Source organism: Globicephala melas, chromosome 19 (genome assembly GCF_963455315.2).
Source record: "Globicephala melas chromosome 19, mGloMel1.2, whole genome shotgun sequence".
Lineage (NCBI taxonomy): Eukaryota > Metazoa > Chordata > Mammalia > Artiodactyla > Delphinidae > Globicephala > Globicephala melas.
The window spans coordinates 6,569,527-6,806,471 of NC_083332.1; the positions used below are offsets into that span (position 1 = coordinate 6,569,527).

Below are 236,945 nucleotides of genomic sequence, written 5' to 3' on the forward strand. Positions count from 1 at the left end.
ACCAGGCACTCTCCCAGGCTCTCACCCACCCAGAGGTGTGGGCATTACTGTCAGTAATAATAATGATCATTTATTGAGTGCCCGATGTATGCCAGGAACTGTGCTAAGCGCTTTACCTGCATGATCTCATTTAATCCTTGCAACTACCTCTTGGAATTGGTGCTGTTAAGAGCTTCATCTTCCAGGTGAGATAAACCGAAGCTTAGAAAGAAGGTGTTTAATTGCGGAAAGTCATGGAGCTGGCAAGTGGCAGAGCAAGGACTCAGATCCCGCCAAATCTGACGCTAGAACTTGCGCTCTTAACCACCAGGCTACACCCAGACGTTAGTTAATGCTTCCCAAATTACAGATGGAAAAACTGAAGCTCAGGAGAGGTAGGCACCTTCCCAAGGTCACAGAGTGAAGGCTCCACTGAACCCCGAGGTGGTGTCCATGTCCGAAGCTAGCATGTCGCTGGAGAGCCCTGCACCACTGAGCTGTGTCCCCAATTTACAGGTGTACATTGAGGCTCCAGGAGGAGTGAGCAGCTGGGCTGGCAGTGGGGGTGGCTGCTTGGGACTCAAGTCCCAGCCAGCCTGCCAACCTGGCTCTGCTGCTCAACAGCTGTGTGGGCTTGAGCCCGCTTTGCTGGCCTTTTGTGAGGGTCCATTTATTTCTGCATCTGTAAAATGGGGAGGATGTTCTCTCTGCCTCTACCTTCACCTCCCTCTCCCCCTCCCCCCACAGCCTATTGCCCATGGGATCCTGTCAGACTTTATTCAGACTGTGCCCCTCCTCTGCTCCAAACCTTTCATGGCTCCTTCTCAGAGTAAAAGCGAAAGTCCTCACTATGGCCCACAAAGCCCTGCATGATGTGGTCCCCCGGGGCCCTGTGTGATACTGTTTTCCCTTCATTCAGCTCCAGTGATACAGGCCTTCTGGCTGTTCCTCAATTCCTCAAACACTCCCCAGGCATGGTGCTGCCTCAGAGCCTTTGCACTGGCTGTTCCTTTCACCAGGAATCTTTCTTCCCCCAGGTTTTGCATGGCTGCCTCCCTCTCACGTCATCAGGTCAGATCCAATGTCACCTCCTTCAGGAGGTGTTTCCTAACCATTCTGTAGAAAACATTTCCCCTCATCACTCTCTCTCCCTTTGACTTTGCTTTGTTTTTTTTTCCTCATAGCACTAGTAGAGGTTTGTTTGGTTGTTTTTTTTTTTTCTACTTGTTTACCTGTTTATCTTCTGTCTCCCCACTAGAACGTAAGCCCCACAAGGATGAGGATCTTTGTTTTGCTCCATGCTGGCTCCTCTGGGCCTGGCACACAGTAGGCGTTCAATAAGTGTTTGTTGAATCAATAATAACAAGTCCTTGTATTGTGTGAATTAAATGAGTTAATGCATGCAAAGAGCTTAGAGCAGTCCTGGCCTCGGGGAAAGACTAAATAAACAAATTATGATTATGATTACTGTTGTTATTTATTGCTCTGCAAATGGCCTGCTGGTAGCATGCAGGAGAGAAACAAGAGAGAGAAAGTCCAGAGCAAGGGAAGGATGCCAGAGAAAGGGAAAAATAGACAGGTAAGAGGTGGGAAATGAAGAGACAGAAGGAGAGAGCTGGAGTTGGGCTGAGAGCAGATACAAGTGAGAGCATCCAACTCCCAACGCATTTGCTCAGCAATGGCAAAGGTGAGTCCTTGTAGGCAAGAAGCTTTGAGATTGCCATGGCCACTGCCCATTTCTTTGCAGACAGGGAAACTGAGTTCCAAGGAGGGGAGGACCTTTCCAAGGACATCCTCAGTGATAACGCAGCTCACGGGTATAAGCTTGACTGTGTGCTGGGAACATGACCATCATGTCAATGCCTCCTCATGCCAGTCCTATGAGTTGGCACTGTCATTACCTCACTTTACAGTCCCGCAATGTGCCCAGGGTCTCCCACCTGCTCCTGATGGCAGATCTGGGCTCAGACTGCAGTAGGTCAGACTCCTGAGTCTGTGCTGTTAACCAAGACAGAGAGGAGAGCACCTGTTACTCTGGCCCGAGTGTCCACCGTGGATGCCTCCTGCCGTGAGGCTAACAGGAGCTGCTGTTTATTGAGTGCCGACTGTGTGCTTGACATTGTGCCCTTCGTATGTATTTAACTCATTGGATTCTCTCAACAATCCTACGAGATTGATACTTTTATTATCTGCATTCGACTGATAGAAAACTGGGCTCAAATAGATGAAAATCTCATGTGCCCCAGGGAAGAGTGTGGCCTGGGACACAAGAGAAGTTCAAACAGGAAGGAAGCCTCGGGCATGCACATTCTAACCATTTCCTGCCTTGTGACTGGTGATGTCATCAACACCCTCTGGGATTAAATCTACCTGGCAACTAGTGATGTCATCATTCCCACCGAGGGTCTAAACTGGAGATCTATATGGGTAAGTGATGACATCACCAAAGGATAATATTGAGCTTCCTTTTGCTGAGGGTTTTCTATGAGCTGGATGCCTGTACTAAGCACATTAATAGTTGCTGATATTTACTGAGTGCCTACTGTGTGCCAGGCACAGTTCTAAGCTCTTTATATGTATTAAGTCCCATAATCCTCCCAATAACTCTAAATGGTAGGTACTAGTGTCATACTCATTTTGTAGGTGAGGACACTGAGGGAAAACTGCCCAAGACTGCACAGCTAGAAAGCATGAGAGCCTGGATTTGAACCCAAGCAGTCTGGCCCCAGAGCTTGCGTTGTGGATCCCTATGTGAAACCACCAGAATGTAGCTGAGACCCAGGAAACCAGGTCAGAAGGAGACACTCTGCTGCCTCAGAGCCCTCCATCTGGCCTCCATCCAAGTCTGCCAGAGAGGGTCCTCAGGATAAAACTTCAAACTCATTCCCTTGACGGTCAAGGCATCCCCACCATGCATCCACCTCTTCACGCCAGGCACTGGGATTGTCTCCACTAAATTGTGAGTCCTTGGCTATGAGGGACCAGGTCTGATTCCTCTCTGGGTCCCAAGGGTGCAGGATAAACTGCAGTAGAGAGGGAACTCGGAAAATGGGGATGGATAGAATACTGGGATAAATGTGTATGAGAAGAAAAGGAAATAGGAGTGTGGGAGCTTTTTCAGTTACCAGCGGGATTCCTTCCAGCTGAAACAGCCCCATTATTCGTAACTCATAACTACCTTGTTATGCAGAATCTTAGTAATGGGCAGCACAAGTGTGGGAAAAAAAACAGCAGGGAGCTAAGTTCATGTACAGAAACGAAACGTTGGAGCTGAGACAGGAGGAGACAGGAGAGTCGGGGAGGGGGCTTCTCTATGGAAGAGGGTTAGGGGGATTTTTTAAGTGAGAAAAAAATGGGGGAGCAGTTTCCATGCCTGGCAGGGGTTAAGGAGCCCCAAGTCTTAATAGAGAAAAAGAAAGGGACAAAGAGTGTGTTAAGTTTCTCTGTGGGTCCTGACTGTATTCCTGCCTGGGCAATTCCTCTGTGGCAAAGATGTGATTGGTTCCAGTATTTTATTTTTGGTCCCTGGGCTGTTGTTTTCCTGCATGTGACTGGAACTGGCTTTGAGACAAGAGTAATCTGGCAGCCTTGTGTGGGTCACAGATGAGTGACAGGCTCAGTTATGCGACAACAAATATTTACTGAGTGCCTACCATGTGCCAGGTCTTGTTCCTGACCAGGGGTCTGCACACGTTTTCTGTAAAAGCCAAACAGTAAATATTTTCAGCTTTGAGAGCCAGATGGTCTCTGCTATAACTACTCTACTTGGTGGCAGAGAAGGAGAGCAGCCATAGACAATATGTAAATGAATGGGTGTGGGTTTGTTTCAATAAAACTTTATTTATACAAACAGGAAGTGGGAGCATTTAGCCTGTGGGCTGTAGTTTGCAGACCCCTGTTCTGGAAGCCAAGGAGATGGAGTGAACAAAGATATAGTCTCAGCCCTCAGAGAATTCAGATATTAATCTACTCCTATATGGCAGGCAGAGGAAAGCTGTTCACATCTAAGTTAGATCTTGTCCCTCCTCTGCTCAGGGCCCACCCCTGGGTCCAGTCTCAAAGTTAAAGCAAAGTCCTCACCAGGTCCCACAGGCCCTATACCAACAGGTCCTCTTTGTCCCCTCTCTATCCACAGCTCCCACCCTCTCCCCCTTGATTACTTTGCTCCAGCCATGCTGGCCTCCTCAATGCTTCTCAAACACACAGGGCTCAGCCCTGCCTCAGGACATTTGCACGTGCCATTCTCTCTCTACTAGAATGCACTTCCCTTAGAAAACCACTTGGCTCCCTCATCTCCTTCCAGTCTTTACTCAAATACCACCTCCTTCAGGAGGACTTCTCTGAGCAACCTCTCCTTTGGACCCCTGATACCCCTCACCTGTTCTACATTTTCTTTGACCACAGCACTAAGCATTCTCCAACCTGCCAGTAATTTACTTATTACACTTATTGTTTATTGCCTGAAGCCCCCGACTAGAATGTCAGCTCTGTGTGGGTGGGGATTTTTGTCTGTCTTGTCCCCTGCTGTGTTCCCAGTGCCTACAACAGAGCCTGGCACTCTGTAGATCCTCAACGAATACTTTCTGGGTGGTGGACACAGACACCAAACAAGTGAACACATAATTACAGAGCACAGCGACAAGTCAGAGCAAGTGCTACAAAGAAATAGCAATGGAAGGTAAGAGAGGGAAGGGGTGGGGTATGTTCTTTCAGAAAGGGGGTCAGGAAGGGCTCCCTGAGGAGGTGACATTTGGAGTGGAAAGATCATATGACCGTGGATACTGATGAATAAACACATGAATGGATGGATGTGTAACTGGTGGAATAAATGAATGAATGAGGGCATAGATGTTTGAATGGATGGATTAATAAATGAATGCCTGGAGGTATACACAATGAATAAATAAGTGGGCAGATGGATGGAAGAATCAATTCATGCATAAATGGTGGAACAGCTGGACAGATGGACGGAAGGACTGGTGATGGATGGATGGATGGGCTCTGATCACACTGGATTGGAATAATGTCTGCAGGTACCTTTATAGACCAGCATCCTCCATCTCATTTCCCTAGCCAGATGTACCCCTGGTAATATTTTGGTGTGTATTCACAAAAAGTTTACTATGTAATTTTATGAGTTTCCTGACCCACAGAAACTATGAAATGATAAATATGTGTTATTTTAAGTCACTAAATTTTTTGTTATGCAGCAATATAAAACTGTCTTGGGTATTAGGCTCAGAGAGGTGAAGCAACTTGCCCCAGATCAAGGGGCAATTCCTGCTCTGTCATCCAGCGCCTGGGGTCCTTCCAGTATAGCCTCTTCCCCAGGTGAGGGCACTCAGCTGTCTATCTCCCCCGCTGGGCTGGAACTCCTCAAGGACAGGGACCAGGGTCGGTTCCCCTCGGGTTCCTCGGAGCCCGACACAGCGGCCGGTGTCCCTCGGGCCTCCAGAACCATCTGCTAACCTGAACGAAATGCAGGCTGAGGGGGCAGATAAGGCAGGTGTATCATTAATGAATATATAGCAGGCTGTATATGATAATAGCCTGGTGACAGGGTGGAAACTATATATGCCAAGGGTCCCCATCTGGTTTCAACTTGCCTCCTGCCTCCTCGTCTCCCCCTCCCCTGCATTCCAGCCTCCTGGGGGCACACCTGTCCCAGGACCCACCTCTGAGCCCCAGCCTGAGCCCATGCAAGGACCTCTCCTTGGAATGTCCTTCTTTTCCTTTCTTCCATTCCCACTGTGACAGGTGATTCAGGCAATGCCCACACCTCACCCACGTGAGCTCACCTTTGCACACCAGACAAGCCTTCCTTTGTCGTGGATCCCTTCAGCATCTGATAAAACCTACGGACTCTTTCTCAGAATAACTAAGTTGCGTTTATGAGGTATAATTTATAGACAAATGTATAATCATATCATAGATATATGTATAGTTTTCCTAGGTAAAATTCATTCTTTCTAGTGTACAGTCTGTGAAGTTTTGACAAATGCTGACAGTGGTGTAACCACCGCCGCGATCAAAATACAGGGCAGATGCATCACCCCTGAAATTCCCTTGCCCCTTTTGTAGTTTCTGTTGCCCAGTTCTACAGGCCGCGCTACATTTGATCATATGTCCTAAAAATTTCTCTGTGTCAGTCCATTCATGTCTTTCTCATTCAAGAAAAAAAAAGGCAGCACAGAATTCCGTAACACAAACGCATCGCGGCTTATTGTACACAATCCCCAGTTGATGGGGTTGATGGACATTTACATTGATAGAACCCCTTAGATTGTCTCCAGCGTTTTGCTATTATAAATAAGGAAATGGGGGAATGGTGAATGTTCTCATATATGTCTCCTTATGAATACAGAGCAATTGTTTCTCCCTAGTGGATACTAGTACTAGTACTGGTAGATCGTAGGGCACGTGCATTGTTCCCTAATTTTTATTATGAAACATTTCAAGCACATAGAAACATTGAAAACAAGTATGCAATGAACACACAGTTAGATCCCACAGTTGTACCATTTTACTGTATGTGCTTTATTACAAATGTATCCCTTTTTCCTTCGCTCTATCTCGGTGGTTCTGAACCAGGAGCAAATTTGCTCCTGGGGGGACATCTGGCATTGTCTGGAAGTCTTTTTTTTAATTGTCGCAACCTGTGTGTGTGGGAGAGAATCTTATTAGCATCCTGCAACCCACAGGACGGTCCCCCACAACAAAGCATTCTCTGACCCCAAATGTTAATAACGCTGAAGTTGAGAAACATGGCAGTCTGCCCATTCGCTAAAATAATTTGCAGACATCAGTCCAGTTCATCCTACACACTTCATCACACACATTATCAGCTAGTTTGTTATTTCTTCAATGGTTCTTTCTTTGAGGTAAAATGTATATACAGCAAAACGCACAAGTCCTAAAGATACCGTTCGATACGTTTTGACAAATATATACCCAACTATGAAAATATAGAGAACATTTTCATGCCCCGGAAAGTTACCACATGCTCCTTCCCTGTCAATCCCTGACTCCACCCCGCCCCTCACCCGACCCCAGGCAACTACTGCTCTGATTTTTATCACCCTAGATTAAGTTTTATCTGTTCTAGACCTTTTCATAAACAGAAGCCTACGGTTGGTAATATTTTGTGTCTGGTTTCCTTCACTCCTCAAAGTGGTTTTGATATTCACCCATGTTGCTGTATGAATTCGTAGTCTCTTCCTTTTTATCACTGTGTGGTATCCCATTGTATGGACGTACAATCTGTTGATCCCTTCTCCTGCTATTGGACACATATTTCCAGTTTGGGGTTATTATGAATAAAGCTGCTATCAATACAACTGCATAGCACAGGGAGATCAGCTCGGTGCTTTGTGACCACCTAGAGGTGTGGGATAGGGAGGGTGGGAGGGAGACGCAAGAGGGAGGAGATATGAGGATATAGGTATATGTATAACTGGTTCACTTTGTTATAAAGCAGAAACTAACACACCATTGTAAAGCAATTATACGCCAATAAAGATGTTTAAAAAAAGATACACATAAAAAAATAAATAAAATTATTATAGAATTTACCCCCCCAAAATATTCTTTTACCAGTCTTTTCTGTGGGTACATGTTTTTATTTCTCTAGCGTGGAATTTCTTAGTCACAGAGTGGATGTGGGTTTAATGTCTAAGAAAATGCCACATCTTTTCCTGAGGTGGCTGTATTAGCTTCCTATTGCTGCTATGACAAATTGCCACAATCTTAGTAGCTTAAAACAGCACAAATTATATAGTTCTGGAGGTCAGGTGTCTGAAATGGGTCTTACAGGTCTAAAATCAAGGTGTCAGCGGAAATGTGTCTCTTCTGGAGGCTCTAATCCATCCCTTAGACTGAGTTTTAGGATCATACCGCCCAGTGTGGCGGCCCACTAGTCACATGAGTCTGTTTAAGTTTAAATGAATTAAAATGAAATAAGATTGAAAATTCAGTTCCTTAGTGTCGCTAGCCATATTGCAAATGCTCAATAGACACACGAGGCTTGTGGCTACCATGTCAGCAGCACAGATCTGGAACTTTAATTTCCAACCCTTCTCAAGGCTGCCTTCATTCCTTGGCTCCTGGCCTCATCACTCCAACCTCTGCTTCCATCTTCCTCTCTGACCCTGACGCTCCTGCCTCCCTCTTACTAAGACCCTTGTGATGACATTCAGGACCCTCCTGGATAATCCGAGATAATCTCCCCAACTCAAGATCCTGAATTTACACATCTGCCAAGTCCCTTTTGCCACGTAAAGTAATGTTCACAGGTCCTGGGGATCAGGATGTGGACATCTTTGGGGGATATGACTCTGCCTGCCGTTTACATTTCCACCATCAGTGAATGAGCATTCTGGTTGTTCCACCTCCTCACCAACATTTAACACTGTCAGTTATTTTAATATCAACCATCATGGCAGATGGGCTGTGTCTCATTACAGTTTCAATTTGCACTTCCCTGATGACGAATGATGTTGGCCATTTCTCCATGAGCTTATTGGCCATCTGTATTTTCTCCTTCATGAAGTGTCTGTTCAGATCTTTTGCCCATATTTGAATTGGGTTTTTTTGTCTTTTTCTTTCTGAGTTCCAGGAGGGATGTGTGCCTTTTTTATTTGACTGATTCACTTCACACTCCTGTCATCCACATAGAAAGTTCCCAGCTTGTCCCTCTTTTTTATTCTTCTATCTCTCTTATCTCCCCTCCACTGCCACCTCAGAAGTCCTTGAGGCTTTCTGTGTCTTTGAGGAAAGCAGGGTATTTCTTTACACTTCCTGGGGAGTCGGTTTAGTTTTAGGACCACTTTGCCCAACATGGTCGCCACTAGTCACATAAGTCTGTTTAAGTTTAAATGAATTAAAATTAAATAAGTTTGAAAATTCAGTTCCTCAGTCCTGCTAGCCATATTTCAAATGCTCAACAGCCACATGAGGCTGGTTGCTACCATGTTGGCAGCACAGACATGCAACATTTCCCTTTCGTGGAAAGTTCTAGAAGTATCTACAGGGAAATCAACCTGTCTCTTGCAGAAGTGACTGCCTTTCTTAAGATTACACAAATGTGTTATTATGCCAGACAACTGCCTTCCCACTGCGGGTGAAGAGAAGAAGAAATAAAGAAGTGGCAAGAATGAGAAAAAATTCCAACCATTCCACTCATTACATTAAAAAAAAATACACACTTAATTACCATCTAATGATTATTTACTGAGTGCCAGGTGCTTTCTTGACTAGGTTATCTGACATATGTTTATTCCCAGAGACATAAAGGAGGGGCAAGAGAGAAAGACACTCCAGCCAAGCCCTTTCTTTTCCAAATAGCAGAGGGATTAACTCTTTAAATTCCACACCTCTTGGGGCCAGACATCCTGGAAGGAAGTCTCTCATAAATGTTCTGTGCACTTATCCTAAAACAAGACTCATTATCTTTCCTGCCAAACCTGCTCTAATACCTGTATTTTCTCTCTTGGTAAATGACTTCTCCATACATCCAGTTGTCTAGGTTAGATAACAGAGGCACCGTCATCACTGCCTCTCTCCTCCTTGCACCTCTCTCACAGCTGGGCCCTCTGGCTCCCATCTCTGCCCAAGCCTTTCTCTCCATCCCCATGGCTACAGCCTCAGTTCAGGCTCTTACCCCATCCTCCTCCCAGGCCTCCAGATTTCCCCTCTGGTCTGTCCCCCATGTGGTCCCAGGTCTTTCTACACCCAGAGCTCATCCTCTGCTCAGTCCTCCCAGGGCTCCCCAGTGCTTCTAGGACAACATCCCAGCCCTTCAATTTTCATCTCTGCACAAGCACTGCCCCCTTTACCCAGAATTCCCTCCCCCTCTCTCCCTGGTGAACTCCTATTCATCCTTTAACACCTAACTCAAATATCCCCTCTTCCAGGAGAAGAGATATGTGTCTGGAACTGAGAAGGAGGTTAAGTGTCCTAGAGATGCAAGGTTAAGATGTCTGGGTTAGGTGTCCTAGAGATGTGGCACCCTATAATACTGCATGCCACAGCCCCATAAAACTAACCTGTGCTTTCTTCTCTGTGTAAGCCCAGTGGTTTCCTGCCTCCTTACCTTTGCCCAGTCTGCTCCCTCACCTTGAATGCCCAACCTCTCTCTTCCACATATCTGAATTTCACCCATCTGTAGTAGTTTGCTAGGGATGACTAGAACAAAGTTCTACAAACTGAGTGGCTTAAACAACAGATGTATTTTCCCACAGTTCTGTAATGTAGGAGTTCAAAATCAAGGTGTAGGTTGGGTTGGTTCCTTGTAAGGGCTATGAGAATCTGTCCCAGGCCTCTCTCCTAGTTTCTTGTAGTCTCATGCATTCCTTGCCTTGTAGATAATGTTCTCCATGTCTTTACATCATCTGCCCTCTGTATGTGTCTGTGTCCAAGTTTCCCCTTTTCTTTAATAAAGACATCAGTCATACTGGATTAGTGTCCACTCTAATGATCACAACTTAACTTGAGCATCTGCAAAGATCCTGTTTCCAAATAAGATCACATTTGCAGGTCCCTGGAGTCAGGACTCCAACATCTTTGGTGGGGCGGGGACATAATTCAACCTGTCAAGGCTTAGCTGAAATCCAGATTCCTCCTTAAAGTGTTCCCTCATCGCCTAACCCTCACTGCTCTATCTCCTAAATCTCCAGAGCCTCGTCCTCCAGACTCATTTCATGCAGACTTGTCTAGTTATTTTTGTCTGTATTTTGTAATTGTCCTCTTAGGGTGGGAGCTCACCAAGGGCAGCATCAATGCCTTAGACACCCTCTCTGTCCACGCAGTGCATTGATATAAAGAAAGTGCTCACTCTACGTTTTCAAAATTAATGAATTAATTGATTCAACAAGTATTTATTGAGCACCTACTAATGACAATCTCTGTGCTAGTCCATGGTGTTGCAGGAGTGGACAAGACAAACAAAAATCCTTACCTTCATGGATTTTACATCCCAGTGGGGAGAGAATAAACAAGGTAAATAAGTCAGATGGTAATGCACACTCTATTTGTTTTCTGGTGTGGCCGTTGAAAAAAGGACCACAGGGACTTCCCTGGTGGTCCAGTGGTTAAGACTCTGTGCTTCCACTGCAGGGGGCATGAGTTTGATCCCTGGTTGGGGAACTACGATCTCACATGCCATGTGTGTGGCCAATAAATAAATAAATATTAAAAAAATAAATAAAAGTACCACAAACTGGATGGCTTAGAACAATAGAAATTTACTGTCTCAGGACTTCACTGGTAGTCCAGTGAGTAAGACTTTGTAGGGGGCCTGGGTTCGATCCCTGGTCAGGGAACTAGATCCCTCATGCATGCCGCAACTAAGAGTTCACATGCCACAACCAAGACCTGATGCAGCCAAAATAAATTAAATAAATAAATAAATATTTTTTTTTAAAAAAGAAGAAATTTACTGTCTCATGGTTCTGGAGGCCAGAAGCCTGAGATCAAATTGTCAGCAGGGCCATGTTCCCTCTGAAACCTGTAGGAAAGAATTCTTCCTTGTCTCTCCCTAGCCTCTGATGGCTGTCAGCAATCTTTGGCACTCCTTGGCTTGCAGTTGCGCCCCTCCAATCTCTAATTTTGTTGTCACATGGCATTATCCCTGTGCATCTCTGTCTATACATGGTGTTCTCTTTATAAGGACACCGATCACATTGGATTAGGGGTCCACCCTGCTCCAGTATGAGCTCATTTTAACTAATTACATCTGCAATGACCCTATTTCCAAATAAGGTCACATTCTGACCTACTGGAAGCTAGGGCTACAACATACCCTTTTGAGGGGCACACAATTCAACCCCTCACACACACTAAGGCAAAACACAAACAGAGAAGGGGGACAGGAAGTGGTGGGGTGAGGGGCTGCTCCCCTAGATAGAGTGGTCTGGGAAGGTCTCTCTGTCACTCGAGTCATAGCCTGAAGGAGAGGAGTTGACTGTGTTCTCCTATGAGTAACAAATATAAATTTCACCGCCTGGTGTTTACGACATTTCCCTTGGTATCTTGGAGGTGTTTAATTTGTTTTTTTCCTGCTCATTTCCTGGTCTGAAACTGGTGAGATTAAAAGGGAGTAGACTCATGGGGGTGTGGTTCTCGTAAGAATCTGAGAATTTTTACACCGTGTCGAATTCACTCTGTCAGCGGTTCTGAGAAGCCCCAACAGCTGTGAGGCTGCGAAGCCGTCAGATCCCTATGCCACCGAGAGATCAGGGGCCTCTAGTGAGTCCCAGCTGCTGTATCCCAGCCAACGCCCCTGCCATCTTTATTTACAATAATATGCACAGAAAAGGGGGGCTCACTCCATAGGTGTACAGCTCAATGAATTATCACAAAGCGAGCATGTCCAGGAAGCCAGATTAAAAAATCAGGATAGCTCTCCTTGTGTTCCTTCCCTCAAGGGTCACCTTTGTCCTCACTTCTATTGCCATAGATTAGTTCCTCCTGTTCTCTTTCTCTTTTCCTCTCTCTCTTTTTTTTTTCTTTCGGTTCTTCCTGTTCTTGAATTTCATATAAATGGAATTGGACAGTCTGTACCCCTTTCATTTAACATAATGTATCAAGGTTCTATGTTGTGGACTGTTTATTCTCATTGCTGTATGGTGGGTGTTGGCAAACTACAGCCTGGGGGTCAGAGCCAGCTTGTTGACTGTTTGTATAAATAAAGTTTTATTGGAACACAGTCACTCCCATTCAACTACTGTTGTCAGTAGCTGCTTGCATGCCTCAATGGCTGTGCCAGAGCCCATATGGCCCAGAAAGCTGAAAATATTTACTATTTGGTCCTCAACAGAAAAAGTTTGTCAGCCCCTGCTGGATGACATTCCATTGTACGAATACAACACTGTCTATTTATTCATCCAACTGTGAATGGGTATTTGTGTAATTTCCAGTTGGGGGTATTACAATAAGGCTGCTAAGAACATTCTAGAACAAGAGTTGTCAAACTTTTTCTGATCTTTTTCTAATTAGATCAGTGATTCTCCACAGGGAGCAATTGTGTCACTCAGGAGACACTTGACAATGTCTGAAGACCATTTTGTTTGTTGCTAAGGTCTGAATGTCTGTGTACCTCCAAAATTCATATGTTGAAATCCTAACCCCCAAGGGATGGTACCTGGAGGTGGGACTTTGGGGCGGTGATTAAGTCATGAAGATGGAGCCTTCACAATCGGGATTAGTGCCCTTCTAAAAGGGACCCCAAGAACCCCCTTACCCTTACAATCATGTTTGGATGCAATAAGAAGTCTGTGACCCTCACCCAACCGTGTTGATACTCTGATCTTCCACTTTCAGCCTCCAGAACTGTGATAAATAAATATCTGTTGTTGATAAGCTACCTATCTATGGTATTTTGTTATAGCAGCCCAAACAGACTAAGACAATTGTCATGACTGGTAAGGAGTGCTGCTGGGTAGAGCCCAGGGACGCTGCTACAACCTACGATGCACAGGGCTGCCCCACGACGAAGCATCATTGGCCCCAAATGTCAGTAGTGCAGAGGCTGAGAAACCCCACCCCAGAACTTTACTCTGGAAGTGCAATCCATGGACCGGCCGCATAGCAACTCTGAGAAGCTTGTTAGAAATGTAGACTCCCCAGCCCCATCCCAGACCCTGTAAATCAGAATCTGCCTTTGAACAGCCTCCCCCCAGAGGAGTTATATGTTCATTAAAGTTTGAGACCCAGCCTACATAAAGAAGTAGCCAGGGCTTGCATGGATAACAATGTATGGATAACAATCAACATGAAAGCAACAGCTAGAAACCCAGCCTGACATGGGGATACGTATGAAGTCAAAAACCAGGAGATACTGTGCTGTCAGACGTGGGATCTTTTTCCAAAATCGCGGTCAACTCTTCTGATGATCTCAGAGTATGATGGAGCAAAATCTCTCAATGTACATGCCAGCCACACCCCTGGAACACTTGGCATAACTCAGACTGAGCAAGAAGTATTTTGTGTTTACGGGCAAAACAGAGTTAAGTTCCAGGGTCAGATCATTATAAACAGGTTTTCCCTCTACCCAAATTCTCTTCCCCTTGGCTACCAGGACCCAAGAAGCTGACGTTGCCTGACCGAAGCCACACAGCCGGGACTCTAACCCTCCATTACTATCTTCAAAAGACAAGCACGCGTCCTGGTTACTCCATTCCTGCACTTACTCGTTCTTTCATGCATTCATTCATCATTCATCCAATAAATATATATACCGGGTATCTATTGTGTGCCAGGCGCCGGGGATACAGCACTGAACAAAACAGAAGTTCCTGTGATCCCAGGTGGCCTCAGCCTGCAGCGGCTTGAAGCAGGATTTCGGTTCCCCAGGCAGAGATTGAAGTCAAACCATGGCAGTGAGAAGGTTGAATCCTAGCCACTAGACCACCAGGGACCATTGGCCAGTGACAAGGCCCTGGCCCATCAGCTGTGTAGAAATGAATTCCCACAAAGAGACGGAAAGTAGTGAAACAAGTAAATGGTTTATTAGGAGGAAAAAGGGTACGTGTGAATAGACTCAAATGAGTGGGCTCAGAGAGGGAGTCGCGCCCTCATGGTAGTTTGAATCACTTGTATGGGACAATTCTTCCGGGTTTCCTTGGTCAATCATCTTGCTTTGTCTGGCTCTGAGTCTGTATTTGGTGTATCTCAGGGTCCTCCCCTGCGTGCGCGCACATCTCTCAGCCAAGATGGATTCTAGCAAAGAGGCCTATGGGTAGGTGGACATCACTTACTATGGGAAGGCGCCCCCTCCCTTTTCGACCTCCGAGGAGCCTTTCTGTGCATGTGTAGTTGGGAAGGTCTCCTTGACCTTGAGAATGAAAAATATGTGGTCTCCTTGTCTCTTATCTGGGCAGCGCTCAGCTCGTCTCTCCTGCTATTGTCTTCATCTTGGAGTATCTGTCCACAGAGGATAAATTCCAGCGGCTCAGCCTGCAGCCCGTCTATCTCCTGCCTCACCTGCATGGTGAGCCTTTCCTTATCTTGTGCCACAACTACTGAGCCTGCGCTCTAGAGCCCGCGAGCCACAACTACTGAAGCCCGCGCGCCTAGAGCCCGTGCTCCGCAACAAGAGAAGCCACTGCAGTGAGAAGCCCATGCACTGCAATAAAGAGCGGCCCCTGCTCGCTGCAACTAGAGAAAGCCTGCGCACAGCAACGAAGACCCAACACAGCCAAAAGTAAATAAATAAAAAATAATAAATTTTAAGAAAAAAGAAGAGTGAGAGGTAGCAACTGGCTGCCACATTGGACAATGCAGCTTAAAAGTGGAGTCCTGGGGCTTCCCTGGTGGTGCAGTGGTTGAAATCTGCCTGCTAATGCAGGGGACACGGGTTCGAGCCCTGGTCTGGGAAGATCCCACATGCCGTGGAGCAACTGGGCCCGTGAGCCACAACTACTGAGCCTGCACGTCTGGAGCCTGTGCTCCGCAACGAGAGGCCACGATAGTGAGAGGCCTGCACACCGCGATGAAGAGTGGCCCCCGCTTGTCACAACTAGAGAAAGCCCTCGCACAGAAACGAAGAGCCAACACAGCAAAAATAAATAAATTAATAAACCCCTACCCCCAACATCTTCTTTAAAAAAAAAAAGGGGGAGTCCTTTTAGGTCTGGACTAAGCTTCCACTCTCTTGGCTGGATTTCCTTCTCTCGGCCAAGGTTATTATCATTCTTTCTCTCCAAATCCGTCTCCTCCTCTCCCCTCACACCATCCCCAGCCCATATTTCCTTTGCCAAAGGGTTGACATTTATCCCTTCCTCTCTGAGTCCGTGGCTGTCAGTATGCATCCTTGTTATTTTTGTCATTCATACATTTGCTCATTCATTCACTCATCCAACAAATATTTATTGAGCACCTACTGTGTACCAGGTGCTGGTCTAGATGCTGGGGGTACAGCAGGCAGGAAGTTCTTGTCCTCTTAGAGCTTCCTTCGTATGTAAAATCCCCTCCCTGCCGACGGCTTCCATGGAAAGATGCGTGATGCCCTGAGAATATATAACAGAGGGATCTGACCTTGTTGGGACCATCCAGAGTGCTTCCCTGAGGAGGTGTCCTTATTGAGCTTTGACTTGAAGAGTGAGCAGGAGTTATTAGGTAGAACGGGAGGGAAAGGTGGTCCAGGCAGAAGGAACAGCATAGGCAACGGTCCCGTAACAGGAAGATACAAGGTCCACGCAGAAAACAGAAAGGTCAGTGCAGCTGGAGAGAAGCAAGCAGGATGGAGCGTGAGGTGAGGCTGGAGATGTGGGCACGGCTCAGTGGCGAGGAATGTGGACTGAATCCTGAGCTCACAGGGAGCCTCCGGACACTTTAAGCAGAGAGGACAGGATGGGATTTTGTATCAGAAGGGTCCCTACAACAAAGAATGGAGAATGGACTGGCGGGGCAGGGTAGGGAGAGCAGATAGGGAGCCGTTGATCCCTCTGGAGTGACCGAGATGACTTCATTCATTCATTTGTTCACAACAAGACCTCTCCTCTAAACCCCAGACTCACTTACCCACCTGTCCACCTGACATTTCCCCATGGGTGTCAAACAGACATTTCATCCTGTCCCGAGCCGAACTCCTAACCTCTCTCCCCCTCTGTCTTCGTTGCCTGTTGCTGCTGTAACCGATTCTCACACATTTCGTGGCTTCAAACAACACAAGTTTATTTTCTTCCAGTTCTGGAGGCCAGAAGTCTGTCATCAGTCTCACTGGGCTAAAATCAAGGTGTCGACAGGGCTTGTTGGCTGGTTCCTCTGGAGGCTCTGAGGGGAGAATCTGTCTCCTGGCCTTTTCCCAGCTTCTAGAGGCTGCCTGCACACCTTGGCTCATGGCCCATTGCAACCTCTGTTTCCATGGTTACATCTCATACTACTGCCTTTGGTCCTCCTGTGTCCCTCTTATAAGAACGCTTGTGATGATACTGGGCCCATTCAGGTCATCCAGAATCATCTTCCCGCCTCAAGATCCTTCAGGTAACTCACCACTGCAAAGTCCCTTTTACCATGTAAAGTCACATACTCACAGATTCTGGTGATTAGGCCCTGGCCATCTATGGGGGGCGTGTCATTATTCAGCCTACCCCACCATCCTTAGACCTCCTCCTCTCTGTCTCCCTGTCTCAGGGGGAGGAAGGTCCATCCTTCCAGGCCAAAACCTCTGGAGTCATCCTGGATTCCTCACTTTCTCTCACATCTCATAACCAACTTGTCAATAGATTCTGTAGCCTGTACCTTCAAAAGTATGTTCCAGTTTCCACCACTCCCCATTACCCAGCTGCCACCACCCTGGTCCAGCCCACCATCACCTCCTGATTTATCTATTGCCTTCTTGCTGGGCTCTCCGCTTCCATCCACAGCCTATTCCCCACCTGGCAGCCGGAAGAATCCTGTTAAAACCTCAGACAGATCTCATCCCTCCTCTGCTCAAAATTCTCCCAATATGGACTGAATGTTTGTGTCCCTCCAAAACACATCTGCTGAAGCCCCAAACCCCCAGTGTGACAGTATTAGGAGGTGGGGTCTTTGGAGAGAATTAGGTTTAGCTGAGTTCATGAGGCTGGAGCCCCCAGGACGGGATTAGTGTTGTGGCCCTATAAGAAGAGGAAGAGAAACCAGAGCTCGTGTTCTCTCTGCCGTAGGACAGAGGGAGAAGCCACCGTCTGCAAGCCGGGGAGACAGCTCTTACTGGGGAAAGTATCTGCTGACACCTTGATCTTGGACTTCCCAGCCTCCAGACTGTGAGAAATAAATTCCTGTTGTTGGAGCCACCCAGTCTATGGTATTTTTTATGGCGGCCTGAGCAGACTAAGATACCACCCGGCTTCTACCTCACTCAGAGTAAAAGCAAACTTCTCACCATAAGGCTTTGTACAACCCACCCCATCTCCCCTCTGACCCTGTCTCAGATCTTCCACTCTTTCCATCATGCACTCAGTTGCTATCACACTGCTTTCTTTACTGTTTATTGAAAATGCCAGGCACGTTCGCACCCCAGGGCCTTTGCACTTGCTGTTCCCGCTGCCCAGAAAGCTTTCCCCTGGGATATTCCCATGACTCACTCCCTCATCTCCATCCAGACTTCACCTTCATCAATGAGGCCTCCCCTGGCAGAACTATGGAAATTATCAACAGCCCCCCGACACACTCTCATTCTCTTTTCCTGCTTTATTTACTTCTCTGTGGTGCATAAGACCATCTAATAGGTTACATGTTTTAAGTGTTTATTTTATTTATGGTCTGTCTCCCCCTTTAGAACATAAGCTCCAGGGGTTTGTGTCTGTGTTGGTCACTGTTATAGCCTCAGTGTCTAGAACAGTGCCTGGCATGCTCTGTCTCTATGAATGAATGAATGAATGGCTGAATTCAACAAATATTTCTGCTGTGCTCCTAGGACAGGGGTAGAGGCTGGTTCTGGAGACCCACAGAGCTCAGATAAGGCTCCTGACCTGGGAGTTCAAGGTCTGGGCATGGGGAGGGCTGACCCCTAAAGGGAAAGAGAAACCAATACCACAATATTGTCTGATAAAGGGAAATGAGTTTGGAGGCTGGAGGGGCATACAAAGCCTGTAAAAATAAACAGTTGCCTCTTCTTCAATGTTAATACGCAGGTCAACTATGACCCATGGGCCAGCTGTCTGTTATATTAAATAAAGTTTTATTGGAACACAGCCTCGTCCATTCTTTGACGCATGGTGCTTTTGCACAATGATAACAGAGTTGAGTCAATGCAAGAGAGACCATGTAGTCTGCAAAGCAAAAAATATTTACTAACTGACCCTTTACAGAAAAAGTTTGCCAACCTCTGCCCTAACGTTAAAAGCTCACATTTTCTGAATATTTATATTTATATATATGGTTCTCCCCCTCATGTTTTGTTATGTAATCTTCACCTCAACCTTTGAGATTATGAATATCCCATTTTATAGACGAGGAAATGGAGGTTCAGAGAGGTGAGGTGATTTTCCCAAGCTCACACAGCGAGCGACGGAGGGGCAGAGCACAGAGTACGCTTGATTCTGCACCTTGTGTTTTTCCCTTAGTAACATATTTGAAGAGGATTCTGTTCGTAATTGTGGGCAGCTATCAAATTTGTTTACTTTACAGTCTCCTCCTGGAATCTATCTGAAGTCCCCTCCTGATGAACATTTAGGTTATTTCCCCTCTAATCTGCTAGGATTAGCAGTGCTGAGGTGAATATCCATGTGCTTGGTTCTTCAAGTTCATGTGTGACTGCTATCTGAAGGCTGAATTCCTAGACTGGAGTAGCTGGTCAAAGGGCACATGCCAGGCTGTGACTCGGGCATGGAGTTGAGTCCACTGGGCAGGTGGGGAAGGAGAGAATGGGGAGGGCATTCTGGGCAGAGGGACCTGCCTGCACAAAGTCTGGAGGTGTGAGTCAGACTATCCCCGAGTGCCCGCCTATCGTGGGCGTAGGTGATATAGACGTGCAAGAGAGGGTGATGCCAGGTGTCTCCAATGAAGGGCTGGGCGCTGTCCTGGGGCCACTGGGGAGTTATGAGAGGGCTGTGAGCAAAGGAGGGGCAGGATCAGCTCTGGGGTCCTGGAGGGAATGGGCTGGTTGGGGAGATTGGAGGCAGGGAGGCCAGGGAGGAGGCTAGGGGAGTGGACAGAGTCTGAGTCTTCCCCAATCAGAATTTCTGAGTAGATCAATGAAATACCTCTCCTGCTGCTTTCGGCTTATGTTTGTGGGGGTGATATTTGCATCTCGTGGATGGAACCCAGAGATGCAGCTGAACATCCTACAGTGCACGGATGGCCCCCACACGATGAATCATACAGCCCCAGGTGTCAGTAGTACCTCAGAAATTCTGATATTTATTGATAAACATAACAGTTAATACTCTAGAAGTCTCATAGCTCAGGGTTAGGGGTCGGGCCAGGTGACCTGCATTCAAATTCTGGCCCCACCACTTACCCGCTGTTTGATTTTGGGCAAGTCTAGCCTGTAAACCTCAGTCTCCTCATCTGTAAACTGGGGGCAATACCTTACCTCCTTTATAGGGATACTGTGAGGGGTAAATGAATCATTATGTCTTAAATCTTAGCCCAGGGCTTGGCGCAGAGTTGCCAATGTTGGCTGTGATCTTGATTGAGCACTAGCTGTACACCAGCTGCCCTTGGGACACATGGTAACTCCCTCCAGCTTCACATCGGCCCTGCAAGTGCTGTGGTACAGATGAGAAACTGAGGCACAGAGAGGCAAAGGCTCTTGCTCAAGGTCACACAGCAAGTGTGTGGCTCCCCGAACAGAGGTTAAAGGACGCCAGGAAGGAAAGAAAAGAAAAAGTAAGCCAAGGAAAAGGAGAGACACAGGAAGATGGAGATCCAGAGATGGAGGACAGAGACCAGACAAAGAGAAAGGCAAAAAGAGAGAAAAACAGAGTGAGGGACAGAGCTTGAAGAACAGGAAGGACCTGGGGAGGGTGTGGGGCGCTCTGGTCCCAGGAGCAGCCTCAGAGCCAAAGTCTGAACAGAAATGTCATAACCCCCCACCCAACCTGGGTGACAAGAGTTGAGAGGAACCCGGACAGTGGGTGTGACAGTATTTGGAGCCTGGAGCTTGTGGGTGTAACAGTGCCCCACCCTGTGGGTGTGAGACTCACTGAACCAGGGCAGAAGTGACCCCAGAGATGCCCCAGGTGATGGGCCCCAGCTCTGCCTCGGGGCAACACCAAGGCCCAGGCCAGGATGTGTGTGTGTGTGTGTGTGCGTGTGCATGTGTGTGTGAGAGAGAGAGACAGTGTGTACACTATTAATTCAGCAAATAGCACTGCACATTAATTTTAATTTTTAAATTGCAGTTCAGTTGATTTATAATGTGTTAATTTCTACTGTACAGCAAACTAATTCAGTTTTACATATACATGTATACATTCTTTTTCATATTCTTTTCCACTACAGTTTATCACAGGATATTGAACAGTGCTTCCTGTGCTATACAGTAGGACCTTGTTGTTTATCCCTTGTGTATATAATGGCTTGCATCTGCTCATCCTCAACTCCCAATCCTTCCTTCCCCTACCCCCTCCGCCTTGCCAACCACAAGTCTGTTCTCTATGTCTGTGAGTCTGTTTCTGTTTCATAGATAAGTTCATTTGTGTCATATTTTAGATTCCACATATAAGTGATATCATATGATATTTGTCTTTCTCTGTCTGACACACTTCACTTAGTGTGATAATCTCTAGGTCCATCCATGTTGCTGCAAATGGCATCGTTTCATTCTTTCTTATGGCTCAGTTATATCCATATATATATGCCACATCTTCTTTATCAATTCATCTGTTGATGGACATTTAGGTTGTTTCCATGTCTCGGCTACTGTGAACAATGCTGCTATGAACATAGGGGTGCATGTATTTTTTTAATTGTACTTTTGTCTGGATATATGTCCAGGAGTGGGATTGCTGGGTCATATGGCAACTCTACTTTTAGTTTTTTGATGCACATTATTTAGTTATGAAGTTTTTTTATTGTGAAATGTAACACACATCCAGAAAAGGACATAACACATAAGGTCAAAGCAATCCACGTGTTTGCTGATGGATGACTGGATACACAAAATGTGGTCTATCCAACCAATGTCATATCAATCAGCGTTAAAAAGGAAGAAGGGACTTCCCTGGCGGTCCAGTGGTTAAGACTGCACGCTTCCACTGCAGGGGACATGGGTTTGATCCCCGGTCGGGGAACTAAGATCCCACATGCTGCTGGGCACAGCCACAAAAGAAAAAAGGAAAAAAAGGAAGGAAATTCTGACACACACTACAACGTGGATGAACCTTGAGGACATTAGTGAAATAAGCCAGTCCCAGAAATACAAGTATTGCATGATTCCACTTATCTTAGATACTTAGAGTAGTTAAATTCATAGAGACAGAAAGTAGAATATTGGATACCAGCGGTTGAGGGGAGGGGGAAAACTGACTTAGTGTTTAATGGTACTGAGTTTCAGTTTTGCAAGATGAAAACCGTTCTGGAGACAGATGGTGGTGATGACTGCACAACAATGTGAATGTACTAGATGCCACCACGTTGTACACTTAAAAATGGTGAAAATGGGGCTTCCCTGGTGGTGCAGTGGTTGAGAGTCCGCCTGCCGATGCAGGGGATGCGGGTTCGTGCCCCGGTCTGGGAGGATCCCACATGCCGCGGAGCGGCTGGGCCCGTGAGCCATGGCCGCTGAGCCTGCGCGTCCGGAGCCTGTGCTCCGCAACGGGAGAGGCCACAACAGTGAGAGGCCCGCGTACCGCAAAAAAAAAAAAAAGAATATGGTATCTAAAATATTTTACAAAGACAACGTCAATGAAAAAATAATAATAATAATTTTTCAATTAAAAAAATTTTTAAAAACCGTAAAGCTGCAACACCTGATATTTACACCGAGTTACTAGAAAACGAAGGGAAGCACTTATTAGTTTTAAATGAAAAAAAAAAGCCATGAAAACAGGAATGCACTTTAATCAATACAAAAAGCACAGTAGGTTTATCTAGTGAGTCTCCTGTTGACGGACATTTGGGTGGTTTCCGGCTTGGGATCCTCACAGAGTGGGGACTGTGGGCATTCGTGTCCCCTGGCGGCCGCGTGCACCCGTTTCTCACCGGTACACACAGAGGGGACACGCGGACGGCCAGCTCTTGTAGATCCTGCCAGCTTTCCAAAGAGCTTGTCCCAATTTCTCCTCCCACGGCAGCGCTAGGGAACAGGCCACTCTTTCTGGGGCCACGCGATGTGGACTGAGGAGGGGGCTGGGCACGGACAGTGGATGGTGGGAAACAGCCCCCCTCCCCCATCCCCACCCCAGGCGCTGGCACGGCCTCTTCTAATTCCACCTCCTCCTCCACCGGGCTCAAAGCCAAATCCCTCCAACCGTTTCCCTGGCATTCTTTTCTGCCTGCCTCAGCCAACGCCAAACAGGGCCATTAGTGTTGCCCAGCGGGGCTCATGGTCAGGACCCCAACCTGGTTGCCCGGTCCGACTCCTGCTTCTGTCTCTACCTGCGCGACCCAGCACAAGTGGCTTGACCCTGCTAAGCCTCAGTTTCCACATCTGTCAAATGGTGATTTTTTTTAAAAAAAAGAGGCGTGCCCATTAAACGTGCCAAGTCATGCCTTCATTTGGGCGATACACTATTTTATGTCAATTACTTTACAAGGTTCACGGAGCACAGCAAAACCTCTGAAAATATCTGAGCCACGGGTACCACTTTTTACAATCCCAATGTGCGCATAAAGCATAAAGTCTTTTCTTTATAATACAGAGTTGTGTTCTAGAGCCTGGACCCTGGAACCGGACTGCCCAGGTTCAAAGCCCAGCCCTCCCACTAACTAGCTGTGCCACCTTAGAATAGTTACTTAACCTCTCTGATCCAGTTTCCGACTTATGAATGGGAGTCAAAACAGTACCTGTCTCACTGAGTCGTGAGATTAAATGAGTTGATACGTGTAAAGCACTTAGGACTGTGCCTGGCACTTAGGAAGGGCTCAATACATGTAAGGTATTGTTCTATGACCTCGTGTGGTTGTCATGAGAATGACTTGAATGAACGTATAGGAGTAGCTAGGAAGATGTGTGGTACTTAACGCATGCTCAAGGGGGGATCCGATTTGGGTGGCAACCAGCAGTCTCTACCCCATTTCCTTTGTGCCCCGGAGCCTATAGGACATTTACGGAGGCTTCTGATGGCCAAAGGCACACACCACCATTCCACCATACGGCTGCCAGCGGTCGTTTTAGAATATATCCACAAATTCTTTGACCCTCGTCCCTTCCAAAGGTGGAGGCTGATTCCCCTTCCTTTGAATGTGAGCCAGACTCAATGGCTTGCTTCTAACAGAATATACTAGAAGTAATGGTGTGTGGCTTCGGAGCTAGGTCAGTCACAAAAGACATGACGACTTCCTCCTGGCTTTCTCTTGGAATGTTCACTCTGTGGGAAGCCAGATACTCTATCCTGTGGACCTTTGAGAAGCCTGTGGGGAGGCCCACATAGCAAGGACACGAGGCGTTCTGCCAAGAGCCAGGGCCAACTTGCCATCTTCGAAGCAGGTTCTCCAGCCTCAGTCTTGCCTTCTGATGGATGACTGCAGCCCAAGCTGACGTCATGAGACACTGAGCCAGAACAGTCCAGCTAAGCCACTTCCCAATTCCTCACCCACAGAAACTGTGAGATAACAAGCGCTTATTGTTGGTTTTTTTTGGGGGGCAGTACTTTGTTACAGCAGTAGGTGACTGTTACACTGCCCCACCCTGATGGCATGAGGGAACTTCTCTGACAGGTTTGTCTTCTTTCTGAGCAAGCCCCAGACGTTCAGGATGAGTTTTCTCAGCTCTCAGGTCCCTAAGTTTAAAGAGGGTTTTGAGCTGGTCAGTCAAGCTGCTCGCAAATATTCCAACTCTCAATCCTTCTGGGCCCATAAAAGATCATTCTTCCTCACTCTTGTGAAGGGTGATGTGGCCTTGTGACTCAATTTGGCCAACAAGCAGGTGTCATTTGAGGGTGGAAGCATTTAAGAACAACTGTGGGTTCTCCTCTTTTTTCCCCGCCCCAGATTTCTGACCAGCCTACCGTGATGACACAGCAAAAAAACAAGTTTGTTGTTTTAAGCCACTGAGACATTTGTGCTCTTTGTTACAGCAGCATAACCCAGCCCACACTGATACAGTATGCATCTTCCATGTCGCCTCACCTCTGCCAGACTCAGAAGGCTCCACATTCACGTCCAAATTTTTTATTTTCTCTCCTTCTCGCATCTCTCTCCCCTCCAGCTCAGAGGGCCTCCCTTTTCCCTTACATTGCTAACAACCTCAGGTGCAGAAGATTAAGTAAATAATCTTCAGCTCATAAAATGTATAAAAAATAGCCGGCAGGTAATAGCACTTGCTATGTACTATGTAAACACTTTATACATTTTATGTTATTTCATTCTTGTCGGGACGACCCCGTAATGTAATGTCAGCACTCCTATTATCCCATTTTATAGATGAGGCAGCTGAGGCACAGAGAAATTACCTAATTTCACTGAGGGCCCCCAGTAATTAAGAGGCAGAGCTTAATTTTAATTAATTAATTAAAGTGGGCAGTCTGACCCCAGAGGCACACTTAACCACCTGGTTCATACAAAAGCCAGTGTTAGTTTTATTTATTTCTTATTCATTTACTCCATTTTGCCCTCACCACCTGCTTCCTTTTCCTTCCCAGCCAGAGTCACTATTTTATCATGTTTATTGTGGTTCTTTCGTTTGTAGGTGCTCTTACACATTGTGTATTTTTGTTTGGGACATATAAATTTTACATTTATATCAACAGTATTGGGTTGTTTCTTACTATTTTCACTCAGATGCATTCTTGCTGTGTGCACAGCCTGGTCTGTTGCTTCGCACCCACAGGCTCCTCCGTCCTGGACCTCCAGCCTCCCCTGCACCTCCTCCTCCCTAGTGATGGACACCAGCTTGCCTTTCACCCTCTCCCCCCGCCCCCACTATAAACAGCACTGGGATGAACATCTTTGCCCCTGATGGGCGAGCGTGAGAACTTCTTCAGCCTCTTCACCAAAGACAGTGGAATTGCCAGGTTGTGAAATCCGCAGGTAATTATGTTAACGAAGTTTTACCAAATGGCCCTTTAGCGTGGCTACATCATCAGAGAAACAAAACCGGTTCTGCTTCCAGATTCTTCCTGCCTCCCACCTGGACCTGAGGCTTTGGGGCTTAGAAGCGGAGGAATTTGCAGCCTTTGTTTCCCCACATTTATTTTCAGTCCCATTCTGACAACTCCTTACCTTGGGGCAAATAGCCCCTTGACTCACTACTGCCTGCCTGCGGCATGGTAATGGGGGAAGGGGAAAGGCCGGGCAAGTTCATATCTCGGTTCGTATCTCAAAGTATCATCTGCAGCGCATTAGCTATTATTATAAGTGGCTAATCCTGGGAAAGGTAGGCGAGGGCAGCAGGAGGCCACGAGTGAGAGTTCTCAGGTGGGAAAAAGAGAATTTCAGTGTGGTGTGAGCACCCCCTTGTGGTCTAATCTCCTCATTACAACTTGAGTGATTCTCCCCATTAACCCCAGTTACTTTAATCACACCTAATTCAATTCAAATGATACCTATTAGGCACCAGCGATGTCCAATTTAAATATAATTCGAGCCCCACATGTGATTTCAAACTTTCTGCTAGCCAAATCAAAAAGGTAAAAAGAAACAGGTGACACTAATTATAATATTTTCTTTAACCCAATAGGCCCAAAAAACGATCACTTCAACGTGCAACCAATATAAAAATTATTGAGATTTTTTTACCTTTTATTGTACTAAGCCTTCAAAATGTTCTCAGGACAGCCCAGGTCAATGCGGACACTAATTTTTTCACTAAAAACATTTGATCTCTACTTAGATTTCATACCATTTACAGTAGAAGAGGTAGATTCCCATACTTACGTTGTTCCAAACATGTTTAAAGGGTTCCCAATAACTGAATTGAGGCTCCATTTTTTTAAATCTAAGTTTAAATCTATTACAAATTCCCTCCTAGGGGTTGGGGACATACTGGTGAACAAGATACATGTGGTTCCTCGCCTCAAGGGGTTTATTGGATGATATAGGAGAAAGACAAAAAAAGAATTATAAATTGTGATTAAAGCTACGGCAGAAACTAACAGGATAATTAGAGTTAATGGCAAACCATGACTCCTCAGCTGAAAATGGCTTTTACATCTCTAAAGGGTTGAAAAAAGTCAAAGAAGAATAGTTTGTGACACGTGAAAATTATATGTAATTCGAATTTCAGTGTCTATAAATAAAGTTTTATTGGAACACAGCTGCATCTATTCATTTCTATATTGTCGGTGGCTGCTTTCCTGTTACAGTGGCAAGAGAACTATGGATGACAAAGCCGAAAATATTTACAACCTGGCTCCTTACAGAAAGTGTTTGCCGATCCCTAAAATAGAGAATAAAGAGGCAGGCATGCTTTACAGGGAGGGGGTAATCTGGGAGGACTTCTCAGAGGAGGCGATATTGAAGCAGAGAAGAGTCAGGAGGCATTTACGAAAGTCTGAATATGGTTGAACCGATCAAGCCAATGTTAAATATCCTGAATGTGAATTTAACTACTCTAGGTACGTTCAATACCTCATATAAGTGGAATCATACAGTACCTACCTTTTGTGACTGGCTTTATTCCACTTAGCATAATGACCTCAAGTTTCATCCATGTTGTCGCATATGTCAGAATTCCCTTCCTTTTTAAGACTGAATAATATCCCATTGCATGTATATACCACATTTTGTTTACCGATTTGTTAATTGATAGGTTGTTTCCACATTTCAGTTTTTGTGAATAATGCTGGGTGTGCAAAGATCTCTTCCAGTCCCTGCTTTCAGTTCTTTTGGATGTATATCCAGAAGTGGAATTGCTTCATCATATAGTAATTCTACTTTTAATTATTTGAGGAATGTCCATATTGTTTTCCATAGCGGCGGTACCATTTTACATTTCCACCAACAGTGCACAAGGGTTCCAATTTCTCCACATCTTTTCCAACACATTATTTTCTGTTTTTTAGATAGTAGCCATCTTCCTGGGGGTGAGGTGGTAGCTCATTGTGGTTTTGACTTGCAGTCCCCTAATGCTCAGTGATGTTGGACATCTTTTCACGTACTTATTAGCCATTCTTATATCTTCTTTGGAGAAATATCTATTCAAATCCTTTGCCCATTTTTAATCGAAATTAACAATCTCTATATAATATATACATAGAGAGAGAGAGAGAGACAGTGGATGCAAGTGTTAATAAGGCATATTCAAGTGTTTATTGTACTGTTCCTGTAGCTTTTCTCTAGGTTTGAAGATTTTTCCAAAAAAAAAAATAAATCCAGGGGAAAAACAGGGTGCGTTTTCCTCTTCTGTGGATTCATTGAATTCAATAAATATTTATTGAGCACCTAGGACATGTCAGGCATTGGACAAGGGCAGGGAACACAAACCCTGACCTCCGGGCACTAGCGTACTGGGAACTCATGATATATCACATGGTTTATTTACTTCCCAGCACTTAATGCGGTTTGTCATGATCTTATTTACTAATCTGTTTACTAGGTTTTACATTTCTCTCCCGAGCACATCCTTCCACTCCTGCTAGAAGGAACCCCATGAGCAGGAACTGTGTCCATCTCATTCAGTCTATCTCCAGCGCTCCGCTGGAGATAGTGGGTGCTCCATTGACAGGTCTTGAACTGTAAACTCCACGTGAGCAGAGACTGTGTCTGTTTGCCTCAGTGCTCCATCAGGCGCCTAGGACAGGGCCCGGTACACAGTAGGTGTTCAATAAATATTTGTTGAATTGAAGAATGTAAGTTCTGAAAAGAGCAGGGATCTCCTGTTTTTCTCAGCTCTAACCCTAGCTCCTGGAGCAGACCTGGCACATAGTAGGTGCTCAATACACATAAGTTTGAAGAATGAATGTAAGATCCAAGAAGGCAGGGCAGACCTCTGGTTTTTGAGATTCTCTCCTTAGCTCCCAGCTCCACGCCTGGCACAAAGTAGGTGCTCAGCAAACGCGCGCCTGCGCACTCACGCACTCAAGGAGTGTTTCTCCCCGGGCCTCCCTGACTCCGCCCCTGGCTGGGGGGCGGGGCCGACCGGGTTCTCTGTGAAGTCACAAAGGCCGTGCCATGCCTCTGACCTTAGCCCTTCTGCTGCTCTTGGACCTGAGCGCCCGACGAGGCTGGGGCTGCCTGCATTGTGACCACTCGGTGCGGGAGGCCCTGAGCCAGCTGCGCGTCGCCCTCATCCCGGACCGCTTCCATCAAAAGCAGCTGCAGGCCCGCACTCGGGCCCTGCTGCTGGGCATGGAGGGGCCTTTCTTCCGGGACGACGCGCTGAACGCCTTTGTGGGGAGAGTGGGTGAGTGGTGGGGAGGGGAGGGTGCCTAGCACGGTGGAGAAAGGGACCAGTGGGGCAGCCCGAGGCTGGGCCGGGAGACCGACCCTTTGGGGACCACGCCCCCAAGGGGGAGGGCGGGGCCCATCTCGGAGGGAGCTGGAGGGGATCACTTGGCTCTCGCAGGACCCACTGGAATTTCCTCCTCTCTCGCCCCCAGGGATAGAGCACCTGGACCTTGTGGCATCCTTTATCAAGAATCAAACAAACAACTTAATGGTTAATTCTCTTAGAGGTAGGAGCTAAGAGGGAAAGCCTTTTTCCAGCCCCCTTTCCCTTCCTCCCTTTCCACCGTTCACTACGCCTTCTCTTGATGTAAAAATAAAAGCAAACACGCTGTACAGCCTTTACTGTGTCAGAGTTCTAGAAAAGTCTAGGACAGGTCATCAAGGTGGGCGGTATTGTGATCTGCCCTTAACAGAGGGGGAGGCTGAGGCTCAGAGAGGTTAGGCGACATACCCAAAGTCACACAGCTAGGAATAACAGAGCTGAGGATTTGAACCTGGGACATCCAGCTTAGACCCTTATATTCGTAACCATCACCCCATGAGGTTTCTCCTGGTTTTGTATTCAGCAGCTCCTGGGACGCCACTGAAATCATTGTGGCCGTTAAGACAGTTCCCAACGGGAGGGCAGTAGAGGGCCCTGTGGACTGGGGTGGGAGGACGGATCTAAGCCCCAGGAACCTCACCCCACTTTGAGGGATGGAGCAGGGAGAAGGGCACCACGGAAGAGCCCACCATTTTTTAAAAAAGATATGAAATATTTGTGTGTGTGTAGTTTGTAGAAAGCGAGCCCTGAAAGAGGAATGGGGGTGGGGAGGTGGGTAGATTCGCAGAATACTGATGTCGGTTGTCCTAGGATAAGGCAACAGAAGGTGATGTATGCTTTTCTTGCCTATGCTTGTCAAATTGCTGTGGATTTCCATTTCCTTTTCTTTTTCCCTCCCTCCCCTTTTTAATAACGAATATGCAGTAGTCACAGAATCAGGAGGAAATAACAATCATTTTAATTACATTAAAAACTTAAATTTTATCTCAATTTTTAGAATTGCCCTACCATTTAGTGAATATGAAACTTTAAAAAACAATGCACACTAAGGAGTGCAGGGCTTTTGCGGGGGCAGGGAGAGGTAATGAATATTCTAAAATTGTGGCGATGGTTACATAACTCTGGGAATAATCTAAAAGCCGTTAAATTGTGTACTTTATTTTTTTAAATTTATTTTTATTTTTTGGCTGTGTTGGGTCTTCGTTTCTGTGCAAGGGCTTTCTGTAGTTGCGGTGAGCAGGGGCCACTCTTCATCGCGGTGCGCAGGCCTCTCACTGTCGCGGCCTCTCTTGTTGCGGAGCACAGGCTCCAGACGCGCAGGCTCAGTAGTTGTGGCTCACGGGCCCAGTTGCTCCGCGGCATGTGGGATCTTCCCAGACCAGGGCTCGAACCCGTGTCCCCTGCATTAGCAGGCGGATTCTCAACCACTGCGCCACCAGGGAAGCCCCAAATTGTGTACTTTAAATGGGTGAATTGTATAGTATGTGAATTATGTCTCAGTAAAGCTGTCCAAAAAAAGAGTCCAAATGTGTATAGTCCCCTTTGACCAGGCCCCTCCCTGGGAACTTTAAACACTGGAAGGTCTGTTCTCAGCTGGCGGCCAGGGAGTGAGTTTGGGTTCTCATTCCAGACCTTTGAGAGAGGTGTAGAAATTACAGTGGAGGTCCTGAGGGTGGACTGCCCTGGAATCAAAGCCTGGCTAACCTTCAGCAAGCTATTTAACATCTTTGTGCCTCGGTTTCCTCATCTGTAAAATGGGAATAATAGCACTCACCCCGTAGTCACTGAGAACCATAAAGAGGTCTGTGAAGGTGCAGTTAGCCCACAGTAAGTGCTCAATAAATGTTAGTTATTAAGATGATTATGCTGCATCTTGCGTCTCTGTCTAGAGCAGGAATTGGCAAGATATAGCCTGGGGGCCAAATCTGCAAATAAAGTTTTATTGGAACACAGCCACACCCATTCATGTATTTACTGTCTATGTTGCTTTTGCTCTCCAAGGCAGAGCTGAGTAGGGACAATGACCATATGGCCCTCAAAGCTGAAAATATTGACTGTCTGGACCTTCACAGAAAAAGCTTAGAGCAGGAGGTCTCAACTCAGGCTGCAGGTTGGAATCCCCTGGGGAACTTTTAAGACAGTCCAGGAGCCCAGGCAGCAGCCCATGCCAATTAAATCAGAATATCAGGGGGCGGGGCCTGAACATCAGTCATTTTTAAACTCTCACCTTTTAAAAAAAGTGATTTTTATATTTTGAAAAAATTCAAATGGATAGAAAAGTGGCAAGAGTAGTACAATAAACACCTATACACCATTCTTAACATTTCACTGTATGGTAACCATTGCCACATTTGGGTGTGTGTGTGTGTGTGTGTGTGTGTGTGTGTGTGTACCATTTGAGACTTAGTGATACTTCAACCCTAAATTCTTCAGCAGGCAATCAGGCAATCTCCTAAAAACAAGGAAAGACATTCTCTTACACAGTGAGTGTACCTAGGAATTTAATCAATTCCATACTATCCTCTAATATTCAAACCTCATTAAAATGTCCCCAACTGTCTCAATCATGCCCTTCATGGCTAGTTTTCTTTCAGTGCTGGATCTGTTCTGGGATCATGGATTGCATTCAGTTGTCTTTTATGATGATGACATTTTTGAAGAGTCCAGGCCAATGATTTTACCAACTATTATTATATTATTGGGGTTGGTTACATAGGCAAGGAGCACCCAAGCGGCTTTTCTCAGTTATTCTGTCTCCAGCCCCACCAGAGGTCAAGCTGCTACTGTGTTGGCCCAAGGCCACCACCATGAATCACATTGTTAGCACAGACGGTGTGATGTGACCCAAGGCTTCCAAGTAAAGAAAGACACACTTAACAGGCGGGATATTCCAAGGACTTAGAGATTACCTCCCAGGAACGAGGCAAGAACCAAGCCTTTTTTTTTTTTTGGAATGTGCAGGGTTTGGAAAACTCAGACCTGCTGAGTTAACCCTTTACTGTAAAATATAACATGTCAAATGGGGAAAAATACTACAGAGAAAAAAAATAAAGCAGGGACCAGGGGATGGGGAGTACTGGGAATAGGGGCAGGGCTTGCAGGTTAAAATAGGACAGTCAAGAAGGATGTCACTGAAAGGTCAGCACGTGAGAAAAGATGTGGAGGAGAGGGGGAAGCAGCTATGAAAGGGTAGAAGTCTAGGCTAGAAGGCTGTAGGCAGAAAGGACAGCGACTGCAGTGCCTGAGATGAGACTGTGATTGGCATATTCACAGAACCTTGAAGAGGCCAGGGAGGCTGGAGTGGAGAGAGAGGGAGAGATGTAGAAGCTGAGGTCCTAGAGGTAAGGGGAAGGGGATGGGTAGGTTGGTACCCATCAACTGGAAGGGACTTATAATGGTAAGGACTTTCCTCATCACTTCTCTTTTTTTATTTTTTTTATTTTTTGGCTGCACCGCAACCAGGGATTGAACCCACACCCTCGGCAATGAAAGCGTGGAGTCCTAACCACTGGACCACTGGACCACTGGACTACTCAAGAGATTATAGTCGAAAACTTCCCTAACATGGGAAAGGAAATAGTCAATCAAATCCAGGAAGCACAGAGAGTACCACACAGGATAAACCCAAAGAGAAACACACCAAGACACATATTAATCAAACTATCAAAAATTAAATACAAAGAAAAAATACTAAAAGCAGCAAGGGAAAAGCAACAAATAACATACAAGGTTATATGTTAACCCCATAAGGTTAACAGCTGATTTTTCAGCAGAAACTCTGCAAGCCAGAAGGGAGTGGCAGGACCTATTTAAAGTGATGAAAGGGAAAAAGCTACAACCAAGATTACTCTACCTAGCAAGGATCTCATTCATATTCGACGGAGAAATTAAAACCTTTACAGATAAGAAAAAGTTAAGAGAATTCAGTACCACCAAACCAACTTTACAACAAATGCTAAAGGAACTTCTCTAGGCAGGAAACACAAGAGAAGGAAAAGACCTACAGAAACAAACCCAAAACAATTAAGAAAATGGTAATAGGAACATACATATTGATAATTACCTTAAATGTAAATGGATTAAATGCTCCAACCAAAAGACATAGACCAGCTGAGTGGATACAAAAACAAGACCTGTACATATGCTGTCTACAAGAGACCTACTTCAGACATAGGGACACATACAGACTGAAAGTGAGGTGATAGAAGAAACATTCCATGCAAATAGAACTGAAAAGAAAGCTGGAGTAGCAAGTCTCATATCAGACAAAATAGACTTTAAAGACTATTACAAGAGACAAAGAAGGACACTACATAATGATCAAGGGATCAATCCAAGAAGAAGATATAGCAATTGTAAATATTTATGCACCCAACATAGGAGCACCTCAATTCATAAGGCAAATGCTAACAGCCATAAAAGGGGAAATTGACAGTAACACATTCATAGTAGGAGACTTTAACACCCCACTTTCACCAATGGACAGATCATCCAAAATGAAAATAAATAAGGAAACACAAGCTTTAAATGACACATTAAACAAGATGGACTTAATTAATATTTATAGGACATTCCATCCAAAAACAACAGAATACACTTTCTTCTCAAGTGTACATGGAACATTCTCCAGGATAGACCATATCTTGGGTCGCAAATCAAGCCTTGGTATATTTAAGAAAATTGAAATCATATCAAGTGTCTTTTCTGACCACAAAGCTATGAGACTAGATATCAATTACAGGAAAAAAAAACTGTAAAAAATACAAACACATGGAGGCTAAACAATACCCTACTAAACAACAAAGAGATCACTGAAGAAATTAAAGAGGAAATCAAAAAATACCTAGAAACAAATAACAATGAAAACACGATGACCCAAAACCTATGAGATGCAGCAAAAGCAGTTCTAAGAGGGAAGTTTATAACAATACAACCCTACCTCAAGAAACAAGAAAAATCTCAAATAAACAACCTAACCTTACACCTAAAGCAATTAGAGAAAAAAGAACAAAAACACCCCAAAGTTAGCAGAAGGAAAGAAATCAAAGATCAGATCAGAAATAAATGAAAAAGAAATGAAGGAAACAATAGCAAAGATCAATAAAACTAAAAGCTGGTTCTTTGAGAAAATAAACAAAATTGATAAATCATGAGCCAGGCTCATCAAGAAAAAAAGGGAGAAGACAAATCAACAGAATTAGAAATGAAAAAGAGAAGTAAAAACTGACACTGCAGAAATACAAAGGATCATGAGAGATTACTAAAAGCAACTATATGCTAATAAAATGGACAACCTGGAAGAAATGGACAAATTCTTAGAAAAGCACAACCTTCCAAGACTGAACCAGGAAGAAACTGAAAATATAAACAGACTAATCTCAAGCACTGAAATCGAAACTGTGATTAAAAATCTTCCAACAAACAAAAGCCCAGGACCAGATGGCTTCACAGGTGAACACTCCCAAACTCATTCTACAAGGCCATCATCACGGTCATACCAAAACCAGACAAAGATGTCACACAAAAAGAAAACTACAGGCCAATATCACTGATGAACATAGATGCAAAAATCCTCAACAAAATACTAGCAAACAGAATCCAACAGCACATTAAAAGGATCATACACCATGAGCAAGTGGAGTTTATCCCAGGAATGCAAGGATTCTTCAATATACACAAATCAATCAATGTGATACACCATATTAACAAACTGAAGGATAAAAACCATATGATAATCTCAATAGATGCAGAAAAAGCTTTTGACAAAATTCCACACCCATTTATGATAAAAACTCTCCAGAAAGTAGGTATAGAGGGAAGCTACCTCAACATAATAAAGGCCATATGACAAACCCACAGCCAACATTGTTCTCAATGGTGAAAAACTGAAATCATTTCCTCTAAGATCAGGAACAAGACAAGGTTGCCCACTCTCACCACTGTTACTAAATATAGTTTTGGAAGTTTTAGCCACAGCAGTCGAAGAAGAAAAAGAAACAAAAGGAATCCAAATCAGAAAAGAAGAAGTAAAACTGTCACTGGTTGCAGATGACATGATGCTATACATACATAATCCTAAAGATGCTACCAGAAAACTACTAGAGCTAATCAATGAATTTGGTAGAGGAGCAGGATACAAAATTAATGCACAGAAATCTCGTGCATTCCTATACACTAATGATGAAAAATCTGAAAGAGAAATTAAGGAAACATTCCCATTTACCATTGCAACAAAAAGAACCAAATACCTAGGAATAAACCTACCTAAGGAGACAAAAGACCTGTATGCAGAAAACTGTAAGACACTGATGAAAGAAATTAAAGATGATACAAACAGATGGAGGGATATACCATGTCCTTGTATTGGAAGAATCAACATTGTGAAAATGACTATACTACACAAAGCAATGTACAGATTCAATGCAATCCCTATCAAACTACCACTGGCATTTTTCACAGAACTAGAATAAAAAATTTCACAATTTGTATGGAAACACAAAAGACCCCGAATAGCCAAAGCAATCTTGAGAAAGAAAAACGGAGCAGGAGGAATCAGGTTCCCAGTCTTCAGACTATACTACAAAGCTACAGTAATCAAGACAGTATGGTACTGGTACAAAAACAGATATATAGACCAATGGAACAGGATAGAAAGCACAGAGATAAACCCACACACATATGGTCACCTTACCTTTGATAAAGGAGGCAAGAGTATACAATAGAGAAAAGACAACCACTTTAATAAGTGGTGCTGGGAAAACTGGACAGCTACATTTAAAAGAATGAAATTAGAACGCTTCCTAACACTGTACACAAAAATAAACTCAAAATGGATTAAAGACCTAAATGTAAGGCCAGACACCATCAAACTCTTAGAGGAAAACATAGGCAGAACACTCTATGACATAAATCACAGAAAGGTCCTTTTTGACCCACCTCCTAGAGAAATGGAAATAAAAACAAAAATAAACAAATGGTACCTAATGAAGCTTAAAACCTTTTGCACAGCAAACGACGCAACTGACAAAGGATTAATCTCCAAAATACACAAGCAGCTCATGCAGCGCAATATCAAAAAAAAAACAAAACAAAAACCAATCCAAAGATGGGCAAAAGACCTAAATAGGTATTCCTCCAAAGAAGATATACAAACACATGAAAAGATGCTCAGCATCACTAATCATTAGAGAAATGCAAATCAAAACTTCAATGAGGTATCACCTCACACTGGTCAGAATGGCCATCATCAAAAAATCTACAAACAAATGCTGGAGAGGGTGTAGAGAAAAGGGAACCCTCTTGCATCGTTGGTGGGAATGTAAATTGATACAGCCACTATGGAGAACATTATGGAGGTTCCTTAAAAAACTAAAAATAGAACTACCGTATGACCCAGCAATTCCACTACTGGGCATATACCCTGAAAAAACCATAATTCAAAAAGAGTCATGTACCACAATGTTCATTGCAGCACTATTTACAATAGCCAGGACATGGAAGCAAGCTAAGTGTCCATTGACAGATGAATGGATAAAGAAGATGTGGCACATATATACAATGGAATATTACTCAGCCATAAAAAGAAATGAAATTGAGCTATTTGTAATGACGTGGATGGACCCAGAGTCTGTCATACAGAGTGAAGTAAATCAGAAAGAGAAAAAAAAATACCATATGCTAACACATATATATGGAATCTAAAAAAAAAAAAAAGGTTTTGATGAACCTAGGGGCAGGATAGGAATAAAGACACAGACGTAGAGAATGGACTTGAGGACACAGGGAGGGGTAAGGGTAAGCTGGGACAAAGTGAGAGAGTAACACTGACGTATATACACTACCAAATGTAAAATAGATAGCTAGTGGGAAGCAGCTGCATAGCACAGGGAGATCAGCTTGGTGCTTTGCGACCACCTAGAGGGGTGGCATAAGGAGGGTGGGAGAGAGACGCAAGAGGGAGGGGATATGGGAATATACGTATGCATATAGCTGATTCACTTTGTTATACAGCAGAAACGAACACAGCATTATAAAGCAATTATACTACAATAAAGATGTTAAAAAAAAAAAAGTAGTTCCTTTGAAGCCAAATTCACCCCAATTTTAGGGAAAGGGAAATGGAGACAGGTGCATTTGTCAATATGATAGACCCAACCAGATTGAACATGTGACTGTCAATATAAAAATTATTATATTTTGGTGTGTGTAAGGGTTATAGAGTGACTCAGTTTATCTGAATTCAAAGAATTCATAAAAAGAGGTTTCATTTGTGTGATGCTTTATAGTTAACTGTTTTTAAAGTTGCAGCAATGTTCACAACTCTGTGAAGATTATGTAATCCTTAATAAAAAGAGGAGAAAATGAAAAAAAAAAAAAAAAGTAGAGGTAGACTTCCCTGGTGGTGCAGTGGGTAAGAATCCGCCTGCCAATGCAAGGGACATCAGTTTGATCCCTGGTCCAGGAAGATCCCACGTGCTACGGAGCAACTAAGCTGACACAACTACTGTCACAACTACTCTCACAACTAGCTGTCACAACTACTGAGCCTGTGTTTCAGGGCCTGTGAGCCACAACTACTGAGCCCCACTTGCTGCAACTACTGAAGCCCACATGCCTAGAGCCGGTGCTTGGAAGCAAGAGAAGCCACCACAATGAGTAGCCCGCACATGGCAAGGAAGAGTGGCCCCATGCTCACCGCACCTAGAGAAAGCCCACTCACAGCAATGAAGACCCAACGCAGCCAAAAATAAATAAATAAAATAAATAAATTTATTTAAAAAAAAAAAAGAACATAGACCCTAGACTGTTTGAAACCAGAAGACTGATGATGATGCTTGAAACTTCACTTTGATGCCAAGCAATCCGAGAATTGTCCACAAGCTGATCACTCCCTGCTCCTTGAACACTATAAAACTCCTCACTACCCACTCCAAGGTGGGTCACACAGTCTTGAGGGCATTAGCCCCCTGTGGCCCCTTTGCCTGGCAAAGCAATAAAAGCTACTCTTTTCTACTTCACCCAAAACTCTGACTCCGCGTTTCTATTCAGCACCGATGAACAGAGTCTGAGTTTCGGCAACAGGATTTTATTATTCTGATATATTAAGAGACGAATTTATAATAACCCAGCGCATCCTTGCATTCCTGGCCATCTCCAGCTCCCACTATAGGGGTCTATTTCCTTTACCACGCTGCCCTTTAAGAGGTGATGGATGAAACTGAGCCAAGCAGGAAGGCGGTTGCCCAGGGAAATTGAATAATTAAGTAACAGAGTCTCGATTCATTCACCATCAGTTTAGGTGGTGTCTTGAAAACTTTTGCTTTGGTAGGAGAAATTTGAGTTAGATGGGTTAACTGGACTATGACGTCGCCTCCTGTGGAGGGCAGTGAAAAACTCTGGCTATAATGGAAATATTCACGGTGCCAGTACAGCCATACAGTTGCCAAATACCATGTTTCGGCCAGCTGCAAAGTAGCTGTTTACAGCATTCTTTCTCCCGCCCCACGTTCTACTGGAGGACTCCATTTCCCAGCATTCCCCTGCCCTCAGAGACCTTAGGCCTAGAGGAGCGTGAGCCGCAGTGGTTTCTGGGAAATACAGTCCAGCTGCGGAGCGCAGTTTAAAGAACCAGGACTTGAGGGTCCGAGACAGCGACCGCGCAGGCGCCTTCCGGGACCCGAAGGAGGGCGGGAAGGCCTGGCCGCCGTGCACAACCCGCGGAGGCGCACAGGTGAGTTCCGAACTGGCGGACCCAAGAGGCTGCCGGTGGGTGTGGGCTGACTGAGGCAGGCGCGCAGGAGGCGGACCGAGTCTGCCTGGGTGGGCGGGGAAGGGCGCTGTGGGCGGCGCCCCGCCCCCTCCTGTCACTCGTGAGGCTGACCCAGAGCTCCACTGCCATGGACTCAGCGCACAGGAATTGGGAGCCCGCTGTTTTCCAGGAGTCTAGACGAGTGCGGTTCTGCGGCCATTTCCCAGGAGGGAGAACGTACCTTTTCCTCACTTAGCAGGTGAAGAACAGGCAAGGGAGATTCCATGACTTCTTCCAGATCACGATGCCGATTGAGTTGTCGACGTGGTGTGAAACCAGGGATGTCTGACCCGAAAGCCCTAGCCCCTCTGGGTCTCATCTCCCCTCTCTAATCTCCCACCACCACCCCAACCCCCATTCTGCCTCTCTCTCTCTCTCCCTGTGTCTTTGCTTCTCTTTCTCTGTGTCTGTCCCCTTCTCTCTGGGCCTCTGCGTGCCCCCAGCCTCCATAAGTCTGTGTGTCTTTTCTAAAAACAGTCATTTTCTTCCAAAACCATTGCACTACGCTCACATCAGGAAATGAACATCCATACAATACTATTGATTAGCTAATCTGCAGGCCTTTTTCAGATTTTGCTAATTGTCCCAATAATGTCCTTAATAGCAAAAGAAGATCCTGTGTCATGCACTGCATTCGTTGTCGTCACTTTAGTCTCCGTTAACCTGGAACAGTTCAGTCTTTCTTTGACCTTCATGATCTTAGCAATTCTGAAGATTGCAGACCACGTACTTCTAGAATGTCCCTCAGTTTGGATGTGTTGGTTGTTCCCTTGTGATTAGATTTAGCCTACATGCTTTTGGCAGGAATACCTTAGGAATGATGCTGTGTCCTTAACAGAGCAGGAGCCTGTGATGTCCGCTTGCCCATCACTGGTCACATTGGCCTCGATCACTTGGCTAAGGTGGCATCTGCCAAGTTTCTCCCCTTTAAAAAGTTATCCTCGGGCTTCCCTGGTGGCGCAGTGGTTAGGAATCCGCCTGCCAATGCAGGGGACATGGGTTCGAGCCCTGGTCTGGGAAGATCCCACATGCTGCAGAACAACTAAGCCCTTGCGCCACAACTACTGAGTCTGCACTCTAGAGCCCGGGAGCCACAACTACTGAGCCCGTGTGCCACAACTACTGAAGCCTGCGTGCCTAGAGCTCATGCTCCGCAACAAGAGAAGCCACCGCAATGAAAAGACCACGCACGGCAACGAAGAGTAGCCCCTGCTAGCCGCGACTGGAGAGAGCCCACGCGCAGCAATGAAGACCCAATACAGCCAAAAATAAATAAATTAATTAAATTAATTTTAAAAAAAAGTTATCCTCTTCGTTTTGTAATTACAGTAGATCCCATTATCCTCGGAGGGTACATTCCAAGACCCCCAGTGGATGACTGAAATCTTGGATAGTACTGAACCCTCTATATACTGTTGTTAACCTAAAGAATAAAGCAGCGGGTTATTTTACCAGCAAAATGGGCTTATTCAGGAACAGCAAAGAATTGCAATTCGGGAGAAGCAGGCTATAGCAAAAGCCATAGGAAGTCCAACAAACAAGAGAGGAACTTTATCTTATAGAGAAAAAAAAAACAAAACAGGAAATTGAGAGGAGTTCTTTTGAATGAAAGTCCATTAGAGAAAAGTGAGAATTCAGAGTGGTGATGGTTTCTCATTGGCCTACTTGCTGTGGTAGTTGATTTCTTGTAGGGGATGCAATGTACATCTTTTCTGGTTGGGGCCTATAATAGATGGTTCTTTCCTGCTGAAGCTTCTTCCATTAGGGCCTGTGATGGTTGTGGAGTGGTGCTGCTTGAGAACTCCCCCTCCTGGCCTCCCAACTCCACTTTTTAAATAATCTAATCTAATCTAATTTAATTTAATTTTTGGCTGCGCCACACGGCATATGGGATCTTACTTCCCTGAACGGGGATCAAACCCACGCCCCCTGCATTGGAAGCGTGGAGTCTTAACCACTGGACCACCAGGGAAGTCCCCCAACTCCACTTTAAATGAGGTTCACTTTTATTAATTTTCACAGTTTTTTTCTAAACATTCGTACCTATGATAAAATTTTATTTACAAATTAGGCACAGTAAGAGATTAACAATAATAACTAATAATAAAATAGAACAACTTTAAGAATATACAATAATAAAAGTTTTGTGAATGTGGGCTCTCTCAAAAAATCTCATTGTACAAATTTAATGCCTCTTCTGTAAAGTACTTATGCTTACGCGCTGTGGCTGTAACTTTTGCAGTTTGTTGGGGGCGTTTTGTTTTTTTGTTTTTTGGCCACGCGGCTTGTGGGATCTTCCCCGACCTGGGATTGGACCCGGGGCCATGGCAGTGAAAGCGCTGAGTCCTAACCACTGGACCACCAGCAAAGTCCTGAATTTCTTTTTCTTTCGTCACAATTTCACAGATAGAAGATTCATTCTTAGCGTAGATCTTAGCAACCTCAGCATATGATTTTTTTTCTTTTGTTTTTTAAATTTTATTTATTTTTGGCTGTGTTGGGTCTTCGTTGCTGTGCGCAGGCTTTCTCTAGTTACGGCGAGCGGGGACTACTCTTCACTGTGGTGCGCTGGCTTCTCATTGCGGTGGCTTCTCTTGTTGTGGAGCACGGGCTCTAGGCGCACGGGCTTCAGTAGCTGTGGCCCGCGAGCTCAGTAGTTGTGCCACGTGGGTTCTAGAGCGCAGGCTCAGTAGTTGTGGCGCACGGGCTTAGTTGCTCCGTGGCATGTGGGGTCTTCCCGGACCAGGGCTCGAGCCCGTGTCCTCTGCATTGGCAGGCGGATTCTTAACCACTGCACCACCAGAGAAGTCCTGGCAGACAGATTCTTGACCACTGCGCCACCAGGGAAGTCTGATATTTTTTTTCTGTCTTTATTGAGATCTTTTACCTTTTCACTTAAAGGAAGCACTTTACAGCTTCTCTTTGGCATATTCGAATTATCAGCATCATTACTCTTGCACTTTGGGGCCATTACTAAGTAAAATAAGGGTTACTTGAACTCAAGCACTGCGATACCGCGACAGTCCATCGAGACAACTACTAAGTGACTGTGGTGCAGGATACACTGGACAAGGGGATGATTCATGCCCCAGGTGGGATAGAGCGGGACGGCGCAAGATTTTATCACGATACTCAGAATGGTGTGTGATTTAAAACTTGTGAATTGTTTCTTTATGGAACTTTCCATTCAGTGTTTTTGGACCACAGTTGACCTCAGGTAACTGAAACCGTGGAAAGCGAAGCCGCGGATAAGGGGGCACTACTGTAATAAGTGACTCATGAGGAGGTGGTTAAGCCTCTGTTCCTCATCAAAATTTCACCCACTGGTTTCAGCCCTCAGGTGAGTGCGTTCCTGTGTAGCTGGGTGTACGTACAGCTGTTAGCCTGGAAGCACGTGAGGCTCTGAGTCTTTATTTCTGGACCGTGTTAGTTTCCCATTTCTGCTCTAACAAATTACCAGAAACTTAGTGGCTTCAGACAATACAGATGTAATATTCTCTTACAGTTCTGGAGGCCAGAAGTCTGAACTGGTTTTCGCTGGGCAGCAATCAAGGTGTCAGCAGAGCCATGCTTCCTCCAGAGGCTCTAGGGGAGAATCCGTTTCCTGGCCTTTAGCCGCTTCTAGAGGCTGCTTGCATCCCGTGGCTCGTGGCCCCTTCCTTCGGCTTCAAAGCCAGAGGCATAGTGCCTTGTCTCTCTGACTCTGCTCCTCTGTACTTCTGTCACATGGGCTTCCCCTCCGTGTCAGATCTCCCTCTGCCTCCCTCTTATAAGGACACTTGTCATTGCATTTAAAGTCCACCCAGATAATCCAGGATCATCTTCCCATCTCAAGATGCTTAACGTGAGAGGCAGTGTTCCAGGCTGGGGTTACAGTCCTGCCCAAAGACTCAAACCTAGTGTTTTTTATCTACCTTGCAGTGTATGGGGCTTTCCAGAGCCCACAGATATCAATCCCTCCAGGCAGCCTGTGGAAAGGTCACATATTTAGCTTGGTTTTTCTGAGAACTTGCTGGGGCTCTGAGCTCACAGCCTGGCTCTGTTACAAATGTTACAAGTGGGTGTGGTCTGCACACAACCCGCTCTGCTCTGAGTCAGGAGAGGCTGGCTGCATTCAGGAACTCATCACCCCCCAAAAAAGGAAGAAAAAGATGTTTAACTTAATCACATCAAAAGTTCATCCCAGGCCTTCCCTAGTGGCGCAGTGGTTAAGAATCCGCCCGCTAATTCAGGGTCCACGGGTTCAAACCCTGGTCCGGGAAGATCCCACATGACGCGGAGCAACTAAGCCGCAGCGCCACAACTACTGAGCCTGTGCTCTAGAGCCTGTGAGCCACAAATACTGAGCCTGCGCACTTAGAACCCGTGCTCCACAACAAGAGAAGCCACCACAATGAGAAGCCCGCACATGCAACAAAGAGTAGCCCCCGCTCACCGCAACTAGAGAAAGCCTGAGCGCAGCAAAGAAGACCCAACGGCAGCCAAAAATTTAAAAATTAATTAATTGTTTTTAAAAGTTCATCCCAGGGATATCTTTTTTTTTTACATCTTTATTGGAGTATAATTGCTTTACAATGGTGTGTTAGTTTCTGCTTTATAACAAAGTGAATCAGTTATGCATATACATATGTTCCCATATCTCTTCCCTCTTGCGTCTCCCTCCCTCCCACCCTCCCTATCCCACCCCTCTAGGTGATCACAAAGCACAGAGCTGATCTCCCTGTGCCATGCGGCTGCTTCCCACTAGCTATCTATTTTACGTTTGGTAGTGTATATATGTCCATGCCACTCTCTCACTTTGTCACAGCTTACCCTTCCCCCTCCCCATATCCTCAAGTCCATTCTCTAGTAGGTCTGTGTCTTTATTCCTATCTTACCCCTAGGTTCTTCATGACATTTTTTTTTCTTAAATTCCATATATATGTGCTGGCATACGGTATTTGTCTTTCTCTTTCTGACTTACTTCACTCTGTATGACAGACTCTGGGTCCATCCACCTCATTACAAATAGCTCAATTTCGTTTCTTTTTATGGCTGAGTAATATTCCATTGTATATATGTGCCACATCTTCTTTATCCATTCATCCGATGCTGGACACTTAGGTTGTTTCCATCTCCAGGCTATTGTAGATAGAGCTGCAATGAACATTGTGGTACATGACTCTTTTTGAATTATGGTTTTCTCAGGGTACATGCCCAGTAGTGCATCCCAGGGATATCTTTTGGGACCATTATTCAGCCCACCACCTGGTCTATGTCCAGGCCTGTGTCCCTCACAGGCAGGAAGTCCCTCGAGGGCAGGATCACATCTCACTCATCTCTCTGCCCTCAGAACCCCAAATGGAGCCTGTTACTCACATGGGGCACAGAGCATGTTTGACGAATGAATGGGGGTGACCACAGTCTGAGCACCAACTTCTCTTTGTAAAGGATTCTTCAACTTCATCTCAACAGCTGGAATCCTTCTTTAAATGACATCTTAAGCAGGAGTCCAGGATCCTTGGTTACTGCTTGGATTTTAGGACAGATAGAAGGAGCTCTGCAAAATGCGGTCCATCCACACAATGGAATATTATTCAGCCATAAAAAGGAATAAGACCCTGATGACATGCTGTAGCATGGATGATCCTTGAACACGTTGGGCTGAATGAAAGAAGCCAGACACAAAATGTCACATATGGTATGGTTCCATTGATATGAAATGTCCAGAACAGGCAAATCCCTTGAGACAGAAAGGTTAGTGGTTATGAGGAGGGGCTGGCATGGGGGAAGCGAGATTCAGGGGTAACTGATCAAGTACAAGGTTTCCTTTTAGGACGATGATGAAAATGTCCTGCGACTAGATAGCAGTGATGGTTGCACACCGTTGTGACTGTATTAGATGCCACTGAATTGTATATATTCAAATGGTTAAAATGGTATCTTTTCTGTGTTTTACCACAATTTAAAAATTATAAGACACTACTGTATATAAGATAGATAACCAACAAGGACCTACTGTGTAGTACAGAGAACTCTACTCAATATTCTATAATGACCTATAAGAGAAAATAATCTAAAAAAGAATGAATATATGTATATGTGTAACTGATTCACTTTGCTGTACACCTGAAACTGACACAACATTGCAAATCAATTCTACTCCAATAAAATTAAAATTTTTAAAAATAAATAAAATTTATAAGAAAAAAAAGGAGGGGTTGGCTCTGGGGGCAGACTTCTGGGTTTGAATCTCACTCTGACACTTGACGTCTCTATGACCTTGAGCAATGACCGTGGCCTCCTGTGCTTGGATTTCCTCATCTGGGGATAACTGTAGTTACTTCTCTGAGAGCTGCTGTTTGGGTGCAGTGAGCTGAGCCCCTTGGTTACTAGTGGTGATCACTACAGAATGGGGGCCTCGGGACTTCCCTGTTGGCGCAGTGGTTAAGAATCCCCCTGCCAATGCAGAGGACATGGGTTCGAGCCCTGGTCCAGGAAGATCCTACGTGCCGCGGAGCAACTAAGCCCACAGGCCACAACTGCTGAGCCTCCGAGCCACAACTACTGAGCCCACGTGCCTCAACTATCGAAGCCCACGCACCTAGAGCCCGTGCTCCACAACAAGAGAAGCCACCGCAATGAGAAGCCCGCTCACTGCAACGAAGTGTAGCCCCCGCTCGCCCCAACTAGAGAAAAGCCCGCGCACAGCAATAAAGACCCAATGCAGCCAAAAATAAATAAAATAAAATTATATATATATATAAAAAGAACGGGGGCCTCAGGCACCCTGCCCTGAGCCTTTGCTTTGGCTCTCAGGAGACCAGGGGCCCCTCTGTCATGAGGCATCTTTGGCAAAGTGTCTGTCTGTCTAGGCCAGAACTGACCCCCTCTCTGCTCCATCTTCCTCCTGTAGCTTTGCAGACTTAGGCCTGGTTCTTTCTTCTGGAGGTGCATGCCTGGGACCCAGCAATGGCCATCAGGACCCTGACGGGCAAAGGCCAGGTGAGTCTGGGCTCCCTCTTCCCCGAGATGACTTTGTGGACCCCAGACGGCTTTCCACGTCTCTGCCTGTGCCAAAATCTTCTGCCCCTCCCAATACTGGGAGAGATACAGTGATGGGAGTTTCTCTGGGACTGGGAGGTGCGGGGTCTGGGGCAGGATTCTCTGAGATGGGACATTATGACACGGTCTAAAAATCAATCATCTAATGCTCAGCAGCCTTTTGGTTACCAGGTGAAGTGGACAGTGGATGGTTTTGCTTCATCCTGAGCCTTATTCTTGGAATCAGGAGTGAGGGTTGGGATCAGAGCTGGAGTGTGGGAAGGAGTGCGACTTAGGAGTAGCTCCGACATACCATGACTGGTAGTTTGTTTTTTATTTTGGCCGCGCCGCACAGCATGCAGAAATTCCCCAACTAGGGACTGAACCTGTGCCCCCCTGCACTGGAAAAGCGGAGTCTTAACCCCTGGACCACCAGGGAAGTCCGGTAGTTTTTAAAAAGTGTTTCTCAGGGCTGTCATGTACAGGTGTGTAGGTTACGTACTGCACAAGGGTGCCTCATCTCAGTGGCATGATTTGCATCTTCCACCTCCTACATCGGTATATATTTTTTTTGATTATAGCAATTTATACGCAGATGGCAGTCAACTGTCACATGCTAGAAATAATTGGTGTATTATAATAATTTTCCAACAGATGGCAGTAAAGAGTCATGTGAATGCGGGGGTGGGGGTGGGGGGGCCTTGTTCTACTTTCTACCAAGGTGCCTGTGGGCTAACGGCTGCCCTACCTAGACATTTTACATTCCCATGGGCCGGTTTAATTCAGTCGTCCCAAATCTGCCAAGTCAGAACGTTCCAGCGCAGGGAACAAGTGTAGGCTCTTGACACGTGACCTGTCCCACCCCAGAGTTCTGGAAAGACGTGCCTGTCCATGATATAAAATTGGCCCTTGCAGGAATCGGTGACCTTCAAAGACGTGGCTGTGGACTTCACCCTGGAGGAGTGGGGCCAGCTGGGGCCTGGCCAGAGGGAGCTGTATCGGGATGTGATGCTGGAGAACTACCAGAACCTTCTCTCGCTGGGTGAGGCCCTGCCCCCTTCCCTCCCAGGAAGAGGCAGGATGCCCCCTTCAGCCCTCATCTCCTCCATGCCCACCCACTGCTTAACTGTGGGCATTCACGGGGGTCCTCTCTGCACCTCTCACCGGACCCTCCTGGGCGGCCCCTGTCCATCTCTCTGTCTCTCTGCTGGCTTCTCCCAGAGTCCCAGCATCCCCAAGGGCCCCAAGTCCTCTGCCTGTCCCACAAAATCTTCAGCCTGTGCCCCTGCCCTCTTCTTTTTTTTAAAAATTTTATTGAAGTATAGTTGATTTACAATGTGGTGTTAATTTCCTCTGTACAGCAAAGTAACTCAGGTATACATACATATGTATTCTTTTTCATGTTCTTTTCCATTATGATTTATCTCAGGATATAAATATATTATTGAATATATTTCCCTGTGCTATACAGTAGGACCTTGTTTAACCATCCTATGTATAACAGTTCGCCTCTGCTAATCCCAAGCCCCCAGTCCATCCCTCCCCCACCCCTCCCCCTTGGCAACCACAAGTCTGTTCGCAATGTCTGTGAGTCTGTTTCTGTTTCGTAGATATGTTGATTTGTGTCATATTTTAGATTCCACATATAAGTATCATATGGTATTTGTCTTTCTCTTTCTGGCTTACTTTGCTTAGTATGAAAAACTCTAGGTCCATCCATGTTGCTGCAGACGGCATTATTTCATTCTTTTTTATGGCTGAGTAGTATTCCATTGTATATATGTACCACATCTTCTTTATCCATTCATCTATTGATGGACACTTAGGTTGCTTCCACATCTTGGCTATTGTGAATAGTGCTTCTATGCACATACGGGTGCATCTTTTTTTTTTTTTTTTTTTTTGCGGTACGCGGGCCTCTCACTGTTGTGGCCTCTCCCTTTGCGGAGCACAGGCTCCGGACGCGCAGGCTCAGCGGCCATGGCTCACGGGCCCAGCCGCTCCACAGCATGTGGGATCCTCCCGGACCGGGGCACGAACCTGTGTCCCCTGCATCGGCAGGCAGACTCTCAACCACTGCGCCACCAGGGAAGCCCTTTTTTTTTTTTTATTTTTATTGGAGTATAATTGCTTTACAATGTTGTGTTCGTTTCTGCTGTACAGCAAAGTGAATCAGTTATACGTATACATACATCCCCTCTTCTTTAGATTTCCTTCCCATGTAGGTGACCACAGAGCACTGGGTAGAGTTCCCTGTGCTAAACAATAGGTTCTCATTAGTTATCTATTTTATACATAGTAGGGTATGCGTGTATCTTTTTGAATTAGAGTTTTCTCTGGATATATGCCCAGGAGAGAAAACACATTGTTTTGAACAAACAGTTCAGGCACAGGGAGTCCCTCTTATCAGTTAGAGAGTTCTGGAACCCTCCTGAAACCCAGGTTCCCAGATGCCAGCAAGGGCAACCTTGCAAGCAGGCCTTGCCACGGAGAGCAGTCAGCCTGCTGTGTTAACCCCTTTCTGCACAATCTGCACATACAGATGAGGTCCCCTCAGTCTGCCCCCCGAGCTTCAATCTGTGCTGCTGGTGGCCTGCAGAATACCTCCCTGGGGAGATCCCATGCTCCCTGTCCCCACTGAGCTCCCCATATCCCCCTGGACCCACTCCTCCTCCGGTTCCCGCATCTCAGGGACAGTTTCCGCCCATCCAGTCACCAGGCCAGTCCTGGGCATGGCCTGTACCCACTCCTTCATACCCTTATGTGACCTGGCCCCTGCCCACCTCCTCAGTGTTACCCCCTTCCATTCTCTTCCTCCTCCCGCTTCTCCATTTAAGGTGGGAGCGATTTTTCAGCATGTTTGCTCACAGGAATGATCATTAGGGAGTATGTTTGTTTCCTAGGGCGGCTGTACCAAATTGTCACAAACCTGGGGACTCACAACAGCAGAAATGTATTCTCTCACAGTTCAGGAGGCCAGGAGCACAAAACCAAGGTGCAGGCAGGGCCGGGCTCCTTCTGAAGACTCCTGAGGAGAGTCCTTCCCGGATTTCTCCAGCGTCTGAAGACTCGTGGCATTCTTGGCATTCTTTGCCCTGTACCTGCATCACCCCAATCTTTGCCTCCATCTTCACCTGGCCTTTTGCCCTCCAAATGTGTCTGTGTGTCTCTCCTCTTCCTATAAGGACACCAGTCATTGGATTTAGGGCCTGCCCGAATCCAGTAGGACCCCATCTTAACCGTTTACATCTGCAAAGCCCCTCTTTCCAAATCAGGCCACACGCTGAGGTTCCTGGGGGCGTAATATTCCCCCACTGCAGGAAGAGAGGAATTAGTGATCTCAAAGACAGCAGGCCTGAAAAAGTCAAAAGAAACAGATGAGATGAATTTTAGTAATCTGTTTCGTTGCACCCAGCCTAGCCAAAATATGATCATTTAGGCACATGTTGACATCATAATCAATCTATGAATTATTAGGTGAGATTGTTTCCTTTTTTCTCCATATCAAGTCCTTGAAATGCTATGTGTATTTTTCACTCAACTTGAACACAGCGCTGGAGCCTTAAACAGTGATGTCAGGGCTCAGGTTCTCTCTGGAATGTAGTAGGCACTCAATAAACGAGTCTTGCAGATCTTCTAATCATTAGGTGTCCAATGTATGCATCTCCCCTGCAGACCCAGGGCTTGGGGCCCAGCCCTGAGGCCTCCCTGTGACTGCGGCACCCATGGCCAAGTCTCACATTTTTTTCAGGGGCAGGGCTTCCTGGGTCCAAACCCGATGTGATCTCCCGTCTGGAGCGAGGGGAAGAGCCCAGGATGGAGAGGAGAGAAGCCTGGCGAGTTACCTGTTCAGGTGGGTGAGGATGTCCAGCAGATGCGAGCTGTCTTCCTACCCTCCATCTGTCATGATCAGTGACGGTCGTTTGAGAGTGAGGGAGTGTACCATACAGGCTATCACTGTGGGTGCTGGGTTCAAATCCCAGCTCCACCGCTTCCTGGCTGTGTGACCTTCAGGCAAGTCATTTAGCTCCTCTGTGCCTCAATTTCCTCATCTGCAAAATGGGGTCAATAATAGCACCTGGGGTTGGGAAGAATAAGTGAGTTAATACATACAGAGGGCACCCAGAACCCTCTGCTCAGAATAGGCTATGATGGGGAGTTCCATGGCAGACTCTGGGCTTTCACTGCTGTGGGCCCAGGTTCAATCCCTGGTCGGGTAACTAAGATCCCACAAGCCACGCAACGTGGCCAAAAAAAAAGAAGAGGCTACAATGGTTATCGTTATGATTATTTATTGGAAATCACTTGTGTAAGAGACCCAGAAGTGGGATCTGGCCTGACGTGTTGGGGGACAGGAAGAGGCCAGATTTCTGCCCCTACTGGCCCGTGACCTCATCAGAGGAGGGAATTGAAGCATCCTTTTTTCCATCACTTGTCCATCCTGTTGTGGGGCCAGTACTTACCCCTTCCTACCCCCTCACTCACCATAGCCCATCAGGCCCCAGTCTCGTCCCTCCTGCCCGCTCTCTTTCCCCATTCCCCACCCCACCCCCCGCCAACAGCCCTGGCTCAGCCCTCAGCGACCCTCACCTGGACCCTCACCCCAGCCTCCTCCCTGGCCTCCCAGCTTCCAGTCTTCTGGTTCATCTTACACACAGCCCCAGATCCCGTCCCTCCCCTGCTCATAGCCCTCATGTGTCTGTCTCCCCAGTAACCCTGAGACAAAGTCCTAGCCACACACCTGGCATCAAGGCCCTGTGTGATCCAGCCTACTCTGTCTCTGGCCTCATCTCTCATCACCATCCACCGGTGTTGGTACCTCACGCCCTGACCTCACTCCCTGAAGTGCCTGTTCCTCTCTGAACTTGAATGTGTGTTCCCACCTTTGGGCTTGTGCACATGCTGTTCCCTCTGCCTGGAACACCCTTCCCTGCTTTGTCTGCCTGGCAGACACCTTCATGATCCTCAAGGCTACAGGTCACTTCTTCCAGGAGGCCTTCCCTGACTTCCAGGCTGAGTGACCTGCCCCTTCTCGGTGCTTTCACAGCTCCTTGCTTGAGCTGCTATTACTGCACTTGTTCATGTGGCAGTGAAGCGTGTGGGCTCTGGAGCCAGACTCTCTGAGTTCAAATCCCAGCTCTGCCACTGTCAGGCCGTGTGACTGTGGGTAAGTGACTTAAGCTCTTGGTGCTTATCTGTCAAGTGGGGACATTGACTGGGGACACTGATAGTACCCGCTTCACTGAATTTATTTTGGGGACTGAATTAGAGAACTCTAGGCTCTAAGACTCAAGTGGATTTCCCTGGGTGAAGACCTCTACCATGTGTCTCCGAAGTTCACATCAGTACAGAAAAGCACATCCAAGTGACTCTTGCAGAGAGAGGCTGACATGGAAGCCCTCACATCATCTCTCTAGCCGTCACCTACACACATATTTGTTACATACTTTGCTGTAAGAAATTTTAGCTGTGCATACAACTTGTTGTTGAGTCATGTAAATCCTTCCAGAAAAATCACCAAATTAGTGGATGGTTGTGGGATCACCCCAAACAGAGTCATAGCAACTAAATGCTCTGCGGGATTTTGAAAATAATCCTGTTGTCATTGGATTAGGCAATGGTTTCTTAGATATGACATCAAAGGAACAAGCAAGAAAAGAAAAATAAATTGGACATCATCAAAATTTAAAACTTTTGTGCTTCAAAAGACACTATAAAGAAAATGAAAAGGCAACCCACAGAAAGCAAGAAAAATTTTGTAAATTATATGTCTGATAAGGGACTGATCCTTCTTACAACTCAACAATAAAAAGACAAATAATCCAGTTAAAAATGGGCCAAAGATCTCAGTAGCCGTTTCTTCAAAGACACACAAATGATCAGTAAGCATAAGAAAAGATGCTTGATATCATTAGCACATACCTGCTACATGACCAGCCGTGGTGAAGACCCCAAATCAGGCACCAGACGGGCATCATGAATCTTCCATTTACAGTAAACAATGCTGGGACTTCTCGGGCAGTCCACTGGTTAAGACTCCGCGCTTCCAATGCAAGGGGCGTGCGTTCAATCCCTGCTCAGGGAGCTAAAATCGTACATGCCACGTGGCCAAGAAAATATTGATTTTCTTTTTTAAATCCCAGCAAATTATACAGTAAACAATGCTGACAGCCTAGTACCTTTTGACCCATCGTCTTGAGCACACAGAAAAAGATCATTAACCAGTAATTATGTAAAATACCAGGAATTCAACTCTCAGAGCTTAGCTAAGGGTCATTGCCATGGTTACAGAGATAAAAACTGAGTAAAGTGGACCTTCTGTGTTAACTCTTTCCCTGCACATGTCCACCAACATAGTGTGAGAATGCTTCTACCATGCTCGTTTGCCAACATTGGATATTTTTAATATTTTCCAATGTAAAAAGTGTCAAATGGCATCTGAGAAATTTGACTTTTTAGACTATTACTGATGTTGAGCATATTTTTCACATATTTATCAGCCACTTGTTTTTCTTCTGCAAAATGTCTATTCACATTCCTGCTTCACTATTTCATTAGATTGTTTCTCTTTTTCTTATCGATTTGTGAAAATGTATTACACATATGGCTAAGAAACCACTGTGCATATAAACTGCTTTGCAACTCATTTTTTTGCATGTTTAGAATATACTGAGACCATTCTTCTGTGTCACAACATGCCTTTAGAACTAGCAATATAAACTTTGAAATCTTTCTTTTTAAGATTACAATGTCAGGGAATTCCCTGGCGGTCCAGTGGTTAGGACCCTGCACTTCCACTGCAGGGGACACGGGTTCCATCCCTGGTTGGGGAACTAAGATCCCACAAGCCGCACAGCCAAAAAAAAAAAAAAAAAAAAAAATTACAATGCCAGATCTAAATAACCAGCTTCTTTTGTCCTGGGACAGATGAAGTTCATATTTTCCATTTCTTTCAGACTTGGAGACAAACTCTGAAACTACTCAGGAGACACTTCCAAAAAAGAGTATTTCCAAAGACGTGGCTTCCCCAATGGGAAAGATGGAGGGCATTTTAAGGGCAGTGCTTGGAGACACCAAGTTGGGGGACTCCTGGACATGCGGCCGTCAACTGGGAGACCAGGGAAAGCAGGAGAGGCGTTTGAGATGGTTCTTTACTACTCCCGAGGAAAACACCCATGGTGAGTTGAGACACTTCAGGCAGACCTCAGCTTTCGTTGGGAAGCAAAGAGTGCCTGGGGGAGAGGATCCTCAGAAGTGGACCAGGTCAAGAAAGAGCCTGAAACACCAAAGGAAACCATTTAACTGCACGGAATGTGGGAAAGCCTTCATCTACCATTCGGATTATGTCCTACACCAGAGAATTCACACTGGAGAGAAGCCCTACAAGTGTAACGAGTGCGGGAAAGCATTCAGCAACAGCTCATATTTCATCCAGCACCACATCATCCACACAGGAGAGAAGCCCTACGCCTGCAACGAATGTGGCAAGACCTTTACCCAGAGCTCATCGCTCACTGAGCATCAGAGGATCCACACTGGAGAGAAACCCTACAAATGCAAGGAATGTGGGAAAGCCTTCACCCAGAGCTCCTCCCTCATCAAACACCAGCGATGCCATACTGGGGAGAAACCCTATAAATGCAACCAGTGTGGGAAGTTCTACTCCCAGGTGTCCCACCTCACCCGCCACCAGAAAATACACACAGGGGAGAAGCCCTACAAATGCAGTGAGTGTGGCAAGGCTTTCTGTCACACCTCCTCCCTGACTCAGCACCAGACAATCCACACTGGTGAGAAACCCTACAAGTGTAACGAGTGTGGGAAAACCTTCAGCCACAGCTCGTCACTGACCCAGCACCAGCGAGTCCACACTGGAGAGAAACCTTACGAGTGCCCCGAGTGTGGCAAAGCCTTTAGCCACAGTTCATCCCTGACTCAGCATCAGAGAATTCATACTGGTGAGAAGCCCTATGAGTGTCATGAGTGCGGGAAGGCTTACACGCAGATCTCCCACCTCATGAGGCACCAGAGCGTTCACGTGGGGGAGAAACCCTATATATGTAATGAGTGTGGAAAGGCTTTCAGTCACACCTCCTCCTTTACTCAACATCAGACGATCCACACTGGTGAGAAACCCTACAAGTGTAACGAATGCGGGAAAACCTTCAGCCAGAACTCCTCACTTATGCGCCACCAGAGAATTCACACCGGGGAGAAGCCCTATGAGTGTACAATTTGCGGGAGAGCCTACACCCAGATTTCCCACCTCATCCAACACCAGAGGACTCACACCGGAGAGAAACCTTATGAGTGCAGTGAGTGTGGGAAAGCCTTCAGCCGGAGCGCCCATCTCATCGAGCATCAGAAGATCCACACGGGCGAGAAACCCTATAAGTGTAAGGAGTGTGGGAAAACATTCAGTCACAACTCATCCCTAACTCAACATCAGAGGATTCACACTGGCGAGAAACCCTACACCTGTAAGGAATGCGGGAAAGCCTTCAATCAAAGTATCCACCTCATTCAGCATCAGAGGATTCATACCGGGGAGAGGCCCTACAAATGTAAGAACTGTGGGAAAACCTATGCCCAGATTTCACACCTCGTTCAACACCAGAAAGTTCATATGGGTGGCAAGCGCTATGCATGTAAAGAATGCGGAGAGGATTTCAGCTGGGGTTCACACCTGGCCGAACATCAGAGACTTCACACTGTGCATGATGGCTATGTCTGCGGTAATTTTGAGAAAGCCTTTGCTTGGAACATGCAGCTTAGTGATCATCAGAGAACTCATGCTGACTAGAGAGCCTGAGAATGAAACAAACTGGTGATTCTTCTGCTGGGTTCCGTTCAGCCTTCATCAGCAGTAGAAGCTTCTTCCCAGAGAGGAGCCATAACACTATATATTGAGATAGTTGGTTCCTTTTTTGCCTCCTAGAAGGAGGATGGCACTGTTTATCACCAGCAGAGACAGCTTCTGATCATTTAAAGGGCTCCCCCCTAAAATCTAAGCTTCCCCCCCATTTCTCAACCCTACAACGTCCCTGGATGGTGGTAGGTATGGGGTGGTCTACATAGGATGCAACTTCATCTCGGATCTTTAATAAGGTCTCTCTGAGCTTTTAAAATTTATTCATTATGTGTTAAATTGGAGCCTGGAAATTCAAGAAAAAACAAACACAGCTGGAAAGATTCATTTGTTAGAGTAAAAGTCACAAATATATGTAACTAAAGATAAATGCCAGGTGATTTTAGTTTCCTTTAAAACTTTAAGCTACAAATTTCACTGAAAAATCTGCAGTTGGCTTAAACATGGAATATGTTTCACATATTTCCAGCCATTTCTTATGTCCTATTGTTTCTGTCTTTTCCACTTCCAGGAATTGTGCTTTACAAAGTAATTGCCCTGTTAGACATCATTTTCTGATTTTAGTCATGCTCAAAAGGAGGTTTTTATTCCCTCATATTTTTGAAACATAGTATTTTCTATTAGAAAAATAATACATACACTTTTATAACAGGAAAAAATTTAAAGTAGAATAAGATAAGCTTATTTTAAAGGATAATTTGAAAAGTGTAGAGAAGTATGAACTAAAATACCAATTCCCCATAATCCCACAGGCCAGAGAGACCCACTAGTCATTTTTGGGTCTATGTCTTTCTGGTTTCGTTTCACTCTGTATTCCATATCCATATTTTTTAATGTTGAAAATTTTGGATCATAAAACAAAAAGCTATATACTCACCTACAACTTGGCCATCCTCAGAAGTCAGGTTGTTTTGATTTTTTTCATCTTTCCTTCTGAATATCATTTTAAAATAAGTGTTACTTTATTTAATTGTAATCAGAAACAATTTTGGCTTCTCTGTTTTGCCCTCACTATACCATGACATTGTCCTTTGTCACCACGTAAACTCCATCCTCATCATTATTAGGGCTAACGATGTTTCATTGGTGGGCATAGAATAATCTATAAATCCATGCCCCCATTTAGACTTTGCTCTAAGCCCCAGATTGACACAGGTTATTCACCAATTTTCCCAATTATGAACCATGTAATAATGAGCATTTCCATGCTAACTTCCTCTCTCCTTTTGGGGGGATTATTTCTCTAAGTCAAATTCCCAGGATGGGAATAACAGAATCAAGACTCTAACCATTTTCTTGGTTCCTGGAACATATTGTTAAATTGCTTTCTAAAGGGGCTGGACCTAATCTACCTGGAGCAAGCTAGGGAGTGAGGACTACAGTTCTGTTACATTATAACCAACACTGAACATCAATCATATAATGTTTTCCCATGTCAAACATATAAAATGGCTAGTGATTTCAGTAACTTACTGTGTGCCAATTTTGTGCTAAGTCCTTGGTACGTGTGAACTCCTTTCATTCTTCAAACAACCACATATGTTCAGGGCTGTATTATCCCATTTCACAGATGAGGATACCGAGGCATGCTGATAATGTAGACAAAGCCCCACAGCTATGAGGTCATGGAGCCTGAACTCAAGGTCAAGTAGTCAAGCTCCAGGAGCTATGCATTGAACTTCTATTGGGATTGAACACATTTCACATATAACATTTCCTTCCTAAAATAATGTTTATTATCTTATTATAAAAACCAATACATGCTTTTTATAAAAAATTTACAAGATCCAAGAAATCCAGAAGATTTTACGCAAAGGCCAGTGCTACCCAGAGATAACTCTTAACATTTTGGTATACTTCTGCTATTTTTAAAACTTAATCACCGTATTATAATGCTTTAATAAATCTGGGACATAGTTAATATACAGTTTAGCATACTTCTGTGTTTACTTAACTTTATATCACAGGCCCCTATCATTAAATATGATTTATCGATATCATTAAATACCCACGTCATTAAATAATCTTTAACAACCTGATGTTTGGGGGCTTTGCATAGTTTGTGTTTAGTAGTAGCCAGTCCCCTGTTGGATACTTTGGTTGCTTCCAGTTTTTGACTTTTATAAACATCCCTTCTACTGAAGTCTTAGGCTGAGCACCCTACCAGCTCCCAAGTAGAATCCTGGCAGGGAGTCTGTGGGGTCAAAGAGAACATTTTAATGACCCTGTGCACATAGTTAATGGCTTCCTGAAATTTCTGCATCTGATTGGCAGTGGATGGGACTGCATCTCACCAACATCATCACTGGTAGTTACCATGTTTAAAAGTCTTTGCTCAGGTATTTCTTCTGTGACTTCCTTCATGGTTGATGAAATACTCGTTTATTGTGAATAATTCAAACAACACAAGAATGAAGAACACTATGGCTCTCTATAAATCTTCATTCCAAAGATTCTAGACTGTTTTCTGTTGTTTCTCCCTTTCTGTTGGTATGAAATATATATGTACATAAAATATTATTTATATGGCATAACCACAGACGTGATTTTAAGTGACTTTTTTCACTTGATATAATATTAATATTTTCCCATGACAATCAATCCAAAATATATATATAGTACATATTGTACAAAAATATATACACATGTATATATGTATATATATATATGTATCATCATTTGCCACTTTTAACAGCTGCATAATAGTTCATGCTAGAGTTTCTTGAATTTATTTAACCAAATTCTATTAATGAGCATTTGGGTTGTTTTATTTTCTTTTCCATCATTGGACATATATTATTTGACACTTGTGCAAATTATCTCCATAAGATGAATTCCTAGAAGTAATCTTGTGGGATCATAGAATGTCCATGTTTAAAATTTTAATAGTTATTGCTAAATAATCCTCCAAAAAAGGATGACCCAATTTACAAAACTCCTGAAAGTGTACATGAGTGCCTATTTCTTTCCTCCACTTCCTTCACAAATACTCGGTATTAGTCTTTTATTATTTTTAACATTTCTCATCTAATAAGTAAAAATGTCCTATTGGTAGGGAGATTAATGATCTTCTTATGCCTTTATTGATGTTTTGCCTTCTTCAAATTGCTTATTTATATATTTTGCCCATTTTTAATTGGGCTGCCTTTTTGTATTGATTTATAGGAGCAAGTCTATGTATTACATATACTAACTCTTTGGTATATACATTACTAATATTTTCTGCCAGTTTATTATTTCTCTTCCAGTTTTGTTTATGGTGTATTTTGCTATACAGAATTTTAAACTTTTTAGGTATTCAACTCTATCTGTATTTTCTTTTATAGTTCTTGGACCAGCTTCACACTAAGAAAAACCTGCCTCACCCCCCCAGGATTATGAAGAAAGTTCTATATTTTATTCTAGTACTGTTACGATTTTTTAACAAGTAAATGTTTATTCCTTCTGCATTTTTATGGCTTATGGTATAAAATTTCAGTTCCTAGAGGCCACCTGCATTCCTTGGCTTGTGGCCCCTTCATCCTCAAAGCCAGCAGTGTAGCATCTTTAAATCACCCATCCTAATATATTCCACCATATATGTAAATTTCTCCGCACACTTGGTCCACTCCCTTCTCGAAGATTCACCCCTCCTGTACTAACATACTGACGTAGAATAATTGAATTCTTAGTCTAAGAGAACCTAATTTTGAATCTTGCCTTTGCCATTGCCTTGCTGTCTGATCCAGTTTCTTCATATTTTAAATGAGAATAATAAGCTATATTACAAAAGATGTTTTAGGTTTCAAATAACAGAAAACTTAAAAGAGTTCAAACAAGAAAGACAGTTTACTAGCTCAAGTAGCCAAAAGGACCAAAACAAGGCATTCATCTTGTTTATCCTAGTATTTCAGGATGCCTTCAGTGGCAATTAAGAGAAAACCCCAACTCAACCTCACAAACACTAGGAAGAAGAAATCTACAGGTAAGGCAAGCTCCACCTGCTATACATTAATATTTCCCTACAATTTACTTGCGATTTATATGGTTTTATTTCACAATTATCTTCTCAAATAATTATATTGCCTGATCACCTTTTCATTCCTATCTCAGCCACTTCCCTGTTTACTTCATAGTACTTACCGTAATTTCCTATTATAGGTCCCCTATTTACTGCCTGCTCTGACTCCCTGAAGGCAGGTCCTTTGTGTCTGTCACCACTATATCTCCAGCGCCTAGAGCACTGCCTGGAACGTGGTAGGTTCTCAGAAAATAGTCACTGACTGATTGATTTATTTCAAGCCTGAGCCATTCCCATCCCCACTTGCACGGTAAGAGAATGTTAGTTTCCCCACTCCCTCAAGGTAAGTATATCATACAGCTTTAAATTTTGGCCGGATATATAAATAAAGATAGCATTTTTCCTTTTTCTCTTCCTGGCGCTCTCCTACACATCCCTCAAAGCTTTATTCAAGACCCCTCCCCTGAGAAACCTTCCTCACATCAACCCTTTCAGTCCCGCCCTACCCAGTTTTTCTCCCTTCTTTGTGCTGTAACACATTTTTCATTAAGTTTTATGAGCAAAGCACGCTGTTTTGTTGAGCATCCCTACTACTTAGAAACGCCTTTAAAGAAGACCCCTTGGGACTTCCTTGGTGGTGCAGTGGTTAAGAATCCGCCTGCCAATGCAGGGAACACGGGTTCGAGCCCTGGTCTGGGAAGATCACACATGCCGCGGAGCCCGTGCGCAACAACTACTGAGCCTGCGCTCTAGAGCCCGCGAGCCACAACTACTGAGCCCGCGTGCCACAACTACTGCAGCCCGCGTGCCACAACTACTGCAGCCCACGCGCCTAGAGCCCGAGCTCTGCAACAAGAGAAGCCACCGCAATGAGAAGCCCGCGCACGGCAAGGAAGAGTAGCCTCCACTCGCCGCAACTAGAGAAAGCCTGCGCAGCAACGAAGACCCAATGTAACCAAAAATAAATAAATTTATTTATTTATTTTATAAAATAAATAAAGAGGGCCCCTCGCCTAGCGTCAGTGCTTGGACAGTTGTCATGAAGCCAGGCTTCCGGAATTGACGGTTGCCCTGACAACGGACGCGCGGTGGTTAGCTTTCAGAACGCAGCCTGTGATTGGTCGAGAGGAAACGAACTGTGTAACCACCTTCTCCTTCACCACTCCGCCTACGGAAGATAGAAGAAGCCTTTGACACCGCTGTACCCAAAGCGGAGGCCGCCCCGGAACTCCAGGGTTTCCTCCACCTTTGCCCTCAGAGAACCGTCGCCCTGAGGAGCCGGAATCCCGCGAGGACCTGGGAAATGTAGTTAGGGAGCCTGCGCAGGCGCAGAGGCATTCATGGCACAGGGGCTGCGCACTCCGCGGCACCGCCTTCGTGGGGACTGTCTGTGGGGGACCCACTCTCAGTCCAAGACCAAATTGCCAGGTACTTCAGGATACGAGTGTCCATGACACTCATTGTGTCCTCCCCGTCTTTGGCCAGAAGAGAGGCTCGGAGCGGTCTCGGAGTCTTAGGCCATCTAGAGCAGGGGTTCCCAACCCTCTGGCTGGTGTACCCACCAGTCCATGGCCTGTTAGGAACCGGGCGGCACAACAGGAGGTGAACAGCGAGCGAGCAAAACTTCATCTGGGGCTCCCCACTGCTCTCATTACCGCCTGAACCATACCCCACCGCCCGCCACAGGTCAGTAGAAAACTTGTCTTCCACGAAACCGGTCCCTGGTGCCAAAAAGATTAGGGACCGCTGATCTAGAGGACAGAGGGGAATGAGAAGCTGGGCGAGGCTGGGGCATGCCGTCAAGGAGCCTGAGGCTGGAAGGGGGGCGGGCTTTGAGGCGAGGCGGTTGTAGGGGCGGGGTTATGAGGCGGGGTTATGAGCAGGACTAGAGCGGGAATTGGCTGGAATGGGCGTGGACGGGAGGGCGACCCTGGAAAAGAGGCGAGACCTCAGGTGGAATTGAGCCAATGAAGCTGGAGTAGGCGGAACTCGCTGACTGTCCTGAGAATCCTCCTATCCAATATCCTTCTTGAGTCCACGGGCGAAAGTGAGGCTCAGAGAAGAGTAGAGATTCGTCCAGGGCTGTTCACTGATCTTTCATTCTTGGTTTAGGGACTCATTGGCTGAATTAAATGGTGTTGAACCAGTGCAGTTTCTAAGCTAACTTTCTAAGGAAGGTAATTAGTAAATGTTTTGTAATAAGAAATTTATCGTTATTATTGTTTTATGAGTAATACAAGACTGAAGCATGTGTCACTTTTTGGCTCTCACTCCTTGTCGTAACGGGTGTAAATGATCTCTCAGGAATGGGATGGCCCAAGCCTTGTGACGCCGTGTTTTCCTGGTGAGTTTATCAGGTCTTTCTGTCCCTCTGTAACAGCTGAAGCTTATCAAGCACGGAAGTTTTCTGACTCAGTGGAGATCTGCTTTTATGCAGCTTATGGTACAAAGGGAACAACTCTTTTCTATCTTGTTGGGATTTCTTTCACCAGCAGATAGGTAGGCCTACACATAATTTTCAAAGCCAAGCAACGAAATGCTATTAGACAACAAAAAAAGTCCTCATGTAATAAAGAGTGACTCCGTTATTTTTTTTTACTTTTTCTTTTTAAGATTCTTTTTGATGTGGACCATTTTTTTTTAAGTCTTTATTGGATTTGTTACAATATTGCTTCTGTTTTATGTTTTGGGTTTTTGGCCACAAGGCACGTGGGATCTTAGCTCCCCGACCAGGGATCAAACCCTCACTCCGTGCATTGGAAGACAAAGTCTTAACCACTGGACCGCCAGGGAGGTCCCGTTTTTCTTTCTTTCTTCTTTTTTTTTTTTTGCCCACACCACGCAGCTTGCGGGATCTTAGCTCCCCGACCAGGGACTGAACCTGGGACCACAGGCAGTGAAAACACCAAGTCCTAACCACTGGACTGCCAGGGAATTCCCAACTCCGTTTTTTTCAATGTTTGCTGAAAGCATTGAGCCTCACCCCTCCCTTTTCCCGTGTCCCACATCTGGGGAAGCAGATTGGAAAGCCTGGCTGTGCCCTCTTTTGGTGCCAGTGGGAAGTTCAAACCAAAGGCAGGAACCCTCACCCTGGCCCCACCCATTAACCACTATACTAACCCCAAGCCGGTCCTTGCTCTCTTTCAAGCCACTTTCGAACCAGCTTGGGAAGCCTGCCTGCTCCCTAAAGAAAGTCACATTTTGTGACTAGTAAATCGTTTCATACCTTCTTGCTGTGTGTGTGTGCCGACATCAGTCTGGATGTTCAAAGCAAATTTGGTGGGGCGGGGAGCATCCTGTTTGGCCATAGTTCTTCAGAAGCTCCGTTCTTGTAACATGGTCCAGGAACAGGGAGCCTAAGATCATTATCAGATGGAGCACAGAAGTGTAATGTCCTGCATCCTCATGGGTTAGAGCTCAGGAAAGCTGAGCTGAATGACAGGTTGGATTATTGCTCACGTGGTGCTCATTTACACTTAATGGGTTCCCAGCCCTCTTTGCAGATGCTTGAGCAACCGAGGCTGTTATGTCCCACCTGCTGGCCCCAGCCCTGATCTGACCCTTGTGAATTGGGTTCAGTCACAGTTCAGACAGTTGAGGGTTCAAAACGTGGGGCAAGATCTCCCACTTTGGAAGGGCTTTCTGGGGAAGATGACCCCCAGAGGCTGCCTCCAGGGTAACAAGCCTTCAGTGATGGAGGGTGAAGCACATTTCTTCATTCACAGCACAAATAATTAGTATATTCGCAGAGTTGTTCAACCATCACCACAAACAAGTTTAGAACTTTTTTTTTTTTTAACCACGTCACGAGGCATGCAGGATCTTTAGTTCCCTGACCAGGGATTGAACCCATGCCCTCTGCAGTAAAAGCATTGAGTCTTAACCACTGGACCACCAGGGAAGTCCCAAGTGTAGAACATTTTCATCACCCTAAAAAAGAAATCCCTTAGCCGGCCTCTCTCGATCCTCCCGTTCCCCAGCCCCTGGCAACCACTAATCTACTTCCTGTGTCTTGTGGATTTGCCTATTCCGGACATTTCATTTAAATGGAATCATACAATATGGGGCCTCTTATATCTGATCTTTTTACTTAGCATAATGTTTTCAAGGTTCATTCTTGTTGTAGCATCTATCGGTACTGGATTCCTTTTTATTGCAAAACAGTATTCCATTGTATGGCTTATACCACATTTTATTTATCAGTTCATCAGTTGATAGACATTAGTTTTCACTTGGAAGCTATTATAAATGATGGTGATATGAGCAATCATGTACACGTTTTTATGTGGACATGTGTTTTCTTTTCTCTTGGGAAATACCTAGGAGTGTAGTTGCTGGGTCATAGGGTAAGTCTAGGTTTAACTTTTTGAGGAACTGCCAGACTGTTTTCCAAAGTGGCTGAACCATTTTACAAGTCCACCAGCAGGGTATGAAGTTCCAGTTTCTCTACATCCTCACCAATACTTGTCTTTTTGATTATAGCCATCCTAGTGGGTAGTATTTCATTGTGGTTTGGATTGTATTTCCCTAATGACGAATGATGTTGAACATCTTTTCATGTGCTTATTGGCCATTTTTGTATTTTCTTTGAAGAAATCTATATTCAGATCCTTTGCCATTTTTAAGTGGATTATTTATCTTACTATTGAGCCATAAGGGTTCCTTATATAGCCCAGCTACAGGTGCTATATCAGATATATGCTTTGCAACAATTTGTCCTCATTCTTTGTGTTGTCTTTTCACTTTCTCCATGTTGTCCTTTGAAGCACAAAAGTCTTTAATTTTGATGAAGTCCAATTTATCTTTTTTGTCTTTTTTTGCTTGTGCTTTTGGTGTCATATCTAAGAATCCATTACCTAATTTAAGGTTATTAAAATTTATACCTATGTTTTCTTCTAAGAGTTTATAGTTTTAGCTCTTACATTTAGATATATCTCTGATCCATTTAATTTTGTCAATTTTTTATTGTGGATAAATACACATAAAATTTACCATCTTAACTATTTGTAAGTGTACAGATCAATGGTATTAAATACATTCATCACTTGTGTGGCCATCACCACCACCCATCCCCACAACTGTTTTCAGCTTGTAAAACTGCCCCTTTCTCCAGCTCCTTGCAACCACCACTCCTAGGTACGATTTTCCTAGAACAGTATCTTCTCAACATTAGGCATCCACATCCCACCTCCTTGGTTTATACAGAGCGGCCCCTTTCCATCCTCCTAAGACGCCACTGCCTGTCCCAAGGTTCTATTTATTTCCATCCCCTTTGAAACTTTCAACCGCAACTGTGACTGAACAATCGGTATCACTTGCCGTGAATGGAAGTTTGCTGTAAAAGTAAATGCAACGAAAACTACTATTTGCACATTTTCAGTGGATAGCATTGCCCACCCAAAGTGCAGAGTTTGGGGTCCTGGGGAGAGGCTAAGTGTTAAAGCTACTTTCTCATTGGGGTGACCAAGAGGGATCAACAGACTCAAAAAGGGAACACTGGTCTCTCGGGTTGGATAGAGTAAGATGCCAGCCCCACCCCATTCCCCACCCCTGCCAGCCCACAGTGGACATGGAGCATGACATGAGGGAAATAAACAGCCACCAAAATCTGACACACAACTGTGTGACCATAGCATAATCTAGTTCATCCTGATGGATACAATTAAGAGTCCATTGGCAGGACGCTAGGCCTTAGCCGGGTGTTCCCCGGCCTCATTCGATGACACACCACCGTCAATTTGTTTTGCTGTAGTTGTGTGCCATGTATTTTCCTTTAAATCAGCTTCAAAACAAAACAAAACAAAACAGATCAATTTATTTTTAAAGAGGACTTCCTACCACTACCATGAGTGAGAAACTGGTATCTCTTGTCAGTAGAGGAAAAAGGGGGAGAGGGGAAGTAAAATAAGTACCAGGAGAGCAAAACAATATTAAATTCTAGCAACAACTCTTGCCTGAGCCTGAGGCCTACTGTGTCTTTGTAACTAGAGAGGAATAAACATGCCGTCCACGCTTCCTCCTTGATCAAGTAGGATTGCATGAGAATGGAAAAGTGCCAGTTGATGATGTGCTGAGGACCAACTGAAATTGAGTGGTTCCCTGGTGGTCCTTGCCCCTCCCAGACTCTGGGAAAACAGATTTAACCATCTCATCGTGGGGTGGTTTTCACCATTAGGAGCCCTCCCGTCCTAGAATGTGAGCACTTGGCAGGTAGTGACTGTGCATGCCCAGCCTCTGCCCAGGTGTGTGGCACTGAGCTGAGAAAAGCAACCAACACTTAGAAACTCAAAACTTTAATCAGAGAACCAACACGCAAACATGAGGTCGGGCGTTTCTACACTGGCCCGCAGAACACAGGTCACTAGTTACATAGATGCCCCCCCGCCTCCCCCCACACACAATGGCTGCCAACTTTCTACAAGACCTCTGACCTCTATCTGTGGTGTCAAAACTCTTGGTTGAACACACTGATCAAGTTGAGTTTCCGCCCCTGCCCTGCCCTGCCCCTTAGGTATCTATCAGGCCTGTTGCCCAGATACAACAGGTGGGGAGTTGGACGTTTCCGCCATTTGAAAACCAGTACACTCCCCACTGTGGTGTGAACGGTCAGCCAACAAGGTCCCAGTTTCAACGACAAAACCAACCAGCACAACTCAAGGTGCAAGGTTTGAAAATCCTAAGGGCCCAGAGCACATACTCCTGAACTTTTTTTAGCACCAAAAATATGAAAGAATATTAAAAGTGTCAAGAGTCCAATGTCTTTGTAAGATTGTGCTTCAGCAAAGAGGTGACTGGGTCACTTAGCTGGTGGGACACAAAAGCTCAGGGCCGAGGAGGTGCCATCAAGAGAGCTGGCAGTGTGGTTCCCTGCGGTGAGACTCAGCTGTAGAACAAGCCTGGCCAAGGTGAGCAGTGAACTCTGGGGCTCCAACAGGAAGGACTGTGTCCTCACTGGGCTCGCCAACAATCCTCAGGGGAATTGCTGTCATATAAGAGAATGTGGTATTTTAAGACGTCACTTGGCAATGGAAACGAGGCCATCCATTTCCCTTTGATTCTAGAAGCTTCAAGGCAAGGGCAGGGATTACCGTATTGGTGTTCCCCACCCTGGAGCCTAGGGAAGCGCCTGGTGAGTGGCCACCTTGGACAACTGGTAAAGGAGGAACATTCCAGCAGTCTTTTCTGTGCATCACAGTTTTTGCTACCAAGCACATCTTCTGTATAAATGGTGTGAACTGTGTGGAGACAGCAACATCCAAAGCAGCTTTCCTAACTGAATCCAGCTGTTTACGGTATTCACTCTCACGATAAACTGGGTCTCATCATTTAACCAACAACTTTAAGTAGGAGGAGATTATGGGAAGGGGTGGCATGTGGATATGGGAGGGGGTCCTTTTGAGTGAGAGGTTTGGGAGGTTAGGAGTGGAAAGTTCCTGCCATGCAATGTTAGTTTACGTGTTCTTCTTGGCTTTTTGTGGGTTAAGAAAGTACTAGGACAGGGCTTCCCTGGTGGTGCAGTGGCTAAGAATCCACCTGCCAATGCAGGGGATGCAGGTTCGAGCCCTGGTCCAGGAAGATCCCACATGCCGCGGAGCAACTAAGTCCGTGCACCACAACTACTGAGCCTGCGCTCTAGAGCCCGTGAGCCACAACTACTGAGCCTGTGTGCCACAACTACTGAAGCCTGCGTGCCACAACTACTGAAGCCTGCGTGCCTAAAGCCCATGCTCCACAACAAGAGAAGTCACCGCAGTGAGAAGCCTGTGCATCGCAACAAGGAGTAGCCTCCACTTGCCGCAACCAGAGAAGAGCCCGTGTGCAGCAACGAAGACACAATGCAGCCCAAAAAATAAATAAATAAAATAATTTAAAAAGAAAGAAAGTACTAGGACAGAGCTGAGAGATGGAGGGAAGAAAAATGCTAGGCTTTTTTTTTTTTTTTTTTTTTTTTTAAGAGCAAAGTGCTGGGGTTTTGGATCCAACGAAGCCAAGGATATTTTGGTGGAAAACTTTAAAAATAAAAGGCATGCACATTATTAGTAATAACGTTAACTGCAGTGAAATAAAGATAGAGGGTTGCTTAATTTTCTCTTCCTTTTAATGTAAAAGTGTATATTTGTTATATCTGATGCGTGTTTGTAGCTCACACTTGGTGAGTACTTACTATGTGCTGGGCACTTAGTTCTAAAGTGCTTCACATCTCTTTATCCTCACAACAGCCCTATGAAGTAGGTAGCTATTATTTTGCCCACCTTACAGATGAGGACACTGAAGCCCTGAAAGGTTCCATGACTTTCCCTAGGTCACTTAGGTGGCAGATGGAAGAGCTGGGATTTAACTCAGCAGACTGGCTCCAGTCTAACTCTGACTTCAAAAGCTCCACAGCTTCTCAATGTTTGTGTTTTCATTGTTTTAATGAAACTCATGTGTGCAAATTTTCTAATCAATCTTTATTAATAAAGAGATTTATTACTCTTGGGGGGGAGGGGCTTACACTGGGATGGTTTCAACTTTAGGCCTCGGATGAACACATTCTCAGATGTCTGGGATCCTGCTGCCACCCAGCAGCCATGGGCAGAATTGCTACCTGCTACTTTGGAGTGTGAACTCACTGATGTCGGCTAAGACCTAAGCAGCAGCACAAGGCTTTCTGACAATGTGGACACTGATGTGGTTTCTCCTTGGTGTGAATTCTCTGATGCTGACTGAGATGGGCTCTAAGGCCAAAGGCTTTCCCACACACATCACAAGCATAAGGCTTCTCCCCAGTGTGAGTTCTCTGATGCTGCATCAGATTTGCTTTCTGGGTGAAGGCTTTCCCACATTCGGCACACACAAAAGGCTTCTCCCCACTGTGAACTCTCTGATGCTTAGAAAGGCAGGAGCTCTGGTTGAAGGCTTTCCCGCATTCCTGACAAACGTAAGGCTTTTCTCCAGTATGAATCCTCCGGTGTCGGATGAGTGCAGCACCCAGGCTGAAGGTTTTCCCACAGTCGCCACATTCGTAGGGTTTCTCACCTGTGTGAACTCTCTGATGCTTAGAAAAGCACGAGCTCTGGCTGAAGGCTTTCCCGCATTCCTGACAAACGTAAGGCTTTTCTCCAGTGTGAATCCTCCGGTGTCGGATGAGTTGAGCACCCAGGTTGAAAGTTTTCCCACAGTCACCACATTCATAGGGCTTCTCACCTGTGTGAATTCTCTGATGCTTGGAAAGGCACGAGCTCTGCTGTGATGTTTTCCCGCATTCATTTTGCTCAAAGGGCTTCTTTCCTGCCTGAGTTCCCTGATGCTGAACAACGTGGTTACTGTAGGCAAAGACTTCGTCACACTTGTTAGGTTTAAAGGGCTCCTCTGCAGTTTGGATTAACTGATGTTCTGAGAGACATGCACTTTGGCTGAAGGTCTTTCCACTTTTGTTACATTGAAAGGGGTGCTCATTCTTATGGGTGGACTGATGTTTGGCAAGGGAGGCACTATGAACGAAGGCCTTCCCGCAGTTCCTACATTCATATGGCCTCACTCCAGAGTGGATCCTCTGGTGGCGGATGAGCTGTGAACTTTGGCTAAAGGCCTTCCCACACTGGTTACACTCAAAGGGCTTCACCCTGGCATGAATCCGCTCATGCTGAGTCAGGTATTTGCTGCAGCTAAAGGTTTTCTCACATTTGTTACACTTAAAGCGCTTCTCACTGACCCTTGGAGGCTCTCTGTGCTCTGGGTTCTCATTCAAGATCTTCCTGCTCTCGTCGAGTACTTGTTTTTCTCTGGCGTGAATGCTCTGGTGGCAAGTTAGGGTAGAGTGGCAAATGAAGCGCTCACCACACTCCTGACATTCATAGGGGGTTTCCACCGCGTGGATTTTCTGGTGCTGAACAAGGTGTTCATTGTGGCTGAAGGTCTCCTTGCATTCTGCACAGCTGTAGGGCTTTTCTATGGCGTGAATGGATAGGTGTCGATTTAGGTGGGAGGGCCGGGTGAAACTCTTGATGCATTGGTGGCACTTGTGGGGCCTGTAGCCCGTGTGAACCCTCTGGTGTTCATTAAGGTGAGTGTTCCGGTAAAAGGCTTTCCCACATGTGTTGCATTCGTAAGGCTTCTCGCCCCTGTGAACCCTCTGGTGGGTCTTTAAGGTCAGGATATGACTGAAGCGTTTCCCACACTCGTCGCACTTATAAGGTTTTTCTCCAGTGTGAAAAGACTGGTGTTTGACAAGCAAGGAGCTTCTCCTGAAGGCCTTCCCACACTCCTGACACACAGCCGTCTTTTCTGCAGCATGAATTTTCTGATGTTGGAGGAGGTATTTGTTAAAGTTGAAGATTGCCTTGCATCTGGCACATTCGTAGAGTTTCCGAGTGTGAGTTTTCTGATACCGGGTGAGATGAAAGGTTTGGCTGAAACTCTCACCATATTCATTACATTTGTCGGATTTGCCACCTGAGGGTGGTTTGTGACACTCAACAGGCTGTGAGTCTTGACCTGCTGGACCATCACTGTCTTGACTCTTACATGGTTCTTCTTCACTGTGAATGTTCTGATGCCACAGGAGGTATGTATTCTGACTAGAAGTCTTCCTGCACTTGTTACCCACATAGGATTTGGAGCCTGTGTGAGACAGTGGCTGCACAAAAAGGCAAGAACTCTGGTTGACATCTTTCTCATTCTCTTGAGGCACAGTGGGGTCCTCCCTAGTGTGAAGAATCCAGTGCTGGATCAGATGGTAGCTCTGGCTGAAGCTCTTCTCACACTGACCACATTTATAAGGTTTCTCCCCTCCCTGGATGTTATCCTGCTGGCTCTGGTCTGAGTAGCACCCAAAGTCATTCCCACTTTCCTGAAACTTAGCGGGTGTCAGGCTCCTTTCAGGAAGATCAGGAGTCACAGAACCTGCTCCTGGGAAAGGGAGGGACTTGGGACCAAGGCCTCTCTTGAGTTTGTGGCTCTCGAGTTCGTGGCTCTTGCATTCTGTGGGACTTTCCTTGCTGGTAACAATATCGGACTTCAGAAGACTTTCCGGATCTCCAAGCAAATTATCTAACCAGCTCTGATCTATGTAGGCTTCTTCCAGATGGGAGTTCCAGAGGCCATCCTTGGAAAACATCTCAGTAATCTCCTGGAAGATTCCTTCATCCAAGAAGTCCTGTGGCAGAGGAGAGGTCTTGGCCTCAGCAGTGTCTGAAAGAGAGGGCAAGAGCAAATGTCTCCTGTGCCCTGGGGGTTAAAGACGGGAGCTGAACGCTGAGAGCAGACAAAAGGGAGAACAGGTGATGGGTCCTGAGTCAGGCCTATCTGGCAAGGAGATGAAGGAGACGGGGCCAGAGTGGTGATCCAGCTGGAACTGGCATCACAGGAAACAGAGCCCATTTCCAGGAGGATTAAGAGGGAAGCTGGGCAACCTCGAGGGTTCCACAGAGAAGTGGAGGCTCTCAGTGGATACTCTCCACCATCACCCCCATCAGCTAAGGCCCACTTCCTAGAGAAGTGCACTCAATGGAAAAGAGGTATAAATGATAACAATGCAATATGATTGTTACCACGTGGTTATCATTGTAACCACATCCAAAGGTGGTTTGCACATGGTTACACATGCTTGGAACCAGCCTGGATGTTAAGGTGGCAGAAACAGAAATCCACGATTGCAGGAGCCTGGACCTATGTGAAAACACCTGTGTGCTCAACGGGAGGCTACAGAAGGTCCATGTTCACAAGCTCATGAGAGGTGAGCAGAGAATAGAGCTCCAGGCTGACGGCTGGGGTGCAGGCTGAGACTGAGCCATGCAGCCTCCACTCCGTGGCCTCTGGTTCAGGGGTCCTTCTCCTCATGTTAACAGCCTAACAATGAGAAAAGCCTCCAGTGCCCCAGGCAGGGCCCTGCCTCTGCTTTTTCCTCCTGGGGATGTCTCAACCAGTGCTAACACCTGGGAATCCTCACTGCTTGACTGGATCCCCTGGAGAAACCGTGGCCTGGAAGAGGGCAGACCGAAGGCTCTTGGCAGCATTTAGGCCCAGGCTTGAGTTACTAACAGATGGGCCATCTGCTAGGCCCTGTGGACCAGGAAGGAAGGATGGGCCTGAATGAAAGGGCGGTGAAACAGGTAGACAGGGGGTCCACAGTGCTCAAGGGGCACAAAGCAAGAAGGTGGAGAGACCAACTCAGGGAATGGAAGGCCAACCCCTGCTGAGTCTGGAAGGATGTGGAGGGGACAGAGGAAGGGCAACAGGACAACCATGTGCTGAACACAGAGGCAGGCAGAGATAAGGCATGCTGGGTGAGGGTCCTGGACCTAAAGCCAGTGCAAGGCAGAGTGAAGCCCAGAAGCAGGGAATCAAGCTGTCTGGGTAGACAAACTGGGTGGGATGGAGGTCCAAAGATGGAGGGCCCACAAAGGGCCACACCCCACGACCCCTCCACCCTCCTGCTCGCTGGGTGCTGGTGGGCCCTCTCTGCCCACTCACCAGGGCCTGTTGACTCTGGGCTTCCTTTCGCCAGGGCCGCCAGCTCTTCCCCATCATCTGGATGGGAGGTCAGGTTGGGTCTGGGGGAATCTGAAGGGAGAGAAAAGCATTGTCACCAACCAGATGACAGCAGCATGGAGGGTCATCCAGCCACTGAGTGGGAACTTCCCAGCTCTCCTGACTATTCAGCACCTTATCCAGCGCACGGCTCCCAAGGACCAGATGCAGCACTGGGTGACTCCAGGAACGCCTGCCCTACAGGGTTCCCAGTCCAGTGGAGGAGAGGGACCTGGACAGTCACAATCCAGAATGATCAGAGCTGTGACAACTGGGCCTGGGAACACAAAGGATCTGTAACAGCTCTTGAGGAATGAGCAGAGTGGCCAGGGAGAGGCAGGTACTTCCTCGGTCATCTGAGATTCATTCATTCACCCATGGACCACACAGGGCCAGAGGCCTCCGTGGGCTAGGCCCCGTGAAGTGTGTTGGGGTCCCAGGGCTCAATCCCGCACTCTACCCCCCTGCAAACTTTCTCAAGGAAGGGAGCACAGAGTTGTAATCCCTGGGGAAATGTGCTACTGTGGGGAGAAAGCCACTGCTAACTTCAAAGATGAGAGGTCATGAGCCCAGCAAGTAGGCTTCATCTTTTAGCTGAAAGAGGGCAAGGAAAGAGATTCTCCCCTACAGCCTCCAGAAGGAACCAGCCATGCCCACACCTGGATTTCAGCCAAGGCAGACCCACTTCAAACTTCTGACCTCCATGGGACTTCCCTGGTGGCGCAGTGGTTAAGAATCCACCTGCCAATGCAGGGGACACAGGTTCGAGCCCTGGTCTGGGAAGATCCCACATGCCACGGAGCAACTAAGCCCGTGCGCCACAACTACTGAGCCTGCGCTTTAGAGCCCGCAAGGCACAACTACTGAGCCTGCGTGCCACAACTACTGAAGCCCACGCACCTAGAGCCCGTACTCTGCAACAAGAGAAACCACTGCAGTGAGAAGGCCGCGCACCACAACGAAGAGTAGCCCCACTCGCTGCAACTAGAGAAAGCCCGTGCTCAGCAATGAAGACCCAACTCAGCCAAAAATAAAATAAAACAAATAAATTAAAAACAACCACAAAAAACAAAAAACTTCTGACCTCCAGAACCATCAGTCAGTGTGTGCTGTTTTCAGCCACATTTGTGGCATCTGCAAGAGCGCCATAGCAAACGATTACACCACTCATATATATAGACACACAAACGTGTGCCAGGGAGTCAAGGGAAACACATTTCTACCATGGATTGTAATTTAAAAATTGCAGACACTGAGATTTGACCTCCCACAAGCTGCTTCTGTAGCGTACATTGAGCAGTTTAGAGAAAATCTGCCCCAATGCAATAAAATTACATGAAATGATATTTTTCAGTGTGTAATCCTTTTTTTCCTTTTTAAAAATCTTTTAGAATAAATTATTTTTTCTGCTTTTGGAAAAGAAAGAAGCAAGGAACTTGAGAAGGGGAAATGAGCTGATCAGGATGAGGTGACATGGATGAAGAGCAGCACAGGCTCCACCTAGTGTCTCAGCCCTGGCGCTCCCTCCCTGGGTGACACTGCTGTTCACAGCCCAGGGAGAACGGTTAGCGCCGCAGGCTGCCTGCTCTCCTTGGAAAGGCCTGCTCGCAAGGCTGGCCCTTGGCTGGTGTCTGGGAACCTGGATTTCGGGAGTGGGGGGTTCCAGCATTCCCTAACCAATAAGAGGGGCTCCCTGTGCCCAAATGCCTGCTTCCCTTCGGGGAGTCTAGGATTTGGGTACGTGGCAGGCAGAGGGTGCCTATGCGACCAGCCCCTGTTAAAGAACCTGGGTGCTGGGTCTCTAATGAGCATCCTCGTAGACATTTCATATGTGTTGGCGCACCTGGTCGCTGGGGGAATTAACCAATGGCCGTGAGTAGGACCATTCGCTGAGTCCCAAGAGTCCTCCTAGTCAATCACCAAATGTCGGAGTGCTCCTGGGGACTCGCACAGAGCTGGGAAGGTGAATTCCCCTCTCTGAACCTCGATTTCAGGAGGATCAAGAAAACAGGGAGCCAGACTTCCTTGCACGGTGACTGGAAGATGGGAGGAGAGGACTGTAAGCGCTTGCCCAGCACAAGACCCAGCTCCTGACACAGCGGCTCTTGCTGCTCACTCATCTATTCGTTGAGCCCCCAAAACGGGTACTGTCCGCTCCGGACACGGGGGCTCCACCAGGGAGCAGCACGAGTCCCTGTCCGCAGGAAGCTCCCATCCTAGCAGAGGGAGACAGACCATAAAATGAGCGGTCAGAACATGAAGGAGCAGTGGGCAAGCCGGGCAGGGGAAAAGCAGGGAGTGCTCATGGGGTTGCAGTTTGTCTTAAAAAAGGGAAGCCCCATGGTGGTGCAGTGGTTAAGAATCCGCCTGCCAAAGTGGGATCCCAATGTCGGCTCTTCCCGGACCAGGGATCGAACCTGGTCCGGGAAGATCCCACATGCCACGGAGCAACTGAGCCTGTGCGCCACAACCACTGAGCCCGCGAGACACAACTACTGAGCCCACGTGCCACAACTACTGAAGCCCACGCACCTAGAACCCATGCTCTGCAACAAGAGAAGTCACCACAATGAGAAGCCTGTACAGCGCAACAAAGAGTAGCCCCCACTCGCCGCAACTAGAGAAAGCCCGCGCATAGCAACAAAGTCCCAACACAGCCAGAAATAATTTTTTTTTTTTTAAGGGAAAAAAGAAAAAAGGGGAAGCCCTGAGTCAGGGAGGGGACAGAGAACAGCAAATGCAAAGATCCCTAAGTGTCAGCTGGAGGAATTCTTCTACTATGATAACAGGAAAGGCAGGGGCCAGATCAGGGTTTCTCAACCTGGGCACTACTGCCATTTGGGGTCGGATAATCCCTGCATTCTGGGATATGTGGCAGCACCTCTGGGTTCCACCTACTGGATTCCAGGAGCACACCCACCACTGCCAACTGGTGACAATCAAAAAGGTCGCCAGGCGTTGCCAATGTTGCAGAATCGGCCAGCTGAGTACGCTGGTCTGAGGCGCTCAGGAGGCACGGGCCCCTTCCATGGGTGACAAGAGAGCCACGGGTGATCACCGAGCAGGGCAGTGACAGACCCCTGGGGCTCAGGTGGACACTCACTCAGCAGGAAGAGGTTCTGGTAGTTGTCCAGTGCTGTGTCCCAGAACAGGTCCCCCTGGTCCAGCCCCAGCTGCTCCCAGTCCTCCAAGGTGAAGTCCATGGCTACGTCCTCGAGGGTCGCAAATTCCTGGAATGCAACACACTGTCAGTGATGACTGCGGGGCTGGGGTCAGGGAGGGGCCAACGGCTTACTCAGCACCCCCAGCCCCCCATGCCCCAGGCCTTTGGCAAAAGTCGTCTTGTGAGAACCTTCAGATGCAAGACACTGGGCATCCCCGTATTTTCTAGGAAAGGACAGGAGTCTTGAAGAGGAGACGTGAGGTTCCTTCAAGGTCACAGAGGTGGGTCTGCCTGATCCTGACATCCATCTACCTTGGCTTTTGTTTTTTTCAGTGTTTGTTCAAGATTTTAAGTTTTTTTAATTAAAAAAAAATTTTTTTAATTATAGTTGATTTACAATGTTATGTTAATTTCTGCTATACAGCAAAGTGATTCAGTTATACATATACATTCTTTTTCACATTCTTTTCCCTTATGGTTTATCACAGGATACTGAATATAGTTCCCTGTAGGGCCTTGTTGTTTATCCATTCTATATATAATAGTTTGCATCTGCTAATCCCAAACTCCCAATCCTTCCCTCCCCCACCCCCTCCCACTTGGCAACCACAAGTCTGTTCTGTGTCTGTGAGCCTGTTTCTGTTTCATTTACTCATTCCACAAACACCTTGAGGAACTTCCCTGGTGGCGCAGTGGATAAGACTCCGCACTCCCAGTGCAGGGGGCCCAGGTTCCATCCCTGGTCAGGGAACTAGATCCCACATGCGTGCCACAACTAAGGAGCTGCCAAGCAGCAGCTAAGGAGCCCATCTGCCACAACTCAGACCCAGCGCAAACAAATAAATATTAAAATACAAACAAACAAACAAAAAACATCTTGAGGCTTCCTGTGTGCAAAACCGGTGATGGTCCCTGGGGACCCAGAGATGAGTCCCAATCAGTACTTGTACCCGTGGAGCGCCAAGTCTGGTGGGGCTGACAGATATAGTCAGGGACACCCCATCTGGGTGGATTTGTGCTACAGCTGAGGCAGCAGGGGTGATATGGGAGACCAGAGCGGGGAGGAGCTGACGCTGCCCTGGGAAAGTGGGGGGAATGAGCTGGGTCTTGAAGGTTGTGGAAGACTCACCAGCCAGAGATGGTGGGCGGGGTATATTCTAGCAGAGGGAGGAGCCTGACCAAAGGCGGGAAGCTGGAAAGTACAGAGTAACATTTTACCACCAGGCCAAGGAGGGAGTACGGCGTGTGTGGGGACACGGAGAAGACAGTGTGGAGGGGGGCAGGACCCAGGTCACGCAGGGATGGGCTCAGAAACCTGGATTTTATCCTATAGGCAATAAGGATTCCTGGAAGGATACTGAGCAGGAGAGCGACAGTGTGAGGGCTTTCCTTTAAGAAGATCGAGCTGGGGGACTTCCCTGGTGGTGCAGTGGTTAAGAATCCACCTGCCAATGCAGGGGACACGGGTTCAAGCCCTGGTCTGGGAAGATCCCACATGCCGCGGAGCCCGCGAGCCCCAACTACTGAAGCCTGCGCACCTAGAGCCCATGCTCTGCAACAAAGAAAAGCCACCGCAATGAGAAGGCCGCGCACCGCATCGAAGAGTAGCCCCCGCTTGCTGCAACTAGAGAAAGCCTGCGCACAGCAACGAAGACCCAACGCAGCCAAAAATAAATAAATAAATTAATTTTTAAAAAAAAGATCGAGTTGGGGACCATGATAAGACAGTGAGCCAGAACAAGGCAGGCCAGCTGTGCAGCCTTTGGGGATGATGGGTTAGGATAGGGAGGGACCCTTGACTCACCTCAGTCATAGCCAATGCGGGCCCAGCAGCCGAGTCCTCCATTAAGCTCCCCCTCCTGGGAGAAAGTGTCCCTTCCTCCTAGGGCTGACTCTGGCCACGCTGGAGGAGCCCCCAAAACTTCCAGAAGCAGGAGGAGGAGTCAGAACATAAGTCTCCCTGCAGGAACCACAACAATTCTATTTACTGAAACCACCCAGCCCCACGTTCCTCCTGTGCTTCAGAGCCCTCAAGGCCACTTCACAACCCTTCTTGGCACTCACAGTCAGTAAATACAGCCAGTAAATACCCACTTGGGAGAGGTGGAGATTCAGATCTATCACCTTGGCGGAACCTTCTGTCTTGCTCCCCACTGTGTGCACAGTGCCTGGCACACAGTAGGGATTTTTAAAATATTTGTTGACAGAACACATGTGTCTCTAACTGAACCCCTGGGACGATGCTTCTGATATTTCTGATTCTCATCTCTAAGACTTGAGTCCAGGTGAGCCTCCAAGACTGTTGATGTTTCTTCAACCTTTTTTTTTAAACCATGACCCACAGTAACACAGACAATATATACCATGACTACTCATTTGCATACATAACTGAACAAAAGCTTCATGAAACAATACTTCATCTTACAAAGTAGGATGGACTGGGATGTTTACCATTCTGGTTGTTTTTATTTTACTTCATTAAAAAAAATTATGGTCACTGCCCCCCGAGTTATTTTCATCACCCATAGTATGCAAAACACTGTACCACTGGTGTGGCCACTGTGTATTTCCTAAGTAGCATATACCCGTGGGGTGTCAAAAGCATTCCATATCATGAATCAGCAACGACACAGGTCCACAATTCTTAAGTCTCTGGGGCCAGGTATGCTTTGAATTCAGAAATTTTCAGATTTTAAGAAGATAATCCAGGGGCTTCCCTGGTGGCGCAGTAGTTGGGAGTCCGCTTGCCGATGCAGGGGACACGGGTTCGTGCCCTGGTCCAGGAAGATCCCACATGCCGTGGAGCGGCTGGGCCCGTAAGCCATGGCCGCTGAGCCTGCGCGTCCGGAGCCTGTGCTCCGCAACGGGAGAGGCCACGACAGTGAGAGACCCGCGTACCGCAAAAAATAAATAAATAAATAAAGACCCGCGTACCGCAAACAATAAAAAAAAAAAAAAAAAAAAAGATAATCCAGGGACTTCCCTGGCTGTCCAATGGTTAAGACTTCGCCTTCCAATGCAGGGGGTGTGGGTTCGATCCCTGGTTGGGGAGCTAAGATCCCACATGCCTCATGGCCAAAAAATCAAAACATAAAACGGAAGGAATATGGTAACAAATTCAATAAAAACTTTAAAAAATGGTCCACATCCAAAAAAAAAAACTCTTAAAAAAAAAAAAGTGATCCACCATATATATGGTGTATTTCATTAGAATCCCAATGCAGTGGGGTCGGGGGAGGGCACTGGCGGGAGCATTTCATAATTGAATACTTTGATATTTCTAGAACAGAGGTATCAATATTCACTCTAGGTAGGATAAGTAAAAGTAATAAATCACAGCAGTTGCGGGCACCAAATCCATGGAAAATAATGTTTGGTTTTCAGAGCTTTCTAGATTTTGTGACTGCAGATAAGGGAATGTGGTAGACCTATAATAAGTGCTAACATTTTACCCAACGAGGATTTCCCTCACAACAGAGGTTAAGCCGTGACTTTTTAGTATAATTTGATCCACAGATTTTTAAAATTTTATTTTATTGAAGTAAAGTTGATTTACAATATTGTGTTAGTTTCTGATATACAGCAAAGTGATTCCGTTATTTATATATATATGTACATACAGTATATGTGTGTATATATATTCTTTTTCATATTCTTTTCTATTATGGTTTACTACAAGATATTGAATGTAGTTCCCTGTGCTACATAGTAGGACCTTGTTGTTTATTCAGTCTATATATAATAGTTTGCATCTGCTAATCCCAAGCTCCCAATCTGTCCCTCCCCCAGCCCCCCTCCCCCTTGGCAACCAGAAGTCTGTTCGCTATGTCCAATCCACAGATGTTTTTTGTTTTGGGGTGTTTTTTTTTTTTGCGGTACGCGGGCCTCTCACTGTTGTGGCCTCTCCCGTTTTGGAGCACAGGCTCCGGATGCGCAGGTTCAGCGGCCATGGCTCACGGGCCCAGCCGCTGAGCGGCATGTGGGATCTTCCCGGACCAGGGCACGAACCCGTGTCCCCTGCATCGGCAGGCGGACTCTCAACCACTGCGCCACCGGGGAAGCCCCACAGGTGTTTTATCTGGCCTGAGTTGGCACTGAGTGTTTTGACAGAAAATTCTTTTAAATAATCCCAAACTTAAAAGCTGGGAGATTTCACCTAAAGACTTGATTTCCAGCTTCTGAAAAATCCTAGGATTTGGCCACATGGGGTCTGCATTCCCATGAAGCTAGTTTGTTGGAGGCCGTTTAGAGCTACCCCGCACCCCGCTTTAGATGGGGTGAGCCCTCCCAGATGCCCCACAGCCTTCACCCAGACCTCTTCTCTCCTTTTCCTTATCTGCCTGACGCTCATAGACATCTTAGTTTGAGAACTCTACATACAGTTTCCAGATCCCGTTCTGTCCACATCTCATACACTCTCAGCCCTGGGAGGGAAGAAACTGGAGCCCTGATGCGAAGCTCAAGGTCACCCAGCTTGTCATAATAACTTGAGACAAATAGGACTGGAAAACCTTAGGCCCTGGAGTCAGGGAATCTTGCCTCTTCCTGGTGTGGGACCATGGCCAGATCATTCACCCTTTCTGTGCCTGTTTCTTCATGTACAAAATGGGGCAGATACAACTCATCCACAATCTCTTGTCTACAATTCTGAAAACGTAAGGCTCTGAAAACCAGAACTTTATTCAAAAATTGGCAGCCAATCTGAACCCGAATTGCCACAGGCTATGTATATTCTTTATTCCCCTTTAGTGTGGGTATTCATGCCTTTTCCGGCAGAAATACTCGATTTCCAAGAATTGCCCCAGATCTCGCTTGGGGGTGTTGCCCAGTTATGAAACATGCACCCTACTAACTCTCTAAATTCTGAAAAATTCTGATTCCCGAGATGATCCTGGTGGCTGAGGAGCTGACAAGAGAAAATGCGAGGACAGAGCGGCGCCTGGCACACAGATAGCGCCCAAATAAATGGTAAATATCTTGACTTTCTAAGGAACTGCCATTCATTCATCCCTCAAGATCTGACTCAGCTCTGCCAAAGACTTCAGGCAACTCACCCCCCTCCTTCAGCCTCAGTTTCCTCACCCAAGAATAAAATAAAATAGAATCGATCCTCTCTGGGCTGCCGGTGAGAGTTGGAAACCACTTCAGCAAGATCCTGGCTTGTAACTCTGAACAAGGGCTCAAGACTCCACCTAGATACCCACAGCCCAAGGCGACTCGCCCAGTGCCGAAGTCTCCCCAAAAGCATTCCGTCACCTCTCGTCTTCAGCGATCCCAGCCCCGGCGTCTCCTCACCTCGAGACTGCGGTCAGCCAGGTTAAAAGACTCGACCCCAAACGGGTGGGAGCCGGAGACCCAACTGCTCGGACACGCGCCTCCCCACAGCCACTTCCGTTACCGGGAGAATCTCTTCAGAGCTACTCCCCACCCAGGATCCTCCGCGCCAGCCCCAGGATCCCGTTTCCCAGAGAGCTATGCGGACGCCTTTTCTTGTCTTCCCATCTCCACCCTCTTCTTCGTCCTTAGAGGCCCCGCTGAGCACACTGGGAAATAGAGTAGAAAGAGACTCGGCATCAGGTGGCATCTGGGTATTGTAGTCCAGCTTTTGAAGGACAACCTAGTCAGTCTTCGTAGTTCATCCCTCCTTACGATTGGCTCCACGTTGGCATATGCGCAATAGAACCAGGAAGCGTTCCACAGAATGTGGAATGCGGTTGGGCGATGAGGGAAAATCCCTCCCCCAGCCCTGAGTCAGAGGGCTGGTCTGCCGCGAAGGTGCCTGGGAAATGGAGTTCCCAGGAAGGCACAGCCCGCCGGCAAGCCGGAGGTCTGCGTAGGCTGCGCGGCCGCAGTCCTTCCGCGAGGGAGAGGGTGCGCGCGCAGCGCCTTCCGCCCAAGCGGAAGTTTTCGCGGGGCAACTGAGAAGGTGAGTCACGGTTCCCCTGGCGGGTTCGAGGGTCTGGCTGCAAATATGTGTCTCCCCACTCCGCTCACCAAATCTAGAGGTGAGGGGAAGGAGAAGCGGAGCAGGGGGAGGTCTCCTGATACCCTAGCCAGAGTTCGGTCGTGGTGCCTGTGACGTGAGCGCGACTCTTTGTGGGAGGCGGAGCCCCTGGGAGCGGGCGTCGGGGGTCGGGATGAAAGAAGGTTCTGGTCTCCGAAATAACCTGCCGGCTCCAAGTGTCCCCAGCTTCTTCGGGCTCTTGGTGATAGGCGTGGCTACGACGGAGACGGGCGGAACTAATGGGGAGTTCGACAGACGCCCCGCCGTGGTACTACGTCATCCCTGGTTTCCGCGGAGGACGGGGCCGAGGCGAATCCCGTCACCTAGGTGATTAGCCCTCCTGCCCTAAGTTAGAGTCTAATCTTTAGCTCTTCCACGAGGGGCACAGTATTTAACACATAGCAGATGTTCAGTAAATGTTTGTTGAGTAAGTAAAGAAAATGGGTGAATGAATGATAAAGACTGGCCTGAGTGTTGGAGCCTTGGCTCTGAGTCCTGAGCTAGCCATATGACCTTGGACCGGTGACTTCAACACTGAGACTTCCTTGTTTCTTCCATACATATTTATTGAGAGTTTAGTATAGCTGTACTTCCACGTGACGTATTAAACAGTTGCTTACTTATTTATTAAACTTGTCTTCCCCCACTAGAATGAGCTTTGTCGGGTCAGGAGCCTTGTTTGTTTCCTTTGCTGCTGTATCCCCAGTAGTAGGCACATATTAGGAGTTCAGTGAATAATTTTTGTTTGTTTGTTTGTTTTTTTGCGCTACGCGGGCCTCTCACTGTTGTGGCCTCTCCCGTTGCGGAGCACAGGCTCTGGACGCACAGGCTCAGCGGCCATGGCTCACGGGCCCAGCCACTCCGCGGCATGTGGGACCCTGCATCGGCAGGCGGACTCTCAACCACTGCGCCACCAGGGAAGCCCAGTGAATAATTATTGAGCGAATGAGTGAATGAACAAACTTAGCACATGTTGGCTGCATAGCCAATGCTCAATAAACATTAACCATTATCTTTTTTAAAAATAAATATTTATTTATTTATTTGCCTGCATTGGGTCTTCGTTGCTGCGCGCAGGCTTTCTCTGTGGCGAGCAGGGGCTACTCTTCTTTGAGGTGCGCGGGCTTCTCATTGGGTGGCTTCTTTTGTTGCGGATCAGAGGGTCTAGGCGCGCGGGCTTCAGTAGTTGTGGCACGTGGGCTCAGTAGTTGTGGTTTGTGGGCTCTAGAGCGCAGTCTCAGTAGTTGCAGCGCATGGGCTTAGCTGCTCCGTGGCATGTGGGATCTTCCCGGACCAGGGCTCGAACCCATGTCCCCTGCATTGGCAGGCGGATTCTTAATCACTGCGCCACCAGGGAAGTCCCAACCGTTATCTTTTACTTATGTGCAGCAAACCTGAGTCAGCCTCTCCACCTCTTTTCACTTACAGGACACAGTTAAGATGGAGTTTCCAGCCCAGTGAGTCTGAGGGCCAGACCGTGACCCCATAAAGGTACCATCCCCTGGGACGTATGCCCCTTAAGTCCTATTCCCCACCAACAGCCTGCTCCTGCTGCATCTCCTGTGTGTTACTGCTCGCAGACTTCACTCCCAGGAGAAAGGTTATCAGTGGCGTGGCAGTGGTCCAGGCGCTTACCCATTCCTAAAAGCCATCTTTATCCGACAGCACTTGGCACCTGGGGAAATTCCACTGAAACCGCCTCAAATTTTCAAACTTTTATTTACATAAGTAACCTAGCACAGTCTTGAGTGTATTAGTCAGACTAGGCTAGACCATGCTGCAGTAACAATTGACCCCCAAATCTCAGTAGCTTAACCCAGACACCAGTTTCTCACTAATACAAAGTCTGGAGCAACTCTCCAGGGTAGCTGTCCTCTAGACAGTTTTGATCTTGTGGCTCCAACATCACACAAGGGTTTTTGGTTTGTCATGGTCTGAAGGGAGAAGTGATGGTGACTCTTCTAGCTTAAAAAAATTCTCACCAGTATTTATATCTTCGAAAAGCTAGAGATGTCCATTTAAATGTTATTACCAGGAAAGCAAATGATTAAGTCACACGACCAATCAGGATTACAACCTTCTTAGAGGCTAAAGAACACGTGACGGCAGTTTTGAAATCATATATCGTACACAACTTGTGTAAAATAACAGAAAGGCAGTTTTATGCCACAGCGTGGTTTGTACTCCTCTGCAGGCCAAGGGGAAGAGGAACCCTTTTCTCCTCTGGTTGAGATTTCTTTCATGGGCTGTTTGGACGGCCTGTGTGTTTCAAGGGCAAGCACTGGAACTCCATGAGTTAGCACCAAGAGGAAATGGAGAGACCTGAGAGGCTCAGAACTTAGGATATGGAAAGAGAAAAGGGAAGAATAGAAACGTGGGATACAGGGCATGATAGGGTAATAACAACCACTAACATAAAAGGCTTTCTGTGGGCCGGGCCCCTGTTCTTAGCAATTGATAGAAATGTATTGCAACATGCCCAGCAAGGAGCACATCTGGAATTCAAATCCAGGCAGCCTGGAACCAGAGCCTGTGATTTTAAGGACTCTACTGTTTGCATTCTCAACAGAAACCAGTCTTTACAGTGAATAAAGGAAAAGGTTTTAATTAGACTGAGCCAGACACAGAAAGATAAATATGGCATGATCTGACATATATGTGGAATCTAAAAAAAAATTGTCAAACTCATAGTAACAGTGAGTGGAATGGTACTTACCAGAGGCTGTGGGGGAAAAGAGATATTGATCAAAGGGTATAAACTTCCCATTATAAGATGAATAAATTCTGGAGACCTAATGTATAGCATGGCAGCTATAGTAAATAATAACTAATTGTATACTTGAAATTTGCTGAGAGAGTAGATCTCAAGTGTCCTTACCACACACACACACACACACACACACACACACACAATTGGAACTATAAGAGGTGATGGATATGTTAATTAGTTTGATTGTGGTGATCGTTTCATAATGTATACTGTTAACCAGACTTTCAGAAACGGAGACTGACTGAAATAAAGAGGGATTTATTTGGGGTTTGTTAGGACTGCAGCCCAGGAGACCCAGATTCAAGAAGTACTTGAGGGCATCCTAATAAAGAAATACATATATACGTATTACAATTAAAAAAAAAAAAGAAGCAACTTGAATTGTGTTCCACTGGACTACAAATGAAGGAAGCTTCTAAAGGCAAAAACTGCAAAGCCACAATTAGTTACATTAGTTGTTTATCAAGAATTATAATTAGATGATACAGCCACTATGGAGAACAGCATGGAGGTTCCTTAAAAAACTAAAAACAGAACTACCATACGACCCAGCAATCCCACTACTGGGCAAACCTGAGAAAACCATAATTCAAAAAGAGTCATGTACCACAATGTTCATTGCAGCACTATTTACAATAGCCAGAAATGGAAGCAACCTAAATGCCCATCGACAGGTGAATGGATAAAGAAGATGTGGCACATATATGCAATGGAATATTACTCAGCCATAAAAAGAAACAAAACTGAGTTATTTGTAGTGAGGTGGATGGACCTAGAGTCTGTCATACAGAGTGAAGTAAGTCAGAAAGAGAAAAACAAATACCGTCTGCTAACGCATACATATGGAATCTAAAAAAAAAAAAAAATGGTTCTGAAGGGGCAGGACAGGAATAAAGATGCAGACGTAGAGAATGAAATTGAGGACATGGGGAGTGGGAAGGGTAAGCTGGGATGAAGAGAGTGGCATGGACATATATACACTACCAAATGTAAAATAGGTAGTGGGAAGCAGCCACATAGCACAGGGATACCAGCTTTATGATCACCTAGAGGGGTGGGATAGGGAGGGTGGGAGGGAGACGCAAAAGGGAGGAGATACAGGGATATATGTATATGTATAGCTGATTCACTTTGTTATAAAGCAGAAACTAACACACCATTGTAAAGCAATTATACCCCAATAAAGATGTTAAAAAAAAATCAAGCTGGCAAGAAGTAGAGTGTTTGTTAAGCAAGGATTGGTTGGGGTCAGAATGGTTGCATCTATACGAGGGGGAACAGCCCTGAGACACAAGGTTCCAGGTAGCAGATGTTGTTTTAAAAATGGCTGGTGTCCTTGGGTTAGGTATAGTTCACAGAAAGTTCAAGTTGCAGGAAAGTCCTGAGACCAGATCCTCAGTAGCTGCCCAGTTCCATTTTTGTATGTCTGAACTATGATCACTCCATTATAATTTTAATTTGTCATATATACATATATGGCAAATTAGAATTATTTATATATATACACACATACACATATATAAACAAGTTGTACACTTTAAATATAGACAGTTGTTATTTGTCAAAGATAAATAAGTGAAAGTAAAAAGAAAAGAACTTTGTCTTGCAAGGCAAAATGAAGTCACAAGCACAAGTTTATTTTGACTTCTATTTTGATATCCCAGCTTATAACTGGGACTGTACACTGAATCTTAGAATAAAAAACAAATAAAATAATTTTGCTTTTTTCTTTTGCTATTTAAAGTATATTCATTGGAAATGCCTATTGCACTGTCATCCCTGTTGAGTTTCTCTGCTTCATTTATGAACTAGTTTCATCCTGCTCTTATGGGCTAAGTTGTATCCCGCAAAAATTCATATTTTTAGGAAACTCTAACCCTGAGTATCTCAGAATGCATCTGTATTTGGAGATAGGGCCTTTAAAGAGGTAATTAAAGCGAGGTCTTTAGGGTGGGCCTGCTGTGGTCTGAACATTTGTGTCCCCCCGCAAAATTCATATGTTGAAATGAAATGCCCAATGTGACGGTATTAGGAGGTGGGGCCTTTGGGATGTGGGTAGGTCGTAAGGGTGGAGCTCTCATGAATGGGATTAGTGCCCTTATAAAAGAGACCCAGAGAGCTCCCCAGCCCCTTCCTCCATGTGAGGACACAGGGTGAAGTTGTCAGTCTGTAGCCCAGAAGAGGGCCTTTACCATAACCCAGCCACAGTGGCACCTTGATCTTGGACATCCCAGTCTCCAGAACTGTGAGAAATAAATTTCTGTTGATTGTAAGCCACCCAGTAGTCTGTGATATTTTATTATAGCCACTCAAACAGACTATGATGGGCCCTAGTCCAATAAGAAGAGGGATTAGAACACAGATAGAGGGACAACCATGTGAGGACACAGTGAGAAGGCAGCCATCTGCAAGTCAAGGACAGAGGCCTCAGAAGAAGCCAAACTTGCTGATACCTCGATCCCGGACTTCTAGCCTCCAAAATTGTGAGAAAATAAATTCCTGTTGTTTAAGCCACCTAGTCCATGGTATTGAGTTGTGGCTGCCCAAGCAAATGAATACACCTGCTGTATCCTCATTTGTTGTAGGCTCTATGTGTGATTTTGCCTTTGATTTTTTAAAGTATTAGGAAGTATTGCAGAAATACACAAGGCTTAGAGGATAACGTAGTGAACACCCGTTACCCCTCTAAGTTAGTCAGGATAGGGTAGGATGTGCTGCAGTAACAAGTAAACCCTGAAATCTTAGTGGCTTAATACAATGTAAGTTTATTTGCCCATCATGAGATTGCGACATGGACCAGGCAGCCCTGCTCCATCTTGTACCTATGCCATCTGGAGTATGGACCATCTGGGCCATCCCTGCAGAGGATGGGTGGACAGAGGAGGTACTTGGGCTCTTAACTGCCTCAGCCGGGAAGTGACTTCCATTCACACCCCATTGGCCAGAAGTAGCCAAAACTAGTGGCCCCAATCTCACTGCAGAGGATCCTGGGAAGTGAAGGGGAGGATGTGGATATCTGGTGAGCACTAATGGTCTCTACCTTCCCCATAACATGGTTCAAGAAATGAGCATCACAATTACAGCTGAAGACCCTCAATGCTCCCGTGATTGGAGCAGTTCTGCAGAACTTTTATTGACCTCAAGCCATTCTCATATCTTTTGTGAGCGCTGCAGTTTCACTCTGCATTTGTTCTGCTTTGTACCTGCCCTGGGCCATTAGGGAGAGACAGGTGGCTAGAGGCTGGACACGGGGCGAGAACTCACTTTCCCGCCCCCCCTTGGCCACACCATGCGGCACGCGGGATCTTAGTTCCCTGACCAGGGATCAGACCCGTGCCCCCTGCAGTGGAAGTGCAGAGTCTTAACCTCTGGACTGCCAGGAAGTCCCTGAGAACTCATTTTACAAGTGGCCACTTTCTGGGAATTCCCTGGCGGTCCAGTGGTTAGGATGCTGCACTTCCACTGCAGGGGGGCACAGGTTCGATCCCTGGCCAGGGAACTAAGATCGCACATGCCGTGCAGTGCAGCCAAAAAAGAAAAAAAAAAGAAGTGGCCACTTTCTGAGAGAGGGTATTCCAGGTATGATAACTTTTCTTCTTTCTGTAATCTCATCATCATGGGGAACTCAGGTGACTACTCGTCGGCAGTGGATTAAGTTTTCTTCCAGCTTCCTGTCCCCCGACCCCACTTCTGTTTTCTAGCATGATCTCCTGTCCAGACTGTGGCAAAGATGTTGAAGCAACTTTCAAATTCTGCCCCTACTGCGGAAAACCTCTGCCTACAGAGGAGCACGAGGGGTCCCAGACCTTTGTCAAGCCGTCTATGTCATCCTCCCAAGGTAAGAACCGGGGCTTTATGCTTCTCCCTTTAGGAGGGGTGATGTGTGTGCGTGCGTGTGTGCATTTGGGAAGGAAGGACAGACACCTTTGCTGTCTGCCTGACCCTGCATGGATACCGGAGAAGCCCAGAGCTCAGGCTCTCCCTATACAGAGTTTCTTGGCGTTTTATCGGGCTCGTGGCTCTGAAGTTGACAACTCATGCATTTCTGTCTCCAGCTTGGACTCTTCCCCTGAAATCTACATTCATATATATCAGACTCCCTGCTTGACATCTATTGGATGTCCCATAAGTGTCTCCGCATGCCCAGAACTAAGCTCCTGATACGACTGCCACCCCCCACCTGCCCCTTCCATAGACTATTCCATCGAGGTAACAGCAGTTCAGCTTATTCAGCTTCTCAGACCATGGAGTCATCCTCAAGTCCTCTTTCTCTCCCACCCCATGACTGCAGCCCTCCAGCAGATCTCATCATCTCTCCCTTTAAAAGTCAATGCCAAGGACTTCCCTGATGGCACAGTGGTTAAGAATCCACCTGCCAATGCAGGGGACACAGGTTTGATCCCTGGTCCGGGAAGATCCCACATGCCACGGAGCAACTAAGCCCGTGTGCCACAACTACTGAGCCTGCGCTCTAGAGCCCACAAGCCACAACTCCTGAGACCATGTGCCACAACTACTGAAGGCTTTGCGCCTAGAGCCCCGTGCTCTGCAACAAGAGAAGCCAGTGCAATGAGAAGCCCGTGCACCACAATGAAGAGTAGCCCCCACTCGCCTCAACTAGAGAAAGCCTGTGAGCAGCAACGAAGACCCAATGCAGCCAAAAATAAATAAGTAAATTTATTTTTTAAAAAACTCAATGCTGAATTGGACCACTTCCTGCCACCACCCTGATCCATCTCACCCTCACCTCACCAATATTGTAGAAGCTTTCTTCCCCTGGTCTCCCTGCTGCTTCTCTGTTCCCTGCAGCTCTCTTCAAGTGGCAGCCTGATGGACCCTGTTAAAACAAAGTCAGACCCTGTCATTCCCCTGCTCACTACCTTCCCAGGTTAAGCCTGACATGATCAGGTCCCTGTTGTCTCTCAGAGCTCATCTCCTAACCCTGGACCTCTAAGCTGTTGCACTTGCTGTTCTCTCTCTCTGGGTGGTTCTTCCCTCATCTGGTGCATGACCCCCTCTCTCACTTTCTTCAGGTCTTTATGCAATTGTTGCCTGCTCAGAGAGGCCTTCCCTGACACCTCTAATTAAATTGCATCCTCCTACATGTGACAGCCCCTGTCCCCTGCCCCTGCTTTATCTTGGCTTTCAGTACTTGTAAGTATCAACTGGATTAAATATATTATTTTACTCATTTATATTGCTCCTCATCTTGAAGCTCTGTAAGGATAGGAGTTTATTGTGGTTTGTAAGCTCTGTTGTTTGCACAGCATCCAGGACTGTGCCTGATACAGAGTTGGGTGCTGAGAAATCTTATTGATTGGTTGACTGAATGAATGAAATATCAGCAGTAGGTCCCAGCCAATGGAAAGCCCAAGCACAGATCCTACATTGGTAAATCGAAGTGGATTTGCTTATCTGAAGGCCACAGAAGGAAGTTGGCATACGTGGCAGAAAGTTCAGCAACGTTCGTTCTATCATTTAGGAGTGTGTTTGGCTGCAAGTAACAGAAAACACTACTTCAAGAGTTTAAACAAATGAGGTTTGTTTTTCTTTCTAACAAAAAGTCTGGAGGGGACAGTCCAGTGTACGGATGGTGTCCCCATGATGCCGTAAGGGACCCAGGCTCCTCCTGTCTTTCTCCTCATCCTTAGTGTATGGTTTTGGTTCCCATTCTCATTTTATATTGGAGTAGAGTTGATTTACAATGTTGTGTTAGTTTCAGGTGTACAGCAAAGTAATTCAGTTATACATATATATATCCATTCTTTTTCAGATTCTTTTCCCATATAGGTTATTACAGAATATTGAATAGCATTCCCTGTGCTGTACAGTAGGTCCTTGTTAATTATCTATTTTATATATAGTGATGTGTATGTTAATCCCAAACTCCTAATTTATCCCTCCCTGACACATTTCCCCTTTGGTAACCGTAAGTTTGTTTTTGAAGACTGTGAGTCTGTTTCTGTTTTGTAAATAAGTTCATTTGTATCATGTTTTTATATATATTTATTTATTTATTTTTGGCTGTGTTGGGTCTTCGTTGCTGCACACGGGCTTTCTCTAGTTGCGGTGAGTGGGGGCTACTCTTCCTGTGGTGTGCGGGCTTCTCATTGGCTTGTCTTGTGGAGCTCGGGCTCTAGGCGTGCAGGCTTCGGTAGTTGTGGCACACGGCTCAGTAGTTGTGGCTCGCGGGCTCTAGAGCGCAGGCTCAGTAGTTGTGGCACACGGGCTTAGTTGCTCCGCGGCATGTGGGATCTTCCCGGACCAGGGCTTGAACCCGTGTCCCCTGCATTGGCAGGTGGATTCTTAACCACTGCACCACCAGGGAAGTCCTGTATCATTTTTTTTTAGATTCCACATGTGTGATATCATATGATATTTGTTTTTCTCTGTCTGACTTACTTCATTTAGTATGATAATCTCTAGGTCCATCCATCAGAGCCTGAGTCCTTAACCCCAGCCTTCGCTAATGCCAGCCTTGGGCCTCACTCATTGTTCATTCACCCAGTCATCAAGCAACAAACATACTTGGACTGCCTATTGTGTACTTAGGTGCTGTGTTTGTGCCCAGGGATGTAGTAACAGGTGAGATGGACCTGGTTTCTGCTCTCTCAGAGATTTTGGTGGCTGGTAAGGCAAACAGACATTGAATAAACAATTATTAGTTGAGTGCATGATAACAGAAGGGCAATGGATGGACCACAGAACACACATAAGGGAGATGTGTTTCTGGGAGGGTCAGGGAAGGCCTCCCTAGGTGGGTAATGTTTGAGCCGAGATCTAGGGATGATAAGAGTTAGCCAAGTGAAGACTGGGGGCAAGGTGAGGGGGTCGGAACAGGAATTCAGGCATCGAGGCATGGTATGGGGAAGAGCCATACATGTTGGAGAAGTAAAGAAGGACAGCTGTACTGGGGGCAGACACGTGGGGCCTTGTAGACCATGGGTAAGGAGTTTAGTAATCACTGATGTGGTGAGGAGCCATGGAAGAACTTCCGCCAAATGGGAAACACAGTATGATTTGCATTTTGAAGAGACCTCTCTGAATGCTACGTGTGGAAAGTAGATTGGAGGCATGGAAACCAGTTAGGAGGCCATTCCAGGAGTCCAGAGACCAAGTATGCTGGCTGAGGTAATGTCAACTGAAAGAAGACTTCTGGTTTTAGTAGTACAGCAGACTAGATGATAAGGAAAAGTCCCTTATGGCTCAGCACAGCACAAAATGCTGGATAAAATATAAAGAATATCTTTATATTCATAGGGCTGAATGGTAGGAAAGTAAGGTAATTACATGGAAGTGAGCAATAAGATAACACAGGGACTTCCCTGGTGGTCTAGTGGTTAACAATCCGTCTTGCAATGCAGGGGACGCTGGTTCGATCCCTGGTCAGGGAACTAAGATCCCACATGCCATGGGGCAACTAAGCCCACGCACCCCAACGATAGAGCCCATGTGCTCTGGAGCCCTCACGCACGACTAGAGAGCCCGCTTGCTCTGGAGCCCATGCGTCACAACTAGAGAAGCCCGCGCACTGCAACAAAAGATCCTGCTTGCCACAACTAAGACCCAATGCAGGCAATAAATAGATAGGGAGGGAGGGAGGGAGGGAGGGAGAGAGAGACAGAGACAGAGAAAGGAAAGAAAGAAGGAAGGAAAGAAAGAAAGAAAAGGAAGAAAGGAAGGAAGAAAGAAAATGAAGAAAGAATGAAAAGAAAAAGAAAAGAAGGAAGGAAGGAAGGAAGAAAAGAAAAAAGAAAAGAAAGAAAACACAGACCCACAGGGCTGAGCAAATGCTATAGGGGGTATTGGTCCTGGGCTGTGTGCTGGTCATTATGGGGTACAGGAGACAAAGCATAGGGCCTGAGCAGCACAGGGGTGAGATTGGAAACCTCCTCTAAAATCTGGGACTTTTCAGTGGTAAAAAAAATTGCTCCACAGAGAAAATATGTGGAGACATTTGTCTGTCTCAGCCTTGATTGTGAGTGAAAAATGTCCTCTCTGAGAACTCCTAACCAAGAACTCACATCCTTAACCAGTTTGGGGCCAGAATTCATACTGATCTGTGTGGCCCCCAAAAAATACAAGCAGAAAAGTTAGTATAAAGTGATGAGTGGTGGGTGCCCTCCGCCCCAGCAGAGCCAAATCTTTTCTTGTGGAACATCTTTTAAAAACAGACCTTAGACTTCCAACAGGCACATCAGCTCCCAACCAATTAACAAAGATACCAGGAAACAAGCCACTGCCAGGAGAAACACAAACTATAGAATCAGACCTACAATGACCAGAGACCTTGGAATTAACAGACGAGAATATGTACAAAGCACATTTATTATGTTTACAGAAATAAAAGAAGTAATTGAAGGTACAGTGAAGGAACGAAAGCTAGTTAGGATTGATTAGGCAGATTTTAAAAGAACCAAATAAAATCTCTGATGATAAAAATAAATATCATCATGGCAATCAGAAACTCATTGGATGGTTTAAACTCCAGACTAGACACTCTGAAGGAGAACAGTGAACTGGAAGACAGATCTGAAGAAATTACCTAAAGGAGACCACACTGTGATAAAGTGCTTGAGGATATAAAAGAGAGGCTAAGCCTCTCTTAGGAAAGAATAACTAAAACAAAGGAAAGTTTGTTTAGATTATTTAGGTGATAGTAGTAAAACTTGGCTGTGAGGGTCAAAGGGAAGAGAGTGTTGAATATGACCTCAGGTTTCTGGTTTAATGGTTCCTGGAAAGGACTTCTGTAACTCCAGTCTGCATTCAGTCTTCCTTTCTCTAGGCTCAAAGAAAAGGAGGAACACCAGTTCTGAAATATCTCCCAAGAAAGTGAAATGGCCCAGCTGCGCTTCCTCTCCCCCATCATCCCTTCTCTCAGAAGGTGAGAGTTCTGAATCTGAAGATACCTTCAGTACCTGTGAGAAACCCAAAGATGAGAGTTCTGCTCAATATGGGGGAAAGGAGGGTCATCTGACAATGTTTGAGGCATCATGCCTCTGCTCAGGCATCACGTACGCCTGCTTGGACCCTCCTCCCAGGATCCTCCCCCACCTTCCAGCCCACAGGCTCCCCCTCCAGTCCATCCCTACCTGGCCAGAGGTGACCTCACCCGTCCCTGTTCACAGCCCCCTACCGTCCCCGTCGCCCCACTGTCTGGGCTCTTCAGCCTGACCTCTGAGACGATGGTCTGGTTCCTCCTTTAGCTCTCACCACAACCCTGTACACAGAAAACTCACTTTTGGAAATACTTTTTAGGGTTTTCAGCTTCTGGTCTTGGCTAAGTCTGTTCCTTCAGCCCTAGGGCCTCTCCTCTTTCCAGCACTCAGGGTCAGATCTCTAGGAAGCCTTTCCTGAATGCCATAGGCTGGATCAAGTCCACCTCATCTCCCTCCATAGCCTCTCTGTCCTCTTTGTCTGGGCTCCCACAGTGCCAGTGATGTCCTCATTTGAGTTCATGTCTCCTCCAGGCTCTATGTCCCTTTCTGCCTCGCTTGCTGGACTGAGAGTCCCTCGTGGACAGGGACCGGGTGGACTCATTTGTGTATTCCCTGTGCCAGCCAGTGAGCAGGGAAGGGTGAGGACCATATGCCCGTCTCCTTCCCACTGGGTCTTCGGATCTCAAGTCACAGCCCTTCGGTGTCTCCTCTTTCTCCCTTGTTATCTCTGGGCCCCACGGCCTCATCCCATCTGTGCCTTGGGTGGATGGCGGCTGGGAGGAGTGAAGCAGGGAATATCTTTTCCTGTGTCCCTATCTCACCACACCGCCCGCATTGTCTTGCCAGTCTAGGAGCCCCTCAAAGGCACGGCCTCAGTCTAACAAATGTCTTGTCCCTCTTCATGCTCAGCACAAAACCAGGTCCTGTTTTAGGATGTTTTGGGTTGAATGTCTGGAATGGTTTTTTTTTCCTCCCTGGCAAACTTCTACTCGTCCAATAGGACCCAACTCAAATGTCCCCTCCTCCATGAAGCCTCCCCTGACTTCTGCAGGCACTGTCAGTCTCTTTCTCATATTCCTCTGTACTGCCCTGTCTCAGACTCAGTTCTGACCAGCTGTGTCCAGGTCAGTCTCCCCCACCAAATTAGAGGCTCCCAAGGGAAGGGTCCAGATCCAACTCACGTCCGGGTCCCCAGCTTCAGCACACAGGATCCGTGGAAGGTCTGAGGAAGCTTTTGTTGAATGGACAAATGAATAAATGAACAGTATTATGAGCGCCGTCTGATTACCCACCCAACTTTTCTCTCCCGGATGCCGCCTTTTCTTTATTCTCACCATCCTCCTGCAGGGTGCTGGAGCAGATCCCCAACCTCCCAGAGCAGCCCTCAGACAACCAGGCAGAGCCCTCAGGCACTGAAGCGGAGCCGGGTGACCACCTCGCTCAAGGCTTTGCCAGAGAGGACGGTGCTGATAGACAAGAGTGGGCAGCACTGGAAGCTGAGCTGCCTCCAGAGCAGGGATGGCCAGGGCATTCTCTATGAAGGTACACTCTGTCCACAGGTGGGCAGGTGCTGGGCTGGGCTGGGCTGGGTCGGGCCATCTTGGAGCCAAGGCAAAGGGGAGGGAACCACTTTCTGAGAATGGAGATGGAGCCGTATCCCAGCTGCAGACCTGCCTCGAGGCAGCTTTCTCTTAGAGCTGGGACTGCAAACCTATGCACCTACAGCAGCTGGGAAGGTAGAGTAAATGAGTGCAGGAGGCTGGGAGTCAGGCGATTGGGAGTGGTGGGGACTGTGGCCAACCAAAGCGCATGTGCCCTGGATAAAGAGGACACTCTTCTCCACCGCCACCTACTGTTGTCACGTGGGAGTGCAGGCCCAGTGTGGCCGGAAGATAAGGACAGTGATCACTGTCTGTCTGTCCTGCAGAGATAGGATGGACCCTCCCTCCAAATTTGGTTTGAATGTTGAGACCGATGAGGATATGAAAGGTTTACTGCTTGTGTAATTGAGATCTCTGGTGGGGGTAGAAGCTCTGTGAGAACAAGGAAGAGCACCTAGCCCCGGTTTTTACTGTGGTTAAGGGGCAGGGCTGGGGTGAGGGTTCTGCCCAGGCCAGGGCCTCATGTGGTTTGAATCTCTGCCATCACCAAAAGAGGGAGCTCCAGGCTTTCTTATCAGTGGGACGGGAAGAAGCAGGGCTGGGCTTTGAAGTTAAACAAAACAACAGTTAAACAAAAAATGCAGCAAGACAACTTGTTACAATGAAGGAAAAGATAACTGCACTGGAAATGTTAGTATTAATCAACCTAGCATTAACTGAGTGCTTACTCCAGGCCAGGCCTTGTTCTAAGCACTTTATGTGGTTTTATGAGGTTTTTTTTGCATTTTTAAAAATTGAGATAAAATTCATATAAGATTCACCATTTTAAAGTCTACAGTTCAGTGGGTTTTAGTAGATTCACGATGGTGCGCATCCGTCACCACCATCTAGTTCCAGAGTATTTCTGTCACCCCAAGAGGAAACCCTGTACCTTTACCAGTTACTCTCCTCCTCCCCCCCCAGCCCCTGGCAACCACTAATCTACTTTATGTCTCTGGATTTGCCTATTCTGGACATTTCAGGTAAATGGAGCGATACTCTCTGTGGCCTTTTTTGTCTGGCTTCTTCCCCTCAGCACGATGCTTTCAAGGTCCAACTATGTTGTCGCCTTTGTCAGAACTTCCTTCTGTTTTATGGCCGAGTAAGATTGCAGGGTGTGTATATATCACATCTGGTTGATCCATTTATCAGTTGGTGGATGTTTGGACTGTGTCCACTTCGGGCCATGATGAATAATGCTGCTGTGATCGTGCGTGTACAGGTTTTCACGTGGATATATGTTTGCTTTATACTTCTTAACCTGTTTAATTCTCACGACAGCCTCATGACGTCAGCAAGGTCATTATCCCCATTTTCTAGATAAGGAAAATGAAGCCCAGGGGTGTTAATGACTAGACAGAGATCTGGCTCCAGAGAGCTTCCAAGCTTGCAGGAAAAGCCAGAGATCGGGATTTTGAGAGGAAATCTCTGATTTGGAAGCACCGGCCGGCCAGACACGGGTGCCAGCAATTTCGAGCCTCAGGTTGGCCATCCTGCCTTAGAGCCTGGGCAGGAGGGCAGGGCAGCCACATTTGAGACAGACCCAGGTGGGGACTTCCTGGTGGTCCAGTGGCTTCCACTGCAGAGGACCTGGGTTCGATCCCTGGTCAGGGAGGTAAGATCCCACGTGCCATGCGGTAAGGCCAAAAAAAAGAAAAAACGGACCCAGGTGGAGTCGTGACTGGGCTCTGGCACACTGAGTGAGCCTGGGCGAGCAGCTCTGCCTTGATGTCCCAGTTGGGAAAGTGAGAGGTGGTGTCCTGCCCACCTCCTGGGGCTGTTGGTCCCAAATGGTGAGAAGGGACAGAGGCAATGAGCTTGGAAAACGGTAAAGGGATCTTCTCAGGCGGAGGTAGGTAGCATTAGTCATGGAGGGACAGAGGGTGAGGGAGGGAGAGAGGAGAGCATAAAGGGACACTAGGGAGCGCTCACTCCATGCCAGGCACTGTTCTGGGGCCCATTTAATGCTCCCAGCCACGCTAGGAGGGAGACACTCATGTTACTTCATCTTACAGCTGGAGCACAGAGAGGGGAAGCCACTCGCCCAAGGTCACACAGCCTCAAAGTGACAGAGCTGGGATTTGAACCTAGGTGTAATTCGTAACCATTACACCACAAGAGAGGGAGGGAGGGAGGGAGGAGGAGGGAATCGGGGTGAGAAGGAATGAGAGGAAGAGAAAGGATAGAGGGGCAGAACCAACAACAAGAAAGGCTGGGGAGAGAGGATGGGGAGAGGCCCAGAGGACCGGGAAGGAAGAGGGAGAAGAAAGACAAACAAGGCAGGAGGCATCTGAAGGAAAAAAAAACCAGCTGTGTCCTCACATCAGAAACCCACAGTGGAAGGTTAGGAAGGAAATGCTCTGGGCCGTGTGTCTTCACCTTTTGTGTCTCGGGTTGTTTGATCAGACCCCTTCCCAGCCCGGTGCGAGGTCGGGGTGCTGGCTCGGGCACAGTGGGGAGGGGGCTGCGTGTAGATGTGCCTCAGGGCGGCGTTCCCCCAGGACAGGTTGCCTTTGGCTTCTGCCAGTTTGCACCAGTTGGGAAGATGTAGTTGAAAACAGTGAGAGTACAACAGCAGCAGCAACCAGAGTGGTGATTTTTATTATAGCAGCTGAGCTGACGCTTCCAGCCTGCTCTGCGCCCCCACCCCCGCTAAGTTCTCTATGTCTGTTAGCTCACCTGATTCCCATAGCAGCTGACGCTTCCAGCCTGCTCTGCGCCCCCACCCCCGCTAAGTTCTCTATGTCTGTTAGCTCACCTGATTCCCATAGCAGCCCTGTGAGCTGGCACGCGCTCTTACTTTGTGAAACACTGAATTATAACGTCATCCTCCCTGGTCTCCCTGGCCCAGTTTGGGAGACCTGTCACCGAGGCAACCATGTAAATCCCTGCAGCTGCGGTATGCGTGGAGAATTGTTTCTGAGAAGCAACTGGGATTCAAGTCCCGGCCTGCCCCCCTGTGGATGGAGGTTCGGGGCTTGTATTCGTTTCCTGTGGCCACCATCACAAATCACCATAAACTCAGTGGCTGAAGACAGCACACGTTTATTCTCTTCTAGTTGTGGAGGTCACAAGACTGAAATCAGTCTCACGGAGCTAAAGTTAAGATACGGGCGAAGGGACTTCCCTGGTGGTCCAGTGGTTAAGACTCCGCACTTCCACTGCAGGGGGCACGGGTTCGATCCCTGGTCAGGGAACTAAGAACCTGCATGCCGCGTGGCACGGCCAAAAAAAATTTTAAAAAAAGAGAGATATGGGTAGGGCTAGTCCTTCCAAGAGGCTCCAGAGGCAAATCCGTTTCCTTGCCTGTTCAGCTCCCAGAGGCCGTCTGCATCCCTCGGCTTGTGGCCCCTTCCTCCATCCTCAAAGCACATCACCCCAGGTTCTGCTTCTACCATCACATCGCCTTCTCCTCTTCTGTGGTCAAATCTCCCTCTGCCTCCCTCTTTATAAGGACCCTTGTAGGATTACGTTAGGGCCCCCTGGATCATCCAGGACAGTCAGTCCCCACAGCACAGGACCCTTAATTTAATCACACCTACAAAGACTCGCCATTGGTTCTCTCTACCTGCAGCCCCTTAACACGACGTATCTCTCCCAGTGGCTGCCCTGAGCCTCTCCCTGGTCCTCAGTTTCAGCTGCTCTGGGAGAATGGTTGCCTCCCTTTTCGAGGGGTTCCCCAGGGGTCCTTTAGGGCTTGTTTTAAGTACACAGTTAACTCAGCCCTGGCACCCTTGGCATTCATTGTGGGGGCTGTCCTGTGCACGATAGGGTGTTTGGCAGCATCATCGACCTTCACCCATCCCCTCTCCCAGTCGTGACAACCAAAACTGTCTCCCGACATGGCCAGATGCCCGCTGGGGGGCAGAACCGCCCACGGTTGAGAACCACTGAGTCAGGCCGTCCCGGACGTGCCCTCCAAAGACAGAGAGACCCTGTCAGCTGGTAACTGTCGGGTGGAATCACTATTCTTTTATTAAGCGCCTTTCAGCTGTGCCCACAACAAAGGTTGGGCCAGAGAAGGGCAGGCCAGGCAGAGGCACGGCACAGGCAAAGACTCAGAGGCTGGAAACCCACGCAGGAAGCGTCAGGATCCTGGTGTTGCTGACGGTGGGGCCTGGGATGCCCGGAGTCCCCATCCAGGTTTGGGGAGGCGGGAAAGCATAGGCAGACCGGTTGAGTTAGCCTTCTGCCTCTGCCGGCAGCTCGTTGTCTGATCTTCCTCGAGGGATGTCATGACCTTGCGCCTCAGTTTCCTCACCTGCCAAATGGAGAGTGTAATAACACCGACCTCACGGGGTTGTCGTTAAGAGAGTTAAATGAGTAGAACGATGAGCAGGAAAATAGCAAAAGCACCGTATAAACGCTTCCTGTTGTTATTCTGGTTATGATGGATCCCAGCGCAGCATTGTTGCTCCAAGTTCAATGTCGCCTGTCTCTTGGCCATCAGAGGCTCCCACCTGCCTGCCTGCCACACCCCTGTCTGCATTTGTCACACGTAGGGACTTTCCATACACGTATCAGGTTTGCATCAAGCAGGGGTCTCCCAGGTCGCAGGGTCTTGGCCCTCGGCCAAGCCCACTGCCCTTCCTCCTCTGTCGCTTCCTCTGTGTAATGGGAATTGCCCAGCTGACTCCCCGGCGTCGGCGGGAAGGCCAGTGAGAAGAGTGGAGGGGAAAAGCACTTCATAATCTGCAGAGCAGTGCAGGAAAAGCATATTTAAATTACCAGCTGTTCTGCCTGCTTCCGAGTGCCAGGCATGTGGTTCGTTGACTGGTGCTTTTCCTCGGACCCTGAGGTAACTCTGAGGCAGGTACTGTTTTTATGCCTGAGAGGTGCCCCGGCCATTTCCAGCATGCCCCTCAAAGATCCCCCCCAAATCCCCTCCGCACAGGTGGGAAGGACGCCTCTCACCCCCAAGATCCATGATCTTTCCACACTTCCCTCCTTTAGGCTGGGCTCAGGTCACCTTTGGCCTTAAATCTGTAAGCCCTGGTTCCTGCCCGGCTCCAGCTGGAGCTTCTTGAAGGCAAGGGTGGCTTCTAGGTAACTTTGTCACCTCCCTGCCCCTTAGCTCAGTGTCTCAGACAACACCAGCCTGGATGGTTAGGAAGGGTGGGAAAGAAGAGAGAAAAGGGAGGAGGATGCAGAGAGCCAGCTGGGATGGATGGCGATGGTTCGGTTCATGAGCTCCTGGGGGTGAGCTAGACCTAGGCCAGTGCCGCTCTGCCACCTACCAGCTGTGGGCCCTCGGCTGATTATATTTTAAAAGCTGCCACATACTGAGCGCTCCCGGCGTGCCCAGTGTGATGCTGGGCTGTGGTGGGGGCATCATTGAGCAGCTCATACAAAGGGTGAAGCTGGGGTTGTTCCCTGGCGGTCCAGTGGTTAGGACTCCATGCTTTCACTGCCAAGGGCCCAGGTTCAGTCACTGGTCAGGGAACTAAGATCCCACAAGCCACGCGGCATGGCCAAAACCAAAAACGGGTGAAGCTGGCTATGATTCCTGCTCAGCTGGTACTGTTGTTATTCCTGCCGACCCCTCTGAATCCTTGCATCCAGTCTCAGGGGTGGGCTTCATTAGTCCTACTTTACGGACATGGGGCGGAGGCCCAGAGAGGATTAGCACCTCACACCAAGTCACGGAGTTGACGGAGGGGCTGGGCTTGAGCCCGGATCTACGTGGCACAAAGCCTCCCGTGTCACTTGGCCTCAGTAAGCTTCGGCTTTCTCGTCTCGTCCGTCAAGTGGAGCTAACAGGGAACAGTTCTTAGAGCTTTCTGAGATGCTTTTCCCAGGTTATAATCCTCAAATTTGGCTCAAATAAAATTTTCCATTTGTCTCTTTAAAAAAGGAGCTAACGACGACAGCCACCATAATAGTAATAACAATAACATTGTATTAGACCTTCCTAGGGCCGTCCTGAGCATTAGAAGAAACAATGTGCGTAAAGCCCACACTTAGCACGGGGCAGTAGACTTTGCAGGGTTTGTAATTAAGCAGAATGGGGCAAGCATGCAGGTGTTTATGAGGAAGTGCCCCAGGGATCAGCACCTGCAGAGGGGAGGGGGAGGAAGTGGTGGGGCAGGGGGGAGACATAGAGCGCTGGAGCAGCCCAGGGATCGCCTCGGCTGGCCCCATGGGGGCTCTGGAGCAGAAGCGGTCCTTCAGTGTGGTTCTGAGTTAGGCCAACACGGCTGGGCCTTTATATCCCCCTCCATCAGCCTTTGGCTATGGGCCGCCCTGGGACTTGCAGCTGAGGGCATCCCTGAGGGACTGAAGGCTGCTGCAGTGGCCTCTCCAGGTTGCGTGGGGCTAGGGGAACAGGTCCTCCTCCAAGGGGATCTGCGTCCATCACACGGTACTTATGCATTGTTCAAAGACGGGGATATTGAATAGTATCCCCGGAGCTGAGAAGGAACTTTGAGATCGAAGAAAACGAAGTGGACAGCTCCATAAAGTACAGTTACGAAGTTTATTGTGGGTACCTTACATATGGGTAGGATCCTGCGGACAGCGATCTGGAAGCATTTGCAGCTGCACTCTGTGCTGCCAGAAGGGGTACAGGGGATTTAAAGGGGCCAAAGCTAAAGATAGAATCTGACTTCTAAGGGGGAAGCACGTCTGCGCCAACAGGAGCTGGGTTTTTCCTTCCCCTGGGGGGTCTCATAACCATTATTCCTCGTGGACCGTGAACCATCTGTGTCAGCAAAAGTCATTCTTCCAGTTTTCAGAGGAAGGCTTAAAGTTAATCAGGAACTTATCTGGCTTGGGTGCGTTCCTCATGCGTAGGCTAGAGCTCTGTCATGCAGAAAGGGGAGGGGGTAGGACAGTGGGCCTAAGATGACCCTGACAAGATGGAGTCGGTGTGGTTCAGCCACACACCCATATATGCAGACAAATGCATACAGCTGCTGAGTCAGGGGCCCCAGAACCACCCCTGGGTTCAGTGATTCACTGGGGGGACCCACAGGCCTCAGCCTATAGTCATAATTTATTATAGCAGAAGGATACAGCACAGTCACCAAAGGGATAAAGCACATGGGGTAAGTCCGGGGGAACCAGCGCCAGCTTCCGGAGTCCCCTCCCCTTAGAGTCACACGGGATTTATAACAAGCTGTGACGTCACACATGAAACGCTCATTAGAGGAATGATCATTAGAGACTCAGTGCCCAGGATTATTGTTGGATGCTGGTCCCACAGGCACTCTCTGCCTAGCAGGTACCAAAATTCTACGCTCAGAAGGAAAGCAGGTGTTCAGCATAATGGTTTGGGCACCGGGAGCCCCTTTTATTGGTTAGGAATCCTAGAACCTTCCCAGCTGATTCGCAGACACCAGCCGAGGTTCAGCCTTGCGCGCAGGCCTTTCGGAGGAGAGCAGTCTCATGTTTAATTACCCTTTGTGCATAGCTGTGTATTAACAGAGAGAGAAAGAAAGAAGCTGTTGAAAATAGGAAGGAGCAGATCATGAAAGTCGAGAATGCACTTGACGCTGTGGGAATCCGTTAACCACAGCTGCTGCTCCTTACTCTGAGGACACTGACCCTGACCTTCCCTCTAGATGATAACCTTGCTCCTTTCGTCCATCCACAGCTGAGCCCGACTCCACCTTTGCCTGCGAGTCAAGTCTCGGAAAACAAAGATTCTCACTTAAACTAGTGAGTGGCCCCGGGGGGAGCGGCACTGAGGGGATGGCCTGGGGCTTTAGCAAATGCACCACTGACCTCCAAGCCCCTCTGTGGGCTGGGCAAGCCAGAGAGCACAGCCTTGGCCTTCAAGGAGCAGTGGGACCTTGGGTGGGGCACGTTTCCCTCTGGGCCTTGGGTTCTTCTACATGGGGCCCCTCAGAAACCGCAGTCGGGTCCACCCATGAGCCCTGGCTCTGATGCTTTCTGGCTGTGTGTCTGGGCAAGCGCCCGAAACCTGGGACGGCTGGGTTGGGTGCCCTCCCTTGGCTCTAGATGGAGGCCCTGTGAGTGGTTCAGAGCCAGTGCTCCTGAACCAGGCTCGCAGATGAGTGATAGCACCTGCTTGCTGAGAGCCTGTCCTGCGTCCAACCCTGGGCTAAGAGTTTCATAATCAAACCTGTGGGGTGGTTACTGTGTTTCCCATTTAACAGATGAGGAAATAAAGGCTCGGTCGCTTGCCCAGGGACGCCCATTATGAAAATTGCTTTGTTCACTGCTGTATTGACAATGCCTAGAACAATACTAGGCACATAATAGGTGCCTTATAGAAAGAATGAGTGAATGGCAGAGCTGAGATTTGAACCCAGTTCTCTTTGACCCTGTGCCCTGAAGAACCCAGCTGTACTAGTTGTGTTTAATTAAAATATTTGGTTTGACTGCTTGGAAAAAATGACCCAATGTTAGTTATGGCTTAAACAAGTATATTTTATTGCTTTTCCATTTAACAGTCTGGGGGCAGTGGTCCAGGGCTGATATGACAGTTTCATAAACCAGGGGCTTACTTTCCTTCTCTCTTGTTGCTCCAGGCCCCTCAATCTATAACGTTCATCTCATGGGCCGAGATGGCTGCTCCACCTCCTACCATCTCATCTGCATTCCAGCCAATTGGAACAGGAAAAGAGGAAGGGGAGTGCCTGCCCTAGCCCTTTAAGGGCGTAACCTGGAAGTTGCCCGTGTCTCTTCTGCTCACATCCCCATTGGCCAGAACTTGGTCATGTGGGCATTCCTCACTGCAAGGGAGACTGGGAAATGTAGTTTTTAGCTGAAGGGCATGTGTCTAGGGAAAACTTGTAGATCCTATTGTAAAAGAAAAGGAACCTGGGCAGTGACTCAAAGTCTCTGATATATGTTCACATGGAGCACCCTAGGGAATTTGGTTCTGATGTGCAGGACTTGGGGAACCTGGGTTATTGCTGGCATTACCCTGGGGTAATCCATGGCCAGTGATGACCTTGGAGCCCTTGCCTAAGAGATTCCAGTGTGACAGCCTTTTCCCCTCTCCTCCTCCACTAGGATGCCAAGGATGGGCGCTTGTTCAACGAGCAGAACTTCTTCCAGCGGGCCGCCAAGCCTTTGCAAGGTATTCCTCAGGGAAGTGGGCAAGTGGGGGAAGAGTTGGGGGTACCGGCTTGGTCAAAACAACTGGCTTCTCCCTGAAGGTGTGGGAAGGGTGGGGATTAAATTAAAGGCCCAGGTTTGCTCCCATCACCCCTCGGGCCTCAAGCCCCAGAGGACAGACAGCGGACAATGGGCTGAGGCTGGCTTGTCATACCAGCTCTTGAGCGCCAAGTATTAAATTTTCACAAATACTGCAGGCCAGTTATTAAAACATAGCCATCGGACTTCCCTGGTGGTCCAGTGGTTAAAACTCCGTGCTCCCAATGCAGGGGGCCTAGGTTCAGTCCCTGGTCAGAGAACTAGATCCCGCATGCCACAACGAAGATCCTGCGTGCTGCAACTAAGACCCAGCACAGCCAAATAAATAAATAAATAATTTTTAAAATAATAAAATTGCCCTGCAATCTTTCAGTCATAGCCATCTTAAATAAATAAATAAAACACAGTCATCATAAATTAATTTTATCAATTTACAGTCAAATTAGGAGCAAGGGTAATAAATACTCAAAGCTCATCCCTTCCTAATTATTTGTCTACATTTTCTATCATCTAGACTTTTTTTTTTTTTGGCCACGCCTCTTGGCATGTGGGATCTTAGTTCCCCGACCAGGAATTGAACCCATGCCCCCTGCAGCAGAAGCGCAGAGTCCTAACCACTGGACCGCCAGGGAAGTCCCTACTATCTATATTCTTGAGGTTGTTTACATTCACTGTATCTGTGTGGTGGAAATACCATGTAAGGGCACGCTACTGCCTCTCTTTCTACCTCAGTCTTCCATGATACCACATTGGTAGCTTGAAATTGGCCATACTGGGAAGTATTTACACCACAGAAATCAGCAAACACGACAGATCAAGGCTATCTTTCCCCAGACAACCAGCTGTTAAACTTTTATCAGCACACCGCTGGATCTGTACCATCCAACTGAGATCCTGGAAGGTGGGCAGACATGTAGTGACACCTTGACCAGTTTAGACACTCCCCGATCTCATTAGCTCTACATAGGAATTCAGAGGTTACGCTGTCGCTCTTACCTTTTCCACTCACTCCAGATTTGTCAGTGCTTTCTCCTATGTTCACACCCCCTATCGTCACCCCCCTCGCTGTCATGCACCCACAGAGGCGACATCACCAACCAGGAGACCCAGTGTGTGGCCTGGACTCGGGGGCGCTCTGCTTCTGGTCTGGGAACGGGATGCTGTCCATTGTGGGTGCAGGGCCAGGTGGGCCCTAACCTCTCAGGCCCCTGCCTCCCACAGTGAACAAGTGGAAAAAGCTGCACTCGACCCCCCAGCTGGCCATCCCCACCTGCGTCGGTTTTGGCATTCACCAGAACAAGTACAGGTGAGTCACTTCACTTGCCACTCGCCTCACTGGCCCCTTCCTTTCTCTCCCTGTCACATGCCCAGGCATGGCTGGGACCCTGGAGCCGTTGACCAGATAGTTGCTTCCTTCCTTCCCCCAGCCTTGAGCCAGGCTGGTCCCCCACCAATCCGAAACCTTCATCTCACCCAGGACCGGGATCTGGTAGCCCCCAGCCACACCCCATCCTTGGTGGCTTGTATTCCATCCCCTCCCCTCATCTCTCCCACTTGCTGGGACACGCATGTCTTCCAGGTTCTTGGTGTTCCCCATCCTGGGGAGGAGCCTTCAGTCGATCCTGGATGACTACCCGAAGCATGTGATGTCAGTGAGGTCTGTGTTCCAGATGGCCTGCCGGCTGGTAAGTCCCTGAGAGTTGCAGGCTCCCATCCAGAGGATGGCCCCCCAGGTCCTATTTTATCCGTCTGTTTGCTCATTGACACGTTCAGCCCGCACCTCCCTCTGCTGGGCACTGGGGCGAGCACGGTGACCAACACAGCTGAACACCAGGCTGTTAGAACCAGAGTGATAAGTGGGACTTCCCTGGCGGTCCAGTGGTTAAGACTCTGCACTTCCAGTGCAGGGGGCGCGGGTTCAATCCCTGGTTGGGGCACTAAGATCCTGCATGCCGTGCAACACGGCCAGAAAAAAAAAACAGAGTGATAAGTATTGTCAGGAGACCGTAGCAGTTGGAGGAAGGGTCCCAGCCTAAATTGAGGGGTTCAGTTGAACTTCCTGGTAGAGGTCATTTCTAAGTCAAGAGTGGGAAATAGCAAGGTGCTGGGTAGAGTAGGAGTGGAGATGCATGGGAGAACATTCCAGGCCAAGGATATAGCTTAGGCAAAGGCTGGTGTGGGAAAGAGAGCACAAGACTTTTGTTCATTCATTCCTTCCTTCATCCATCGTTTCATTAAATATTTATCAGGTCCCTGCTGGGAATCAGACACTGTCCCGGGGCTGGGAGTACCATGGGGGGCAGCACAGTCATGGTTTTTATGTCTAGTGGGAGAGGATGATATTAAATCACAGTTGCACAAATTGTGAAAAGTGCTTTGACTAGAAGTGATGGAGAATAAGAGGACCCAGTGTAAATTGCTGGAGGGATGGAAGTGGCAAGGGAGTGACACATCAGGTGAGTCCTGAAGGTCATTACGCTCAGAGTGTCTGCAGTGGGACGTGTAGAGGGGAAAGGTAACAGCTGAGGGTGGTGTGGAGAGCTCAGCAGTGACCAGATCACGCAGGACCTTGAACACCAACCTGGGGGACCGGGACTCTGTCCCGAGGGCGCTGGGGAGCCACGCGAGGATTGGGAATAGGGGAAGGGCAGGGTCAGCTCTGGGTGTAGAAAGACCCTGTGGGCCGTGTGGGGACGGGCCGGAGGGGTGAGATGGAGGCTGGGTGAGGTCAGCACAGAGAGGACCAGGCCTGAGGAGGAGCTGGGCTGTGGGGATGGAGAGTTTGAACAAGCAGAACTTGGTGGGCAGTAGAGCCTTGGAGTCGACGGGGGCTTGGGTTGTAATCAAGATGTAAGGAGTACCTGGGCAGTTCAATATATGAGCTCGATGGAAAAGTCAGAGCTAGAGATCAGAATGTAAATTACTTAGCTAAATGTATTTCTGCTTCCTAGGGCAAATGAGAAAAAACCTCTTTGATGTACATGAGTGCTGGGTTTTCTTTCTTGCGGGGGGTCAATAAGTAACCAGCTTCTTCCCCTCCTGAGATCAGCCAAGAGATAGACATAAGAGGTCAACGGAAAACCAAATATCACCTTTAATGCTGAATTTTTCAAAAACCTAATTAGAAGCCATGCTTAGGTGTGCTGATGCTTCACTTAGGAGTAGTCAGGCTTGGACCACCGCCACCCCCATCACAAGCAGCACCACGTGACCCCAGGCCCAGCAGTGGGGGTTCCCTCCGGAGCTTTGCATCAGAGCCTCTTTGTGTTAGCCTGCTGCTCAGGAAATGCTTGCTTGCTTCCCTCCAGCTGGATGCCCTGGAGTTCCTCCATGAGAATGAGTATGTTCACGGCAATGTGACAGCTGAGAATATCTTTGTGAATCCAGAGGACTTGTGCCAGGTAATAGCCAGGTCCTCCTCCATCCTGGGGGCTCTCTGGGCTCAGGATCTCACCTGTCTCAAAACCTGCGTTTATTTCACAATGCTTATTGCACACAAAGAATTGCTATCCATCATGTATAAAGAGTTCCTTCAAATAAATAAGAAGAGATGAGTGACTTAGTAGAAAAATAGACAAAGGATAGGAAAAGCAGTTCATAGAAAAAGAAATCCACAGGTTAGTTAAATGTATGAAAAGATGCTTAACCTCCCTAATAGTCATAGCAATTACTCTTAAAATACACTATTTTTACCCTTTGGGTGGACAAAATTAAAAAGAAAAATAATATCTCCTGCTGATAAGGATGTAAGGAACTAGGAATTCTTTACATACTATTGGAAGTATGAAATGGGCAACCTTTTTGGAAGGTAATTTGAATATAGCAGTCAAAATTCAAATGCATATGTTTTTTGATCCACCGGGTCCTCTTTTAGGAACGTATCTTATCCATATATTTGAAGATACATGTACAAAATGTTCCTGACAACATCGATTGTGACAGTAAAATTGGAAAACCTCAAATATATACTCCCAGTAGAGTACTAATTAGTATTTTAAAGTAAATTCTAATTACTCCTGCTAATGACAGAAACCCAATTTAACATGCCTTAAGCAAAAAAGAAAAAGGAAAAAAAGTTTAAAAAGGGCCAAGTGCAATTTATTGCTCCATGGAGTGGAAAAATCTAGGACTTCACTGGCTTCAAGCATGGCTGAATCTAAGGACTCAGACCCAGTCATTGGGAAGCTGGCTCTTCCATTTCTGGGCTCTTCTTGTGTTTGCATTGCTCATAATCAGGCAAACTGTCTTCCCTGTGGTGACAAAATAACCACCAGCAAATGAGGCTCAAATCCCCTCAGTTTAGCAACCCCAGTGGAAATAGATCAGGTGAGCCCCACCTCAGACACATGGACTGAGAATTGGAGAGGGGTGATCCCAGAGAAAAACCCTGGAACCATATTAGTCAGAGCTCTCTAAAGAAACAGAACCAATAGAATGTGTATGTGTGTGTGTGTGCGTATGTATATAAGGGAGAGAGAGAAAGAGATTGATTATAAGGAGCTGCCTCAAACAATTATGGAAGCTGATCTAGGGACCTCGATCTGCAGTCGGCAGCCTGGAGACCAGAAGAGCTGATAATGTGTCTCATCAGATCCAAAGGCCTGGAAACTAGAAGAGGTGATCGTGTGATTTCCAGTCTGAAAGCTGGCAGGCCCGAGACCCAAGAAGAACCAATATTTCTGTTCAAATCTAAAGGCAAGAAAAGGCTGATGTTCGGCTCATGTGGTCGGGCAGGAGGCATTCATTCCCTTTCACTCAGCCTTTGTGTTCTATTCAACTGATTGGGTGAGGCCCGTGCACACTAGAGAGGGCAGTCTGTTTTATTCAGCCTACTGATTTAAATATTCATCTCATCCAGATACACCCTCACAGACACACCCAGAATAACCTTTGGCTACATGTCTGGGTACCCTGTGGCCCAGTCAGGCTGACACATAAAGTTAACCATCACAAACTGTGACCAGAAGAAAAAGATGTAGGTCTCACATGGACAAAGCCAACAGTTGTCTACTCTCCATTCGGCAGAATAAGATGCAGCCATTAGGGACTTCCCTGGTGGCGCAGTGGTTAAGAATCCACCTGCCAATGCAGGGGACATGGGTTTGAGCCCTGGTCCAGGAAGATCCCACATGCTGTGGAGCAATTAAGCCCGTGCGCCACAACTACTGAGCCTGCGTGCCTAGAGCCCGTGCTCTGCAACAAGACAAGCCACTGCAATGAGAAGCCGTGCGCTGCAGTGAAGAGTAGCCCCCGCTCGCCACAACTAGAGAAAGCCCGCGCGCAGCAACGAAGACCCAACACAGACATTAATTAATTAATTAATTAAATTTTTTTTAAATGCAGCCATTAAAAAGCTGATGTGGCTAACTTTGTGTGTCTAGTAGATAAGGGCTTTTTGTTTTAAACTCAGTTAAGCCTCCTAACAGCCCTGCAAGGTGAGGACTGTCATATCTTCATTTTACAAATGGAGGAATCAAAGCACAGAGAAGTTTCATAATTTGCCCAAAGTTGTATGGCCACTAAAGGGCCAAGCTGGCATTGGAACCTGGTCTGTCTGGCTCTAGAGTTAATACACTGTTGAAGTGCAGTAAGCTGTGTGTCCAGCAGGAGGTAGAGTGTGATCCACGTGTGGGAAACTAGAGCCCCCTCCCGGACCACATGTGTTTACTGATTATCGAAAGAAAATGATTTGAAATAACACATAAGAATCTATATTAATGGTTACTTCTGGACAGTGGGTTTAGGGGGGCTGAGCAGTGATGGGGACAGTTGGTTTGTGTTTTTTCACACCCTTGTGTACTGTTTGGCATTATGTTTCAAATTGCACCCACGATTGAAATCTCTGACTCCAGAATCCAAGCTCCTAACCTTCAAACTGTATGGCTTCTCCCCACGTCCACACAGGTGACCCTGGCAGGCTACGGCTTCACCTTCCGCTATTCGCCAGGTGGCAGACACGTGGAGTACAACGAAGGCAGCAGGACTCCACATGAGGGGGACCTTGAGTTCATTAGCATGGACCTGCACAAGGGATGTGGTAAGAGGCCAGAGAAGGGATTCGGGACCATGGAGACATGCTTCTCGGACAAGGGCAGTTGTAGGTTTTCACAGCCACGGACAGCAGATGGCCAAACACAGGAGTCAGACTGAGCCAGGGAGCCACAGTAGGGATTCAGGACCATGGATAGCGCCCACACACATGAGGGCATTGTGGGGCAGTAGTCCAGCGCCAAGGGCAGTGAGCAGTTGACTGCAAGGAAGCCCTGCGGCTCCAGAGGTTCACGTTCAGGATCTCTGTAGACTTGGAACGTGAGAGTTGCCCAGGAGTCATCTAGGAGGGGCTGTTGAGTAAGCAGTTGGCTGTCCACGTCAGCAGCACAGGAGCGAGGTCTGGATGGAGACTCAGATGTCAGCAGTATCTCAGGAGTTGTCAGTTGAAGCCCAGGGATGGGAATGAAATTATCCAAGGAAGGTGTATGGGGAGAGAAGAGAGCACTTTGAGAAGAAGATTCCTTGAGGAGGTCTCGGCCTCTCCTTCCCAAACCCCTTGATATGACCATCCATGTGCCTGCCTGCATCCTCCCACTACACTAAGCTCCCCCAGGGAAGCGATGGTGCCTGTGCCTCCAGCACCAGAGGGCGAAGGTCTGGCAGAGTCAACTCTCAGTGTTCGTTGAATGCTTATGTGGAGTGTTGTCTACATCATGTGGTTCAGGAAGCAGAAGAAAAATCAAACCCTGCTGTCTCCTTTGCCCTCCCCTACTGAGGGAGGCTGAGTTCAGTGCCCATCCTTCTGCGTTCCCTCATGCGCTGTTCTGTCTCCTCTATAACCCAGATGATCCCACGCTATAACTGTCTTTCCACTGGACTGTCAAGGGCTGGGACCCTACCAAACTCTTATCTGTGTTTTAAGAATGTGGGAAGGACTCATTGAATAAATAGGTGCATGAATGAAAGACAAGTAGATGAGGGAGTGAGCTAGTGAAAGCGGGGATGGAGGGATGGCTGAGGGAGTGAATGAGTGATCGAGAGACCCATGAGGGACTGAGAGTAGGTGAGTGAGAAGTGAATGAACAGACGAGATCCTGTATGTTTGGGTGGCTGAGTGTGTGAGCCCATGCTTGAGTCCGTGAGAGAAAGGAAGGGGGGGGCGTGTCAGTGAGCAGGACATCTGGACTGAGCCGCCACCTCCTCTCCTCCCTCCCCAGGACCCTCCCGCCGCGGTGACCTCCAGACCCTGGGCTACTGTCTGCTGAAGTGGCTCTATGGGACCCTGCCATGGACGAACTGCCTTCCCAACACCGAGGATATCATGAAGCTGAAACAGAAGTGAGTCTGGGGGTCAGCAGAGCCCATCACTGCCCAGCACCCCTGCAGGGGGGACTGAAGCTCAGAACCCAATAGGGAACAGAAAAGAGGGGGAGGCAGCATCTGGCAGAGTCAAGGCCTCTGCAGTTCTCGGGAATCTGCTCTGCCGTCCATCACAGCAGACAGGCGCGTGGGCTCTGGAACCACACTGCCTGGGGTCAGACTCCAGCCCCACTGCTGCAGGGTGTCGGGTGAGCAGCTTAACCTCCACAAGCCTCAGTGTCCTCCATCAGGTGGGATCCTGTTAGCACCCACCTCAGGGGGCTGTGGAAGGATTCGGGGGAGTCAGGTACGCAGCACTCAGCACAGAGCCTGGCCTGTAGAAAATGCTCACAGCGTACAGGACACCATGAGTCATTCGCTCCCACGGGGACCCACAGGCAACCTGAACACTTTGGCCTGGGCCCTGCCTCGGCATCTGGCAGCACTGGCCTCTTACATGCTTCCCTCACCTCTACATGTAAAAGCGCCGGGTCCTGCTGGTTCTGTGTTAGATGCTCAGCACCAAGGACAGAGGGCACCTCGGTGCCAAGGGAGGTGCTGCTGAGTGCGCGGTCAGCACCAAGGACAGAGGGCACCTCGGTGCCAAGGGAGGTCTCAGCACCAAGGACAGAGGGCACCTCGGTGCCCAGGGAGGTGCTGCTGAGTGCGCGGTTCAGCACCAAGGACAGAGGGCAGCTGGGCTCAGAGGGAAGCAACACAGGGGCTTTGGTCTTCAGCACCAAGGACAGTAGACGGCTAGATGCAGGGAAGCTCTGCAGGTCCACACATTGGGATTCAAGATCTGGTATAGGCTTGGGGCAGGAGAGTTGCCCCAAGAGGAGTCATCCAGGAGGGGCCATCCAGGAGACGGTTGGCTCTCCCATCTGAAGTGCAGGAATGAAGTCCAAACGGAGCCTTAGACCCCAGCAGTGTCTCAGGAATTGTCAGCAGAAGCCCTGGGAGAGGATGAGAGATTATCCAGGAAAAGTGTGCAGAGTGGGAAGAGGGAAAACTCTCTAGTGAACAGCATTGAGTCTGTCGTACTTTTCAGTTCTCAGCATGCTGTGTTGTTGGTTCCTGTTGAGCCTCTGTCTCATTTTATTTTGCCCCCTTTATTATCCCCCAACTTCCTTCTCTCAACTGTGGACACACATACTTGATGAATATATGTCCTACCGATATGCTTGCGTAAATGTACTTGTATCCTTAAACTTGCATGACAGTGGTGGCACTGTGTGTATTTGACTTGCATAAATGGTATTCTGTTCTGAATCTCACCTGTTTCTGGCTTTTTTCACTCAACACTTTAACCGCATCATTACACGTGCATCAAGTTTACTGCTTCTGACTACTGCTTTCAAATAAGTTTGTATAGACACGTCTGTGTCCTTAAACAACATATGATGAGTGTATTTAACTTGCATAAATGGTACTGTGCTCTAAACTTTATTCTCTTTCTTTCTTTCACTCACTGCTATATTTTTTAAACTTTACATTGTTAAAGAAGCGCAGTGCTTCTCCTCAATTAATTTTAGGTGTAGCTGTGTCCTTGAAAAATATGTTGTGTTTGAAATGTGTTATGTTTGATTTATGCTGATCGAACGCACACCCAGATGCCATGCCCCAAATCTCACCCTCCTTCAGGTTTCAGCTTAGTCGTCAGTCCCCGGGGAGCCCTTCCCTCGCCCCCACTGCATCAGGTCTCCTGCTTGTTCACGCTCAGAGGAAGGGACGCCTGTCACATTGGCCTGCCCGTAATGACCTGTTCAAGGCTGACATTTATTGTATACTTTCCTGTGCCGGGCAGTGCGCCCAATGCTCCCCTGTGTCGTCCTCAGAGCAGCTCTGAGGTAAGTGCTCTCGTGATCTGAAAGCACAGAGAGCTTCGGTAATCAGCCCAGGTCACACAGCTGATTAGAGTTGCTCCCAGGCCATTTGACTCCAGAGGAGGCCCTTTCACCTGGAAGCTGGTGTCTCCCAAGTATGGGAGGCCCATCGCACGTGGATTGGTGGTGTTTGGTTGTTACCATCCTCCACTCACCAAATACTCAGTGAGCACCTCCCATGCACCAGGCTCTATTCCAGGGCCTGGGGATACAGGAGTAACTAAGGACAAACATCCCTGCCTTCAGGGAACTCACATTCTAATGGGGGAGATAGACAGTACAGAGACAGTGAAACACACAGCATGGCAGAGGTCAGACGGTGGGGGCCATCAGGTCGGAACCCTGGGTGGCCATCAGGTCGGAACCCTGGGTAGCCATCAGGGGGGCTGTCAGGGTGTGGGCATGCTTGCTCTTTTAGATTTAAAGGCCAGGGCAGGTCTCATGGCAGTGGTGACAGATGAATCACCTCCAGAAAGGCAGTGAGGCAAGTAGGAGGTCCCACTTCGGTGCTAATATGCCCCAACATCTCTGCTGAAGGACGAAGAGACAGAGAAAGAGAGCAGCCTTCAGCTCCCAGGTTTCCTCTGCATCAGAACCTGCCAGAACATGAGCCCATTTCCCTGCTTTCTTCGTTTCTTTCTGCACTTATTTTCTGGTTTTCCAGTAGTTTTCCATTTTTGCATTGAAGCCAGGTGAAAATGAGTCACAGAATTAGCAGCACAGGTAGTCGGAGCCCACAGCCCAGCCGCTAAAGCGGTTGAGTGAGGCTGAAGTTTGTGAGCTGCTCCTTGAAGCGTTCTGCTGTGTCAGTGACGAGGTTGCCCTTACGAGGAGACCCCGAAAGACTGTGGCCCAAACGAGATAGATCTTTAGTTCCTTCTCACTAACAGCCCCAAGGTAGGAGACCAAGGGTTGTGGGGTACCTCGGCCCCCCTCATACTGGGTGCGAGCTCTAGTGCCACTGACACCCGTTGCTTTTAGAGGGCAGGACCAGAAATGACATGTCTCTTGGTCACGTGGCCACCCCAAGCTGCAGTGGGGGCTGGGAAATGTCTCCAGCCTGTGGCTGCCGACCCCTGGGATTCTGCCGTCACAGGGGAGAAGTGACACTGGGCGCCAGGTAGCGGACTCCTCCACAGTGCCCCCTTTAGTCGGATTTCTCTGAAGGCAGGGACCGCGTCAGCTCTCTCGTCACTGTGTTGTTCGCAGTACAGCGCTTGGCACGTTGTGGGTGCTCATGAGATAGTTGCAGGATGGATGAACGACTAAGGAAAGAAGGCGTGAACCTTCTTCACACCCAGGCCTGGGCTTCCGTGTGGGCACACGGGTCAGGCAGAGGCAGCCCCAGTCTTGGAGGTTCCCAGGCCGGGAGGAGACACGCAGGCAGGAAGTGATTGGTGCCTGTGAGGGTGGAGGCAGCCCCGGGGCATTTTGGGAGCAGAGGGGAGGCACGTGACCTGGCCTCGGGCCCCTGGGAGCCCTTACCCAAGAGACGCCTGACCCGGTCTGCCGAGGAGTTTCCCAGGCAGACAAAGGGGAGGCAAGATTTCTGGGTAGACAGCATGTCACGTGTGTGAACTCTCTGTTCGTTCATTCGTGCGTTCTGAACCTGCTTCCTGAGGCTCCACTGGGTTGGATCCTCCCTCCCCCTACCGCCTCTAACTCCTAAGAACAGTCGTATCTCCCTTTTCACCGCTCTCCCACCTTCCCCTTCACAGGAGTTAAACAAATGTGACTGTGACATGCTTCACTAAGAGACTCCGCCCTTGCCAAGTCGGACGCAGAGTAAATAAAATAGGTCTTAGTAGTCACTTTCATATCAATGACTTCAGAATAAGTAAGATTCCAGAACCCCAGATCCCAGCCACGATCACAGAGGGAGGGCGGGGAACATGAAGATACTCCACAGGGAGCATCAGTGGTGATGTGGGACTCATTCTAAACACCCCCAACCCAGCCTCTGTCGGTTGACTTGAGGCAGTAACCAAAGGGCCCACAAGGGGGCAGTGTTGACACATGCACGTTTTCCGGAGCCCTAACCTGTCCTCTCCGACGTCTTACTGGTGTGCGTGGCTTTTTTCCATTAACTCAGCAAATATGTATTCATTTTTTTGAAAGTTCTAGTTCATGACAGAATTAATGAATAAAAGAAAGAGGAGAGGCAATTTGATTCCCCATGGCTTTCTGTTGTGCAAGGCCCCCAGCAGGGAAAGCACAGACTCCGGTCGGAGTTGGTCCCTGCTCTCAAGGCTGCCACTGGGCGGGGAGGTCCCGCGAACACAGTGACAGCCTGTGATGGGAGAATTGCTCACACAATTTACAGTGTCCTGAGGCTGGCACAGCCCGTTTCTGCCATCACTCGCTCGCTCAATCATTTACCACATACATCCTGAAGCTGCTGGGGAGAGACAAGGGTCAGACCCAGCCCTTCTTGTGCACATATGAGAGTTGCTGTAGGAGACCCGTGGACCTATGCGCAGGGTGTGCAGACGCTCGGCAGGGATCTGTTTCCTCAACCTGCAGGGGTCCAGGGGAAGCTTCCAGGGTACCAGCCCTCAAGCCATGTCCAGAAGGGAGAGCAGCCACTCACTGGGGGTCAAGGTGGGGAAAGGCTGCCAAAGGCAGAGGAGCAGTATGTACAGAGGCCAGGGGATGTGGGTGGATGTGTGACCTGGTTGGGCTAGGAGGAGTTTGGTGTGACTGGAGTATGAGATGGAGGGAGAGGAAGCCAGGGAGGCAAAGCCACAGGGGCTGGTGGCTTTGCTGCCAGAGGTTTCCCAACAGGGCACTGGGGAACCACAGGAGGGCTGCGAGCAGGGAGGGGCAGAGTCCACTCTGGGCATAGAAAGACTCTCTGGGGCTGTGGGGGGGGGTGCATGGAAAGCTGGGGAGGAGGCTGGGGTCCAGGGAGAAAGGGTGAGGCCTGAGCTGGGCTTAGAGCCATGGACAGAGCGGGGGATGGGGCAGAGAGTGCTAGGGAGCAGGGGGGTGGGGCTTGGGGACTTGTGGGCTGTGGGGCAGGGAAGGGGAGGACAGCACCCCATGCCTGGGTGGACAGTGGGGAGCCAGCCCGGTGGTCCAGGCCAGAGGAGGATACAGGAGGCCAGGACTCTGAGGATGGAGCCAAGGAAGTGGATGAACTTTCATTTCTCTTTCTTGCTTTTTTTTTTTTTTTAATTGAGGTAGGTTTACAATAGCATGTTAGTTTTTTTTTTTTTTAATAAATTTATTTTATTTATTTATTTTTGACTGCATTGGGTCTTTGTGGCCGCATGCGGGCTTTCTCTAGTTGCGGAGAGCAGGGCTACTCCTCGTTGCGGTGTGCGGGCTTCTCATTGCGGTGGCTTCTCTTGTTGCGGAGCACGGGCTCTAGGTGTGCGGGCTTCAGTAGTTGTGGCACGAGGGCTCAGCTGTCGTGGCTCACAGGCTCTAGAGCGCAGGCTCAATAGTTGTGGCGCACGGGCTTAGTTGCTCCACAGCATGTGAGATCTTCCCGGACCGGGGCTCGAACCCGTGTCTCCTGCATTGGCAGGCGGGTTCTTAACCGCTGTGCCACCAGGAAGTTCCCCAGCATGTTAGTTTCATTATACAGCACAGTAATTCAGTTATATGTATACGGATATATATATGAATATATACGTGAACATATATATATTCTATTTCAGATTCTTTTCCCTTATAGATTATTACAAAATATTGAGTAGAGTTCCCTGTGCTATACAGTAGGTCCTTGTTGGTTATCTATTCTATATATAGTAGTGTGTATATGTTAATCCCAACCTCCTAGTTTATCCCTCCCCCGCAACTTTCATTTTTCTTGAGTGGTCCAAGAGGGGGTGTGTGTGTGTCTGTGTGTTTGTACATGTATATGTATACAAATATGTGTGTGGATAGACAGATAGATAGTTGATCCTCATTATTCACAGATTCTGTATTTGTGAATTGACCTCTTCACTAAAATGTATTTGTAACCCCAAAATCAATACTCTGAATGGCTTTCGAAGTCATTCTCAGACACGCAGAGTGGAGAAAATTGAGTTGCCCAATGCACGTGATCCTAGCCGAGGCTGAACAAGGCGACACTCTGCCTTCTTGTTTCAGCTCACAAGTGTCCTTCCTGTGGTCTGTTTAGTGCCACATTTTCCACACTTTTATGCTTTTGGGGGGGGATTTTGCTGTTTAAAATGGCCCCAAGCATAGTGATGAAGGGCTAAGCGCAAGGAAATACATGTGTGAGATGAGCATCCTTCAGTGCTGTTGGACCAGAGATCCATGTGAATGGATCAACATTATATTAAATAAGGTGTCTTTAGGCACACAGGTAAAACCAGGTGATGCATTGATCAGTTGGTAAAAATCTTGCGATTGGAAACTGTGCTTCTGGTAAACTCCTGGCTCAGAATTTGCTCCTTCAGTGTCCAAGGCCTGACTACCGTGAATAATGAGAACTAGGGCACATCTACCAGACATCCTGTTTCAGAAGGTTGCTCTCCTTCCCTAAAAGGCCTTTCACATGTACCTCTGTCCTCTCAGGTTTCTTGACAACCCAGAAGGCCTCGTGAGACAATGCAGTCGCTGGATCAATACCTCAGGTATGTCCCAAGGGGAGGGAGCAGGCGGGGGCCTTGGAGGGACCGGGGCTCAGGCCCATCCCGGGGATGCCTCTCTTTACACCAGTCTATTTTCCTTCTTTGAGTTTTCCAAATCACACATGTATTTGTGCCCCTTGTAGAAAAACAGAAATCTTCCCCCAAATTTCAGAAGTCTGTCTGAACAATAATAACAGCAACACACACACACATGCAACCACACACACATAATGTGTGGGGGTTTTTAATGGAATCATATTACGTATATTAGTCTCTGACTTACTTTTTCATTTAAGAAGGTGATACCTTAGAGATTTCTGTGTCAATACTTGTAGAATTTTATGGGTATTTTTTAAAAATTGTGGTATAATACACTTAACGTCAGTTAAAACTACAGTTCTGACTCATTAGTCCTGAAATCCGTTTAACAGGTCAAAAACAGGATTTTTAAAAATTAAAAAACAGAAAACTATGAATGCCTTACAGAAGTTAAGGAAATGCCATATCTTCAGTGATACATATCTATACTCATATATATGTATGTGAGTAATGGATTATAATTAGAAATACATCTTATATTTATATTTTATATTATAAAATGTATTTCTAATTATATCTCTATTTCTGTCTTATTTATAATTTCATTTGTTTGTTTTTAGATTCCACATATAAGCAATATCATATGATATTTGTCTTTCTCTGTCTGGCTTACTTCACTTAGCTTGATGATCCATGTTGCTGCAAATGGCATTATCTCATTCTCTTTCTGGCTTAGTAATATTCCATTGTTGCTCCCCTGTCTTGCCTCCTTTAAATAGTGATGCTATGAATACTGGGGTGTGTGTATGATTATGAATTAGAGGTTTCTATGGCTATATGCCCAGAAGTGGGATTGCTGGTTTATATGGTAGCTCTATTTTTAGTTTTCTGAGGAACCTCCGTCCTGTTCTCCATAGTGGCTGCACCACTTTACCTTCCCACCCACAGTGTAGGAGGGTTCCCTTTTCTCCACACCCTCTCCAGCATTTATGGTTTGTAGACTTTTCGCTGAGGGCCATTCTGACCGGAGTGAGGTGATAACCTCACTGTAGTTTCGATTTGCACTTCTCTAATGATTAGCGCTGTTGAGCATCTTTTCATGTAAACCGTCATTTTTAAAGCCAATCCCTCTTACTGGAGACTGAGGCTGTTTTTGTTTCGTTTGGGGGAGTGGTTTTTTCCAGCGTCCCTGCTGTAGAACGTCTACATTGCTCTCTAAACATGAGGCGGAAAGACAGCCGGAAAAGGATAGTTTATCCGCTCCAGTCTGTAAGGACTCTTTTGCGGTATGCGGGCCTCTCACTGTTGTGGCCTCTTCCGTTGCGAAGCACAGGCTCCGGACGCGCAGGCTCAGTGGCCATGGCTCACGGGCCCAGCCGCTCCGCAGCATGTGGGATCTTCCCGGACCGGGGCACGAACCCGCGTCCCTTGCATCGGCAGGCGGACTCGCAACCACTACGCCACCAGGGAAGCCCAGGACTCATTTTTAAATTACCTGAAATCCCTGGATTCAGATCATGTCTGTGCTGCTCAAGTCACTTTCCCCTCCAGCCTCGGGCTCTTGCTCCGTAAGAATGAGCCCCATTGGCAGTTCCCTGGTGGTCTAGTGGTTAGGATGCCAGGCTTTTACTGCCGAGGGCCCGGCCAGGTTCAATCCCTGGTCGGGGAACTGAGATTATGCAATCTGCACCAGCATGACCAAAAAAAAAAAAAAAAACAACGACAAGGAGCCCCACGGTCAGTTTATTGCAGCTCTGCTGACGCTAAGGCAGTCACGGGGAAGTGGAGCTGGTGGCGCCAGTGGGGCTGGTGGGGACGGGCTTGGGGTGGGCGGGGCCAGAAGGAAGTTCAGCCCCAGGTTTACCAGCCTCTCTGAGCCTCCGCTTCCCCACGTGTAAAATGGGGCCAATGATAGCCCTCACCTCCCGAGGGTTGTCCCGAGAATTCAGTGTAGAGCTGGGCCCAGGGGTGCTGCCTTAGCTTCTGCCGCAGCCCTAATTAAACGTGCTCAGGGCCAGCCTGAGACAGGCATTGCTCAAGTGGGAGCTATTATGATTACTGTATTGGTTTCATAATTGGCACTTATAAAAAGTGTAATAATGGCATTGTGCTATTTAGGGAAAACAAACAACAAAAAGGCTTTATCTTTTAAAACAGCCTCTATCTTTTAAACTCCGTCCCTGGGGCAGCCAGCCTGGTTTTGTAAGCCAGTGAACTAAGTTTTTGTGGGGTTTTTTTGGCCTCATACCCTGACTTGCGGGATCTTAGTTCCCTGACCAGGGATCCAACCCGTGCCCCCTGCAGTGGAAGCGCGGAGTCATAACCACAGGACTGCAAGGGAAGTCCCCTAAGAATTGTTTTACAGTTTGAAATGGCTGGGGAAAAAAGTCAAGAGAAGAAGACTTTGTGACACGTGAAACCTGTCTGACGTTCAAGCTGCAGAGTCCATAAATAAAGCAGTCTTGGTGCACAGCTGCGCCCATCGGCTTCCTGCCTTCCGTGGGCCTTTTGTGGGAGAACAGCTGAGCTGGGTCCTGGCCACAGAGATTCCCGGCGTACAAGCTTGCTGGCTCCCATCTAGATACCCACCAAATAGTCAGAGATAAAATTGTATAATCAGCCTGGGTTTGCTTTAAAACAATACGGGACGGGGAAGGGTAGGGGTTTTGATGAAACAAGATGGGCATGAGTTGACAGCTGACGAGACGGGGTGACGGATACGCTGCCGTTCATGGTACCGCTCTCCTGTTGCTTATGTTTGATGTTTTCCCAAAAAAACAATTCAAATCTAAGTGGTCGTGGCAGTGCCGGGCACAGAGGAAGCACTGAGCAAATGGGCACCACGGCTGAGACCCTCTAGGCAGAGCCCCTCAGGCTCTGGGTTGGGTACCCCTCTCAGGCTCCTCCCGTGTCTTGACCACAGAGACCCTGCAGAAGTACCTGAAGGTGGTGATGGCCCTCAAGTACGAGGAGAAGCCGCCCTACACCGCCCTGAGGAACAATCTGAAAGCCCTGCTTCAGGATCTGCGGGTGTCGGCCTACGACCCCTTGGACCTCCAGGTGGTACCCTAGGTGCGTTCCAGTGGGAAGAGTTTGTGAGGCTTAACCCTCTCCCCAGCTCCCACCGCTGTTTCCACCGATGCCATTTGATGTTTATACTCCAGGGGCCAACTTCCCAGTGAGCTGCTGCCTTTTTCCACAGGATTCTTGAACCTTCCAGCCCCCGGGCATCACAAGTAGCAGGAACTCGACTCAAACTGGCTTTAAGGAAAACGGCAATTGATTGGCCCTTGTCACTAGAATATTCCGAGGGGGAAGCTTTAGGTGTGACTGGATTCAGGGCCTGGAAGTTAGCACCGAGATGTTGTCAGTCTCTCTGTCTTTCTCTGTCCCTTTTCTCATCCCTCCATCCCTCTACCCATCCACCTGCAGTCTCTGCTTTCCTTTGGGTCACCCCCCAAAAAACCCCATCTGTCCCCCACCAAAACCCCTGGCTCTGTGTCCAGTGCCTCACCTTGCTCGTGTGTGTGTGTGTGTGTGTGTGTGTGTGTGTGTGTGTGCGTGATGACTCTAATGTTTGACTACAGTAAGCACACACATAGGGAAGTAGGGGAGCTAACGCCCAGGAAGTAGAAAAGCCACACAGTGCAACACATGGACGAACACATTGACAAAACATTCCACATCTTTATAAAAGGGGCTGTGTTGGTCCTTTTGCCTTTTTCGTTGTGGTTGCACTGAGCCCATATGGCCATTCCTTGGGATAATGGGGAAGGGCAATCATACTGTTTGGTTCCTTCCCCCACAGTCTTGCAGCTCCTCGATGGTGGCGATGAAGGATGCTCTTTGTAACGCCAGTGGCTGGGTGTTGGCTTGCTTTGCCAGGGTTTTGTTTTCCAGACAAAACACCTTGAACACCCGTGTGCACACAGGCCTGAGGATGGATTTCTTTTGAAGGAGATAAGCAGATTGCTCTTCCCCGGGGGCTGTACTCACTCATTTACACTCCCCTTAGCACTGAGTGAGAGCGTACGGGAATCTGTGGAAGGTCAAAATTATAAACTCAGTTCCCTTGACGGTTCATTTTGGTGAGGCAGCATGGATGGGTTCTGAGGAGCAGCTTCCCCGGGGCCCTCCCCTGTCCGTGGGGTTGTCATTTCTCTCACATGTCTGTCTGGATTCAAAGCTCAGTGTCTGTCCAACTCAGCGGTTCTCAGACAGAGGCAGTGTTCCCGCGGGGGCCATTTGGCAGTGTCTGGAGACGTTTTTGGTGCTCACGCCTGAGGAGAGGTGCTGCTGGCATCTCAGGGGTTGAGGCCGGGGATGCTGCCCCCTGTTGTGCGACACACAGGCCGCCTGCTACCAGCAGCGCCGTGGCCGAGGAAGCAGGCCCGCGTGCGTCTCGAGGAGCATCCTTGTGGGTGGCAGCCTGGCTCCCACAGTGTGGTCTTCTCTTGGCACCTTGACGACAGGTGCTTCTTCAGCCCTGCAACCCTTACTCACATCCCAGAGCTGAAACCACGAGGTAACACGTGTGTCCGGCTCTTCACACAGTGCCTGGGTGCAGAGCGCTCCAAAAATGCCAGGTTGTTTGTTCAGTAACCTAGCAGGCTCCCTGCCTTAATCACAGACACTCTCCAAAAGTGAAGGCGTGACCTCCACCCAGCTTGCCACCCTCCCAGTCTCTGTCCCCCCAACCCCCAGCTGTCCTGAGAGACCTCTGGGTCCTCCCACACCCCTCTCTGCCCCCAGCCCTGTCCCTGCAGGCGGCTGCTAAGTCTCTTCTAGCCCTCTCCTCCAGGGCTCTGCCTCTGCCCGGACCCCCCAGAGTTTGGTCACCTGCTGGTGGTGAGCTCCGGGAGGGCCGGGTCACGTCTGTTTCTGCATCTCTGTGCTTCCCACTCACATCGCTGGCCTGGCTCATAAATATTCCACCCATATTTACCGAGTGGGTGAGTCCAGCCTTCCCGTCAGTGCTGGCCTGTCTTTCAGTACCTCCCTGTCCCCCACCCCCAGTACCATGGAAATTTAAAAGCTAAAGACCGAACGGCCCCTTTCAGGATCACTACAGCTCACTCTCTGGGGACCACTTACTCACTGCCAAGTTTGTCCCTTGGTTAGGAACTTAATGAAGAGATGCTCCTTAAGGAGCCCGGGGACTTTGGAGTAACTTGAGGATCATCTTGCCTCTGCCTTGGCCCGAGCGCCCAACCACCCCTCAGATTCTAGGCCAGGCCAAGCTCAATCCTACCTCAGGACCTTTGCACTTGCCATTCGCATGGTCTGTGACGATTTTCCTCTTCTTTTTTAATTAATTAATTTATTTATTATTTTTGGCTGCGTTGGGGCTTCGTTGCTGTGCGCGTTCTCTAGTTGTGGTGAGCGGGGGCTACTCTTCCTTGCGGTGTGCGGGCTTTTCCTTGCGGTGTGCGGGCTTCTCATTGCGGTGGCTTCTCTTGTTGCGGAGCACGGGCTCTAGGCGCACGGGCTTCAGTAGTTGTGGCTCACAGGCTCAGTTGTGGCACGCGGGCTGTAGAGCGCAGGCTTCAGTAGTTGTGGCACACGGGCTCAGTAGTTGTGTTGCGGACTGTAGAGCGCAGGCTCAGTAGTTGTGGTGCACGGGCTTAGTTGCTCCGCAGCATGTGGGATCTTCCGAGACCAGCGCTCAAACCCGTGTCCCCTGCACTGGCAGGCGGATTCTTAACCACTGCGCCACCAGGGAAGCCCCTCCCCTTCGGTTTGCATGACCGGCTCCTTCTCATCACTGCCTCTCAGATCCCGAGGCCTCCCCTTGTCGCCTTCTGGAGGGAAACAGGTGTTTAATCTGTCGTGTCTCCACGCTTCTCCTCCAGATTGTAAGCCCAGCAAAGTCTTCTTGTTCCTCTTGTTTGTGGTGGTATCTCGCATCCCTAGAAAGTAGAAAGCCCCTATCACACAGTAGGGGCTTAAAGGGTACTCTTTGAATGAATGACACTGACAGCCATTTTTATCGTCTTCTAGAACTTTCAGCCTGCAGTTTGAAATAGAAAAAAAAAAAGAAGATATGTGACTCAAGGACTGCTCTAGAATCACAGACAAGCTTCTAGAAAGATCCCTCGAATGTGCATTCCTGCCACTTCTTTAGATCATCCGTCTAGATCAGCCTCAGGGAACCCGGAAATTAGGCTCAGATACTGTGAACTCCCTCCTTTGACCACCCCTCCCTTCAGCCGTTGTCTCCCACCAGCCACTGGCGTTTTGGACCGAGAAGACCCCCAGTTCACAGACAGGGGCTGGGCTGGTCCTCTCAGTAAGGACGCTGCCGTTGGCACCACTATGCTGTAGCAATAAATGGTTTCATTGGAGCTCGGAGGGTTGGGTGTCTGCAAACGAAGTTCCTTTCGGAAAACTTTAGCTCATTTTTTTTTCTCCCACCCACCCATGCCTTCAAGCTTTCACCCAGCCATCTACTCTTTCATACATCTATTCACACTTGCAGGCAGACACTCATCCATCCATTCTTTCACTTATCTGTCCATCCCTCCATCCATCCCTCCCTCCATCCCTCCATCCATCCCTCCCTCCATCCCTCCATCCATCCCTCCATATACTTGTCCATCCATCCCTCCATCCACTCACCCTTTCATCCATCCATTCATTTACTACTCATTCTCCCATCCACCTACCCTTCTTCTCTTCCATACATTCACCCTTTCTTTCATTCGAGAAATATTCAGCAGGCGTTTCTTGAGCACATGCTGTATGACATGCATCATGCTGCACAGAGGGTCCCGATGAACCAAACACACCTGCCAAGGTCCTTGAGCTGACGGAGCCTACAGTCAAGCGGGAGGGGACGGTGTTCAAGGACACGACTTCACGTGGTGATTGGCACTCTGAAGACAAAGCTCGGGCTGTGATGGAGAGGGAGAGGCCTCGGGACAGGAGGGCACCTCTGGGGGGAGCCTGGACTCAGAGGGACCAGGGAGGAAGCTGTGGGAGGGTAGTTAGAGGAAAGGAGGGCCTGGGGAGAGACGTCAAAGGCAGGCTGGCCGGCAGCACGTGGCCAATGATTAGACTGGGAGAGGCTAAGACGGAGGAGGGGATAAACCCGCCTCCCCGAATTGGACCTTGGATATCTTACACCATCCACCCTGCTTTGAGATGGGGAGAATCAGAGGCCGGATGGGGGAAGAAACTGCTCTGAGACGCCCTGATTCTCTCCCTGCTCGGGAGAGGAAAGGAGATTGGCAGACTGATGATCGTTTCCTGGCTGAAAGGAAGTGTGTATAATCCTTTCCAGAAGGAGGTAGTCCTTAAGGAGAGAGAAAACCCATCAGAAAATCTCCTACTTACAGCCCCTCTGTGTTTATGAGTCCACAAAAGAAGAGGGACGTCAGCCACCCTTCAGGGCCCCAGATCAGGCAAGAGGGACGGTCATAGTCAACACCTGCCCCTCCCGTCATCCTGCCCTCGGTGCACTTGGCCAGTCCAGCATCAAAGTCCGGCAGCCCCCTGTCCTCCACCCTTCTCTCTGAGCGAGCAAAGGCAGCGAGACCCAGCGCTGCTCAGACAATGGGAGAGTCCCATGTCCGTCGTGGCAGAGCAGCGAGAACGTGGGCAGTTTCCCTCCCTGTCAATGAGCCCGCTTTAATCTGTCTCCAGAGCCCAGGTTTTGGTAGCTCATCCCCCAACCTCTGAAAGAGGAGAGTGTGGTCATCGGCATTAGATGAGAATCACAGGGCCCAGGGGAGTGGAAGTGACTCACAGGCTACCATGTGGCCGACAGTGGCTGGAACCTGTCCTCTGTCCCCTCCATCCCTCCTCTGCCCCAAAATGAAACCCTGGCTAAAGGTTAGTGAGACATTTGTGGTGCTGGGGGTGTGCGTTTTAAAATAATTTTTACTGCAGGGCACCTCTGAGCCTTCAGTAAACTCAAGTTGTTACCGGAAGGGGTCCCCTTCCAGGGCCCGAGAGTGAGATCTAACACTCAGAAATGAATTGTCCAAGGAGACACGTGTGCTGACAAAGCAAGAGACTTCACTGGGAAGGGGCGCCCCGGCGGAGAGCAGCAGGGTAAGGGAACCCCGGAGAACGGCTCTGCCACGTGGCTCGCGGTCTCAAGGTTTATGGTGATGGGGTTAGTTTCCGGGTTGTTTCTGGCCAAGCATCTTGCTTGTGCCCATATTTGGGCTGACTCAGGGTCCTTCCTGGTGGTGCACGCATCTCCGCCAAGATGGATTCTAGCATGAGGATTTGTGGGAGGTTGGCAGGACATATTACCGACTGGCGTCTCCTCCCTCGTTTTGGCCCCTCCTGAATTCTCCCGCAAGCACCGTGTTGTTTATCAGGACCTCCTGTCATGAGACAACTCATGCAAGCGGTTATTATCGTGCTTGGCAAAGGCGGGCAGTTTCGGTCAGTGGTTCCCTAACAAGGTGTGGGGTTTCATCTCCAAGAGGGGCCGCCCAGTAGGCAGCTGGGAAGGACAAATCACTTCCCTTCCCTTGTGAAATATTTTTCTTACGAAAAAGGATTGCTTCTAAGGCTATTGCAAGTAAAATTCCTTCCGGATGAGACCTCAGAAACGATAGCAAATGTTTGCAGAGACTTCCTTATGGATGTTAAAATTCAGCTGAGTACCTTTTACAGATCTAATCGGCTCTGTTCAGTGATTCCTGAACTGAGCAGCATCCTGTCGAGCAGATAGAACAGATGTTGAAAGACTTTTTAGAGGCAGAAGGAAGCAGGAACAAGAAAGTTCTGCTGGGCTTCCCTGGTGGCGCAGTGGTTGAGTCCGCCTGCCGATGCAGGGGATGCAGGTTCGTGCCCTGGTCTGGGAGGATCCCACGTGCTGCGAAGCAGCTGGGCCCGTGGGCCATGGCCGCTGAACATGCGCGTCCGGAGCCTGTGCCCTGCGGCGGGAGAGGCCGCAGCAGTGAGAGGCCCGCGTACCGCACAAAAAAAAAAGGAAGAAAGAAAGTTCTACTAGGCAAAAAAAGCAGTTTGCTTATTGCAAACTTGCTTTTCTTCAGGGGACTGCAGGGGTCTGTCAGGCACATTGCTTAACTAATTCTGATCAGATGATTCCTGACTGATGGTTTAAGATGCCATTTCTGGAAGAGCCAACACTGTCATGGAGTCTCTGTTTGGTGACGTGGGGCTTAGCATAAGCAACTCCATTTTGGGCCTGTTGTCTTATTTTTAACACCCAGTTGGAAGTTAATGGGGAAATTTTTACTGCTTTGGTGGAGAGTCTACAAATGCAAATTATGTTGGGTGTTTGTGAAATGTTTCACATCTATGTTGTGAGATGTAGATGTTTCACATCTACGTTGTGAAACGTAGATGATATATTTTTTAAACTGAATTGCTATTAGTTTATTTATTTTTTTAACTTATTTTATTTATTTTTGGCTGCGTTGGGTCTTCATTGCTGAGTGGGCTTTCTCTAGTTGCAGCCCGCGTGCTGCAACTACTGAAGCCCCCGCGCCTAGAGCCCATGCTCCGCAACAAGAGGAGCCACCGCAATGAGAAGCCTGCGCACCACAGCAAAGAGTAGCCCCCTCTCGCCGCAACTAAATAAAGCCTGTGCACAGCAACAAAGACCCAGTGCAGCCAAAAATAATAAATAAATAAATAAATAAATTTTATAGAAGAAGATAATAATAATCCATGGGAATTCCCTGGCAGTCCAGTGGTTAGGAATCGGTGCTTTCACTGTTGAGAGTGCAGGTTCAATCCCTGGTTGGGAAGCTAAGATCCCACAAGCCACACGGCACGGCCAAAATAAAAATAAAAATAATAAAATAATCCATGGGGGGAAGCATGTTTCATTGCTTACTTATAATTTCCAGGGTTGGTTTAGCCATAGAATTATGCAAATTAAAAGAACAGAGGACTTCCCTGGTGGCGCAGCGGTTAAGAATCCACCTGCCAATGCAGGGGACACGGGTTCGAGCTCTGGCCCAGGAAGATCCCACATGCCGCGAAGCAACTAAGCCCGTGCACCACAACTACTGAGCCTGTGCTCTAGAGCACGCAAGCCAAAACTACTGAGCCCGCATGCCACAACTACTGAAGCCCGCACATCTAGAGCCCGTGCTCCACAACAGGAGAAGCTACCGCAATGAGAAGCTGTCGCACCGCAATGAAGAGTAGCCCCCGCTCGCCGCAACTAGAGAAAGCCTGCGCGCAGCAACCAAGACCCAAGGCAGCCAAAAATCAATATATAGAAAGAACAGAAAACAATGTTAAGTGCTCTGTTGTTTAAAGAATTGATGGAAAATTTCTTTAAGTGTCAAGGCTATTCTTAAAAGAGACATGACTTAGAACAGGAAAAGAAATTTTTTTCTAAATTTGAAGTATAGTTGATTTACAATGTTGTGTTAGTTTCAGGTGTACAGCAAAGTAATTCAGTTATACATATATACATATAAATTCTTTTTCAGATTTTTTTCCCTTATTAGTTATTACAAGATAATGAATATGGTTCCCTGAGCTATGCAGTAGGTCCTTGTTGTTTATCTCTTTTATATATAGTAGTGTGTATCTGTTCATCCCAAACTCCTAATTTATCCCTCCCTGCCTCCTTTCCTCTTTGGTAACCATCTGTTTGTTTTCAACATCTGTGAGAAGAAATTCTGACTTGAAGTGGGTAATTACTGTGGCATTCCCACGATGATATTTTCAAAAAGACTTCATGTCTTGGAGAATGTGATCCTCTTACACAGATGTTACCAAATACTCTGCCAGCATGAGAGCACATGGAACCATCTTGTGTCATGTTGAGGAAGGGGGTAAAAAGTGGCAACCATGCTCTTGTTTTGTCGGTGGACACCATTTTTGAAGGTCATTGATCAAGAGATGCAACATGACCCTGAAAAATGGCAAAGCAAAATCCGCTATGAAAGATGGAATTACATGCTTCAACACCTCCAATTTGAAGAACAGTCATCAGCATGAAGTTATTAACTTTATGCCCAAAACACATTCCCTATCTTGGCCCATAATGCTCTTGTTGGGCATGTTTCCTCATGAATGGAAACAATGGAAAAAATTAAATGGACACTCAATGGAAAAAAGAACAAAATCAGTTGGATGTGACCCCCGTAAAAACTATATTACAATGTAAAGGGACACAGACTGGAAGTGCAAGGAATTTTATAAGCAGATTCTGCAAAACCAGAAACTTAAGGAGAACCAAAATATCAAGGACACAAAATTCAAGAGGTACCCTTGAATCATTGATTTCAGATAATCAGCGAATGATTTTTTTTGTCTGAGAAAATACACAAATTGAGTTTCCAGGAAGCAGGCTCAGAGAGAGGCCAGTATGCAATGTGTGGGGAGGAGGAAGTGCCCCAGGGGTGGGTCCCTGTGGAGGGGAGGGGGAGGGGGAGGGGCAGGTGGGGCAGAGGGATGCGATGCAGCCCAACGACAGCCGAGAGTCTTTGGGGAGCTCTGGTCGGGGGAGGTCTCCAGAGCTGGGGGTCGTCATTTATGGATCTTGATCTCAGCATATTCGGTGGTGCTGGCGGCCTCCTGGTCCTGAGGCTCCCAGGGCCTCAGCATGTAGAAACTGGGGGAGGCGTAATGGAGCTCCCGTTCCACCCCAGAAGTGGGGGCGGCCACCACTGGTAGGGGGAGGTCCCGGGGGCTGCCTGGAGGACACTCATGCTGGTAACCCTGAGTGGAGGGAAAGAAGGGGGTCATACTAGGATAACAGGGCTGGAAGAGAGCAAGTGGGGTCCATAAGTAAACCTGAAAACTGAACATTCAGTCTTTCATCTATTCATTCCAGACATTGGCTGAGGCCCCCATTCATTCATTCATTCATTCATTCAACAAATGCTTGAGAGTAATAATGCCTGGCCCTTAGTAATTAGTTGCCAGTCTCCTGGATTCCTCACAACAGTCTACTTGGGAGACACTATTATCCCCATGTATCAGGGGGAGAAATCGAAGCTAAGTAAATATCCCCAAATCACACATTTAGTCATTGGTAAGGCCAAGATGTATGTTAGATCTTTCTGACTCCAGTGCTGCCTTATGGAAGAGCTCCCCTGGTGCCAGGCTCTGAATATTCAGTGAGGAACAAAGAAGACACCATTCCTGACCTCCTGCAACTTGCTGGGGTGGGGGTGGGGGGATGGCGGGGAGCAGGCATTAAAGCAGTAGTCAATTATATTACTATATAATTGCAAATTAAGATGGGACAAAAATGGGATGGATGGTGTGAGGACAGGGATTTGCTCAGACCTGGATGGCCCTTCAGGGACCACTCAGCATTTCAGAGGTTCAGGCAAACATAATCACCCAATTGCATTATGAACCCTAAAATCAAAGGATCTTGTTGTGCCAGAAAGGGTTAACCTTGCCCAAAGAAAATGTGACCCTTTGCCCCAGCCCCTGGGAGGGAACCTCTAAGCCCTTGAAATATCCTGACTGATGAGAGTGTCTGTGTTCACCCGGGTCTTGGCCCACACTCGATGGTGTAACAATGTGACAGATGGTGGGGGCTTTGGGTCCCACAGTATCACACCTCTGCAGACACTGGACACTAAGCCATGTGGGCAGTCAGCCATGCCAACGTAACCAACTCCCAATAAAAACGCTGGGTATGGGAGAATTTCTTGGCCGTCCAGTGGTTAGGCCTCCTTATTTCCACTGCAAGGACATGAGTTTGATGCCTGGTCGGGGAACTGAGATCCCACAAGCTGCTCAGTTGGCCAAAAAAAAAAAGAAAAAACACTCTGGATGTGAAGGCTCAGGTGTGCTTCCCTGTCTGGCAATAGCCCATACATGTTATCACACATCATTGCTGGGAGAATTAAGCACTTTCTGCATAATTCCACTTGAAAGAGGCAACTGGGTACTCATGCCTGGTCTACCCCGGACTCTGCCCCATGTGCCTTTTTCCTTAGCTGATTTTAATCTCTATCCTTGTCCTGTGATATACTATAACCATGAGTATAAAAGCTTTCAGTGAGTTTTGTGAGTCCTTCTGGTGAGTTATTGAAATTGAGCTTGTCTCGGGGACCCCCAAACTTGGTAGTAGATAATTATTTTGGGGAGAGCCTTGTGGCATCCTGTCTTGGGGAGGTGAGGTAGGAAGTGGGGGGAAAGTGGGTCAGCGGTCCAGAGAGAAAGGAGGAGGTAGGGGTCGGGAGGGCCCAGTTGGAACTGAGTACAATCAGTAAGATGGCTGGGTGGTCCTTGGCTCTGAGAGAGGAGACAGAGAGCAGAGGGAAGGATGACTCCCAGGTCACTGGGCTGGGTGACTGTGTTGATAGGGTCCAAGAGGAAAAGCCTGTGTGGGTCATGATGAGCGTCTTAAGTCATCAAGAGGACTGCAGCCATGGCCATGCTGGGGAGATAGCCAGATGGAATCCCGAGGGACAGAGCGCCCGTCACTCACCTGGGAGGTGGGACCCAGCATGGAGGGCGCATCCTTCTCACCGGGGGCCTTCCTGAAGGTCTTCACTCTGAAAGGGGAAGCCAGGACCTTTCAGCAGCCCAGCTGACTCAGAGCTTGGAGGGCGACTACTGTCCTCCCTGCTTAAGAGGCTAGAAGGGCTGGGACTTCCCTGGCAGCCCAGTGGTTAAGACTCCAAGTTTCCACTGCAGGGGGCATGGGTTCGATCCCTGGTCAGGGAACTAAGATCCCAAGTGCCACACGGTGTGGCCCAAAAATAAGAAAAATTTTTTAAAAAAAACAAAAAAAGAGGCTAGAAGGGCTGACCGAGGCCAGGGGGTAGGGGGTGCGCCTCACCTTATTGACCTTCATAATGAGAACGGGCGCCCTTCACGGATGGCTGGGATGGAGGGGTGGGGACAGACCCTGCTCTGATTCCCTGACTCAAGGCCCAGTTCTCCAAAACCCTGCACCACCCAGATTCCTCCAGGGGGGGCTGCCTGGGACTCCAGGGCTCAGACCCCTTCCCGCCCCCTGCACTCGCCTCCCTCCCCCAAGAGATGACACTCACGTGAAGAAGATGAGGCAGGAACAGAGACTGAGCAGGCCAGCGATGCCAGCTCCTCCGACGGCCCCCAGAATGAATTCTCTTCCAAGCTTGGGCTTCCCTGCAGATGATCGGGGTGTAGGGTGACTCCCCTCCAAGCCCCAGGACCCTCGTGCCCCTTCCTCCCACAGAATTTGAGCTCTCCTCTTCTGCAGCCCCCAACCAGCCAAAGAACAGAACTCTGCTCCCACCCCTGTCTCTCATCCCCTCCCGTCCAGGCCCCTCTCCCCACAAGCTCCATCTGCAAAGGATGGAGACTCCTTTCCCCCCAAGCCTCTGCCCTCAACAGGCCCCCTGACCTGGCAGCAGCAGGACAGTGGCGCTCTGGGCCCCGTGGACGTTCTGGGCCTCGCAGCCGAGTCTGAGGCCAGAGCTGAGCCCCTCGCGGAGGCTCAGGGAGCTGTTGGCCCAGGGCCCAGCCGAGTTGGAGGTGACCTTGAAGGAGGCGTTGCTGAAATTCCCCTCCAGCAGCCCCTCCCCCAGCCGCCAGCGCAGGGAGGGGGCTGGCTGGGCTCGGGAGGAACAGTCGCAGTGCAGACCCTCCTCCTCCTGGGAGCAGGAGGGTCCCAGCAGCTGCGGGGCGTCTGTGGGGAAGGAGAAGTATCAGCGTGCCCCTCCCCTCCCCCGGACCTGAGTGTCCTCTCCCTGGGTGTTCTCCCTCCTCCCAGCTCACTCTGCACGGAGAGACGCACGGAGGTCCACAGGGAGCCCTGAGGATGCTGAGCTAGGCAGGTGAATTCGCCTTCATGGCCCGACACCACCCGGGGCACCTGCAGGACCCCGGGGTTCGAGGGATGTGAGGGGCTCAGGGTCCGGCTCCCCCGGGACCAGCTCAGTGTGGCTGGGGGGTTGCTGTCGGTGACACAGGCCAGGCGCAGAGATTCTCCTTCCAGGACAGGAAGAGATGAGCCGTTCCCCAGGTAATTCAGCTCTGGAGAGAGAGAGAGAGAGAGACAAAGACAGAGACAGAGACACAGAGAGAGACAGACAGAGAGAAAGAGAGAGCTGAGCCCAGGCTATGAAGCCCTGTTTCTATGTCTCTCTCCTTTCTACTTTTTTTTTTAAGTTGGGAAGGAATCCCACAAGTAGTTTTTTAAGCAGCTTTATTGAGATATAATTCACATACCATTCAACTCCATTTACATATCACCTAAAAGTCATGCGATAACTATCACCGCAATCAATTTTAGAACATTTTCATGACCCCCCACAACACTCTGCACCCCTTAGCCACCACCCGCAATCCTCCCATCACCCCAGCCCTACGCAGCCACTAATTTCTGTCTCTATGGATTTGTCTCTTCCGGCCATGGCGTGTAAATATCCAGCTTCTTCCCCTCAGCATGATGTTTCCAAGGTTCATCTACGTGTATCAGTGCCTCATTCCTTTTCATGGCTGAATCTCATCCATTGTCCGAATAGACCATGTTTTGTTCATCTGTCCATCTGTGGATGGACATGGGTTGCCCCTTAACTTCTCTGAGGCATTTGCCCTCATCCACGTTTCTCTCCTTCCTTCCTGAACTGCTCACCATTAGCCGTTCAAGTATCCAAAATTCAAGTCCCAGATCCTTCAAGGCTCTTCAGGACCTGGTCTCTACCTCCTCACCTCCTTTGCCCCGGTTATCTCAGGATAAATAGGGCGTTCACATCTCGCATTCTAAAATTCACAGAGGAAGGAAGAGGTGTCCAGGATGAAATCCCTCCCACACTGACTCCCCAAGTGACAAATTCCTCTTGTCCCAGGCAACATGTGGCCACTCCAGAGCTATTCTGTCATAGCCTCATCTAGTGGCATCGATAATAGACATCCCTGAGGGACCTCCCTGGTGGTCCAGAGGTTAAGACTCCGTGCTCCCAAGGCAGGGGGCCCAGGTTTGATCCGTGGTCAGGGAACTAGAGCCCGCATGCCATGACTAAAAAAAAAAAAAAAAAAAGATCCTGTATGCCACAGCTAAGACCCAGCACAGCCAAATTAATTAATTAATTTAAAAATTATATATATATACATCCCTGAGGCCCCACAATTATGCTCCTGGCCCTAAGACTTATAATCTCATAACTCAGAGTAGGGACTGTGACCCAGGAGATCAGCACCCTTCAGGAGCTGGTTAGAAATGCAGATTTGCAGGCCTTGCTGGGCCTCCAGAGTAAGAATCTTCATTGTCACAAGGTCGTTGAGAAATGTGTGTGCTCAATCAAGCTTTAGAAGTATTGCCCAAAAGAAAGGCTATTCTGTTCGCCCAGGGAGTGGGGAATGTTTGAAGGGACATTCCCAGGAAAACTAAAATCAGTGAACTCAAACGCTTGTCAAAAGTAGAATGGATAGGGCTTCCCTGGTGGCACAGTGGTTGAGAGTCCGCCTGCCGATGCAGGGGACACGGGTTCGTGCCCCGGTCCGGGAAGATCCCACATGCCGCGGAGCGGCTGGGCCCGTGAGCCATGGCCGCTGAGCCTGCGCCTCCGGAGCCTGTGCTCCGCAACGGGAGAGGCCACAGCGGTGAGAGGCCCGCGTACCGCAAAAAAAAAAAAAAAGTAGAACGGAAAAGAGAAAAACAAAAACAAAAATGGAATGGAAAACTAAGTTCCGCAGTGGAATGGTCTGTCGACAAGGAGACATGGTCATTACGGCTCCAAGCACTGCGGGTGAAAGTCAAGATCATGAGATGTTGCCACACCAAAGTCAAGGCAGCTCTGCCACAGAAAATCCACTCCCAGGTACAGACTCAAAAGAATTGACATCAGGGACTCAAACAGTTACTTGTCCAGGAATGTTCAGAGAAGCACCATTCACAACGGCCACAAGGTAGAAACAACCCAAATGCCCATCAGCAGATGGATGGAGACACAGATGGTGGTCCATCCACACGGTGGAATATTATTCAGCCGTAAAAAGGAGGGAAGTTCTGATCAACGCCACAATGCGGATGAACCTTGAAAACATCACATTAAGTGAAAGAAGCCAGACACAAAAGTCCACATATGGTATAATTCCATTTCTGTAAATGTCCAGAATTCATAGCAAATTCACAGAGACAGAAAGTAGATGAGTAGTTGCCTGGGGCTGGAGAGAGGGGAGAAGAGGACTTGAGTACTTAACAGGTACAGGGCTTTCTTTCTGGGTGATGGGAAAGTTTTGCAATTAGGTTGAGCTGGGTAGTTGCACCACATTGTGAATGTCCTAATGTGGACAGCGGTTAAGAATCCGCCTGCCAATGCAGGGGACACGGGTTCAAGCCCTGGTCCAGGAAGATCCCAAGTACCATGGAGCAACTAAGTCCATGCGCCGCAACTAGCAAGCCTGCGCTCTAGAGCACGCCAGCTACAATTACTGAGCCCACGTGCCACAACTACTGAAGCCCACGCGCCTAGAGCCCGTGCTCCGCAGCAAGAGAAGCCCGCGCACCGAGACGAAGAGCAGGCCCCTCTCGCCACAACTAGAGAAAGCCCGCGTGCAGCAGCAAAGACCCAAGGCAGCCAAAAATAAAGAAATACATATTTTTTAAATAAATAAAGTAAAATGAAATCAATAAAAAGAAGAATCACACAAAATTCAGTGTAGTGGCTTTCTCCGAGGCCAGAAGGGAGGGGCTAAAATCGGGTGCTCCAAAGGTGGAGATGATCTTCCAGTTCTTACCCAGGGTGGTAAGTACCACCCGGGTCTTCCTTTTTTTTTTTTTTTTTTTTTTGCGGTACGCGGGCCTCTCACTGCTGTGGCCTCTCCCGTTGCGGAGCACAGGCTCCGGATGCGCAGGCTCAGCGGCCATGGCTCACGGGCCCAGCCGCTCCGCGGCATGTGGGATCTTCCCAGATCGGGGCACGAACCCGTGTCCCCTGCATCGGCAGGCGGACTCTCAACCACGGCGCCACCAGGGAAGCCCCGGGTCTTCCTTTTATGGTGTTTCCTCATAATTTGCATATGTTTGACAAATCATCTTCGCACGAAATGAATAGTAAATAAAAAACAATCTGTCTAGGAGTGAATGGGGGCTCTCCCGTCTCTCCCATCCCCACTGTATCCCCACAGCCCTCCCTTCCTACCTGTGCCATTTCCTCGGGAGATGCTGATGGTCAGGTTCTGGGGGGCGTCTAGGGCAGAGAGACGCAGTGAGGAAGAGAGTCAGAGCTGACCCTTCCGCGCCCCCCACGCCCCAGGAGGCACAGAACTGGAAGCACAGCAGAACAGGGCCTACATCCTTCCGGCAGACCCTCCCAGCCCCTGGCCTGCGGGTCACCGGCGCCGATTCCCCGCCCCGCGAGCACCCCGCCATCCTGATTCCGCGCTCACAGGACACGTTGAGCATGACGGTCCTCTCCGTGCTCACGCCAGCCCTGTGGAAGGTCACCCGGCAGGTGAGGTTGGTGCCGTGGTCCTGCGGGCCGGGGGTGAGCAGGATCTCCGAGGAGTTATAGGCCCCCTTCGAGTCCAGTCCCGGGGGGCGGAGGGCAGCCCCGGTCCAGGAGATGGTGGGCGGCGTGGCCCGGTCACAGGCCCCTGGCACGGAGCACGTCACGTGGCTGCTAGAGCCGGACTCCAGGGGCTCCTTGATGTAGATATCGGGGGTCCGTGTCAGCGCTGGAGAGCAGAGAGGGAGAAGCCAGACCGCAGAGGGGACCCCTGTGTGTGCCCAGCCCTGATGTGACCATGCGCCAATGTCCCCCTTAGAGGTGGAGGGACAGGGGGGTCCGTCCTTCCCCCCCATCCCTGTTATCTGTTCCTGGGGACCCTTCCGTACCTGTCACGTTCACAATGAGCAGGTTATTTTTGTAACTATGTTTCACATCACCTCTCATCAGCTGAAAATAATAGTTTCCACTGTCCCCCTTCCGGGCGTCTGTGATGCCCAGGGAGCAGTTGTTCGCCCCAGGGTCCCCGAGGAGGTGGAATGGGATTTTTCTCTTCTTTTTTACTCCCCTGCCCGGGTTGTTTGTGGCCATGGGAAGGTCCATTTGGGATGGTCTATCCACTTTCTGGAACCATTCACCATAAATGGGTGTAGAGTCGGTCTGGCCAAGCAAGGGATAGGAGACGGTGCAGGGCACAAGGACACACAAACCCTCCTGCACTGTCACCGATTCCTGCACTTGCAGCTGGTACCACGGATTCTGCTGCAGGGACCCTGGGGGGACACAGAGGCTCAGCTACAGCTCCAGCCCCAGCCCTGTCCCGGCCGGGACCCTGCTCTCCCCACTATCCACGCACTCACCCGCCCGTAGCAGGGGCAGCAGCAGCAGCAGCAGCAGCCTGTCCATGTTTAAGGGGCCAGGAGTTTCCAGGACTGTCCAGTTTCTAGACCTGCCTGTCTGTCCGGGGAGGAAGCCCCAACAGGAAGCTTCTGGGGGAGAGGGGCACAGTTACCATCCACAGATGAGTGAAAGAGGAAGCTCGGAACTGCAAATGTCTGGAAGACATCTCTTCTGACTTCTCCTTTCATAGATGGAAGCACCAGAGCAGAGAGAGGATACAGGGCTGCTCTAAACCCTGACCCCAGGAAGCAGCCACCCTGGGTCAGCCTAGGGGGAGGGCGGTGCCAGGAGCGGGGCTCTCCCAGGAAACAGGCGGGGAAAGGCTCCAGGTGAGGTGCTGGAAGCAGGGATTCATTCATTCATTCATTTATTCATTCATTCATTCATTTGCCAGGCAAACATCTACTGCACGCAGGGGCTGCAGGCAGTGGAGGGTATGACCTCACAAATCCTGCCTCACTTTTGCGTGACCCCAAATCCAGTGCCCCCACCCAGGCTCTCCAAAGTCTACTCACCTCCCTGCCTGTCTTGGGGCCGTGTATGTGTCCACACAAGGATCCCAGCTCCACAGTACGAAGTGGAACATTTGCACACGGCTTCATGCTCAGAAGGGCTTCCCGCCTGGGGTTTGATGCTCTGAGGTTGCCATCTTGAAATTCTTAATAATTTTATCTTTGAGTTTGCATTTTGTAAGTGAAGTCTAATGGATAAGGAGTGCATGCCGGGGGGGATTGGAACTTTGAATCACACGCGGTCAATCCGGGGACGTCCTGGATCTGGAGACAGCTTCTGGGCCCACCCTCGCACCCCCATCCCACCACTTGGGCACAGAGAGGGTCTGGAGTGTGCTGAGTTGAGTGGGTGCCTGTGAGTGTCTGCACTGCCCATCCCCCAAGTCAAGCCCAAGGGATTGGACGTTAACTAGCAAATATAAACACTATGAACAGGGACTTCCCTGGTGGCCCAGTGGTTAAGAATCCATCTTGCGATGCAGGGGATGCCAGTTCAATCCCTGGTTGGGGAACTAAGATCCCATGTGCCATGGGGCAACTAAGCTCGTGCACTGCAACTAGAGAGCCCAAGTGCTGCAACTACAGAACCCACGCGCTCTGGAGCCCACGCCACAACGAGAGAGAAACCCGTGCACTACAACGAAAGATCCCGCATGCCACAACTAAGACCCATTGCAGCCAAAAATAAATAAATAAAAAATCTATTTTAAAAATGGTTAAAATGGTAAATTTTATGTTATGGGTATTTTAAGACAATTTTTTTTAATGTTAAGAGAAAAACAAAACATGACTGATAGACTGTCCATGGAAAAAAGGAAAAAGGTTTTTCCTGCTTTTTTTTTTTGTCAAAGGGACCTCACATTTTCATTTTGCTCAGGGGCCTGCAAAAGATTTAGGCAGCACTTGTAAGAAGCTTCCAGACTCAGACCTGCCCTAAGAGGAGAGCGTGGTCAGCACTGCCCAGAGGCTGGGTTGATGAGCATCTGTCCCTCTCCTGAGGGTCGGGACAACATAGGAATGAAGGACACATATCTGGGCCCACTCTGCTGGCATCTAACCCAACTTCTCAAGTGACTGGCAATACATGTAGTAAAGAATTAACCTCATCCAAAGAGAGGCGTGGGCTTTACCCAGCTCCTGGGAGGGAATCCTAAGCCCTTGGCATGTGTGTCTCGGTGTCCACATTTCCTTTTTATTTTTTAATAAGAATACTGGTCATATCGGATTAGGCCCACCCTAATGACCTCACCTTAACTTGATCACCTGCAAAGACCCTGTTTCCAAATAAGGTCACATTCGCAGGTACTGGGGGTTAGGTCTTGAACATCTTTTTTGGAGGGACACAATTCAACCCATAACAGACCCCCAGTAAAAACGCTGGACACCAAGGTTTATACTCCACAAATGCTGTCACACATTGTTGCTGGGTGTATTGGTCAGCTTTGAGTTGCCATAAGATACCACACACTGGGCAGCTTAAACAACAGAAATGTATCAACACTTTCTCACAGTTCTGGAGGCCAGAAGTCCAAGATCCAGGTGTTAGCTTGGCGAGGGTCTGCTTCCTGGCTGGCAGATAGCTGCCTTCTCACTGTGCCCTCACATGTCAGAGACAGAGAGAGGGAGAGAGAGAGAACTGTGGTGTCTCTGTGTCTCTTCCTATAAGGGCACTAATCCTATTGCATAAGGGTCCCACCCTTATGACCTCATTTAACCTTAATTACCCCCTTGTTTCTATCTCCAAATACAGTCACATTGAGGGGGTTAGGGCTTCAACATATGAATTGGGGATGGGGGGATTCAGTCCATAACACTCGGACAATTAAGCACTGTCCACATGACTTCACTGGGAGAGACGACCGGAACCTTGTGCCTGGCCTCCCCTGGACCCTGTCCTGTGAACTTTGCAGATTTTATTTTATTCTATTCTATTCTAAATTTTTTTCTTTGGCCGTGCAGCGTGACTTACAGGATCTTTGTTCCTCCACCAGGGATGGAAGCCGGGGCCCCAGCAGTGAGAGTGCGGAATCCTAACCACTGGATGGCCAGGGAATTCCTTCCTTGGCAAATTGTAACCTGTGTCCTTTTGTTGTAACAAATCCTGAGTATAACAGTTTCTCTGAATTCTTTAAGTCCTTCCAATGAATCATCAAACTTCAGGGTGGTTTTGGGGATCCCCAGAACAGTCTGTTTCCCTCCTCCTCCTCAGACTGTGGTGCAGAAAGCCACCGTTTACCTAAGTGGGGGCGACGGTGCCCACCTGCCTAGGTCTGCCCATCCTGGGGACCAGCGCTCGCCTTTTCGAGCGCCCTCTGGTGGACCTGCAGTGGTCAGCTCTCAAAGAGCCCAGAACTTGTCTAGGATGGGAAGTTGCTGACCGGGAAAATTGCTGAGTTTATCACAAATACATAAAAAGGAAATGGGATAAATGCAGCCTGAAAAGCACAGAAAATGCACAGAGGAAATCCTCAGTTCCTCTTCATCTACAACCAGTTTCTCACTTTACTTCCCTATCGCTTGTCTCTCAAACAGGAGGAAACATCACTTTTTTTTTTAATATTCCTTTTTTTTTATTTGGCTGTGTGGGGTCTTAGTTGTGGTACACGGATCTTCGATCTTTGTTGCAACATGTTTTTGTTTTGTTTCGTTTTTAATTGAGGCACGCAGGATCTTCGATCTTCCTTGCGACGTTTTTGTTTTGTTTTGGTTTGGTTTTAGTTGCAAGATGTGAACTCCTAGTTGAAGCATATGGGATCCAGCTTCCTGACCAGGGATCAAACCAGGGTCCCCTGCACTGGGAGTACAGAGTCTTAGCCACTGGACCAACATGGAAGTCCCTGGAGGCAACATCACTTTTAACTAAATGGTCCCAGCTGGTACCAAGGTGCCCATCCCTCCTCTTGCACTTGCTACACTGTCGTCTACAGCCCAGCCTGGACCCCATGGAGAGCAGGCCTTGGGGGCAGGCTCTGAGGAGAAGGGAAACCAGGATCTCTGTCTCTGACTCGATCGCTCTGCCTTGTCTTGGTTTGAGTTAGTTTTCCAATTTCTACAGAATTGCAAAACAGGCCCCGAAAACTTCCCTTCTTTCAAATCAAGTAGACTATTCATTGCTTTTCCAATAGATGGCCAGAAAGAATGGGGGTGGGGAGGTCAGCCACTGGTAGGATTTCTGGGAGACTCAGGACCACATGGGTAGGTCAGCCACTGGTAGGATTTCTGGGAGACTCAGGACCCCATGGCATGGACACAGTGCTGAGGACCAAGCTGTCACCCAAAGTCAGGAGCACTATTCTTTCTCTTCCATGGGAGATGTCATTGCCTCTGGGCCTCCTTGGCCTGAAAACTAGGTCCAGTTGCCTGGATATAGAGCTCCACCATTCCCGGGAGAAATAGTAGGGTGGAGAGTTTACCCCAGGACTCACAATGAATAACACCCAAACGGGTGTGTGTCAGCTTGTGTATGTGTGCAAGTGTGTTTGGGGCCCATCTCAAAATGTGCTTCAATGGCATATTGATTATTTTGCATTATAGTTACTCAGGAAACTGCCAGGACTTCCCTGGTGGTGCAATGGTTAAGAATGTGCCTGCCAATGCAGGGGACACGGGTTCCAGCCCTGTTCCGGGAAAAATGGAGCAACTAAGCCTGTGCATCACAACTACTGAGCCTGCGCTGTACAGCCCGCGAGCCATAACTACTGAGCCCGCATACCACAACTACTGAAGCCCACGCACCTAGAGCCTGTGCTCCGCAACAAGAGAAGCCTCCGCAGTGAGAAGCCCGCGCACCACAGCAAAGAGTAGCCCCCGCTCCCCACAACTAGAGAAAGCCCATGCGCAGCAACAAAGACCCAGCACAGCCATAAATAAATAAAAATAAATAAATAAATAGATAGAAACGGCCAACTCAAGAGGACACTCTGACCCTCCTTTCTGCTTCCCTGAGAGCAGGACATAAATCTCTCAAGTGAAAGGTGCCCTCCCCACATCTGGAGGGAGAAGGACACCCTTATCAGCAGACCTAGGGAATTCGAGGCGAGAAGCCTGTGTGAACAAACCTCGTTACTTCTTTAATTTACTACCCCAAGGCTAGATTCTCACAAGATTCTTCACTCATTGGGCACCCAAAGCCCAAGTCTCTTTGTCCTGTCAATTCCTCACAGATTTGTTTCTTTGCCTAAAAAGCATAAAACCTGCCCAATTTGGCCACTTCTTAGGTCCCATTCCAGGTGGAGGGTTCCAGAAGACAGTGTATGTGATCGGCTGAATAATGGCCCCCAGAGACATCCCCGTCTTAATCCCCGGAACGTGTGAATACGTGTTACCTTGCAGGGCAAAAGACCTTTGCAGGTGTGATCACATTAAAGCTCTTGGGGCGGGGGGTGGGGGGGTGGGGGTGTGGAGAGATTCTCCAGGTGGAGCCTCGTTGTGATCACAAGTTTATAAGACAGAGGCAGAGGGAGCATGGACCACAGCAGAGGTAAATGATAGATGATGATCAAAGAGATGGTAGTGATGCCATCGCCAGAACCTGCAAGAAGCAAGAAAGAGATTCACCTCTGAGATCCTCCAGGAGGAACCAACCCTGCTGACACCTTGATTTATCTCCCTGAGACTCTGTTTGGACTTTTAGACTCCAGAACCGTAAGAGAATGCATTTGTGTTGTTTTAAGTTGAAGTTGAAGCCCTACTCCCTTGAGAGGCTCTAGAGGAGAATCCATCCCCTTGCCTCAAGGCCCCTTCCGCCATCTGCAAAGCCAATGGCGTAGCATCTTCTCTGTCTGCCTCTGCTTTTCCATCACACGGGCTTCTCTTCTGTGTTCAAATCTCCCTCCACCTCCCTCTTAGGAGAATGCTTGTGGTTCCATTTAGGGCCAATGCAGGGAATCCGGGATAATTGCCCCATCTCAAAATGCTTAATTTAATCACATAGGCTAAGTCATTTCTGCCATAGAAATGAACATTCACAGGTTTCCAAAGATTACGAACTGGATGTCTTTGAGGGCTCTGTTCTTGCACATAAATATTGCATGATTCCTTTTATATGAAGTATTCGGACTGGGCAAAGCCACAGGGACAGAAAGCAGATGAATGGTTTCCAGGAGCTGGGGGGAGAGGGGTTTTGGGGGTGATTGCTTAACGGGTCCAGGCTTCCTGTTTGGGGGTGGGGGAGGGAATGAAACAGTTCTGGAGCGAGATAGTGGTGATGGTTGCACAACACTGTGAACGTGCTAAATGCCACTGAATTATACAGTTTAAGATGGTTAAAATGGTAAATGTCATGTTATGTATGTTTTTATTGAAGTATAGTTGATTTACAATGTTGTGTTAGTGTCAGGTATACAGCAAAGTGATTCAGTTATACATATATATCTATCCTTTATCAGATTCTTTTCCATTATAGGTTACTACAAGATATTGAATATAGTTCCCTGTGCTATACAGTAGGTCCTACTTTATATAGTAGTGTATATCTGCTAATTACCAATTCCAAATTTATCCCTACCCTGCTTTCCCCTTTGGTAACCATAAGTTTGTTTTCCATGTCTGTGAGTCTATTTCTGGTTTGTAAATAAGGTCATTTGTATCATTTTTTTAGATTCTACGAATAAGCGCTATCATATGATATCTTTCTTTGTCTGACTTACTTCACTTAGTGTGATCATCTCTAGGTCCATCCATGTTGCTGCAAATGGCATTATTTCATTCTTTTTTGTGGATGAGTAATATTCCATTTTGTGTGTGTGTGTATATATATATATCACATCTTCTTTACCCATTCTTCTGTCGATGGAAATTTAGGTTGCTTCCCTGTCTTGCTACTGTAAACAGTGCTGCTATATATTTTGTATTTTTAACACAATTTTTTTAAGTCCTCAGGGCCACTAATACAGAAACAGTACATTTCTGGCTATTATCAACATAGTAATTCAAACCAGCTATGAAACAGGACTGAGTCATTTACCCCCTGGTGGATTATTTTCCTAGCACTACCGTAATAAAGCACCACAAATGTGGTGCTTAAAATAACAGAAATGTATTTTCTCACAGTTCTGGAGGCTAGAAGTCCAAAATCATGGTGTTGGCAGGGCTCTCCTCTCTCCGAAGTCTCTAGGGAAGGACCCTTCCTTGCCTCTTCCAGCTTCTGGTGGCTGCTGGCAATCTCTGGCATCCCTTGGCTTGTGGATGCATCCCTGCCTCTGTCTTCACCTGGCCTTCTCCCTGCATGTCTGTCTCTGTGTTTCTTTTCTTCTTGTAAGGACATCAGTTATATGGGATGAATGACCCACCCTACTGTAATGTGACCTCATCTTAACCAATTACATCTGCAATGACACTATTTCCAAACAAAGTCACATTCTGGGGCTCTGGGAAGAACATAAATGTGGAGGAGACACTATCCAACCCAGTACACTTGGTCAGATGGTCATTGGGAACTCCAGGTGGAACTTGAACACGGTTGAACATTCAGGGCAAGACCACAGAGCAGCATACGTAGGTGATACAGGAATCTCGGGACCTGTTAATGTAACTGGCCTTTGCCATCTGGCCCTGTTAGATCCCTTCTCCTGAAGGAGGGTTAATGCCACGCCCAAGCTTACTTCATAATTCATCACAGTTCAGTACTGAAGAGGCAGTATAGCTCCATAACACTTACTGACCAGCTCACATTACTTTCTCTTTATGCCTTTACTGCAATCTGGATGTCGCTCTTTGTAAGAAAATGATTTATTTACTTGTCTGGCTATTCCACTGACCCAGAGACAGGGCCCCACGCTAGATTCAGCTGTGACTCCAGTACTAACTGTTGTCTAGTTGGACCCTGGGCTCCTTTGCAGTATTTCACTGGCTTTGGCAGCTCCCCGCCCCCTGCCAACTACGCCAAGGGAACTGGGTTTACCTCTACCGCAAGCACAATGCCGAGGAAAAACTCTGGTCATGGAATCAAGGTCACTGGACTCAACTCAGAGATCTCCCTAGGTGGGAAAATGTGGCTTTGGTGATTCACTCCCCTACTGTGATCCTCAATTTTCTCTTCTGTAAAGTGGGAATTTTTAGCAATTGGTTTAACAAATACACCAGGACCTTCAAAGTGATTTACAAATATTAAATCACTTAATGCTCAGACAGCCCTATCAAGTAGGTGCTATTAGTCCCATTTTAGAGCAGAGGAAACTGAGGCACAGAGAGGCTAAGCGAGCTGCCCAAGGTCACACAGCCACCTGGATTCCACCCCGGGTTGTCTCGCGCCAGACTAGGTGGGGAGGCCTTCCTGTACCGGCAGGGTGGTGAATTTGAGGTCTCGTCCGTCCTCCCATACAGGGATGTGAGCTCTGGGAGGTGCACAGAGGCATTTAATGAACACTGTGGAATGAAGGGATGAGTGGATATTTTAGGATGGCCACATCCCTTTGTGACCGCCTGCACCCTCCTGCCGCTTTCTGTTCTGGGAATTCTATTCGTGGTCAGGGCTTCTAGTCCCAGTAAACCGGATCCTCGGGGCGAGAGGAGACCCCAAGGAAATCACGGGCTTGGGCTGAGTCAAGGTTGGAGGTTAACCCACTCACAGCGGGGCACAGCGCCACCTGGCGGCGGAGTCCTGCTAAGACAGAGACGCCGGGAGACCAGGAACGTTTGCTTTGGGTGTGGTTGAATCGGCAGCTTTGAAAGGGAGTTGATAGCGGGTGGGCAGTTGTCTGAAAATCAGTATTTGACACTGGGTGCTTCATAACTTTGGCTCAGGTAAATGTCAGCACTGTCACAAATAAATATGTTTTACTGTCGAGTGGAGAAGGGCAAAACCTGCCCCTTTGGCTAGGTCAGCCCTCAGGTGGAATTTCAGCCCCAATTCACAACACCTGGCTGGCCCAAGTGTCGAGACTTGAATTTAAGTAGAAATAAATACGAACATAGCAGTTCTCACGCTTTTTGGTCTCAGAGACCCCTTTGCACTCTTAAATAAATAAGAGACCCCAAAGAACTTTTGTTTGCATGGGTTATATCTGTCAATATTTATAGTCCCACGTGCCAGGGCTCAAACCCAGCCAGAACCCAGATTGGGACTTGAATCCACAGTCTTTTAATTGAGATCACACACCTGGTCTCAGGACTTAATGAAGCTCAGTTTCTTGATGTCTCGCTTCAGAAAAAATTCAGTGAGAGACAAAGTGATAGGTAAGAAGTGGATTTATTTAGAGAGAAACACACTCCACCAACAAAATGTGGGCCATCTCAGAAGGCAAGAAGCCCTGAAGTATGGAGTGGTTAGTTTTTATGGGCTGGGTAATTTCACAGGCTAATGAGTGGCAGGATTATTCCAACTATTTGGGGTAAGAGGTGGAGATTTCCAGGAATTGGGCCACTGCCCACTTTTTGGCCTTTTATGGTTAGCCTCTGAACTGTCATGGCGCTGGTGGGTGTGTCATTTAGCATATGCTAATGTATTAAAATGAGGCTCAAGGTCCACTGGAAGTCAAATCTTCTGACATCTCGGACCTAGTTAGTTCTAACCAGTTTTTGTCATGTCCTATGGTTATGTCATTCTTTTAAAGGTTGTGCCCTGTCCCTTTCCTTCCTGTTTCAGTTTTAGCAATTAAAATTACAAAACTTTTAAATTGAGAATACACAAACACATATTCCATTAGCCGTCAGAGTAACGATGTCATACATCACATAACCTCTGGAAAATTCCAGAGAGAGAGAGAGAGGGAGAGGGAGAGAGGGAGGCAAACAACATCTTACTATTACTATGAAAATAGTTTTAACTTTGTAAAATACCTGAAAGTGCCTTGGGGACCCTGAGGTCCCCAGACAACATTGGGAACTGCTGGCCTAGAAGCCCCTGCATCCCTGTATTCCTGACCCTGGCTGACTCTCTTAGTTCTATCTTAATGACCAGACTCCCTAACATCCAGTTTCCCCTTTTCCTTTTGGTAATAGGACCACCTAGGCTCTGGCTGAGAAAATGACCACCCATCTAGAGACTATATTTCCCAGGCTACTTTGCAGGTGGGTGTTCCCACGTGACAAATTTCAGCCAAAGGAAGGGAGCAGAAAAGATGTGGAAAACTCCCAGCTCACATCTTTAAAAGGAGGGTCCTTAAAAGGAGGCTGCTTGCTCTCCAGTATCTCTTTGCCCTTTCCTGCTTTCCGTAACAAAGTTATAGCAATGATGACTTGGCTTCAACTGTCTTGAAGAGGCTGACACTTTAGGAGAATGGTTCCCAAATTGTGGTCCCCAGACCAGCTGTAGCTGCAGCAGTGGCACCTGGGGCTTTGTGAGAGAGGCAAATTCTCAGGCCCCATCCAAGACCTGCTGAATCAGAAACTCTGGGGCATGGGGCCCAGGACTGTGTTTCCAAAAACCGTCCAGGGGATTCTGATGCACAATCAAGTTTGAGGACCAGAGCTGGGAGATGTGGAGCAACAAGGTAGAAGGAAACTGGGTCCATGGATCACCTCAGCAGGTAGGGCCGACCTACTCCCTGCCCCACCTACCAGTGTGGATATTTACATGAGAAAATCAATCCATCTCACTAAAGCCTCTGTTATGTGGTCTTTGGTAAATCAATACCTTAATCGACAGTATATTTAAATACACTCCTTGATTCTTCTTGAATTAAAAATTTTAGGCATACACCACACAACCATCAGAAATGGTTACTATTGGGTTGGCCAAAAAGTTCGTTTGGGTTTTTTCCATAATGAACCCTTTGGCCAACTCAATTTTTTTTTCTTTTTTTGCGGTACGCGGGCCTCTCACCATTGTGGCCTCTCCCGTTGCGGAGCACAGGCTCCGGACGCGCAGGCTCAGCGGCCATGGCTCACGGGCCCAGCCGCTCCGCGGCACGTGGGATCTTCCCGGACCGGGGCACGGACCCGCATCCTCTGCATCGGCAGGCGGACTCTCAACCACTGTACCACCAGGGAAGCCCTGGCCAACTCAATATTAAACAAAAAAATTTTTTTTTAAAAAAGGAAAAGACTAAGTTGGCAAAGATTGGGGAAACTGGAACCCTTGTGTACTGGTGGTGGGAACGTAAAATGGTGCCGCCGCTGTGGAACACAGCTGGGCATTTCCTCAAAAAATTAAAAATAGAATTACCATTTGATTCATCAATTCTACTTCTGGTTGAAACTTGAGGACCTTGAATAGTACCTCATATAAGTGGAATCATACACTATCTTTTGTGACTGCCTTATTTCACTTAGCATAATGTCCTCAAGGTTCATCCATGTTGTAGCACGTGTTAAAATTTCCTTCCTTTTTAAGGCTGAATCATATTCCATTCCTACAGCTAGGAGTACCCATGTAACATAGCTCTAGACAATGAGATGTAAGCAGAAATCTACCAGAGCCAGCTAAGAAAGATTTGACCTCCTGTCTCAAATTTAGATACAATGCCTGGAGCTGTGGCCTCCATCCTGTGACCATGATGTAAAAGCCAAGAGAATCAGAGAGACTTCAGTTAACAGCAGCAGCCTCTCCTCTAGACTTCTGTGGGAAAAAACTTACGTGCACACCACTGATGGGCAGGTCTGCTGTTACTTGCAGCCAAAAGCATTTATAACTAATACACTTGGTCAAGTTATATCACCTCTGTCTCCCCAACCGGAATGTAGGTTCCACAGTGGCAGAAAACATGACTTTGTTCACCACTATGTGACCAGCCCTTCCTCTCCCAGCCAGCGCCCGGCAGAGCCCACACAGATGGAATGAGTGTTTGCGGTTATTCATCCAAAACCTAACAATACCTTCCTTTGTGGTTGACTGAAATAATCATGCAAAATGCTTAAAAGAGCACTCGGTACACAGTAAGCCTTCAAAAAACAGATGTAGCCGAATGTCTCCGCCATGGCTACCAGGCCACCTCCCACTTCCTCCCGACTTCCCCTGGGAAGCTTTGCTCAGACGGCTGGCTCTTCATCACAGGGTACCCCACAACTGTGCTGCAGCCATCCAGCCCCTTTTGGTGTCACCCTTTTTGGTGACAAGGCCCACGTGGAGCTCGCACCTTTGGCTATTCTCTTTTTTCCCTGTCTACGTAAGTAACAAATGGAAGCTAAAGTGGGTCTTGTACATTTACCAGTTCAATCAGTCCCACCTTGGCCTTGACTGTGTGTCGGTGTGTGTGCTTGACCGTAAGTATTATGTTATTTCCATTATTATCATTATCGTCTTTGGTCTAAGACTGCCCTCCGAGCAACTTCTCCTCTCAAAGACAAGACGCACAGCCAGAGGAAATTCTTCATTTTATTTCCACTCACAACCCCCAGAAAGGATCAGTCCCCGCCCTCCCTCACCTAGAGGCAGCCCCTCCCCCAACACCTTCACAAAACACTGATTTCCTCCCAGACCTAAAAGGAACACCCAGTCACCCATTATGGCCATTCCCACCCACCCACCCACCTCCCCAGCTGCCCACTTATCCACCTGCTCTGTGAACTCGGCCACCTTTTGGTTCCACCCCCAAATGTAGTTCCCCAAGGTCACTTGGCTTATTTTGCTTGTATTCTACGGGCAGCTTGCTTAAAGCCCTCCCTGACTTAGTCTCCAGATGGCTTCCCTGTCCTCCTTTGCATAGACGTTCTGCAGAGATTCCTGGCCTCACTTCCCTGCTTGAGAGACCAGGTTTCCAAGCTCTCCCCTGCCCCCCCAATTTCCCATGGGCCTCTGTTCCTCAGCTGTTAGTTGAAGGGTATAGATGTTGACTAAGGCCAAACATTCCATGATTCTGGGGAGGGAGGAGGGGAGCAAATTCAGAATGGACAGGAAAGGAGGCAAGGATAAAAGGGGAGGGGGAGGGGAGGGGAAGTTTGGACGGCAGCTAGAGGCAGGGGGATGATGGGGGACCTCCCAGCTCAGCCCCAGAAACAGAAGTGAGCCACAGCCGAAGAGCAGCATGCCCGCTATGGCCTGAAGACCCGGCCCAGCTAGCTGGGCCGGGTCCTCTGGCTTCGAGCCTTGTACACTTCGATGAGCAGATCCTTGACGTACTGGATCTCCCGCTCCACCGACTCAGCCCTCTCCCTCAGCTCCCGGTTCCGGGCCTCCAGCCCCTGGCACTCGCCCTCCAGGGCCTCACCCTCTGCACGCTTCCTCTGGCGGTACCTCAGAGCTGCTGACTTGTTCTGGTCTCTCTTCTTTTGCTTGCGGTCCCCTCGGGTGGCGGCAGGATTGGGGTAGGGGGTGGGGCGGGAGGGTTGAGGGGGAGGAGAAGGGGGTTGCTGTGGGGGGCACAGGGGCGCCAACCCCGAGTCCCCCTGCTCGGCCTCACTGCGGCAGTAGATGGCCAGCAAGTCGAGGGTGTCCGGGGCCGGGGTCGGGGGGAGGTCAAAGGTGGGCAGGGGGAGGGGAAGGGAGAGGGCGGGTGCCGGTGCTGGCTGTGTCGGAGGTGGGGAGGATGGTGGGAGGAGTGGGGCATCAAGGAAGTCTTCCATCTGCTCCAGCTCCTTCTTGAGGAGGGAGGCCATAGCTTCCAGGTCAGGTGGGGGTGGGGAAGGTGGGGGGAGGGCACCTGAGGGCAAGGGGGGCTCCAGAGGGAGGAGGGCTGTAAAGTCCACCCTCTCGGTCATCCAGTCGGAGAAGCCGTCGCCTGGAGGATTGGAGAGGGACAGAAAGCTCCTTGAGTTCCTAAGCCTCCACCCAACCAGGTCCCACTCACGACTACTTCATTCGTCCCATTCGTTGAGTAAAACCACCAACCAATCAGTCAACCAACCAATCAAGGAATCATCAAACCAGTCAACAGACCAACAGACCAGCCAACTAACCGACCAATTAGCCAAACAATCAATGAACCAGTCAACCAACCAATGACCCAAACAACAAAACAGTCAACCAGCCATTTCTGCAAACATTCTAACATCCTCTTCACCGATTAGCCTGCATCTGTGGTTTCTTGATTTACCCTCTAGTTTACTCGTAAACGGCAAACTAAATCACACATAAACACACCCAGTTTCATCTTTAATTACTGAAAACCCACTATGTACCAAGCATTTGGGATACACTAATGAATAAAACACTTCCTGCCTCAAGAGCTCTGCCTATGCTGTTTCCTCCACCTGAAAAGCTCTTCCCCTTTTTTTTTTTTTTTTTTTTGCAGTACACGGGCCCAGCCGCTCCACGGCATGTGAGATCTTCCCGGACCGGGGCACGAACCCGTGTCCCCTGCATCGGCAGGCGGACTCTCAACCACTGCACCACCAGGGAAGCCCAGTTCTTCCCTTTTCATGGCTCATTCCTTACCATTCTTTAGGTCTCAGCCAAAATGTTACTGACTTGGAGAGGGTTTCCTGGCTCCCCGCTCTAAACGTGTCCTTGTTGTCATTTTTAAAAAATATATTTATTTATATATTTATTTATTTTTATTTATTTAGTTGCGCCGGGTCTTAGTTGAGGCAGGCAGGCTCCTTAGTTGCAGCATGTGGACTCTTAGTTGCGGCATGCGTGTGGGATCTAGTTCCCTGACCAGGGATCGAACCTGGGCCCCCTGCATTGGGAGTCTTAACCCCTGCGCCACCAGGAAAATTCCCCTTGTCATTTTTAAGCTCAGCTACTAAGTGTTTCCCACTTATCCCCATGCATCATGGTTTAATATGTCTCTTGTCTGTCTCCCCAGTAAAGTGTGAGCTCCAAGAGGGCAGGGATCATGTCAGTCTTGTTTCCAGCTGTATCCCCAGCACCTAAGACAGTGCCTGACTTATTATACATGCTCAATAAATACTTATTGAATGAGTGAAAAGTGAATGAATGAATTCTTCTCCCCTGCCCCCCACAGCCCAGCTCACCCCACCTCCATTCTTTGCCTGCCCTTACCTGCCAGGGGCTCTCCCCCCGCTGGAAGCCCGCCCTCTAGGGCTCCCCCAAGGACCTCATAGGGGCCCAGGGGGGCAGGGGCCAGGGGGAGTTTCCCATAGTCTACGAGCCAGCCCAGCCCGCTAGCTGGGAGCAGGGTCCTGTCCAGCTCCAGCCCCAGGGTCGCCAGGAGTGACATGGCTGCAGCACGGGCGTTGGGCACGGATGGCAATGGAGAAGGCTGCACCAACAAGTGGCAGGAGGCTCTGGCGGTTACTCAGCTGGACGAAGACAGGCACCAAGGCAAAAGCGGAGTACCTACGAGTGTGACACAAAAGTGAGTGGGTCAGGGGCCAGCCTCACCTACTGCCAAAGCCACGGGGAAACCAAGCCATACCCCCAGGGCCCCGGGATTCCTTGCCCTTTCAGAATTCTAAATCTGCCCTTTCTTTCCCCAAATCTGAGCCCCACCCATTCCCAAGGGAATTCTCTTTACGCCCGACTTACTTTTCTTCAGAATTCCCCAGACCCAATCCTTCCAATACAGAAACCTATGGTCTCCCAGGGGAATTTCCTTAAGTCCCTCCCACCTACCGCATAATATTCCGTTTCATTAAAAAAAAACACTCAATCCCTGGAGAATTTTCTTGCAGCCACACCTCTTCCTCTAAAATACATTCTTTAGGCCCCACCTCCTCCCTAGAGTCCATCTCAAATCTCTTCCCAGGGGAATTCCCCCCTGTCCCGCCCCTTCATCAATGTCATCCGTTCGAATCCCACCCTTCCCTTTGAATTTTGCGGTGATTGCCACTGTCCCTCCAAATCCCGCTCCCACGGTTTATTTTAGCTCCACCCCTCCTCGACGATTCCCCAGAGGCCTCGCCTCTTTCTCAGATAGAAACACCATCCCCTCAGCTAACGGTTTTCTTAGTCCCGCCCCTTCTCACCGTGGGTTACCCCCCCCAAGCCCCACCCCCCCGTGACGCCTCTTATCCTAGCTCCATCCCCTTAAACGGGTCGTTTCTAAGTCCCGCCTTCTCCCCTGTCAATCTAAACCAGCCCCCCCCCCCCCCGCTCCCCGGAGGTGCCTGAATGAAACGGAGGGAAGATGTGCTTTGCGCCTGAGCAAAGTGGAGGCGGGCGGGTGGAGGGTGCAGGCGGAGAACAGCTCCTCACTCTCCGCCATCCACACGCGGCTCTCTCGCCGAGGGCTAAAGCGCATGCTCCACCGCCGTAGCGGCCCCATTGCTCCCTCAGGCCTCCGCTCTCCTGGGGGTCAGTGCGCACGTGCGGCTGCTTACTGCCCGCCCTTTGCATAGAAATACTACCGCTGGTGGACAGATGCGCATGAGCAATCGCTCGCAGACTCATTCAGGGCGGGGGGCAACCACCACCCTCTCTGGGAACTAGTGCGCAGGCGCAAACGCACACGTGCTGTCTTTAAACACCAACGTTGTCTGGAAGAACGCACCCTCCCCCCATCGGGCCGAGTGCGCATGCTCGACCGCGCGCGCGAACGACCCGTCTTCCCTCTTCTGCGCCTGCGCGACCGTGATTCCTCAGTCTCGTCTCCCTACGCCCCAGACTCGGTCGTGAGGGCCGCGAGCTTCGAAAGGGCGGGAAAGGCCGTTGGAGAGGGAGAGGCGAGCGGTTACTCACTCCATGGCTGCGCAAAGGAGAGGCGGCGGCGGCCTCGGCTGAAGAAAGAAGGTAGGAACGGAGAGCGCAGGCGCGGTGAGCGCGGAGACTGGCCGCGGGCACAGAGGGGTCGCGGCTACAGAGCCATGGTCGGGGCTACGCGGGCTGAGGTGGCGTCGCGGTAGTGTGAGGAGAAATCATGATCTGAGGCTGGCGAATGAGGTGACCCCGTGGACTGGGGACAGATATACCGGAGGTGGCGCAGCACGGCCTGCCCGGATTCTTCCGCGCCCCGCCCCGCGCGGCCTCAACCGTGAGGCGGGCCTGACCGCCCGCCCTCGGGGATCCCGGGATCCGGCCCCCTCATCCTTCCCACCTCGGGAATTCAGGCCTCTCCTTTCTCTGACCTGTAGATCTAGCCCCGCTTTCCTCCCAGCCTCGGGGGTGCCGACCCTTCTTTCCCTCTGACTCTGGGGTCCGGCTCTCTGCTCCCTCTGGTTTGGTGACTCGGCCCTTCCTCTTCCCTGAGACCCGCACTAGTTCATTTCGCCTTTCTTCTCCCCTGCTTCGCGAATTTCCGGTCAGCCACATGTTGATCTCTTTATCCTTAATTGCCGTCCCACTCGGAGAACACTTCTTGTGGCTTAGAGTCTGGCGTGAGGCACTGAGCACGCTCCGTTCAAATCAGAGACCGGCGAGGGTGGCCTTGGACAAGTAAATTCTCTAGTCTCTCAGATAGGGGATTATTTGTAAAGTAAGGAGAATAATCAAGTGTACCTGGTGGGGTCGTTTGTGAGAAGTAAGTCCATTCCTGTGAAACCCAGATCCCACCTCCTACATGCTCGCTCAGCGTCTTTTATGATCAGTAGGAGGGAACTCTGAGCCCCGCGTCCACTCTTCCGACCCCCGTGGCCGGAGCCCCAGACACTTAACCATGCAACACTTGCTAATAGGTCGTTCTTGTGTTTCCTTCACTCCTCCAAGGTGATTTCCAGCCATCCCTGCCCTCTCCCATTCAAATATGGACGCTCAGCCCCACCTTGGTGCAGGGAGTCGGTCATCGCCCTCAGTCTTATCTTTTCTCCATCCCCTGCCCACCTCTCCTCAGCCCTTATCCTTAGCACTCCTTTCAGGCCCGTTGGTTCATTCTTCTGTCCCTGCCCCTCCCCTAGACTTCCTTTCGAAGGATCCTCTACCTCGGCTGCGCCCCCCCCCCACTAGATCAGTCTTCACACTCTGGCAGAAAGAGGGAGATCTGTACTTGCATCACTAAAAGAGATCGGGCTTCCTAGCCATCCCCTCCCCCTGCACTGGACCCTCCACCAGCCCCAAGTGGATGTGGGTCTTTCCTGTGCAGCAGAAACCCCTCCTTTTCCCACCCTGCATTCATCCACATGCTTATGAGACTGAATCAAGATCCAAAGAAGGTGGGGGACCCTGATCTTGAGAGTTAGCTGGGAGTGAATACACACAGGCTTTTTTTCTTTTCCTTCCAAATGCATGTGCTCTTTTTTTCTCCCGGTTTTATTGAGATATAATTGACATGTAGCACTGTATAAGTTTAAGGTGTACAACATAATGATTTGGCTTACACACCTGGTGAATTGATTACCACAGTAAGTTTAGTGAACATCCATCACCTCCTACAATTCCAACACTAAAGAAATAGAAAAAACACATACGTTTTTCCTTGTGATGAGAACTTTAGGATTTATACTCTTAACAACTTTCATATACAACATATAGCAGAGTTAATTATATTTATCGTATTGTACATTATATCCCTCGTACGGGCTGCTGTTGCGTACAGGAAGTCTTTCTTGGGATCTGACCATGTTTCCTTATGATACTTAACTGTCCACTCTGCCAACTCTTGCCCTATAGGGGCTATGTTATTACCAAGGCAGCACAGAGTAGTGGTTAAGAGCACAGTCTCTGGAGCCAAGTTGTTGGGTTCAAACGCTGAGTACACCCCACTTACTAGCGTACTGGCAATTTCCCTTCCCTGTGCCTCGGTTACCATTAACAGTGCCAGAAAAAAGCATGGAGTTGAGTTAATAGAAACGGACTGAGGTACGTGGCCGTTAATAGTACCTGCTTCTTAGTACTGTTTTGAGGATTAAATGAGTTAATCCAGGTCAAGTGTGCTTAGACTAGTGCCTGGCACACAGTAGGTGCTACATAAGGGGGTTTAATTATTACTTTTATTGAGTTGGATATGTTTTATCTCCATTGCTAAGCAGTAGTGCTTTTAAAGTTCTTCTAAGTAAGAAGGACCGACTTCCACTCCTCAGTGTAGATATTTGAGCGATAGCAGGTGGGATTAGGGGAGTCTGTTGGACAGGCCGCTGGCAGTGAGGGGGCACAATCACTCCCCAGTCTTCTTCGAAAAGACCTTCTAGATTATAACAGGTGGACTAGGTAGAGTATTTTTCTTTAAATAACTTTTTATTTTGGAATAATTGTAGATGTACTGCAAAGACAGTGCAGAGTCCCCTTATACCCGTCTTCCAGTCTCTGTCACTGGACATCTTGCATTACGCTCGCTCGTACACTTGTCACAGCTCAGGAGCCAACATCAGTACGTTCCTATTACCTAGACTCCACCTTGTCTTCTAATTTCACCAGTTGTTCGCTAACGCCCTTCCTTTGTTCCAGGATCCCCTCCAGGATGCCGTCTTACACTTTAGTCGTCCGTCTCTGTAGCCACCTCTGCTCTGCAAAGGCTTTTTAGACTTTCCTTGTCTCTCACAACCCTGACAGTTTTGAAGAGTGCTGGTTGGATATTCTATGGAATGTCCCTCCATTTGGTTTTGTCTCATAGACGGGGATTGTGGGGTTTTGAGAGGACGACCAGGTAGGATATTTTTTAATACCTGGGAATGAACTTAGTGTGGGAATCTTGCTGCTTGTAGATTGCGGCGTTTGCTGACTGAGAAGACCTTGGTCCCCCTGTCCCAGCCCCTTGTGCCTTTTTCTCTCTCCATCTGATGGGTCCCATAGAGTTGAGTTCTGCTGGTGCCAGCTTGCACACTGAGCTCCCAGCCCTTCAGGGCATATTCGAATTTATGGGCGGTGGGTCATCAGTGGTGCCTGTGAGCCCAGGTCTTGGCACCCTGAGCCCTCTCCCCACACCCACCTCTGGACCTGTTGCCCATCCAGGACTCAGATGCCTGGGCCTCCCCCAACTTCACAAAGTCCTCTGGGGTCCAGGTGCCCCAGGCCCTTCAACTCCTGAGCTGGGGTTAGGAGCGTGGGTGGGGCTGCTGGGGACTCTTTTTCAGTGCGGAGGAGCCAGGCTTGGGAAGTGAGGTGGCAATTGCAGCCAGGTTGCATCACCCTGGCTGTTTGACAGGGCGGGGGAGTGGGGGATTCTCTGGGGGCCGCCCTGCGCACCTGGCAACCATTCCTGGTTAGTGAAGCCCTGGATTGGAGAGAGGCTCCAGCACAGCAAGGGAGGGGTTTGGGGAGGGGGAGGGAGAGCAACCTGTGCAGAACCCTGAGAATCAGGCTCAATGCCAAGAACTACCAAGAACAGACTCAGATCACAGAGGCTGACCCGCTCAGCTTGCAGGGGGCAAGGTGTCGTGTACAGTCACACTGCTGGTTAGAGCCTGGGCCTCCGCCATATAGCTTCCAAGGCCCTGCTGGTCCCAGGGAGAGCGTGTCCTCTCTCAGATGTGTGGGGTCCCTGACCCCCAGCTCAGGATGTAGCCTGCTGGGAGGCACCAAGCCTGGACCTTCACCTCGGGTCTGCTGCTGCTCACAATTGCCAAATTCTGTTGATTGTGACCTGACCCTCCCCATCCCCTGTCCCAGAGGAGGCCCTCCTCACCTGTCCTATCGCAGAACCCCGAACTGGTCTCCCAGTCAAGGTGACGGGCCTGCAGTGATGGAAGAGGCACCGAGTTTTCCATCAGATGGACCCAGGTTTCAATCCCAAGCCCATACCACCTAGTCCTGGCCAAGGGTGCACACGAGGCCCTTACTCTGCCTTGGCCTCAGCTGCCTTCTGAAAAGTGGCTCAGATCGCTTCTCAACCTTTTGGCTAAGATCAAGTGAAAAGTGGCTCAGAGCCTTGACTCTGGAGCCAGCCTGCTGGGTTCACATCCCAACACCACTTATTTGACCCTCGGCAAGTGACATCTTCTCTCTGTGATTCAGTTTTCTCATCCATAAAATGGGGATAAGATGACCCACCTCCTAGGATTATTGTGAGGATTAAATAGGTCAATGTATGTAAAATTCCTAGAACAGAGCCTGCCTAATTATGAGCATTAATTATTTCTCTTTAAGGCTTAGGTGCTGAGGGGATTATATGAAATGACGTAGGTAAAGCCCAGCACTTACTAGGAGCTCAAGGTCAACCCATGTTTGTTTCTCTTCGTATTCGTACCCCACTTTGTTCTGCTTTCAGAGCCGCCTCGAAGGCAGATGTCTGTGTGTGTGACTGTTTCCCCGAGCACTTAGAGGGTAAGTCAGGACCCTCCTCATTCCCAAGAATCATTCCTCACAGCCCCCAGCCCTGTGCTGTGGGGCATGCGGGGATCTCAATTCCCCGACCAGGGATCAAACCCGTGGAGTGGAAGCACAGAGTCCCAACTGCTGGGCCACCAGGGAAGTCCCACATCAGTTTATTTTTAAATGAGTTGCTCAGGCACAGAGACTGGGGAATTCAGTCCTGTGGCCTCTGAAGGGGCACTAGGGCAGGTGTCTGCATCATGCAGGCCAGGAGGGCAGAGGTTGGGGGTGGGTGTCTTGGCAAACAAGGGCAGGAAGGCCAAGGCCAGTTCAGCTGGGGAAAGGGCAGTGCAGGGGCCAGGCACACAGAACACAGGTCTGCCACGTGGCCCAGTGGCTCAGAGTCCTCCAGAGTCCCTTCCCTCCCCTTCCTCCTGCTACATCTTCCTCAGCAGAGGCAGCCACAGCTCTCAGAGCCTGGCGAGGCCCCATACTGCTGCACCAGCTCCAGCACCCTCGATGGTCATCTTCTGTTTTCATTTCCTGTGGCCACTGTAACAAATTGCCGCAGACTTAGTGGCTTAAAACAACATGCACTTATTCCCTTTCAGTTCTGGAGACGAGAAGTCTAAAAGGGGTCCTTCTCGAGGCTCTAGGGGAGAATCCATTCCCTGGCCTTTTCCAGCTTCGAGAGGCTGCCTGCATTCCTTGGCTCGTGGCCCCTTCCTTGAATCACTTCTACCTCTGCTTCCATTATCATGTCCCCTATCTCCTCCTTTGATACTCTTGCCCTCCCTCTTATAAAGACCCTTGTGATTATGGTAGGGCACACCCCAAAAATCCAGTATAGTGTCTCCATCTCAAGATCCTTAATTTAACAACATCTGTAAAGTCCCTTTTGCCTATAGGGTAGCGTTCACAGATTCTGAGCACTAGGATGTGGACGTGTTTGGGAGCGTCATCCATCCTGCCACGCCTCCCCTCTCGGGACCTCCGTTTCCTCATCTGGGAGCTAAAGGCTAGCACCAGCCCTGGCATACCCGTCCCTCATATACCCACAGGGAGTGGACAGGGTAAACTGAAGGTAATTGACAGCATGGTGTCCTGGAGCTCAGGACACATCACTTATCACCGTGTGGCCTTCAGCAAGGTGCTGTGCCCCCACGTGCTACATCAGAAGAGCAGGGACAATAGCAGAGGGCAGTGGTGAAGACCAGAGATAACGTATGAAAAGGCCTAGAACGACGCCTGGCTCCGCCAGCGAGCTGTTCCTGCAGGCACGGTGCTGCTCAGGGTCGGCCCATGTGCCCTGCAACAGTGCCGGCCTGGCAGCGCAGAGCTTCGGGTTTCATAGAAGTGAGAAATCCAGACTTCTCCATGAGATCCAAGTTTTAAAAGGTTGGTGAGTCACTCAGAGAAACCTCAACAAACCTCGAGTGTGGATAGGCTGGGGCCGAGGGCCCTCCCTGACCTTTGTGTGCGGTGATTCCTACCCCGCTGCTCCCAACCCCACATCTGTCATCCTCTGCCCAGAGCAGAGAACTAAAGGAACTGAGGACTCCTCGGTGCAGGGCCACACATACCCCTGAGCTGTTCCCCCCACCCCCCGCCAGACTGACCCAGCTTGAAAGGGTGCCGGTCTCACTTAGCTGCCCAGCCTGTGCGCGGTTGGGGAGGGCATTGTTTGTGGGGAGCAGGGAAGGGGGTCTCTAGGGAATCATCCGGGAAGGTTGGGTTCCTGCTGAAGGGGGGCTGGTGTCCTTCATCAGCCATCCATGCCCCCAGGACCACCAGTACATGTAGTCAAACCATTTGGGTTTCTTGCTTGTCGCAGCTGTGGGGCCACCCACCTTGGGGGCCCGTGGGGCATCTCAGGAAGGGGGTGTCAGAGGGGACTTTTAGGGGCTGGGCTGGGTTAGGTGACTGGGGAGGGTTCAGGGAAGAGGGGTTTTGCTCTGGATTGGAGGCCAGCAGGGAGCAGGGGCAAGGCCGTGACCAGCGTCCTTTGTCAGTGGAGCTGACGCTGTGCTTAGTTAAGAAGCAGCTGTCAGCTCTGAGCCAGGAGAGTGATGGTTGGTCATTTTTGTGCTTCGGACAGTGTGTTTCTGTCTGTGTTGAGACGTGTCAAGATCCATCACAATCAGGTGGCCTTGCCTGATGTGTTCTGTTCAGTTGTTTATGCCCAGCAGGAGAGTACAGGGCCACTCTTCCCTTTCTCACAGCAAACCTGCTCCTCGTGCCCGATGGGGGATGGCAGGTGGAGGGCAGCTGCAGCGCAGCCTGTACCCCTGCCTTGAGGTGGGCTTGGATGCACCATACCCCCAGGTTTGCTTGGGCACAAAGGAAAGTAGCAAGGCCTGAATGAACGCAGTTGGCACCCACTGGGATGGCCAGTCGTAGGGGGAGCCAAGGGAGCAAGAGAGAGGGGGTTTGAGGCAGAGGCAGGGGACCATAACAGGAACACCTCACAGGCCTGAGAGGTCCCCCAGGACTGCCCCAGGGGGGACTTTGAGGGCCAGCAGCCAGCAGGGCCCTAGACCTCAGAGCTGTTAGGTTTGTTCAGTAGCCCTTTGCCCTTCTTCTCCTGCCCGCCCCCACCCAGAGCAGGAACAGATTCTGGCGGGGGCCGGGGGGACGCAGGGCAGGAAAGGGCATCTGAGGCCCCCGCTTCACTCCAAGCCGTCAGGAGTCTAGCCTGCAGTGAGGGAAAGCAGACGGCACTGAGTTGGATTTGAGAGTGAAACCTGAACCACTAAACTAGTCTGGAAGGTGACAGAGGTGACCTGGGATGTCATTAGGGAACAGGAAGGGGGTGCTGGACATGGCACGCAATGGGGGGGCGTAGTGGTGAAAAGGGTCACACTGGAGAGGCTCCTGATGCCCCAGCTTAGCTCTGGGGCCAGACAGCCTCGGTCAGTCCTAACCACCGGGGCGACTTTGGGCAAGTTACTGAAGTTCTCTTGGCTTCAGTTTGCTCATCTGTAAAATGGGAACACTGGTAGTTCCTGCCTCTTTGGGTTGTAGTCAGTACAGGTAAAGCACTACAAACAGGGCACAGCACATAATAAATGTCCAGAAGTGTTAGTGTGGTGGTTGATACCCAGGGATAGGTATGGGCTGTGATTGGTTCTAATCTCAGAATCAAAGCCACCCTGCCCCCCACCTCTGGTGGTTTTCACCTGGTTCCCAGAGAAACCATCTCCATGGCAACTGCCTCTGCCACAACCTGGACCTTTGCCTCCCTCCCCCACTGACATCACTGCCTCTCCACTGGGACACTGGTGTTGATTGCAAGAGAGGCTGGGGAGGGAGCACAGGTGTGTGTGGTTCTGTCTTCTCTCTCTCTCTCTCTCTCTCTCTCTCTCTCTCTCTCTCTCTCTCTCTCTCTCTCGGCCCTGGTGCTTTAGCCCCTCACTGAGTCTTGTATCTGTGGTGTATCTGTGCCAAGCTGCATTTCCACTGGAGCCCCTTGTTGGCCTCAGCTGACTGGAGCATTTCAACTACAGTCTCCTCCCCAGCCCATTCTCGATCAGCTGCACTCATCCCCACAAGAAAGTGTGATCCTATCTTTAGAAATAGCTCTGCCCAGCCCCTGCCTTCTCAGCCCCTCCCTGGCATCCCATGCTTGGTTGGTTTGTTTAATGCCTTTATTGAAATACTGCAAAAAAAAAAAAAAAAAAACATGATTCACATCCATTTAGTCAAGTGTACAATTCAGTGATTTTTATACATTCAGAGTTGTGTACTCATTACCACAGTCTAATTTTAGAACATATTTATCACTCCAGAGAGAAACCCCATACCTCTTAGTGGTCATTCTCCATGCTCCCATCCCTCGGCAACCACTAACCTGCTTTCTCTCTCTGTAGATTTGCCTATTCTGGACATTTCATATGAATGGAATCATACAATAGGTGGCCCTTTGTGTCTAGTTTTCTAGGTTCATCTGTTTTGTAGCATATGTCAATACTTTATTCCTTTTTAAAGCTGCATAACATTTCATTTTATCCATTCATCAATTGATGGACGTTTGGGTTGTTTCTACTTTTTGGCTGTTATGGAATATGTGTGTACTAGTTTTGTATGGACAAATGTTTTCATTTCTCTTGGGAGATACCTAGGAGTAGAATTGCTGGATCATTGGATAACTGTGTTTAACCTTTTGAGGAACTGCTGTACTGTTTTCGAAAGTGGCTGCAGTATCTTACATTCCCACTAGCGATGAGGGTTCGAGTTTCTCCACATCCTAACCAACGCTTGGTATTGTCCACCTTTTTTGTTATTGTAATCCTAGTGGCACCAGTAAACTGGTATCTCATTTTGGTTTTGATTTGCATTTCCCGACAGCTAACAGTGCTTTTCCCATGCTTATCACCCATTTGTGTATCTTCTTTGGCATCTTGTGGTTTTCACACAGGGCATTTAACACTGTTCTTCAAGGCAGCCCTTGCCCATCTGAGCTTTTGCCTGGAATGAGCCATTGCTCTAACCCCTTCCCACCTTGACTAACTCCTCCACATCCTTCAAAACAGGCTTAAACATCCCTTCCTTCTCTAGGACAGTGTCCTTGCCCCTCCCCTGGGCTTCCAGTAGGGTCTAACCAAAGCTCTTTTCACAGTGTCTACCTGTTGTCCAACAATTTATCTCTTTGTTACCCTCAGTAAACTCTGAATTATTTAAGGGCAGGAACCTTGTCATATCCTGACTTTGACATTTATGTTGACATTGAGCAAGTTACTTAACTCTAAAAGGGAGATGCTAATGGTACCTACCCTGTGGTAGAAGCAGTGAGAACTAAACCAGTTAGTACATGGAAAGCATGTAGAATAGTACCTGGCACAAAGCAACCTGGATCTGTTTATTGGGTTAACAAGCATTTGCTGAGTGCCCCCAGTGACCAGCAACTGTCACAGATACTGGGGTACAGCAGTGGAGATCACGGACCAAAATCCTGCCCTTCATGGAACTGTTGTTCTAATGGGGAGACAGACAACAAACGAGGTCTGTAAATGGAATATATTGTATTTCAGATGATGCTGGGTCCTAAGGATAGCTGGGGAAGACCTCACTGAGTAGGTGACATTTTAGCAAAGACCTGAAGGAGGTAAGGGAGTGAGCTATGGGGCCATCAGAGTGTTCCAGAGAGAGAAAACAGCAAGTGCAAAGACCCTGAGACAGGAGTGCTTTAGGCGTGTGTGCAGAACAGCAGGAAGGCCTGTAGGGCTGGAGTGGAGTGATGGAGGCAAAGGGTGGTTAGAGATGGGGGCATCTTTTGGCTGTTGGGAATAATGCTGCTGTGAATGTTTGTGCACAAGTTTTTGTCTGACTACCTGTTTTCAATTCTGGTAGCTTTTCCTTCATCACATTTATAACACTGGGTTTTTGAGGACGGGTGGCCATGCCATATTGTCTTTGTTTGCCCAGCCCAAGGCCTGTCCTGTCCTAAGTCTCAGTGGATGTTTGTTGACTGAATGAATGAGGTATGTTTGTGAATTACCCAACACGTGCTGGCATACAGTGGCGCTGAATGGTTGGTGCTTTTATCATTATTTTTTTTTAATGCAGTTCATATATCAGGTTGGCAATACTTTCCTAATTTCAGGTGCTGGCAGGTTGTAGGGAAATGGTTGTCTCAGGCACCACCAGTTAGAATAAAAGCACATACAGGCAAGTTGGAGGGCAGTTTGTTTGTCCCTAGCAAAACCAGAATGCAAGTACCTGTGGCCAGCAGTTCTTCTGGGATCTGCCCTGGAAGAGTGTCTGTGCCTGTGCCCGAGAAAGCATGAGTGAGTATGCTTGTTGCAGTATTGTTTATAATAAAGAAAAAATCAGGAGCATTCTAAATGTCCGTCAGTAGAGGCACGGATAAATAAAATGTGGTCTAGTCACACTGCGAACTGGTTTACAGCAGCTAGAAGGAGAGGGAAACCTGTTGGAAACGCTACAAATTGTGGAGTGACACATGCAGTGTGATCCCCTGTGTAGTAGAGAAAACATATGTATAAAGTCATTTCCTCTGGCTATGAACGTACGCATGAGCACGTAGATAACAGATACACAGCGACTTTTAACCGGGCTACCTCATGGGTGTGGGGACCAGGATCAAGGATAGTGATCAGGGGGTGCTTAGCTTTGTTGGTGGTGGCCAAAACAATATTTTAAAGAGAGGACTGATGTATTGATTGTGTAGTTAAAATTTAAATGTTAAAAATGCAGTTGGGGGACTTCCTTGGTGGTCCAGTGGGAAAGACTCTGCTGCGCTTTCACTGCAGGGGGCACGGGTTCCATCCCTGGTCAGAGAACTAAGATCCCACATGCAGCACGGCCACACACACACACACACAAAATGCGGTTAGGTAGAGGGGGAAAAAATATCTTTCAGCACAAGAGAAGGAAACAAAACAGTTTTTGGCAAAAAACGTAAGGGATCCAGTACCTGAGTAATCCTCAGAGCTTGTCCAGTCCTATTATTTTATATTAAGAGTGGTTCTAGAATCTTCCTTAAAAATCTACTCCTCTGGTTGTTTCCTGACTTTTCCACACACGTCTAACCTGATTCGTTTTCCCCATGGGGAAATTTGCTGTTTGTCCCACCACCTGAGCTCCTTCAGGTGCAGGTTTGGGCCTCAGGAGTGAGAAGGAGAATGTAATTGGTCGTTAGCCGTGAGGTGAGTTCTTGGGGTAGAGAGAGTATTTTCCAGTGAAGGAAGGAAGAAGAGGGATGGCTGAGAACCTCTGAGTCCAAGAAATATTTAGGTACTAGCTGGAGGCAACCCCGAGGAGCAAACAGCTGAGGGGTGCAAGGCAGTTCCCCTGTGAGAGTATTTCCTCCTCCATCCAATGAGGACAATAAGCGTACTTAAAATGACTTCTACAGTATAGTCAGTGAAGAAAGAAGAGTGCAGAATAGTGCTTCTGGCACATGCAGCCTTTTGTGTACAACGGGGAGATTGCAAACGGCATTTACTTAAACGCATTGAAAAAAAAAAAAAAAAAACTCTGGAAAGGGACTTCCCCGGTGGCACAGTGGTTAAGAATCCGCCTGCCAGTGCAGGGGACACGGGTTCAAGCCCTGGTCTGGGAAGATCCCACAGGCCGCGGAGCTACTAAGCCCACGTGCCACAGCTACTGAGCCTGCGCTCTAGAGGCTGCGAGCCACAACTACTGAGCCTGTGCGCCTAGAGCCCTTGCTCTGCAACAAGAGAAGCCACAGCAATGAGAAGCCCACGCACCGCAACGGAGAGTAGTCCCAGCTCACTGCAACTAGAGAAAACCCACGCGCAGCAATGAAGACCCAACACAGCCAAAAAATAAATAAATTTATTTATTTATTTATTTTTAAAAAGAAAAAAAGAAAATCTCTGGAAAGCGGCACAAGAAACTTAAAAGCTTGTCTCCAGTTTAAGAAAGATAGCTGTGCGGAGCAGGGGAGGATCACAGAGACCGTGGAATTCCCTCTTGTACCTTTGGAACATAGAACCATGTGAACAAACTATCTTTTCACAAAAAGAATTTAATTTTCATTTTAAAAAATGACCAGTATGTCATTGGGTGGGTTGGGAAATAGAACACGTGTGACACTGTCTCTTGGGCAGTTAGTATGCAGGGACATTTAGGGATCAGTTCATGTGACCAGGACAGGCAGTGAGGCTTTCCATATCCTTTCCCCTCCCCACAGCAGACAGACAGACACGCCTCCTGTTTGTCCAGACAGGTCTCTAATGCTTAACATGGGTTCGTTATATTGATACCTGGGAAGGTGAGAAGCCTGCAGTGTGCCCGTCCACAGGGAGGAACAGGCCCGAGGAAATTAGGACAAGAACCCCAGGCAGCTTAAGGAGGTGAGAGGGCAGTTGAAAACTGCATCTACCTGGTCTCTGTCCCACCCTCCCAGTTGGGGATGCCTTGTGCTGTGGGAGAGAGATGGCCTTTACATGGACGGGAGCACTGAGGTTTCCCTGCTGCAGACTGGCTTAGAAAAGCCTCTCTGCCCCTCTCTGGGGCTCCGTTTCCTGCACCTGGGGTTGGCCGGGCCCACCAGGCAGGGTAGTTGTGTAAGAGCCAGACCGAGTGGCCCAGGTCACCACCAGCCCCCGCCAGGCGACTGCTGGCGTCTTGCCCCACCCCACCTCCCAGCAACCTGGGCGAGTCTTTCAAAACGTAAATCAGATCATGGAACTTCAGAACTCTATCGTGGCTTCACACCGCACACTGGTCTGGCCACACTGGCCTCCTCGCTGCTCTGGAGCCTGAGACTCTGCCTTGTCTAAGGTCTGGTTGGCAAGCTGCTCGTCGCTGATCAGCTGATTTCCATTCTTTTTTTTTTTGCGGTACGCGGGCCTCTCACTCTTGTGGCCTCTCCCGTTGAGGTGCACAGGCTCTGGACACGCAGGCTCAGCAGACATGGCTCACGGGCCCAGCCGCTCTGGCGGCATGTGGGACCCCGGACCGGGGCACGAACCCGTGTCCCCTGCATCGGCAGGCGGACTCTCAACCCCTGCACCACCAGGGAAGCCCTGATTTCCATTCTTGAAGGGCAGGCTCTCTGGGCTTATCCGTTCCCTGAGGTTTAGAGGGGTTTTCTTTGACTCAAAGGAGAGTAGGGGATCCTATTCAAGAGAGATTTAAGAAGCAAGAGTCAGGGTCTCACATGTTGGTGAGACAACCTAGAGGAGATGATGGTGGGGGGCAGGGGACAGGGAGTTCCTGCACTGACACAGCAAAGGTACCGGCTGGGCCGGGCCAGGATGGGCCTTTGAGCCTCAACGGGCATCACATTTCCCCAGGCAGGGCCGCGTTCAGCAGCGCTGGGCTGGGCTGATGACGACCAGGGGCAGCGGTTCCCTCAGTCTCTGATTTCCTGCCTTGTCTCTCCCATGTCTTCTCCCCTCCTCTGGTCTCTCTGAGCCCGTGGCCACACTTCCTCCAAGTCTTAAATAAATAGCTAATTCCAAAGGGAAAACGTAGTTGGTACAGACAGCTCCTGTCCTTCCTGGGTACTGTCTGGGCTCAGCGTTGTTGGCAGCCACCAGGTGGCTGTGGGCAGAATGCTGGGAGCGGTTGCTCCCGTCACTTCCCAGAACCGCATTAATAAGTTAACATTTCCTGGGTCCCGAGAATACACCAGACATGGTGCTAAGTGCTTGACAGGGATTAGACCATTTTATCTTCACAGAGACCGTATGATTCTGGAGCCGTCATCCCCTTTTTTCAGATGAGGAAACTGAGGCCCGGGGAATGAATTTAGAACTAAGATCCCAGGGCTAGGAGTGGAGGAGTGGGCGCTCGGGCTGACAGGCTGCAGCGCCCACTTCTCGTTGCTGGGCTGTGTCCTGCCGGGCGACTGGCAGAAGAGGTTGGGCAAAGTCCTCTGTCCGCAGAGCTCACGGAAGTGCATGGGCTGGACTTCTCGTGACCGCTGCAGGCCTGCTGCCCTCCTCCCGGCCCATCAGTAGACTAGACAGACCTGGGCCCCATTAAGGAGCTGTGGGACATGGAGTCCTTTGGCTGGACTCGTTGCTGCCCCAAATGAAACAGTTTCTGTTATGAAGGAAGCGGGTGGATGTGGGGCAGCTGCCTCTGCCCCGGGGGATGAGCCTCGTGGTGGGAGAGTCACTTCTGAGGTGAGAAGGTGAAGGGCCGTGGTGGGGATGGGAGGGAAGCGGGGTCCCGGCTTTGTGTCCGGTGGGTGGACTGGCTGCCAGTCTGCTTCTGTGACCCGGCCCTCGACCCCACTCCCCGTCAGCCTGCTGCTCCAGCCGTAGCTGTGCAGAAGCTGCCCTGGAGGTGTGTCACTCCCTCGGCTGCTCAGCCACATGTCTGCCCAGGGCACCCCACTCCTCCATTAAGACTTAATTCTGACATCTCCCCCTCCGCTGCCCCAGAAGGAGCTCGATTCCTTTCTTGGGACTAGTGTTCGCTGCTGTGTGACCTTGAAGAAGTCACATTAACTCTCTGAGCTTGTTTCCCATCCAGGAAGGGTTTAGTGTGCTGCTTGCTCCCTAGTGCTCCTGGCCGGGTACCGCTTACATAGGTGGCACTCAGTAAATGTAGTTAGTATTGGTTCTCAGGCCGTCGGTCAGCCACAGATATTTATTGGGCGCCTGCTGCATGCCAGGCACTGCTCTGCGTGCTGGGGGTACAGCCATTAACAAAACAGGGAAGTCCTGCCCTGTGGGGCTGACACCATCACAACCACAAGCCCTCCTTGGTGTTCCCAGGCCACCCTGTCCCTCCCGTCCGTCATACACGGCCTGTTTTTGCTGGGTGTCACACACATCCACACTCCGATGAGGTCACCCCAGTGGCTGGGGATGTCTGGATTTTCAGGATCACAGCTGTTCTTTCCCCAGTAGCTCCGCAGCTGCTAGGGTCCTGCGATCACGCCCCGACGCACAGAGGCAGGCCTGCCCTGGCCCCGTCACCCCTCACTCCTGCCCCTTTCTCAACCCCAACTCCAGGATGTGTTTCCCATCCATTTCTCTGTATTGAGTTCCGTCCTGTTCTTTCTTTGTCCCCCACCCCTGTATTAGTTTCCTATTGCTGTTGTAACAGGTTACCACGAACTTAGCCGTTTAAGACAACACAAATATTTCCTCTTACAGTTCTGGAGGTCAGAAGTCTGAAATGGGTGCACAGGGCTGTGTTCCTTCTGGACACTGGGGGAGACTCTGGGTTTTTCCTTTTCCAGCTCCTAGAGGCCACCTGCTTTCCTTGGCTCATGGCCCCTTCCTCTGTCTTCAGAGCAGCAGTGTAGCAGCTCTCGGAACGTTCTTCCATGGTCACGGTCCCTCTGGCTGTCCTCTTCTGCCTCCTGATTCCAATAAGAACCCTCGTGATTACATTGAAAGCCCGTGCAGATAATCCAGGATCATTTCCCCATCTCAGGATCCTTAATCACATCTGTGAAGTCCCTTTTTGCCATGTGAGGTCACATATTCACAGGTTCTGCGATTACGGTGTGGACATGTCTTAGGGCTGTTATTCTGTCCACCACACACAACCCCTCCCCCATACCCTTCTTAATCTTTCTTTTCCTCTTGGTCCAAGGCTGAGGTCCCCCCATATTCATTCCCAAACACCCCTGTTCCTGGTGTCTAAGAAAAGGGGCTGTGGTAGGGAGGGAGGGAAAGGAGAGCCCAGGGCTCAGTAACAGTGCCGCCTGCCTGCCTCCTGCTGTCCTGGTCCCACCCCAGGACTTTGTTCTGGCTCCTCCCTCTGGTCTCAGATGCACTTCCCTCTGGCGGCCTCTGTTAATCCCCTCACCCCTGTGCGGCATCCCCTCTTCCCCTTCCCTTGCCCCACTTGGTCTTTTCTCCGTGACGCTGAGCCTCTTCTAACATGCCACGTAATTTCTCTGTTGTGTCTTGTTTTCCTGTCTGTCTCCCCCGCTGGAATGTAGCTCCACGAGAGCAGAGACTCCTCTGTCTCATCTACAGCCGTATTTTCGGGGCCTTGAATAGCGTCTGTACATAGCAGGTGATCAAAAATACCTGTTGGGGCTTCCCTGGTGGCGCAGTGGTTGAGAGTCCGCCTGCCGATGCAGGGGACGCGGGTTCGTGCCCCGGTCCGGGATGATCCCCCATGCCGCGTAGCGGCTGGGCCCGTGAGCCGCGTCCGGAGCCTGTGCTCCGCAATGGGAGAGGCCACAACAGTGAGAGGCCCGCATACCGCAAAAAAAACAAACAAAAAAAACCAGTTGTATGAATGATGTTGTACTGCAAAGAATTTGTGTGCTCTCTGTGACTCCCCCCTCGGGGGACGGACCATTTTTCCTCTCTGTGTTGTCATCACTGTACACACGGTAGGGCTGAGTAAATGCTAGAGTAAAGTAGATGAAGTTCAGGTTTGGAGAGTCAGAAAACTAAAGGTTGGTGGACCTGAGCGAAGGTGGAGGTGATGGCAGAGAACCCTGGTCCTTGAAGCTGGGGGTGAGTTGTGTCTGTAGGTGGGAATCCCAGGCGCCCCGGGGCCATGCAGGTGGCCGGATGTGGTTTGGAAAATGAGAGCAAATGCGGGGCTGGTGGCTCTGCCAGTAACACCCTCAGTGATCTCAAGGCAGCCCCTTTCACTCGGGGCCTGGGTCCTACGTGGACCAACTACCCCGGCCGCGGCTGCCCAGTTCCGAGCAGCTGGCCCGGGCACACCCTCCCCTCTTCCCAGGAAAAGGCACCACTTCAGTTTTTGTGCCTCCCCGCTTGCCCCCAAGCAGCGTCAGCTTCTCTGTTAGGAAAGCTCACCCCTTTGGTAAAAATAGAAAAGCCCTCACAGAGGGCAGAGGGCTTTTTTTCCTTCTCTTTTTTTCACAGCTCACAATAGTGTGTATTTGTTCAGCCATGTTTTATGAGAAACACCCAAAGTTCTGGTCTTCAGTAGCTTTGTTAACCGGGACAGACCCTGCAGAACTATCACTTTGTTTCATTTTGGTGCAGATGTATACATGTCCCAACCTGGGATTCTCTCTTCTCCATCCCCAGGGTCCTGGCTCAGGCCTTGGGCTCTTGGCCTAGACCGTCCCCCAGCCTCCTCCCAGCTGCCCCACCTCCAGCCTCTACTGCTCCAGTCCATCCCCCACCATGTTAGTCCCCCCCTCCCCCTGCCTTAAAGTCCCTCTGTGGCTCCCTCAGGATAAGGTCTGGCCATTCACGTGACATCGGTGGCTCTGCCAGCTTCTCCCATCACATCACATGGCACCATACATGAATGTGGTCACAGGTCCCCAAGACCACCCTCAGCTTCTGTGATTATCTGGAAGGACAGATCACAACTCAGCAAAGCTGTTATAGTTATGGTTTATTACAGCAAAACCAAAACAGGGTAAAATCAGTAAGGGGAGAAGGTATTCGGGGCAGAGTCCAGGAGAGACCAGGTGGAAGCTTCCAGTTGTCTTCTCCCAGGGGAGTCACACAGACAGGGCTTAATCCTCCAGCAGCAATGTGAGCACACACGGGACGTTGCCCACCAGGGAAGCCTTGCTGTCCAGGGTGGTTTTAGCTACAGTCATGCAGGCACCGTGTCACCTTCGTTATTCAGCCTCTAGCCCCCTCACAGGGCAAGCTGATACCGTGTGGCCTGGCCCACCTTAGAGACACTCTGTCAGGCAGGATGCTCCAAGGGCTTGGAGGTTCCCTCCCCAGAGCCGGGCAAGGGCCAGTCCTTTCTTTGGAATGTGCAGGGTTCAGCCCTGCCCCGCGCATGTTCTCCCTCCAGCCCATGCCGACAGCGTACTCAGGCCCCAGAGCCACACCTGCTGGTCAGCCTCTCTCTGCCTCCACCCGGACCCTCCTCCCTGTCTCCGGGCTGACCCCTCGTCCTTCAACGCTCAGCTCAGGCATCCGCTCCCACTACCTGTGACCCAGCCTTGCCCCTGCCTGCAGCCCTGGTACTGAAAACCCGACGTTTGCCGCGTCTCTGGCTGCCTTCAGGGTTTAGGTCATCTCGCTGGGCCTCACTCTCCTCGTTTGTCAGATGGACCTGCTGTCAGGAATAAGTGAGCCGTAACACACAGGGTGGGCTGGATCAGGACGTGTTCACCACTCCTTAGTAGGTCCCTGGCATCCAACGTGTTGGAAATAGATGAGGCGTTTAATAAATATAGAACCGTTAAACCAGACAAGGCCCCATGGGAGATTGTTTTTCTTGTGGTATAAAAAGCAAAGAACTTTCTATAAATGCTTTTCTGAAAAATTTTAGCTGCAGCTTATAAATAGCAGAAGCTCTCTCGAGTGAGGTCTTGAGAACTGAGACACGTGGGTGTAACAGTTCAGATGCTTCTGGCTGCTGGTAGCAGACCCAGCTCGAGGTGGCTCTGCAGTGAGCCGGGGGGTGTGAGCGTCTCTCGAGCAAGAAGGGAACTGGTGTAGGGCCGGGCGCCGGTGGTCCCAGAGGCTAAGGCACTTGCTGTGGCGAGAGTGAAGAGAGGCCTTTGTCAGAAGCCCCCAGAAGAGCTTTGTAAAAAGGCCAAGGTCATGATCCCGCCCCTGGAGAGAGACTGATGTTGGTGGTCTGATCAGCTTACATTTTGAGTGTATGTCCCAGGAGGTGGTGGGTCGGAGGCAGCCAAGTTGAGGTCTGCTGGCTCAGACCAGGCAGGCGCACCGGGAGGGCGGGCGGCCCCGGGCCCCTCTCCCCAGAAGCACATGGCTGTGTGGAGGAGACCGAACAAAACCAGGGGTCTGCGGTGGAAGGTGGAGGGGCAGCTACCTACGCAGAGGGAAGAGGAGACAGGACTGGCGGATGCCTTCTCTGGGCCAGGCACGCAGCCCCTGTCATGACCGTGTTTATTCTTCAACGTGTGAGGGGAGTATCCTCATTACAGGTGGGAAAACTGAGGCACAGAGCGGTTCAGGAGACACCTACGCCGGGCCCCACAGCTAGTGAGTAGCAGGAGCAGAGTTCAAGCCCAGGTCTTTTCTTCTTGCTCGGAGACCAACTTCGTGTCTGGAAACAGGGAGCTGTCTTGCAGCTGCTTTTAAATGGAAGGAAAATAAGCACATGAGGGTGTGGGGTGGAAGCTGGGTGCAGAACAGCCGCCATGCCCCCAAAGCAGGGCTGCTTGCCCTGTAGCCAGGATGGCGGGGGGTGCCCATTTGATGAAGTAGAGATGAAGAGGGCTTTTCAGTGCAGGGGCGAGGCTCTAGGGCCCACCGTGGGTTACTTCCGTCTGAGCCTCTCCTCCCCCATCTGTGTGCTGTGGCCATCATCCCGAGGACCTCGTAGGACAGGTGTGAAGTTGGCTGAGGAGGGGGTATGTATCACAGTGCTGTCGGGGCTGCCCCAGCACCACTCTCATTTTGACGCTGGAATGGATCATGCAGCCTGAGGCCCGCTGAAGAGTGGCAGCTGACCGTGAGTTCGTGTTAAACTTGAGGTCAGCCACAACCTCCAGGTCTTTTTCCTAAGCACTTCACAGCTGGTTTCACACCCACCCCCGGCCTCCCTCCCTTCCTCACCAGCTTCCAGGGGCTCGCCCCAGAGTGACGGTGCAGCGTGTGCCTGTGTGCAGCGACCGAGGTCATTAACACCATACCCACCTCCTTCCCGACTCGGCCATACTTCAGTGTCGTAGGGGCCACTGGCACTTCCCTGATGAGGGAGCTGAGTCTCAGGGAGCCCTGGGGAGTCACGGGGTCCCCCTTCATATCCGTCAGACACTTTCTACTCCCCAACTGTATTCGTGTCTTATATGGCTGTTCGCACAAATTATCACAAACTTATTAGCAGCTTAAAACAATGCACATTTATTCTCTGTATTTACGGACATCAGAGTCCAAAATCATTCTCACTGGGCTGAAATCAAGGAGAGCTGGTTCCTACTGGAGACTCCAGGGGAGATTCCTTTTCCTTGCCTTTTCCAGCTTCTAAAGGCCACCTGCATTCCTTGGCTTATGGCACCTTCCTCTATCTCCAAGTTAAAAATGCGTTACTCCAGTCTCTGCTTCCATCTTCAGATGGTCTCTTCTCTAGTCAAATCTCTTTCTGCTTCAATTTTATAAGGACACTCATGGTGACATTTAGGGCCCACTGTTTAACCCAGGATTATCTCCCCATTTCAAGATCCTTAATTTAATCACATCTGAAAATTCCTTCTGCCGCATACGGTAGTATATTCCCGGGTTCCGGGGAGTAGGACATGGGTGTCTTTATATTATATATATATATATAAAAATTTATTTATTTGTTTGTGGCCGCATTGGGTCTTTGTTGCTGCGCACAGGCTTTCTCTAGTTGCGGCGAGCGGGGGCTACTCTTCGTTGTGGTGCGCGGGCTTATCATTGCGGTGGCTTCTCTTGTTGCGGAGCACGGGCTCTAGGTGCGTGAGCTTCAGTAATTGTGGCACATGGGCTCAGTAGTTGTGGCTTGTGGACTCTAGAGTGCAGGCTCAGTAGTTGTGGCGCACGGGCTTAGTTGCTCTGCAGCATGTGGGATCTTCCCAGACCAGGGCTCGAACCCGTGTTCCCTGCATTGGCAGGCGGATTCTTAACCACTGTGCCACCAGGGAAGTCTGACATGGGTGTCTTTAGAGGACCACATCTTTGGTCCTGACCTGGCATGGTGTTATTTACACATGCCGACTCCCCTGCTTCCTTTAGCCCAGCCTGTGGTGTCCATCCCCTCCCCACACCCAAGTCACCTTTGGGGCAAGACAAGGTGTGATTGAGCACCAGCCTAGGGGAGGTTTGTTTGATTCAGTCACCCTATCTGTCCCACTCGAACTGTGATTCTAGAATCTGGCTACGCAAGTTCGCTGGTTCTTCAGAGTATATTTACACCCTGTAATATGAAGGTCTCTTTCAAAAACCAAGCTTATCAATTATGTGTCTATCATACAGATGGAATGAACATTTGGAAGCTACTGCAAATTAGCAAGGAGACCATCCACCTGTACTCCCACCAGCCAAAGACAGCCCCCAGTCACATGTCGGTGTATTTCTTTCCAACCCTCTTTGTTCAGAGTAGTTCTGTTTTTCTACAGCTAAGATCACACTGCAGTAGTAAATTTGCATTCTGCTTCCCTTTGTTGTCATTTCCTGCGTTTCTTTAATATAGTTAGAGGCCGTGTCAGTGGGTATAATGCAGATCTTCCCTTATATCTGATACCTAATTGATCCCCTAATTCTGTGCAGGGAAACGCCCTGTCATCTGGTGCCCGCGCTGGGTGAGGAGCTTCGTGGATCAGGCCCATGGCCTGGGGTCAGCTCCTGATAGGTCACCGCAGCCCTCTGAGCCCAGTTTCCTCATCTTGGACGTGAGGACATAACCCCTCCCGCCAGACAGTAGTGAGAGATCGTGTCCCTGAGCAGCCCGCCTGATGGTTGGTGCTCAGCGTGTGATCACTCAGGCCCACTGACCTTTTCCTCTCCAAGTCACCTTTGACTTTCCAGCTAACAGATGGCTCTGCTCAGAGCTTTTTCAGTTAGAAATTACGGAACTCAGTCAGCTTAAACTGAACAGGGCGTGCTGGCTCGTGGCACTTCTGAGGAAGACAGAGTGGGGCTGCTGAGCAGGACTGGATTTTCTGGGTCTCGCGCTCTCTCCCCTCCCTCCCTCCCTCCTGTGCTCTCTCTGGTGGCAGCTCATCACCTCCCAGTGCTCATCCTCTGTGCCCTGCACCTGCAGGTGGAGGAGGCCCCTCTGTAGCACCTGGAGAGAAACCCGGGGGAGATCTCTTGGCCGACTCGTGTCTCCATGTCCCCTTGAACCAGTCTCTGCGGCCGGGGACAGCAAGCGCACTGATTGAGCACTCGGGTCTCGTGCCCACCCCTGAGTTAGAAGGAGGGCGAGGGACTGCGCCAACATGCCCTGCATCCTCCTAAATGGTGTGGGGTATGCGCAGGGAGGGGCTTTGGCACCCAAGGCCCTGGCGTACGGCTCAGCTTCCCGGGGCCCGTCTCTCTGTGAGGTCCAGAAGGGCACGTGGGGGGTGGCACTGTGCCTAATCAGCCTACCCCCACCCACTTGCAGTCAGCAGGGAGGCCTGCGGAGCAGGTCCCAAAGGCGCTTGTGTGCCTCTAGCCCCGCTCGCCAGAAGCGCCTCGAATCCGACCTCCTCCTCGGGGGCTGAGGTCGGTTCAGGCGCCCGCTCTTCGGCCTTCCCCTCCTTGGCAGCAGGGCTCCCGCTGGTGCTGGCTGTGGCCATGAGCGGCCCAAGCACCTGCAGCTCCTAGTGCCTGACCCCCGGGACGGGCTGTGCATCCCGATCCTTCTTTACTAGCTCAGCAGGGCCTGGTTAGGCCACACATTGAGAAGAGGGTGGGTGGCTGCTTAATCAGAACTATCGAGTCCTGCCACCCTGCAGACGGATCCGTCATACCGCTGAGGCTGCCTTTCCAAAACTGTCATCTGATCATGTCACTTCCTCTGCTTTGAAAAATCTTTCCAAGGTTGCAGACACCGGTGGATTTGCTTTGGGAGCCGGAGTAGCTGCTGCCACCAGAGTCTGGAGCCATGAGCGGGTTTAATTTTGGAGGCACTGGGGCCCCCACAGGCGGGTTCACCTTTGGCGCTGCAAAGACAGCAACAACCACGCCTGCTACGGGGTTTTCTTTCTCCACGTCTGGCACCGGCGGGTTTAATTTTGGGACTCCCTCCCAGCCAGCCGCGAGCACCCCTTCCACCAGCCTGTTCTCACTCACCACCCAGGCTCCGGCGACACAGACCCCAGGATTCAGTTTTGGAACCACAACTCCTACAGCAGGAGCAACCGGATTTTCCTTAGGGATCAACAGCCCAAAGCTAAACTTGAGCGGCACAGCTGCCACCCCAGCCACGACGCAGCCCAGCAGCTTTGGGCTCGGCGGCAGCACCCTCACCAATGCCATCTCGAGCGCCGTCACGTCAGCCCAGGGCACGGCGCCCACCGGCTTTGTGTTTGGTCCTACCACCACGTCTGCTGCTCCGTCCACCACACCTGGGGGCTTCTCGTTCACGGGTGGAGGCACGTCCCAGACCGGGACCTCCGGCTTCAACATTGGCTCCATGGGGAGTTCGGCCCAGCCCACGGCCCTCACCGGGCTGCCCTTCACACCGGCCACGCCAGTGGCCACTGGAGCAGGGGCCACACAGCCGGCTGCTTCCGCACCCACCGCCACTACCGCCAGTGCTGGGCCCTCGCTCTTTGCCTCGCTGGCAAACGCTCCAGCCTCGTCTGCTGCCACCGGGCTCTCCCTTTGTGCCCCAGCCACCACGGCAGGGACGCCCGGAGTGGGGACGTTGGGCTTCAGCCTGAAGGCCCCTGGAGCAGCTTCCACCACCTCCACGGCAACGACCACCACCGCCACCACTGCCACCACCGGCTTCTCCTTGAATATAAAACCACTGGCTCCAGCTGGGATCCCCAGCAACACAGCGGCCTCCGGGACCACCCCAGCCGGCCCCAGTGCAGCCACCGGGGTGTCCACCAGCCCCGCGATGACCTACGCCCAGCTGGAGAGTCTGATCAACAAGTGGAGCCTGGAGCTGGAGGACCAGGAACGGCACTTCTTACAGCAGGCCACGCAGGTCAACGCCTGGGACCGCACGCTGATCGAGAACGGGGAGAAGATCACCACCCTCCACCGCGAGGTCGAGAAGGTGAAGCTGGACCAGAAGAGGCTGGACCAGGAGCTCGACTTCATCCTGTCTCAGCAGAAGGAGCTGGAGGACCTGCTGAGCCCGCTGGAGGAGTCGGTCAAGGAGCAGAGCGGGACGGTGTACCTGCAGCACGCCGACGAGGAGCGAGAGAAGACTTACAAGCTGGCCGAGAACATTGATGCACAGCTGAAGCGCATGGCCCAGGACCTCAAGGACATCATCGAGCATCTGAACACGTCAGGGGGCCCCGCCGACACCAGCGACCCGCTGCAGCAGATCTGCAAGATCCTCAACGCGCACATGGACTCGCTGCAGTGGATCGACCAGAACTCAGCCCTGCTGCAGAGGAAGGTGGAGGAGGTGACCAAGGTGTGCGAGGGACGCCGCAAGGAGCAGGAGCGCAGCTTCCGCATCACCTTCGACTGAGCCACTGCCCCGAGGGTGCACAGCGGGGCTGGGGACATGCAGTTACTGTCCCATTTGGGGTTGCAGTGAAATACATGTTTCTTTCTTTCTTTCAAACAGTCGTGCTGTTGAGAGAACTGTTCTGTGGTTAGACTTTCCACCTTAGCGAATAGAAAGGATTCTCAGAGCGCCGGTCCAGGCAGCAGCCTCACAGGTGTGGTGTTTGTGTGTCCTAGACTCTCTCCATCTACTACAACCACCCACCTCCAAGAGCTGGAGAAGCACTGAGCTGCCTGAGAACCACTTGTCTCCCAGCCGGGGTGCCACGTGGCCACCCTGTCCAACACACAGTCGTAGGTGCAGGGAGAAAAGACTACGGTTGAAGAATCTCCATCCTCAAGGAGCCAGCAGCCTGGTATAAGCGTAACCAGTATAGAGAAGTGACTTGTGAATGGAATGGACAGTGGGACCTAGAATTTCAAAGGAGGAGAGATAGGTCAGATGAGGGACTTGAATGAGGTGTTGAGAAAAGAGGTCTCACCTTGCCTGGCTGACACACCTCCTCGTCCTTGTCTCCTTGTCTCAGGCTTCTCCTCCGGGAAGCCCTCTCAGCCACCCTGAAGCTGGGTCAGGTGGCCGCCCTGCATCCTGCGGGCCCCACACCACACTGAGCTTGCGAGCTCACATCTTTGGTTACACTCGTCACACTGTATTGTGCCGACTGTTTACTTCTCTGCCTCGCCATTAGGTTGTGAGCCCCTGGGGGCAGGGACTGTTTCTTGTTCCCCTTGTGTCCTCGGCACAATTCCTGTCACACTTGTCAAACAGGTGAACAGTAGAGATGAAACCAGCATAAAACATTAGTCCACAGGATGCCTGTTAAGTGGCCAGGGTGCCAGAGGTGGCCACAGACTTGATTCTGAACCTCCCAAAGCCAAAGCAAACCTAGTCAGCTGCAGTGAGATAGACCCACGGTGTGCAGAAGGCAGAAGCCCGCCAGCTGTATCCCAGGTGTCTTTTGTATTTGTCTGTACACTCTGCTGCACTGAAATACCTACGGCTGTCTGTTGCGTTTCTAAATAAAATAAAGTTTATGGTGGAATAAAAAAGCTGCTGTTAATGTGGATAACTTAGAAGAAGGTTGGGAAAAGAGCAGGTTCCAGATCAAGTGGGATGCCATTTGTCTGAAATTCAGAAGCAAGCAAACCTAAACGCACTGCCGAGGCGTGCACACACGTACACACACACATACACGTGTTCACAGCGTGGCTTCCTCTGGTGCTGATGGCGGGAGAGGAGCAGGGGGGGAAACCCGTTATAGCTGGGTCATATCTTCCAGTACATGGAAATATCCAGTCATCTGTCACCATCCCCAAGGCGTGTCATCAGCGGCACTCCTCTCCCCGTTACCTGGGGCTGGCCGGAGGGTTCTAGTTGTGCTTCAACAGTGGGCAACAGGTAAGGCTGGGCTGCAGCTTTGTATCGGGTGATTTCCAGATACTGGCCTGACGCTCTCCCTCTGACCCTGGCCCCTGTAGGCGCTAGTGATGCCAAGCGCTCAGATCTTGCTCCTGGTTCAGGGCGTTGGAAGTCTGCCCTCCAGCCTCCCTCAGCCTGTGCCGCACTAAGCCGTGTTTTGGCTAAGGAGGGCCCAAGGACACTGGACATGTATGGGCCAGTTTCCCAAAGTCATGATCATGAGTCATTTCCTCAGGCCATCTTGGGCTTCTAAGAACCACTGTCCCATCCCAGCAGAAGCCATGGAAGAGGGACGGGAACGAGCTAGAGGAGGGAGACCTCGGCAACCCCAGTTGCTTCTCTCCGAAGCCTCCGGCCCCTGCAACAGTGGCCCTTTGTGCCGTCTGTGAGCCGTGACTTCATCCGGGACCCGTATCTGACTCCCTCACCTAAGCTGAGGAGGGATAGGGAGGCCTTGAGTCCCCTTAGAAAGTAGGAAGTAGTGTTTTACCTACATGTATTCATTCAGCATCCATCTTTGGAGCACCTACTACCTACCAGATCCTGATCTAGCATTGGGGTTTCAAAAATGGAACGACAGGGCTTCCCTGGTGGCGCAGTGGTTGAGAGTCCGCCTGCCGATGCAGGGGACACGGGTTCGTGCCCCGGTCTGGGAGGATCCCACAAGCCGGGGAGTGGCTGGGCCCGTGAGCCATGGCCGCTGAGCCTGCGCGTCCAGAGCCTGTGCTCCGCAACGGGAGAGGCCACAACAGCGAGAGGCCCGCGTACCGCAAAAAAAAAAAAAAAAGGAACGATAATTCTCTGCGCATGAGGTCACTGGCAGGGGCCACACAATCTCGATAAGAAAAAAAAAATTCCTTGAGCTTGCATTTCCAATGCATATACCTGTTACTTTGCATATTAAACATTAGTGGAGCTTAATTGCTTTCTTATAGTTGTATTTTTTTAAATAAAAACAAATTGAAGTTCTAGTATTTTCCTCCCACACCCCAGGGAATCTCGGCACCCCACTTTGAAGAACACAAGCGATTATAATAATTCGACACAACAGCTGTGCCAGAGTGGGGGCTCCCGTGCTTGGGCACCATGGGGGGAATAGCTCCAGTGGCTTCCTGGGGGAGCCAGGGGCGTTCCCAAGATTGCAATGGGGTCAGCAGCTGACTGGGTACCACCCTGCGGATGCTGGCTTCATTGTAATTGCAGTTTCCCTTTCTAGGAAGAAAACAGATGCATTTCCTTGTCAGTCCAGACAAATGGTCTCTCCTTAAGTTCCTCTTCATTAATTAACATGAAGACAAGCGTGGTGGCTAAATTCGCAGTCAGAGGCTTTTAAAGGTGAATCTCCCTCAGTAAGCTGTTACGGCATTTCTTCTCCTTGTTTAGGGGTAAGAGTGGCGACTGTGGGGTTATGGTTACGGCTCGCTTTTCATCTCCAAGACACCCTCAAACAACTGCCTCCGTTATGGCCCGGCCCTTTCCCCAGGATGATGCCCCTGCCTCATCTGGCACAGGTGGGGATCAAAGAGTCAGATGTTGGGGCTTCCCTGGTGGCACAGTGGTTGAGAGTCCGCCTGCCGATCCAGGGGACACGGGTTCGTGCCCCAGTCCGGGAAGATCCCACATGCCACGGAGCGGCTGGGCCGGTGAGCCATGGCCACTGAGCCTGCATGTCCGGAGCCTGTGCTCCGCAACGGGAGAGGCCACAACAGTGAGAGGCCCGCGTACCTCAAAAAAAAAAAAAAAAAAAAAAAGGAGTCAGATGTTTGAAACAACCAGAGATTTCCAGAGGTCAAGCAGCCTTGATCTCCAAAGGGAAGTTGAAACAAATGAGTCTCAAGCAGTGGTGTGCTGGTAGCAGTCAGCCCTCCAGGGTCAGGGAAAGCCCTGACCGATAGCATATGCCCATTCCCATGGTGTAAATTCTCCCACTGTGGCTGATTTCAAGCCATCAAGATGAAGTCACCAAACACAAATTTGTGAAATTGACACACACTGTGTAGATGCAACTAATTCACCTCAAGAGTATATATGTAATAGTAAAAGGTAATCAGATAATTAAGGGATGAATTTTGAGTAAATAAAATTAATTGTAAATATTTTAATAATGGCTCGCAAAGCAAAACCAAAAAAGAGATCCGAAGATTAAATGGTCGGCTCTCGTGAATAGGTGTGAGCCAGCTCCAGCACACCACTGCTCCCAGGGTTTTCAATCGACCTCAAAATTGCCTTGGTGCTTTAAAAGTCTGCCCTCAGACCAGCAGCTCTCTGCAGAACTTCCCAGGAACAAAATCCCTCACTCTCAGAAGTCAGGTCTGCTTGTGGACACCAGCCAACCCCCAGCCAGACATAACTGTCCTGAGCCGCCCCTGGGCCTCTCCCACAGCCCTCACACACCTTGGCACTGGTCACTTCACACTCCAGAGACCCACCTGGGCGCTACCCACACCTTACCTCCAGACACCATCCTGGTTCAACCCCATGACCTGCTGAGATTTCCCCGAGGCAGAGCCCAGGTGTGCTGCTCTGCTAGGCTCAGGCCTAGCCTGGGGCCATGGGGCCACATCAGACCCCACCCTGGGTTATAAGAACATAGACCCCCAAATCCACTGAACTGAAAGTGACACTTCCTGTCAAAGATACTCAGTATCACTCAGGTGCAGTGTGGGCTCTGTGAATGTTGATTCAAACCAACTGTTAAAAGAAAAAAAAGTTTTGATGGGACTTCTCTGGTTGGTCCAGTGGTTGAGACTACGTGCTACCAGTGCAGGGGACACAGGTTCGATCCCTGGTCAGGGAACTAAGATCCTGCATGCCGCATGGCGTGGCCCAAAGAAAAAAAAAACACGTTTTGAGATAATCAGGGAAGTGTAAGCATTGATTTAATATCATTTTTAAATATGATAATGGTATTGGAGTTTTATTTTTGAAAAGGCAAATAAGTTCTTATCTTTTTTAAATTAATTTTTATTGGAGTATAGTTGATTTACAATGTTGTGTTATTTTGTGCTATACAGCAAAGTGAATCAGTTTTACATATACATAAATCCACTCTTTTAGATTCTATTCACATATGTCATTACAGAGTACTGAGTTCCCTGGGCCATACAGTAGGTCCTTATTAGTTATCTGTTTTATATATAGCAGTGTATATATGTCAGTCCCAAACTCCCAATTTATCCCTCCCACCAAGTTCTGTTCTTTTAGCGCAGAGGTTGGCAAACTGTGACCCCACTTCCCATTTTTGTAAGTAAAGTTTTACTGGAACACAGCCACACCCATCCATTTACGTGCTGTGACTGCTAGGAGGACAGAGTTGAGTAGGCGAGGTGGAGACCACGTGGCCCCAAAAGTCTCAGATGTTTATAGAAAAAGTTTGCCAACTTCTGTCTTACAGAAACATCCTCAAGTATTCACCTACAAAAATGATAATATGTCTGGGGTTTGCTGTAAAATAATCAGTGGGGGACGGAGAAAGTGTAAATGAAACAAGATAGGCTATGAGGCGATGAATGCACCTGGCTTCATCATCCTAGTCTGTTTTTATATATGTTTGAAATTTTCCGTAATAAAAAACTTTCGAGAAAGGGGCATCTGCGCTCCACAGCCTCCCAACTGCTCTGATCCCACACCAGGACCCTGGCATCTCTGGTCTAACAAGGGAATCAGGACAGAGCCAGCACTACTCAGCCCGGTTTCACATATGCCCAACGATGACTTCTGTCCCGGGCTAACCAGAAAGGCCATGGGCGCTGAGAGAGCCCGCCAGAGCCAGCCATGCTGTGAGTGCCCCCCCATCAGAGCCCTGGGGTTCTGGAAACTGGGGAAGGAGGGGCAAGGGGGCTCTGAGGGAAGGGGGCCCCTGTCTAGGGGTCAGGCCAGGGATCAGGGCCTCAAGTAGGTCTGTCCTCTGCCCTCTGCACCCCTCCCCATCCAGGTCTGGACCCCCGACTTCTGTCTGGGGCCCTTGGCATCCCCTGGGTAGGCCCTGCCCTCCTCTGAGACTCGGGGAAAGTTTTCATACTGACCACTCAGGGTCTTTGGACTGACTCAGAGGAAAGAATATATATAAGGCACTAGCCCTGTCCGTTGCCCATCTCTGTGGCCACCATCACTAGTAGCTGCCCTGAGGGGCCACAGAGGGCCCCCAGGGGAGGGCGGGAGCGGGGCCAGGTCTCTGGCTGCTTCGGATGTGACCTAACCCCGTTAGAACTGTCATTGTGGTTCTAGAAGCCAGCCAAATAAGGTAGGGTTTTCTCCCTAGAGACAATTTTTACCTGAAAGGGTTGAAAAAGCCCCAGGTCTTTCCCACCATCTGCCCCCACCCTCAGTTCTCACTGTGTGTCTGTATCTCCTACTCACAAGCTTAGGAAACCTAACCTAATCCAAACCACTCTTTGACCCTAATTCATACCCTAATACTGTAAATTCAGCCCTAACACCAATCTCTGATTTTATCAGGAATGAGTCTGGAAGATCCAGTCATTTCTACCAAAGCAACCCCCAAATTACTCATAATCTCTTGACCCCAAAACAACCTTTGGTGTACGGCCTTCCAGCATGTCTCTTCCTGCCAACTGGACTGTGGACCGTATCTGGCCGCTCTTGGGTGTTCCACCCAGCATCAACCAAACCCTAAGCCGGGGCGATTCTGCCTCCCCTTCCTCTGGGAATGGTTGGCGATGTCTAGAGACATTTGTAGCTGTTAAGCCTGGAGGGGCAAGTGCTACTGGCATCTAGTGGGTAGAGGCCAGTGATGCTACTCAACGTCCTACAATGCACAGGACCTTCCTCACAAAAACGGTCCCAACTGCATAGCACCGACACGGAGAGCCCCTACCCCGGCCCCATCCCCGGTCCACAAGCCTGAGCTAACCGAGTGTTAGCCATCCTGGAGCCGGGCTGCTGGGAGCAAACACAGGTTCTGCCCCTTAGCTGGTGCCTGATCTGGGCCCCAGTTTTCTCCACTGTAAAATGGGGACAGCTCAACCCACCCTGTCAGAGTTGTCACTGGAGTCAATGAAGTAGAACGTGTAGCGTGTTGGGCACGCGGTACTCAGCAGGACCCACTGTCACTTTATCAGCATCCAGGAGGCCGAGCAGGCCTTGCCCTCTTAGCCTCCGAGAGTCCTGCTCGCCTCCCCACCTGACTCCTTGCATGGGGTCTCTGGGGTAAGGCTGCACGCCTTCCACAGAGTCCAGGGGGTGAACTGGGGGTGTGCCCGGAGCCGGGGGGACTGTGAACAGAGACCCTGTGCAGGAGAGACCAGGGGGTCAACCCAGGGACCCCAGGAGGGCCCCCCTAGATGCTCCGCGACCAACACTCCTTGCCCAGACATGCCCTGGGAGCCCCTTGGCTCTGCTGCCTCCATCCCTTTCTGCTTCCATGTTCTTGAGGCTCCCTTTCTCTGTGTGGGACATTGCCATGAGGCCGTAGAGCAGAGGGGCCTCTGGGAAGGGGACGGGGTGGGGGCAGGGACCTGGGATCAGGTGGACTCCCAGCTCTGCTGTTTCCCACTGTGGGACCCCGGGCAAGTGCCTTCCCCGCCGCGGGCCAGGTTCCCCTCCCTCACAAGGTGTGTAAGGTCCTGACGCGATGGCACGCCAACCCTCTACGTCATTGTGAATAAAGCAGGCGGGGTCTGCGATGGGAAGGCCTGCCAGCTCTGAGGCCTGTGCAAGTCCTGGGGTCCACCCCTGCCCAGCCCCTGGCCACCTCTGAGCCTCAGATTCCTCCTCTACCCAGGGCAGAGCTCTGAGCACAGGCCACCTCAGAGAGCGGCAACCCTCTCGCTGCTGGTTTTTGCTGACTCGCGCCCTTGGCTTTCTCTTAGTGTCCAGCTCACTGATTTTGTTTCCTTCTTGGCCACCGCCTTCCCACCCACATCAGATGTTTTCTGACTCACTGGTATGCACCCCCTCCAACCCCGTACCTCCATCAAACCACATCCCTTTTTGATTTACTGTTTGGATTTTCCCAACTGGTTGCTGCAGAGCACCTGCTGCCCTCTGGCTTTCCTTCTTACCACTCGCCTGGTGCTCTCTCCTCCAACCCCCAGAAAAATCCCCAAGATTGCCTCTGCCCACCCCCTTCAAGGGACCCACCATAGGTCCCCTTGGCTGAAGTCCCAAAGCCATGAGCCCCGCAGGGGCTCCTTGGAGCCGGGTCACCCTGTTCCCACTGCCTGCCCCTCGCCCCTGAGGAGAAAAGGGCCCACGGACAGTGGGTGGCGATGGCCAAAGCCAGGGAGAGAGACAGAAGCACTCGACGCTTTCTCCTAGGTGCCCCCCGCCGAAGCCCTAGCCTGAGCCGAGCGTCACAGTGGTTCTCAGCGCAGGGGGGACGGGCTCCTTGTGCAGGGCTGGGGTTGAGGGGGCCTTCACTGAATCCCTCTAGCACCCCCCGCGGCGGCAGCAGCTGGCATTTCCTAAGAAGCAGCTTCTAGTACTGACCCGGCTGCTGTTCCCAGGGCCCCGACCTGGATTCACTGCCTACTCCCACCAGCACAGGAGCGGCCCCCACCTTGACAGATGACACTGGAGCCAAAGAGAGGGGAAGGCCTGCTCCAAGTCCCCCCTGGCAGGTGCCAGACTCAGGACCCAGGCAGGCTGGCCCAGAGCTCGTGCCACCGACCACGAGCTGCTGCCTGTGAGTCCCCTGCTGTGCCCGTTTCACTGAGCTCAGAGCGGCCATGTGGCGGGGGCCAGCGAGGGCCCTCCAGAGCACAGGGACGGCTGACACAGAGAAGGACTCAGAGGCTGTCGCAGGGCACACGCAGTCCCAAGGCCAGAGGCCGCCTCTCCCCCTGCTCTGAGAATGAAAGAGGCAGAGAGGGCAGAGAAGAGGGCAGACACAGGGGCCCTGCGATCAGATCAGGGGGACCAAGGGCTCGGGCAGGCCAGACTGATTTGCTTCCTCCCAACCCCTTCCCCCGCTGCCACGCCCCCTCCAGCCTCAACTAGACTCTGAGCATCTGACCCGCCCCCAAGGAAAGGAGTTTCATTTCCCACAGCTCCATTTCCCAAGAGGGAGGGGAGGGCGGGGTTCGGCTCAGTTTAAGGGCCGAGACGGGGGACTCGGCAGACAGGCGGAGGGGACAGAGGAGAGAGGAGGTGCTAATGCCTGCGGAGGCCGAGGTAGCGAGGAGGCTGCAGAGAGACTGGGCCCCACAGAAACAGACGGGGAGACAGGGCTGAGCAGGGCAGATAAGGGAGAAACAGGGAGACCCAGAGGAGGTGAGAGAAAGGCGGGACAGAGAAGAGAGACAGGAGAGGAGGGCAGACAGGTGAGCAGAGACCAGGAGCCGGCTAGCCCGGGACCAGGGGACACACACGTGTAGAGAGACCAGGGCCATAGTGGGGAGGGCTGAGGTGGGCGCGGGGCAGCCCACAGTGGGCCAGGCTGGGGGGGACACAGGCTCCTGTCATAGTGGCCCTGCTTCCCCTCCAACCCAGACAACATCTCCCCCAGAGAGACATGGACTCCTTGGGTAAGTAAGCAGCGGAGGGAGCAGAAGCCGCTTTTCTCTCCCCACATACCCGCTGAGCTGCCCGCTGACCCTGTCCTTCTTCCTCCCAGCCTGGCGCCTCCTCGCCCTGGTCCCCATCCTCCTCAGCCTGGCGGCCTCCCTGGACTGGCAAACTGCCCAGAGCCGCGACCCCTTCGAGAAATGTATGCGAGACCCCGACTATGAGCAGCTGCTCAGAGTCCTGACCTTGGGTCTCAATCGGACCTCGAAGCCCCAGAGGGTGACTGTGGTTGGTGCAGGCGTGGCTGGGTTGTTGGCCGCCAAGGTGCTCAGCGATGCTGGACACAAGGTGAGAAGTGCTGCTTGCTGTCTACCTTGAGTCTTTCCTGCTGTGGCTGGGAGTCCTGGGTACAGGGACCTGGCCATGTCCCTGTTGAGGGGTGGGGGTGATGGGAGGCGGAGAGAGGGAGCTATGCTTTCCTTGTGGTCAGGGGAGCGAGGCCTGGAACCCTCTGCTCTAACATGAAACCCAGAGGGAACATGTGTCTGTGCTGAGGGCTTTGACTTTCCCTGCCCCACTCTCATCCTGGAGGAAAGTCCCTTGAAACCTCTTCCAACTTCCTGGGGGGAATTTGTGTTGGTGGAGATGGAAACTCCGCATAAGGGGGAGTGCCCCCTGAAGTCTAACCACTGTCCCTCCCACTGAAATCCAAGAATGAGTATGGGCCAGGCCAATGGCTTCAGTACACACAAGAAATCTCCCCACTCCCTGAGCTGGGAAGTCCCTCTGAAATCTGGCCAGCGGCCTTCCTGCTGCAGTCTGGAAATTGTCACATTGTACATGTTCACTATGACTTTCTGTTCTCCCACCAGCCCCTCCCACCTCCCCATAAAAAAAGATCCTTCTTTCATCTCCATCCGTGCTGCTGTGGGGATGGAAGATTGGGTGGGTGTGGGGTGTGGGCTGCGACAGGGTGGAGATGGGGAGTCAGTGGGAGGAGCTAAAGCACCTGCTTGCTGCCCATCGTCCCTCAGGTCACCATCCTGGAGGCAGACAGCAGGATCGGGGGCCGAATCTTCACCTACCGGGACCGGAAGACCGGCTGGATCGGGGAGCTGGGAGCCATGCGCATGCCCAGCTCGCACAGGTGGGGCCTGACCTGGGGGCCAGGCAGGCGCAGGGCCACCCCAGCCCCTACCTCTGAGCCCAGTCTCAACCAGATTCCCAACTCAATCACTGCTCCAGTGCCAGCACGAACCTCAACTCTGACCCCAAACCTGGCGCCCCAGTAAAGTCAGGCCTAGACCCAACCTCCAGCTCTGTCCTTTTCCTGACTGACACTTCCGGGCCTCCCGGCTCCAGCCCCACCACTGAACCCCTGAAGTGCTCAGGCCACTGCGTCCAGCCCTTCCAGACCCCCAGCTCTATCTTCCCCGACCCTGGTCCTTTCCCCATCCCCAGCTCCCACCCCCATCCAACACAGCTCTGTCCCCATTCCTACTTGATCCCCAGTGAAAGCCACCTCCCCCTCCAAACCCAGTCCTGAAGTGCGCCGCCCTCAGCCTTCCAGCCTTGTTCCCCTTTCATTCCTGTCCCTGGCACTGAGGACCCCCAGTCTAGCCCGGCTCCAGCCTCATGCCCAGCCCCAAGCCCCGTCCCCAGCTGCCCCACCCACCCGCTTCCCTTCTCCAAGCCCCACTGGGGAGAGGGGCCCTCACCTCCCCCGCCCGACCCTCACCAGCGGCTCCCACTCCCTCAGGATCCTCCATGCGCTCTGCAAGAGCCTGGGACTCAATCTGACCAAATTCACCCAGTACGACGAGAACACGTGGACGGAGGTGCACGAGGTGAAGCTGCGGAACTACGTGGTGGAGAAGATGCCTGAGAAGCTGGGCTACAAGCTGCATCCCAAGGAGAAGGGCCACTCGCCCGAAGAAATCTACCAGATGGCTCTCAACAGGGTAGGCGCGTCCGCGAGCCCTGCAGCCCTGTCCCCCTGCCCCTGTCCTCCACGCTGTGGTGTCCCATGCCCTTTCCTCCTCCTGGCCTAGCTTTCCTTTTCCCATTCCTTCTGGTTTCCCATCACTGGCTCTTCCATCTTTAGTTTCCCCATAAGCCCTGATGATCCCCATCTCCCATCCCCTTCTCACTCACACACTGGCCAGAACAACCTCACCTTTCTACACCTTTGGGGTTTTTGTTGGTTTGTTTTGGGTTTTTTTAGGCTGCGTCATTCGGCCCGTGGGACGTGGGATCTTAGTTCCCCGACTAGGGATTGAATCCATGCCCCCTGCATTGGGAGCTCAGAGTCTTAACCACTGGACCGCCAGGGAAGTCCCTCTACACCTTTGGTTTAAACTATGATCTGTGGGCTTGTTTTCCAAGTCCATCTTCTGAGACCCAGACCTATGTCTGTCTCCCCCTGGCCATCCCCCAGGACCCTCCAGCTCCCACTGAGCTCGGCGGCAGCTTCCCTGAACCCACTTGGATTCCTGGGTTCCCCATCTCACAACAGTGCCATCATCACCACCCCCAGTCACGAAGCAGAGCTCCAGGGGCCATCCTCGCTTCCTGCCTTCCCTGTCAGGCCCCAGCTCCATCCGTCCTGCCCTCAACTGCCTCACACTGTTCCTACCTCTCTGTCCCCCCAGCTCCAGCCCCAGCTCAGGCCTGGACCTCTCCCTGCATCCTCACCCTGGCCCACCCTGCTCACAGCCCCCTATGCTCCCTAGCACCTCAGCCTCAGTTTGAAGCCCTGAGCAGTCTGGTCTCTCCCACTCCTTTAGCCCCATCTTCTCTCCAAGAAATTTTTATTGCCCACCCCAAACTCTCATGGTGGCCCAAACACCTTCAGCTCTGTACTCCTTCGTTTGCACTATGCTTGTCCACCGTCCCACACCCATGCCACTGACCCTGCCTGGAAGGCCTTTTCCTTTTCCCACCCAGGGAACCCTTTTCATCCCTCAAGAACCAGCTCCAGTGTCCCCTCCTCCAGGCAGCCTTCTCTGATGCCCTCAGGGAGGAGCCAGCCTAAGCCTCCTATGGGAGCTCCTAATTGTCCATCTCCTCTCGTGGACCAGGGTGGGCACTTAGTCCAGGCCATTTCTGTGCCCTGGCAGTGCCCAGTTTAAGGAGCCTAGGGAAATGTGAGGGGAAGGGTGAGTGAATGAGTGAGTGAGTGAGTGAAGGGACACCTCCTTTGGGGAGTTCCCTGGCCACAAGAGAGAAGCCAGGTGGACAAAGGAGAGGGCTGAAAACAGAGGGCAGCGAGGCTTCCGGGAGGGGATGAGGCTTGAACAAAGTGGTGAATGATGACCAGTTGGGTGCCCGGCAAAGATGAGGGGGGTGAGCAAGTGCAGGGGCGTGGAGGTGGGGGAGACCCAAGGGTGGTCTGAGCACTGGACACTGTGCTGCAGACCTGAAGCTGCCCTAAAAGATGGTGACCGAGGGGCTGGCAGGGGCCTTGAACGGCAGGCTGAGGGCTGGAACTCTGCGGCTCCAGGCACTGGGGAGCCACAGAAGGCTGTGGGCAGGCGAGGCGCCGCGAACAAACCCCCGTGAGCAGTCATGCCCTGTCAGGGCTGATGGGTGGGTGGCAGAAGAGACTCCACTTCCATCTGCGCCCACAACGATCCAGGCGACAGATAATTACCGTCCATAAGGACACAGCGCTGACTGAGACAAATAATTACTGTCCATAAGGACACAGCGCATGGAGCGCACAGGCTGGGACAGAGGCAGACAAAATAACACCCAACCAGGATGAGTGTGACATTGTCCGGTGGACCGAACGCCCGGGGAATGAGGGGTAGCAATGACTCAGGAGGACTTCCCAGGGTGGTGCCATAGTTGCGGTGGAGGGCAAGGCTGAGGGCCGAGCACGGGCAACGTCCTGGCAGCTTGAACAAGAGAGGTAAATGGCCGGCCGTGAGCAGGAGCAGGAAGAGAAGCCCGGTTTGGACCCCAGGTGGGGCCTCCCCGGTCCTATCCCCACAGCTCAGCGCCACTGCTTGTCCCTCCACAGGCCATCGAAGATCTCAGGACACTGGGCTGCAGAAAGGCAATGATGAAGTTTGAAAGGCACACGCTCCTGGTGAGTGAGGGCCTCGGTGTCGCTGTCTGAGAAACGATGACAAGGAGGGTGTCCATGGGGCCTTGGGCGGGGAGTCAGAAGGCAGGAAACTGGGACCCCGGGCCTGCCACCTCCTCCCTGCTTGACGGGGCTGGACACGCCCCTCTTGGGGCTTCGGTTTCCCTCATCTGTCCCAAGGTGGGGGGGGCCGTATCGCTGAGGTCCAGGGAACCGCACTAAGCACGGCTGTGTCACTGAACTAAGTAAGAGGCTCCGCAGGGAGCGGCCCCGTGGGAGGGGGTACGGAGCCAGCAGGTGCAGCCTGCCTGGGCCCTGACCTGGGTGGGCCACGCCATCCCCCAGGAATACCTCCTCGGGGAGGGGAACCTGAGCCAGCCTGCCGTTCGGCTCCTGGGAGACGTGATGTCCAAGGACGGCTTCTTCTATCTCAACTTCGCCGAGGCCCTGCGGGCTCACAGCTGCCTCAGCGACCGGCTCCGGTGAGGCGGCGGGCTGGACAGACGCGGGGGGGGGGGGGGGGCGGGGGGGGCGATGGGGCGAGTACGGAGTGGGCGGGGCTGGCGGGGGGGGCGCGGCCTGTAGATATGGGGGCAGGGGCCCAGGGGGCGGAGAGAGGCGCGCTGGGTCCCGCCACACTCGCCCCCGCATCCCGGTTCCTCCAGGGGAAGAAAGGTACCTGGAGAGTGGCGTGGCCCTGAGGGGATGAGGCGGGGTTCCCGGGTCACACCGCTCAGCTCCCGGGCCTCGGAGGGCCATCGGGGACTGACGAGGGCGGGGTAGATGAAGGGGTGGGATTAGAGGCAACCGGCAAGTGAGAACTGGAGCGGGGAGAGGGGAGTGTCTGGGGAGGGGCCGCTGCGGAGATGCAGGGCCCGAGAGCCCGTCACGCACCCGCCCCGCCGCAGGTACAGCCGTATCGCGGGCGGTTGGGACCTGTTGCCGCGCGCGCTGCTGAGCTCGCTGTCGGGGCCTGTGCTGCTGCACACGCCCGTCGTGGCGATTAAGCAGGGGACGCACGAGGTGAGCGTGTACTTCGAGCCCTCGCGCCGGGCCCGGAATCAGAAGTCCTTGACGGCCGACGTGGTGCTGCTGACGGTGAGCGGGCCCGCACTGCAGCGCATCACCTTCACGCCGCCGCTGACGCTCAAGTGGCAGGAGGCGGTGCGCGCGCTGCATTACATGCCAGCCACCAAGGTGTTCCTGAGCTTCCGCCGGCCCTTCTGGCACGACGAGCATATCGAAGGCGGCCACTCGAACACCGACCGACCGTCGCGCGTGATATTCTATCCGCCGCCTGGCGAGGGCGCGCTGCTGCTCGCCTCGTACACGTGGTCGGACGCGGCTGCCACGTTCGCTGGCCTGAGCCTGTCCGAAGCCCTGCGCTTGGCGCTCGACGACGTGGCGGCGCTTCACGGGCCCATCGTGTACCGGCTCTGGGACGGCAGCGGCATCGTCAAGCGCTGGGCGGAGGACCCGCACAGCCAGGGCGGCTTCGTGGTGCAGCCCCCGATGCTCTGGCGAACCGACAAGGACGAGGATCAGGAGTACGATTGGGCGGTCCCCCACGGCCGCATTTACTTCGCCGGCGAGCACACGGCCTACCCGCACGGCTGGGTGGAGACGGCCGTCAAGTCGGCACTGCGGGCCGCGGTCTTGATCAACGGCCGGACCAGCAGCTGGAACGACCCCCGGACCATCAACAGCATGGGGCACGTGCACGTGGCGCCCGCCCACCACCACCCGCGCAGCCTCGAAAGGGGGCGGGGCACCCACTCTCCAGCCTTACATGCCGTCACTGCTCCGCACACGACCCAAAAGAGGACCCAATATTAAAGTATTTTTGGAAACAGCAGTGTGGTCCCGCCCCCTCCCTGGCTCAGTCGCTTCCCCAATTTGCAGGAGCAAAACCATTAGCCCTCGCGGTAGAAGGGGCTGCGCCTATCCTGGAGCCCCAGAAGCTGTCCTACTTCTTCCTGGGCCGCGGGCTCCGTTTGGGGGAGTAGGAGGTACAGGATGGACACTGCTTTGCGCCACCGGTAAACGTTAATCACAGTGCCCCACAACGGCTGTCACGACACAGTGGGAACCTTAAGCAAGTAACAAAAAGCCCAGCCGACACTGGGTTAAACACGAGTTTATTTTTCTCATAACAAGAAGCTGGTAAGTAGGGCCCCAGAGGGAGCAGCCCCGCAGGCCCTTCCATCTCGGTTATGTCCGGGATGTGCCCCTGCACCCCATCCTCACTCCTCCAAAAGCCCCAGACTCAAGCAGGTAAGGGAGCCCTGCCTCCACAAACCGCCACCACTCACCCGCAAGGGGCCTCGTCTTAGGCCTCACTGGCCAGGTCAGGGTCACAGTGGTCAGACATCGACTCTGCAGAGCGGTCACAGGAGACCACGAGTCACCACCCCCTCTCGATCCAGAGCCAAGCCGGTGTGGTGGCCTCCCCGCTCCACCTACTCGAGGCCAACCAGATAGGAAAGTGTCAGTTTCAAGAAACCAGCTAAGAGAAGGGAGGCCTGGTGGAGAGCCCCGCCCCTCTTTGCGCCTCCCCTCCCCAGCCTCCGGGAGGGGCGGGGTCGTGGGCGGGAGCTGGGTAAAGTGTCTGGTGCTGAGCAGGCCGCCTCGCCCAGCACGGTTAAGAGTCCGCACATTCCTCCTCCTCCTCCTCCTCCTCCTCCTCCTCCGGCAGGATTTCCAGGCTGCTGTCAGGCTGCGGGACTGTGTCCACGGGGGGCGGCGGAGCCGGTGGGGCGCGGGTGGGCGACAGCGGCAGTGGGGAGGCAGGTGGCGACGGGCTCTGGGGCTCTGCGGGGGGCGCCAGGCCTAGGATCTCCTGCACGTTGTGGGGCAGCTCCTGGCGGGTTGGCGGGTAGGGAGAGCGAGAAGTCAGAGGTTTGCTGGGGGTTGGGGGGCTATCGGGAGGGGTCAGGGACTCACCCGGCAGGCGGTCAGCTGCCGGTAGAGGGCCTCGGCCCGCGTCAGCACGTCCTCCACGCTCAGCTTCATGGTCAGCTCGTTGATGTGCTGTGGGCGGGGGTGGGTCAGGCCTGCCTGCCTGCAAGCACCCAGCCACCACCGCCCCAGCACCTACTCTGTGCCTCGTGCTGGGGTACAACTGAGGGAAGACAGACCGGGCTGGCCCTCCTGGGGCTCACAGTGGAGCTGGGGGATCAGGAGAGGTCCTGTTCTCTCCGGCTGCTTGCCAGGTGCAGCATTCAGGGAAGGAAAAGGGCATGGAGCCCCACCGCCGCGGCCCCGCCCCACGTTAATGCACTGGGGCAGGGGCAGGTGGCCCACTCATGCATGGGCCACATGCTCTGTGAGGACACTGCAGGGAGCCAGGGATAACGGGGTAGGAGACAGACAGACCCCGTCTCCTGGCTACCGTGCTCACAGCTTAGCCAATCATACTTTCCACAATCCTATTTTGAGTACCTACTACCGAAAGGTACTGTGGCACAGGGGCAGGGCCAGCCTCCACGGAGTTCACACCCAGGTGATGTGTCTTCTCCACACAGGTCAGGATGGGCAGGGGGAGGGAGGGGACTGGGAGGGAGCCGGGGTCTCACCTTGAGGATCTCATTGGACCCGAAGCCTGAAAGCATGAGGGTGTCCCGCTCCATGTCCAGGATGGCGCAGGCCACCAGCAGGTGCAGATTGGGGCCAGGGAGCCCCGTCCACAGCACCTAGCAGTGCCCAGGGGAGGGGTCACTGCAAAGCCTCTGCCTCAGGTCCCACCCAGGTCTGCCCCACACCCTGCCCACCTCCCACCAACCTCCCTGCCCCATCCACTGGCAGTACAGCCAATCCATTTCTCCTCGGCCCTCCCACCCCAACTGGCTAGCTCACCTCCCACAGCCGAAGGACATCCGGGAAGGGGAATTCCCTCTTGAACCAGATGAGCAGCCACCGGAAGCAGAAGCAGAGAGAGCCAGAGTCCTGGGAGTCTAGGGGAGGACAGCGGTGGGCGGGGCGGCACTCAGCTGAGAGCAAGCTCAAAATCAACTCCAATCCTGCTCTAATTCACAGGGCGCCCGGTGGTCGGACTGGACTCTAAGAAGTCACCCTGGCTGTAAGAACCCGCACGAGTCTACGCAAGTGGAGGGACAGCTTCAGAGCGGGGACAGGGACGCTCAGCGCCAGCAGGAACCTTCCCATCCTGCCTTCCGGGCTCCAGATGAGGTGAGCTAGCCCCGTGGTCTCCGCTCTCATGTGGAAGGGAGGCAGTAAGACCAGTCCACTCAGGGAAAAAATCTATTCAACATCCAAAGCTGGGGGAGGTGTGAGGAAACTGGCCCTCGTGTACACTGCTAGCAAAAACGTAAGCTGGTAGAACTTTCTGGGAAAGCAGTGATGAAGACAAATGTTTCAAAAGATGTAAAAATGTGTACTTCACTGGATACAATATCACTTCTTGGAATTTAACCTAAAAAAATAATCCACGAATATAGATTCATCACGGTGAAAAACTACAAATAACCTAAAAGTCCAGCAGGTCAGGTTAAATCTATTTTTATACATCATTAAGATGGACAGAACACCATGTAGTCGATAAGACTGATAATGTAGGGCTTCCCTGGTGGCTCAGTGGTTGGGAACCTGCCTGCCAATGCAGGGGACACGCCAGGGGACACGGGTTCGAGCCCTGGTCCAGAAAGATCCCACATGCCGCGGAACAACTAAGCCCGTGCGCCACAACTACTGAGCCTGCACTCTAGAGCCCACATGCCACAACTACTGAGCCTGCATGCCACAACTACTGAAGCCCACGCACCTAGAGCCCGTGCTCTGCAACAATAGAAGCCACCGCAATGAGAAGCCCGCGCACCACAATGAAGAGTAGCCCCCAGGGGCTTCCCTGGTGGCGCAGTGGTTGAGAATCTGCCTGCCAGTGCAGGGGACACAGGTTCGAGCCCTGGTCTGGGAAGATCCCACATGCCGCGGAGCAACTGTACCCGTGAGCCACAGCTACTGAGCCTGCGCGTCTGGAGCCTGGGCTCCGCAACAAGAGAGGCCGCGACAGTGAGAGGCTGCGCACCGCGATGAGTGGCCCCCGCTTGCCGCAACTACAGAAAGCTCTCGCACAGAAACGAAGACCCAACACAGCCAAAAAATAAATCAATTAATTTAAAAAAAACTGTTAAAAAAAAAAGAGTAGCCCCCATTCGCCACAACTAGAGAAAGCCCGCGCACAGCAATGAAGACCCAACACAGCCAAAAATTTAAAAATAAATAAATTAGCTTATCATCATCTGCATTCAAAAAAATAGTACGAGCAACAGCAACTTTAACTTTCTTTTCTTTACGTGAATTCCCTGCATTTTTTATATTGAACAAGCAATGCAGTCAAATTTAAAAGCCGAAATGCAGCAGTCCCCACCCCAGCAGCCCAGAGAACCAGTTTCCAATCCAGGCTCAGGGGTGACTGGAGATGAGAGCTGGTTGGAGATGAGGAGTGTGAGGAGCTGCGCCCAGGTCCTTCGTCTGAAAAGCCTGACAGCACACGAAGGAGCCACCTCAGCAGGCAGCGGGGGCGCATTTGGCAGGGGTAGGGGGCCCACGTCTGCATTCGTTGAGGTTTTGCTCCAAACCACAGTCCTGCTTTTACATATCAATTCTGGGTTCTGTGGGGATGTTTCTCTTGCTTGCACCACGTCCAAACATCCTGGACATTGTCTGTCCACTCCCAGAGACTCTGCAGCAAGGTGTGTGGGCCCACCATCATCCCCTGCCTACCCGCCAAGACACGTACCCAGGAAGTCGCAGAGCGGAGGGTCCAGCACCCTCAAGAGGAGCAGGAGTTGCCCGAGTTGCCGCTTCATCGTCTCTTGACTCTCCTCAAAGTTCCCATGCTGTGGGAGGGAGGGCCACGTGAGGAGCCAGACCCCAGCTTTTGAGGGGGCCTGTCTCCCAGCCCTGCCGAGCCTCACCACGAGCTCCATGAAGCCACAGAAACACCAGAAGGCATCCACCTCGTTCTGAGTGACGTAGAGGATCGGGGAGAGAAGGTCACTCATGCCCTGGACGTAGCCTGTGGGGACATGGGGTCAGGGCCCAGCCGAGGCCTGCAGCGCGCTCCCCCTGCAAGGCCAGCCCCCAGCAACTGCCCCCGGGCTGTGCCGCACCGAGGTCAAAGTGGTACATGCAGTAGGTAAGGAGGATGTCGTTCAGCAGGCCCAGCCCCGGGTTCTCGGGGCCCTCGTAGAACTTGTTGTTCCTATCGGTGCGGCTCACATCTCTCTCTGTGGGGACAGGGGGCAAAGCGCAAAGGCGTGAAAGGTGAGCCCTGTCCCTGCCGGCCGGCCGCCAGCACACCTAGGCAGGTGTGGGTCATCCAGAGACCATCTTGAACGCTCTCACGTGAGGTACTGTGCTTCACGCTCACCAGCTCGCCACACCCTCCCAGCAGCTGACAGTTACTAAACCATCAACAGATGGGGAGACTGCGGCCCAGGGAGGTAGGATCACTTGCCAAGATCTCACAGTGAGTAGGTGGTAGATTTGAACCCACGGAGCCTGGCTCCCCTCCCGTGTTCCCCCATCCCCGACCCCAGGGCCACTCACCCCTGCTCACCCCCCTCTCACTCCCCTCCATCCCTACAGATGGCCTTGCTCCTGCTCTTAGGGAGACAGGGGGCTCCCTCGGGCCCCTCCCAGCTGTTTCTGGTCTCACCATCCCACCCTTGCCCCCCACCAACCAATGAGGCTGCGGTATCCGTGCAGCAGTGAGTTCCTCCGCTCCTGCTCCGGGCTCACAGATTTCCACTGCAGCTTCATTCGGAAATACTCGTCCCTGAGGGGAGCGGAGGAGTGAGATGTAGGGACACCCCCCGCCGCCTCATCCTACAGGGCTCAGCCTAGCTCACCGCCCCTGTGCTTCCCCTTCCCCACATCTCTCATGACACACAACACCCTTGGGGTTTTTTTGTTGTTGTTCAAAGTCTGTCACCCCCATTGGACAGAGAGCAGCAGGGGCAGGACCGGGACACACGGCAGAGGCACAAGATATACCAGGAACGACGAGAGGTGGCCCCATGGGGTTAGGAAGCCCGCTGCAAAGCGGTGACCACTGAAACGGCACGGCGCCAGAATGAAAACGGCATCGGGGATGGGCTCTGGGCCCTACAGGGGCGGGGCCTGGCCCACTGCCTCTGTCCCCGCTGTGCTCAGGTCGACGGCCCGTCTGTGCACGCGTAGCGCGGCGGTGCCGGGCCGCCCACTGGGATATGCTGTTGATCAAAAACCTCCAGTCGACTCAGGAGGCCAGAGGCTGCAGCGCAGCAGGGCAGGAGCCACGGCGTCTCACTCACGTTTTCTTGCGCACGTGGGCCTTGTGCTCCTCGGCTGAGCCCTCCCAGCTCAGGTACCCGAGGAGGAACTTCCAGGCCTCGCGTCGCAGGCTGGGGCTCAGACCCTGGAGGGCAGAGGGCAGCTCAGACGGGCCTCCCCTTGGCTGCCCGCCGACCCTGCCCACCCACTCGGCTCCTCACCCCTGAGAAGATGCGGGCTTTCAGCTCAGGGACCTGCTGCAGGCGGCCCTCGGGGCCCATGCGGCGGGCCCACTCCTCCTCCGTGACCGGAGGCGCCCGCTCCACAGCCGGCCTCGGCCCTAGCTCCACCTGGGGGACACAGGACGAGTGAGCCCAGGGCCTCGGCCCAACAGCGTTCCCCAGCCCACCGTGGGCCACTCCGAGTCAGCTCAGAGCCCTTCTAAGTTGCACGGACGGACAGAACGTCTGGGGCAGGAAGCATCTCCTTGGCTGGGTCAGTGAAAAAGTCACCCCCCAAGTCAGGAAAGCCCCCCCAGTAATAGTAGGCACCAGGTGCACAGGCTACAAGCACCTTCCAGCAAGTCACTCATGAAACCCGATGAGGGCGATGCTGTTATCATCCCCATCTCACTGGGGAAACAGAGGCCCAGGGAAATGCAGTCCCATGCCCACGGTGACCGCCAAAGAGCAGCAGCGTCCACCCTGATACTCACACAGGAAATGACCTCAAACCCGGGCTCGGGTTCGTCATCGGGGGCTGGAGGCAGGTCAGGGGAGGCCCCCTCCTGGTGCGGCTGCAGGGCTCCGCGGAAGAAGTTGGTCACACGGGAGAAGCTGCTGAAGGTGGTGGAGTAGGGGTCCTGGAAGAAGCGCTGGGGACAGGGCCGAGGGGCGGTCACCGTCCACCCTCCCTGCCTGGCCTTCACGGCCCGCCCTTCCCTGCCCACACCGGCCAGCCTGGCGCTGGGGACTCACAGACACCACGTTGGAGCTGTCCTGGTCAAACAGCTGGAGGTGGTGGAAGGAGTTGGAGAGGGCCGAGGAGTCATGGGGGAAGACAAGGTAGAGGCGGGAGTCCTGCGGGGAGCTGCGGGCAGGGCATCTGGGTGACACACAGGCAGGGTGCCCGCTTTTTCCTTTTTTTCTCAGTGTCCCGACTGCCCATGAGGAATCCCTCATCTCAGGCCTGAGACCCCAGCTGGACCCCAGGGATGGCACAGGCCCCAGGGCTGGTCAACGAGGGCCTTCCACCTCCCTGGCCAGGGTGACTGCCTCAGGGATAGGCCAACGAGAAGCAGCCCCAAGATGCTGCTGGAATGTGGGAAAGAGGTGCTTTCTACCCACCGGGGCCCCCAGAGAATGACAGCAAACGCAGAAAGAAAAAGAGCAACTCTTTCTGCACTCTGGGACCCGGGTCCCGCCTGATGTCAAACTGCCCTTTGATGTTGCAGTTACACGAGCCACTCAAGTCTCTTTTTCCTGCCTTTAAATCAGTCTGGGTTGTATTACTTTCACAGCCCTGAGAGAGTCAGGCTGCATCCCTGGAGGGGTGGGGCCTGGGACAAGGCTCACCTGGCCAACAGTAGATAACGGCTGAGGACACGGAGCAGGGCGCGGGTGCCCCCGCGGTGGAAGTGCAGGGCGGGCAGGGAGCCTCCGGCCTGCGTAACCAGAACCAGGTATGCCCAGCTGAGGCCCGGCTTGGAACGGCGGATGGACTTGAGCTCCCCCAGACTCGCGGAGAAGGCCCAGGAGCCCCGGGGGGAGCTGGGCTCTGCACCTAGAGGGACAGCAGCGTCGGGAGCAGGTGGGGGTCGGGAGGCGGGGGCGTGTGGAGCCAGAGGCGGCTCAGGCATCTCCTGAGAGCCCACTGCGAGCCAGCCCCAGGCCCTCTGGGAAAGGAACCCAGTAAAACTGGAGGGAAGCCTGGGGGATGCGTGCCTGCCCCCAAATCTCCCCAGGCTCCCCATGTCTGTCCCCTGCCCCCCCCCAACCCTGCCTGTCTCACCTCCAACCCTCTCTTCACTCTAGACCTCTCAAGCCACAGCAAAAAGGCTGTGGTTTCCTAAACACACCCAGTGCCCCACACCTCTGGCCTTACCCCCGCTGCTCTCTCTGCGGGGAGAGAAAACTCTCAAGCATCCTTCAGAGCTAGGCTGTGGCACCACCCGTTCCTGGAAGACTCCTCTGCCCCCTACGGGGTTAGATACCTCCTCTGGTGCCCCCAGCACCCTGTGCGACTCCAGGATGGCCCGAATTACCCTGTCACCCTGCAACCATCACCGCCACAGCCTGGAAATTCCATGGGCAGGACTTACGTGGAGGTGCCCACAGCCAATCAGGGAGCCCGGCCTGATGAGCAAGGCTGCAAACCTCAGGGACGCTGGCCACGCTGGACCTGGGCTGGGGACCGCCCTGCACCCCCCACCCACTCACCTGGGACTGGAGGCCACTGTGGGTGGCCATCTTGACTGTGGGCAGCACAGCCCATGGAGCCATGACCACTGAGGGTAAGTCGTGTCTCCGCCTGCCCCCACCCAGGGGCAACAGTTTAGTCTACCTCTCGTGGGCTCTGAGTGGCGGTGCCGTGGCCGCACGGTGCTGATGACGGCCCAGTCGGGTTCATAGCCAGGGTCAAAGGTTGGTTCCTCCTCAGAGGTGCAGGAGTCTCCCCCACTGGTGTCCTTGGGGGAAGACAGGAAAAGAGACTGAGGGACTGTGGATTCAGAGTTTCCAGATCTGAGCCTCGAGGCCACCCTGGGAGGTAGCCCCATTGAACAAAGAGGGAAACTGAGGCACAAAGAGGGCACAGCACTTGCTCTCAGGGTCGGTCACCCAATGCGGCCAGGGAATGGGCCAGGATTTGAAGCCAAGTCTCACGGTGGCTCTAACCAAAGCACCCCCACATAAAAAGCAGACAGCTAGGCAGGGGCTGGGGTGCTTTGCAGTCAGACTGCCAGAGGTCACTGTGCTTAAAATAAGTAGGTAGGAGTTACTAAAGTAACTCAAATCAGGACCACAATCAGATACGACTTCACACCCACTAGAATGGCTAGAATAAAAAAAGACAGGCAATAGCGAGTGTTGGTGAGAATGTGGAGAAACTGGAACCTCTTACACTGCTGGTAGGATTGTAAGATGGTGCAGCCACTGTAGAAAACAGTCTGGCAGGTCCTCAAAAGGTTAAACGTGGAATTACCATATGACCCAGCAATTCCGCTCCTAGGTATACACCCCAGAGAAATAAACACGAACACCCACGCAAAGACCTACACATGAACGTTCACAGCAGCATATTCGTGACTGCCAAGAAGTGGAAACAACCCACTGCCCGTCGAACTGATGAATTAATAAAATGGGTAGATCCATACGATAGAATTTTATTCAGCAATAAAAAGGAAGGACGTTCCGATAGATGCTACAATATGGATGAACCTTGAAAGCAACCTAAATAAAAGAAGCCAGTCACGAAGAACCACATAGAGTATGATTCCATTTATATGAAATATCCAGAAAAGGCAAATTTATAGAGACAGAAAGCAGGTTAGTGGTTGCCAGGAGCTGGAGGAGGGGAGTACAGGTACAGGGTTTCTTTCGGGGATGATGAAATGTTCCGGAATTACACGGTGGTGATGGTTGCAAACGTGTGTGAATACTAAAAACCACTGAATTATGCACTTTGACAATTTTAAGTTTTCATAAAGCTTGAATTTTTTTGAGTCTGATGGTAAGTGAATTCTATCTGAATAAAAGAAAAAAATAGGTGGCTCGTATTTTGTTATGAAAGTAACATGAAGTGCCCAGCATGGGGCCAGCTGGTGGCTGCTTTTATTGACATGAGCTCAGGGGCCTGTTGGGCAGATTCAGGGAAACCATGCAGAGCAGGGCCATGCTGAGGGTCAGAGTGCAGTAAAAGCCATGCTGGCCATGAGCCGTGGAGGAGGGCAGGGAGGGAACAAAATGTGTGAGAATTGCAGCAACTGGGAGAGAATTCACAGCTCGTGTGTCTTCTTCCTCTATGGGAACGGCTAGAAAGGTAAAACATTTCCCAGGCTCCCCTGAAGTTGCGTTCCAGGCACAAGAGCCTACCAATCAGATGCACTCAGATCTACAAAGTGGAAATTGGATAAGGGCAACTTCCTGCCACTCTGGCTGGTGTTTGGCTGACAAGGAAAAAGGAGGAGTCTCATCTCTGTCTTCATCTTCCTGCACACAGAGCGGTAACTGGGGCAGCAGTGGGGCCGATTAGCAGCTCTGATGGTAGTATTCTCGAACTTGACAACTCCAATGACAGTCCCATTCCCTACAGCCCTGCCCTCACTGGATCGCAGCTCCCCTGGCAGGTCAGTTCTGCAGTGTCAGTCCTATTCCTCTAGCTTCTATAAAAATTCTGTAAGCCTCCACGTCTCTGCATTTAACCCCTTGCTGCTTAAAGTAACTGGAGTGTTTTGTGACTCTTGCAGTAAAACCCTGCATGATTAGAAGGACTCAGACTGTGGGGTATCTGCTGGATATTCCAGACTGACAAGCCACTCCCACAACAGAAGCTGAAATATCCCAATATCCACTTTCCCAGCCTTCCCTGCATTTCTGAATGGCCTAGGGACCCAACTCTGGCCAGTGGAAGCTGAGGGTACATCCGCGGGGAGTCTGAAGAAGGGAATTCCTGATAAAAAGGCACCTACAGGAGTGAACACCCTATTCAGGTTAGCCTCTATGTGCTGTCAAGGGAGGACATGGTGTTTGGAACTGTGGCAGCCAACCAGGGCCATGAAAAGAAGACCAAGGAATGGCAGGGACACCTGTCCACAAGCTGCCAAACCAGCCCCTGGCAAAGCCATCTGTGCCCTCCCTGTTTTGTGACACGAAGAATTTGATAATTTTGCCAGTGTTTACACAAAATAATGATAATTAGTGTGTTGTCTGTCAAATGTTTGCAGCTCTCCACCCCTCGGGCATACAGTAGGATTACAGCTCATTGAACTCTACTGGCTGAGTGGAGACATGCAACTCGTTCTGGCCAAACGGCTGGGATATATCACTTCCAAGATGGACTGTTTAACTGCCAGGGAAAAACTTCTAGAGATCTCTTTCCCTCTGCCACAAGGAATGAGACCTTTAAGATGCTGGCTGCTCTAGCAGCATGCTTCCTTGAGTAATCATGATGAGCAGAGCTCTTTTGCCAACCTGAGATACACATGTAGAGTGAACAAAAACAGTTAAAAAGGCTGGAGCTCCAGCAGCCCTTCTGGACCAGAAGGCAGCCTTAAGAACAGATGCCACATGTTGAGGATTACAGAGCAATGTTGGAAGGAAGCTGAGTCATTGATAACATATGAACCTATACTGCTGACTTCTGGGCTTTGTAAAAAGAGAGAAATGAGCTGTTACCTTGTTTAGGTCGCTGGTATTCCTGTTTCTATTACATACAACCAAATGCAACTCCTAACTGACGCAAAGCTTTCTGGAAAACCTCTTGTTTTTACTGATAAAAAGGACAGATATGATTGGTACCCTGCTGGCCCCTTTTTCCTGCCTTAAAAGGCAGATGCAATGGCTGCAGCTGAAGTGGTCATTTAAACACCACTAGAGCAAGCACAGTAGGTTCTCAGCAATCCAAGCCTTGATGTCACTAGCCAAGGACAGCAGCCTCATACCATTTGGAGTCTTGTGAGGTGAAAGAAACAAACTTGTTTGCTCACTGTGTTGTCACCTCAGTTTTGTGTTCCTTGGAGCTGAATGTATCCTGAATTTATATGTGTCCTTCCCATTGATGCCTGTCTCAGTGGGTTTCTGTTATTTGAAAATAAGAGCGCCAAGGAGGACAGCAATATTCTCAAGAAAGGCACTCAGACTGCCTGTGAGGTTGGTGAAAATGCAAAATCCTGGTTGCTGCTACTTCAACTTCCATAGGGGAGGCTCTGGAATCTCCGTTTGAAACCCCATGGCCCCAGCTGAGGCTTCATCCTCTCTTCCTGGCCCGTCACACTGGCCTCCTCCCCGACCTCCCAGCCCCCAATCTCCCTCCATTTGGTCCTTCCATCCATCTCCCACATGATCCCACAGATGGGGCTTTCCATACCCATACCTTTCCCCTCCCAAGGCTAACCTTGGCCCCCAGGACAGGGTCCAAGCTTCTCAGCCTGGCATTTCAGGCCCAACCATCTTTCCAGCAAAACCCTCTAAAGAGATATCCCACGTTCCGTTCTGCCCTGAAACACCCTTCTTCCTCCTGTCCCTGAAATATATTGTTTTTTGGGGTTTTTTTTGGCCGTGCTGTGTGGCATGTGGGATCTCGGTTCCCCAACCAGGGATTGAACCCATGCCCCATGCAGTAGAAGCGCAGAGTCTTAACCACTAGACCACCAGAGAAGTCCCCGCTGAAATATATTCCTGCCTGCTTCTCATCTCTAGAGTCCTAGCTCAAATGTCTGCTCCCCAGAAGGAGACGTGCTCTGGAGTCAGTATGTGTGGGTTCAAATCCAAGTTCCAGTACTTCCTAGCTTTTCTGACCTCAGGAGAGGATGAGAGGATGAGGTTTCCTCTCATCGTGCCTCAATTTCTCAAAAACAGAATGAGGGGTGAGGGAGGACTTAGGCAGTGTCTGGGTTGGATTCATCTCTGGGTCCCAGCACCATCCAGCACAAGGGCCTGACAAGGAGACATCTGGAAATGAGAAGGGCGAGGTCTTGTACCCGGGGAAGGAAGGAATCCTGGCGAAGTGGATGAGTAGCCTCTGTCAGGTCTTGTTCCCTCTCTGGACACGATGGCAAGACAGCCCAAGAAAAAATGCCACACTCCGTCAAGTCCTTATGGGCTGAGAGCCCGTGGAACCTGAATCCACAGGCTGAGTTGTCCTCTTGCACCCTGGCAGAGCTCTCCCAAGAAGCAAAGGGGGTGAGGAGGCAGGCAGCTACCCCCATGGCCACAAATCTCATAGTGTCTACTCTCTTTCCGTGAATGGGCATCTTCAGCCCCATTTCACAGAGGAGACAAAAGTGAGTGACAGAGAGAACTTAGGTCCCAACCAGGACCACACATGCTCCTAGGGTAGGTCTGGAATTGTATTCAAGTCCTTCAAATGCTTTCCACTGCCCCGACCTAGAAAAAAAGCAAGTGGAGAAAGGGGAAGCAAAGGTAGCCTACCTTCTTGGAGAAGAAGATTTGGGTGGAATCTCCAGCCTCCTCTACAGGAGCCCAGTGCAGGAGGACGTCATTGTCCTGAGGGAAAAAAGGAAGGGTTGGGAGTGCTTCCCTCCAAACTCCCCAAACCATATTTCCAAACTTCCTCCCAGTTCTGGACCCTCAGCCTTAGAAAGCCACCTCTCCTTCTTAACCTCCCGTTGCTGACCTCCACACTATACTCCTACAGACGCCGCCTCCCTCCCGCTCTAGGCCTGCCCGAGCCCTGCTCTCTCCCGGCCTACCTTCTCCACAACACGGATGACGCCGGCGATGAGGGAGTCCGGGTCTTGGTGCTTCTTGGCACTGGTGTGCAGGTACACGCCTCCTTTCTCAAATACCACCTAGGAACGGGAACCATTGAGGGGCGGGGCCCAAGCGTGGGAAGACACTCAGGGGGCGGGGCTCAAAAGAGAGCCAATGGGAGCAGACCCGGGGGAAGAGCTATTCACCTTGGGGGCGGGGCCCAGGGTACATTTACCTAGAGGATGGGGCCCGGAGTGAAGCCTGTATAGCGCCAGGCTTCTCTGGCACTCCGGAGGATGGGGAGGGGAGAAAGGGGGAGTGCATTCCAAACTGGGTGAGCCGCAGGGGGCGGGGCTAAACGATATGGGTCTCCCTAGGGCATTGGAAGGAAGGGTGACAGCGTGTTTATTAAGGGAATGGTGTGCTTGTTAAGGAGGTGCTGGGCTCCCAGAGTCCCTGCAAGTCCTGAGAAAGAAGCAGACCACCGGAGGGCGGCGTTTCGCATAGACGGAAGCGAAAGAACGCGTCTTCAGTGCTTACCCTGTAACCGGCGCCCTCCATAGCCGCGGCCGAGACTTCACTGCCCCGGCTCCCTCCTTTTCCGGGTCAGCGTGCTGTCACATCCGGATAGGAGACTCCCCTCAAGCCCAGACAGTGGTGGTGTCCCCGTCTGTTCTAGAATAAGAATGGGTGTAACCATTTTTCAGAATGGGGTGGTTAAACTTGAACCACGAGGTATCAAGTCACGTCACAGACGCTAAAGGTGGAGCGGCCAGTGCGCAGGCGCAGCAAAACAGTCCTAACGTAGACGTAAACAAGGGGGCGGGTCCAAGAGCTCCACCCCTCGCTCAAACTGGCTTGGAAAGGCCTACTCCTTTCTCCATATTGTGTACTGGCATCGAAGCCAAAGAGATGCCATTTTGCTCGAGGGCACGGGCAAGGCCGGTCAGCTGCGGCCATGTTAATGCGGGGCAGTCCCATCTCTCTGCGGGGCGCGAAAGCAAGGTCCTAGAAGAGAGAAACGGTTAAAGAAAAAGGTGAGAGGAGCTGTACATCACACGAGGCCCCGAAGGACTCGGGTTAACGGGATGAAGCCGTCAGTATCCCCGGGGACGGAGCGGTCCCAGACGAATTCCTGAGTCACCGTCGAGAGAAAGCGTTCTGAGCCGCCATATTGAAGCTGGGCAAACCGAAGCAAGAAAGGATGCCATGTTGGATCTTTGCCAGCCTTGGTGCTGAGGGGGCTAGGTTGGAGAGAGAGCCCATATATACATTATGGGCAAATGATGCCAGGCTGGTTGCCATGTCATTAACGGGCCCTGCTTTCCACCAGTTCTGTGGAAGAGGTTATTATGGGGGAGGGACGTTAGGTCGCTTGCATTAGTATACTGTGGTCCTGAGTGTGCGTGTGCATTTTCCCCATATTTCTTGGGGAAATGTTTCCGAGCAAGCTGAAGCTTTTTTTTTCACCATCTTTCTTATGGGCACCCTGCCGTCGCCATTGCTCCACTGTGATTCGGCGAAGCCCCCGTGGCCGCCATGTTGGTCTCGGGCAGCCGAGATAAGGGAGGCGGAGTGTGCAGAGTGGAGGCGGGCCAACCATGCGGAAGTGACGCAAGGCACCGCCATGTCTTTTGAGGGCGGCGACGGTGCCGGGCCGGCCATGCTGGCTACGGGCACGTGAGTGGAGGCGGCGTTGTGAACCGCGGTGTGGGGAGAATTTGGCCGTCCGGAGGAGAGGGGTGCTGGGAGGGCGAGCCGCTCGCGGGAGGAGTATAGCCAGCGTAGGTCAGAGGGCAGAAATCGCCCAGTGACCCTACGCTGAGCGCTGGAAAGGTGTCGCCCGCGGGAACCGTCGTGTCTGACCCGAGGCAACGCTTAGACAGCCTTATCCTCTGGTCTCTAGACCCACTAGGATCTTTACTTTGGCCGTGGACCATGTCCACAGGGTCGGGGGGTTACTCGGTGGGGCTTCGGGGCGCCCCTCACCCGTCCAAAGGCGGGACTTCCGGTCCTGGCCCCCACCTGGGCGGGCTTTCCTGTTTTCTTGCTAGAGAAGTGGGTCTTTCCCTGGACCCCCTGGCGAAATGGGGATTCTGAGCGGTAGAGAAAGACCCCGGACATTCACCTGCCCCCGGCCACTGGGTGCATCCTCGAGTTCCTCCCACCTTGGGGTGGGGGAGGGGTTTACTTCCAGTTTGACAGGTGGTGGGAGGGGACTTCGCTAGCATCCCTCATTCCTTGGGGGGCTTTTCCTCTTTCCTCATCTCTTCCTGGAGTCACTTTCCTCACTTCATCTCCTCACCTCATCCTAAAAGGTCAATCACCTTACCTGTCCCTTCCTCCTCCTGTGGAGGACAGGTCTTACCTCCCTCTCTCCCTAATCTTAAACACCTCCATTTGGGGGGAGGGAGGATCTTCCATCTCTAAGCTCCTTGGAAAATACAGAACTTCCTCCGGAAGCTGAAGGAGTGGGAGACTCTCCTGTGGGGTACTTGGCTTGGTTACTCTCCTGTTGGTCCTGGCAACTCTCCTGTTGGGTAACCGACGCCAGAGAGCTCCCAAGCCTTGGCAGAGAGAGCTGCGTGAGTCACCCTTCTCCTCTTTGAGGTGTGTGGGACCCTCATGACCCACTCACCCCCACTTCACTCTTTTCAGCTATTCTAAGCTATAGGAGTTTGATCTACTCTTAGAGATGTTGTCTAAGAAAGGAGTTGAATCTTGGTGTCCCAAGGGAGTGAGAGCCCCCTGGCCTAGCACTAGAAGGCTTTGTGACATTGGACCAGTCATTTCCCTGCCCTGAGCCTCAGTTTCCTCCATCAGATGGGGCTGACCCAAGGAGTGGCTGTGAGACCCTGTGCAGCTCCCAATTCTGTTGGCTTTTGGAGTCAGGCAGACAGCACCCACTTCTGCCCTTTCTAGCTGTGTGCCTTCTGGTCAGTGCCTTAAGCTCTCTGAGCCTCATTTTTCCCATCTGGACTAGGAGATCATAAATCTTTCCCCATAAGGTAGGCAGGATGGCATTTGGGATTAAGAGCAGGTTGCCAGATCCAGGTCCCAGCTGTCCATCTCTCTAGCTAAATGACCCCGGGCAAAATACTGAATCTCCCCAGGCCTCCATTTGCAACTGTAAAATGGGGTGATCATAGCTCCTCCCTCAAAGGGGTGGTGGGAGGGTGGAATGAGATTGTTGATGACACCCTCGGGTCCCTGCCTAGCCTGTGGGAGGTGTGGTATAAACCTGCTTCAGGGTCTGTCAGGACTGGTACTGGTTGTGCCTCACTGCAAGGGCTTTGTACTCGGTGAGCTTCAACTGTCTCATATGTAAGGTAACAGCTCCTACCTTTGTGGGTCAGGTAGGAGGGGAGATGACAGGTGCAGAGCCCCTGCACAGAGTAGGTGCTTAGGAAACACTGGCTTCTATGATCTTGAGTCACAAAGGGCCTACGAATCGAAATCAAACTTCTGTGACCCTAGAGGGCTAGATCACGGCCCTGCTTGAATCCCTGCAGTGACGGGGAGCTTGCTGCCTCTCTGCGGAGGCTCCTCAGCGGCCCAGCAGGCCCAGCTCAACCACTGGTTTACAGGGAGAAGACAGGCACAGAGAAGGCCATTCAGTGGTGCAAGGTCACACAGCAGTCAGGGCAGGAAGCCAGGCCCCTTGTCCCTTGTTCCTCTCACCTTGTAAGGAGATGGATCCAAGCAGACTGTCTGCTTAGGGCTGACCTGTCCTGGGGCCACAGATCACTGACCTTGGGTTGCTCATATTCTGATGGAGGAGGCAGCCAGAGGTACAGCTGTCACAAGCTCGTGTGACATGAGCTATAGTGGAGGTAGCCCAAGGCATTGTGGGTCTAGGGAAGGCATCTGATCCCTACTGCGGGTCAGGGAAGACTTCCAGAGGACCTGCCGGAACAGTCTTGTAGGAAGTGCGAGAGCTTTGTGGGCAGAGGACAGCTGGCACCCCATTTTCTGCTCGACCCCCGCTCTCTGAGACCTACCATGTCCTGGACAAGGCTGGTGTCTCAGAGATGAATCTGATGTCCACACTGGCTGGGGAAATGGATGTGGATCCAGGCAGTGCTCCCCAGAGGGATATGTGCTAGAACGGGGGTCACTCAGACATTGTGGGAGCTCACAGGTGGGGAGAGGCCAACCTGAGCTCTGGGTGAGTGCAGGAGTGACAAGTACATGGAGGACAAGTGGTCCCGGTAGAGGGGGTCCACCTTGACTGAAGGAGCGTGTAAGGATATGAGGCCGGGGGCAGGCCCTCCAGCGCCGGGCTAAGGGGCTGTGACCTTGTCCTGGGGATGCGGGGGAGGAGCAGAGGCAGCTGCAGGGGTAGAAGGACCCCCTGGGGGGCTGTGTGCCAGCTGGACTGGAGGCTGGGGCAATGGTCCAGGGCAGCACCGTCCATCAGAAATATGATCTGAGCCACCTGTATAATTTCAAATCTTGTATGAGCCACATTAAAAAAGTGGAAAGAAAACAGATGACATTCACTTTCACCCTATATTTTATTTAGTCAGCGTAAATAAATGTGATCATTTCAACATTTAATCAACTTCAGATTGCTCATGAGATATCTTACATCCTACCTTTTTGTGCTAAGTCTTGCAAACCCCGTGTGGATTTCACACTCGTGGCACCTCTCACTTTGGATCAGTTACAGCTCAAGTGCTCCCTAGTCACGTGTAGCTGATGGCTTCCATGTTGGACAGGGCAGGGCCAAGAGGAGAGAGCTGGGCTGCGGGGATGAGGGATGGGGCTGGGGGGAAGATGCGGAGCTCAGCTGGGATCAGGTGGAGAGGAGAGGTGGGGGTGGAGTCCAGGGACTGGTGGACACACGGGGCTGGGTGTGGACGGTGAAGTCAGTGAAGCCTCAGCCCACTGTGTCGTGCTCTGCCCCGCAGGGCGCGGATGGCGTCGGGGCGCCCCGAGGAGCTGTGGGAGGCCGTGGTGGGGGCTGCCGAGCGCTTCCGGGCCCGGACGGGCACGGAGCTGGTGCTGCTGACGGCTGCGCCCCCCCCGCCCCCCCGTCCGGGCCCCTGCGCCTATGCAGCCCACGGTCGAGGGGCCCTGGCCGAGGCTGCCCGCCGCTGCCTCCATGACATCGCCCTGGCCCACCGGGCAGCCGCCACCGCCCGGCCCCCCATGCCCCCACCAGCACCGCAGCCGCCCAGCCCTGCACGGAGCCCACCTCGGCCTACCCTGAACAGGGAGGAAGATGAGGAGGATGAGGACGAGCCAACGGAGACAGAGACCTCTGGGGAGCGGCTGGGTGTCAGCGATAATGGAGGTGAGAAGGACAGGGGCAGGGGCCGGGGGGGGGTCCTGGTAAGTTGCCTCCTCAGTGGGTTTTTCTGGAGGGGTACAGCGGGCCTGTCTCTGAGCCCTAATGTTCATGTAAGCTGCAGCCTTGCCTGTGACTCACTCTGTGACCTTGAGCAAGTCATTTCTCTTCTCTGAGCTTCAGTTTCCTTCCATCGTGTCTGAGAGCCAGCTCTGTGCTGGGAGACGCTGGGCACAGAGAAAGCCAACTTGGGGTCTTTTCTCTAGGGACTCTGGGTCTGGCCAAGGAATTGGAGTCCTGACATGAAGCAGTGCCCTGTGGAGGCCATGGCGGGGGAGGGAGCCTCCTGAGCCAGGAGCATGAGTAGAACAGAATTGTTTCCAAATCTGGGGTGCCTAATGCCTGTGAGAGCAAAGACAGGAGTTAAAGAGGAGTCAGGGGTACAAGCAACAGCTGAAGAAGCAACTGGCTGCATTGGTGGAAACGTGGAGGTTGGATGCTTCCCAGAGACTGTGCTGTAACATTAGGGCTTTGAAGAGTGAGTAGGAGTTCTCCAGCAGTGGGTGGGTGGGGGACTCAATAAGTAGTTACTCATTTGTTACTGTTACTACCAACGGCTGACTTCCTCACTGTTGCTGGAGAAACCCTCATAGGATTAAGGGCACAGACTCGAGCCAGGTGGCCTGGGTTCAAATCCTGGTGACACCACTTACTAGATTTGGGACTAAGCGCAAGTGAGTTAATCTCTCTGTGCCTCCAGGTCCCCGTTTGTCAAACAGGGATCATAATCATCTCATATTTCTCTCAGCCTGTATTTTGAGTCGGTTCATCCCAAACAGATCTTACAGATTTCATGTTCGTCCAGCCAGTTGCTTTCACCTGGGGATGTACCAGATAGAGAGAAACTGGATTTATTTCTGCCGAAGGCCAGTCAGATAACCAGGGGAAAGGTGTTCGTGGCAGAGGGAATAATTATTCCAGAAGCCCCGAGGCTTGCAAGGGCCTGGCCAGTGTGGGGAACAGAGAGGCGGTGGCAGTGGCCGGAGTCTCGAGCGCATGGAGTCCAGCGGGACTCAACTGATCCGGGCCTCTAATGCCATCCACAGGACTCTTTGTGATGGATGAGGATACCACGCTCCAGGACCTGCCCCCCTTCTGCGAGTCAGACCCTGAGAGCACGGACGGTGAGTGTCACAGGCTGTCCCCATCCCTGGAGAGGGGGGTGGGGAGCTGGGAGGAAGGCAGCTGAAGACAGAGGCTGAAGTCCACCTTCTCTCCCAGATGGCAGCCTGAGCGAGGAGACCCCCGCTGGGCCCCCAGCCTACTCAGTGCCCCCAGCCTCAGCCCTGCCCACACAGCAGTACGCCAAGTCCCTGCCCGTGTCCGTGCCCGTCTGGGCCTTCAAGGAGAAGAGGACAGAAGCTCGGTCATCTGATGAGGAGAACGGGCCGGTGAGGGGCAAATGGGAGGTGGGGAGGAGGGTGTCAGGAAGGGCTCAGAGCTCTCTCCTCCAGGAAGCCCTCGGACGTGGATGCCACGTTTCTCAGGATTGATCCTCCCCTCCTACTCATAAGGCTGGCTCTTGGGCTAGAGCGCTGCAGTTTTAACTATCACAGCCTTGTAATGTGCCCCAGTGCCTTGTAGAGAAAGCAGCCTCTAATTTCCAGGAACAGTACCGTTTATAGAATACGTGGTCTGCGCAGGGCACAAGTATTTTAGTATCCCCTCCAGATTGGGAAACTGAGGCTCAGAGGGGTCAGATCACCTTCCACCCTCACCCCACATATTGCTGGCCCCTCCTGGAATTTGTGCCACCTCCCTTGTCCTCTGTTCCTCCCTCCCACACTGTCCTACACATGGAGTTCCTGGGCTGGCCTGGGTGGGTCCTTATCTCCCATCACTAAAGCTCCCTGAAGCAGAGGGGAAACTGAGGCACTGAGAATACACATGACTTCCTGAGACTCAGCCCGTAAGGGGCAGCGCTGGGATTGGAACCTAGCTTACTTCTGGAAAAGAGCTATGGACTTGCAGGGAGGAGGCCTTGCATCCCATGGTTCCCCCTCCCTATGACACCTCACAGTGTCCTCATTTATAGACTAGCAGGGTCCATCAGCTGCTGCTGTCCTTGTTTATCACTGGTGGAAACACAGTTAATTAACTGAACCTTTGAGGCCTGAGTGCTGGGTCCTGGGCTGGCCTCTGAGAGGGCCCGGGTCCAGCTTCTGTTCGTGGCCTCTCCCATTCCGCTGGGCGTTAGGCCCAGCTCAGGGTGACAGGGGCCTTAAGGGAGGTAGTGCTAGGGCTGGGGCTGCAGGCAGAATGACAGGACCCCTCCTCAGTGGAGACTGACAGTGAGAGGGCTCCTTTCTCTACAGCGCTGGTGACATGGTCGTTCACCCTTCTTTAGCAATCACTGTGCTGATTATCTCAGAGCCTGTTATCAGCCCCGTTTTTCCGAGGGGAGACTGAAACCTAAGGAGGTAAAATCCCTGTTGACAGCTAGTGGGTGGCAGAAGCCTGATTAGAACCTGACTGAATCCCGAACCCGGATCCTTAGACGTGAGACCCTCTGGGTGCACACAGCCGTGATGGTCAGCAGACAGGCAGCACTTCCACTATGTGGAAGGACGGCGGTGAGACAGGCCTTTGTGTGTGCACATAGGAGGCGGAGAATGGGGGGGAGGAGAGGGGCAGGAAGGCTCTTTGAGGAGGTGGTGTTTTGAGTTGGGTGGCAGAGCCCTAAATGGAGCAGGACAGGGTGAAGGGCCTTCCTGGCCGTAGGCATCGCAGGGGCAAAAGTGCTAGGAGAGGACCTGGAGCCCAGGGTGTAGGCTCTGACCCCGGCCGTATCGCCGTTCCCGCAGCCCTCCTCGCCGGACCTGGACCGTATCGCGGCGAGCATGCGCGCGCTGGTGTTGCGGGAGGCCGAGGACACTCAGGTCTTCGGGGACCTGCCGCGGCCACGGCTCAACACCAGCGACTTCCAGAAGCTGAAGCGGAAATACTGAGGTCCAGGGAGCTTCCCGGCCCGGCGTCCGCCCCACCCCCACACTACACCCCTGCCCCGCCCCCGGGGCCCGCCAATCCGAGTCAGATCCGGGACCGGCCTCCCGGGCCACCAGGATTGACCAGCCCCTGCCAACCCCCGCCGCCCTTCCAGCCCACGACCGCTCCCGCGCGGATGAGCGATGCCTGTGCAGTTTCCCGATTGGGTCTGTTTTCTCTCTGCCCAGCGACAGATTCTTTCTATTAAGGGATTGTCTCGCTCCTCGATCGGGACGTGGCTAGTTGGCCAACTTCGTCGTTTTCCGCCTAGCAACAAGGGCTTTGCTCGCACGGCATTGGCTCCATTCCTGAAAGAGCACAGTCAAGCTCCAGGATTGGGTAGTGGCCCTCGACTTCAGCACGGTGAATGGGCAGCTCCTTCACTTGATTGGCTCGAACACTGTAAAGGGCTTGACCAATCTCCCGAGAGAGCCATCACCCTTCCTGAGTTCCCCCGCCTGATTGGTTCCACTTCTGGGGGCGTGGCCAACCCTCTTCCTGTGCCCAGGATTGGCCTGTGGCCTTAAATTTACGTTCTTTACACTACTGGGGCTGGGGTCGTCTTTTGCCGAAGTCCTGACAATTGTCCCTCTGGCCCCCTCAGGGATGGCCCGATCCTGTTCCTGCGTTTGACACCCTCTCATTGGTTCCATCCCACAACAGCCTGCCAATCAAACCCGTCCTTGCATCCAGGACGTTACCAGCTCCCGCCCCTCTCCCCCCACCCCCACAGGTGCCTTAAAGGGCCCTCGTCCACCCAAGGTGGGGGGCAGGGGGCCTCACTCTCCGGCCCTGGTGTGGGGGAGAGAGTGGGGGGTCGGGATCGGGAGTTGGGAGGGGCGCTCTGAGATTAAAGAGTTTTACCTCTGACAAATGAGTCTGAGGTGTGTTGTGGGTATTCATTTAACATTTTCTGAAGCCAAATTAGCAGCGTCTCATTGCTTCTCAGTGCAACGCTGGGAATTGGACTCGTCCCCATTTTACGAACAAGAAAAGAGAGGTTCATGGGGTGGGAGGAAGGATTCCATTCCTTCCTCGTATGATCGTGGAGTCCCAATCTTCAGGGCTTTGAGTGTTGGGATCGGAATAGTTTAATGAGTCAGTCTCCTGAGCCCACATAGTGCCCAGGAAAGCCAGGAACCTCCAGCTGAGGCCGGGAGTTTTCTGACTAACGTAAGACAGCTGGAGGTTAGAGAACAAATGGCTCCTGGTCCGAAGATGTAAACGCGGAATCCCCATGTCCCATCAGACCACCACCAATGGAATGCTAACAACAGACAAAACTTAGGGCAAACTATCACCTAGACACTTTTATAAGTTATTTACATGTACTAACTCATTTAATCTTCCTAGTAACCCCACAAAGTGGAAACGATTATCCCCACACTGTAGATGAGAAAACTGCAGCATCCAGGGTAGGGTTGCTGTCGGGGCGGGGTTTCTTCGACTGACAATAATCGTAACGAGAATCTCCTCCCGCTATAACTGTCTCCGGCAAAGGGAATGAAAATTAGAGTTCAACGTGGAAAGAGGAAAAAATGTGTGAACAGGGAATCTACCCCCCCTACTGGCCTGCGTCTCATACTGCATCAGGAGAGACGAAGGTCAGACCAGCGGAGGGACCTTAGGAGCACTGTGTCTGGGAAAGGGCGGGGCTTACGGCAGGCGGAGCCAAATGCCCCGCCCACTTTGATAGGACGAGCCATTTCCGTCCGCGGAGAAACAGAGGCAGCAGCCGGCCGAGTTGCGAGCAGAGCGCCTCCGGCAGGCCCTCCCTGGTCGGAAGCGGCGAGTGAGCCAAGCGGCGGGCAAGGGTGAGCGTGGGGCCGAAGCGAGTGCGCGAGAGTTTCTCGGCCTTTGCCGTGGGAAGTTGGAGTCCGGGGTCCCGGAGGGAAGGAGTGGGGCGTTATCGCCTGGGAAACGGCGCGAGCCCCAGGCCAACGAGTGGGTGGGATTTCCGGAGCCTTTAGCTGATGAAGGGAGTTTCTGGTGTAGAGTGCGAGAGGAGGCGGGACTTCCTTTAGCAACTGAGGGCTGCCACTCAAACCTATTTACCTACTTTCCTTTAGGCCGGCTCCCAGGATGGCCAGGGTGGAGGCCCAGGGCCGCCTGTGGCTGGAGAGCCCCCCTGGGGGAGCGCCTCCCATCTTCCTGCCCTTGGGTGGGCAAGCCCTGGTGCTGGGCCGAGGACCCTTGACGCAGGTTACCGACCGGAAGTGCTCCAGAAACCAAGGTGGGCAGGGAGGAGCCTGAGCTGGAGGGGGTGTGGTCCGCTTCAGGAGCGGGAACACAGTCAATGGGAAAGGTAGTCCAGGAATTGCGTGGTGCAACCAGTCCTGAAGTTGGTAGGTGGCATGTGGGGAGCACAGGAAGAAAAAGGTTGTGCCTGACCTGGAACTAGCCAGACACCTTGGGCGGGAGCGGATGGAGTCAATCCCGAGACACTTTGTCACTGGGCAGAGGATACTCACAGGCCACCGGGAAGGCTTGAATCAGGCCACGACCCTTGTCAAGGAGAGAGCCGATCCTACGGAGAAAAGTGCATATTGCTAAGCAGAGATGGGTGGTAGAGGGCCAAGCCCAGAACCTGCATCTTGCCAAGGTCTGCGTTGTCAAGGAGAAGCCAATTCTATACGGAAAAGTACCTGCCCTGCCCCTAGGCGAGGACCAGTGACACAGGCAGTCGTTAAGGCCTTTATCTGGGTACTGCATGTCAAGGAGTGAGCCAATTCTACTTAGAAATAAACTGATTCCTCCTGCCGGATGGGTGCTGTAGCCCCATACTGTGATTTGAAGCTGGCCATGCTCCCCAGTAAGGAGGGAAGCAGTCACACAAGGATTCAAATCCTGACTCCACCCCCTCAATCCTCAGTGGAGCTGGTCGCTGACCCTGAGACTCGGACGGTGGCAGTGAAACAGGTACCAGTTCGTTAGCAAGGGGCCTGGGGGTGGAGTGGGGGTGGGGGGTGTGGAGAATCGCTACCCAGCGGGGAACAGGCCCAACTGGGAAAATCTGATTCTGGGAGGGGAACAGGTGTGCCTGTTTCAGTGGGGTAAACATCCATACCCATTTAAATTGGGTAAGACTGGATGCTTATAACCTTCCCAGAGCCCTGATTGGTGGTACAGGGTGAGGAGGCGGGACTTAGGGGTCTGATTGGCTGGTGGAGAAAGGCGAGTCTTTTTCCGGGTTATTTGATTGGAGGAGGTTGCCGCTGGGGGTGGAGCCAGTTCCAGTCCTCCCTCTCTCTCTACAGCTGGGAGTTAACCCCTCAACTGCCGGGACTCAGGAGCTGAGAACAGGGTTGGAGGGTTCTCTGGGGGTGGGGGACACGCTGTATTTGGTCAATGGCCTCCACCCGCTGACCCTGCGCTGGGAAGAGGCTCACACGCCAGAATCCCAGCCAGACACTCCACCAGGCACCCCTCCTGTGGCCCCGGAGGAGGAGGAGGAGGAGGAGGAGGATGAACAGCAGAAAAAGCGGATAAGGAAGTCATCCCCTGGCTGGGAGAGCTTCCAGAAGCTGCTAGTGTTCACGGCACCTGGTGTGAAGCCCCGGGGCAAGGTGAGGCCCAAGCTGAGCGCTGAGGGAGCACAGCCCCTTATATGCAGTTAACACCCAAACAAAACTTAGCTCCTGTTTGGATTTTCATGGCTCTTAGCCGTCCGAGGTGAAAAAGGCCAGGGGAAGAGGCTGGGTCGGATATGAAACCCATTTTAAAGATTGGAATACTGAGGGGCTCCAGAGGAATAGGAGATAGTAGAGTGAAGATTTCACTCTCTGAACTCAGCGTCCGAGATACATCTTTGCTGTGCCTTGTCCTTACATAAGATGTGTAGGCCCGCTGTGACTCAGTTTCTCCATCTGTAAGGGGTGGGTGGTAATAGTCCCCAGCTTGCAGGGTTGATGTGAACCAGCCTGTGAGTGAGGGGGATCAGAGGTGTAACAGTGCCGTTCTTCCTCTTTTCTGGGTAACGCCAGGTGGCCGGTTTTGATCTGGATGGGACCCTCATCACCACACGTTCTGGGAAGGTCTTTCCCACTGGCCCCAGTGACTGGAGGTGATAAGAGACAGGAGGAGGGGGTGGGTGAGGTGCACTCCGGGCCCCACGTCACGTTGCTCTTCCACGCCCGCCCTAGGATCTTGTACCGAGAGATTCCACAGAAGCTCCGGGAACTGGCTGCCGAGGGTTACAAGGTGTGTGTGCGCGTGCGCGCGTGGTGGCGGGTTCACAGGGCAGGTCCGGGCCTGATGAGGAGGGCGCCGGCTGACACCTGTCCGCTTCCCAGCTGGTGATCTTCACCAACCAGATGGGCATTGGACGCGGGAAGCTGCCAGCGGAGTTGTTCAAGGCCAAGGTGGAGGCTGTGGTGGAGAAGCTGGGGGTCCCCTTTCAGGTATGGCTGTAAGGGAGGCTGAAAGGCTATGTGGAGGGACAGAGACTCTGAGATGGGGGCGGTGGGGGGGGGAACCTGGTAGGTGAGGGGGGCAGGCACAGGGACCCAGAGAGAAGGGAACAGAGACAGTGAGATGGGACAGAGGAGGGAACAGAGACCCAGGGAGAAGGTATGACATGGTGAGCCAGTTGTAGAGGTGGGGGGAACAGAGACCCTGGGTGAGTGGGGTGTGGGCCCCAGGTGGGGTTATGCTGACAAACCCATTGTAAGTGGCAAGTTCCAGGGCACCGGGCGCTCTCCTTGGATTGGTGAGGTTCTGGGTAGCATCCTTGGGACCCATGTGCCCTTGAAGGACTCTGGGTGCTGGAGGAGGAGCCAAGGATGGTGTCTAACCTCTGCCCCACCCACAGGTCTTGGTGGCCACGGACGCAGGCTTGTACCGGAAGCCGGTGATCGGCATGTGGGACCACCTGCAGGGGCAGGTGAGCTTCGGACTTCCAGTGGCTCTCCTCCCTCTGCGGCCCCTTGCTCTCTGCCCTGCCTCCCCACTCTGGGTCTCTGGTGCATGACCTTCCTCTCATCCCCTACCCTAGCCTGGCCTTCTCAGTTCCTTTGCTGTCGTGTCCTAGTGTTGATATGTGAGGCCGGTGCTCACAAACTGTGAAAAACAGTGGTGGAGAGAGAAGTCGCTCATGGATCCATTCATTCGTTTGGGTGTGCGTTTGTTCTGAAGTTCAGCAGCTTCTTGAGCTGAAAATATTAGTGAACAAGACAAACCTGCCTGCTGCCAGATCAGGGAAGGTGCATTGACAGATATGTGGAATAGCAGAGTGCGGATAAGGCAGGGTGTTGCTTTATCTACGGAGCTCAGCGAAATCCTCTCTGAGGTGCCCTTGAGTAAAGATACAAAGCTGCTGAGGGAGGGAGCCATGTGTGTATCTGAGGGAAGAGTGGTCCAGGTAGGAGTAACGCCAAGTGCAAGGGTCCTGAGGTGGGACCGAGCCTGGTGTGCTCATGGGCAGTGAGGAGGCCCGTGTGGCTGTACCTGAGCGGGTGAGGGGGAAAGTGAGGGGTATGAGGTCAGAGAGCAGGGGTCAGGCTCTCAGGCTTCGTGGGCCACAGTGAGGTGGCCACCGGGAGGATTGGGAGGAGAGCGTCCGGAGCCGCGGTAAGTGGGAACTTGCGCCCTCTGGCGGCCGTTTGGGGAACAGACGGGCGAAAGTGGAAGCCGGGAGACCCGGAAGGAGTGACCGAATATTCTGGAGACATGCTGGTGGCCAGGATCGAGTTGGTGGTGCCGGCAAAGGGGGTGAGAAGTGGCCGGAGGGCGGGGCCGACAGGATTCACTGATGGATTGGGTGTGGAGCATAAGAGGTTAGAGATAGGCCTCCTGTGGGGCACAGACCAAGCTGAGCATCCGGCAGGACCCGTTAGTGCCCTGGGGGGACAGATGTGTGAATAGGTTCTTTACTGCCAGTTGTCTATCACCTGTCCCTCCCCAGGCCAACGAGGGCGTGCCCATCTCCATCGGGGACAGCGTCTTTGTGGGAGGTAAGGGCCTGGGGGTGGGGAAATGTGTGGGTCCGCAGGGCTGATGCAGGTAGGCTGGGGACCCCTGTCCCCAAGGTTCCTGGTGGAGACGGGTTTGTATCCTCCATGTGTTCCAGATGCAGCTGGACGCCCAGCCAACTGGGCCCCTGGGCGCAAGAAGAAAGACTTCTCTTGCGCTGACCGCCTGGTGAGGCTCGCTCTACCCTGTCCCTGCCCACCCCACCCCCCAGCCCAGCCACTACCCAGTCTGATGTGTGCCCTTGCCCCCAGTTTGCCCTCAACCTGGGCCTGCCTTTCGCCACGCCAGAGGAGTTCTTTCTGAAATGGCCCATGGCCCGCTTCGAGCTCCCAGCCTTTGACCCGGTGAGGCCCGCGGGACGGGCTGGGGGCAGAGTGGGGGACATGCAGGGATGGGGAGGGCGTCTCGCTCATCATGTCTGCCCCTCCCAGAGGACCGTCTCCTGCTCTGGGCCTCTCTGCCTCCCCGAGTCCAGCTCCCTCTTAAGCTCAGACCCCGAGGTGGTTGTCGCCGTGGGATTTCCTGGGGGTGAGACTCCTGCCCCTCAAAAGCCCCAGCTCTGCTCCGACTTCTCAGGCCCCCACTAATGCTGCGCCCTTCACAGCTGGGAAGTCCACCTTCCTCCAGGAGCATCTCGTGTCGGCCGGATACGTCCACGTGAACAGGGTAGGACATCCGCAGCCCCTCCGCCCCCACCCCCGAGAGCTGTCCTCTAGGTCTCTGCTCCCCCCGCATCTGTCTTTCTCTTTCCGGCTCTGCCCCCTGCCCCCAGGTCCTCTCTCCAGGTCCCTGCCCCCCTCTCCCTGCCTTTCCCCGCTACCCTGGATCCCTAACCCCTCTGTCTCTGGGTCTTCCTCTCTGGTTCTCTGTCCCCCTGGGTCTCCTGGCCCCCATCCGTGACCTCTTTCTGGGTCCCCCAGGACACTCTGGGCTCATGGCAGCGCTGCGTGACCACGTGCGAGGCGGCCCTGAAGCAAAGGAAACGGGTCGTGATTGACAACACGAACCCGGACATCCAGAGCCGAGCCAGGTACCGGGGTCCCAGGGGCGGCCTCTGTAGGGTGGGCCCCGGGCCCTTTGCCAGCCCCCCACTTCCCCGGCCCCCACAGGTACGTCAAGTGTGCCCGAGACGCAGGCGTCCCCTGCCGCTGCTTCCTCTTCAGCACCACCCTGGAGCAGGCACGCCACAACAACCGGGTGAGCCGGCCTCCGCCTCCCCAGCCCCCCACAACATCCCGCCCGCCCCCCACCCCCTCGCCCCAGCCTGGCCAGCCTGACCTCCGCCCCCCGCAGTTCCGGGACATGACGGACTCCTCTCACATCCCCGTGACCGACATCGTCATTTACGGCTACAGGTAGGCGCCGCGGGCGGGGAGGGACGCCAGGTTGAGCCTGTACGTTGGGCCTCACCTCCACCCACCACCCTCTGCCGCCAGGAAGCAGCTCGAGGCCCCCACGCTGGCCGAAGGCTTCTCCGCCATCCTGGAGATCCCGTTCCGGATCCACGTGGCGCCGCAGCTCGAGCGGCTGTACCGCCAGTTCTCAGAGGGCTGAGCCAACGCCCACCCCCACCTGCTCCCCACCCCACAATAAATGCTGTTTTTCTTCATGTTTGACCAGCATTTTGCTCCCAGCCGGGCTAGGAGCACAGACCCACTGGCCTGGTCTCCCAGGAAGGCACTGCTGGCAACTTTGCCTCAAACTAAACCCTCAGCCCACCTTGGGGACAACTGCATCTCGCGGACGGGGGTTTCGGCTTCTCCAGCCTGCGGCTGCTGGCGCTCCAGATAGGCGCCAGGGCATCCTGGCTGGCAGGGCCCGAGTGGAGTTCGCTGCACGCAGCTGCCAGCTGCAGAGCAAGCCCGGAGTTTTAGCAAGACTGACCCGGGGCCAAGAGCTGGAGCTCCGATTCCGTGAGAAATGAGGTGCTCTGCATGCTGGACTTGAACCCCAGGGCTATGGCCTGGACCTGCAGCAGCGAGGGGCGCCTGAGAGCCCGGCCAGGCCTGCCGCGTGCCACCAGTGCCAGAGGACTGGAACCGGCCTGGCATTGCCTTGTGTTTGCTTCCAGCTAAGTGAGGCTTGTGGAACCCGCAGGACAAGGAGGGCAGCCTGGCAACGCCGGGAGTCGGGGGATGGACCCCAGGAGCAGCCGGCCAGCTGTGGAAAGACTCTGGAAGACACGGCCCAGCAAGCACCTTGCAGACCTGGCAGCTCCGTGAACTGCAGCTTCCCCTCCTGGCTCAGGTGACAGTGATCTCAGAGGTGACCCCTCTCCTGCGAATGGTAGAAATGCACACTCCCAGGCCTCAGCCGTGTCAACACTCGGGGGTGGGCCCAGCCATCAGCCCCCGGGGACGGCACTCGGGTCTGAGGACAGCTGCTGTTGGGAGGGGCCTGGCCTCTCCCGAGCCAGGGTGCCTGGACAGAGCACAGTGGCCAAAGGGCTTTTAAAAGGTTTTATTGGGGAAACGTACAAGGGTGGGGACTGTCCTTGGAGATATCTCAGGACGCTGTCCTCCATCTCACTGGGCAGTTGCAGTCCCCACAGGCCTCTGCTCAGAAGCATCTGACCTGGGGGCAGGGGGCATAGTGGGAGGGACTGGACAGGTGAGGCTCCAGGGCCCCGGGCACAAGAAGAGCCTCTCCCTGCCCTCCCTGCCCCTGACTGGAAACTCCTGCTCCTGTCGCCGCCTGGTGGGGAGCGGGGCTGGAGTTTCCCAGGAGACCTGGGACCATGGGGGATGTGCGTGCCTCTCTCTCTGCTCTGGTCTTCTCAAGGCTAGGGTCACACTACTTCCCGAACCCCAGGCAGTTCCCAGGGTCCATCCTGTCCTTGGCCCAGCTTCCACTCACCAGTCTCGGCGGGGCCTCGTCTGTGGCTCCTGGAGAGGCCCAGCCCGGCGGGGTGGCCCCTACCCCCCCATCTGTGCGAGAGGAAGCCAGGGAGGAGTCAGCGCGGGGTGGGGTGGGGGGGAGGGGACCGAGGCCCCGGCAGCGGCGCTCGCTCACCCCACGCTGCTGCTGCTCCTGCTCCAGGTTCCGCTGCAGGACCTGCTGCTGATTGGCGATGACGCGCCGGATGCCGTTGACGAAGTTGCTCTGGTCGTGGGGGATGAGGCCGATGAAGATCTTCTTCTCAGAGGAGTACAGAAGCATGAGCACGCGGATCTCGCACGAGGCCTTGTAGGAAAAGTGCACGCAGCCGGCCTGGCAGTGTGGAGCACAGTGTCACGGGCGGGCCCTCAGCGCAGACGCTCCTCCCCATTGTGACACGGGCGCAAACCGCACGGGTCAGCGCCCTGGCAGACGGGCACCACGGAGCACGCTGGGCCTTCCCAGCCGCCGTCCTCAGCCCTGTCAACACTCCCACAGGACACCAGAGGTGCCTGCGCAAGGACCAGTGAGTGGGCTCTACAGCTGAGCCCAGGAGGCTGCCCGACGAGCTCCAGCGAGACTGTGGCCCCCACGCCGGCCAGCCAGTACCCAGGGTCCCCACGGGACCAGCCACGGCCGTGACCGCGACCACGCAGGAAGGCCGCGGCGGGGGAGAAACACCAGGGGCCAATCTGGCCCCAGGAGGCCGGGCACCAGGGCTCCGTCCACTCTGCGACCCCCGGGCCAGCTGAGGGCGGGGAAGCTGGGCGGCGCTGATCCACTGCGATGCCGCCGTCACCGTGGCTTGGGACATGGCTCAGCGTCACAGCGACCGCAGTGCCGACAGGCACCAATCGCTCCCTGACGCCTTTCACAGGATCCTCTCTCCAGGGCCCAGGGGTCACCGTCCCCATCTTACAGGTGAGCAAACCCAGGCTGAGAGCTCGGGGACTCGCAGGCCCCCAGAGTAAGAAGGGGTTATGCCTGCCCTCGGGCCTGTGTGCCACTGCAGGGGCCAGTGCTGACAGGCATCGAGGAGGAAGCCCCTCACAGCACCCCCGAGCCAACAGCCGAGGGAAGCCCGAGTGCGACAAGGGAGCACCGGCCATGTCCTCGAGGCCTTAGTTTCCCTGAGGGAATCCTGCTTTTAAACTCTTAAATAACCAGCCCCTCAAATGCACAGTGGCACAACCATGATGACTTCGGCTGACTTAGAAACATTACGCTAATTCGAGGACAGCTATGACCTGATACAGCAAACACCCACAAAGCGGACACAGACAGCTGCGGCTTCAGAAGCACGAGGGCCAAGCTCCTCACTTCACAGATGGAGAGACCGAGGCCCGCAGAGAGGGGAGAACTGGCCAAGGCCCACCAGCAGGTGAGCACCAGGGGCTTTCAGAGCTCGCTCCGGCTGGAGGCAGGCAGATGCCCTGCCTGGTGAGGGCCTTGGGAGCCTCAGGTTTTCCACCCTGTCCCCGGGGAAAGGAGCAAGAGGAAGGCGGCAGGTAAGAACCTGGGAGCAGAGTCGACGCGTGGGGTGATGTCAGCCTCAGCTGAGTAAACCCAGACAGAGCAGGGGGGGACAGCCCCGGGGGCCCAAACCAGACTTGGTCCAAGTTCCCGCCCAGCACAGCCTCCGAGCCTCAGTTTCCCCATCTGTAAAATGGGGTCAGGATGGCCCAGAGCCCCAGGGGAGCCAATGTCCAGGCACAGAGCCAACACGCCTTCCCCACGGCTACCATCACACCCGGCCAGTTTTGGGGAATCGTCCGCTCTTAATCTCATTTCAGTTTTTAAACACCAAGCGGCTCTGGCTCTGTCTGTCCCACCATCAGCCCGGCCCTGGGCCCCACCAGCCCACTCACAAAGCCGTTGTCCATGATCCGGCACAGGCTCTTCAGCGTCTCCAGGTCCTTGGTGAAGTGGAACTGCACCAGGCGGGAGTTCCGGAAGAGCGGCACCAGGGTGGTCTGCAGGGAGGCCCCGAGGTGGCTGGGCCAGGCGCCAGGGCCCCGCAGCCCCTCATGCCCACACGTCAGCAGGCCCCGCCCCGCCTACCGCCACTTGCTGGACAGGCAGCCTCCCCCAGGGCCCCAAGGTCGAGGCAAGCCAAGTGCCCCCTTCCCCACTCACCAGCAGCTGCTGCGGGATGAGCTGCATATACAGCTTCCGCGGCCACTGCTCGGTCCTCCTGCAGGGATGCGGGGACGAGGGTCAGGAGGCCAGGTCTCACCGAGATGCCGCCCCCGCCCCCTGCCCGACACTCACAGGATCTCCCCTTGGTTCACGTAGATGTGCGACGGCAGCCACCTCTTAGACCGACTGTTAGGCTCAGGCCTGGGCTTTTGGGGGGTAAGAAGAGGGAAGCCGTCAGGAGTGGGAGGATGCCCTGGTCCTGAGGTCACCCAGGCCCGCCCAGGGCTCACCTCCTGCCACTCCATGACTCCACTCCATGCCAGGAACTTGTTGTTGACCATCTGGACAGGGCCCGCGACGCCACCAGGTCCCACTGCCTGGGGAGGAGACAGGTGGGCTGGTGCCCCAGGAGTTCCCCGAAGAACGCTGCCCAGACCCCTCCATGCCCCCAGTCCGTCAGTCCCAAGCTTATCTACCTGCTGCCCCCAGGGCCCAGCCTGGCCCGGCCTCTAGTCTGCCCACAGGCCCAGAGGATTCCCCAGAGCGGGCCCTGCCCCTCACAGCACACCCCATGCCCTGGGCCAAGCCCCCGCCATCAGCCTGGGGGACATGGCTCACAGGGTCTGCCTCTGAGAACTGGGCGGCTGTATAACTTGCCACACAAACTGGGACACTTTTGGGTGAAGGGGTCACTGAAGAGCTGGTAAGGTGTGAGCCAGGATTTGAGGTCACCCTCCTGCCACGAGTGTACCCTCCTGCCACGAGTGTGCCCGCCTGCCCATCCGCCTCCCTGCTCCCCATGGGCACCCCTCCTGCCGGGAACCACCCTGTCAGACCCCTCGACCCCCTCACCCTTCAAAGCCTCAGACACGTGTGGCGGCCGGGCCCAAGGGCACACCTGTTTGCGGGTGGTGATGACCTGCCGGATGGCATTGACGAAGCCGCTCTGGTCGTAGGGGATGAGGCCCATGAAGATCTTCTTCTTGGACGAGTACAGGAGCATGAGCACGCGCACCTCGCAGGGGGAGATGTGGGGGAAGAGCATGCAGCCCGCCTGTGGGTGGGGGTGGGGAGGGAACGATCATCACGGGACAGAAATCCTCAAGGTTAACACCAGGACCCTAAATGACTGCTGTGTAGCCAGAACATGTCGTTCTGGGAGCCTGTGAACGTGCACCCTGGTGTCCCCCCCCACCGTGACTCTGGGGTCAGGACTGGGGCCCCACGTGCCGGGTGAGGATCCTGAGAGGGCTCCACCTGCCGCCCACGTGCCCCGAGGTCATCCCTGTCCTGTGGAGTTTGCTGCTGGGCCCCGCTGACAGAGGCCACCAGGCCCCGGGGGGTTAAGAGCACAAACGCAGGACCAGACTGCCTGGGAGTAACCCTGGCTCTGCTACCTCCTAGCTGTGTGACCTAAGGCAGGTCACCCCTGGACTTCAGTTTCCCCACTTGTAAAACAGCACAACAACGGCGCACAGAGTAAGCGCCACATAAACACTCATTACACAAGATGCTACTGCCTCCTTGGTGGGACTGCGGGAGAGCCTGAGCCTCACAGACGTCCCCACCTGGGGTGTCTAGACAGTGGGGCATGCGCGTTCTCAGCCCCGGGGTCCGCTGGCTCAGGGGCCCCACCCCTGGCCTTCCTGGACCCACGTGCAGTCGGCCCTCCCGGAGCATAACCAGACAGGCCATGGAGGGCGCGTGCTGAGGTCCACCTTCCCTGCAGCCTGCGAGCCCCAGGCTCCAAGCAAACGGTGCTGAATGAAGGGGTGACCGGGCAGGCAAGAGACCCCACACCAGTCACAACCCAGAAGAAAAGGGGATCGCCCAGGCACTGAAGGGCAGCACACAGCGCCCCCCGGAGGCAGCAGCCAGGAGCTGGAGGGTGGTCTGTCCCAAAGGGGACCAGGAAAGGTAGAGGACCCCAGAGCTGAGTCCTCCAGGCCAACGACCTACTCCCACCTCAACCCAACCCTTTCCCAGTACCTGCCGTCCCACAGCTGGAGCCCTGGGGGGTGGGGGCAGCGGCTGAAGCCTGGGCCCAGACCTGAGAGGCTTGCAGGGACCACGCCCACCATGTCCTGTGTCTGAATCCCCAATTTAACAATCTCTCCAGCTTGCACTTCCTGAGCACTCACAACGCCCTCAAGTCACCGCCTCAAGTGCTTTACTCACTCCTCCCAGTGGCCCCAGGACCGCAGATGAGGAAACTGAGTCCCAGCAGACCATCTCCACTGCTGGCTCCCTCTTTCCTCCAGGCCACCCCAAAATGCCAAGTCCCTGCCATGTGCTATGGCCCCAACAAGCTCCTGGGTCCCAGGAGGGCTGGCCCAGGCCTCTCCCTTCACTCCCGTGCCCAGGGGTGGCTCCAGCTTGTCCGGGAGGCTGGCTGGGCTCCTCTGCTCTCCAGGGACAGGGATGCCCCCAGGAGAGGTCACCCGGACCCTGCCACCTGCCTTGGGTTGTCCCAGCAGAGCTCTGCCTCCCGCCGTACTTGGTCACCACGGTGCTTCCAAGGGGCCCTTCTCGCCCTGTCCCCGGCCGTCCGCCCCCAGCACCCCTGCCCCACTCACAAAGCCGTTGCCCATGACGCGGCAGAGGCCCTTGAGAGAGTCGCAGTCTCTGTTGGTGAAGTGGAACTGCGCCAGCTGGGAGTTGCGGAACAGGGGGCCCAGGGTGGTCTGGGGGCGACAGGGGACAGCTGGGTCAGGGCCAGGCGGGTGCTCTGGGGCCAGGGCGGGCAGCAGAGGGTGGGGCCTCACCAGCAGCTGCTGCGGGATCAGCTGCATGATCAGCTTCTGCGGCCACTGGTCGGTCTCCCTGCAGGAAGAAGAGGGTCAGGGGAGCGGTCCTGCCACCCGCCCGCCCGCCCCCTGCCCACCACTCACAGGTTCTCGCCCTGGTTCACGTAGGCCTGGCAGGGGAGGGCCCGCTTCAGCTTCGCCGTGGAGTCCGAGTAGGGCCTGCGCTTCTGTGGTGGGAGCGGAGGGGTCACTGGACACAGCCCGGGTGCCCAGGCCTGCCCCCACCTGCAGGGGCAGAAGGGACCCCAGGGCCAGCCCCCAGCCCCCCGCAGACTCACAAGAGGACCTGACGTGGACGCTCACCTCCTGCCACTCGAGGACGCCGCTCCAGGCCAGCAGCTTGTTGCTGAGCCGGTGCTCACCCACGGCCAGGCCCCCGAGGGCGAGCCCGGGCGAGGAGGGCCCGATGGGACCCAGGGCCCCGAAGACCCGAGCACCTTGCTGTGGCAGAGGGGGTAGGGAAACTGAGGCTGAGGGGCCCGCTAGGGGAGCTGTCCCCCACATACCCCAGAAGGGACATCCCAACATTGAGACCCCGATCCCCAGCTGCGAAACCCCCAGGGCCATCTCCAACCCCTTTCTCCCAGGGTTGAGACCCTGAGTGGCTGACCCCCCGTGTCCTTTTCCTGCTGCCACCCCAGGACGCTTCCCCGCCCCAAGGCTACTTGCCACCTCAACACTGGCCCATGCAGGGTCCCTGAAAGCTACCAGTTGCTTCCCCTTCCAGCCTTTGCTCCAGCTGTGCTCTCATCCTAGCGGGCCATCCCCCCCACCACGTTCCTCAGGAGATGCTCCCCACTCATCCTCCCAGTGCTGATCAATTTTTGATTCCTCTATTGAGATAACTCAGAAGCAGCTCTCTGGGGGTCCAGAGCCTCCCTGAAGCTCCCCCCACGACACACAAGCCAGCCTGGGCTGTGTCTGTCTGTCTGGCACACTGGTTTGCCCCATCCCATCCAAGCTCAAAACCCTTCCAAAGCTCCCCCAGGCCCTCAAGAGAAAATCCAGGGACTCCCCTGGTGGTCCCGTGGTAAAGAATCTGCCTTCCAATGCAGGGGACGCGGGTTCGATCCCTGGTCGGCGAACTAAGATCCCACATGCTGCGGGGCAACTAAACCTGCGTGCCACAACTGCTGCGCACGCGTGCCTCAAACTACAGAGCCCATGCGCTCTGGAGCCCGTGCACAACTAGAGAAGCCCGCGTGCCGCAACAAAATACCCCGCGTGCTGTGACTAAGACCCGGTGCAGCCGTAAAAATAAATAAGTAATTTAATTATTTTTTTAAAAAAATAAAAAAAGGAGAGAGAAAATCCAGACTCTCCTCTCTGGCTCCCGCCAACCTCCCCAGCCAGTTGCCCGCCTCCCCTAGCGCAGCCCAGGCTGCAGCCACATCAGGCTGACCACGGGGAGGCGGGAAGGAACCAGAACTCTCCAGGGAGGTGGGGACACATTTACAACAGGGAGCCTGACAACACCTGGAAGGGTCTCTCAAACACAACGTCTTGAGAGCATCTGCAAAACACCAGAAGTCCCAGCAATAAAGCCAAGGAAAGCTACACAATTTACTCACAAGGCACTCTCCAGTTATCTTTTTTTTAAACCCAAAACATCTCAAAGCAAACAAGGGAAGGCTTTGAAACAGCCTGACAGCAGGAAACCGGTGAAAACCCTCCTAATAGGTGCCTCCAGGCAGCAGAAAAAAAATGGTTGTTACTTTTCATTTCATTACTAATCAGTATTTTCCAAATTTCCTATAAAGCACACAGGTGTCTTCTGCCCCAGAATAACAACAGGCAGGAAAAACTGTATTTTGTAGGGGCTTAAAAAGCAAAATAAAAACCTGAGCAAGCACACTCTCCCCCTGGGCAGGAGACTCTGGGATTCAGGCAACCGTGAGAGATCAGGAAGAAGAGCAGAGAGCATCCTGGTGTAAGAACACGGTCGGAGCGTCCGAGACGGAGAAAGACTGTTGTAGCCCTGGGCGTGTAGGTTACCACAGCCAGAGCCCATAACGTCTGAGAAAACCAGTTAAATCACACACCTGGAGGAGACTTTGGGATCCAGGTGAACTCACTTTAGGGCCCAGTTAATGTGTGCACCAGGGACACCTGTTTAAACTCTGCTTGTGTCTGGAGCCCAGTCTGACTACGTTTTAACCTGGGTGTAAAAACCAGCGATGCTTAAGCTCAGGTCTCCCCGAAAGCAGGATGCGTGTCAAGGTGGAGGACCACGTTTAAGGGCTAGACCTACGTGCAATCTTAAAGGAAATCTCACATCTGGGCAGGTGTGTGTAAAATGCCTCCCACACCTGTTCTGTTGCTCACTGCATAGGAAGCCTATTTAGTACCTGGAAGAAGAATGAAAGCTTTAAGATGTACGTTTAAGGACCCAGGAGGCGCTTCTGAACAAGCAGACATGAACGCTAAGGAACGGAGAAGGCAATGGAGTGAAGGATGATGTTTAAGTTTAGGGAGGTGTTCCGAGTCCGGGTACCTGAATATAAGATCCGAGAAAACCTGTTTAAGGCTAGTGTGGAGCTGCCACAGCTCCCCGATACGCACAATGTTGGGGCAGGATATTTAAGAAGGAAGCTTGAGCGCCAGGTTAGGGTAAAACGCGCATCTGGGCAAGCGTATCACGGCTTGGCTGTGCGTGAAACGTCGGGATATGTAGATTTACAGCTCCAGAAAAACCTTAAGAGTTTTGACAAGTATGTGCATCTTTTAGGTCTCGGGAAGCATGTGTAACTTCGCGTACCTGCAAAGCTGGATGTTTATGTTTAAGATCTGGACTTACTTGGCTTACTGCCATCAGTAAGGGCATCCAACATCTGGGCGAGCGTGCAAATAAACCCTGGGCGCACACGCCACGGCCGCCGTACAGACGCGTGCGGGCCCGGGGAGAACGCCCCCGGGGGCAACACCTGGGCGCGCCAGTGCGAGACGCGGGGCCCTCTCGCCGCCGTCCCCCCAGCCCCCTCCCCCATTTCCAGATTTCCTGCCCGGAAAGCGAGCAACTTTCCAATTGGAAAAACAACAACGCACGCCGGCCGTCCGCCCGCCCCCCACCCCGCGTTTAAATCGGGTCGCGGAGTCAGCAGTAATTTGAGCCCTTCCCGCCCCCGTACCCCACCCTCGCCACCCCATCCCGAATGCGAAACAAAGGGGAGAGCCCGGCGCGTACCACCCAGGGGGGTTCACAGGGAAGCCGGCCCCAGGCGGGACCACCCTTCGGGTCACCGGAGAAACCCCCGATGCGGGAGTCCGCGGACAAAGACGCCAGTCCGGGAAAGGGGCCGGCGGGGGCGGGGCTGTGGAAAGCTCTGGAAAAAGGGCGGGGGGCTCACCATGGGAGGGGCCGAGCGAGCCCGGATCCGCGGCGGCTGCGGGCCCCGGGGGCTGGCTGGCCAGGAGCGCGAGCGGGCGGCGCGCACCGTGAGGTGCCGCAGGGGGCGGCCGCGACCCCCGAGGGGGCCCCCAGCGCCGGAGCGGTGTGGGGCACGGCGCGGACGGACCATGGCTGGTGCAGGCCGAGCGAGCTGGGGGCTCCACCGACTGAGAGGCGCGGGCGCGCGGCTTAGGGGGAGACAGGCTGGGCTGTACCAAGCGCGGGGGACGCACCGCCGGAGACGGTCGCTGTGGCCAAACCACTGCGGCGAGCAGGGGAGTGCGGCGCGTACCAATAGCGTCCGCAAGGGGGCGTGGCCGGGGTGTACCAAAATAGGGCTGGGGGAGCCCCGGGAAAAGGGTGTGTGGGGCGGGGAATACGGCAATTGGAAGATACTATGGGTCGCTCGAGCACGGAGGGGAGGAACTGAGAGGACGTGAGAGAAACCACTTCAGCGGGGCGCGGCTGGAAACACAGACCGAAGGGTGACCGGAGGAGATGAACGTAGAGGGTGATACCAAGTGGGCTGGGGGGGGGTGGCAGGGGAGACCGTGCCCCGAGACCCAGACCTGCGGAGCCGGGAGCATCAAGACATGTAAGGAAAAGGAGGAATAATAGGCCTAGGGGCCAGGGAACCTACCTAGAAGTTCGGGAATACGGGTCGTACAAGGCCTAAGGAGAGGACTTAGGGTTTGAAGACAGTGACGTGGCTAGGTGGGCAGGGGACCACAACTCCCAGCGGCCGCCGGGCGGCGTGGGCGGAGCCAGAAACCCCAGGAGACGCCGCCGGTCACAGCTGCGTGCCCATTGGTCCCCGGGCCCTAGGCTCCGCCTGCCTCCCTCTGCATCTTCTTGCCACTCGCCTCTCGGGGCCGTTCATTGATTCGCTCATTCACTCAGCGATTAAAGGACTGCGTGTTCACTTACTAGTAGTTGTGTAAGATTTCCTGCTTCAATTTCCTTGTTTCTTAAATGTGGATAATAGCTAACCCTAAGATGGTTATGAGGATCATATGAGTTAATAAAGTATTAGGATCGGTATCTGGCACAGTAACGACCTAAATTGTAGTTTTTCTCCTTTTAAAATCATTATTAGTACCATTTCCAGTTCTGTGCTGGGCAACGAGTATACCGTGGTGACCAAACAGACCAGGTCCACTGGAGAAAATAAATAATCGCAGTTTGTGATAAGTGTTATAGAGAAAATGCACAGAAGGGTGGGATGGTGACCGTGAGAAGTCAGGAAAGTGACCTTTAGGCAGCCTGCAACTCCACATAGGCTGGAAGAGTGTGCTAAGATGAGGGAACAGCCAGGGCACAAATCCTGAAAGTGGAAGGAAAACAAGGGGGGCCAGTATGGCTGGAGCAGAGTGACAGTGGAGGAGAGCTGTGGAAGTGTAGAGTGGCCAGGTGCCACAAGCAGGGTCCTATAGCCTTGGGATGGAATTTGGATTTTAGTCTCACTTTGCTGGGGAACCAGCAAAAGGTTTTTTACCAACGAAGGGACATAGTCTCATTTACATTTTAAACAAATCATTCACAGGATGCATAGAGTTATGCACACAATGTCACTACAAGTCTACAGAAGAAGCTGGGATCCAGAGTCACCTCTGAGGAGAGAAGGCAGCAGATGGAGTGGGGAAGGGTCACAGGAGTGGAAAGGAGACTCAGTTTATTCTTTTAGACTATTTGGAATTCTTCCCATATACAAATGTTGCCTATTGAAAAATAATTGTTGATATATTAACATCTTTTTTTAAGGATCCCTCTGGCTGTGTTGAATATAAGATCATAGGGGATAGTGGAGCAGGAGGGCAGAGAAGAGACTATGGCAATAATCCAGGTGAGAGGCACAGGTGGGCTGGATCGCAGGCAGGGTGGCCGCAGTAGAAGTGGTCACTTTCACAATTTATTTTCAAGCTGGAGCCGAAAGGACTTGTGCAGACAGTGAATGAAAGAGAGGGGTGAAGAGATGCCAAGGTTTTTGCTTGTACAGAAGTGTCATTTTGTGAAAGGGAAATGACTATGGGAGGAGAGGGTGGGAGTGGGGGGGGAGATGGAAATATCACTTGTTTCTATGAGGTACATTTAAGATGTTGACTGAACAATTTGGGTAGGGGAGTCTGGAGATATAATTTCGGGAGCCTTCAGTGTTGGAATTGATGAGAATGAATGAGAGACCACGAGGAGGTGTGTGTGGACAAAGACTGGGACACTCCATCCCTTCAGAGGTCAAATCTATGAGGGGCAACTAGCAAATGAGAGGACAGACACATGAAATTTAAGGAGAAGCCCCAGGCAAGGTCATATTTCTCATCCTTGCTTGCCTGACCCACTAAGCTGCTTGCCCAAGGGTTTCCCAGGGCTGATGGTGCCCCAACCTGAGCCCCAAATCTGGCCTGGATTGTGGCCAAATAGGGAACCAGTGCTCACTGGACCCAGACTGCAAGTTTGATATCAACAGTTACCTCCAGAGCCCTGACAATGTCAGGACACCCCACCGCTGGCAGCAGGAAGGAGAAAGAACTGTAGGGACAGAAGCCTCCTTCTCTTCCTTAATCTCCCTAAATCCTCAGTTCTCACCATTCTTAGCGGTCCAAGCCATTGTGATCTCTTGCCTAGGTAACAGCCTCCTAATTCTTGCCACCTTGACTCTCATTCCGCTAATCAAAACACTCCAATGTCTTCCCAATGCCCTTAGAATTAAATACAAACTCTTTCTCTAAAGCCCTGCATGGTGGGACCCCTACTGCTCTCTTCAGGCTGATCTCTTCTGTGCCCTTTCTGTCCTCCACCTAGTTGATGCCTTCCCATCCCTCAGATCCCATCAGGACACATGTGTTGGTATGAATTCCTAGGATTGTCTAAGCATGGAGAAAGGTGTGCCAGGATACACTCCAGCATGAGCAAAATGGCAACATGTCAGAATGTGAAATGAAAACACAGGCTGAAATTCTATTAGTAATATTACAGTACAGCTCTCTGAAACCATCTAGCTTACCCAATTTGCCAGTTTGCAAGCCACTGTTCATTTATCTGTAAAACCTACCCAGCCTAGCTGGCTACTATTATGACAAAGCAATTCTGCTCCCATCTGTTAAGCTGTACACTTCCTGAGGAGTAGATGTTACCAAACCTGTTTATGCCAGCCATGTTTAAGTTAATAACTTAACCCTATCAGATAAATGAAATATTAATGCAAGAGAGTTGTTTGTATGCAAAGCAGGTTGCCTGCATTAGAAAGAATAAAAGTGAGCTACTTAAAAAAAAATAAAATGCTGCCAAATTAGATGCAAGCAAAGCAACCGTAAATGATTAAACGGAAAAGCTCATAAAAACCTAGGAAGGTCCAGCCTGCAGTTTGCTTGGTAAGTGTCTTTAGGTTCTCAAGTCACTTTTTTTTTTTAAATAAATTTATTTATTTTTGGCTGCGTTGGGTCTTCGTGGCAGTGCATGGCCTTTCTCTAGCTGCGGCGAGCGGGGGCTACTCTTCGTTGCATTGCGCAGGCTTCTCATTGTGGTGGCTTCTCTTGTTGCAGAGCTCGGGCTCTAGGCACGCGGGCTCAGTAGTTGTGGTGCACGGGCTTAGTTGCTCCGCGGCATATAGGATCTTCCTGGACCAGGGATCAAACCCTTGTCCCCTGCATTGGCAGGTGGATTCTTAACCACTGCACCACCAGGGAAGTCCCTCTCAGGTCACTTTTTAAAAAGAACTGGAAATGATAAATGACTTTGTGGTTTATGGGTGCAGTTTATACAAGCATGTGACGTTGTATGAGAACTGGGAGACGTATACTTAAAGAAAAGGTCTTGGGTACTTCCCTGGTGGCACAGTGGTTAAGAATCTGCCTGCCAATGCAGAGGACACGGGTTCGATCCCTGGTCCGGGAAGATCCCACATGCCACGGAGCAACTAAGCCCATGTGCCACAACTACTAAAGCCCGCGTGCTCTAGGGCCCGTGTGCCGCAACTACTGAGCCTGCGTGCTGCAACTACTGAAGCCCACACACCTAGAGCCTGTGCTCCGCAACAAGAGAAGACACCGCAATGAGAAGCCCGCACACCTCAACGAAGAGTAGCCCCCACTGGCCGCAACTAGAGAAAGCCCACACACAGCAACGAAGACCCAGTGCAGCGAAAAAACAACAACAACAAAAAGGTCTTGGTTCTACGTAGAGGGAAGAGATGAATGTCTTTCTAAAATGTTCTTGATGAAAATAAAACATTTAAAGTGTTTAGACGTTCATTAATGCTATCTGCCATATTCTTCTAACTCCCCACTGGCCCAGCAATTGAAAGGATTGCACTTCCTGACCCCACTACATTTGAGTGGGGCCATGTAGTTAATTCTGGCTAACGAGGTATGGGCAAAAATGACACATGTGAATTCAGTCTGGAGCATTTAATTACTGGTGCCAGACCAGAGTACTCTATGCCTTTCCCATGCCACTTGGCAATGTTTAAGATCTCTCAGCATGGGCTCCAAGCTGATCCTCCATGTAGCGAGAGTGAGAATATCCACCTTTTCTATTTCAAGCCGCTGCAGTTTGGGGGTTGTTTGTTATTGCAGCATAACCCAGCCTATCCTGACATAGAAATGTCCTTTTCAAATAATCCTGTTTAACCAATCTGATTGCTTTTACTGAAAGGGCAAGCTGGGAGTACAAATAGATGTGTATGTGGCATAGACAAGGACATGAAGACAACATGGACAAATAACACTTTATACTACAAAGTGGGAGTAAGGTGATCTCTATCTTGAAGTTTCTCTTTTGTTTGTTTTTGCAATTACAAAATAATGTTCTTAAAAAAAAAAGGGTCTGCCTGATACATACTCTTCAAGCTCTATACATTCTTCCTTAAGCTTTCTCATCATGATTTGTAATTATCTGTGTCTCCCACATTTGACTGGGAGCTTCTTAAGGACAAAGACCACGTCTGGCGTATTCACAGCTATATTCCAAGAACCCAGCACACAGCTCTCTGGGTCTAAGTGTACAACCCCCTAGAACACCCTCCACCCCTCTAGAGAGGTTATGTAATGTGTTTACTCTCCCGTTTCCCCTTCCGGGGCGCACCAGGAAGCCACCTGTCCCAGCTTTCCCTGCAGTAGGAGGGGAAGATTGAGTTCTCACCGTGGGAGCGTATGCATGAGCATCATGACGTCACGAGCGAGCGTCACTTCCGGTCCCAGGCCGGTAAGAGCCAGTGTTCGCTCCCCGTGCCCTTGCTCTATTGCTCTTTCCAGTGTTGGAGACTAAGGAGGGTTTGGTTATTGAATGGAAGCAGCAGGACCCCCGAGTCACTGTTGGAGAAGAGCCGCCAGAGGGAACAGCCTGACCCAGGCTATCATGGTGGGGCAGTGCCGGAGGGAGGTAAACCCTCTGTTAAACCATTGAGATTTAAGGATTTGTTAACATAACATAGTCTGATCTGACCACACACACACACGCACACACACACACACAGGGCTCTTTAATCCTATTTGTCTACCCACCACATGGGCTCTGTAGTCTGTAGTCTCCAGGCCTTCGTTTACACTGTCCCCTCTACCTACTGTGCCCTTCCCTTTAGTTGCACCTATCAAAGGATGACCCACAATAGCATGTACTTTTCCTTAAGCATGAAACTGGGAGTTCTCATTCAATTCCCACAAGGACCCTTCAAGATTGGCTTATGAGAGCCTCAACTTACAGATATGAGAGAACAGGGTCTGCAACGTGAGCTCCCTGATTTCTTCCTGCCAACTACAGGAAGGCAGGGACCACACCTTTTCCCTGCCACAGCCCTAACCCCTACCAGGCATCCAGTAAGTATTTCCCAAACAAATGAACTGCAAATTTTCGACCTCCAATGTCAACTGGCCCCTGCTTCCTGCCTGGTATTGTATAAAGTTCCTTGATTACCTCCTAGAGTTTGGTTGGTCCTCAGCCATACACACCAGAGTGGGTCAGACTGGTTGTCAGAGCTGGTGCCAGCCTGTATCACTTAATTTAAAAACATATCATTCTTGGAGGGACTTCCCTGGCGGTCCAGTGGTTAAGACTCTGCACTTCCACTGCAGGGGGCGTGGGTTCTATCCCTGGTCAGGGAACTAAGATCCCGCAAGCCACGCAGTGAGGCCAAAAAATTAAAATTAAAAATAAATAAATAAAAATATATCACTCTTGGAAAAGCAATAATAATAAACATGTCTTAGACACTGCTAAGCACTTCATGTCTGAGCTCACCGAAGACTTACACACCAGGCCATGAGGGTGACAATCTTATTATCCCATTCTACAGACAGGGAAACCAAGGACCAGTGAGGCAGGAGCCTGAGGTCACAGGCCGAGGAGAGGCAGAGAGAGATCACAAGCCCAGGTTTGTTCTTTTCTTTTTAAGATTTTTTGGATGTGGACCATTTTAAAAGTCTTTATTGAATTTGTTACAATATTGCTTCTGTTTTATGTTTTGGTTTTTTGGCTGTGAGGCATGTGGGATCTTAGCTCCCCGACCAGGGATCAAACCTGCACTCCCTGCATTGGAAGGCAAAGTCTTAATCACTGGACTGCCAGGGAAGTCCCCCAGGTTCGTTCTTAATCTCAGCAGAAGCCCTTGGTCCCTAGTTGGTGGGAAAAATGAGGGGCATTAGGCGTGGACACTTTAACTTTCTGTCGCTCCTGCCCAAGGCCCACCCAGGGCCATCAACTAGGGGCTGGGACCCTCCCGTCCTCGTCACTGGGACACCTCTCACGTCTGCCTCTCAGCCACCACCTACCCCCGCAACATGCACTGTTCCAAACACTCCCAGATTGGAAAAACCCGGACCTCGCCGACCTCTAAGCCCAGAGGCCTTTCTCCTCGCCTTCAGAGGCAAGGTGCCTTGAGATGGCCGTGTCCTGCCCAGCCTCTTCCAGCACAGTATGATCCACGCTGGTTAACTGGCAAATACGAGTTGGTACCATCGCTGATGTGCCAGGTATGTTTCGGAGGGAGCAACTGGGCAGTTCTGTTGCAGTTTAAATGGGCACCCCAGTAAAAAATAAATAAAATAAAATGGGCACCCCAAAAGGTCAGAAACATTCTACATGGCCAACAATAGGGGACTGATTTGAGAAAGCTGTGGTATTCCAAGGGGGAATACCATGCGGCCATGAAAACGGACAGAGGGGGACTTGCCTGGTGGTCCAGTGGTTGACTCCTCACTTCCAATGCAGTGGGCGTGGGTTCGATCCCTGATCGGGGAACTAAGATCCCACATGCCGTAGGGCATGGCCAAATAAAAGGGACAGAGGGCTTTTTGCCCGGGTATAACCTGCAAGATACTCTGTCAGATGAAAAAAGTAATCTACAGAATAAAGCAGACTAAGTTCTAGAGATCTTCTGTAGAACAAAGTGCCCATAATTACGGACACTCTACTGTGCACTTAAATTTAAGAGGATAAATCTGTTAAGTGTCCTTACTACCCACCCCCCACAAACACACACAAAACAAAGGGACACAAGGAAACTTTTGGAGGTGATGGATGCCGACTACCTTAATTGTAGTGATGCTTTCATGAGTGTATACATATATCCAAACTCAATCATACCTCAGTAAAGCTGTTTACAAAAATATAAAGCAGGCTGCCACTGGACAGAAGAGCCAGAAAATGAATATACTTCTCTGCTTCTACCTGCTCGTTCAGATCTCTGAAAGAACACACAAGAGATTGGTTACTGGTCTCCAGAGGGGGCTGGGAGAGACCATGCATTGGGTTGATTTTGGAACCTCTACAAGTGTGAACCATAGAAGGTTTTTTTATGCAAAAAATAAGTTCGATCTTTAAAAAGGCAAATAAACAGAACTGGC

General features: G+C 50.9%; 11 protein-coding genes across 48 annotated transcripts; 6 read left to right on the forward strand and 5 right to left on the reverse strand.

Moving 5' to 3' along the window:
• The first annotated feature begins 38,636 nt into the window (after positions 1-38,636).
• LOC115849050 (zinc finger protein 665-like) lies at positions 38,637-60,504 on the forward strand. Of its 2 annotated transcripts, XM_060289140.1 has the most exons (6): positions 38,637-38,726; positions 45,700-45,788; positions 46,743-46,869; positions 49,579-49,680; positions 52,784-54,391; positions 58,023-60,504. In XM_060289140.1, exons 2-6 carry the CDS (start codon positions 45,756-45,758, stop codon positions 58,043-58,045), a joined length of 1,893 nt encoding a protein of 630 aa, XP_060145123.1. In that variant the 5' UTR covers positions 38,637-38,726; positions 45,700-45,755; the 3' UTR covers positions 58,046-60,504. The 2 variants fall into 2 exon arrangements, with proteins under 2 accessions (XP_060145123.1, XP_030705787.2); XM_030849927.2 differs by having other exon boundaries at positions 52,784-60,504.
• A 6,141-nt stretch (positions 60,505-66,645) lies between these two features.
• Positions 66,646-79,879, reverse strand: ZNF473 (zinc finger protein 473). Of its 3 annotated transcripts, none has more exons than XM_030849934.3 (5): positions 79,665-79,879; positions 76,174-76,329; positions 74,310-74,436; positions 71,150-71,239; positions 66,647-69,868 (listed from the first exon to the last, which is right to left on the reverse strand). In XM_030849934.3, the coding sequence occupies exons 2-5, from the start codon at positions 76,213-76,215 to the stop codon at positions 67,305-67,307; spliced, it is 2,823 nt and encodes a 940-aa protein (XP_030705794.2). In that variant the 5' UTR covers positions 76,216-76,329; positions 79,665-79,879; the 3' UTR covers positions 66,647-67,304. The 3 variants fall into 3 exon arrangements, with proteins under 3 accessions (XP_030705798.2, XP_030705794.2, XP_030705795.2); XM_030849935.3 differs by having other exon boundaries at positions 79,626-79,879; XM_030849938.3 differs by lacking the exon at positions 76,174-76,329 and having other exon boundaries at positions 66,646-69,868.
• A 220-nt stretch (positions 79,880-80,099) lies between these two features.
• VRK3 (VRK serine/threonine kinase 3) lies at positions 80,100-150,191 on the forward strand. Of its 18 annotated transcripts, none has more exons than XM_060289701.2 (16): positions 80,100-80,295; positions 80,551-80,700; positions 81,187-81,287; positions 81,799-81,864; positions 86,845-86,981; positions 91,914-92,027; positions 93,430-93,624; positions 101,317-101,381; positions 102,705-102,771; positions 104,070-104,154; positions 104,428-104,533; positions 106,157-106,249; positions 108,753-108,885; positions 110,057-110,177; positions 116,618-116,676; positions 139,193-139,881. In XM_060289701.2, exons 5-16 carry the CDS (start codon positions 86,846-86,848, stop codon positions 139,510-139,512), a joined length of 1,494 nt encoding a protein of 497 aa, XP_060145684.1. In that variant the 5' UTR covers positions 80,100-80,295; positions 80,551-80,700; positions 81,187-81,287; positions 81,799-81,864; position 86,845; the 3' UTR covers positions 139,513-139,881. The 18 variants fall into 18 exon arrangements, with proteins under 18 accessions (XP_060145684.1, XP_060145686.1, XP_060145687.1 ...); XM_060289703.2 differs by having other exon boundaries at positions 80,583-80,700; XM_060289714.2 differs by lacking the exons at positions 80,100-80,295; positions 139,193-139,881 and adding exons at positions 119,636-119,784; positions 122,713-123,209 and having other exon boundaries at positions 80,303-80,700.
• Positions 121,446-136,128, reverse strand: SIGLEC11 (sialic acid binding Ig like lectin 11). Of its 5 annotated transcripts, none has more exons than XM_060289697.2 (10): positions 135,923-136,128; positions 135,452-135,835; positions 135,004-135,333; positions 134,757-134,804; positions 131,389-131,646; positions 131,015-131,299; positions 130,680-130,776; positions 130,112-130,178; positions 123,378-123,527; positions 121,446-122,722 (listed from the first exon to the last, which is right to left on the reverse strand). In XM_060289697.2, the coding sequence occupies exons 1-10, from the start codon at positions 135,966-135,968 to the stop codon at positions 122,699-122,701; spliced, it is 1,689 nt and encodes a 562-aa protein (XP_060145680.1). In that variant the 5' UTR covers positions 135,969-136,128; the 3' UTR covers positions 121,446-122,698. The 5 variants fall into 5 exon arrangements, with proteins under 5 accessions (XP_060145680.1, XP_060145681.1, XP_060145682.1 ...); XM_060289698.2 differs by having other exon boundaries at positions 123,501-123,527; positions 135,923-136,125; XM_060289699.2 differs by lacking the exon at positions 123,378-123,527 and having other exon boundaries at positions 135,923-136,124.
• On the reverse strand, positions 147,891-152,178 carry ATF5 (activating transcription factor 5). Of its 4 annotated transcripts, none has more exons than XM_070044281.1 (3): positions 151,935-152,178; positions 150,297-150,593; positions 147,891-149,070 (listed from the first exon to the last, which is right to left on the reverse strand). In XM_070044281.1, exons 2-3 carry the CDS (start codon positions 150,472-150,474, stop codon positions 148,409-148,411), a joined length of 840 nt encoding a protein of 279 aa, XP_069900382.1. In that variant the 5' UTR covers positions 150,475-150,593; positions 151,935-152,178; the 3' UTR covers positions 147,891-148,408. The 4 variants fall into 4 exon arrangements, with proteins under 4 accessions (XP_069900382.1, XP_060145706.1, XP_060145705.1 ...); XM_060289723.1 differs by lacking the exon at positions 151,935-152,178 and adding an exon at positions 151,604-151,681; XM_060289722.1 differs by lacking the exon at positions 151,935-152,178 and adding an exon at positions 151,452-151,595.
• Positions 151,757-201,980, forward strand: IL4I1 (interleukin 4 induced 1). Of its 3 annotated transcripts, XR_011376984.1 has the most exons (9): positions 178,414-178,664; positions 184,906-185,144; positions 185,831-185,943; positions 186,556-186,757; positions 188,821-188,889; positions 189,232-189,368; positions 189,795-198,673; positions 200,380-200,506; positions 200,627-201,980. XR_011376984.1 is itself a non-coding variant. In XM_060289696.1 (7 exons), exons 1-7 carry the CDS (start codon positions 151,772-151,774, stop codon positions 190,720-190,722), a joined length of 1,902 nt encoding a protein of 633 aa, XP_060145679.1. In that variant the 5' UTR covers positions 151,757-151,771; the 3' UTR covers positions 190,723-191,646. The 3 variants fall into 3 exon arrangements, 2 of the variants coding, with proteins under 2 accessions (XP_060145679.1, XP_069900371.1); XM_060289696.1 differs by lacking the exons at positions 178,414-178,664; positions 200,380-200,506; positions 200,627-201,980 and adding an exon at positions 151,757-151,985 and having other exon boundaries at positions 189,795-191,646; XM_070044270.1 differs by lacking the exons at positions 178,414-178,664; positions 200,380-200,506; positions 200,627-201,980 and adding an exon at positions 181,015-181,108 and having other exon boundaries at positions 189,795-200,368.
• NUP62 (nucleoporin 62) lies at positions 151,847-176,977 on the forward strand. The gene is made up of 2 exons (XM_030849908.2): positions 151,847-151,985; positions 174,257-176,977. The coding sequence occupies exon 2, from the start codon at positions 174,321-174,323 to the stop codon at positions 175,869-175,871; it is 1,551 nt and encodes a 516-aa protein (XP_030705768.1). The 5' UTR covers positions 151,847-151,985; positions 174,257-174,320; the 3' UTR covers positions 175,872-176,977.
• TBC1D17 (TBC1 domain family member 17) lies at positions 191,009-204,334 on the reverse strand. Of its 2 annotated transcripts, none has more exons than XM_030849898.3 (17): positions 204,132-204,334; positions 203,591-203,689; positions 203,310-203,384; positions 198,724-198,847; positions 197,736-197,943; positions 197,139-197,265; positions 196,877-197,035; positions 196,383-196,511; positions 196,203-196,306; positions 195,591-195,685; positions 195,018-195,134; positions 194,823-194,923; positions 194,645-194,744; positions 192,742-192,839; positions 192,462-192,578; positions 191,830-191,916; positions 191,009-191,746 (listed from the first exon to the last, which is right to left on the reverse strand). In XM_030849898.3, the coding sequence occupies exons 1-17, from the start codon at positions 204,150-204,152 to the stop codon at positions 191,528-191,530; spliced, it is 1,980 nt and encodes a 659-aa protein (XP_030705758.1). In that variant the 5' UTR covers positions 204,153-204,334; the 3' UTR covers positions 191,009-191,527. The 2 variants fall into 2 exon arrangements, with proteins under 2 accessions (XP_030705758.1, XP_030705759.1); XM_030849899.3 differs by having other exon boundaries at positions 197,139-197,250; positions 204,132-204,332.
• Positions 204,335-204,526: 192 nt separating this feature from the next.
• AKT1S1 (AKT1 substrate 1) lies at positions 204,527-212,804 on the forward strand. Of its 3 annotated transcripts, none has more exons than XM_030849915.3 (5): positions 204,527-204,628; positions 208,505-208,890; positions 209,991-210,068; positions 210,166-210,335; positions 211,749-212,803. In XM_030849915.3, the coding sequence occupies exons 2-5, from the start codon at positions 208,512-208,514 to the stop codon at positions 211,890-211,892; spliced, it is 771 nt and encodes a 256-aa protein (XP_030705775.1). In that variant the 5' UTR covers positions 204,527-204,628; positions 208,505-208,511; the 3' UTR covers positions 211,893-212,803. The 3 variants fall into 3 exon arrangements, with proteins under 3 accessions (XP_030705775.1, XP_030705773.1, XP_030705774.1); XM_030849913.3 differs by lacking the exon at positions 204,527-204,628 and adding an exon at positions 204,636-205,271 and having other exon boundaries at positions 211,749-212,804; XM_030849914.3 differs by lacking the exon at positions 204,527-204,628 and adding an exon at positions 204,637-206,201.
• Positions 212,805-213,528: 724 nt separating this feature from the next.
• On the forward strand, positions 213,529-224,513 carry PNKP (polynucleotide kinase 3'-phosphatase). Of its 4 annotated transcripts, none has more exons than XR_009559947.2 (19): positions 213,529-213,743; positions 213,999-214,162; positions 214,802-214,848; positions 215,187-215,495; positions 215,913-215,992; positions 216,072-216,129; positions 216,222-216,329; positions 216,740-216,811; positions 217,832-217,880; positions 217,997-218,067; positions 218,151-218,243; positions 218,331-218,427; positions 218,504-218,565; positions 218,820-219,096; positions 219,193-219,254; positions 219,336-220,146; positions 220,939-221,697; positions 221,789-222,157; positions 222,570-224,512. XR_009559947.2 is itself a non-coding variant. In XM_030849900.3 (17 exons), exons 2-17 carry the CDS (start codon positions 214,012-214,014, stop codon positions 219,451-219,453), a joined length of 1,575 nt encoding a protein of 524 aa, XP_030705760.2. In that variant the 5' UTR covers positions 213,530-213,743; positions 213,999-214,011; the 3' UTR covers positions 219,454-219,512. The 4 variants fall into 4 exon arrangements, 1 of the variants encoding a protein (XP_030705760.2); XR_009559946.2 differs by having other exon boundaries at positions 221,960-222,157; positions 222,570-224,511; XR_009559945.2 differs by having other exon boundaries at positions 220,939-222,157; positions 222,570-224,513.
• PTOV1 (PTOV1 extended AT-hook containing adaptor protein) lies at positions 220,345-229,364 on the reverse strand. 3 transcript variants are annotated; one of them, XR_009559948.2, is made up of 13 exons: positions 229,070-229,364; positions 226,026-226,163; positions 225,807-225,889; positions 225,681-225,738; positions 225,492-225,599; positions 223,814-223,969; positions 223,206-223,292; positions 223,048-223,121; positions 222,913-222,970; positions 222,645-222,749; positions 220,912-221,109; positions 220,756-220,826; positions 220,345-220,473 (listed from the first exon to the last, which is right to left on the reverse strand). XR_009559948.2 is itself a non-coding variant. In XM_060288642.2 (12 exons), the coding sequence occupies exons 1-12, from the start codon at positions 229,238-229,240 to the stop codon at positions 220,815-220,817; spliced, it is 1,248 nt and encodes a 415-aa protein (XP_060144625.1). In that variant the 5' UTR covers positions 229,241-229,364; the 3' UTR covers positions 220,345-220,814. The 3 variants fall into 3 exon arrangements, 1 of the variants encoding a protein (XP_060144625.1); XR_009559949.2 differs by lacking the exon at positions 229,070-229,364 and adding an exon at positions 228,071-228,663; XM_060288642.2 differs by having other exon boundaries at positions 220,345-220,826.
• Positions 229,365-236,945: the final 7,581 nt, after the last annotated feature.

Excerpts from the sequence above, each read along its gene's own strand:
- LOC115849050 (XM_030849927.2), top strand. The coding sequence starts at position 45,756 with ATGGCCATCAGGACCCTGACGGGCAAAGGCCAG. Across the intron at positions 46,870-49,578 it reads CCAGAACCTTCTCTCGCTGG|GGGCAGGGCTTCCTGGGTCC; the intron begins GTGAGGCCCTGC and ends CATTTTTTTCAG. Across the intron at positions 49,681-52,783 it reads CTGGCGAGTTACCTGTTCAG|ACTTGGAGACAAACTCTGAA; the intron begins GTGGGTGAGGAT and ends CATTTCTTTCAG.
- ZNF473 (XM_030849934.3), bottom strand. The coding sequence starts at position 76,215 with ATGGAGGACTCGGCTGCTGGGCCCGCATTGGCTATGACTGAG. Across the intron at positions 71,240-74,309 it reads CCAGAACCTCTTCCTGCTGA|ATTCCCCCAGACCCAACCTG; the intron begins GTGAGTGTCCAC and ends CTCTCCCTTCAG. Across the intron at positions 69,869-71,149 it reads CCCAGAGTCAACAGGCCCTG|ACACTGCTGAGGCCAAGACC; the intron begins GTGAGTGGGCAG and ends CCTCTCTTTCAG.
- VRK3 (XM_060289701.2), top strand. The coding sequence starts at position 86,846 with ATGATCTCCTGTCCAGACTGTGGCAAAGATGTTGAAGCAACTTTCAAA. Across the intron at positions 93,625-101,316 it reads CCAGGGCATTCTCTATGAAG|CTGAGCCCGACTCCACCTTT; the intron begins GTACACTCTGTC and ends GTCCATCCACAG. Across the intron at positions 102,772-104,069 it reads GGCCGCCAAGCCTTTGCAAG|TGAACAAGTGGAAAAAGCTG; the intron begins GTATTCCTCAGG and ends TGCCTCCCACAG.
- SIGLEC11 (XM_030849940.3), bottom strand. The coding sequence starts at position 135,968 with ATGGACAGGCTGCTGCTGCTGCTGCTGCTGCCCCTGCTACGGGCGG. Across the intron at positions 135,334-135,451 it reads GCTCATTGTGAACGTGACAG|GGGTCCCCTCTGCGGTCTGG; the intron begins GTACGGAAGGGT and ends GGGCACACACAG. Across the intron at positions 131,300-131,388 it reads CGTGCGTCTCTCCGTGCAGA|ACGCCCCGCAGCTGCTGGGA; the intron begins GTGAGCTGGGAG and ends CCTTCCCCACAG.
- ATF5 (XM_070044281.1), bottom strand. The coding sequence starts at position 150,474 with ATGTCACTCCTGGCGACCCTGGGGCTGGAGCTGGACAGGACCCTGCTC. Across the intron at positions 149,071-150,296 it reads GGGGGGAGAGCCCCTGGCAG|GCGACGGCTTCTCCGACTGG; the intron begins GTAAGGGCAGGC and ends CCAATCCTCCAG.
- IL4I1 (XM_060289696.1), top strand. The coding sequence starts at position 151,772 with ATGCTCGACCGCGCGCGCGAACGACCCGTCTTCCCTCTTCTGCGCCTG. Across the intron at positions 185,944-186,555 it reads CGCATGCCCAGCTCGCACAG|GATCCTCCATGCGCTCTGCA; the intron begins GTGGGGCCTGAC and ends CCACTCCCTCAG. Across the intron at positions 188,890-189,231 it reads TTGAAAGGCACACGCTCCTG|GAATACCTCCTCGGGGAGGG; the intron begins GTGAGTGAGGGC and ends GCCATCCCCCAG.
- NUP62 (XM_030849908.2), top strand. The coding sequence starts at position 174,321 with ATGAGCGGGTTTAATTTTGGAGGCACTGGGGCCCCCACAGGCGGGTTC.
- TBC1D17 (XM_030849898.3), bottom strand. The coding sequence starts at position 204,152 with ATGGAGGGCGCCGGTTACAGG. Across the intron at positions 203,385-203,590 it reads TCATCCGTGTTGTGGAGAAG|GACAATGACGTCCTCCTGCA; the intron begins GTAGGCCGGGAG and ends TTTTTCCCTCAG. Across the intron at positions 192,840-194,644 it reads TCCGCTCTGCGACTTCCTGG|ACTCCCAGGACTCTGGCTCT; the intron begins GTACGTGTCTTG and ends GTCCTCCCCTAG.
- AKT1S1 (XM_030849913.3), top strand. The coding sequence starts at position 205,072 with ATGGGCACCCTGCCGTCGCCATTGCTCCACTGTGATTCGGCGAAGCCC. Across the intron at positions 210,069-210,165 it reads AGACCCTGAGAGCACGGACG|ATGGCAGCCTGAGCGAGGAG; the intron begins GTGAGTGTCACA and ends CTTCTCTCCCAG. Across the intron at positions 210,336-211,748 it reads CTGATGAGGAGAACGGGCCG|CCCTCCTCGCCGGACCTGGA; the intron begins GTGAGGGGCAAA and ends CCGTTCCCGCAG.
- PNKP (XM_030849900.3), top strand. The coding sequence starts at position 214,012 with ATGGCCAGGGTGGAGGCCCAGGGCCGCCTGTGGCTGGAGAGCCCCCCT. Across the intron at positions 215,993-216,071 it reads ACTGGCCCCAGTGACTGGAG|GATCTTGTACCGAGAGATTC; the intron begins GTGATAAGAGAC and ends CGCCCGCCCTAG. Across the intron at positions 216,812-217,831 it reads GGGACCACCTGCAGGGGCAG|GCCAACGAGGGCGTGCCCAT; the intron begins GTGAGCTTCGGA and ends GTCCCTCCCCAG.
- PTOV1 (XM_060288642.2), bottom strand. The coding sequence starts at position 229,240 with ATGGTCCGTCCGCGCCGTGCCCCACACCGCTCCGGCGCTGGGGGCCCC. Across the intron at positions 225,739-225,806 it reads GTGAACCAGGGCGAGAACCT|GGAGACCGACCAGTGGCCGC; the intron begins GTGAGTGGTGGG and ends TTCTTCCTGCAG. Across the intron at positions 221,110-222,644 it reads GGATCATGGACAACGGCTTT|GCCGGCTGCGTGCACTTTTC; the intron begins GTGAGTGGGCTG and ends CCACACTGCCAG.